The following is a 288,358-nucleotide window of genomic DNA, read 5'->3' as shown; positions in this document are numbered from 1 at the left end:
GTCAAACATGATCTGATCTTCTCGTAAGTAAGCAAAGACTCAAGCCTTCTGGCAAATAAGAGAGTTGAAATGAACACTTGGACAAGAACCACAAAAAAATGGGTTCTTGGAGACAATGAACATTATTAGCCCGTTAATCTATTAATGGCAACTGTAAATACCTCACTCAAAATCACAGTGACTCTGAACCATTTAACTGGAGAGGCTCTGCCAGCCTGCCCAGGACAATGTGATACGAGGAAACCGTAGTAATTCGCCTCACCTTGCCAGCCATCGGTTTGCAATCTAACCCCTCCCCTGAGTTTAAGTTACAAACCTCAGTAACTGTGTGGCAGACTTGACAGCAATTAACATTACTCAGCTGCCAGCTGGGTTTTAAAGCCTCCCTTCCAAGCGATCTTGTTACCCAGGTTTTAAGAACAGCCTGACAGGGCGCTGCTCTGCGCCAAGGGCCCTGCCTCCCTCAACATGGTGAGACTTTGCCACCGATTACAGGTCATTAGCAAAATAAGGGTAAATGCACTGAGCTCTTGTTTGCAGCATGAAGCTCGGCTTTTTTATCCTAGTCTCATCGAGGGGGCTTCACAGAAAGCGCTATCAAGAAATTATCTTTATTAGTTTACTCATGTACAGGAAACAGCACAACACACTGCGAGGAACTCCTTGACCCTCACGCCTCAGCGTTCAGACTTTATAAGTCAGGAAGTACTTTCTAAGTAATTTAAAGCTGAAAAATCAAAGTTTTGTTGGGAATCAACTATTTGGAGTCACGCTCCCATCAGATTTAAAGCGCGGCAGTGGCTCAGGCCCGGCTGGGGCTGCCGGGCGGGCTGCGGGAGCGCTCCGGGCGCGGTGCAGGCCGCGGTGCCGCTGAGGGCGGGCACACCCCGCCCCTCCCTGCCGCTGCCGCCTGGCTCCGCCCCGCCCCGCCAGCCGCTGCCGGCCCCGCCCCTCCTCTCCCATTGGCTGCTGGGCGGGGGCGGGGCGGGGCGCGGCGGGGGCGGGGCTCCGTCAGCTGTTCGCGGCGCGCCCGCCGGCGCCGGCCGCAGTTTGGCGGTGCGGAGGCGGCGGCGGCGGCGGCTCCTCCCGGGACGCCCCGTCCCCGAGGGACGCCGGTCCCGGTTCTCGGTGAGTGCCCGGGAAGCGCCTTCGCCACTGGGGGCTGGCCCCTCTGGGCCGGGTCGCCGGTGAGGGCGGTGCCGAGGCCGGGAGCGATCGTGACAGGGAAGGGGTTTCGCCTCGGGGCAGCCCCGGCCCGGCCGGCCGTGCCCGAGTCCCGCGCCTGCCGGGGAGCGGCAAGAGAGAGGGAGGGTGCGGGCGAGGAATGAGCTCGCCGGGCACCGGGAAAGCAGCTGATTCGCTGGTGCAGGCGGTGGCTGATTCCACAGGCAGCGCTGCCTCTCCCGGGCCGCCCGCCGAGCTCCGAGTCCCGTCCCAGGCGCTGCCCGGGGGAGCCGCGTTAAACCCCTCGGCTGGGGCACACCTGCGGGGCTACTGGAGCTCGGGCGGGAAGAGTTAAAGGCGGCCGGCGGTGGCCAAGTGGGGCCGGCCAGCTTTGTTTTGGGACGCTGGCACGCACGTGTGCGCTGAGCCCTCCCTCCGCTCCCGGCCCGCCGCTGTCAGCGCGGGCCTGCCCCGGCCCCTGCCCCTGCCCCTGCCCGGCCCCTGCCCCGGCCCCGGCCCCGGCCCCTGCCCCTGCCCGGCCCCTGCCCCGGCCCCGGCCCCTGCCCCGGCCCCTGCCCGGCCCCTGCCCCTGCCCGGCCCCTGCCCCTGCCTGCCCCGGCCCCAGCCCCTGCCCCGGCCCCGGCCCGGCCCCAGCCCCTGCCCCGGCCCCGGCCCGGCCCGCCGCTGTCGCCGCCGCCTGTGGGAGGAAGTGCCGTGGGCAGGACACGGACCGGAGGCGCGGGGCTTGCCCGGGCACAGACCCGCAGCCCGAGCTCTCCGGTGTCTGTGGAACCGAGCGTCAGCTGCCTTTGGAGGCTGTAGAAGGAGTTCCAGGGAGTGTAGGACGAGTTATCCTTCGCGCTGCATCGACGTTCTCTGACGAGCTCGGCAGAAGGGTCGGACCGTATTGCAGGAGATCGAGTTGTCCTTCTTGCTCTTTAAACCCTCTTTTGTTCAGAGTTTGCTCTGTGCCTTTGCTGCGCTTTCCTTGAGGAATGCCCGTCTCCCAGTGAGGCTGACAGATGAGATCTGGCAAACTTTTCTGCAAAGACAAAATACATTCCCACCTGCCTCTGTGTCAGGTGACTGATGCAGCAGAAGAGCTGCCAAGGGGATGCTGCCTGGAGCTGCCAAGGGGATGCTGCCTCTCGGGGCCCGTAACTCCTTTCAGTGTGCTCCTTTAAGCCATAGTGAGAATGTTATGAGTGCTCTGCCACTGCTGTCATCCAGCAGAGCTGCCTCCCGCTGTGGGGCTGGTACCTGCTCTGCTGTGCAGAAACTTCTTGTGGAGTTGTGGCTCAGTTGAGTGATGCAGCGACTTAAATAGCCATAGTGCCCCCAAGCCAGAGCCCTGCAGAAACAGTTCTTGCAGTGCTTGGTCCTGTTGTCTCTAGCCTGCTGGTGTCCCGAGTGCTGCTCACCTGGGGGGAGATGGGAGCACCAAGGGCAGCGCTGAACACATCCTTATAAAATTGTTATTAATGTCTCCTTCAGGCCTGAAATTCCTCTTGCTAGTCTTCCGTTCTGTTAAATGCTTCGCAAACCAGAGCAAAGGAAGAGACATGAAGAGTTGAATTTCACTGCCTTGTTTGGAACTGGGTGGAAATCCTGGAGATGGATCTCTTAGGAGTCTGTCTTCCAATTGGGTTAGATGCACAGGTAACAGTAAAGGGACTTGTGGCATTTTTGCTAATACTGCTTCTAATTGCTTAATGTTTGCAAGGAGGTCTGAAATAGAGATTTAGGGTTTATGGGGGTTTTCCCCCCTCTACCATCTTTGTTCAGCTTTGTGCTGCAACAGAGCTCAGGAGTGTTTGCTGTGGCAACTACAGAAATCCTGCTGTAAACACTGACACCAGCCATGTTTTTCTTTTGTAGTAGGATGAACCATTGCCCTAACAGCACATGTAGGCTTGAGGGTAAGAGGGATAAGGAAGTGACTACGTTGCCAAGTTTGGGACATATCTTAAGTTGAGCTGAGGGAAGAAATGAGAAGTTGAAAGGAAAGTTGGCCCTCATAGGGAGAAGTAATGGAGAGCTTCACAGAAGTGGCTTTGACAGCTTCTAACTTTTGCAACCACTAGGGTTTCTTAAAAATCTGGCCTTCCAGCATTGTGATTATAAGAGCTTTTCTTCATCAATAAGTAATAGGTGGGAAAAAAATGAATGGGATATACCATTAAGTTCAAATATAGCAGGCCAAAGCAAAGCAGACCCCCAAAGAAGCTGACTGGCCATGGGGCTATTAGAAGAATTTGGGTTGCTTTTAAAAATGTCCTTTCTGTTTCTGTGTGCTGAGGCTGAGGGTTGGCTCTCTACTTGTGAGCAGGTGTGAGCAGAATTGGAGCTTTGGGTGGACTTATACACGTGTGAAGCTTGTCTCTTTTTGGCCTAGCACTTGAGGGCTTTCTGCAAAGCCTTGACCTTTACCACAGGTCACTCACCTCTCCTGTCCATGCAGATGGGCAGCACTGGAAAGCGGGGAAGAGAGAAGGTGTGGTAAAATCAGTTGTATTTTATTGTTGGAGCAGAAGGCATTCGCTCCTGGACAACATTCTTGTTGTGTCTTAGCTGTTTCCTCAAATGTCCCTTTATTGCAGGAGCAATGGATCGCCCCAGCTACCTGGAAGACGACTATTCTAGCCTGGATGGGCTGGACGATGACGTGTTTCACTCTGATGACTTTGGACTTGCAGGTCAGCCTGGTGAGATGACTGCAACTGGCTTTTTCACACAGAACCAGTCCTACAGCTGCCTTCTGGGGAGATTTCAACTATTCCCCCTCACACACTGCTGTGGTCCCGGTATCAGGCATCCTGAGCAGCAGGACAAGGCAACTCAAACACTCAGCCCATCCTCTTCCAGTCAGGATGTTATGTTGCCTTGTGGAGTCACTGAAGAGCCACGGAGACTCTTCTATGGTAAGAGCACTCCAGTGTCACTAGCTTTGCAGCAAAGAAACTGTCCCTTTAGCTGTTCCCCAATCAAGCAAGGTCTCTTTCATTAGGGCATTTTATTAAAGGACTGAAATTATTTTGCTTTAGTCCTATTCCCTCAAGAAAGACAACTTGTATTTTCTTACCCTTGCTTGTCCACTGCAGGAACCAGACACTTGCTCATTGCCTCTGCTATCTTTGACATTCCTTCTCTCTCTTTTTGGCTTTATTCTATCACATTTGATTTTACTGCTACATGTTTAAATACTCACTGTACTTCATATCCTACAATTTGCCTAGATTTTTTAACTACCAGTGGTCTGTCTCAGCCACATAGGAAGTGGAAACTCCTAGGAATTTTCAGTGGAGAGATGAAGATACAGCTTTTAGGCTCTTCACTGGAGTATAAAGTTGCTGAATAAGCAGCATGTCCATCCGCTATTTTATTAGTAACTGATGGGTCACCGCTCAGCTTCGTGTATCCAATTCAGCTTTAATTTAGATCACTGAAATCAATAAATGACATAAAACTGAGTAAAGACTGACAGAAAAGGTACTGCTGCCTTTGAGTGGAGACAGCTTGAGGCAGAGATCTTGTAAAACTGCAAAACTGTCCTAAAAAAAACCCCCAAACCACAGCACTTGGCTGAGCTGTAAACAAGCAAAAGGAATCAATTTTAAGATCCTGCCACTCATTTGACTAAGGGAATCAGCACAATGCTCCACTTAATCAATATAAGTTAATTTGAAAGCTGGGCAAATCTTTTACTTTACTGTGTTACAGTATACAGTCATTGTTTGGCCTTCAGGAACTAGACTTTAAGTCAAAAATTTAGGATTATGTGCAGCTCTTTCCCCCATGAAGTGTACTGAGTAGAAAAGACAGTCTTTGTCCTGGGAGAATGACTCTTCTGATCTGTTTTGTAGGGAGTGCTGGTTACCGTTTACATGTCCCTCCAGCTGGCTTTGTGTTGGATCCTCACCTCCAGGAGGAGCCTCAGGAAGGTCAGCGGGAAGCACGCGTGGAGGTGCAGATTGCGCGGAAGTTGCAGTGCATTGCGGACCAGTTCCACCGGCTCCACATACAGAGGGTAGGCTGTCTCTGGAGGGCAAGGTGGGGGTTTACCTCTCCAAGACTGCTACTCTGAAGACTGGCTCCAGGGATCAGCTAAGGGAGCTGTTGTTTAAGACAGCAGACTGCCAATAGTGATAAAAGGGCAGGAGTATCCTGATGGATTTTGCTTATGCTAGATTGCTTGCCCTTCCTAAAGATTGGCAGGTGGAGGGAAGAGAATGTGAGGGATTGCATTGCATTTACTGCCTGGGAAGGGAGCTCTTCTGTGTTAGCTGCTGCTATTCCAGCTCTTCCAGTTCCTCACCAATGGGGTTTGAGGCTTTTCCCAGGGATCTTCCTTCTTGCTTTTTATTATAGCTTTTGGTCTTCTTCTCCATTCTCCTCACCACCTCAGCACCTTCTCTTCTGTAGAACATGTAGCCATCAGTGGCTTATGTCAGCTCCTCGTCTTAGAGATAACAAGCCTGGAGTCTGTTCTGACACTCCTTGTTGTCTAACGGTAGTTCTATATAATGTTGTAAAGAATATTTAGATCACACTAGACTTGCTAGCAGCTACTAGCCAGACAGCCCTAGCTAGCGTCTGAGACTTATGACTAACTTCCTCACAACAAAAGACAGCTGTAAGATGCCATCAGGTCTGAAAACCACACTCCAGATTCTTGATTTTGTTTTCTTAAAAAAAAAAACCCAACCAAAAACCAAACACTGCTGTTCAAAGAAACAAAGTAACCATTACCCCCAGAACCCTTGATTTTTTTTTCTTCCTTGCTCTTCTTCCCCTTTGAGTAGAGATAAAATGGAAATTCAGCCCATACAGAGAGGTCAGAGGTAGCAGAGGCTTGGCAGTAGGCAGTAGTTTGCCACTTATGTGCAAGCCCAACAGTGAGGGTGTGTATCTGCTTGTGTATGAAGAAATTTTGCTGTCTTCAGAAAGGGACAGAAAGTTTCTCTTACTCCCAGTGAGTTTGTCCTCTGTTAACTGTAGGATCGTTTGCAAGCCCTTCTCAAAGGTAAGTGAGGGTCTCTGTCTTGGTCAGAGAGTGTGGCTTGTGGCTAGGGAAAGGCTTGGTCGCCTCTGTGTCGTCTGGGAGATGGGGAAATTCTGGGACTCCTCATCTCCGAATAGGTGGTGGATTAAAGAAGAAAAAAGGAAGATTAGCCTATAGAAATGCAGATGGGGCTATGAATGTCATTTAGCAAACTGTAGGAATAAAGAGCTACCACGAGATTTTTTAGCATGTGTTGTTTGTGGTTGAATGGGGTTTTCCCCGGCGGCGCCTTTCGCCAGGGTTAGCTGCAGGCTCCCTCTCTCGCCAGGCTGTCTCACAGGAAAGGGAAGCTTTAGCCAACTTGGCAGAGGAGCCCTGCACTGAACTGGTGGAACTGGTTGTAACTTGACCCCTTTCATCTCGGGGGAGTGTCCCTATCTGATGCCCGAGCCTTGGAAAGGCGTCCAGGAGCGCCCACCGCCCCGGCCCCCCCAGGGCAGGCAGGGCCAGGCTCCCGGTGCCCGGGCGCGGCTCCCGGTGCCCGGCCCGCCCCGCAGCCCCGGCCGGCGGCCAGCCCGGCGTGTGGAGCCGTAGTAAACAAAGGCGTCCGGCTGCACAGCCCGGCCCGGCCCCCGGGGCCCGCCAGAGGAGGGGCTCCGCGCTCTTTGTTTGAACTGCAACAGCAACAAGTTGTAAAGGGGACGGGAGCTGGGGCCTTCAGCCATTTAAATCTGAAAACAAAACGGGGAAAAAAGTACCAAAACCCAAACCAACTCGAAAACTTCACCCGAGGACAGAGTAGTTCAGCCAGTGGTTATCCACAGCATGACCCTGGGATAGACCTTGGCATTTGGATCTGCTAAGGGATTCTTTCTTGTTTGTCAGGGAAACTGAGAATTGGGCCACATATTGGTGTCCAAAGCACTGTTCTCTGTGGAGTGTTTTGTTGTCATGCCCAGTCCCTTCCCTCCCAGTCCTGCATGGAGGATTTCCTTTGGCTTTTGGCACGAATCCCCCGTGGAGAACCCCCTTGTGTCCTGTGTGCAGTGACTCTGCCCAGCCCGGTGCTGAAGAAGCAGGCGCTCTGCCCCTGGAGACACGTGAGCAGTTCACAATGTGCTGTGGTTTGGAAGGGGCAGTCTCTGAGGCATGGAAAACTGGGCTGTCGTTTATCTTGCTGTGAAACTAATCCCTGATTTGGAAAGCCCATTCCAGCTTGTCTCAAACATTTGGTCAAAACCAACTTTCCAGAGTGGTGTCTTGAATCAGATTTAGAATACCACAAAGTTAGTCACACAACTGTGGTCTTGTGAAGTCCTGAGAGAGAGCAAGCTTGGTTTTCAACAAGCTGTCCCTGTTTTCGAAGCTTACAAAACATTTATCTGTGAACCTGTGAAAAGAAAATGTGTATGCCCTTTCAGTGGAAGTTAGGAAAGGCTTTTAGCATGGGAATGGTGCATCCAGCTAGCTCAAGAGTTGCCTTCTCATGGCTCTTGAGTTCTGTGAGACTCTCCAGCAGTTCAGGTATGGCCCCCATTCTGCTGCTGCAGCAGCAAGGCTGTGTTGACACAAAGGCTGCTGGTTAATGTACATCCCTGGCTGAGGGAGAAACTGAGGAGGCGATTGCTCCTGAGGCTGACATCACTGGGTTGTCATTAGACTCAGCTGCATACATGGTCTAACCCATCCCACACTGGGAACCCTGGAGAGTCACTGTTATCTCTTCTCTGGGCTTCTGGAGCTAAATGGTATCTATTCTGTGTTTTTTGGCTATACAAAAGATTTTTGGGTATGCATCTAGTAAGAATAAGAAAATTGGCCGCACCTATGCTTGCTTTTGGCATGAACACCACTTTCAGAGTTCCATTTCCTATTAATACATTAAACAGAAAACAGTAATTTAAAACCTGGCTATTTCATCCTTAGAACTCCATGTCCTTCATTTCCTTAAGATGCTGAATTTCTTGTAAGAAGACTTGAGCAATGCTCTGTGCTCCTAAGTGTAGTAGAGCCTGCTACAGGTTGATCAAGATTGCAAGGGCTCTGCAGAATGACATGTGAGACCCATCTATGTTTTCTTGACTTCTTTACTGTCTCTTACCTGATTGAGGCTGTGTGACTTCTGGCAAACTTCCTCGTTTTATTTTTCTCACCCTGCCCCTGGAAAACAAAGGTAGAGCCAAGCCATGCTTTCGGCAAGAGAAGCCAGTATCTGCCATCTCCTCCTTGGTTTGAAGTAAGTGTGCCTTTGCTATAGAATCTGTGAACTCCTGCTGTAGCCCAGCCTGTGGCTGAGCTTCAAGAGTGTGCTCTGAGGTTATGGAGAACAAAGCTGAGCTTAGGGGACCTGCTGGTTGGTTGGCTGGGATGTGCTTCCCACACCCCACATGTCCAGGCTGCGGCAACAAGTGCTTGGGCTCTGCTTCAGGTCCTGAGTGCACTTGGGTTTCCTTGCCTTGAGGAGGGGCTTTAACCTGTGCTGAATGGAGAGTGTATTTCATGACATGGGGGGTGGTTAGATGGGATGTGAGTACACAACCAGGGATGGTGGCAGCAGCAGCATAAAGCTGCCCCAGAGGAGCATGGGGTTATACAGGGGTGGGGTGGATGACACTGTATATCAGTATCACATCCCTTCAGTTTGATGGGCTTCAATGAGACACTGGAACACTATAGCTCTTTCCAAATAAAATAACTCTTTTAAAGCAGGCTGCAGCTTTGAGGGGACTGCTTTTATCGTATTTCTTCTTCATGGAGATAAGATCACTTCACAGGGGATAAAATTGTCTCTTTAAGAGCCAAGGAGTGGTAGCCTTGAACAGTTCTGGGCTCAGGTCCAAGCAGAGCCACTGACTTGTTGTATGACCTCAGACAAGTCTCTTGACCTCCTTGTGCTTCAGTCAACCCATCTGGAAAGCTCAGTTTAAAAAAAGCTGAGCCTCAATGAGAACCAGATGCTGAATCAGAGCTGAGCTTTCTTCAGTAAATAAGTGCATTACAAACAACAACAAAGTCCTTTTCCAACACATCAGGAATCCTGCAGTTGATTTAGATATGCTGACCATGCTCAAAGAGTCTGCGGATCTAGCTATAGAAAACTTCATTTCTCTAAATTCCCCAGTTGGTTCAGCAAGTAAGTCTTACCATCACTGCAACAGGGTTTAGCAGCCCATGGAACACAAATGCCTGCATCCACACTGGCTGTGGGCAGACAGCTGGGCATGTACCTGTTTGCCTCAAGCTAATGACACTGAAAATGTCCAGGAGGAAATGTTATTTTCCTTTGAAAGTGAAACGTGTTATGTTTTGCATACTTTTTCCTCTCCATCTCTCATGAGAGTTATCAAGGCCTCCTCTGAGACATTTTCACTTATGCAACAGAGAGCCTGCATTGCTTGTCAGAAACTTATTGGCATGAGAGAATAGGTGCATAGTACTAAATGTGCATAATTTATCCCAAACTCCATCAGGCTTTTTTCATTATTTTAAGGACATTCAGGGCATTTTTAACAGTTGTGGGTTTTTTTTTTTTTTTTTTTTTTTTTTTTTACACTGGAATTGTTTGCAGTAATCTGTTCTTTATGATGACCTTATATTTTAGGGAAAATGTTCAGAAAAGCTTCCTGATAATAATGCAGAGACTCAGACTGTCCTGCAGCTAAGCCTGCAGCACCAGCAGCTCCATACTTCACTTGTACCTACAGTCTCTTTGAGACCTGGGGTACATGTTTTCGTTCATTTGTTTCCTGAGTAGGTCAGTGTGTTTCAGGATCTTCCCTGCTGGCTGGTCCTTGCTGCTGCTGTAAACAACAGTGGGTCACCTCTTCAGCTCTGCTTTCCGTGCGTTGCCCATTGGTGCAGGACTCGAATCTCCAGCTGAGGATGCACAAGCATGGTGAGGGAGAGAACTCCTGAAGTGAGTGAGCCCAGTTTAAAGGGCAGGGGATAGGGTGGGTGTGAGTTTGGGAAGTGAGTTTACTGAGGTGTAAACCAAAGTTCTTTCAGGGCTATGGAACTGGAATCCTAGGCTTGAAGAAAGGAGGGGGCCATTCTTATGGTCAGAGGAGTCAGAAATTTGATATGAGGAGGTGGAGACAGATTTTTGCTTAATGTCATTAGATTATATATATATATATATATATATTCATTTTGACAAGTGACAGTGAAGGAAGAGGTGGGCTTGGAAATGTACCTTCCCCATGCATACAAATGACACTACAACCTGCTGCCCCTTGCCTAGCACCTGTTTTGAAATCCTGCTGCCTGTGGAGCTGATTACTTGACATGTAGGTTAACAGAAACTTGCTGGACCATTTCACATCTAATCTGAAATGGTGTTCTTTGGTATATTAAGCAAAGAAACTGAGAACAAGAACATAATTATGCCACTGTATAAATTCATGTTTCTACCCTATCTTGAATGTTACATGAGGTTCTGGTTTTCTTCATCCAAAAATGATGCAGCAGAACTGGAAAAGCTTCAGAGAAGGGCAGGATGGATGATAGAACTTCCATATGAAAAAATGGGCTAGGACTGCTAAGCCTAAAAAAACATACAAACCAAGAGGGAAGCAATATTATACAGAAATCAAAAGTGACGTGAAGGAGATGAATAGAGTAATTTCTCCCAGTACAAGAACTAGGCAAAATCAAGTCAAACTAGTGGGAGCCAGCTTAAAGTAAATGAGGTCATTTTTCCTGCAACAGGTAAAAGCTGTGGAACTCCTTGTCAAGGCATATTGTGCATCCCAGTGCTTTATCTGGGTTCAAGGGGAATTGAGACAAGTTTATGGCCATTGAAGCAGACATTAAATAAACAGAAACCAGATCTCACTCAGGAAGTCCTAGGCTCAAACTAGTTAGATGCTGAAAGAAGCTAGTGGAAGCTATTGCATGTACTTGCTCTTAGCTTTTCCTCAGGCAGCCATGTAAGGCTGCTGCTGGAGGCTGGGCTACATAAACTCTTGGTGCAAGTCATATACCATCATGGTATATCAGTTTAATAAAAGCCACGAAACTTCTACGTCATCCTAATCTAGCCTCCTCTATGCTTTCAGCTGACAAAAGATTTAAATATATTACATGTATGTTCCTGCTTAAAATAGGGGATAATGTTAAAAAGCAAAACTTCCTGCCTAGCTCTAGTAGAGCAAGTGGGCAAGGAGCTGAGTGGCAGGAGAGTTGTGCAAGCTCTGTGCAACTGTGTGCCATGAATCCCATCAGACAGAGGACTGTCTTGAGGTAGTGGGGCCACAACCTCAAAAGACCAAGACTGCCCACAATAAAGTGCATGAAACAGTTCTTTGAGACAGTATAGGTGAATTGTCCTGCAGTATTTCTAACATCAGTGTTCAGTGCTGCTGTCCCTCCTGTACAACCCCTTCAGTCTCTGCTGGTTCTTCTGGATTTCCTCAGCTCTGGCAGCACTGTGACAGTGGTAACATGCTTTCTGCTTGTAGCTGTGTGACAGCTGAGACATTATTTTTCGATTAAGAAATAACTGTGGTAATACCCCACTTATTTTTTATTGTGGGAGAGTAGAAAATGCAGGTTGTAACTTGACTGAGATAATGCAAGGATTGCTGATAGGAACCTAGTTGTTCTGCCTCCAGTCCTCCCCTAGGTTGGTTGATCTTATTAAGATAGTACCATCTCTGGGGGGGATGATGAGATGTTTGGACTGATTATTTACGATGAGGAGTGTACATTTGTATTTTACTCAATTCGATTTTATGGTGGAAAGACAGGAAAGCAAGTGCCTGGATGCAGAGTTCTTCTTTGTTTAGAGCCACTAAGGAGAAGTGTCCTGCCAGCCTTTTATAGTCTCTGGAGGTTTGTTTGTTTGTTTGTTTCTCCTCAGTAGCTGCCTCGCCAATTGAAAAGGAATCCTTCCGAGGACCGGACCACGGCAGAAAAAAATAACGATCCAAAAACAAGCAGTGAGGCAACTCCTGTTGATCCCAGTTAGGTTTTCCGTGATGGGAGCCAGACCTGGGGGGGTGCTGGCAGTGGGGCCGGAGCCCCCCGAGGGCGAGCGGACACGGCCGGCGGGCGAGGAGCAGCGGGCGGTGCGTGCGAGGCCCCGGCCGGGCCGTGTTTGTGCTCGGTGGTTGTGTTTATATCGCTGGCTAAATTTAGCCTCTGACTCATCGGCGCTGTGACGAGTTTGCGCTGCCCGCAGGCCCCAGCCCTGCACCTGCCCTCCCGCCGCCTCCCCGCGCCCACCCCTTCCCCCCCACGCCAGGATATTTTTCCTGTAAAAACTTTTAAAGTGTTATTTTAAGCAAACCCCGAGGCAGACTTTAATCACTAGGGGGGGTCTCCGCAGCACTGAGCAGTTTTGGGAGCACCTCCCTTCTGCTGGTGAAGGAATGGATGTCAAATACAGGTCAGCGGGTCCCATGGCCTGCGCAGGGCAGGCGAGGAACACCGGGAGCTGTGAAACAGCTCTGCCCCATCACACGCAGGTTCAGTCAATAAACCCTTAAAAGGGTCAAAAACTGCAGCTGCCAGCCGTGGCTGTGCAGTGTGGGCTGTGCTCTCCTGGGCATCTCTTCCAGCACCCACCCACCCACCCACCCACACACACACACACACAGAGACCCCCAGAGTATGGGGCAAACCGTGCCAGACCCCGTGTCACAGGTACAGACTGGTATCAGGTGCAGCTCTCTGGAAATGTGGGATCTTTATTTACCGTATTTGTGGAAATGAAGCCAGCATGCCCCTCGGGATGGGAAAGGAGGGGAAGGCCGGGGGCCTGGGAACGCGGTGGCCGGTGGTTGCCCTTCCCAGGTTGCCGTCAGCTGGCTGTTGCCATGGCGGCTGTCTGCTTCCCCTTCCTGCCCGCGCTGGAGAGGAAGGCGCGAGTGGCTGTGTGTTTGTTTTTAAACTACCAGAAAGTCGAGAAAGGGCTCACCTGCACAGCTGCGCTGGCAGCAGGTTTGGGGCAACAGCCGTCGCTGTTTGCTGCTCAGACCCAGCACCTCAGCCTGTGCCCCCTCCCGTGCTTGGGCTGGGCAGCCCATACGTGGGTTTTAGGGGTCCCCTGCACCCTGCATCCCTTTGGCTCTGCCCAGTACTGTTCTCTCTCCATAAACACGCATGTTGCTTATCTTGTTGCAAAGCCTGATGGAGGTTCATGAGAAAGGAAGCGATACTTGGGATGACACCTCCTTTTACTACAAGTTTAGTCCCATGTAAGAGTTATTGCAAGACAGAAGGATTGAGTTTCCTGAGGAAGGTCTCACATCTTCTTTCTTGTGTCACCATGAGAAACTATGTGGCTGAGCTCCTCTTTAATTTTTTCCCTCTGTTATTGCCTCTTTTTTTTCTCTGCTAGTTCTACACACACATTATATTTTGGTCATTAGGAATCACAGCTGGAAAGATTTGTATTTGACTTCCAATGGCCTGCATGTCTCTCTCCAGTAGGGGACACCTTCTGTAACCTCTGTTGCCTTGGGGACTGTGACTTTCTAGTCTTTCTAAGCTAAAGCATATTTTGTGGTAGCACAATATGCCTCCAGCCACCTGGCAGCCAAAACAGCCTTCAGCGATGAGTCAGCAACTGCTCCCGGTGTGCAAGTATTTTTGTATTCAGTGAATAAATACAATCCCAACCACTTGTTGCTAATACTTGTATTAGTCATTAAAGGAAGAATAATGTTTTTATGTACACATATGCCATTATTCTTCTTTTGCTCTCACAACACCATTTAGGGCCATATTAATCCTTCTAGTTAAAATGGGATCAGAGTATGACCCTTAATTGTCTCAAAGCTATGAAGCAAAGTCAGAAGCTGCCCATGAGATCAAGAGGGTAGACACAGTGTACCAGACAGACCTACATACAACATGTGTATATGACAAGCATATTTATTTTTTTAAACAGGGATGTTAATGGCATGTGTATATCAAATGTAAAAATGAGTCTTATTAATCTGTTAAACATTTATGCTCATGCATTCAAGGAGCTGTGTCAAAGGGACAGCATTTTCTTTGAGGTGCATCACCTCTCCTGATCTTCCCTTTGATCACCCTGTGCAAGGGCTTGGTAGGAGTACAAAAGGTTTTGACATCTGGGGTGCTATTTGCCAGATATGTGTCTGTATGCTTACAGTGGGAAACATGTATTAGGAATTAATTATGGGGAAGGAATAAGTGCCAGGTCAGTTATGTTCCTCTTTCATTTGCTTCCAGTAAAAGTCTTGAATGTTTTTTTTTGTGTTTGTTTACAAGTAGTCTGGCTTTTGGTTCAGCACAGTTCATGGAAGGGGCTTCACTAAAGTACTGTTGCTGCAGAGGACACTTTTCCTGTAAAATGGCCTTTCCTTGTGACTCATTGAAACATTCATGCTAATGCTTCAGACAGACAGTCTCTTAAGGATATCCCCTTTAAAAGCAGCAGCTGCAATAGGAAATGGTTTTATGTGTTTCCAGCTTTGTGTTGACTTACTGTATTCACAAGTCTACTCTTCTTTAGTTACAGTTAGTATAGAGGGCAAAAGGGACTTCTTTCCTTCTTGGGAAGAATAACCCTCAAAAAGGTTATTTTGTTGCTCCCACATGGAGGTGGCAAAATGTTCATCCCTGGTATTTTTGTGCAGTAGTGACTCTGAGCATTGAGTTATTTTGATAAAGGGCAAATCAGCCTGGTGAAGCTTAGGGAAATTATATACCGGTGTCGCAATAGTTATGAATCTTAGAAAAATGTCTGAAAACATATCACATTTAAAAATATATATGCCAAATTCATGGAATCACTCTTCTGGGTTTTCTGTCTATCCTGACAGCTAAATTATACCATACCAAAAACCCCTCAATCTTGAAATATTTAAGAATTTTGATCTTGGCTGAAGCAAATCTGGGCAAAAAGACACAAAAACTTGTGAAAAGGACATTTTTTTAGTTCTTTCAATAAATTGTTTACTGCACATAGTATCTGCCATTCTGTTCTGTGGCTCTTGTCCCATTTCTGTACCACAGAAAGCAGATCAGCCCAGAAGTGAAACTATAAGCTCCAAGCCCCATTAGCTAGGCTTGCTGCTGAAGGAGGTAGTCCCAGCTTGCTCCTCTTCACAGTCATCCTCTTTCTGTTGTCCTGGCACAAACATCAGTCTGACTACACGATGCCATGGATCAGATAGTTTAGGATGACCTGTTAAACAGTAAGGGCAACTTCTTTATGAGATTAGTTCTGGCCTTGATCATTGTGCTGCTCTAATTCACTTTCCAGCACTGCTGTGAGGAGAGGACAGTGTGAGTGGGCTGCTCCAGAATGTGGGCCAGTGAAAGTGTGTGTGGGATCACACCACCATGGAAGAAAATGCTGGCTGAATACAGACCTAGGGAAATACAAGCAAGCCCTAGGTCTAGGAATGAAACCTGGAAAGCTTCCCTCAACATAGTTACAAAACAAAATGGTGTCAACATTCCTAAAAAAGTTACTTGAGATGTTACGCTTCTTATAAGCAAGGGGAGCCAAGGGTAAAATGTTTCCTATTCTGCTTTTGCATGGAAATCTCCTTGAGTGTATTAGGCAAATGCGGGAAACAATTTTAATTGGAAAAGGACAAAAATGCTGTACCAAAAAGTGACTTCAAGAGGCAGTGAAATAAACACAATAGAATATAAACTAAAATACATATTAGAGTTTTTCTCAGTATTTGCCTTATCACATCCCACTGATTCTCTTGCAGGCCTGTAAACCGTCATAAAGTACAGTTCTAAAACTCTTGTTTACCAAATAAAACCAAAACTCAATACCTTCTTCAAAAAACACCCCCCTTAAAAAAAAAAGAAAAAAAAAGAGACATATGAGCTCAGTCCTTCCACTGTTTTTTTCAGAACATGGCCTCTCTTACCTATCACTGGAAAGAGCAAGTAATCCTTTTCTGCTGAGGTGAGGTATAAAACTTCAGTAGGCAGGATAATTAGAAACCTGTTACCATATGAGAAGCACAAAGCAGCCTCCTACACGAAGGAAGGCATTAATATGGGGGTTCTTACATGTGTTTATCCTCCCAATAGTGTGAAATAGTAAAACGGTACATGCCAGATCAGCACTCCTCTTCTGTGCCCCCAAATTAACCCACTTTATAAAATTCCATGACAGTTTCCATTAGAGAAGGTCCACCAATGAAGCTGAGATGTATTTCAAGCTTAGGATTTCGGTACCAATTTTTAAACATCCTTTTGCATTTCCCTGTCTCTATAAGACAGTTTTTTACCTTCTTGGCTTCCAATAGAATAAAATAATCTAACAAAGCAGATTGTCTTCAGAGCATCTGCAATATGTTTGTCCAGTATGCTCTCCTAGCATAGTTCCTTGCTCGTGGAAACTGCAGAAGATGACTTTGTTCTTGCAAGCTGCTTCATTGACGTCTTACCCAAAGATCTCTTTTTAAGGAATCTGCCTAAGCTGTAATAGCTTGATAAAAACATGGTATCTGGATGTCACGGGGATGTTGTGGTTCCCTGTGCATGTTTGAGCGGTTTTAGGAGTGTGGCTGTATGGAGGAGGGTGAGAAGAATCTCTCAAGTTTGATGAGGAAGGGCAAACCTGGTCAAACTGAGATGCAAGCAACAAAACAAAAACCATCTTGCTTTTTGAGGCCAAATTAGTGGGTTTTAACCCAGCCCTACAGGATGGTTTCTAAAAGATTGTTTTCACCTGTAAACCTAGCAATGCCTGTGCAATCAGTAAGGACTGAACCCAGGACAAGTTACTTTGAAATAAATAATAGCAGGCTGTAGAGCCACTGCCTACAGGTTATGCTACAAACACAGTGCTCTTGAAATATCTGTGTGAATTCTTCCAAATCCATTTCTTCTTCTTGTTAAGTCTTGAGGGCAAGAGTAACGACCCACTGCTAAGATGCAAGATGAACACAGGTTTTCTGGGAGCCTGTTTTGTGCTTGTGAATCAAATGGCACAGATCTACTCACACTGGAATACGAACATAATTTAATGGCTATCTGGAAGGGCTTTGAAGAACTGTCTATTCACACATCTCCAATACACTGACTCCAGTTGCAACTCTCTTATTTGTGATTATGTAAAAAATGCCTTGGAACTGTGTTGTTCTCTCCTGTTGGGCTAATCTGAGTTGAAACATCTTGTTCATATAATGTGCTTCAGTGCTCTTTTATGAACTCCTGTGTACTGAGGCAAAGTTGTGGGAAGCCAGTCTTCTGTTTCCTCGTCTGCTGGGGATTGGGGAGGGGGGTAGAGGGCGGAGATTTGGGCTAGTTTGTTTTGTTTTCCAGAAATGATCATGCCTGCTTAGCAAATATGGAATTCTGGATGAGAAAATGAAGACTGACTTCTAATAGAGGGTCGGTTATTGAGGTGAAATAGTATCCCAGACTGGGCAATGTAAAGAGAAACCCACCTGTTTGTGTGAGATGCCATTAAAGTGCAGGAAGGTGGGGGTATAATCAGAGCCACTTCTGCAGGGGTGATTACGTATAACAAAAGGAGGAACAGCGTCCCTGTCCCAAAGCTGCATTATGTAGTCTGGTGTCTCCCTGAAACTCAACTCCCATGTTTCTTCCTTGACAATGGGACCTGAAATAACCTCTTGGTTTTGGTTTTTTGTGTGTTTTCAAGTATGTTCTTGCTTAAGGTTTAATTGGCTCCAGTCAGTAGGAAAGGGCTCCAAGGCTGATTATTTATGGCTTACTGTCAAAAGTGGCTATAAAAAGGGCAGTATTATCTTGGAGATGCTGGGAAGGAAAATGTGGTGGGGGGAGGGTGGGGGAGTGTGTGTGTGCACGAATGTGTTTTCTTGTACTAGATGAAATCAGAGTTTTGCTGTCTCAGCAGTGTGGTTTAAATTGAAGATTAACCCTTTGACCTTCACGGTGTCAAATCACTTACAGATGGATCACCAGTTATATTTTTTTCTTTTTTTTTACTTTCGGGGTGAAGGGGGGCTTTTTTTTTTTTTTTTTTTTTAAAAAAAAAAAAAAAAGGTTGTTTGTTCATGCAGCTGGGGCTTTTGAAAGGCTCAGAAGCCAATCTGATTAAAAACAGCACTTGGCTAAACTCTGCGAAATCCTACAAGCAAAAAAAAAGTTTAATCCTCTTGTGCACAATGCATAAAGGGTCTGCTCTTTTCTTTTTGTAATGTTAGAGCTACAATTATTTCTGGAGAACTTATCATTTCCCTCTCTCCCCTCATCCCTTGCTGCACCCCCTTGTTATGCTGATGGGATTAAAGTGTCTGCTCTTGAAAAGTGTAACTGAGTTGTTATTGGAAAAGAGAAGTGGTATGTTGCAATTTTAGAAATATAAATAACCTCGCTTTAACTGTTCTTCTCTACAGCATCAGCAGAACAGAAATCAAGTGTGGTGGCAGCTTTTTCTCTTCCTACACAACTTGGCCTTAAACACGGAGGTGAACAGGAACCACACTGGGCAGAGGTGAGCTTTGCCCGCCTGTTTCAGGCCACATCCAGTCTGCAGGGAGCACTGAACAAACACTGGTTCGGGGGCGAGACATTGCACACCGCCGGCCGGATGTGAGGACTCTGACTTTCTGATACTCGTCTTCAAGTCTGGGTGTTTTTACGGACTCTTCTTTGCTGCTGCCTGCCTCGCGAGGCAGGGAGCTCTTGTCCAACACTGTCGAAGGAAAGCCAGAATGTGGGCGTGTTTGGTAAAGCTTGCTGCTGGTTCCCCGCACCGGTGACCTCTGTGCAAGGGAAGCAGGTATTAGACTGATGGCTTCCTCTGCCCTGTGTAGTAGTGGATGGTAGAGAGCAGGAGTGTCATTTTGGCTGCTAGTTAAAAATGATGCCTGGGATTGATGACTAAACATACTTTGGGTGTCTTCCAGAGCAGAGATGCTCAGTTCCTCCACATTTTTAGCAATGAAAAACATTCAAGTAGCTTGGATCCCTCAAGTTACTTGTTTTATTCATTGGTTACTGTTCATTTCATTGCATCTTGTGTGAGAGAAAATCACAAAGAAATCTGACCTCTTCAGCCATTCCATTGGGCACCACTTGCAGCTCTCTCACAAGAAGTTTTTTGTTGTTGTTGTTATTGCCATCAATTAAAAAAAAAAAAATCAGTAGATCAGTCTGAAAAAGAAACCTTCTTGGGGTTGCTGATGGCTATTAGCTTCTGCCACTGCCTGCTTTCAGTTCAGTGTTCTCAGTGCCCATGAGCCAGCAGGAAGCCAAAACCCATGGAATATGGCACAAGTGTCATTCTTCTACAATGCTAATGTATATGTTTTTAGTAGTTTTATGATGGAATTTTATTTTGCTTTTGGTTTTCTTTTCTCTTACTATAACGTGCTTGGTCAGGACAGCTTAGATCCCAGGCATCCAATAATTTTACTTCAGGATTTGACAGGGAAATTAATTAGCATCTAGTCTTATATGTACACTGTACAAGCAGTCTGTCCATTACTCTAGCGTGTAGTGTTTGGAGGCTGCTGTAAGCATATACTGACTAGCAGCAGTAATGTTATTTCAAGGAAGATCTTCTATCAGTTCCCAGTTTGTATGCACTCAGAGGTTTGTCTGTATGGCTGACACTATTGGACCAGCACAGGGAAACTACTCTACCAAAAGGAAGTAGCCTTAAATATCGATGGCTACTTCTATGTAGCCTTAAATATACTTAGTTCACAGACCCGGTGACAACTAGGGTAAAACATGAACAGAGAAGCAATACAGACCTTATTATTTTTTCTGAAAAATTCCATATTGCCACTTGCTATAAGTCTCAAATGATACAACCAACATGAAGAAGAGCTGTCCAGAGATCTGCTCTTCACTTGTGTTAGAAACATCTGCTGCAGGTGTTGAGAAATTCTTCTGCTCTTGATCCACTCTGAAAAATACGCATTACTGTATGGAAGAGTAGTTTACTTGCACATATGCTTTCCTTCTCCACCCCTCTTGGCATATTTGTCTCTAATTCCTGCTTTCTCTGGTATTTGTGTAATCTCATCATTGCACTGTAGTGTCTGGTAACAGTTTGCTGAACAGAGTTAAATTTGGACCTTTTTGCTTTCTCCCAGCCCCATTCTCTTTGATTTTCATCCTGCTCTACTGTGGCAAAATGTACTTTTGCTCCCTGAAAAAGGTTCTCAAGCCTTTTTCACCCTCATATATTCACAGCCACTCTCTTTAAACATAAGGAGAGAGTTTATGTGAGAAAAGCTTTTTTTTCTCCTTTTGTGTTATTTTTCTAGCTAGAGCTAGAGTAATATGTTTGTCCATGATGGTTAATAATTCATATAAATGAATCTCAAGTAATATTTTTGGGGGTGGGTTTTATGGAGGGGGAGGGTGGGAGGTTTTTTTTAGGAGGGGGGATTGTTTTTGGTTTTGTGTTGTTTCTTTAAGCATGTGCACTACAGAGTTACCCAGAGTGATCTAAGTGATAGCTGTTGCTGACTATGCTGCAGCAGGATGGAAGCCTCTCTCTGCTCATGCTGCCAGAGACGAGGCTTTCCATACTTTGCTTTGCACAGTCTGCTTGATGTAAACGCTGATCATTGGAGAAAGAGGACTTAAATGGTGGGGAAAGCCTGAGGTGTAGTGCAAGCACAGACTAAACTGGGGACCCCTGTGAAGCCAAATGTTAAGGAGAAGACTCTTAAAGAAGCTGTTTAAGAGGCAGAAGTGGAAGTGCAGAGGCTTGGGAAGCAATGCGGCAATGATGCCTCCCCCTGTGGCACGCTCTTAGGTGTGATGCTTGCATTTCCCTCTGCTTGCCTTTTATCAGGAAGAGTCAATGCTGCATCATAACAGCCTTGCAAACTACGAAAAATTCAGCAACTGCTTCTGACATTTAAAAACCAGTGTGAGCTTTCCTCTTTCCCTCTGCCTTGACTTGATGGCCAAACAGGCCAATAAGGCCTTCTCTTGGGACGCATAAGCTGGAAGGATAAGTCTGGTACTGCCACTTTCTAGTGTTAAGACCTGACCGATTTATCTAGGATGAGATTCTTCTTAACATGGAGAAACAAGTACCTGAAATGGTTCCTCAGTCAGGCTGCTGGCCTCAATAAAGTCATTTGGCTCAGGGAAAGACACATCTTTGCCAGTTGATATTTCCCACTGCAACAACAGACTTATCAAAATTGGTCATGCCAGGGTCTCAAAACCTCCTTGAACAACAATACTTCCTTGGAGACATAGAGCTAATGCTAGACAAAGGCCGACTTCCTGCAATATGTGTGTTGGTTACTGGTGCCAGAGATTTACAACCACTGATAATATATTTTAATTATATTCCATATCTGCGTATCTCAGAAAAAGGAAATATGCTCTGTCAACCCAAAAATCTTACTTTGCTTCATGTAGATTTGGAGGGGCAGGCTGGTTATTCGCTTAGGGAAAAGCAACTACTTCCTAAGTCTCACCTATTTGGCGAAATAGTGGGAAGGTTTCACACATTTATCAACACAGATATGGATGCACAGCACTCATGTGTGTATCACCCATTCTGTGTTTGTAAGGCCCCTTGAACGCCTCCTGGGGAGATCCTGCCCTCAGAATAGCTACTGCAGACTTGCCAGGGACATATGTTGATTATTTGGAGAAATGGTTCCAAACAACATGGTTTAAATCCTGTTGCTGAAGGATTATGCTCAGGTTTTTAGATATGAGTTTATTCTGGTGTAAAAAATGGGATGGGACACTGTTTCTCCCAGTGCTGTAAAATTAAAGTCTAACAATTTAGAAAGAAAAGTTGGATCTTTCTCCAGAAACAAATTCCTATTTTTAATGAGCAGTTCTTAAGAAAGAACTTGAGCCCATCTTGAGCTGCTGCTGATGGTGCCAGCAGCCTTTAAATATCTTACTTGCCTTCCCCAGATCTCCAAAATGGCTTCAGAACTCAACTGTCCTTCCTTGAGGAATGGAGTTCTTCCTATCCCTTCCCAGTTTCCTACTCTTTTGAGTATCTTGTAACCTGCCCATCCTAGGATCCAGCAAGCCTGATGCTAGTAGGGAATAGTTGGCTTTACTTTTGTTTCCTGCAATTCTTGAAATCACAAAGTGACTGCCCAGGGATAGCTGCAAACTGCTGCAAATAGGATACAAAAAAGGCAGGGGAGAGGATGAAATTGCACAGAAGGGGCTGCTGCTTGATCTGTGTAGGGCTGCAGCCTTCTCTCAAGGTGCTGATGATCCCTGGTAGCATTGAATTCCTGCATAACTGATCACATATTTCAGTTTAAATAGCTTGTTACTAAATATTTGTTGGCTAAACTCTGGTTTGAGGAGTCCTGAAAGAAACTTCCTTGTCAGCCTTTGTTTTGGAGCAAGGAAATAGAGGCGAGGAACCCAGTCTTTCTTGGCATAGAATGTGCGATTGCAAAGACATCTTTCTTTCTACTGGCTGTTTATTTTGTCCCCTCAAGCCTGGATTAAAGGTATAGGCAATGTGTATATGTGAAGTTACTACAGTCCTGGAGTTGCTCCGTAGCAGTCACTGGAGCTGTACCCAAGGTGGAACTTCATTTGGTGTGGCACTTGGCACTCTTCTGGGAAACAGCAGATCCTGACCATTAGTAGACTAGGAAGAAAGGTTGTTTTGTTTTGTTTGTTTGTTTGTTTTCATTATTTTAAGAAAAAGCAAAATTACTTGAGGCAGTTATTGCAGTGTGACCCTATCAACTGTACAATGAATTCCACCCTTCCGCTGCTGGTCCTGACCCATATCTCTGCTGAAGCTGTGGGAATGGTGAGACTGTGACATGCTGAATGGTGTGATATTGAGGGTGTTTTTAAAGGGAAAAATAGGGAAAGCGCTCAGCATATGTGCTAGAATGAAACAAGAACACAGATTTGTGGAGGTCTTGCCTTGTTTTACCAGCAGTATTTACTGCAGGATCATAAATAAAAGAACCATGGAAGGCTGGTTCATATTAGTGGGAGGTCTGCCTATGAACCAAGCACTGTTGAGTGTTAGCGTGATTTGACAACAAAGATTTTAATAATGTCCTTCAAAAGAGTCTGTCTTTCAAACTGGCATTTGTGATCATTTGCAAAAATGCCTACCTGTTGCCTTTGATTGTTTTAGCAAGACGAAATACCTCAAGGAATTGATAAAAGATCCTAGGACAATCTTTTACAGTTCCTAAAGACTTCAGTGGTCTCTGTTTCTTTGGTTTGCCTGTGTTCACACAGGTGTTACACAGCTCAGCTCTTCTTCACCAGGAAAAGCAGAAAAGACCAAACACATCAAATGCACTGGAATGTAATTGTGTATGTGTGTGAGTGTGTGTGTGTTCTTGAACTGAATGCAGTCTGACATCCCCTACCCCTTCTTTCTTCCATGTGCCTCACCTTCCCCCTTAGCCACAGAAAGGAGGGTCTCTTCCTGCGAATCCCATGCTGGAAGTTGGTTTCTGGGAAGCGAAACCTAATGTCTGTGGGCTGTTTTTTAAAGCCATGTTTCAGTTCTGTCTTCAGACTTTTTGCTGCCTTTGGGGAACAGAGGGGTGGGAAGGGTAGAATTGTTAAACTGTTTTTAAAATCTATTATGGAAATTTTGCATGTATAAAGTTATTCTTAAATCTAAAGGAGCCTCCCCAATTTGTGGACATGGCTCCAGGAGAGCATCATCACAGATTCCTCAACTCAGTTTTAGATGAGACTATCCTGAAAGGAGTGTTTGATGACAAAAGGGGGAGAGATTGATGTGATGGAAGGACGACATTGTCAGTATGTCTTTTAAATACATGTCAGAAGTTAGGCTTGTAAAAGGGAAATTTTAAAACAACCCACAGGGATATGTATGTCTGTTTCCACTGGGTGCATTTGAAAATCCTTCCACTAAATTTGAGTTTGGGTATGTAGATGTTGGGGTTTTTTGGTTAAAATAATTGTGGCTCTCTTCTGTTCTTTTCCATGGTATGTAGCACAGTCTCCCATGTTTCTAGGTGGAATTCACTGATGAGAATACTGTGAAATGTGGATTCACATTTTCTTCTCCTTCCCCCCCTGCTTCCTGCATGACTCTTCTTTGGTGGGATATTAAAAAAAAAAACCAAACCAAACCAAAAAACAACAAAGTTGTTCAGAGTTGTTCAGAGTCCTTCATCTGGAAAACAAAAAGGGTAAGATGAGCTAGAATTTGCAATGTAATTAATGAACTTCCTATCAGTGGAGGGTTTTCCCAGACTTCTGATTTTAACCAGAATATGATGCTGTCCTGCTGCAGAAGTAAACCCGATGCTCTCCTGTGAGATTTCTGTCTGGATTAGTCCTGATGTGCACACACCTCCTTTGCCATGGACTGAGACCCAGTGAGAATGTAGCATTTTGTTTATCCTGGTTGTGTGCCTCCAGGACTCCTGCCTGTACCAATGGTGACTGGGCAGAGCTCCTTTTTTGTATCTGTGCAGTATATTTGCTTTGTGCTTTCTTCTTTGGTGCTTTTTAATACTTTAATACTTGGATTTTTTTTTCTAATAACTGGTACAATTTTTAATAAAATTGTTAAATTTGTCTGTGTTCCTTGTTTTATTTTTTAAGGGATGGAGGGCATTTACACAGCTGGCCTATTCTGGAGTTGCCTAAATCAGTGATACAATTTGGGTTGTTCAACTTTGAAAATATCTGCACATTTATGTGCACCCTAATACCAGGCCCTGCAACAAGCACAAGCTTCTCTTTTGAGATTGGATTTCTTTCAGTGGGCATAATTTGATTTGTAAAATAGTCTTTCAAGAAGATTTATTTCTATGCTTGGACAGAGAACTGCTGCCGCTTGGTACTGCAGAGTTAACCCACTTCAAATCAGGAAGATCTTGTCAAGATACACATAAGGTTCATCCTCTAAATTTGCAAAATGTAATCTTGGATTGATGACCGCTTACCTCTGCCTACACAGGTACATTTGAAGGTATTGAGGCCTTAAGAATGCAGACTCATTGCTTGGTAATCCTATAAAGGAAATATGGTTCTCACTGGTCATCTGACATAAAGGCAGCAGAGGAAGATGGCCACATTTGAGAGTCCCTGTAGGGTAGTAATGACTCCTTCAAACACAGACATACGAATGTCTTGGCCATCCCAAGCACAGCAATCATCAGGCCTGTCCTCAAGTTTTCTTGGGAAAAATTACCACCACTAAGTAAAGGTATTTAACTTATGTGGAGCAGCAATGGTGATACATGTAATGTGAATTATTTATAATATGGCTGGTCAAATTCCTTCAACCACATTGTTCCTCCAGTGCAATGCTGCTGCAGTGTGCATGGGAGGCTTAGGGAGCCAAGTTAACAATCCTACCCGATGTTAAGTTGCCTTGACTGGTGTCTGCATATTACAAAAGGGCCTTTCATTCCAAGAACACATGATGTGTGTGGTATGAAAAGCCACATGTGCATCTAAGACCACAGGGGGAAAAAGACAGTTTTTCTTTTCATTGTATTAGATCTAGTGAGAAGTGTGTCCCCTGGTCAGCCTCATGTGACCGTGAAAGAGCCTGTTGTAACACACTGATGTGAGGGGACACACGTGAGATTGACTTCCATGGGGGGGTTGCCCAGAGTTTCCTCATTTTCATGTGGTTAAATTCTCACTGTTAATTAAAGTCTCACTCTTAGAAGCTTTAATAATTCTTGTACCAAAGAGAAGAATGGCTTTTAAAAATGAACAGTGTGTAACGCTACCCCAGAAGCATTTGCCAAAGCAGCAGCATGCATTGCACCTTGCTCAAAGCAAAGGCAAGCGTGCAGTTGTATGATCAGCCTCCCTTCCTCTGAGACCTGCTAAATTACTCTTGGCTCTTTGGTTTGGCTCTGTCATGACCTGCTGGCTGTTACTTGCCTGTGGCAAAGTAGACTCAGAGTTCATGGAAACATTTTCAGGGTTAGGCATCAGGACCAAATGCGACAGGCTGGAACATTCTTATTGTAACATTAATACTTTTTAATTTTTTTTTTAATCATTATTGTGAGTTTGAAAGAAATTGGATATCCTAGAAAATGTGCTTTGGAAAACTTTCTTCTTAAAGTACTAAGCCTGCATACTAACAGGGCATTTTCAGTTTGTTTCCAGGCATGGCCCCTTTCATGACAATCATATGTCCCTCACTTTCTGTACTAACAGACTAGCACTTTAAAGGAAAATGAGTTCTGTTATTAACTTCCTAGCTGCATGCTGTAGGGATAAGGTAAAAAGTTTAAGTAGGATTACTGCTTCAAGGAAAAAATGATTATCAAGAAGTGCTCAGCCTGTCTCGTTAAAAATAATAAAGCATTCTGAGGACAAGAAAGTTCTTTGGTTGCACAAGCTACTGCATAAAGCACTCTATTTTCATGACTCTGGCTGCTGAAGTTTAGAAGCCACTATAGTGTATGGATTGGGGAATATTTTTCAAGCACTTATAACATTGTTTTATGGTACAGTAAATGTGCTTGTCCTCAGTCTCCACAACGTATATGCAAGCTTGGAAGCAGCTTTACTAACCAGCTCTCTCCTTGTGCTCTCATACTTGAGTAATTCAGACATGATACAGTCCCATTTCCTTCTTTTGTTTGCATCCCCCCACCTGCTGTTTCTAGTTATGAAGAAATGGGGTTTGGGGAGGAAGAAGCATCCTGAAAGCTTTTGACAGCTTTGGGAAGTTGGTGTTAAAATGCAAGAGCTGCAATTGTTTCATTGTTCATATTACTGGTTTCTGTCAAGAGATTTAAACTGAAAGAAACCTATTTCCAACAGGAATCTAAAAAGGAGGTGACAATAACCTCTGATAGTGAGTTGTCTTCCACCTGACATGATGCATGGTACCCTAACACAGCTAGAGAGCCTGACAACAAACCACCAGGTGTGAAGCTCTGACATCAGTATTCATATTGCCCTCTATAAGTCCTTTAAATCTCGATTTCTCTTAAATGAATTATGTTCTCTGTAACATTCATAATGGACTCTTTTCTTTCTCCATTAAAGTCTGTGTCAGCATTCTCCTTCTCTGCGTTTTGCCTCAGGGCTCTTGATGTATACAAAGACTCCTCTGTTTTCTGCTCTTAGTCACACGCTTTCACTCTTAACCTCAGCGCTATAAACTAAACATCCACCCACTATGGCTGGAGATGACCCTGTTTACGTCTGCTGCTCAAATCACGACAGCAGCAGTCATGAAACTTTGTTTTCATGGAGACAGTTAGCTCTTAGTAAGAGGACAATGAGGCTTGACTTCTTTCAACACTGCAAGTTTTTGAAAAAAATTTCAACAGAAATAAATAACCAGGAAAGATTAATGGGATATGTAAAGAAACTGGTTGTTTCAATCATTTTACATCACTGCCTTTTAAAATTACTGTGTATGATTTGTTGTAGCAGTCCACTATGGTATTGGAACACACCAAGTCAATCTGAGACAGCAAGGGCACAAGCAGGGGAATCGGGCTAATGTTTACATTTCAGGGCTGGTTATGATAATCAGCCTGAACTATGACTCTCTGCAATCCAGCAGTGAGTGTAGAATAGGAGGGTCACCCACTCCACTAAGAAATTCCCATTTTTGGACACCTTTTCCACCAGACTAACTGCCATGACTACTGAACAGCAGCCCCTTAGTAAACAGGGTGACGAGTGACCAGTTTAAGAATATGAAGGAAAGTGTCAGGAGCACTGCTAACTGACAGTGGAGGATCCCCTCCCTCGACCTGCTGCCAATGCTCTTCCTAATGCAGCCCAGGATCCCATTGGCCTTCTTGGCCACAAGGACACACTGCTGGCTCAGGGACAGTTTGGTGTCCACCAGCACCAGCACCCCCAGGTCCTTCTCCACAGAGCTGCTTCCCAGCAGCTCAGCCCTCAGTCTGTGCTGGCCCATGGGGTTATTCCTGGCCAGGGGCAGGAGGCTGCACTTGCTGTTGTTGATTTCAGACAGTTCTTCTCTGCCCATCTCTGCAGCCTGCTGAGGTCCTTCTGCAGGGCTGCACAGCCCTCTGGGGTATGGGCCACTCCTGCCAGCTTTGTGTCATCAGGGAACTTGCTGTCATCATTTAGCAAGAAGGTGTTGAGATGCTCTCAATATAAAACATATTTCAATGTCTTCCAATGAGTCCTCCCTGTGACCCTGCCCAACATTTCCACTACTGGGACAGCAGCTTCCCAGAGCTCTCCACACTACTCTGCTTCACACAGGGAGGCCCAGGGCTCTGCAGCTGGTAGCCAGCTTGCCCAGTCCCCATGGCATTTGCACAAAGCCTTCCTTCGACAGGACAGGGTCACAGAGCTCATTTTGCCTCAGTGCAAGCATGCTCCCCATGGAATATTTGCTGGCACTTTCATTAGTCTAATTTTAAATATCCCAAGTGAACAGCTCTCTACTATTTCCCTTCAGAGACTGCTGTACCTACTAATAAATCTTACTGACAAAAGGTTTTTCCCAATATCCATCCTAACTTCTTTCTCTCTTAATTATATTCCAATACCCTAGTTGTATGTCCTTGTGTCATTTTGCAAGGAAACCTTACCAAAGTAATTTCTGTAACTAATGCACCCCAGAGCTCACTTAGCTCCTCGGCAAAAGCTCCTGCTGACTTCAATGTACTTGCTGCCAGCTTTTGGGCAAAGCTCTGCAAGCTCAGTGCAAGCCTGTAATCCTAGAGCCAGCATGGTGGGGCATAGCAAGGCTCAGTTAATGTTGCTACCCAGCCCTTTCACTGCTGCCCTCAGTCTTTCTGCCTGGAACCACCAAAGACTTCAATGAGGGTGGGAAAATGGACAAGATGTATAACCCAGGATATTCTTTAGGCTTTCTGAGGTGCCCAACCCCCTTGCTTGCTGACACTGCCTCCCCCAGTGGGGCTGGCAGCCTGTGGGATTCAGGGCTGAGGCTCCAGTAGGGTGGTTTGGTATGTATATCTTGGGAGCAGCTCGCCTGGGAGCAGAAACCTGGCTCCACCACCCAAGTATTGCTGGTCTGGCAGCCTGGCTGTGTCCCTGCATGGCAATATCCCTGCCTGGGGTTACACTAGTAACAACAACATGACATTCATTCCTGCAATTTTGGATGTAGTAAAGCATTTCCCTTTCACTTCCTTCCCTGTATGATTGTGAGTCATGGTTCTTGGGAGCCAATAACAGGGGAATCCAAATGGTGCTTCGAGTTGTGCCCAAACATGAACAAATACTTAATCAATCAGGGATTTATCAGAAAAAGAAATGTTTGTTGATGTAAGCTGTTATTTGGGGCTGATGTGCTCATGTCACATTATGTGGTCTTTATGCCTCCATCTGAACTAGACGCTTTTCCTTCAGGTGAAGTTTCCTTCCTCATCCACAGAAACTGGATCGGTCTCCTCCTCACTCCCGCTGCAGTAGTTTGTTTGCGCTTTGGAAAAGGAAAACCAAAGAGTATCCAGCTTTGTACCAGCTGCCCGTGAGGTTGGCCAGGGGGAGTTTCCCTTGCTGGAGAAGGGGTTGCCACAGGCCACATCTACAGCTGAACTCTCCTTAATATGGGACATGTGGCCTGTAATTGCTAACACCCTACTCTGTTGTGATCTTTAGTTAAAGATGTGTGGAGTCAGTCAACCAATCTGACACTTTATCGGAGTGGATACAACAGAGAATGATGGAAGGTGGGCAAAGGGATTATTGCTCCTGGTTGTCCTCTTGTAACATAAGGCACAAAATTAGATCCAGCAAGGTTCATTGGTGCTTACCTATCCCTTTTGACACCAAAGTCCAACCCCACAGTCTCATCCAGCCACTGCCTAACCCTGGAAGGGGTTTTCACATTTCTCACCATCCTAAAATTCTGCTGGAGGCACTGAACATCTCAGGACCAATCTTACGCCACAGTCCTGTGTGGTCTACCAAGCTGGTTCTTCTCTGACTCTCTCATTTGAGATACCTGTTGGGGCAGCCTGTTTCAGAGTGTGCCACCAAAGCAGGGTTCACAAAAGATGCAGAGGAGGCTGATCCCTTCTCTGCTGTCAGCCAAGAACCCTCATTTGAACTCTCACCCAGAGTCATTGTCTACTGTCCTGCCAGACAGGATCTGAGCCTGGTGCTCTCTGTTCCCAGAGGAGGGCCCTACACATGCGACCAGTCAGGATGAGCTGCTCTAAGCTCCTTCTGTCACATCTATAACACAGATATTTTGGAGTCCAGAGAGTGGGAAAAGAGACTGAATACAACCATCTTAGAGCTAGCAAAATCATGGTGTGGCTGTAAAATCATTGTTTCTATTTAAAATCAGTTGAATTTGAGGGTTCAGTCTTTGAACCAGGTTGAGAGAGACTTCCTTGTGAGGTATTCAAAGTCTGGAGAGAAGTGGTTTATTGACACTCTTCTCATGATCTCTGTGCCTCAATGGCCCTCCCAGCTGTCTCCCTGCTGAGGGCACCAATGGATGTTCTCTGCTCTTAGACATCTGCTGCTTCCTACGTTGCCTGAGGGGCAGCTCAGGAACCTGGCTCAGGGCAGTGGAGCTGATGGAGGAACCTAAAAGTTGGTGCTGCAGAGTTCAAAGTTAGGATGTTAACTGCCTTTTATGCTTCTGCTTGCTCATTACTGTGGAAGAGATGGTAGTGCATTTCATTAATCTCAGAATAGACACAATTCTATAATGGGACATTACTTCTTTGCATTGCACTTCTTTGTCTGAGATAAGATATGGTCTCTAATGTCTCTTTTTTTTTTCCTTCTTTGAGTTGGTACTTGTCCAGAGCACTTCTTCATCTTGCCAACTAGTGATTAATTGGCTGTACTGAAAGGTTCAACACTTTTCTGTACGTTTACCAGAGGAGGTAGAGGAATGTGTGCTCTATCTTGAGTAAAAGCGTGCCCTAAGTGGATTTAAAAATGGGTCATCACTTGCTCATTTTAGAATCTGTGCCCTTAAAGTGCATAAAAACCCAAAAAACTTCATGGTGAGTGGGAATGTCAGGGGGAAATTCCAAGACTTCTCTTTATCTTCAGTCAAACGCCATACAGGCAGCTCAGGCACAGACTTCTTTGTGCTATGCTGGTGTTGCCAGCTGTCATACAGAATGTAGTTTTGTCCCTTGCTGCTGGAATTTCCATGCTGAATGTACAATTTTACCTCCTGACAGTCCAGGGGAAAAAAGTTACTAAAAAACATCAGCCTAGGCAGGGCCTTGTCAGCTGTAGTTTCAGTTCCAGCACCTAGTGTCTTTCAGCATTTCCAGCCCTACAGTAAGGGTTTGGAGGGCTAATGGTCTACTTAACAGAGAGATTTGAGTACTCTTTGAGCAAAGCTTGGAATGGGACTCAGCTCTCTGTTTCACAGAACTGCATCGCAGCTACTTGCTACATATCCTTTTGAAAGGAAATCCCAAATTAGGGCCTTCTACAATTTGTGTTGTCACCCTTCTGCAAGAGAACTTCATGAAGCAATTTGACCTTGTTCCTACTTTTGCATTAGCATCTGATTCATTTGCCCTTAAGTTGGAAATTTATGCTCTTGCAACCAGACATCCATGGTTCATGTCTTAGAGATGACCCAAACATGGGTGTGTTTCAGCTGGCCATGATGCTTGTAACCACCAGACCACAATCTGCTCCCAGAGCCAAGAATAGCAGCAAGATTTCTGATGTTCAATTTTCAGCAGAGCTGTCCTGCTTGCAAGATATTCTGGAGTGTTGGCAATGTTGGTAAACTGACAAGGACCCAGAAGTGGGCAGGTTGAATTGGAAATGAAAAGACAGGACAAAATAAAAATAGTATTTTCAAAAACTCTAGTCTTGTTTTTAGTGGGTGTTTTTTTGTTTTGTTTTGGTCGGTTTTTTGCGTTTGTTTTTTTTTTTTTGAGTGACTCACAATTTTTAAATTTGTGGTAGGTTATATTGTTGCCAAACCTAATATATCTTATCCTTCATCTAAACCTCTCTCCAAAGTTTTCATGCTTATTCATCCTTGATCTGTCTTTTGTGATGGCTTCTAAGGACACGAACCAGTAGCAGATGTGATAGTATTTTTTTTATTGTGGACATCTCCTGAAAGTATTGAACCAAAATAACAAAACCAACAGCTTTTGGGGGCTACCAAACAGTCTCGAGACAGTCACTTCTTTCGATCCTTGCCAGCCTAATTTGATTTGAACAGAGAACTGATAAAGAAATGCTGTCAAGCCCAGGCAAGTCATGTTTCTGCTTCTCCATCTGAATCATTTCTTGACTGCCTGTTGAATGCTTGAGAGCAAGTTGGGTGCCTTCCAAAACAAAGCAAAGATAACTTCTCTGTCCCAGAGAGGTTATCGTGCAAACAGAGACTACCCAGCATGTAACAGCAACCTTGTGTGCATACGGGGAGCAGTGGAGGCAGTTGATCATATGGATTGTGTAGGCAGGACTTAAAGATAAATATGAGGCCATGTGAGTTGCCTGTGTGTGCTCTTGGGCTGCTGGAGCTCCCAGTGCACAGCCCTGGGCAGCCCTTCCTCCCAGAGACAGGAGGGATGCAGCACTGGGCCAGGACAGTCCCACTGGGCACACTGTGCACGTGTGTAATGCTTTAAACTGAGCTTAGGAAAAGGATTTGCATGGACATCCCACATCATCCAAGTGACCAAGACTAAATTACCAAGCCTTTCAACAGGAAAGGAGACTTCTAGATCAAAAATTATAATGTTTCACCATGCATAAATTACAGGTTCATTTCTCTACACGCTGACAGTTATAAACACTTTTTTTGGCCCTAGGTCAGAGGTATGGCTTTGACCATAATTATATTCTTTGTAGATTACTTATTTTTGTTTTGGTTACCATTGCTTTTGCAATGGATCAGGCCTTTACATTACTGTTTGTCCCATGCTCCCATTTTTCTGCTGTGACAGCCACCTCCTGTCACCAACACCACCTGGGTGCTGGGCACAAAGGCAGGGCAGCATGGGTCACCATCAAAGGGAGAGGAGCTCAGCAGAGAAAAGATCTTGAGTTTTGAGCAGAACCCATGATGACAGAGTAGTGAGAAGCCCTGGTGTGGTGGTGTGTAGTGCAAGGGGCTTTGCCCTGCCGGAGGAGGAGGAGGTGGAGGAAGAGGAGGAGGAGGAGGAAGCAGTGTTCTTTATCACTTTTGTTTCCCACTGTCCTGCAGTCAGATTTTCTGCTTGTTTTTCATTGTGCCCTTCATGTGTTTTCCATCTCTCCAGAAATCACTGGCTTTGTTTAAAATAGACTTCGAGCGGCTGCCAAGACTTTATCCAGAAAGGGAGAAAAATGCACGGATGCCAAGTTCCTATAGAGTTATCAAAAGTTTTCACTCCCCATCAAGAATACACCAGAAGTCTGGTCTTCTCAAGAAGAGTTCTAAATAGTCACTACAGGTCATCCTGCAAGAGCCACTAAAGCACTTCTGCCCAGGAGAGACATCCTCAGCTCCCAGTGGTGTCTCCCAAGATCTTCTTGCAAGTACTCTCACAAGTCTCTCATATCCTGGGATGTTGGCCTTTCTTTGCAGTGTATTGAATCTACACAGAAATATCACAAAGTTAGAGGGAAATGCCTTAAGAATGTTTGACTCAAAAACATTTAAAAGTACCCTGGACATAAAGTGATAGATTTCATCAGAGCACAGCTTTGTGCTATAGGCTTGCAGCCAAGGAGGATTCATGTTAGGGAGCTTTGCTAGCTGTATTTGCTTTCTCTTTATGCTTTACCACCTTTTTCTAACCCAATCCTAAAGGGATTTCCTGCTCTGTCTCCAAAAAGGAGATGCTATTGTTAAGTAATTCCCAGCTCAGAGCTTAGCATCTCCTTCTCTCTGCAACAGTTCAAGTCAGCAAGATAAGTACATGTAAAATTGAAAACAGGATCAGCTCCTTCATCACCAGGGCAAAAGACATTGAAATAGAGACAAAAACAAATATTCTTTGCTTTTAGGTAGAGCAGTGTGATTTGACTCTGGCTTTTGGACTTGTTTCCTAATATTTCTTGATTAGAAAAGCTTACTGAAAATACTTGAGATGGCTGGTGTGGAGAGACTTTCCCGACGGAAGCAGCTCCTTCTGACAGAATGTAAACAATCCCAGAGCAGGCTTCATGAACAGCACTCCTCCCACCAGGAGCAAAAACGCACCAGCTCTAAGCCAGCAGCTCTGATGTTTTGGTTGCTACAAAATGCTGTGGTGTGTGTCTAAAAGATACCAGGAGCAAAGGATTATTCTTGCACACTTTGATTTCCAAGGGGCAGCAAGGTCTCATTTTGACTAAAGTCATGCACCAGCCTCATCACCTGCTCTTTTACCTCCCAAAACAGCATCAGGGAGAGAAAGCTGCCTTGGCTGAATGAAGTGTATGCCAAAGTGAATGCCAAACTTTCTGATGTTTTAAAGGAGGGGGAGACTTACAATTTTAGATGAAGTGAAAAATTATGATCTCCTGTTTCTCCTATTGCTCATCTCCCTCCTCCCCTTAGAGGCTGCCCTCTGCTCTCTATTTTGTCACAGGTAGTCTTGGTTTGCTGCAGCTGGTTTTATTATGTTCCCCCTCATACTCTTCCTAGGAAAATAACATCAACTCATCACTGTTTTTTCCAGCATGTTGAAAGAGACTGATACAAGCAAAGTCTTGTACAAATCCTGGCTGTGATTAGTGAAAGCCATGTAGGTCTTCCCTGAAGCCTGAGGGAACTGGATGCTGAGGTCCTTCCTCACTTCACCACCAGCACGGGTGCAGTGTTTTCAGGGAAAAGGGAGTGCCCCTGACTATGCTACCCCTGTACATGTGTGTATTCCTACTGTGATTAAGTCTGCAATTATGGTAAGCACACAGGGAACTCAATGCACAAAATATGAACTTGTTTTGAAAGTCTGCGCAACAACATCTTGATGACTCACTTTATTTCTGTAAAGAATGACTGAAAAATACTTATTTCTCCTCAAAGGTTTCCACACTCTGCAGTATTGTGACAAATCAGAATACTCTAGAAAGCATCTTGGGGGAAACTGCTGCTCCTAGTACTGTTGTAAATTAAATATTTGCTCATTCACCTCATTCGTGGTGCTAGTGCTCCATAGGAAAGGAGTAGTACTTTCACTGCTTTTTTTCTAATACTGTTTTTCTGACACTTCCTGTGTAAGCATGGAATGCTCACACAGCCCAAAGCAATCCTGAATCATAAAACATCTTTCTATCTAACCTGGTGAACTGAATCCCAGAAAGCTGAGTATTCACTGCAGGAATTAACCTTAGATATTGTTAAGACACACAGCTACTCCCCAGTTCATAGTGGGGAGGGGGAGGAGGAAGGGGGAGACTGAGTAACAGAAAACCCTGGTGCTGTGAAAAATGGAGTGAGGTGTAAGAGGAAAGAGATGCAGCACCCAAGTAACCAGCAAGAACAAAGCACAAATTCAGCCTTTGCACAGCAAGCAGAAATTTATAAAAGGCATCAGACCAGGATGCTTTTTGTTTAGTTCTTTTTGAACAACTCTGAAAATGAAGTGAATTAATAGTTTCCAAACCTAACAGGTAAATTTGCAGCAATCAGAAACATGAGAATAAAAAGGGTGGTGAAGCAATATTAAGAAAGAAGATTACATACTGGAAATTGGGCTCAGTGCAAAACCTTTTTTTCTGTCCTTTTTTTTTTTTTTTTTTTTTTTTTTTTTTTTTTTTTGTTACTGTAACTATAAGCAAGAAATGTGTGCCAGAGGAAATGAGAATTTAAGAAAATATAGACAGTTTGGCAGGCCCACAATATGAAAGCTTTAAGGAAAGAACATTTAGAGAACAGAAGGAAATATTAGTGGAAGAAATGATAGCAGCATAAAAACATCACCTTTTGAAAGATATCATTTTGCACCCAACTTTTTAACATCATTTAACATGCATATTGAGCATGCTTTTCTTTTAAACAGCTGGGAGAAAGGCAGGAAAAGAAGAAAGCACTTCCAGCAACTTAATAGTTAAGGTGTTGGAATAGTTACCAGACACTGTTTCTGTAGGAATGATGAAGCTGAGATTTAGAAGACGTTGAAAGAATTGTGATTCAGAATGGCCAAATACACATTAGTGCCCCCACCTTGACACAAATAAACCACAGCTGCCTGGACAGCATAATTCCCTTTTGGCTTGAAACTGTATATGTTATTTAGAAGGCTCTTTGAGAATAGAAGTAGCCCAGTGAGAGATTCATAGAGAAGCCAGGGATCTAAAGCTGACCCAGCAAATAACTGCTTCTTGCTGTCTGCACTAGAAAACTAAGTCAGCTGGATCCCTAGCAAAGGTAGCTGGAAATACAGGAAAATAAGCCCTGATCCTTTCCTCTAAGAAGATAACAAAGAGATAGCAGGTGTTTGGAAGCTGTGGTGAAAGGCCTGGTTTTGAATCCCTGTGAGTATGGAGCTTGTGCTGCCATGTTTGCCTTTGGTTGGATGTCAGCAAAGAATGGAATTTGGCTCCTCCTCATTCTGCAATGTGTAATTTTTATCTTTCCAATATGTGAAGTCACCAAACCTTCTGACCTGTTTACTCAGTGCTTCCAGAGGCCATTCATTTCAAAACACTACCACGTTACAGGTACGTGGAGTCCCCAGTTCAACCCTTTGTAATAGTTATTTATTACTCTGGTTTAGTCTGTGAATGCTGAAACCACAGTTTTGTCTGCCCCAGCTGCCCCACTGCAGAGCTCTGCCTTTGCCACCTAAAATCCCCTGGTCCTTGTGCAAGAGTTGCTTCAGCAATCCATTCAGCCAGCTGGTCCAGGCTCTACAGCCCTCAGCCTGCACATCCATCCGCAAACAATGTGCTGGCCAGACAGGAGCATCCATGGAAGGCATCAGGTGCATCATGGCAGAGGTGTAGACATCAAATTGTTCCACAAGGCCAAGGATGGAAGGGGCAGCCTGCCTGTGGTTGCTTTTCATGAAATGTCACCAAAAATTCCTGTGGAGCATACTCAGGAAAAAAGGGGGAAGAACTTGGTGCCGTGGTGGGATATTGGATAGCTTTGTACTTGTTCACATGGTATACCAGCTTCCAATTATTGGTTGAGAAGTGAAAGGCTAAACAGCCTTTCTGTTCCAGGAGAGTAATGGAGTCCATCTTGTTTAGGCAGGGTCTGTCAGAACTTGCAGTCCCAAGTACCCATAGTGATGTGAGACTCAGCCTTGGATGGAAAACTGGCCCAAGAAAACTAAATATTTGAGCAGCTAATCTGTGCTGCATTATCAGTACCTGAGCTAGGTAATTAAAGCTAGCTCTTGCAGAGCTACAAAGTCTCTGGCCATGCCTTTATGTTGCAGTGCTGGCATCCTCTCAGGTGCCTGAGAATCTTTGCTTCCAGCCTCCCTTTGGAATTACTTAATGTGCTAAATGCACCACGTATGGTAAAGTTTATTTAGTCAGACATAAATATCTCTGTGGATATCATGGAGACCATTCCTTGATGCAAATCACTGCCATTCATGCTTTGAGATATTATGCTCCAAGATGCTGCACTGTGCTGGGACAGGCAGGTCACTGCTTTCCAGAAGGAAGCAACCACAAATGCACTCACCATTTGTCCCTTTTGTTTGCCCTTCAGCCTGCCAAGTGCTTGGTAGCCTCACAACTGCAGGCATCACATGAGCAAATCTTTGGATGTTTGCTTCCTGTCAGGCCTGTTGGTTAAATATTTGGGAAAGGTGGCTATACTGTGCAGTTCCCTGAAATGCAAGAAAGATCCCAAAGTGTTTTACAAATGGTGTTTAACTCACGTTCATCCCATCCAATTTAAGGGTTTTGTCTGGAATCCTTAAATTGAGGCTTTGTCTCTTTGGTTTAGTTTCTATCATCCAGAGCAAGTCTTCTACTTCCTAGAAATTTATAACCCACTGATGGGGTGCTGAAAACCCAGCCTGAAATACCACCTACATCCTTTGTGAAGAGGATGAGGACCAGGAGCCATCCATCTTCATCCCACTGGGAATACCCTTGCTTGCAGGAGGGCGGGTGGAGGGGGGAAAGTGGTGTCTCATGGAGTACCCAGGATATGGGCAAACCCCTCTGGCCTTTACTGCTTCACATCCCTGTCAGGTGTGATCTAGGACACAACAGTGTATGTTCCTTGAAATAGTGTATATTCCTGGCAGTTCTTACAGCTGGAAACACCCTGAGATGTTGGCTTGCTTAGCCGAAGCTGGGAGAGCAAGTTGCTCCTTCACAGAAAGACAAGGACACTCCTGACTGCAGAGGGAAGGATCAGAGGTGCTGTAGGTGGAAGCTGCAGAGATGAGCCTGGGTCAGGTAAACCCACTGGCCCGTGCAGGAAGGTTAGAAAAATGAGTCAGGAAGTGAGGAATATGCTCATGTAAGCTGTGGCACCAGTATACAGAAAGGCTCTTTGATTCATAGGACAAATTATGAACTTCTGGAAAAGGGTTCTGGACCTCCTCCTTCTGCCTGAACCCAGCTCAGAGCTTCTTCTGCAGTACAGTGGAGCCAAGGTGGGGAAATGCTGGTGACATTCACTACTCTCACCAAGGTCTACATATTGTGCTGTCACTTGTTTCAAGGTGCTGGGGAAGGTCTGCACACTATGTGCTGTATTCAGTGTGTGCTCTGTAACATTTAAAACATCCTGTGACACAAGCCTGGAGCTTTGGGGCAGGGTGTGCTGGAGATATCATGGGTCTCTATCTGGGAGATATCATAGGTCTCTCAAGAGTTGTACTGGTCCTTGAAACGTAGGGCAACTGGATGTAACAGACTTTCTTGCTGGGAGAGGGGAAGAGATGGAAAAATGAAAGCAGAAACAATGTTGTAGCCATTTAAATTGCAGGATTCATAGATTAGTGGATTACAGACCAATACAGCCACCAGGCCCCCTTCTGGTCTTACTGCAGCAGCAGTGTACACCAAGCATATCTTCCTCAAGAGAAGTGAGTCCTCTGTGCTCTTTTATTTGGAGCCTGATGGATGCTTTGCAAATGCCAGTCCTGGTGGGCACACGAGGGATGCCCTGTGCTTTCCAACCCAGCTGGTCTTGCAAAATGCCCAGAGTTTGGTGTTGTGTCTGCACATCTGCAGTGACTGTCTGTGTCTCAGGAGGGATGGAGGTGACTTCACTCCCTTTAGAGCAGTAGTGGCAGTCCATTTCACCATTCCACTGCTGGTCCAGTGGTGTGCTGGGCCACCTAAGCACTGCCTTATTTTTTCAGATACAGTATGTAATTAATCAGCAGATTTACTGCCACATCACTGTGTCCAAGAGTGAGTAAATGAAGCTAAATGATCCTTTGCAAGAACATTGACTTTCAACATTAAGTGAGAGATGTGATATGAAGAACATAAATCAAATTCTTACTATTGGCAATAGAGAAGCAGTTTTCTCCAGGACAGACTACTATAGGAGATTTCTTGCACCTTCTGGAAAAAGACATGTTGGCTGCTGCCAGAGACATGATACAGAATAAACAGACTGTGAATAGGTGTGGCTGTTCAGGTCCATGAGTGAATGGGCCACAGTACTGGTGAATGGCTCCCACCCACTGCACTGCCAAACGTGCTTCCTGAAGTGAGAACCAAATACCATTGCCTGTGTCACCAAACTCAGAGGTAATAAAGATCAGCTGGCCCAGTGAAAAGCCACTCTTGCTTTTTCCTTCCCCTATCTGCACCAAACAGCCTGGGCTACTGTTCCTCATCACCTCATCACTGCTGCTGGGGTCCCCTTGCCCCCAGGCTGCCTTCTGCCCCCATGGCAGGGCTGCCTTCACCAGCCCCTTGGGGAGGGGAAAGCTTAGCTGTGCATAATCTTTGACGTGACATGGGTCCAGGCTCAGTTAGCAGGTACAAGCAGTGAAGGTGAATATTAAGAGCTGCTTAGAGGATTGATTTTTCATTAAGATGAATCTATTGTAATTAAGCCTTACAGAGATGTTTTTGCTAATGCTGCATTATTAATTGCCTGAATTCAATCCTTTTTAAATTTTATTTATTTTTAGTTTTTAAGCATGTGAAGTTTTTTACCTTTTTTTTCTTTCAGTCTTGTGTTACTTCTCCTTCTCCCTCTAGAATATATATTGGTGTGCCTTTTCTTCTTTCAATGTCTGTTTTCTCTCAAGACTGATTTTTTTCTGTTGTGTTTAATTGTTTTTCTCCTGATTTATTATTCCAAGCCCATGCTAGGCAGTCTGTTTATTTATAATTTGGATTATTTTAAAATGGATACAGAGCTCTAGGTCAGTGTTTAAAAATTAACTAATAAAATACACAAATGAGGCCCAATGGTCAACATAAGATTACACATCCTCTAGGATTCACATGCTACTCCAAATAAACCACTGGGGAATACCAGCCCCAGGCCCCAAAAGCATGGAAAATTCACTAATCTGGACTGAAGTGGGCTGATATAGAACATATATATGGGAACCCTTCACGGAAAACATCAGGCTACTATCTTCTTACAATTGAACTAGCAGGTGTCAGCATGAGCCCTTGGGAGGAGTGACAGTGATAGTGTGCTATGGCAGAAAAATGCTGGGCTCTGCCCAGCCCAGGTACCCACGTCCCAAGAATGATGCCCTTACTTCTAGGCATTTTGGGAGAATGCAGTTCAAAGGAGAATAGCTTGACCCTCACAATACATATCAGAAGACCAGAGCATCCTGAACTTCTGCTGCACCTTCCTCCTTCCATCATGGAGGCTGCTGATTCCCAGTGGAAAGGAAAACTCAGGGAAGGCCATGTGTGTTGTTCTGCACAGAGACACGAACCCACTCATCACCTCCCCCCTGCTTTGGCATTGCCCCAAGTGTGGTACCCTGACGGCTGCATCCCTCTTTTCACACTCCATTGCAAAACTTCTCCAGTAAACAAACAAGCAATATCAGGCAGTGTGTGTGTTTGGAGAGGCAGCATTGCCTGTGGAGGATGGCAGCAGCCCTCGATGGCAGCATGCAGGGCAGAGAGCCCCGCTGGCAGCAGGCTGGAGGGGCAGCCATGCCCCAGCCCAGCCACCAGTGGCACAGCAGGGAGAGGGCTCCAAGGGAAGTGGTGTGGTGGTCAGCTGGCCAAGAAAACACCATTAGCCCCCCAGCAAACACGGTTTCCTACGGGTGGTGCCATCAGTGCTCTGAGGTCCCTTGCCCCTGCACAAAGTGTGCAGCAGGCTGAGGGGTGCCTGAGGCTGCAGGGAGGAAGCAGTGCCCTTGCTGATGGCCAGGGAGGCCTCGCTGGCAAGGCCAAAGGGAGAAGCACAGGGACTGTGGCTTTCCCGTGCTGGCTTGACAACTGGGCACACTTAGTTCATTTGCACAAAGGTATGAAGCAGTGGGATGGGGTAGCCAGTTGTCCTGGGTTGTAGTGTAGGATGTATACAAAGTGTTTATTCTATCACCATCTTCATGAACTGTTAAACCAAGTGGGGCAGTGCTCTAGTGTTGGGCTGTCTTCTGCTAATGGCCCATCAGCACCTTGCCCACGAGTCACAGGTAACTCCCTCCAGGAGTTATCTCTGTTTAATGGGCCATCAAGGACCCACTTCACGACTCATCATCCCATTGTGAGATGCTCTGCCCAGGAGGAGGAGCCAAGCATTCTCATCTGGATATAATCTGGGATTTGGGACAGTACAAGCAGCCCTTACCTACTGGATTCCCAGAGGACCAGAGCTACCAGACCTTTCTACAGGATCACTGCTTCAGGAAGAGCCCCTCATGTGGACTGCTTCCACCACCCTGCTCAGGTCGTATTCTGACTCTGTCAGTGGTCCTTTGTGTTATTGCATTTATTTTATTTTATTTTTACCTTTTTACCTTTCTTCTTACTAAATTGTATTTCTGACTTGGAGCCTCTCACTCGTTTTGCTTTCCAAACCACAACGCCAGTGCAGTGTGTCCTGCTCATCCACCTGCAGAGGCGAGGGCACATCCACTAAAGACAAGAAAACTGGAGATGCAGGAACTAAATCCACCTGCTCTGTCAGTCACAGCCTGGGCTGCTGCTGAAGACACACAGGTCTTTCATAGTGCTACAAAGCGGGAGTAAAACCTTCCCCAGGGATGGCTGTACCTTGTGCCCAGACAGAGGCAGGGCCAGTGTGTGGAGATGCTGGTGCTGGATACCAAAACCAGCACCACTCCCACTGCGAGCACAAGGGTGAATGAGTTGTTGCCCCAGTGAAAACAAGATCAGGCTTTTTAGTGTGGTGTTAACAGCTATGTTAAAATCCTCACACTTTCCAACAAAAGAAAGGCCCTCAGAGAAACTGAAACAAACACTCACACAAGCAACACTGGATGTTGGCTTGAGTTACAAACACAGGAAATTAAATACAAAACCATGTTACAATAGCATTGAGGATCTGACTTAAAACAAGCCAGACTAAGAACATGCACTGTTCAGATGGCCTTATTTTTCCCTACCCCCACTCCCAGGGGTTTTGTCTCTATAAATACACACATACATGTAAGTGGTTGTATGTTTGTATATACACATACATACATGCACAATTCCTACCACATTGAGTAAACCAGGGAATTAAAGGAATACAGTAGCCTTTCCCTGGACTGAGTTGGCTCAGTATACAAGCACATGAAGGTGTTTTAGCCAGGACTGCAAATATCGTATATTATAGGGAGGAAGTTTGTTTGCCTTTATTTCTTCATTCCCAAATAGAGATTCTTGCAAAGATTCAGTTCACAGCACAATTTCACAACAAATGAAAGTGCAACTGGGAACAGTGTGAAGGTGAGAGCAAGGACAAGACAGGAGTTCCTTAAACAGGTTTTATTGCTGAAGAAAACATCCTATTTAATCATCAGTTTCAATTGCATTAGCAGAAGAAACTCACACCAAGGGTTATGCCAGTACAGCAGGGTTACCTAGAAAAAATACTCTCCTGACTGACACAGGTTTAATGGGCTTTACAACTGGGCGTCTTGTGTGCCCTTTGGTATCCCAGCCAGCATAGTGCCATCAGGTGCCATTACACGTCCCCAGCAGAAGGCTCTTCTCACCTCCAGCTGCAGCCTCACGCTGCTGGAGGCCGGTGGAAAGGGGAGGGTGGCCTCAGGTTAACATGTCTTGACTTGTCCCTTTCTGTAGGCAAAGCCCTTTCCCCTTGCTGCAAATCCCTATCTCGTGGCCTCAGTCCTAGGGTGCACGCTTGTTTTTCTGCTTTTATCTTCAAAACACTCACAAATGTATTTCAAATGAGAACTCTATTATGTTTTCCTTTCCTTTATTACACTTTGCTACAGTTTGTCAATACTGGCTACCGGTGTTATTTGAGGCCACACTTGAAAAAAAAAAAAAAAGGTCCTTCCCGAGCTCTGCACATTTATCTGAAGTTCTGCATAAGGTCACATGTCTCCTCCAGCAGAAGGTCTTGCAAAGTTAAACAAAGTCCCCTCGCTTGCTCTGTCTGAGTAAATACAGACCATATTGGAGTAAATAAACAGCCAGGCAGTGTCCCAGACAATGGGCCTTGGCGATGAATTAATAAACTCTGCCTCTCGCATTAGTAGAGTGTGACTGGAACTGGCAGGAGGCCCTGGCGGGACTCCAGAAACGATTATTACTAGACAGAGCCAAAGGAGACTTGGCACGGCGTGGAGCCCACAGCTGGAGATTAGGTAACAGAGCCCGCCTGCTCGCCGAGCTGCCAGGGCGTTGGTTACCCTGCCTGAGGAGAGGGTCAGGGCTCTGTTTTTGTAGCTCAAATTCATGTCGGGTGCCTATCTCTGAAACTCACGCTGCTCCAGTGGGTAAGCCATAGGTTTATTCTGCAGGATCACACTGCCATCCCAAACCCTGGCAGTTGACCAAAATGCCTGTCTGGTGAAACTACAGAGGTTGAGCCTGCACCATCCCTGTCCTGTGCAGCACCCAGAGAGCCTGGAAGCCGTGGGGAAACAGGGCTTGGTGGTACTGCACAGGCCACACAGCAGGGCAGCTATGTTGTTCTGGGTGAGGAAGCAAGAATTGCTTCTGTGAAGAGAAGCCATATTCAGGCTTGTCTTCTGAGATGGGGGTTGAATCCAGAGACAGGAGATCTGCTGAGGGTGCAAAGTCCCTGGCTTGCTCTGGGGGTTGGCTGAAACCCATGGGGAGCCACTGCCCTTCCTGAGCCAGACAACTGTCACCCAGACACACTAATGAAGGAGGTGTGACTAGGAAGAGACCATGGGCAAATGATGTTATGCCCTCTGTTCCCACCTCCAAAGAAAAGGTGTCTGTGTTGCTTCATGAACTGTGGTGTTGCAGGCCCTGAGCTCTGTCCCAAACCAAAAGAAACATTGCCTTGGAGCTTGGAAGCTCAGCAGCCATGCTGGGTGAGCACTGCAGCAACCTCAGGTAGCAGGTTTATCACCTGGGCTGCCTCCAGCATGGATGCCTTGCTGATACAGCTCTTCAGCTTCCAAGAGCTCAGCTACTCTCTGCAGCCAGTGTTATCCTGGTTTATTTAGACCTGCTTCTTGGATCTCTGACATAGGGCTGCTCACTACCATGCACAGACATGCCTATGTTTGCAACTCACATCCCCACAATCAGCTGTAAACCTGTTAGCAATATGTCAGGTAGGCTTGGCACTTGTGTGCTTGAGTATTGGTGGAGGGGGAAGTGATGCCTGCTCCTGCCATGAAGCATTTTGAGAAGTGTGGATACAAAACTCAAGCTTTTTCAGTCTGCTGATGAAGAGAGGCTGTATGCAAAACCACTTTCTTCTCATTCATTTATCCATGGTGAGAAGATGGTGGTCTGAACTCCATCCCTGAGAGCCCCCACACTATTCTGATGACCCTAATTTTAGGAGCATCTCTTCCTGGTGCCCATTTCTTTTACATCACAATGACTGCAGCTCTGAAAATGAAAAAGTAGAAATCAGACTTTCTGAGAGCCATTAGCATGAATAGAACTACCTGGATTACCTCAGAAATACACTTTGCCAAATATAAGATGGTAAAAAAAGTCACCAAAATGAAGATAATAAAGTCTTTTATTTCACATATATGCTATAGTAAATGGCATTTTCTTATCCTCATTTACTGCCGAATCTCCAACCTGTCCTGGATTGAATGCCCCCAGAGAAGAACAATAATAGTTTCCAACTCTGAATACTGCCTTTTGTCATCAGGTTTGAAAGCCCGTCACAAAGGAGAGGATTCTCATTTTCTGTGTTTCCACAGGGAGAAAAAGGGTCAGGCAGGCAGAGCCGGAGCAGCGCTGCACTCAATGCCAGCCCAATGCACTCAATGCAGTTGTGTCTCCTTCCCAGGACACGGCCCTGCCCTGCCCTGGCCACCCGCCCCAGAGCCTGGAATCCTGAAATGCTGAAATGCTGAAATGCCGCTTGCACTGCGGGCTGGGCTGGAAAACGGCCGTTATCCATAAGGGAGACTGAAAATGCTCCTGATGGGGGGGACTCGCTGGTGGTTGAATCAAACGGAGGAGTTTGCAGTGAATGCTGACCAGGGCTAATGGAAAACTGACTCCACAGCCCTTTGCTCACCCTCCAAGCTCCTCCTCCCTCAGCAAGTGGGTTTTTTCTTTCATAACAAAACTTGAAGCGAAGAATTGCTTTCCATTACCCAAAGTAGGATCTTGTCCTTCTCCTTAAATCACCTTCAGCCTGATGAGCGTGGGCACTCCTTGCTGGTGCCTCTAAACATCGCCTGGAGAGAAAACCTCTGCGGAAAGTGAAATTCAGAAGAGCTAATAAAACATTTTCTGAAGAGTTCGAATCTCTCATTCCAAAGAAAACAAAAAGGTCGGCTGACCTTTCAACCTGACCTTTCTCTCTTTTTTTTTTCTAAGGCATTAAGAAAAACATTCTGCAAACAATGAGTGCTCGTGGTAATTGTCCCTCCCCTGTGCCCCAGTTCTTGCCAAAAGCAACATTTCAATGGCTATGGGGGGTGGAGGTTGAAAGCAAATGAGTGAGCAAGCAAATGCTGGCTTTCACACATCAGTGCCTGGCTACGCCCTGACCACATCCAAGGAGGTTCAAGGTGAGGGAGTCAAGCTCTCAGGCTGCTCCTCACTGAGGTTTACAGCTGCAGTGGCTGAAATATTGCGGTTCAAGTATGGAAATCTGTGTCGGAAGCATTCAGAATGTCCAGTCAAAGGGTAAGTAAAAGGGTCGTACAGCCTTAAAGTGAAGTATAATTTAGATCAACATCTCTTCCATCGGCTGTTGAATTCCACCTTCGTGTCATGTGCCATATCTACTCATTCCTCAACCTGTCCTTCTAGTATTAGGGAGAGGTCTGTGTGAAAACAATTTCATGTCAGGAAAAAAAGTGTGGTTTTTATAAGAGAAAAAGCCTTCTTGTACCGTTTATATCCATTGTTTTCCAACACTAGGACCTGCAGTGGATCCTGCTGTGACATGTTTCCAGCTGCAAAAGGAATCAAAAGATTTAGGGTTGAGTTCCCTCCTGATTCTGGAACATGTTCCACTGTGCAATCTTTTGTAATATCTCTCTTCAATAAAAGCACTAATGCTCTCCAAGAGGCCTCCCCCTTTCACTTTCCTCATAAGAGGTGATGACAAGCTCCCAGCCCAATTGTCTGCACACATCCTTAACTGCGTGAGCCAGAGATTTAGCTACCTTTCCTGGTTCTGACACTAACCTGTACACTGGTCCAGGGCAAACCTTTTAATCTTTACCCCATCCAGGCAAAATGTCCATAGAAATCCCTTCTTGCTAGTACTGGAGCAGAAGCATTAGCACTGCTTGGAGATAGTTGTAAAGAAAGGGGTTTTCAGCTGCCTTTGGGACTCGGCTGCCAGGAAAGGAGACCTGCCTATGCCAGGGCTCATCTTCCTAATTCTGAGGCAGCTGAATCCATTCTGTAAAAGCACACTGGTAGTGTCAAGGTCCTGCCTTTGAACGTGTTTCTCCAGCTGTAAAATGTGGATAGAAACACTGAGTGAGCTCAGTAAAGGTCTGCTGAGATTTAAGCTATGTTGGCATTCTCCTCCTCAGTGTTAGTAGAACTGGCAAACACTAGGAGAGAGCAGGAGGGTTTCTACTTTACTTTGAATCATACTGTAAATCTCCACAGCACTGAGAACAGACCTTGTAATTCCCAACAAGCACACGAGTGGATTTAGGTGCTGGTGTGGGAGGAAAGAAGAGGTCCACAGGGTGGTGGTAAGGTGGGGGTTGGGGTGTGTGTGTGTGATGACATGGTGAGTAAACAGTGCATCCAGAATCTCTTTGTTATCCTCCAGATTTACGTCTCCTCCTCAGTAGGGGTTTGCACAGCAAAGTACAATTTTGTGGCTCTTCTTCAAGACCATTAACTCAATGTAAAAATATCAGCACTGTTTTTATTATCTGAAAAAAAGAGCTCAGAGCTGAGTTTTTCTGAGCAATGTTTGGTTCATTATACAATGACTCAGACTAGGTTTTGTGGTGGAGGATTCAGCTTTTCCTTAGTGGTAGGATCAAGATGTTCTGTTTCCACGATAATCTACCTTTCATCTCTCTCACGTTGCAAAATTCATTTCTACCTTGATCCCACACAAACGTCTTAGTTTCTTGCCTTTGTTATTGTAAATTATTTACTTTAGAAATGCTGACTCATGACACTGAGGTTAGAGAAAACTGCACTTGTATTTAAAGTAAGAATTGTTCCCACATCTTCTGAAGATCCCTGGACTATTATTTTTGTGTGTCCTTACATTTTATGGTTCAAAAAAGTTCAAGTGGCACTTGGCTTGGCCCCCCTCAGAGAGGTCCAAACCTGAACCTTTTACCCTGGAGATATTTAATTCTAGCAAATGATGCCTCCCCAACCCTATGTGAGTGGAACTGTGCCTGTGTATCAGCAGGAGAGCTGCATGCCCAGTGACAGTACTGACTTCCTTCAGCCCTCTTCAAAGCCTGAGTGACAGAGCAGTGGTGGGTCCTGGGGGCAGCTGTGTGGGTTCCCGTTTCTGTGGCTGGTGTGGCCCCTGAACAAAAGCAGCCTGCAATTCAGAGAAGTGCTCCAGAGTTTGTGTGAGCACCTGAAGCTTATGTTAACACCTTTGGCCTGCAAATACTGGGCTAGAAATCTCCTGAAGAAAAAGATGATCATAGTTCCTGGTTTTTATTTGAACAGAAACATAGGGAAAAGGAGCCAGAGCCCCAGCCCCAAGCATGCCCTGCAGCCCACCAAGCAGCCTGAAAATACATCCCAGTGTGATGCTATGGCTTGTTTATTACCCAGCTGCAACCTGGCCCACAAGTGCCAGGGCCACCTCTTGCCTCTCCATAGGCTGTGCTCCACTGGCTGAATCACAGCTGCTGGGAGCAGACATGCACTGCTTGCCCATCCATCCTCTAGCGGCACACAGCTACCAAGGCTTCCTCCACAAATGGCACTGAGAGCTTGTTTGTGTGTCAGAGATCTGCAGAGGATGTGAATGCTGGGACAGGCTGCCATGTGGTGTGTGCTGCCTGCCACACTGCAGTGAGTGGCTACCAGCAGCTAAGAACCAGTCTGATCCAGTATCCCTTTTTTTTTAATAGGCTTTTATGAATGCAAGGAGGAGATGCAGGAGAGTGGATAGAAGACAGTGTGCATAATTTTCAATTTTCTTTTCAATTTTTTTTTCTTAAAGCCATAATTCACATATTGCTGTGTTACATATATTTACAGGTGTCTGTTTCACCACCCTGTGCATTTTGTATACTGCAACACCAGCACCACTTTGAGAGTAAACTCTGATGGGATACAACCAATGGCATGGGGTCAGTGGCCTGGGACTGGTATGCAGGGCTCCTGCCCTCTCTTCTCTGAGCCTGTTGGTTGCCCACCGCCCCTGCCAGCGGCCGCCACCTCCGCTCCACTGAGCACCGGCCGGCGTGCAGAGAGCCAGACAGAGGCCACCTCGTTAGTCATTTAATGAGTAAACAAACCATTCCTCCAGCCTTCTCCAGGATCATTCAGCCTGAGCCAGAAAGCCAGCCTGGCAGAAAAGGGTCTCTTGTTCTGGCCCCCTCCACAGCAGCTGACGAGGGGTTTCTCCCTCCAAGTGGAGCAGGGCTGACAGAAAAGCAAGCCCACTGTGTACACAGCACACGGGACCACCCGTGCCAATGACTTTTTCCAGAGGCCAGCTCAATCTGCATCAGTTAATCCATGTTTTCTGTGCATTAGAACTCAAGTTCTTTTATATTCCCACTGATAATTGAATTCTCCATTTTAATGGCTCTCATCTTCTGTAGATGTCAGCAGTGCTCTGTAACTGTGGATTATTTAAGCCTCAGCACATCTTTAAGCCAGGTTTAATACCCTCCATTTACAGAAGGGCTGGGTGAAGCCAGGCAGCAGTCAGAGGGTACGTGCCAAACTGCACCATGGCCAGGGATAAAGCCCCATTTTTCTCTGTTTCTGAAATGAGATGTTGTCTGTTTAATCTAGGTGACTGTCAAATGATGGGGTTTCCCATCAGGATGGTGTGGTGGTTTCTGTTTCATGTGAGACTCCAAGCCAAAGTCCAAAGCTGAAGTGCTTTTGGCTTTTCCAGTATCAAACTAACTATTTTACCTGTTAGTTGCCCTGCATTTTACAAACCTTGACATCCTGTGTGACCTCACAACTTCATGGATGGACTCTCAGGAAGTGCTAGCCTGCTTACAGGCACAGGTATAGGGCAGCCACTATTTCAGCTCAGGCTGGGAGGAGAGGGGTTGGACTGCAGAGATGAGGAGAGTTGTAGGACAGCAGGAACAGCACCTGTCTTCTTTTCTCCCAGGCTTTACCAGGATGCCATGAAGGCACTTGATGCTTGCTCCTAGTCCATATGTGAGGCTTTGCCACCCTGAGCAGGAGTCACATGGGTGCTGTCCCTGCCAGCTCGGGGGCAGTGCTGCAGGCAGGCAGACCTCCCTTGCCCTGCCACCCGCTCTCTGGAGGGGTGGAGAGGGGAGAACCATGTGCTGGAGGATTGTAAACAATGCAGGACAGTGGGGAGAGCATAGGACTCTTGAAGCAGGAACATTTGGGTCGCGTGTTAGCACTAGAAACCTGCCAGAAATGGGACAAATGCAGGAGTGCAATTAGTGACCCATATTCCTGGCTGTTTCCAGGGAGTGTTCATTCCCCCTTCCCAGCTGTGCTGGGGTGGAGGTGAATTTGCAGTGCAGCAGGAGCACTAACAAGTTAATGTTTAACATTATTATTACCTCATCTTCCAGAGGCTCCTTCTAAACATAACAATTGACGACAGGCTCCTGATAGTTCGGAGAAGACCGACCTCAGCCCTAGGACTATGATGAATATGATTTCCCTTCCCCCTCTGTTTTGATTTTCTGCTCTGTTACTCCAGAGCATTGGCTGGCCATGACCCCTGGCTGCTTTTTCTGTAATTACCAGCTCCTGCCAGATTTACTGTGGAAGTTAATGTCTGTTCCAGCCAAGTCAGCCCCACTGTTATATTGTACGAGACAGTAACCCCTTCAGTACAGGCAGAGCTCTGGTGAAGCAAAACAAAGAGTCAGGAACGGGGCTTCTTGAGGCCCTGGGGAAAGTTCCACGAGCCTGATGAAGGTCCTGCATTAACAGGAGCACTTTCATTGTGCAATCGTCCTCAGGGTCTTTCAAATCCTTTGGAGCACGAGGGGTGCTCAGTGTGGAAACAAGAAGAAAGCAACTTGTACAAGAGCTTACTCTGACAAACTCTCAGGATGTGCTCTCAGTCCGCTATGTGCCTCTGGGCCATTTCTTCAGAGCCTGTGCGTGGTCTAGTGGGACTTGCTTTAATAAATTAGCATTCTGGACATTTACCCTTAAAACTGGAAGGATTTTTTTCAGATGTTGTTTTTGCAAGCAATTTTTTACATGCTAAAAAGGGCAAGATTCAGGCTCGGATGGCTGTCTAGCAGATGCACAGGTCTCAGCTTGGGTCCAGCCATCAGAAACACCCGGTTCTGCACTGACATGTTCTGCCCAGCTGATCAGAGCAGCTCCTGGGCTGCACTCACTGCAACAGTGTGCAAGTGCAAGAGCATTTTATATGTCTGTGGAAGGTGAAACATAGTCAGGGGCTAAATGTGGTTAAAATACAGTCCAGATTCTGATAGAAATTATATTCAGCTATGTCTGGAATAATTCCATCTAAGCCATTGGATCTGTGGGGTGCAAATCCTGTGCCATGAGGTCATGGGGAAATTAGATGAGTAGCCTTCATACGGTGTGCACCACAGGAACAAGAAGTGGCCACCACAGCAGTGAGCAATGTCAGAAACTTCTGCTCCAGGCACAGTTGGGAGATAATAATGAGGAATCTAAGAGATCACGCAAGTACCAGTCTGTTAACATGACCCGTTACTACGGAGGGGAAGACGCTAAGAATAGACCAAGTAGGCTTGAGTAATGCATTTGCAACAAATTCTGCTCTAGGGCTCCCATATTTCTGTTTAAGATTTTGCAGACAGATGCACAGCATGTGTGTGCCCTGTTATTCTTTGCATTTTAGACTGATATTTAGATATTTGGGGCAGTATGCACACATTAGGTCTGTGCTTTGGACTTACTGGGGTGACTCCTGGTGACTTCTGGTCTGTGTCTCTGAGATGTGCTGCAGCACAGCAAGGGGATTTTGACCTCCTGGGCCAACCAAATATTCAGAAAACCATGAGAAATCTATAAAGCTTAAAGAAAAGAAAAATATCTAAAAATTTCCAACTGGAGATATTTATCCATAGAAAAAGAGGAAAAATCTGAAAATGTGTATGTATGGGCATCCCTAGTCTTCACCACAATTTGAATCTGTGGTTCATGGCAGATAGCCCATTCTTGAGGGAAAAACAGCACTCTCTTCTTTACCAACACCATCAGAGCCAGCTTTTGGGTTTGTGGGGCCGCAAGTGGGACTGGGCACCAGAGCTGCTTGGAAGGAGAGGGTCTTTGCTTATTCCCACTGTGGAAGCCAGGACTGGAGCCATGCCAGGACAGTGGGGCTGGAAGTAGCAGTTTGATATGTGGGGACTCACAAAACCCAGCTTTTGGGTAAAAGACCACCAGTGACTACAGACACAGCTGAGGCATAAAGAGCTGCTGGCTATCTGCATCCAGATTTGACAGGAGCTCGCCTGCACTGCTGTCCCAATGGGTGGGTCACTGTGGGTCCTGGGCTCTCCTGGGCTGGCTGCCTCTCTGCACTGATGGAGAACAGGAAGGGAAGGCCTATACCCTGGTGATGTTGGCTGTGGATTGCAAAGCACAAACAAGAGTAAATGCAGAGAATCCCTATCAGAAATATGGGGAGATGAAAGCCATCTGCAGCACCCTGGGCACCAATTCTTAGCCAGAACCAGGAGGAGCTCACCCACCAACCCATCTAAACCCCAGGCTGAGTGAGGACAGTGAAGGGGACCCTGCACGGGCCTCTCAGTGATGAAGCAGACCTTCTCAAATCTTTTCTAGCCTGTGAAACAACCCAGTGGCCTGTCACGCGACGAGGGGACGTGTCTGGCAGGCTGGCCCTGCGAGATGCAGGGTCTGTGGCAGGAGGCCACGGCGTCCTGGCTGCCCGCCAGCCCGCGAGCTCTCCTCCTCCAGCAACCTGCCAATCTGCCGCCCCTGGACGTGCTGTCGGGGAGCCGAGAGCAGCCTGGCCCCGCGCTCTGCTCGGGCGTCAGGTATTTATTATCCCAGCAGTGAGAAGGTGGGAGTTGGAGCTGTGAGGAAGGCAGGGATTGGCTCTGCCCTTGGCACAGGGAATGCCCGAACTGGGGACAGGAGGGTGCCGCAGGAGCCATGGAGAGCACTGTGGATGAAGGTGTCTGTCTTCTCAAGGTACACCGATGTGCACAGGTGACTGTTGTGAGTTGGCTAAAATAATCCATGTCAGTACAGAGTACAGACAGCATTGCCCTGTCCCTTCACTGATTAGGACAACATCTCAGCTTAGTTCCCAGAGGATTGTCCCATAACTCCTGCTTGTCCCCCAGGCTGGCAAGATCTCTAGCACTGCCCGCAACATGCTGCATGCTGTGTGCTGGACACACTCAGGCACATTTGCCTGCCCTCTGGATGCCACCACAGGTTTTTGGGAGCACCCCAGGCTGCCACTGTGGGAGGCTGTGCAGGTGTGAAGAGAAGCCATCAGTGTCCCAGGGTGAATTGTGAATGGGGTCGTGCTCCCTCTCACACTCTGTCTATGCAGAAGCCCTGCAGAGATGCACATTGCACAAGCCGAGCTGTTTCAAGGCACACTTGTGAAGCACCCACAGGGTGTCAGGGGCCACCAGGGCAGGGCTGACCACTTGTTTGCTGCAGCTGGCTGGATACGTGCCCCTGGCTATGGCTTGTACCCACACTGCTGAGAGGAAGGAAGATCTTGTTCCTGCCTCAGGGCAGTGATGCTGTGCTGGACTTTGCAGGAAGGGTCCTGTCCACCTTGTGAGGGAACAGAGCTATTGCTTCCATCCTTCATTCCTTCTCCCTTTGGCATAAGGTATATTGCTGGACATGTGGGAATCTTTCAGGTATTTCCATGTGAGGAATAGCACAGGATAGATAAACATGTTACAGGCCATTTGCAACATCTTCACTTTACCAGTGTAGAGTTTAAGAGTCTCCAACAGCTGCAGCCTGGCATCCTCCTGGGCACTCAGTTTCAAACCTTCAGGTTCACAATACTGAGAGAGCTGGATTGGCAAAAAATGAGTTAGACTCTCTTGATCTTATATCATTCTCCGTCTTATTTTTAAAATATATTTTCATCCAATATTGAAATGTGAAATATATTGTCAGCATCTTCTTAAGTGTCTTCAGGTGCAAGGAAACATGATGGGAAGCCCTTGAACAAGGCCAGGAGTGGGAAATAGTTCTGTCAGCTCCATTTATGATGTTGACTGGGTTTTTCTTAATTTGTTGAGTTTGACTGCAATTTTCTTGCCATTTTGGGGTGGGTACATGTTTTGTTTGAGTAACTATTTTAATAGCCACAGCCTAAGATAAGACCCTTCTGTGCCTGTAAATTAATGGTATAGATGGGCAATTTGTCAGTCTGAAACACTGAAGAATTACACCTACACTGCTGTGCTGATATATACAAATATCTGTATGCAGACTGTTTATTTTTTATTATTGGCAATTACACATACTGGAAAGCCTGTGTAGTGAAACCCTCCCCGTCATAAACACACTTAGCTATCTGGTCCTCAACCTGTGGGATTTCTCTTCTCGGTTTGGAGGCTGACACCAAACCCAGCAACAGAACAAAAGCTTGGTCAGAGGAAAGAGGGTTTGCTGTGTATGAAGTGAGTTTTGATTCATTCCCAAGCTCAGATGTTGCTTTGGGAAATATATTCTCTTCAGGCCTCTCGCTGTGACTCTATAAACAGAGGCAGCAACGGGCATTTGGAGGCACTAAAAGTGATTTAAATGATCCAGCCTGGGACTTTTGCCAAGCAGCACCTCCTTCTGTTTGCTGCGGGGGCTCTTCTGCCCTCCCCCTTGCTGGTGGGTTGGTTGTTGTTTTTTGCGTTTTTTTTCTTCTTCCATGCAAAAATTTTTGAGACTATCCTTTGAGACAATCTCTTTCTCCTAAAAGAAGAAGAAGAAAAAAAAGCTTGCTTCTCCAGATGGACAGCTGCTCCCTGCTCCTTTTGATGTTGCTTTTATCTGCCAGGCCAGTGCTCTCTCACCCTCTCCCCTCCCCCGGAGGCAGTTTCCATGGGGGTCTCAGGGGAGCTTTGTCTCTCACATGTGTTTAAAGAGAAATGTGGAGCTGACACAAAGGCTCCACAGCTCGACCTTTCGCCCTCTGGAGTTATGAGGGCCATAAAGTTCGAGTCCCTGGTAACAGCGCCGATGACCAGGGCAGTTCTGGACACAGACAGAGCTTTTTTGGCAGAAAATTGTTTAACTAAAAATAGTTCTAGGAAGGAAAATAAAAGGTTGTGCAAACTAAGCAATGTCTTTTATTGCCTTATTTGGTGTTACTGGTAAAAACATGAATTTCTTTGGTATGGCCAGAGGCAGATGGCTTCACTGCATTTAGTACCAATTTTGAAATGCATGGGGCACAGATAAAAAGTGACACTTGCTGAGGTGCTGGGGACCAAACGTGCTCGCTGGCCTGCAGATGCAAGAGGTGAATGAAGGTTGACCTGCTGCAGCACCTGATGTCCATCAGAGCTCAGTGGAGGCCCTGGCTGAGGCAAAACGTCCAGGTATCGAGGCTTCCTCTACCAGACAATGGGAGACTTTCTGGAGAGGAGGAACCTCAGAGTCCAGCAAAGGGCTGAGGAGCTGCCAAGCCAGCCAACAAGCAACTTTTATCCTCAAGTGTCACAAAAGTATTCAAGTGCCTAAGCTCCAGAGCAGATGAAGGGACTGCTTTTCCCTTACTGCTCACACCTGTGAGGTTCTGCTGGACTAGGTGTGCACCCTGGGAGTTTCCCCACCATGATTTGAGTCATTAGTAGTGCCATCTTTCTGTTGTTTTAAGTTCCTATTTGGCCTGGGTAGCAGCACATGTTGGATCCAGGTGCTCCAGAGTTGATGCAAACAAAAGGTTCACTAGTATTTGCTTTCCTGCTGAAGCTCTTGCCTTTGCCTAAAATGTGCCAGATATGGAATGAATGGGAGAAAAAGTCCCTATGCATGAGTTATATCAAGTGGAGAAGCTTGGAAGCTCACAGGTGAATGACTTCCTCAGGACAGATGAAGCCTAATGACAAAGCTGCTGTCCAAAGCGCTGCTGAACACTGGAAGAGAAATTCAAAGGTGGCTCCCTCAATTCCTTAAGGAAAACTCTAATGCTTGAATGTGAAAAAGGATTTGTGACAATGAGGTCCTGTTGCCCCAGTTTTCTCTCCTCAAAGTCAAACTTGCTGCAGTGTGACCTTTCAGGCAGGGGTTTGACAGTGTGCATGAAGACGGAGAAGGAGTTTCTAAATGTTTATGGAATCTAAACATTGTGAGAAAATGCCTCATTCTCTTTTGGCAGCAGGTTGTTTGGGAGCAGTGGCCACCTGTTACATATGTATGTGTGGGTGTATCAGCTTGATGGAGTTCTTATCAAGGCTTCGGGCTATGGCAGTAATAAGACATTTCCCAGGAATCTTTCCTATAACTTTTGTTCTAAACCAGATAAAGTGGGTGTCACTTGCTGTACAACAGAGGGAGAGGCTTTTCCTACTCATAAAAAAATTCAGGATGCTTTTATTTTAGGTTAAATAAAACAAAGTCAAGAAACAGGGGGGAAGGGGGGAAACAAAGTCTCCAAAAGAAAGAAAAACTTCAGTGATTTATGCTGAGATTGTGTGTTTTTAACCTAAATACAGCTACTGTTAGAGCAGACAGGGAGAATTTTTCCACCAAAAGGTACACACAAAAAACAAAGACAGCATCTCTTCCACTTGCATGATCTCTCACCCTGGTAGTTTTTTGCTTGAAATGAGTAGCTTTGTGCGTCAACATAAGTAAAACTCCCTGTGCAACCATGCACCAACAACCATATGCAGTAATTCTTCATGTAGCTACGTTTGTCTGCCTGTCTTGCATGATAAGGTGCACATAGGCACTATCATATTTCTTCCTATAAATCTCCTTTTCTTTTCAGAAAGTTGTAAACCTAAAGATAACAGCACACACTCTCTTAAAAGCAAGGTTGACATTGAAATCCTTGGCTTAAAAATGTTGCCTGGGGGAAAAAAGTCTCCATCAGTCCAAAGGCAGCAGGTTTGGCTCATGTACCAATTGTCACTCTCCCACCACACCATGGGGAGCCTGCTGGGGGAAGGAATGGTGCAGAAAAGGAGTGTGAAGGGCAAGCAGTCCTTCGACTCTGGCGATCCTTCAGTGGTATATGAGCCTTCAGGGGATCACATGATGGGAACTGAGCAAAACAACCATCTAGCTCCTCTAAATCACATCACCTTGTGGAATCAGTGAACACAATCTCTTCCCTCCCATATATCACCCTCACACCAGACAGATCTCAAATGCAGAGGAGAATTTGGAGCACTTCTGCTCCAAAGCATGCATCTGTGGTTAATAACAGATGATCCTAATCACTGCTCCTAGAGCCCAGGGCTAGCTGATAACTCTTTCTTCTGACTACTGACCCCCATAATCATCTCATTCTTGAGAGGGAGCAGATATTGTGAATGATGAGTTTTAGCAACTGGGACAAAAATAGTCCCCCTTTTGCTCAAGGAATTCAGATAGCAAACTAAGGGAGAAGGAAAGAGGCTGAACAGCCACACTACAGGGCTGGGAAAGATCTTCATCATGTATCTGGATCTGTCACAGGTTTGCTCTCAGTGACCTTAGGCAAATTAGTTAATCTCACAGCCTCTGGAAAAGCCAAGATAATAACAGACAGCAACTCCAGAATGGCACTATGAGGATACATCATTAATTGGTATATTTATAATAAGTGTTGAATTTTCCAGAAATATTGTATTAACAGCTAGGAAACACACTTTGCTGAACCCACTTCTTTCCGCAGAGAGTGGTTTCAGTGCTTCTGCAGCAGCCTTGAGGCTGCAGTGCCACTGAAGGGCAGCCTTACCAGCTCTCCACTTACACTTTAAAACCTCTGTGCAGGCAGCAGCAGTCACAGATGCAGCTGCAAGAAGAAACCACACACCACACTTGTGCAGGTGCATGTGGGCCCCAGTGGGGAAGAATATTAACTATTTCCTGGTAATAAGGACACAGAAGTCCTTCACAGGGCTCAAATAATCTCAGCACAGTTCCAGGACATGGCTTGTGTGGGAAGCTGCTATCCAAACAAATATCCACACAACGTGCTTAACAGTTCCTAGCTACTTAACTGCAGACTATATTCTGGATTCTCTTTCAAATTTATCTAGGTTTGTGCATTGTGCCCTGTGTCTTCAATGGGCAGGGAAAGCTTTCATCCTATGACTTCCATTAGTGTTAGTTTAATTGTTACCATTAGGTACCTGGGAACTAGAAGAAAAAAAAATTGATCCTTTTTCAAGAATAGTTTTATCTCTTTGGAAGAAAATTGTTTAGTTATATTCTTCTAATATCTTCTTTAATAGTAATTATTGTATAAAATGGAAACTGTTTGCTTATTTGCCAAAGTAACTAGGCAAGTTTCCCTTCTCTGAAAAGACTGAAGTGAGGATGAAGCCTCCACTATGAATGTATGCAGCTACATTTAAAAATAATTTTCTATTAAATTGCTTCCAGTTATCTGGTTTGCTGGAATATTAAGATGCAAATCTAGGCAAAGTAGATTTTTTTTAATACACTAAATATCTGTGAACCTATTAGGATTGGCTGAGCTGAAGCTGCTAGAGGAGATAATGATGTTCTGCTGTAACACAGCAATGCTTCAGTGAACCCTGATGATGACAATACATTGAAATAACAACATGTAGCATTGCAATCCACCCACACATCATCATGCATCACATCAAAAATGTCATGATATGCTGATGGTAAAGTTTCTCTCCTAAAATCACAAAGCTGGCAGTTCTAGCTGCAACGCTCACAACAAACTGTCCCTTTTCATTTCATGTCTTGCTGGTTTCAACTGTACCCAGGATCTTTCTTGAGATGGTGACGGTGGATGCCTCACAGCATTTAAAAATGGGATTCAGAAAAATACTTAGCCATCCAAGTTTCTGCTCTTACAGAGCTCCACCTGAACACTAGGAGGCTGTAAAATGAGGCAGAAAATCTAGCAAGAAAGAAGTCTGGCATCAGATTTGCATGCCATCTTGCTTTCAAGCAAGAAGTGGTCTCTGTCTTTCAATTCTACTTGAAATATAACTTCTTCAGGTGTTCCAAATGCCTTTGCACTTAAAAATATTTGAAAGCTGAGACTTGGCATGAATTTCAGAAAAGGATTTAGAGTGGTAGTCATTGCTCTTATGGCAGAAATAGGATTTTATCTTCCATCTATGACATCATAACAAAATAACTAAAAAACCTTTTTTTTTTGTTTGCCTCCTTGTCTGATAAGTAAGACAACACATTTTCCACAACCATCTTCAACATTCTACAACTGGTGGAGCTAAAGATGAAAGACTTTAGGGAAAAAATGCTGAAATGGATCAAGCTAAATCCAAAGAGGGCCTACCTGTATTCAGTTTGAGATCTGGATGGAGTTTTGGTTTCTATACCCTGAATTTTAACATTGATAACCTCAGTTATGCTTAACTCTGCAATACCTGCTTTCAACAGGTGTTTCGACTCATAACACCCATAGAAAAATCCAATTTAAGCACTCTTACAGTGCTTACGAGCACTTCAGTGTTTGCAGGCCAGAGAACTGTGACTTCTACTCCGTATCGACAGTAATCTGGAGGTCCAGACACAAAATATTTTTTTTCTCTGCCATTCCCTCCTTGTCCTTGTTGGGCTGGATGATGATGCTTGCTGGTTTTTGTTGGAGATTCCCCCCCTACAAAGCAATGCTGCTGCTGCTGACGATGATGACGAACCTGTGTTTTCACACCAGATCTTGGCAGTTGTAAGTCATCCCAGGATATACATTAGATGCCACAAAGTAATTGACAGTCTTAAACATGGTTGAGTCCATTAGGATTTCTTCCATCCTAACCAAGGAGAGAGCTCTCATTTCATATTTTCAAGGTACTGTGGAGATGGACATAATTCCCTTCAGAAGGGTTTAAAATTCACATTTCCCACTTCCCTAGAAAGTGTGACAATGATCAGGGGAGAGACTGGGGTGGGATATTTCTTCTCTCAGAGATCTTCATCTGGGAAGGGGAAGAAAATTGGATATGGCAGAGAGAAAAAGAGTGGTTACGGTTATGATGCCTACTGTCTTGGACACACATTAGCCAGAGCCTTGGCCTCCCTGCCCTGTTCAGGATTACTTGTGCATTTTTCACTAGGCAGCTATTGAATGAAGTACCAAACATCCCTGAGATCAGCATGTGGAGCCCAGGATGTCCCTTACCATCTGACTGCACACTAGACAGCTATACACTTTCCCTTTGGTCCAATTAATATCTAATCCTTTCCTAAAGCTGGCTTTCCCATAGGAGAGTTCAGGAGTACCCCCAGATTTCTTGTCTGCTGGCCAGAGTACTGTAAGCAGCTGTGGCTCTGTGGAGGGTAGAGAAAGGCAACAGCAAAGTTCCACTGCATTTCACACCTCTGGCCAGTCACACCTGCTAGGATATTACACACATGATGTGGCAGTGGCCATGTGACTGACTGTGTGCTACATAATTCCCACTGCACTTAGATCTGAGTCGTGTCTGTCCCTGCCTCCTACAAGGTCTGAACCTCCTCTGGGTCCTGGTTTCTGCTCAATGGGGCTGAAAATTAGGTATCACACAGCCTAGCCCTGCAGTGAACAAAGCTTCTCTTTTGGACTCAGAAAGTATAGTGTGTGAGTGAAGCCTAATCATATTTTAGTGCCATTCAGCTCTCAGTCTTTTAGGTGATACTGCCAGTAATATTTGCAGTGATTTGCAGTGATTTAGTGAGGGCAGTGATATTTTGTTATGGGAACTCCCACCCACTGACCCCTGAACTGAGCACGCCGGTTTCACACTGCAAAGGCAAGAAGCAGTTCCTCAGCAGAAAGAGCTTTGGATGACTATTGTGCACAGACAGATTTAGAAACAGGGAAGAGTCTTATGGGCCCTATTACTGATCAATAGAGCCACTGTTTCTTGAGGAATGGCATGGCATACATATAAAAATAAAGATAGTATAAAAAAAGTATAAAAATAGATGTGACGCAGTGCATGGACTTCTTAGCAAAAGGACTTTGGGTTCGGGAACTTCCTGTACAGACACATGCTGCATCTTCTCCTTGTTCATATGGCAGGGGAAATGAAAGACGAGAACCACCAAGGGTGGGAATTAAGACTGTTTTCATTTCCTCTTTCTTGTTTGTTACTTGGTCTTTCTCTAGTAAAAGAAAAAAGACCAAAACTAAGCTGACAACAAAGAACCCAGCTGCACCTGGGGTTTTACATAAATGTTCTTTTGCACTTCAACTTGTTCTCGTCCTGGCAACACTGAACTACTCCAGCAAAATACGGTGCAGTCTCTCTTTAAGAGAGACTGCTCCCTGCCCAGCTGTTGACTTGCCTGAAGGTGAGACCTCTGCTTAAATTCATGGCTCCAGCTGTCAAAAGCAAAGAAAAGCAGCTTTTCCTTGGCGGCTCTCTGCTTTGGGTAGATTTTGACATCTTCCTCAGTCAGCAGAATTTAATCAGCATCAAGTGCCCACAGCCACTCAGCTCCACCACTGCAGGGGCTGGGGCTGGGGAACCAGACCTGTGAAGGAGAAGAGGGGGAGAGTCCTCAACACAGCAGGCAAAGACACAGGCACAATCACACATTTCTATGGGAAATCCAAGGCTTGTCACTGTCTAGGGAGAGCCTCATTATCCTATTTGACTTAAGAACTGCTGTTATCATGCAGTAACCTTACCCGGCTCAGAGTCTGCTGTGTCCTCCTGAGCAGCTGAGAGCAGTAAATGGAGTGAGTTATTGACAGCTAACAATGATACTGATTTCCAAAGTAAAGCTGGTGGAATGGGCTCAGGGATATGGTTTCCCAGACCTGAGTGGACAAGTAAAGCCAAGGGAGCAACTCCTGATATCGTTATGCCTTGCTTGCCTTCTTCCCAGGGAAAAGACCACCCTAAGTTATTGTCATACAGATGCCAACAAACTAAATGATCCAGCACATGTCAGAAAATTGTTAAGCTGAGTGTCTAACCTATAAAGCCCAGCATCTGATCCATTCATGAACCTCAGATGATCAGATCAGACCTGTGTGTGCACACATAGGTACACTCAGACTTGCCTATGGACATACTGCAGCAGGAAGGCATTTGCTTTTTCTTGTTACTGTCACCTGCTTCCTGCATCCAAGGCCCCAAATCCTGCAGAGAGAAACACTGGGGACAGATCAGAATAACGTGAGGGGAAGGTGTGGCAGTTCCCAGTCCAGGTTTTGACCCTGTGCTGATGTGTGTTTTGGGACTGCATTGTGTTGTTACTGGGAGCCAGCCTGGCTTGCCCAAACTCTCATTCCTCCTACCTGGAATACTGTGTCCAGCCTTGGGTCTTCAGCACTAGAAGGACACAGACCTGCTGAAATGCATCCAGAGGAGGGTCATGAAAATGATCAGAGGGCTGGAGCACCTCTCCCACGAGGAAAGGCTGAGAGAGTTGGGATTGTTCAGCCTGGAAAAGACTCTGGGGAGAGTTTACTGTGGCCTTCCAGTACCTAAAGGGGGCTACAAGAGACATGGAGAGAGACTTTGAACAAGAGCATGTAGTGATAGAACGAGGGAGATTTGCTTTAAACTGAAAGAGGGTAGGTTCAGGTTATATATGAAGAAGAAACTCTAAACTGTGAGGGTGTTGAGAGACTGAAACAGAGTTTCAGTTGCCCAGAGAAATTGTGCATGTTGCATCCCTGGAAGTGTTCCATACGAGGTTAAATGGGACTTTGAACAACCTGCTCTAATGGAAGGTGTCCCTGCCCATGGCAGAAGGTTTGGGACGAGATGATCTTTAAGGCCCCTTCCAACACAAACCATTCTATGATGCTGGGGGATTCAGGGCAAGACAATCGCTGTTACAGCAGACGTGTGCATGGGGTGCTTTGTCAAGGGGACTCTGCATTTGTGCTTACCTATTCAGAATAACCTATTCACAGTAAAAGTTTTTTGTCTATATATTTTCAACACTCAAACTCCAGGCATTCTTATACATGTAGTTAATTTTCTAGCACCTGCAGCTATTACCCATTTCCTGACAATATCATCGTGCCCATTGAGGAGAGGAAGGACATGTTGGGTTGTTCAGAGGCTTTTTTTAAAAATGTTTACCCCTTCCACCTGTTTGATATTAGCCTGCATAATGGCCCGGAGTTAAAGCAAAGGAGGCGGCTGCTGGGAGCAAACAGGAAATGAAGCAATACCCAAGGTAAGGCAGGCAAGGGCAGCAGAGAAACAAGCCTGTGGGGATATTAACTGGTGAATATCCACATGCCTCTAAGCAGAGGGGTGATTTAGCTTTCCCCAGGCCCAGCTTTTGTATCAGAGGGACGCTAAAGACTGGAATGCCCTTAGCTAGGAAAGGAGTGAGAGAGAAGCAGATGGGTAAGAGAGGAGATGCTGTGAATGCAGGTGGGAGTGCAGGTAAAGGCTTGCTGCATAAGGACGGGGGGAGAGCTCGCAGGTGCACTGCAGGCCAGCAGCTTGGCAGTGATCAATGTAGAGCTCCAGCTGTGAACTGTGTGCTCTTGCAGCCTGTAGCCATGAATGTGGTGGGGTTTTTTTCCCCCTCTTCCTTTGTATTTGGGGAATGAACTTCATAAAACCTGCATTCATCGTTTCTGCTCAGCCACATGACAAACTTCTACTGAACTGTGTCCTGGAGGGGCGATGCAGCCACAATAACAAGATCTCTCCTGCTCCAGTCATTAAGAACACCGCATTTCTCATGTCACAGAGCTGGGGGAGGGGACCGAGAGCAGGAGGAAGCAAACCCCGCTGAGGATACTGTTTCAATATGAAAGAGACTATTAACCCAGTGCAGTTACCTACAGAACTCATCAAATGCCCTACCAAAAGACATACTTTTAATCTTATCGTAACATCACTCACCTTTCTCAACACTTGCCTTCCAAAAAAGCTGTTGCTGATAAGCAAACTTACAATCTTGCTCCCCTTCTTAAACCTCTTTAAAACTTTGCAGTGCTAAAAGGCACAATGCTGATCTTGTGCAGTGTCTGGAGCCTCTTCTTCTCAAATGATATTGCCTGTATAGAGCAGCTAACTGAGCACATCTGTTGAACATAATTTGAATGCTGCATGTTTGTTCTATATGTATTATCTTCTATATTACTTAGAAAAAGTGTGTCTAATTTTTTTTTTTTTTTTTAGACTATGATATTATTTGTGGAGGTGATTTTCTACTGTCAGACAAGTTCAGTGAATGGTCAAATGCTGTTTGTAATTTTTTTAGTAAAATTTTGGTATTGATTAATGTTGTATAAGTGTGTGTTTAATTATTTTAATAGTTCTGCTCTGCTCCTGTAACTAGAAGAGGTGATATGCTCATTCACAAGCAGGTCCTCAGTTATCATTCACTATAATGCAGTTTCATGGAAGGAGATGAACTGTGACAAGCTTTGTATCTGTAAGATTACCTGCTGTACAGCACTCTGCTTGTGGGAAATGGGCCAACTAATAATGCTGGGTTACAGAATAGATGGAAATGACTGAAATGTATTTTCCTTTGGAATCAGAAATATTTTGCTAGAAGTCTTAGAACTTTCATTAAATTTAGTGACAGCAACTAGCATGGACTATTTTTAAAAGTACACATTTGGTAAATGTCTGCTAAGAAGTTTTCTCTACCAACTCCATTTTATCTGTTTTCTAAAAAAGGTCCTATAGATTCTGACACAGCCAAATTGCTGTGGCATGCGAAAATACCAGTGTTACCTGAACCCTGGTAATTGTACAAACATGTGCTTTTAGCTGGGGCAAACACATGGATAAATGACATTAACACTTCTCATGGGTATAGACTAAACATACTTCTCTCAGGAGGAGGCCTGATTCCAGGTCCAGCAGGGCAGCCTGGCTAATGGGCAGTAACTATCTTAGCTTAGCCTGAAGATGTGTCCCAGCTCCTTCCCAAAAATGACAACAAGGGGCCTTCCCTCCTGCCTGACCTGGTGAGTAGAGAGGGAAAGTGTATTATTAGTGTTATTTAATTTGCATTACTGTGCTACTTAAGAGCTCTGGTTTGGATTAAGGACTTTGTTGTACTAGGCTCTGTTTAAACACACATGAAAACATGACACTGTCCTCAAGAGCTGCCTTCTGCCTTACACAAACACACATGGAAGTGAGGTATGGCTCTCTGATGAGGTTGGGCTCTGTCTTCCTTAACGCCTTGTGCTGTGCTAAGCGTGTTGTCAGTTGTTGCAGGCCCTCCATATCTCACAGCCCACACCTCAGCCTCCTCCTGGCTCAGTTGCTAACTCAGTGAGTGCCTGTGTCTGTGTAGTGTGCAGCAGGGTACCCAGAAAGATACTTGAGGCCAAGTGGGACACACCTCCTGTTTTAAGGGTAGCTACAAAAAGACCCCAAGTACTGCAGTTCTGAGTGGAAAGAGCTTGAACTGGCTGAGCATGGAAAACAAGCACCTAGCACTAGGCAACTCAGGGCTCAGGAGAAGGCAGAGCTGATCTGGCATGGGCAACACTACAAGACTTCTTGGGAGTGCTGCATGCTTGATACATGCAGGATGACTAAAGGGCTGCAGGGCTTGTCATCCCATGGGAAGTATCTCTCCATCAGCTCTGAGGCAATCTGTTAAAAAACAACAAAACTGCCTTTGGAGGGAGCAACTAAAGCAGGACGAGTGAGAAGCAGTTAGTGTACCCTGTGAGAAATGTGCATTTGTTTTGCCTGTAGGCTGTTCATAGGACTTCTGGCTTTAGCGGAAGTTAAATGATAAGTGAATGTTAACATAGAATGTTAAGGGTTGGAAGTGACCTTAAAGATCATCTAGTCCCAACCCCCACCTTCCATGGGTAGGGACACCTCCCACTAGACCAGATTGCTCAAGGCCTTAGAAATCTCACCTTGTTCCCTAAAACTTCCTCAATAAAGGTGAGTTACAAGCGATATGCGTCTCTCAAAGAAGTGAATTCCTTTACTCTATGAAGGAATGGTGGCATGATTCCTGAGAAGGAATTGGATAAAAACCTGTTTGGGTAATATCCAGTGTTTGGTGGCCTGTAGTGACAGATTCATAGTGGTGTGCATCCAATTGGTACTTGGATTTATCATTTTCTAAAAGTAAGCAAAGACCTCTCTGTGCAGTAATCTTCTGATTTCCCCTCTCCCAGCATTAAAGATCTGACTACATTATTCCTCATCAACCTAGACTCATAGAATATTGACTTTGAATCATCAAAGTTCAACTCCTGGACCTGTGCATGACACCCTAAGAGTCACACCATGGGCCTGAGGGCATTGTCCAAATGCCTCTTGAACTCTGTCAGGCTGGTGTTGTGACCACTTCCCTGGGAGCCTGTTCCAGTGCCCAAACACTCTCTGGGTGAAAAACTTTTTCCTAATATCAAACCTAAGCGTCCCCTGACACAGTTTCAGGCCACTCCCTTGGGTCCTGTCACTGGTCACCAGAGAGAAGAGATGGGTGTCTGCTCCTCCAATTCTCTTGATGAGGAAGCTGCAGGCAGCTATGAGATCTCCCCTCAGTCTCCTCCTGGGTGCAGACCAAGTGCCCTCACCCACTATTTCTTTGGTTTCCTCACTAGACTCTTAACAACCTTTGTTTGCTCTCCTTTGGATATTCTCTAAGAGCTTTATATCTTTTTTATGATATGTGGCTCTCTGAACTGTCCCCAGCACTTGAGGTGAGGCTGTCCCAGTGCAGAGCAGAGCAGGACAATCCCCTCCCTTGCCTGGCTGGCCATGCTGTGCCTGATGCCCTCCTGGCTGCCAGGGCACTGCTGACTCATGTTCAACTTGCCATTGACCAGGAGCCCCAGGTCCTTTTCCACAGCATTGCTCTCAAGTGTCTTGTTCCCCAGTATGTATGTACACCCAGGTTTGTCCTGCAACAGGTGCAGAATCTGGCACCTGTCTTTGTTGAACTTAAGTAGAAAACTTACTTAGAAAAGCTATATTGCTTTTTATAGATAGCCAGTCAATTTGGTTGTGTTCAGGATCTGCAGAGTGCCCATCTGGACAAAGCTCATCAGTATGGCTACATCATCATTTACATGTAAGTTGTATGTGATGTGCTGCTTGCAACTACTGTGTCTTGTGGGTTAAACAAGTTATGTGGCAGACTGATTCCAGGAAAGCATTTACATATCAAAAGATGTAAGAATTCTCAAAACTGATGTAAGCTTAATAAACAAGCATCCTCAGGTGTTGTTCAAGATGATTTGGTTTTGCTCAGAAGGAAGGATGCAATGCAGTCAAGGTGTTGTGGTCTGACTGATAAACCAGTTCTGGTCAAGATGAGGCACAGAGCCTACACCACTTAGCTAACCTCACAGAACTGAAGCAACTTGCCTTTTCTTTAATGTATTGCACTCTGGCTCAGTCCTGTGATCAGTCACTCCCCAATAAAAATACACGTTTTTACTCTTGTAGACAAAATGCATAAACATTTGACCCCTGGAAATATGATATACAGCTAGAGACAGCCCTTGAAAAACCTGGAGTATGTACGTGCATTATAAATTTTCCCTATCTCACAGGACCAGCATGGTAGAAAAAAGATTATCAGTTGTCTCTCTTGGTCTCCCTCTCCACCCCGTTCCCTCGTGCCCTTGCACTCCCTCTCCCTTTTACTGTGGGATGTGCCAGCACTTGTCTTGGCAAAAGACAGTCCTGGATCTTAAACCTGAAGAAAACTCCAGTGCGTTTATGACTAGCTCAGCCTTTACCAGGCCTCTTGTGCTCCTGCCCCAGCCTGCCCCACAAGCAGAGTGCGTGGTGGTGGGAAATGCAAGAGAGGGGCACATGACTCCCTTGCAAGCACAGAGCTAATGCTTCCATAAATCAGGGAATGGGAAGTGTGTGTAAATGCATGTGTCCTGCTGGCAGAGCATGGCAGCTGCCACGAGCCATGGGAGAGTTAAGAGGGTATTACCATCCAGTTTGGTCTTGGCCTGTACTTTCAGTGGTCAATGATTTCCACTCACCACCCTCCACTACACTGCACAGCTACTGGTTGTTTGTTCTCCCTGTCCAGGCTATCTTTGGCATTGCTAGAAAGATTGCCTGTAAATCTTACCACCATCACCACTTGTAGTAGTGGCAGTTTCGTGACATAGTAAACTTCCCATTTGGAGTTGCAAAGCAGCTCATTTTCCAAAGAAGCTACCAACCAACGGTTGGGTGTTTTTCCTTCAGCCACACTCAGTCTGGTCTGAATTTCAACCAGGAACCAAGATATGACAGCTTCCCGTTCTCACCAGTACCTCACAGTCTCCTGTCCTGATCATTAAAGATTAAATCACCCTGTGAGATTCACCATGCTCTTCTTAATGCATATGCATCTGTGAAGTCCATGCCAGGACCTGGGATGGAAAAGGTCTGGTGAGACCTTAAGTATAATATGTTAATAATTTGTGAAGCTCCATCTTAAGCTTGCTTTCTCTACTTCTCCCTTGTTAAATTTAATGGAAAATTTTCATATAAGCTTGTTCTCCTGGTCATCATTTCATATACCATCTTGTTCTTGTGTTAAGGTCATGATTTAGTTTAAATGGCTAATTCTCTTTCACACATTTAAATAATCCTGTCCCTGCTCATCCATTCTTGTTTTGTTGCTTTCAAATCAGTTTCTTTTACAGTCTTCTAGGACAGTTTTCATTTTCCTGATCATCGGGGGTTGTGGTCTACTTTTTTTCCATAAATATGAGTGACAAGGGCTGTGTGCATTGTTCTGGATGAAGTTTTGGTACTGCCTTACACAATGGTGGTAAATATTTTTTAATCAACTAAAGTATCTCATCTAATATATCCTCTGACTGTGTTTACCTCTTCCATGGCTGTGCCACACTGGTGGCACAGTTATCCTCTAATGGATGAATAAGTTTTGGTCTCTATTCACTACTGTTTCTTACAAATACTGTGTCCCTGTCTTTGCAGCAGGAGATCCTGCTGCCTAGGTGTATGACCTTCTATGCTGTGAATTTCTGAAGTCATCACATTTTGTCCTGGTATTCTACTGGTCTTCTCACCAGTAGATGCTGTGCCATCTCACCTTCAGTAAATTTCAGTATCACACTATTATTATTAATTATTATTAATTCTATGTCTCCATCAGCCCTGCTTAAGACAAATGATAAATAACATCTCCTTAACTTTTGTCTTATGCTGTTCCTGGTGGGAATCTCATCCTTAAAGTTATAACACAAAACCTGTGTTGCAATTCCTTTTCATCAATGGCAGAAGCTATGCATGCACCTTTGCCCATCTATTTCTGCTTCTCTTCAGTACAAGAAAGGCATGAGGGAGGCAGATCTCTTAACCATGCAGCGGAGAACAGAAGCGTGCCATAATATGATCAGCCCTGAGCAGAGCTGGGAGTGGGATCCCTTAGAAGTACTTGGCAAAGCAGTTGACATACCTGTGAAGGAGGGACATAAAAGGATTTCTGCTACTTGTACGGTATTCCCAAATATGCTTTGGGAGCCACTGTGGAGGCACATTTTACTGGGGTTCTGCAACACGTAGCTGTGGCCTTTACTCCACGCACAGAAGAGGCTAGAAGAAAACAAAAACAGTCTCGAGTTTGTGTGGCAGTTCGTCTTCAGTCTGGTCAGTTCCATGGGGGAAGTCTCAGGCCTTTCAGTGCAGCGTTTCCAAACAAACCCTAAGCATCTGTAAAAAACCGCAGAGTGTATTGTTAATACACCCAGATGTGCTGTCAGCTCCACAGCACTGCACTGGAGTGGATGGAGTGTGTAAATCTTGGAAAGGTTAAAGCTGAGAGACCAGTGATATGCATAAAGACTCATGTTCCTTCCAGGAGAAGGAGGAGGGGGGTGAGGTGTTATCATTCTCCATTAATCACTTACATCTCCAACCTGCCTAAATCCTCTGAAAAGAACCAGCAAAGAAAACACCAGCTGCTGTAGCTCCTACTTTTTCCTCTGTAACCACCAGTCTCCCTCCCTCCTCCCTGCCTTCCCCAGACTGTTTATTTTTACTGCTCATGAATCAGCCAGGAACTTGCTCCCTGCAACAGGATCAGCTGAGAACAAGTTGTAGATTGAATGTTCCCTGAAATCCTGGGTTTGTTTTGTAGCTTGGGACCAGGAGCAAAACAGTGGAGAAAAGGAGAGAAAGTGATACCTGTCTTCTTCCTCACCCAGAGACTTGCATTCTGCAGTGAGCGGGACTTTCCCAACTTGCTCTTCGAATACACTGCAGCTCTCACTAGAGATTCTGAGCATGCTAAGCTTATGAAAGTCACTTAAACTGTGGGTGCACTGGGTAGGGAACCATTGTTTTATATAGGTGCCTAAGTCCTACAGCAGCCTGAACTACTGCACCAGAACACCCCACCACATCACAAGCAGCCAACACTCTCCCTTTGGACGTGGCTGTGCTGGGATGTGAGAACTGCCCTGTCTTGAATAGCAAAAAGATTCACCTTCCAAGCTCGACTGCACCATGGCTACTCCAGCTCTGACATTAGTCATCAGCTTGCACCAGAGGCAGGGGCAGGGAAGTCCCTATGTTAGTGAGGTCACTGCCCTGCTTAGTGAAAGCCATCCTGGGTGACAACCAGGTACATGACCAGGGTAGCAAAGAATGGCAAATGGTGACAGAGAAGTGACTCTGGGAGTATAGGGAGAAAAGAGATAGGGAGGAAAGAGCTGAGACAGAGGGAAACAAGAGCAGAAAACTGAAGGAAAAAAGGAACTGAAACAACTCCCCTAAAAAAATTGTGGGAAAGGAGAAAAATAAAAGGTAAAATAATTCTTGGCAGAATGAGTGTCTTCCTCAGCCAGGATGGGGTTGTCTCTCTGGTGCCTCTCTGAACCCACACTGTCTAACCACAGCACCCATGAGAGCAAGACCTCTGCATTCTCCTGCCACACTGCAGTCCTGGTCCCTAGAAGGATCACACTATTGATCCACAAGCAGTAGAATTTGGGTAATCAGTTTGGAGTCCTGTTCTCCACAGAACAGAAAAACAAAGAAAACCTTATTTACAGAGCCCCCAAAATATTAGCTTTCTCCAGACTCTTGTGTTCAAACAGTCCAAGGACCACCCTGACATTTGCCATCCAACAAATCATGTAATCCAATTTAAATCCAGCATTTCAATTTGTATGCCTCTGAAAGGCATGAAGGCATTCCCTCGTCACCATGTGGAATGGAAAAGCACTTGACTTGTGCCAAGGGGAGCGTCCCCCCACGCAGCACTGCCACAGCACTCACAACAGGCTGAGCTGCCACTTGGGCTCTGGCTGGGTGCAGAACTGCTAATCTCCCACTGAAAAGGCCATTTGCTGCCAAAACTTCTCTGCCAAAAGATAACTTTATAATACTGATAATCAGGTGCCCTGTGATGATAAAATGCCTGTTGCTTGCCTCTGTATGAGGAGTTTCTTGCTGACATGCTGCTTATTACAGCAAACCATGTTAATTACAGAAAAAGCAGTCTTTTTCTGAAAAGAAGCAACAAAATCTTAGCCTAGGAGTGGAGAAAGTGCAATTAATTAATTTGTTTCTGAGTTTAACCTCTAGACATAATAGATTTTATAGCACAGCCATATATTGTAATTACAGGATGGAGCAAGTCTATACTGTAGCTTGTATTTGAGTGTGTAATGAGGAGTGAAAGATTAATGTTCAGTGTGGTCAGATGACTAATATACTGTTAAGAGCTGAACTGGTCGAGCAAGAGTAACAGGCACCCAAGATAGCATTTGATGTCTTGCTGAATAATGATGTTGTTTCCTATGTTAATTATCTTCCTCTAACCTGATAATTAACTTGTCCTAAGAGTACCGAGTGCAACACAACATTGAAGAGAGTGCTGCTCCATGGGTAGCTGGTGTCATGCTGCTGCTCATCCCTGTGGTCTTTATTCTCCCTCAAGAACACTAGGGGATTTTCCCAGACTGCACCCAGTAGGCATGAATATATATAAACACATGTGACAGATGACAGATGCCTTCTGAGAAATTGCGTTAATGATACTCTTCAGTCTTGTCTGGGAAAACAATGAAAGGAAAGACGGAGGTGAGAGAACACCATACCTTGATTGCAAAATAATGCTTTGGGTAAAAGGGTAAACCTTTGGCATAGACAATGTCACTTTCATCCTAGGATTTGTGGGGGCTTTTTTTTTTTTTTTTTTTTTTTTTTTTTTGTGTGTGTGTGTGTGTCAAACATATCCTTTTTGTAATGTTACTCATAAAGACCTAGAGTACTCTTCCTCCAATGGAGTTCGGTGGGGTTTTAGCTCTCCTACTGTGTTCAGATGATGATAAAACAATGTTGAGTCATTATAAGGTTTAAGCATGATAGATGTCCTGCATTTACTGTGTCTCACTGGCTGAGTTCTCTGTAAAACTTCTCTGTGCGCTTGGCAGCTTAAGTCCTGGAGATTTTATTGCCTTTTTACTGGCTTTATAACCCAATCCTAACCTCTCTGAAAAAAACACCCCTCACCAAAACCAACAGGTGGGGTTGAGGTTTCACTGCAGAAACAAACAGACAAACAAAAGTTTTAACAAAATAAATTCTTTGATAAGGAGGTTCCTGGCACAGTATTCTGTGAACTTAGCGCAATACTTGTACACTGTATCTTCAAGCAATGCCACTCCTGAGCTTTGATAGATGTAGGGCTCAGTTGTTTTTAGGCTACAGGCAATAACAAAGGAACTGCATTTGCAATATCTGCATTGCTTCTGATAATTTCCTTGTCAGGATTGCATTTAAAACTCTGTGAGCTTGATTGGCAATGTCTAGGTTACCTGCTCCTTCAAGCAGGGGTGACTCACCTGGGATTTCTATAGCCTGAGCACTAACAAAGAGCCTGTGACTTCCAGTCTGCCTGGGGCTCCTGTCTGCTGCCCTGTGTGCCTTTGAAGACAACATGTATTCAGAAACAGAAGGAGGCAGAAATAAAGGGACAGGGAGAGCAACAAACCCTGGTTACGGTTTTGGGCACCTGTGCTTCCTGTTTCTGAGTGTCTCCACTAACAGTTACAATGCTTAAATTCTTCTGCTTTACAGAGGTAAAGTGCCCCCTACAACCCTTAATCTCAGAAGAAGCTTTTGATAAACAAAGCCAGTAAATGAGGTAGGATTTGGATATGGAGAGACATCACCAGAAACAAACTATGTCAGGATAGCAAGGGATGTTGCCTGAGTGTGTAGGTAGTAGGAGGCAAGTAGGAGAGTTAAAAGCACTCCATGAGCTGATAAGAATGGATTAAAGATTTGGCACTGAGCAAACGCTAGAGAAGAAGGACAAGTTTCAGAAAGGCAGAATGAGAAATCACAGCCAGTGTTGTTTCTGCCCTAATGAACTGACCACTGCTGGAAACAGTTATCTCAGGATGGTGTTGAAAACCATCTACTATGATGGACGAGATGTTTTAGGTGTTGTAAGAAGGCACGAGTGATGCTTGCTGACACTGACGCTCCAGAAGCCCTGCACATGATTCTCATTTTCTCTCTCACAGGAGGCAGAAGAAAAGACACGAACTAGTAATATCCAGCCTGCTGTTTCAGATTCACCTACATGGGGTCCAGGCTGTTTATATGGCAGAGGTACCTCAGCCTCGAGGGTCTCTGCCTCCTCTCTGGTGCTGCCATCCACCAGCTGGGGGTGGGTGTGTGAGGTGGGGGTGTCCAGAGCAGAGGGGGAAGGCAGGCGGACAGCTCATGTAGAAAACAGCTTTGCAATGCCTAGACCCTGCAGTTTTTTCTTTCCCCCTATTGTTAAGTGGCATTGAGCACCAGCAAAACAGGAAACTGCTTCCTCCAGCCGCTGACCCAGCGATCCCAGGGCAGCTGCTGGCTGTGCAGAGTGGCCTCTGCACTGACACCCTATTCCTAGAAAGTGTCGGGACATTTGGAGGAGTGTTTAAGGAAGAGCAAAACGTACCACTAAATCTTGAATAAGTAGGTACACTTGGCAGCTCTTACAAGAAAATATCTAGTGGTAACAGTTAAAGCCCTGTTTTTCCAAAATTAGGGCTTAAGGAAGTGAGAGCTATGATGTCTAAGCCAGTCTTTGTCACCTCACTCATCTGGTAAGGAACTTGACTGTCTTTTTTTTTGTGATGTGCAAATCTTGTATCAGACATCATTACTTGAGCTATGAAGAAACTATTGTTTTACATGTGCTGCAGCTTTTGTTGTGATCCTTAAACCTTAGAAGTCCAGCCAGGTCTCGCTTTGCTGGGCATCCTCAACAGAGGCAGGAAATAGTGCTGGTGAGGTGGTAGGTGACCCTTTTCTTCCTGAGACAGCAACACCCCACGGTATCAAGAGAATACATGCTGCTGGGGTTTCTGTCCTTCTGATGAGACTGCAAACAGAGGATAGCAATGACATTGTGGCTCCCTTTCTAATTACACATCCCCAAGTGATCTCTGATATCAAGGACAATGTTATCTTCCCTGGTGGCATTCTGCTGACCTAAAATTCCTGTTGATTTGTTTTGGTTTAGTTTTTGGTTTTTTATATGTTGTGATATTCTTCATTTGATCTTTTAAAAACTTATATAGTTTAAAAAAAATCCTGTAACCTCACTGGGAATGTCTGGTGGAAATTTTTCACAAGTGCATTTCTGTCTTTCTGAAAGTAGGACACATCGATGTGAAAGAAATGATGCTCAACCTAATCTCTGTCACCTCATTACTCTTGAGCTCCAACTTAATTACCTCCCTGATGCTTTGCACAGCTCTTAACCAGACATTTTGTGTCTACTTAAAAATCTGCCATACTAAATGAAGTGATGACTAGATATACTCTTCCGGCTGGAGAGAGGAGATGTGAGCTTTGGTAAACATCATTTCTAGAGCACCCAGAAGGTGCATCACATACAGGCTTGATCCTGCACTTGTGGAGTTCACAGATGACTTACAAAGACTAACTGAAACCATGCTGAGTCCTTATGTCACAAACCCACGGTGCCACACTCACAGCCACACAGTCTCTAGTTGATATCTGTGTGTGCAGTGCAGTGTCACTTCCCAGCAGAGGTGGCAGAGGGGACAGGCAGGACAGCACAGCTCGCAGGTGCACTCCTTCAGAACAGACTGTTCTTATACTCTGCTCTGCTCTACTCATAGCTGAAAGTTACTGGGACCAATCAAAACATAGGGTGGATGTTCAAATTGCATCTCTCTTTGTTTTTATCTGACCATTTTCCTCCAGTGTTTTGCATTGGATTTGGAGGAATGTGAAATTGTCTTTTGCTTGCTCCATCCTTCAAGCTAAACACGTATCATGACATGTTGCTTCTTGTCCCTAGGCCCTTTTGGGAGTTAAGTGAATTGGCTCTTTAATTTCATTGTTCCCAGAAGTGTGTTGAGCGCTACAGCATTATTCATGGATTCAGTACATACATGCCATTCCAAGGTCTCCTTAGAGAGCACAGATGACACCATCACTTGTCCAGATGAACAACTCTGCATCTGCGCTTTTCTTCCAGCCCTTTCCCCCCTATTTTTTGTGAGATGGGGGCTTGTCACAAAACTACTTCAAGTATGTGTGGGACACTTAATATGGTAAATATAGATCCCTTATCTTCTTTGACAGGGAAACTTTCTAAAATCTGGATGGTACTTCAAAACCATGTAGGCCTTTTCCAACAATTTTTTGGTGTCTCACTCAGATAGGCTTTGATTTGCACTACAACAGTAATGTGGTGCATTAGAGTTTCAAGAAAGGTATCCATATCTATTTCCTGGTCTCCCTTACAAAATATAAACCACTGTTAACATTGCTATTACACAATGAAAGTCAGTGTCTGTTGAACTCACAGTTACACTTAACCTATCTTGAAACTCATTATGTGTAAATACGACATGATATTAAATAGAATAGGAGAGATTTGCTAAAATGAACAGAAATGCTTAGGGAAGAGCTTTGGGTAAATGAATTGGTTCCTACAACATAAGGAACATATTTCTTGAGGAGATCTTCTCTTCAGAAGTTGGCCTTCTCACCAGGAGAAGATTCTCACTCAGCAGCTTTCTGGTGTCATAATGTGGTCTCAGAAAGATGTTTCTAAAACACCTCACTTAGTTCTCTGTTGGAACCTCTAAAGTATTCAGAATCTTTATCTTTTTCAGGATTACCAGCTGATGAGGCAAATAACAGTGCTTTGTGCCTCTGTATCTATCTTGATCAACAGGTCTCCGATCATTGTCCCCTTGCATGTCTTTTGTTTCACAAGGGCCACTTACAAAGAAGGTTAAGATCCAATCTCAGGATTAACATTCACCTGTACAAATGTAACCAACTGATTGCTTTGTTGGAAATCCACCTAATATCAGAAAAAAAGAATAACTGTGCCTTCCTCTTTTTAAAACTTTTCTTCTTTACTCTCCTGGCACAGGGCTTAGGGATGTTTTGGTAGCTATTCCAGTTTAATAGTCTTTCTGCCCAACCAGCCTCTGTTAAATGTTGGCTCTAGAAGGCTGTTCCTTTGCCTATTAATCTCAGATCTGGTGAGGCCAGTAAGGCAGTGAGGGAGCATCTCTGTTTTAACAGTGCTAATGATAGACTTGTAAAGGGAAGGAGACTGTTACTGGGCTTTTGCTCTAACACTGACTCTTTTTCCTGTGCATAGCTATACTTTGACGTGGTATTCTTGAACTTACAGATCAAAGAGAATTACCAGAATGATCCACTTGTGAATTGTGGGCCATTATCTGTTATTAACTCATCTTGAGCGCTGTGGTGAGCAAACAGTAATTTACAGTATGTTATTACATTTCTGCTCACTGTAGTGTGCAGCAGCTGAATATGTGTGTGTGCTAGTCCATAACGAGTAGTAATCATTGGTGGCTAATTAGAATAGATCTTTGCCAACCTCTACCAAGGTTGATCAAGAATTTAATTTACTTCTAATAGTTTTGTTTTTCTGCTTCCTGCCCCTCCCACCGCATTTAGGAGAGACAATTTCACCTTCTTCTTTTCTCTTCAGTACATGCTTGCTTCCAGGAAAACTTGGAAGCGCAGCAACAACCTCCTCCAGTTCTCTGCCAGATTTCCTTCAGGATTTAATGATTCAGGTGGCTTCATTTGCTAAATTTTTGCCAAAATAAAAAAGAAAAAGAAAAAACCCCTAGTTCTCCACTGACACCATATAATAAAGTTGAGCAAACAGAAGGGCTGGTAGGAGACTTATTTTTATTGCCTGGCCCTGGTCACATGACAGATCAGGTTACAAAATACTAATACCCCTGCCAACTCTCAGGATCCACCAATTCCTCTTGCTACTGTTTTAATCCAACCTGCCTTTTCTTTTTTTTTTTTTTCTTTTTTTTTTTTCTTCTTTTTTCTATTTCCTTTTTTTTTTTTTTTTTTTTTTTTTTTTTTTTTTTTTTTTTGTGAGGGCGTGGGGTGAGGGGAAAGACATCAGACTGGAGCAGGAGATAGAGTGAAAAGCGAGTATATCATGATTGGGAGTATCCCTTTAGCTCCTTCAGTGTTTGTTCAGCACTTTTTCGCCAGCTGAATAGCTTATTCCCTTGGAGTGCTGGCAGCCTTTGGCAAAAGTAAAGCAATGTCAGCATTCCCCTGTTCCATCTATTTTTTGGAAAGGAATCGTTAAAAATGTTCCATTTTCACCTTGTTTGCAAGTTGTGCTTAAGGCTTCTCCCCCAATTAAATTGTGACATTCTGGCTTGAAAAACAACTTCAAGATTGGGAAGATAAGCTAACACACATGCACAGATGAAGAAAAAAAAAATCCTCCTTCTTTCTTGTGGAAAGAAATTCAGCAGTTCAGTGGAGCCACTTCTTTTATTAGCAGTGAGACAAATATATTTTCAAAAAAATTGCTGATAAAAAAACAGATTTGAAAAACATAAACTTAATGCAGCTCTCTGGAGTTCTTTACAGCAGTTTCCTCTTTGTCCCTTCTTCTAGCATACAGCAGAACCAGAACTTTTTAGTGTCAGAGATTCCTGCAAGGAAATCTGCCTGGAGAGGTGGATGCCCTGTATCTTTGTACTGTCTCTGATGTGGCACCTACACTGCTACTGACACCTCAGCTACATCAAGATGGGCACCACTACAGCCTGAAGGTGCACCTCAGTAACAGAGGTCGTGTCTAACAGAGTGGGGAGATTAGGGGAAAAAAAACTCTGTGGTGTCCTTCCCACAGGCACTGATGCTTTTTGTTGTGTCAAAGGTTTAAGAGAAAAACTACATATAATGTTTCTCCACCTTGATAAGGAAGAGCTGTGGCACAGAGAAGTTAGGAGAGCAGTTCATGGCAACACAAGACTTCTCTGGTGAAGTCAACAGTCAGAATTCAGGTGAGAGTTGCAGTCCCTGTGTTTCAGCCACAAGACCACCCATCTTCTCTTTTGGCAAGCATGAGTGGAAATGTACTTCTGCCTTCCAGTGCCTGTGACCATTTCCAAGGGGGAGTATGTTGCAATTGTTTTAGTTTTTCCATTTCTGCTCTTCTTTCACAAGTTGCCTATAAAAACCTGCAACACTCTTACATTGTCCATGGTCAGGGTTCTCTTGAAAACACAATCCTACTCTGATTTCTGACAAAACAACCTCTTGTAGTCAAGAGTATGACTTCTCCAGCAACCAGGCAGGCTTAGAGGAAGCACATGTCAGCAATGACTCCATGCATCCACCCATCTTTGCTTGCTGTGCCCACTGACTGCAGGCCGGGAGGGGCAGGGGCCATCACTTACTACCTCTGCAGGGCTTTGGCATACCAGTACTTCCAGCCACAGATGGAGTCCCCTTAGAATGCCTGTTTTCAGGAAGCTTCAATAACACATATTCCTCCTTTTTTATGAGATTTTTAATGCCATGAGAAACAATGGAATTTATTTTACTGAACTCTTTCGTCCTCAACTGCAAATAACGTAAGTGCAAAAGCATCAGGAGGATGATAACCATCCACGAAGTGGGAAAAGTAGTGCTGGATCTCTACACTTCCCTCGACTCTAACATAATGGAGGTACCTTAATAACCTGGTAGATTTTCATCAACCACGGCCGTGCTGCAATGACCGGCTTCTTGGATATTTGTTTCCTTGTTCTTTCGGCAGCTCAATTTCTGTGTGTGCAATCACAGCACCCTCTACTGCCTCCCGCCGAACCTGCAAGAGGACCGCGAGTAATTGTGGACTCTAAAAAGTACTTTCGGAGTGACTAGACTTTCTTATTATCGCGTGTTGTTTCCTATACGAAACAACACCCCCAGCACGAGAATGATAATGCCAGACAGTATTTCGGTTCTGTCTAGAGCATAGACCAGAGCCCAGAAACGAACAGCGTGAATTCCTCGGGGACTCAAGAACCTATCAGCCTGAGAGTAGTTTTTCCTTTTAATCTGTAAGGCATTATCTTCCACTTTTGTTAGGTCTGTGGAGGAAAACTTGATGTATTTTCCTAGTGATAAGCACACAAAGGCACTAGGCCATGCGCTGCCTCTGTGCGCTCCTGCACTGACTATGACAGGCCTGACAGAAACCTCCCCTCAGGAGCCTCCAGTGTCCCGGGTGGGAGGGCTCACCCGGCACCGCCAGCCGCAGCTTTCCCTTCTAATGGCTTTGCACAAACCCAGGGGTCTGCTTCGTTTAATCTCAAATCCCGCCCTTAACCGCCGTCCGCACTGGGGGCCATAGGCCGGTCCCAGGTGAAGCCTGCGAGCGACACGCGGGCTGGGAACGCGGCCTCCAGGCTCCGGGGGCGGGCGGGGCCGCTGGAATGGCTGGGCCGGGCTCGGGGCCGGGCGGGGCTGGTGGAATGGCGCTGGGCCGGGCTCGGGCCGGGCGGGGCCGGGCGGGCTCGGGGCCGGGCTCGGGCCGGTGTAATGGCGCCGGGCGGGGCCGCCCCGAGCCCGCCCAGCCCGCGGCGCTGACGTGGCGCTCCCCGCGCTGCGCGTGCGCAGGCGGCCCTTCCGGAGGGAGCAGGATGGTGCTGCTGGAGAGCGAGCAGGTGCGGGGCCGCGGCCCGCCGGGAACGGGGCGGGAATGAGCCCCGTGTGCCGCCGCGGGGCGTGGGACGGAGAGAGGGAAAGAGGGAGAGAGGAGGCCCCGCAAAGCCCCGCGGCGACGCCGGCCCCGGTAGCGTGGGAGCCGCTGCGTGGGAGGGGAGCGGCCGTCGCGGTGCCCGGGACTCTGTCTCGGCGAGGGAGAAGCGCGGGAGGGCCGGGGCGGTCAGAGCCCGTGTTGGGAGTCAGAACCGCTGGGACTTGGTGTCCTGCAGCTTGAGCTGAGGTGGCCCCTTTCCCCGTGCTGCCCTCAGGGGGGGCAGAGGAGCTGGGCCGGGCGGGGAGCAGAGCCCGGGGCTCCTGTGGCAGCCCCAGCCACAGACGCGTCTCTTTCCCCTGCAGTTCCTGACGGAGCTCACCAGGCTCTTCCAGAAGTGCAGGACTTCCGGGAGCGTTTTCATAACGCTGAAGAAATGTGAGTTTTGAGTTTGTTACTGGATTAAAGAGGTGTTCCTATAAATCTGATCTTTGTTACCAGGTGTTTTAAGCGATGCAGTTGTAATCCGGGGTATCTGAAGACAAGAGCGGTCATAGGGACAAACCCTAAGCACTGGTGGTACCACTATTACTGTTAGTCCTAAACTATTAGTTATAGGACTAAAAATTAGTACTATAAGTACTAATAACTTTTGAGTAAGACTGAATTTCAAACTGCAGGAAATACTGTGACTTTCTGATAGTTAAACAGTAAGTGAAAATGGTTAGTTTTCTGTAAAAGGAGAGTTCTTATGTTGTTTTTGTATGTTGATGTTCCTCTGGTTCCCGGCTAGCTGACACTACTGAAGAGGCCATGTATGGAGGCAGCAGGGTGATGGGCATTTAAAACATGCTGCTGCTTGAGCCGCCAAGGCATTCAGCACATCGGGTGGAGGATTTACTTCATTTTTGCTGGCAGATAAAGTTTACAGCACAGATTCTTCTGGGGTTCTATAGTAAGAGCAATTTGGCAGCAGTTAGTTTAGTTGGCCTGAAATTCCAAGGTGTTTTACAGATCTGCTCATGAGCAGATCTCACATCAAAAGGCATCTGTTGATTTTAATAAGAATAAAAATGCTTTTTTAATACAGATGATGGCCGAACAAAACCAGTTCCACGCAAAGGCCACGTGGAAAGTTTTGAACCAGCAGACAATAAGTGTCTCCTAAGAGCAACTGATGGAAAGAAGAAAATTAGCACAGTGGTAAGTGACAACTTTTAAGTTAGAAAGATTAGTGGCTCTGTGTGTTTTTGATTTAATGTTCCATATTTTAAGTGGAACTTGAGAAAATGTTAACTGAAAGTTGAAAACCTGATGTGTGTTTACTTTGAATGGGGGACTGGGAAAGGCTTTAGCTCTGCTCTGATATGACACAAGGAAAAACGTTACCTTGAGAAACAGTTGAGAATCTGAGCTGCAGCATTTTTATGGCCCCACAAGTGAATCAAACCTTTCTTTGAATGCTTTTTTCACATTCTTCCCATTTGTAAACGTGACTTAGGGATGAATGGCCTGTAGAAGGTTTTGTTAATCAAGGAGTGTTTTCAGTTTTCTAAGTCAGTGAAGTCCTATGAGGTACCAGTACAGCACATTGGCCACTGAATGCGGTAAGTTGATCCAACTGCTGCTAAAAAAGACCAGATGGTAACTTGTAGGTAAACATGTACTGATACTTGAATCTGTAATAGAATCCAGAGTTTTCATGGTTAACCTCCAGTATTACTTTTGTAGGTGAGCTCAAAGGAAGTAAATAAATTCCAGATGGTAAGTTTTGTATGCCTTTTATCCTTATTTTCTGTAAGTAGTAGAAGTGGTCTCTTGGAAGCACTGGACAGCTGTGAACAGGTTGATTCTGAGCTGAACTGCCACAGAAACTAACTTAGAATACCCATTGATCTTAAACTGTTTTTAAAAAAATCCTGTTTTATTTTATCTAACCTTGCACATTGGTTTAGAAACAGTATTTTCCTGGTGCAGGGTATAAGGGCATGATTCTCTGGGAAAAGGCAGGTAATTTGCCATTAGTGATACATAAAATGTTACCTCTTGCTTATTGTCATTTAGGTATTTGGGGTTCTTTTAAATGGTTCTATTTGTTCTTTCAGGCATACTCAAATTTGCTAAGAGCTAACATGGATGGCTTGAAGAAGAAAGACAAGAAAAGCAAGGCCAAGAAGAGTAAAGCAACACAGTGATGGGATGGACAGTGTGCTACCATCACTGTAATAGACTTGACCCTTGCTCAAAGCAAAGTCCATTTCTTTTTGAGTTACCACTTGTCTTTGGCTTTCCTTCCAGCAGGATACTGGGATGTGATCAGTACTTGTGTTTAAACTGAGAGCAGAGGTGCTTTCTTTGGGTTGTTGTATGGCAGGAGTATGTACAGCATTATACTGAAATAGCTTTACACTCAGCTAGTTTGTACTTACACTGCTGCTGTTTACTCTGTGGTGTAAAACCTGTCTGGGGGGTAGCACAGGGTGAGGAGAAATGCACCGTGCCAGAAGCAAAACAAGACTGGAGCAGGAGCCTCAATGACAGATGCCCAGTGTTATAGATGAGCCTCAGTAGTTCTAGGGAAAGCAGGTGCCAACATGTTATCAGGAACAGCTGCTTTCCTGTTTCTGTCTTAATCTGAGAGCCGTGTCTACATGATGCAGTGCAGATATCCCCCAAGGCAACCAGCACAGTGCTCGAGTTCTTGCAGAGCCTTCACTCTCCACTCACAGCCTCCAGCTGTTCTGACCTGGGCTCAGGGTAGGGGGAGGGTAGGACTCTGCATCATCTTCCCTTCAGACATGGCTTAAAAATGCTCATGTCACCTAAACTTTTTTTTTTTTTTTTTAACATCATCCTCCAGTATTTTCAGAAATCTGAATTTTCTTTCCTTCATATGAGCAGATGTAAAAAGTAAATATGTAATTGCTCCTATTAAAGATCATGAGAAATGGATTGGGTGTAATGACTGATGTGACTTGGTGAATTGCTGGGAATGGCACAGTTACCTATAGCTTTAGGATTGTCTGATGCTGCTGCTTTGGGCATTGCTGTTCATGGTTCTCAGAAGTTTTTTTGATTTGTCTTGCAAGTTACTTCACATGTTTTAACTTTGCCTTCTTTGCTAGTTTCTTGGTAGAAAAAGTAGGTATTTATTATTGTAAGGAGCCTGCAAATGGCAATCATTTGAGTTAGAGAAAGAAAGAGGTTTTTTAAACAAAAGGTACCAAGTGGCGAGGGAGGGTATTTCTAAAACTCCTTAACATTTCTGCATATTCATCCAGTGTTTTGATGTGAAATATAATATGTAGTTAACTATGGCTGCTGCTGTTGTTAATCGTAGTTTCTCAGCTTGATTCTTCCTGATGGTGTTGTGTTACAGTTTAGCTTCAAGAACGTAATTACAATACTATGATCATTACTACTACTTCAAACTTAATCTGACAACTTGGGTAAAGAAAGTTAGTTCAAAACTTTGGTTATGCCTCAAGCACATGCAGGTTACTGTTTCTCTTTACAGTCTTTGGTTTAGGTTTTGCAGGTCTGAAACCTTCATCTCGCATAAGCTTGATTTAAATGCAAAAGTACAAACAGGACAAACACAGGCAGCCAGGCTTGTAACAACTCTCAGCCTGAAATCTACCATATTTTATACATAAATTAAAACATTAGGTTAAAAAACCCAACCAAAAATGACACACAAAAGGCTTGTAATGAGTATTTCAATAAGGCTCAGCAGTTTTTATTTCATAAAAACTCCTCAAAATTTTTTTTAAACAATTTGTTAAAGGTAATTTGTTCTTTCATAATTCTAGAACTGACATTTCTTGTTGCAGTACTACTGTTGCATAAAAGGCATTCTGAAACTATTAAAAAAAAGCAGTTTTACATCTGTACAGCTGATTTGTGTAGCATAAGAAGCAAGAACTACGTAATAATACCTACTATACCTGTGGGTATAGTCAGACTTACTCCTTAATTGCCCATAAAACAATCACTTCCACATTTTGAAAGCATTTAGTTTTGTATTTGTTATGGTTTAGGAATGTCCTAGTTTAGTGCTCCAGCTGAATCCATGTGCCACTCACTACTTCCTCCCCCTGCTGGTGGCTGGAGAAGAGAACTGGGAGGCACAGGAAATAAAGAGCACAGGTTGAGGTAAGTATTTGCTGGAAACAATAACAGCAACAATACCAGTGGCAGAGGGTACAGGAAAGGTGAACGAGTCCACAGAAACAACACGACCCAAGTGCTCCCTCTGCCACACTGTGCCCACGTGGAAGAGCCCCAGCAATGGTGTGAGGTGGTACAGATCAACCTCTGGGTGCTGGCCACCCTGCTCCCAGCTACAGCAAATATTAACCTTGTCCTGGCCTGAACCAGGACAATATTGTACAGGAAATGCAATTTGGACACAGAAAAAGGCACTAGTTGCCTGTCTTGCATTGTAACAGCTTTTTGAAATTCCTTTTAAACACTGCTGTCCATTTGTAGAAGCATCCCCCATAAAAGATGCCTTAAGTACTAAAACAAAACCTTGTATTCATCTCGGTAGCTGTACAGTATAAGTGCAGGAACCCTGCAGAGGGAAAGAAAAAAGAATTTTACAGTTTTGAAACTGCAGCTTTGAATGCTGCAATTCCTGTAACAAATCCTCACAATAAGATAGCAGTAAAGATTTAGTAGAAAATCAGTAAGTTTTAGTTTGTTTGGCTGTGACTACAATTTCCCCCTCATTGTCTTTCCACTGATGTTGTTTGTTCAGTTTTCACTTTAGTGTTCTGAAGGCTTATGGCTAAGTAGTGCTCAGGCCCTAAATGGGATAGGAAGATAGTCAGGGACTGTATGACATTCATACCCAGCATTGTATGGAACGTTACCTGGGTTCTGTTGCTCACAGCCTTGCAAGGCCCACAAAGAAAAAAAAAGGTTCTTTACTTGCTATGTAGCTGCTTTAGTAAGTGGCAAACCTGGAGCAATTTTGGTGCATCCAAGAAAAAGGAACCAAAGTTTTAGTCTTCCTTAAATGTTTAGTAGTACCTTCAAGTGGAACAAAGGTTTCAAGAAAATGAAACCCATAATTAGGCATAAATATCAAGGTCTCAAGTGGACCAGTACATACAACGTTTGACAATTTGAGGTTTAAAACTGGACATACTGGATGTGTCCAGACTATCTGTATCAGCCTACCAGAATCCAACAGGGAGACTATGAGTTGAACATAAACGTTTTTATGCTTACAAAACAGAAATGGGCTTTACTGAACGTGTTGGGAGAGCATCCATCACGTTTGCACAGAACTGGGCACTCTCCCACCTGTGCCTGCCAGCATATTATTTCAAAGCAGGAGAAATTAAATGTGCTCACTGAGTTTTAAAAAACAACCTGAGTTCCTCTCATCAGAAAAAAGGGCTTTTATGTAGCAGTGTAGATGTGTATGTTATATATGTATATTTACATATATAGAAGTCTATGTACTATGTATAGCAGGATACCTGACTGTACATAGTTGTCTGCTATTAATTTTTATTAACATAGCAGCAAGTGAGATAAAAGTGGCAATACATTCTAGAGCTTCTTGAAAAGACTTAGAAAAATGAAGAATTTACATGGCCAAGAATTTATATTTTATTAGTAAGTGAGGGTTAGTGACCAGTCCTACAGTTTTGAAGGAACTATACACATTTCCTGAGTTTTTGCCTCAGAGCAAGGGGAAAGTGGAAGACAGGAGCACCTTCTAGTTTCAATACAGAAAAAACCTGAGGCAGTTTATGTACCCATAAGAGTTTAACAATTTTACCTCTTTTCCATTTTGAGACTGTAAATTTCATCACAAATTGCTTGTAAATATGAAGACCTCTGCTTTGGCCATCGTGACATCAGCTGTCTCACAGTGGCATCAAAGGCTTGTCTATCTCCATCAAGCTAAGAAAAAAAAAATGACAAGGAACTATGCTAGTCTTACGTTCTTTTGTGAAGGAAATACTTATCCCAGTAGGATGCAGCCTTCTAAATACTGTGTAATGGCAATGCTCTTTAATTAAACAGCTTTCAAACATGATGAATGTCAACAACACATGCAACTTACTTCTTTTAAGGAAAAAATGTTAATTTAGTGATCAGTTTCCTAATACATTTCAATGCTAAAAAGACATAAGCAATGGAAAGGGCTGTCTCAGCTTGGCAGTGCTGGGCAGAATACAGTAACTGTGATGTAATGGTGATCAAAAGTGAATGATACAAGTGTGCATATGTATTAAAATTATGGGGTTTTTTTAAGTAAAAGGCGATAAACTACCTCCGTGATTGATTCAGACTGGATGAGCTAAGTATTTTGAAAGTGTTTTGAAATGCTGTCTGATTACCAGACAAGCACTGCTTCGGAGCAGCAGATAAAAGGTAGGAAAGTACTAAATGCACTTCCAGTAGGATGCCATTCTTGAGTTTGGGTTTTTTAGGGGGTGGAGAGGCATCCATCTCTTTCTTAAGCTAGTGCTGTCATTGGAGAAAAGAAGAAAGCTTTGTTTTTGGAGTTGTCATCTTTCATGCATCACTGAGTAGTTCCTGAGTTGTTAAAGGTTTCAATATAATATACATCCCCTTTATATCTTGGCTTCACTAAGGGATGCTCCAGCTGCTGTACTTGAAACAATTGCCTCTGTATTTTGGGTTCTCCTTCATTAAGAGCTTCAAGAACACCTTTGTTGAAACTGCTATTAATACTTACTGGTTTCTGAAAAATGGCAGTTAAGATTTAATTTTAGATAACTATTCTTGGGGAAAAAACCTCAGAGCTTTGGATTAGGACTTCCTAATGCTGTCTTGTGTAACCTGGGCATTTGACAGAAAGCTTTTTCTCAGTCAACCTCCGTGGGTAAAAAAATCCTTTTAAGTTTTAAGCCTAATTCAAACTTGAAAGAAATCTAGAATGAGTGAATTTTATACTTCACTTCATTTGGAACAGAATTTATCATCTATTGTGTTCAGTTACAGTTCTAATGACAATGCTTAAAAGCTTACCTCTAATGATAAGAAGTGTATCACAGTTGCTTTTGGTAGATCAACCTGTAAAAATGCCAAGAAATCAATACTCAACAGTTCTCTGTTACCAGTTTGCCAACTAGAGATGAGCTATACTAAAGGGAGTCAGACTTTTTGATTTCCAGAGAAGTACTCATGCTGCTAAAACTGGGAACTTAGTTTAAAATGATTAAAACCTTTTAAACTATTCATGACAGTTTCCATTATGGAAAGTTGCACATAGGTGCAAATAGGCAGTTATGTTTCCTGAAAAGCACACATCATTTTAAAGTTCTTTATGACATGGTCAGTGAAGTCTAAAAGCTATATACAAACAAGAGGTATGTTGGCTTAAATGGAAGTGCAAATCTAGCAGGAGCAAGTTATTACATCCACCACATTAGTTGGTGTAATTACAGCTTAAGAGCTTACAACTAAATGCTTGTTAAATTTTATTCCATGCAACTGCCACATACACACAATTTGAGATACTTTTCAAGTATCAGAGAAACAGACCAGAAGTTTGATTCATTGGGATATGCTGAAGTGAGGCAATTGGCAGTAGTTTTTTCTAGACAGGAATGGCATCATCCACTGCAATTAAGAATTTGGAATTAATTCAGGCTTCTGCCAAATACTTACTGCTAAAATCTCAATCTCACTTGTTTTCTGTTGCAGGCTAGAAACGAATGTCTGAAGTCTTGTTTGTACCTGGGAACAAGAGATAGGCAAAAGTAAAATACACTGTTTGTGTGACACAGGTTGGGAGCACTGATTTTGTATTGCATAGATGAGAACAAAAGAGGCTGCTTCTAACAGGATGTAGAACTCCATCATATTTAAACAAATGTTTAATATAATTTTCTGTAAAAAATTCACAGTAATCTTTGATGAGCAGAGGAAGGAGACTGGGGCTGAGACACTCTTGAAGTGTGAAGTGCACACTTGATAATACTGGCACGGTGCTAAAGCAGACAGAACAAAGTGGATGCTTACAGAACTAGTGAAGACTGCCCTCTGTTTCTGGGTGTTAGATGACTTTAAAAGAAACTGTTACTGGATGCAGTGAATCACCTCCAGCTAAAGGAGGATGGCTTTTGAAAGCCAAACCAAAATATGGGTCATGCCTTATATACCACCTTTTTTCAGAGCAAGCTAGTGGTCCTGCAAAGGTAGCAATTTACAAATGTAGTTGCAGCCTTGCATTATGTTGTCTTTTGTACTTTGGAAAAGTTGCTTTTACATATTCAAAACCTGAAGACAGTAAGTTTGTTTAGTTCAGAGAATAACATCCACTTCTTTATTTGGGTTGTGAGAACTCTTAATTGGGGAGATTTTTTTGTTGCACATCCAAGTTTGGACTGAAAAGGGGCTAAGATTACAGTTCTGTTTTACCATGTACTCTAAATATCTTGAGGCTAATAATGCTAAACAAGAAAACTGACATTTGTTTGTAGCATCACTGAATGTTTTCTGCATTACTATAATATCATGCTTTAGGCAGAATTGTAGGGGTGTTTTGTTACTGTTTTGGTTTGGAGTTTTTTGTGTGTTTTTTAAAATCTGCAGTTTTTTCTTAGGCCTTTAGTTTGAGACAACATAATTAAATAAAATACATGAAGTATCTTTTACAAACATACTACAAATTAAAAGTATGATGAACTTGCAACTTTGTGCTGGTTTTGTCTGAGGTAGAGATAGCTTTCTTCACAGTGGCTGGCATGGGGCTCTGTTTTGGATTTTTGCTGAACACAGGATTGAGAACAGATGTTTTTGTTATTGCTGAGCAGTTAAATCACTGATAAAAAGGTAAGTAAGGAAGCAATAACTGGTACAAGACTATTAGCTACAGATATAGGGATCAAACACTATTGTACTGAAGTTTAAAGAATTTTCCAACTTCTTCCCCCACTGCTGCATAAACTACTTCTTTAAAAAAAAATATAACTTGATTGATAACACAGAGCCAAGGCCTTTTCTGCTTTTCCTATGGCCACACTGGTGAGGAAGCTGGGGGTGCATGGGAGGCTGGGAGAGGATACAGCCAGGGCAGTGACCCCAACTGACCAAAGGGACATTGCAGACCATGTGACATCATGCTCAGTATATCAAGTTGGGGGAAGAAGGGGGTATATTTGGAGTGATGGTGTGATCATTACAGAAGATGGGGCCCGGCTTTCCTGGAGATGGCTGAACACCTCCCTGCCCATGGGAAGCACTGAATTCATTCCTTGTTTTGCTTTCCCTATTAAACTGTCTATCTCAATCCAGGGGTTTTCTGGCTTTTACCCTTCTGGTTCTCTCCCTGATCCCGCTGGTGGGGGAGTGAATGAGCAGCTGTGTGGGGCTTGGCTGTTGGCTGAGGTTAAACCACACCAACCTTTAACACACTTCAGTGTTTAGGGAGAAAGAAAAAGGAAAGGACAGTTCCAGAACCACAGTTCCTAAAGTAAGATTTCTAATATATATCCACAATGATAGCTGAGCCATGATGTCACAGATAATCCCTAACAGCCTGTTAAAAAGGGTGGTTTTTGCCTTCAACCATTTGTGTTGTTCCTCGTTTACTTTATGAATAAAGAACAAACAGGATAAATTTGTTTAAATTAGCTGATAATGGGAAGAATAAATTCTACCATTCCTTCACTTCTAAGGATCACTTCTGAATACATATTTGATGTGTGTGTACCTGAATTTCTTGACGACGCCTGGCACTGGCAGATAATTTTTCAGGAGCTATAACACTAACGTTAGGCACTACAAGAGTTCCATGTGATTCAAACACACCTAAAATGCAAACACATCATTTTAGTTTATAGTATTTCTTTATACAACAAGTAACAAGAAACAGAAAATTCGCAAATATTAATAATCTAAAAGCAGTGTAGTAGAGGGATTAAAAAGCTGCTGAAAACCTCCACAACAACCCCCCCAAGTTACACATGGCCTCTCTCCCTCCCTGTTATGCAATAGTGTGTAACTGTGTGTATGAGAAGTGTTTCTTTAAAAATCACCACCACCACACATTGTATCAGTGCTCAACAAAACAAGTATCAAAAATGCCAAACTTTAGCCACACAGTAAGCACTTAATATTATTCTTTATATGCAAACTTATATTATCAGAATAAGAAATGCAAATCCATAGCTAGAAATGTATAGGCATTTTCATTTGGAAAAAATGTCCATTTTTTTGGTAAGTCAATGTAAACAGGTCTCAATTCTCTAACAATCATAGGTCAAGTTATTTTTCATCAAGTGGAAATTTAAATTTCTCCTCAGCTAGGAAAAGTTTGTGATTTTTGGCTTTCCCAGCCTCTTGGATTACTGCATCAATGAATGCTTATATGGAGAATATCCTGTCCAGTGGTCTGAGCACTTAGCCTGAAGAAAAATTCAGTTTAAAATCACTTGGAATAATATCTGCAATTAAGAGGCAGTGCCTCTAATCAGAACTCTGCTATAAAACATTTTCTTACTTTGCCTTTGGTAATGTTTTCCTACAAAATAGTTTTTGAGCAGAAAGAGAAACAGCTTGTATGTTCTGTAACTAGATATTAAGTACCTGAAATATTAGTAAATGATCCTTTTTGATTTGGTATTGAAAGATTATCTGTGGTTTCTCTAAAATAAACAAAGACAGTTAGGGAAACAGATTTACAATTGTAACAGTATTTCTTTATAAGACAGTAATTTCAGATTATCATAGATACTTAAACTTAGTTCCAACAGATAAAGAAGTTTGCAGATACTCCCCAGCACACATTTATATTCATGAATCAATTCTATTCAGGAATTGACAGGAAACCATACAAAATGACATTAAAAAGTCAGGTCTAGAAGCAATACTCCCTATGGAGACAAAAATGTCCTCCTATTATGCAAGAGTGATTTATATCCTAATACAAAAATATATTGTGAGAGTATTCTCTATGAATTATTAATTTAATCTATTTCTCACAGGTTTCTGTGACATAATACTAAAGTATAAAAGCAGTATTTACACTTAAGAGCACATGTATTCAAAGAAGTCTTCAACAATTAGTTTGGATACCTTTACTTTCCACATTCAAGAATTCATTAAAAGAGAAATTTACCAGCACTATTACAATCAGCTATTGCATTTCTCTGTTTAGTGGTACTATGCAAGGGTTTTTCTATTCTGTTTTCAGGATTTAGAAATAAGGTAACTTTTTTAAAGAATAATTTTCTTTCACAACTTCTAGTAGATCTGTCACAAAGCACCTGAGAATCAGATTAGTTGCAAAGTTAAATACTAAGACTAGCTGAGGCCAGAAAAAGGAGAACAAGAGGTGGGTAGCAGGAGACATCAACTGCATAAACTAGTGCTTGATTTCAGCATTTCCAAGCTTCATGATTTCCTTTACTGTTAAGCCTAGTCAGAAAAACTGGATGGCAAATCTGTCAAGTTTCTGAATTCTACTTTGTGTGACTAATGCATGTCTATTCCTGCTGCCAATGCACACATACATATATACACACATATAAAAATATCTATATTACAGACTTACAAGGGGCTATGTGTAAGTAACAGCTGTACTGCTTGAGCACACAGGAATGACTAGCCTCTCCTGTCATTTCTGTACTAAGTTCCACTGGTGACAATAAATAGTAATTTCAATGAAGACAGGATGAAGGGGTTTTCCTGTGTACCTTTAAGTCTTTGCCAGATGTTACTTTCACTTGTGTCATCAGAGCATACAGAAGTGCAACAGTTACACCTTCATTTCACCACACCAATACTGCCTCAGAATCAAAGAGATCTGCTCTTTGAATTCTTTGATTACACAGTACACAAATATAATGGACTTCTGCTCAGTAACAGGGACTTGCAAGCAGCCAGACAAACACTACTGCTGCTCCAGCAGCTTTGGGACAACTGTGTGGCCTTTTAATTTAGGACACACTGTGGATGTGTGAATGTAGCAGCAGCTAGGAAAAACAGTTTATTTCTTAATCTGAATACAATTCTATAACGAAGCCTTTTGCTTTCTTTTCCCCTCAAAAGAAATTCAACAATTTCTTTAACAAATAAAATTAAGGTTTAACTGAGCATTAGCAAACATATATTCACTTCAGATTTTGACTATTCACATTATTTACATGTTATGCTACTTACCTACTACATCTTTCATCACCGATTTTCATTTTCAGTTTCTGGATCAGGTGATCTACTAAGTCAGATTCTAAAATCCTTTTCTCCGTCTGCCTGTCTTTCTCAAAGGATTTCACCTGTGATGTAGTTCAATGGTTCTTAACATTGTTAATTCTTAAAATGGCATACAAATAAACTTACCAAATTTAATCAATACCAAACTGTTTCACCCATTAAAGGTGAAAGAGTTAAAGGTAGGAAGCTATTATCATTACCAATCAATCACTGGCAATTAAATCTTTGATTTGATTTTTTTTCTGCCAACTACTAATTTATTTTGCATTCCCAGAGCATAAACTAGCTTGACTCCCTGCATTTAATATGTGATCATTAAGTTCTGAACAGAATGGTTTATAATTGTAAATACCATATTATTAATATTTTAAGTCAAGCAATTATATTAGAATAAGGCTTGCCTTTCAATTTGCAGGAGTTAACTCAAACATTCAAAACTTAGGAAATCTGCACCATCTTTATTGCAAGAGCTTAATCAGTAACACCACCATTCACCTCATTAACATCTCCTTTGTTGGTTTTGCTTCAATAAAGCCATATTTAAAAGAACACTCTATAATAGGCTTGTGGAGGACTTTGAAATATCACATTGTCATCATCAAGGTTTACTTATTTTTGTGATTATTACTGTTACAGTAACAGAGTGAATAAGAAACGAAAAATATTTTAGTAAGGCACATTGGCTGTCCTTGCCACATGTCAAATGGTGAGTATTTTTTTCAGTCAAAGAATAAATCTTTATTCAAAAAATGACCTTTTTTCTAATGATCCAGAATATTTTAAAACTTTTAACTTCAAAAAACCAAAGGTACCAGAACCATAAGCTTCAGAGTACAGAAGAAGTACAGAGTACATTCATGTTGTGTCCAGTCTTTGCATCCTAATCTGAGTTTACAAAGGTGAAGAGTGTGGTTCTGACTGTCTGTTGGAACTTCATTGATTTTTTTAGATTTACATTTTAGTTGTATTTATTTTGTAACATGAAAAGGTGCCAACTGCAAAGATTGCTAATCCAATTAATTTTGTAGATTTAAGGAAATCAGAGACAAGAGAAACCTTTTTTCCATGTTAAACCACCGATGGCACTGTCAAGCAGTGTTTGCACTAGTTTTTGGACTTTCCCAGAGGGAAGAAGGTCTGTGAATAAGAGGGTTATGCAAGGATAAAAAATGTTTACAGTGTTGAAATTCTTCAGAATAACATTTCTACAACTTAACAACCAAAACTGTACTTCCTCAACTCCACTTAAGTATAATTTATATTGTATTAATGATGACCTTAAAAAAATGTAGAACAACAGCATACAAATCTGAAACACCATAAAGCATCCTCTGGTCCCATGCTTACCTTCACATGACTTCCTTCTTTCTCTGACACCAGAGCCACATATGTAATCCCACAGCATCTGCAATATTCCTGCAGTTCTTCCTGGGACTAAAGTGTGAACAAAAGAAAGAGAACGAGACATTAATTTGACAGATTATAAAATTAAAATTAAATAATCAGTCTCCTGTCTGTAATTAGAGTAACTTGATATGCTTCCCATATCAGTCCCATGGCTTCAGAGAGAGAAAAGCTTTATCAACAACTTGAGCAGATGAAAACTTCATTATGCATAGATTTATCCATCCAATGCTCGCTAAAACTGGAGTTGATGTCTACACTTAAGTAAAGAGAATGCCTAGGTCCTGTAGTCTAAGTTCCTACATAGAAGGGCTAGCTAGATCTACAAGTGCAGAGTCCAAGTAACTGTAAAAATGTGCAATGTAACATCAGGCAGTCACCATCCTGCTGCCTGCAGATTTTAGTCCTGCATGGCTGGAGGTCTGCCACAAAAGCTGACTCCAGCTGGGCTCCTGTAAAACCAAGCCTGTGCTGATTTATTCAGCACTGGATTGTAGGACAGCATTAGACAGAGGCAAGAACTACCCAAATCTTTGTTCCTAATGAATCAAACAAACAAACAATGCCAAACCCCCACCTCCAGCCCAGGTGATCACAGGAAAGTATACCTGGGACCAGTCATACATTATTTCGGCTGGAATTCCTGCAGTCCAGAATTTCTGAACAATGTTGATAGCTCTACCCATTGACATCTGACCAACACTTACAACCAGCAGGTCACATGAACTGACAGAAACCTGAAGGGAAAGTAAAATCAAGGAGACAATATTAGTCACAAGACCACCTTTCCCCCTTTGTGAGACCATTAAAGTAATAAAGATGGACAAATATTCCAATATTTGTTAAAATGCATCAAGCTAAAAACCAAAAAAGGGGTAAGATCCACCTCTTTTGAGAGCTACAATCCACCTAAGTCTGTCTGAAAGTCACTGAAGCTCAATCTTTGATGCAAAGCACTCCACAGCCTCAGCTTGCCAAGTATCCCTGCCCACTCTGTTCTTTCCTTCCCACTCTCCTTGGCAATGTTGATTTATTCTTAGAGAAAGAAGATAATAAATTACACATTTCACAACCAAGTGAAGATGTGTGATGCTGTACAAAGTAGTCAATATTCTTCAAGTTTCATCTCTATCTTCTATACTTTGATAAAAGGAGAAGTAACAGGGGAAAAATAACACTAAATACCTAAAGTTGTATCTTCCATCTGAAAGAATACACAGGCTAAGAAAAATATCCCATTTAAACTGAAAATAAAATTATGTAACCCTGAAGATCCTGTCTTCCCTTAATTCTCATTTAATAAATAGTTCTATGTAAAGAAACAAAAGAAAACAGATCATCTTGATGTCTGCCTTCTATTTCAGTATGGTATTATTTTAGAACACGTCCGAACATCTTATCTTTTGTCCACCTCTAGCTACAATTAGCTTACTGAACTGTCAGAAGTAAACAAATTCCCCACTTGCCAAGAGAGAGACTTACAGAATCCTCCACACTGGAAACAGCAGCAGTTATTTTGTCTATAGCTATGCTGACTCCAACAGCTGAAGGCACTGGTCCTACTGCCTGTGGCCCTCTAAACTGTGGAATCTCAAAACAAGAAAAAAACAGAATGAAGACCAGATAGTTATCTTGGCAAAATATCACTTTTTTCATGGGTTAAAAGAAAAAAATCCAAATTTACTAGAAGAGATAAGCACATACCAGATGATCATATCTGCCTCCTGCAGCAAGAATTTCAGGCACAGTTCTTTGTCTTCTTTTGATGTATGCTATAAACTGAAAGATAATACCATTGTGCTGCTGTATTTTGTAAACTAGTCCCAGATTTATGGAGATCTGTAAAATAAGAATGGATATGTGCACATATTTAATTAATTTCCTGTTAGCATCATGGATTTAAAACACTGTTTTCACATAAAGGAGACATATGGAAACATTCCTTATCTCAAAAAAATTTTAAATACAGTGAAAAATAATGAAGTGGTGTTTTAATCTTACATTTAAGCCTCCCAAGAAACCTGTAACACAAAACCCAAACAGCAAGCTTCAAGGAATGTGGAGGCCTTTAGCAGTCATTAGATTCCTATAGTTTTACAATATTTACTGTTTGTTTCAAAATTTATTAAAACCCCTCTTTTATGCTCTAAGTAATGCCTTCAGTCTTGGCTAAGGAAAGAAAAACAGTCCAGAAGTTAAGCCAGAGACTCCTGACTGGGAGCAGTCTTATTTTTAAAATGCATCCTCAATTAAAAAAAGGAAAAAAAAGGAAGAAATATCAATACCAGTACTATTATTTGCCATCAAAAGACACTTGCATGTGCTTTTTCTATTCTAAAATATCTTTATTTCCTGGCATATTACAAGGCCCAGCAGCCTGTAATTCCATTAATTTTTAGCAGAGCATTTTACAAACCTGAAGTTTTATTCCCAGTTGCTTTAATAGACCAATGATTTCCTCTAAATCCTTCATGCCATGCTTCAACAGCTGAGTAACACTTGGCTTTTGTTTTATCATTGTGTTTAGAAATGGAAACACATTACTTGCTTCTCCCTTCTGCTCAATGAATTTATAGAGTCGAGAAAGCTAAAAAGAAAAAAAAAATTATAAGCATACATAGCAACACAGAAAACATTAATAACAGATCACATCTAAAACCAAAGAAAAATATCTGACTTTATATTTGTGGGAGTAAGACATCTGCCTTTTTTGTTTGTTTTGTTTAGCTGGATGTTTTTACCTAGAGTTAAAGAAAAGAATCAACCTGGAGTTGAAGAGAAGAATAGACACAAGTCTCAGACTTATCTAGGAGTTAACTTCAACTCTATGCACATTTAACATTTGCAAAGAAGGTTTTTTTTAAGTTTCTCTCAGTTTTCTTTATTAAGCACTTTCTACCGTTTACCCTTTATTAGTTTCCACATTTATTCCATTATTCCAGTTACCCTTTATTAGTTTCCACAGCCTGTGAAACACGTTTAAAGAACAAGTGATTTCCAGAGAGAACAAAGTCAGACCGCTTGCAAAGAGAATGACCTATTCTGAGTAGCACATGTAACAGGTTATTTTTCTTACTCTGGTCAATTAAATTACAAAGAAAATAAAATATTACTGACTTATGGCAAATTACAGGGAAATCAACACTGAATTAAGATCACTTACACTAGCTGGTGTGAGAGAAAGATTACAGAACTTGGCTTCTACTTCTCTTTTAGTCAGCTTTTCAGTCTACAAGAAAAACAGATTAAAAGAGCATTTAGTTGTGTTTAATGCGTTACTCTAATTATTCAAATTAATTTCACCTATATGCTGTGCTTATAAAATAGAAAAGACCGAACTGATATTAAAATACATTTTTAATTTAATATTTTTAACTTTTTATTGACTAACCTGTCAGTTCTTGATTATACAGCTGAATAATTCTCTCATAAATACACATTCAAGAATCATCTTAAACCATCCCAATCCAGAAGTAACAAAAAAGTAATTACTCTATGTTTACAGCCCAAAGATAACGAGCCTTTTTATGTATCAAGGGTATACTCCTGGTTATGCTGGCAATGGACTGTTAGTCACTTTCAGAGATAGCCCCACAAAATAGGATACTCTACAGTGATGATTACAGAGGTTAGTTTAATAACTAATGCCTTACCACAGCATCATAGAGAATGACATAGACTTGACTGAGTTTGTCCTCTGGTATCCCACAGTGCAAAAGTATAGCTTTCAGTAAGGCAGTGTGGTTCAGATAAATGCTGTAATTTCTTTCCTAGCAAAGCATAAATTAAAAAAAGGAAGAAAGAATGAAAAAACCCAAGTTTTATTTGCATTCTGTTTTCTTAAAAAAACCCCAACCCCCATAAAACAAAGAGGCTTCCTAAACATTTAATAATACTTCAAAATTAACTTCAAACATCTTCTTTCACTACCTTACCTTTCATTTCTAACTAAAGAATGGCAAGTCTTGTCCCATTCTACAGTAATCACTTGTCTGACATTAAAGGACATTATTTCAGTGGTACTGTAAAGGATTCAGTTAGTATTTCCTTTGCACATAAACCTATGCTTCATTTTAAGTTTACCTATGAAACCCATTTTTTACGACAGTGACTATAAGACCATAATCTATGGACCAAAGATTAGATGTGAAAATAGTTCGGTATTGATTCAAGTTAAAGGAAGTACCCTGTTACAACACATCAAACTAAATTAAATTAAAATTTTGGGTGGAAAAGAGAGAAAAGGGTCTGATTAGAGAATCTACCTGTAGCACTGAAAACTCTTGAATGATTTCTGAAATTGCATAAATTGTTTCTGCTATAGGCAAAAAGCTATTTCCAGTAGATGTAATGATGTCAAATGCACATTCTAGGAGTTCTTTGGGATGACAGCGGTCTAACTTCCGAGGTCTGAAAACTCGCTCTATACAGTATCTAAAGGAAACATTGAAGAATGAATCAGCCTCTTCAGAAGTCACTGTCAAAGCGTGGTATCAGTGCAAAGCATTGCCTCTATGGCTCTTACCTTTTCAAGTTTGAGATGTTATTTCTAGCTACAAATCTTGCAAAAGGAATCTGTAAAACAGAATACATGAAAATTGTTGAAGCAAAACAGTCTGAGCTCTGCAACCAGAGATGAATTATACTGTGTAGTTATACTTGTAAGTGTAATATAATGCCTAGAACACCTGACAGAGCCATGTAATATTAATCTAACATCCTTGCTGCAAGTTTTAAATAAAAACGTTATTTTCACCTATGTTAACAAACAAACGCTATCTCTTCAATACGCTGTCAGGGCTCCAGCAGTCAGGAGAACAGAGGAGCAGAGAACTCAGGAGAACAAGGACAGACATGGAAAGATACACTACTTCAGCAGCCAAAAGAAGTCTAAGCCCAAACCAAATTCCACCACAGCACCCTCCAAACCCTCTGCAAGCTTTGCCTGCAGAGATGATGCTACTTACTCTGAGGTCATAAGGAAGCATTACCAGCATCCCACTGTGATCCATGAAATATGAAGCTTCATTATGTTCATACAGTTTTTTATTTCTGGGCATTAGCAGTGGCGTATGCAGCTTGACAGCTCCTACACAAAACCAGAAAACTATTATCTCTCATTTCAGAAGTAACACCTGCTTTCTACAGGTTCTTGAACACTCTTGCAGGGCATAATTAGGTCATAATATATAAGTTTAAAATTTTACATTAAAAGTCCTTCATATACTTCCGTCTTCCATATTTAAAGAAAGAATTTCAGACTTTGTTTTATGCCTATGTTGCATGCTTCTTGGGCTCAGCAGGGAGAACACAGAAGAGAGAACTGCTAATTCCACAGCCCAGCAGAAGCCTGACCTTGCCCTCCCTCTTTAAACACCACCTTTCACAAAAGCAGGCATACGAAACAGATGTCAAACTCCACAGTTACCAGCAGCAAGTACTGCTTTTGGAACAAATTTTGTTCAGACATGTTGCATCCTCTGTCTCAAAAACATACTAAAAGCGTTTATGTTTAATTTTAAAACCTCATGAATGCCTTTGTTTTCCCTGGCTATATTTCACAACCATCTACTTGTATGAATCCAATCTTCATTGAAACCTTACTATTAATAATACCACTTATTACTGAAAAACAGTTTCCTGTTTTAATATTTGATTGAAAATCACTAGAGAATTTATAGAAGCTTAACTCAATTAGATTTCAACATAAATTTTTACATGAGGAAAAAAGTGCCCCAGATAGAAAGAAATTTTTCTAGCCATTACAGCTGTCAGACACAATTTAATGGAAAAAAATAAATATCCAATCCCCATTTTTTGTCCACAAGCATGAAAACATTTCAGTCTTTAAAATGCTGACAAATACCTTCCCAAATCTGTCAAGCTTTAAGGAGTGGGGGGAGAGAGTAAACCTATCCTTGACTTTGCATTTCTCAATTTCTCACTCTTTTGCATTGCCAAATTTTGATCATGCTTAATCGGATTATGATTTACTTGGAAAACGCAAAGTTTCTATTTCAAAATTCTCAATTTTTATATAAAGTAGTATCATGAACACCCGTAAGACAACACAATTTATAACATTTCAAGCATGACAGTGGCTGCATGAATTTCCTTCTAATACGAATACTATTCTTAATGACTGGATAGATTCTTGGAAAGGAAAATAAAAGACTTTTAAATATTATGGCATCAGCTTTGGCTCAGGAAGTTCCTGAACAGCAAAGCATTGCCAAGAATACAGCACTGGAAGTACCACTACATGCTTGCTCTGTTTCCATGCTCTCCCTTATGCTTTTCACATTCTGGCTGTTCAAGGAGGTGACTGTGCTACATGGATGCCTGATCTCCCACTACAGAGCTACCCTTGTATTCAGATCCAGATTTTGCATAACAGTCTCTACCTCCAAAACCCCATACAGATTTATCAGAACAACCATGTACATTTAAAAATATAATTAAAATTTTCATTCTTCTTTCTGTAGAAAATGTAAATCATTCAGATTTGATGCTAGTAGCTGTTACTAGAATGACAAAAACAACAGAAGAAAACATCATAAAAACTTCAAATGATCAGCTACCAAACATGTTTTCTGATTTCTCTTATAGCAGTAAATCCATTCCATTCTTTTAAATCCATTCAATCATAACAAAGGAAATTAATGACTTTTGTAAACACACCCACCGTGTCTTTTTAATATCCGGCTGACAATCTCACATACATGCTGCTGTATCTTGGCTGCCCAAATAGAAAAACTACCCTGAAACCATCACAAATAAAAAGTACATATATAATTCACGTGTGATGAACACTCCATGTAGGCAATCATTCCATGTAATATAGGCAATAAACATTCTGCTATCTCATCCCACTGCAAAAAACTGCAATGCTTACATAATAAAAAAATAACTACAGCTATATAAAGCATTATTGTACTGTGTCACCTTGAATTTCTTTAGATTTAGAAAGATTCAAGAGCTGATAAACTAAGAACAATCATAATCAATTAGAAAGAGAAGAAAACATTCAGGGGCAGCACTTTCTGCTGACAACCAGTCAACCATTAATTTGACAGGAATTCAGAATAAAGAAAGTCATCACCTGGACATAAAGCTTAAAGCTTTAGCTGCTACAATCAAACACTGCTGGTTTCTTCACCAAAGAATGAATGTAAGGCTCAAATGGGAAGTGGCTATTCAAACCCACACAGCAGAGACAGTAGTTTTAAATGAGAACCAATGTGAAGGCAAATCTTGAGATAATGCAATTCACTAAGGAATGCTACAGGTTTACCCATATAAGCATATCTTTAAATATTTCCACACAGGGAAAAGCTAAACCCACACATCCCCTGAAACAAACCTTCAGCATATCACTGTCATAAGTATAGTCTATTGCTGGAGATATACGCTGTGCAAATATCTGACTCATCATAGTCCGGTAGGCCTTTCCATCCACGTTTGCTAAGGTATGGTGCAGGACCTCATGGAGTTCAGACTCTTCCATTTGTGGTGGTGGAAGATGTTCACTCTTTAACAGCTCTACAGCTGTTGGTCGTGCTGCAGGATCATGGTTCAGAAGCCATGTAATAACCAATCTCTACAAATTAAATCAGAATTTTACAGATTAGAAACATTTTGTAAGTTAACAGTATTTGCAACAAACTTAGTAGTCATATCAATTCAATAACAAAGTATGAGACACTACAGGGGAAAAAACAGCAGAATCTGAATCTTTTGGATGGACAATATTTGCTTACTAAATTATGAGTATCTTTTATTTTCATCTGAAAAAGTTTACTAAACCACACAAATTATGAGAAATGTGCCTCCTGGGATGACAAAATATGCAGTATCCTTTTCCTTTGTTTTTCCATGGTATGCTAGCTCTGGCCTCTCTTTGTGAACAAAGTTAAGATACGGCAGAACTGCATGCATGAAATCAGACTTGAGAGGCACAAGTATTAGAGTAGGGGGAATCTTCCTGGCACATTTCAGCAAAATAGGCAAGATGGAAATATCTTTATGGTACTAGTAACACACAGATTGCTTTTTTACAAGCATAACATACTAAAAGTTAATACTAATGGTCAACAAAAGAGTTGACTAGCACAAGGATAAAGTCTCCTAGGTGGTCCAATAAAGATTACACTGCTCCTTATCACTTCATTACCCTGCCATGTAGGCCTCCAGAACAGCTCTTGGCAGCTCTGTCAAGTCCGGAGCAGCCAATTGAGCTTGCACATCTCTTTCTGTTGTGTGACACTTATTTCTTTCAAAAAGCTTAAGTAAAAAGTTAAACAATTGAGCTGCCATTTTGCTGGGCATAAAAAGTCAAAATTGTCCCTCAGAGCTTAAAAGATGTGCCAGTGAACTCTGGATTTCTTCATGACTGTGCTGTGAGAATTTTGTGGGTAAATATATTTCCATGTCAACTTAAGAGTATTATTTTGAGATTTTATTTTCTTACTTTGTATGTAATTATACCATGTAATAGGGACTTGGCAGAGAATACTAGGTGAGGAATTAAGTGGGAAATTAAGGGGCAAAAATTATAACCAATGTTTTCTGAGAAGGAATACCTAATAGTTAAAGTATCTTCAAATTACCTGCTTTGCATGCTTGACTTCATCGAAGTCCTTAGGAAATACAATTGCAGGCTAACAAAACAAAAAAAACCAAAATCCACATTTGAATTTTAACAAACAGTCCAGATTGCTCAGATTAGTCTTATTTTTAAGTTCTACATATTAAACAGAGATAGTAAACATTTCCATTGCCCATGAAAAAATAAACAAAAAAACTCCAAACAAACCAAACCCCCACATGGCACATTTAATTTGAAGAGCTAAAAGGAAAAAGAATGCTTTGATGTTGTTTTGTACGATTAAAGTACAACCGATAATCACAAGAATTTACCAACTATAAATACCAACTGATTCCTGAGAAAGGCCCACCAGGCCTAAACCTAGGTATACTAAAGAGATGATTCCTTTATCTGACATGTAAGAATTAATTTCACAGACAGAACACCGACTGATGGCAATACCATTAGAATCCACAGTGCATTAAAGGAATGTCAGTGCACCAGCTCTAATTGTATTCTTCACTTTCCATGATAAGTTTTACAAATCTTGTTTTTAAGTACACCCTATGGCAACATTTTTGCTATATTTTGCATCCTTTTGTTTCTCTTAACAAAGTATTTGATGGATAGAATTAGTATGTTTCATATCTGTTACTTACCAGCCTTAGTTGACCAAGAACAAAGATCCTTTCTGACGCAGTATTCATAGGATGGTAACACATTTCAAAGAATATTATACCTAAGCTGAACAGGTCAACTTTCTAAGGAAGAAAAAAATGAAAACCCGTATGTAGTATCTATCAATTCTCTGAAGACGAAAATAGCAGAGAAAAAAACCCCCCAAACATTTAGGTTTAATGTCACAGTATATTAAAGCTGGAGAGAAGGCTGGGGTTTTTTCTGTGTATTTTTGCGTGGTGTTATTATTATTTGTTTTTAAAACTTTTGTTAGAAGACACAATCCATTAAAATTTGGTAGACTTTAAAGCCTTCTGTCGTCACAGCACTGCTATGACATAAATGATGGTTGCACTCAAGTTGTGGTCAGCAGCTTAACTGAAGTGAGGAGTGGATGTTCATGAGGGGTCAGTACTGGGACTGGCACTATTTAACATCTTTGTTGATGACATGGACAGTGGGATTGAGAGCAGCCTCAACAAGTTTTCTGGTGACACTGAGCTGTGTGGCGCAGTCAACACGCTGGAGGGAAGGGATGCCATCAAAAAGGAGCTTGACAGGGTGGAGAGGAGGGACTGTGTGAACTCCATGAAGTTCAACAAGGCCAAGTGCAAGGTCCTGCACATGGGTTGGGGTAACCCCAAGCACAAACACAGGCTGGGCAGAGAATGGATTGAGAGCAGCCCTGAGAAGAACCTGGAGGTGTTGGCTGACAAGATTCTCAACGTGATCTATCAGCGCACACACAGCCCAGAAAGCCAAACATCCTGTGCTGCATCAAAAGCAGTGTGACCAAAAGATTGGGGGAGGTGATTTTCCCAATCTACTCCACTCTCATGATATCCCACCTGGAGTGCTACATCCAGCTCTGGAGCCCCCAACATAAGGACAATGTACATCTGCTACATCAAGTCCACAGAGCAAGTCCAGAGGAGGGCCACAAAGATCATTAAAGGAATGGAGCACCTCTTACATGAGGAAAGGGTGAGAGAGTTGGAATTGTTTAGCCTGGAGAGAAGGCTCCATGGAGACCTTAGATCAGCCTTGCAGTACATCAAGGGGGCTACAAGAATGCCAGAGAGGGAACTTTTACAAGGCCATTGAGTGATAGGCCAAGGGATAATAGATTAAAAATGAAAGAGGGTCGGTTTAGACTGGATACTAGAAAGAAATTCTTTACTATGAGTGTGGAACAGGTTGCCCAGAGAAGTGGTGGCTTCCTGCAAGTGTTCAAGGCCAGGCTAAGTGAGGCTTGAAGCAACCTGATCTAGTGAAAAGTGTCCCTGCCTACGGCAGAATGTTGGAACTGAAATAAGCTTTGGGGTCCCTTTCAACCTAAACCATTCTATAAATCTGTGACTCCCACTTTGAAAATATTTCCCTGTTTTGAAATTTAGTTTGTCTCTGCATATAAACAGAATTCTCTTTAATGGAAAAAATACACCCTCACCTCCCACAATCACAGTCTAGAAATCCAGAATGGCAATATACACTTTATTACCTTAACTAATGGCTGTAAGATTTCTATCCTATTCAGTTACAAAGGTCCTCCTGATTACATGCTTTCAACTTGAAGTTGCTTGCATCTAGCCACGATCAAGCACAGGCAGAAAAATTTACTTGCCCATATCCTTCTACCCTTGGTTTCCTCTTGAAGAAATGTTTAATTTCCCTGATTAGCACAGGAGTTGACCACATGCTGTTCCACACTGAATTCATCTTTGTCAAGGAGGAATGACCCAAATCATATCTGCTCCATCTTAGATTCCATGCTACCTTTTCATTAAGTCTACTCCAATCATACCTGATTGTATGTAGATTTAGTGCTTCCTTGGACCTCTGGGCTGACATACAGGGCAGTGCCAACCATTCCTGTCAAGTTACCTATGTGGCAAAAGGTGAGAGCACCAGTTTCAAGATAGTGGGAGAGAAATGCAGCATCCACATCAAGAAAAAAGTCATTCGTGTTCTCTTTCTGCTAGGTGAGAGTGCAGTCCTTACTGAGAGAGACCCAGCTGAGAATACTTTGACAAACATACAGTTCTTACTCTCACATGTCAAATATCTGTGTCCATCTGTAGTAGATAAAACTATCTATTACTTCACAGATTTGTAGTAGGCCAGCATACAAGTGTTACAAGTAAACTGCACTGCCGTTACATTTGTCTTTAAACATATCATGTACCAAAGTTCCCTCAGAACACCACGTTCAGATTCTGACAAAAACCAAAACAACCAACCAAGGACACCGAAATCTTGAAATTGTCCTAAATAGGCAAGAGAACACAAGTGTAGATGGGACAGATATACAGGCTCTCTATACACCTCACTATGAGGAAATCACTGATCTATGGCAGAAGGCTAGCAGAGGAAGCAAATTAATTCTTAGGTAAGAGGCAAAACTGCCAGATTATAACACAGCTACCCAATTTTGTGGCTGGGGAGGGGTCCCACCCCTGGCCTTAATAAAGAGAAGTTTTATTGTCAAAGAACAAATGGAAAATATAACAGCGTATACAACATCACAGAACATAAATGCTTGCTTAAAATAATTTAGAACAAGTTGCAATGTAAACTAACCTGATGGGTCAGACACAGCAGAACCATCTGAGAGGTTTTCCTCCTGTTTAGAGACCACCTAAAATCAGCAAAACAGTCATATTGTAAATGGCACATGAAATGCTTCTCTTGCCCGTTCTTGTCACTTGGGTTGGCAGTGGATGGTTTAATTCTAGAACCTTAGAAATTTAAAAAAGTTTATAGCCTTTTCAATATATAAACGTTGTGGTCATTTAACTTATGTTTTGTTTTTATTTTTCAAGTAATTACATCAGCAAATTCAAGGGTTTTTTCATTCACTTTAGGCTGTACTTACTGCATTTGCTGGATAATCTGTAGCTAAACCAAAATCACCAATTTTCACATGATCATCTGAATCTAAAAAAATGTTCACAGGTTTCAAGTCTCTGTGGATCATTCCCTGTTACAGGAGGAGAATAAAAAAAAGACCCACAGAATATTAAACAATAAGCACGATTCAAAATAGAAGTCTTTATAATAGACTGAAAAAATCATATTACATATTAATTTAATTACAGTGGGAAATCTAACATTTCATTAAGGCACTGAAGATCAGTCTTGAAGACAGACTATAGTTTGTAGCTCAGAAGCTAGAAACAATTTTCAGTGCTACCAGATACCTAACAGAATGTTTTTAAAAGATGGTCAGATTTTTATGACTAATGCATAAAATCTGCAGTGGTTCATTATAAAATTCACATTCATGATAAAATATAATAAATCCCAGACTAATAATGGAAAAGGGAAAGAGAGGAAACTGGCTAATAAATGCCCTAAAATGAGTATGAAGAAACCCCCAGAAAAAGAGGCATAACACAGATATTATGTACAGATCATAACTATCATATTTACTAACCTTCTCATGGATGTAAGCTAACCCATCCAAAATTTCTCGGAAAAGCCTCCAAAGCCGACTGGTATCTTCATATAATCCCTGGTCAATAGTGTCCCTTAATGTGCTCTTTTCACAATACTCCATCTTCAGTTGTATATACACGGGGGACAGAGGAAGAATGAAGTTTTGTTAAGAAAAGAGACTATCAGAAACTTGTATCTGTACACATACTACAGCCCGGGCTCAGGAGCAAATAGTATTGCCAAAAAATCCAGCTATTTGGAATTCTCCTGACACCTGTCTTTTAGCTACAAACATGCATGCACTTCTGGGTCCTACTTCATTTTCTGGGACAACGGCATGAGCCTGCAGAGTAGCACAGTCTCTAACATAAATGTTAACAACAGAGTGAAACCAGCCAAGCCATAGTATGTGATAAAGGCAAACCACAAAGAATCTCTGGCTTTATTGCAGTTGGCATCTTAGCTGCTTTATTATGAATATACACAGCACATACAAACAAGCTTATTAAAATCTAATTCCATCTACTTGTAACTTCCTTCCAGACAAGCTCTAGCATTAAGTGCACTATAAAAAATTGCACATCATCATAGAATAGTTAGCTATGATATACAGCCATAAATAGTTTCTGGGAGAAGTTGACTAACTCCTAACACAAAGGAGGTGTCAGTAGAACAGCCTGAAGTTGCAACCCTGCAGGAGTTTTATTGTGTGCCTATTGTTAGATCCATACAATGGATTTACAGATTACTGATTTCTACGAAAATAAAGTGCATACACAACACTGTGCTTTTGAAGGGAATGAGGAAGTTTTCACATCTGTGAAAGACAACTTCCCCTCTGGAATTTAGCATGGTAGACTTCAACTGTACATTGGGAATTAACACGATAAACAACCCGATCAACACCAGCTACAGCGTTGGTGATTGGGATGGATATTCTCAACCAATTAGCAAAAGGCAAAAGAATGCTTTGAAAGCCATGGACTCGAAGGCTGGCTGGTTGGGTTGTTCTATGGTTAGATCAGGAATTGCCAACTTTTACTTGTACATGAGCAACACCAGTTATCCCATTAAACTCTATGGCACTATAAAACTTTGTTCTCTCCAGCCACAAATACAGAGCCTTGGAAGGCATAACAAACCATGTGCACTAGACAGTGCCTTCCACCAGCCAAGCCTTCAGAAAACCAGTCTATTGCAAAACCAGCACTGAACTAATTTGCATTTTTAAAGGTCATTACTTTTCTCATGAAAACCAGCAACTAGTCTCTGCAGGTTGAAATGAACAGTACCCTTTTACGTACACATGAGCATATTTGTACCTGAATATACAGATAATGCACTGTCTGAACAACTGGTGTCCTGTCTTCTCCTCCATGGCTATTCTTTTCATTGCCTTCTTCATTCTTTATCACAATAAAAATAACAGAACAGTTAGCTACAGGAAGCTGTGCAGATTTTTTTATTATACATACTACTATTTTTTAATGGCTGGAATATATTGATGAGAACTCAGCTTCTCTGGATAGGCAATAGCAAAATAATACAATGACTTTTTTTAATACCACTGCATCTAAATAAACTAGAAAAAACTGTTGTGATCAACTCTCAAAGTGAAAGTGAGTAGCATTTTGTCATCATTAGACACTGAAGTAAAAAAATTCTGGAAGAACTGGATGAATCCTAAATCTCAAGCTGTGTCATATTAAAAAAAAAAAAAAAAAGACAAGATGTGAAACTAGAAGATATAAAACTTGCTTGATAAATAATGCAACCCCCACCCTCAACCAACAATTTTGGTATGGTGTATATACATATATATATACATGTATAATGAGAAATAAATGCACTGCCATATTATTAAATTATATACTGAAAACGTTTTCATGTCAATGCACATTATAACAGAAAGAGGAAGGAGATGCAGCTTTAAACAAAAGCATATTACAGATCTTTAGGACTGGCAATGACATAGTGTAGATACTATAGAAGACTGTTCATTAGCTTTCTAGTGATACAGTGCACTGACTGTCCATAGCAAGTGCTGTGCCACAATCTTAAAATAAAACCTTAGTCATTATACTGACTTTCCCTCTCTTTTAGACTGCTAGCAATATGTATTTTGTCTGCTTTAAAAGGTGGCTATGAACAGATATATGGACTAAAAGCATCTAAAGGCAGAACAGAATTTCAACTTTGAGAGGTGTAAGACCATGTCATCCATATGGCTAACTGTTAAATAATAAACACATGGAAGTGTTAAACTTGCAATAACCTGGGTCATGACTAAAAAATCCCCTCATGTTTAGCTCAATAAACACTTTAGGAAACAGAATCCAGATTAGCTGCATCAGACTGACTTCTATGGGATGCAGCGCACAATGGCACAAGACTTACTATAACAGACATATAAGGCATACAAGGTTATGTTTCTGTACTTACAGCAGAAGTGAAATTAAACTTCCCAACTGACCTGTTTACTTGTAAAATACTATTTGATTATATTTTCATTTTCACTAATTTTATTTTTATACTTACTGGAGAATGACCTTTACTATTTTCATCTTCGTTATCAAAAATTATTTCACTTTCAGAATCTGTGGTTGGCCTGTTTAAAAATACAGAAAGAAAAAAAATCCCAGAAGTTCTGCATACCAAGAAATATTTATTAAAGAATTTGGAAATTTTTTTGGAAAAAAAAAAAAAATCTAAGCTTCTTCTGAAGACTTCCTATATACTTTAAACAAAAAAGCAAAACAAAACAATACCCAGAAAAGCATCCTGCTTGCAAAGAAACACTTCCTTTGACGTGTTCTAAAAGGGAAGGTATATATTTACACCAGTAAAATCCAGTTGCTGTATCTAATAAGCAAAACTGATATAAGTTTACTTACTTGCTTATAGAAAACATCACTGAGTGATAAAACTGAACGATACACAGAGGAATGTATGGAATACACTAATAAAAACCAAAACAAAAAAGGGCAAGTTTGATTTTTTTCAAGCTTTCTAATATTTTTGTTATTCTTTATTAAAAAACTTTATTCTCAAGGCTGGAAAAGACAGTCAAATGTAAGGTAAGCAGTCATGCATTCTGGCACAAATAAGCAGCCTCAAAAGAAGCCTACACCAAAAAACTTTCCACATAGATTGACAATTCTTAGCTAGAAAATTTCCTCTTTCTGGCTATTTGACTGCTGGCAAATACACTGGTTGTTAACAAGGGGACAGAATAAAAATGCAGTGAACTACTTCTGACAAAAGAAACAAGAATGATAAGACACAAACTTGGAAAGACTAACTCTGCTCACGCTCCCTATAGTGCAATACTGAAGCCTACTTACAAAATTGAATGCGAGAAGACTCCATCACCATCATCATCGTCATCACTGGACTCCTGATCAGCTCCACTGAATTTGTTGCTGGAGGATCTTTCACATGAAGTACTCCACTCAACAGAACTTGTCAAACATGGAGGAGGAGCGTTAGTTTCCACATCGTTCGTCTCCTCAGTGGAAAGGATAAAGAGACCAGATTTGGGGGGCATTCTTCTCTCTTCGGTTGTTTCAGATGTTGACACAATGGGAACAGGACTTTCATGTTTTTCTATCCAAGCATTGTAATACCTCACAATATTCTCATGGTTCAAGCGGGAAAGCAATGTTACTTCCCCCTTAATCCTCCGAAATTGCTTGCTGGTAGGGTTTATGCGGATACGTTTCACAGCATAATAGCAACCATCGAGCTTATTTCTCACCTGCAAAATTCAAATCAATCTAAAGTGAAATGCTTACAAATGTCTTACCAAGCAGAGCCAGAAGAGTAATTTCACAAAACAGGAATTCTTCCTTTCACCTGGAAAATGACCACAATTCAAATGCAAGTTTCCCCATACTGACAGGCTTCTCCCCAGTCTCCCAGCAATCTCTTGCAAGAAACTTTTCAAACTATTCAATTCCAGATAAAAAACTCAACACAGGCACACACACACTAGCAGACAATAAATAAAACTAAGCAAATGTTGAATATATTGTTCTGCTTCAGAGAAAACAAATATCCCCAAAAAGGTTTCCACAGAAGAAGTAATTTTTATACCATACCTTGATGACTGCTCCAAAAGCCCCTTTACCAAGTAATTTTAGCTCTTCAAATTCATTGTAGTATCGTGAAAATTGTCTCTGTGTTTCTGTGAAGAACGAAGCACTGGATATCTGACTGCTGGGTACAACTGTCTCCATGCAATCTATACCTCCTGAATCTGCAATGAAGACAAAGTTACCATCACTGGCAATATGGGGATAAGGCACTAGGGACTGCCAAATAAGGAGAAAGATGGAGACAAAACTTAAAAAACTTCAAATGCAACTAAACCCTAAAATACAGAAGTGCTCTGCTGCATGAAGTTCTTGTACAGGTGTAAATCTTAATACAGTTTCTAATTACTAATATGAATTATGCCAGACAAAGGAATGATTTTAACAAGAATGTAAGAAGGAAAGAAGTCTCATTGGAACACCATTTTCCAAGTACAAAGTTAAGTCTACATTTACACCATGCAGGAGGTGGATGAGTTTACAGCTCTCTTTAAAAGCATGAGCTACTTCTACAGAAGAAAAAACAGTAGTCAGTCCACCCCAACCAGTCTTGGACATAGAAGTTAAAGATCACACTACCTTTTAAGTTAGTCAATGTAATACATTTGTGCAGTCTTGTGAAGCTGTAGCACAGCTCAGTTTTTCTTAGTGCAGGCATAGAGTCCACTTACTTAGCAGAATACAGGAAGAACCAAGTTCCTTACCATCTAGATTTTCTTCAGCTACAGGTATTTTTATTCGTGGAATGTTTATAAAACTATGTTGTAGCAACTGCTGAGGAGTCCATCTTTCTTTATCTTCCAAGCAAACACACCTGTTGCCAAACCACAGAAAGAAGTATTTCATGTCTGACATAAATATTAGAAGAGTTTTTATCACATTTAAGAAATTATTACCCCTGTCATTCAGATGGGAATTGGAACCAAAGAGAAATTAAATGGCTTATCCACAGTGAGATATACAGTTGGTGGCAGAGCAGAGAAAAAGAGCCCACCAAACCTGCTCTCCCCAGTCCCACATTAGCAGCCTGAGCTATGAGATCAACCTCTTCTATAAAAACTACAACTAGCAACACAGGAGAATTTACCTAGTTCTATCTAGTTCTATCTTAAAAAAAAATAAAAAAAAAAAAGGAAAATCAAAGACAAAAAGATACAGGAATGTGACAAACATACTTTTCTAGAAAGTCTTGAAAGTCAGCAGGTAAATTGGTAGGAACAACAACTGGGAATTCCTTGGTTTCTTGGCCCTGGCTGAGTGAAAGCAGAAGCAAGCCCAGACGCCACACATCTCCTTTCTTTCCAGGTTTGTTGGGAAGACCATCCTCACTAAAACGAACCTTGGTTTGCTCAAAAACATCAGCTTTGCAGATATCAGCTAAGCGCTTGGAAATGCTGTAGTCTGTGACCTTGATGTTTCCTTCAGCATCTACCAGGACACTGGAAGCACAAAGGACCTTGTGCACTACTGAATTATTGTGCAAGTAGTCGAGAGCTGACAAGATCTGGATCACATAATGGCGCAGCTGCTCAACTGGAACTGGAGTCTCTTTGTGTAAGTAGGTAGAAAGGCTGCAACCACTTATGTGCTCCACTAAAATATCCACCACAATTGAGTCGTCCCGTTCTTTGAGGTTCATACATTTGTAATGTACTATGTTTGGATGACTGAGCTTCATCAGTGAGCTGAACTCTGTTTCTGCTCCCTGAAGCTGGTAGAGAAACACAACATAACATGCATTTCGTCATATCTTGGAACACACTACTAATAAAATATGTAACACAAACAAAATACTTATAAAAAATATTACATCCTCATACTTTTGTAAAAAGGAAGTATTGTGCACTGGGGAAAGTACAGCTTTGATTTCTAGCAGGTAACCTTGATTCCCTCTTTCTTCAGAATTTCAATATTTTATTAGTTTATTTATACATACTTCCAAACACACTTTCTTGGATTTGTATTATTGTAAAGGAACTCCTGAACTCTGATATACTCATCTTCTTTCATGTAGATACTCTAAAGTATTTTCATTTTCAAGTTCATTACTATCCTCTCAAGTCAAGCGTAATATAAACTAGCAGCCTAAAGAAAAGCATTGAACCTCACCTAATTTTTATTAAGCCAAATGCAAAACATAGGCATTACCTGTTTCTTAGACTTCTCAATCTTTTCTATTTCATGAGTTGTAAGAAACTTCCCCATCTTTTTTTGCCAGTGGAGAACCCACTCATATATTAGAACAAAGTCTCCACTGTGAATTTCCAAGGCATTGTAGACAGATTTACCAAGCTGTTCGTCCTTGCCTATACACAAAGGGAGAGAAGAGGAACATAGCTTCTTTTGTTTCTAAGGATTTGACAAAAGCTCCTGCATATGCTAAATAAATATCAGTAAGCCTGTTTTCTAAAGTCAAAACCATAAACCTACTTACAACTAGACAAGACACGTATCTCTATGGTAAGTATGGAAAATATCAGGCTTGATGAGACTGAATGCTATATGACAGTACTCAAATGAAAGCAACCACATATTGACAAAAAACTACTGCACATTTTCAAGAATTTCAAGTTTCAATAAATGAACAACTTTCCTGCTTAGCAAATGCCAAGCTATAAACATAGTAACACAATTGTTCATCCTCAAACTGCAAAATAAAAAAAATTTCCTTTCTCAAGAGACTTTCAGGCTGTTCATCCATCCACTGAGGAAGTGCTATGTTGAAAACAAACAAGGAAAACATTTGATGGTCTGTCCATGTGGGCACTCCATAGAGGTCTTCCAGCTCAAAGTTTCACGTCATGTCCTGTATTAATGTGTTAGCTAAACCTGCTGCTTTTATGCCATGGCTATCAGCAGCAATGGGAGGAGGATAAGTATGCATTTCCAGCCCTGTGCTTATCAGTGATGTTACTGAAAGCATCCCAACCCCCAGCATTTCTAGTTGCAATTGTAATTTTGCTCACCTAAACATTTTCCTTTATGGACAGTAAGCTGTCCAGCACCACTTGTGCTGAAGTTCAGAACTTCATGATTTCCAGGAGACTCTTCATTATTACTAACAGAAAGCTGGCGTTCTCGTCTGCAATAAAAAGAGAACGTTTTTCTCCAACTCAGGAAGACAGTACATTTAAAGTCAGGAGCTGAATACAAACCTTAAAAATTGGAAAGTTGCCACATTATCCACAGCTTAGTTAAACCACGACAAATGAAGGCAGGGGGGAAGGTGGCAGGGAAGAGACCAAAATGAACAGGTGAACAACATGGCACACTATTCTCTTGCTTTCAAATGTCACTTTGTAATCTACTGTTTGCAACAAAATAAACAAATGACCAAACAAACCTAAAAAATCCACAAGCAAATTGACATACTTTGAACGCCCAGTTGAATTTGGTCGGTGTTTATTATTCACTCCATGTTCCAAATAGTTCCCATTTAAGCGTGAAGCAACTCTATCTCTCCTGTGACAATCTTCTTGATTTGTCAGAGCAGCTATTTCCAAACGTTCCTATAAATCAGGAAAAACACCAAGTAAATACAGAAGCCACTCCTATCATCACAATACGCAAGTACTCAGTTATTATTCTATGAAGTCATGCAGATCACAGAAGAAATATGTTTTCATAATAAGTATATGCATGAGGCAAAAGAAAAAGTGCTGAGATTTCAGAAAGTATATTTCAGCACTGTCCATAGCAAGAATGTAAAGAAACTGGAAACATTAATATACCAGCTTTTTCTGTTTGAAAATACCCCCCTGGATGGGTGTAAGATTCTAGTATATTCCAGAAATAAACCCCTGAAATAATCAAGAACTCATTTTAATTTCTACTAGAAGCCCTTGAATAAGAAAAGATGTCCAAGAAAATTTCAAATTTTTACACATACTGTTACAGTACTGGGAAGAACTTACTGCAATGTTTTTTTCCACATCTGCTAAGAAAGAATACCTGTTTGGCAATCTCTTTCTTTTTTCTTTCTTCCCTTTTCTCTTCCTCCCTTCTCTGAATTTCATTAAGGATTTCACGTTGCTGAAATAAATTTCAGTTGTTAGAGATCCAACAGTATATGCAATGCAACTGCTAAAATCTTACCCTGATTTAAAAGTAAAAAAGCTATGATGCTGATTTTTCAGAAGTGTTGAAAGAGAACTTAGAGGATGTCACAAGAATAAAAAAACAAAAGTCAAATTAGCTCTCCTGAGGAAGTTAACAGCATCAATTGTATGATATAGGAGAATGAAACTCTAAATTACTTCTACTGCCAGACCCAACAATAAAGTTTCACCCCCACTAAAAAAAGACAAGGAGATAAATCCACATGATCTTTCAAAAACCAGAGCTATTCTATCCATATTCCCCACAGAGTGGAGAGTTCACACTACTAGCCCCTGTGAGACTTGGATGAATCCCCTCATTTCTAGTGAAGGATGTTGGTGGTCTGACACCTCTTTAAATTTGTTGCTCTCTAGAGGTGCCTGTGAAAGTGAATGTTCCAGTCACCCTAAGAGTGAAAGAAGGTATCATTACCTGTCTGCCTGGCTAACACTTCCTTGTTTCAGATGGAATGCACTTAATATGTACCTTTGCTTACACTTTTGTATAAGGTCCTCTTGGTAAGTGATTTTTATAGGATCAGGAATCAACATTTATGTTTGTTTCAGGCATAAATATTTCCCTGGGTTAAAACCACATCATTAAAATATTACAATTACAGCAGCAGATAGTTCATATAATACATATTGATCAACTCATACTGGCAGGTCTGACAAGTTAATAATTCACTAAAACTCACCATTATACATAGTGATTTTAAAACCATGATTATGTTGCTTTAAGAATAAATGGTTATTCATACTTCAATTTCTCTTACCTCCTGTTCCTCTCTTCTCTTAACTTCTTGTGCCCTACGCAATTCCTCCTGAGCCAATCTTTCCTGTTCTTTCTGATGATTTTTTAGCATTTCTTCATGAAAAGACTTGGAAGGTGGTTTATTATGCTCACTGAGAAATGATTGTACATGGTCAGCAAGTTCAAATATCATCACCTGAAATAACATAAGTATGAATGACATGCAGAGTCAAATGATAGCCAAATGATACCCACCCAAAAATGCAACACAGCAGAAGCATGACTGTCAATTTTGTTACTTATAAGGGAGAATTTATCAGAATTTGTCAAGAACTATTTATTAATAAATTGTAACAGGAAAAATCCCTGACCACAGTAGTGAAGGTGGCAAAAATTACTGAAAGACAGACAGCCTAAGCTATCTTATTTTTCTAACAGGAAAGTGAAATTTAAAAAATCATTTCTCATCTTCTCTTAGGCATAATCTTTCTACTCCCAAAGATATGGGTTTAGGATGTATGAACTACAACAGAACAAATCCTTTGCACTTATCTGTTACTGCACCTACTGCTATGAAATAGTTATTATTTCACTGCTAACCACAAAGCCAACCCTGCCTCTGAAAAGTAGTCTCCCAGTTAGAACTGTAAAGTCACTTAAGGCATTCCATATCCATCTAGCCACAACTACTAAAATAAGAACTTCACTGAAAACTTCTCAGTTGAATTCTGCTACATGGTTTGCCAGGTTGGAATCAATTTCCAGTTATTGTTTTCTTGAACTGCATATGTATTGACAGATCTATTGACCTGTCAGGTCTTAAGCTTTCAGCCGTCTAGTAGCACCCCCTTATTAATTCAAGCAATCCACAGTGCTAAGAGACCATTTTAGCTCTGAAATTAAAGAATAGTACAGGACAAAGGTGCAGTCAGCAGCACCACTGAGCAGGATTTGCATATGCAGGTGGGAGACCAGCCAAATTAAATTGTACCATCTGCCTGTAAGAGGGTGACATTTAGAAGATTCTCAGACACTCAATCCTCTGCTTGAAAGTAAGAATGAAGCCAAGAGGCAATTCAAAATAGAAAGAACAGCACAATATGTATGAATCTGACATGTGCAACTAAAATATCTTTCCCAGGTTATTCTTCAGAAGGCAAGGCAATTGTTGCATGTACACATATGTATTTAAAAACCCACCAAACCCAAAAGAAACCTCAATAATTAAAAAAAAAACACCGACAGTTTGCTGCTCAGTTTGAACAGGTGGTTGAGGTATTGTCAAACTTTCTATATCACAGAATACACTTTAATAAGGAGTATCTGTCAAGGCAGAGAGAAAAGTTATCTCCCTTTTGCTGCAGATAAAGTAATTCAGGACAGCACTGCATATGCCATTCATACAAAATGCGTGCCATACATGTGACTCACAACCACACCTACACATTGCTACACATTTACAAAGACTCTCTCTTTGTAAAATCAACATTAGGAAAACGTGTGACATATTTTTAGGTCCTTTCAATGAGATCAGAAATCAAACTGGGACTTGAAAGCCCTACAGGCTAATAATTCTTGTGGTCAGTTGTAAGCAGACCAAGTATATATTGCATGGTTTTGTGGTTACTTAGAGAGTTTAACCCTTGTACCTCCTATGAATTGTCCATAGCACCATCATTAGAAAAAAAACAAACAGCAAACAACAAACCCCACCCCCTAAATTCCAGAATATATTATTAAACTGCTAATTTCCAAAGATATTGAGAAATTTGAGGAAATTCTTGGTTATTGAACAGAATGTATCTGGCTAAAACAGTTACTTTGAAAGTATCTGCAGAAAAATTTGTAGTCAAAATACAAGTATGGTATTTAAATGGAAAAAAAGGCTTGATGTGGCAGGAGTGAATGACAGATAGCTCTTGCTAAATCTGTAAAGTTGACACGTTTGGGGAACTGAAAGCAAAATACTATCCCTTCAGGCTACTACAATGTCCACAGCTGTGTAATTCTCACTTTTAAAAAGACAAATGGAGCTATCCAAATGTGTTCACCTGCAACATTTCCAAACAGTGATAAGAAACATGCCAAAACTCCTGCTTTCATTGAGAACTCTTTGTTTGCTGGTATTCATTGAATCATTTCAGACCTCAACGACAAAAGAAAGATATCGTTAATACTAAACATACCCAAGGATGTATTAAATCCCTTAGAATAGCTAAAAGGTCTAAGCTTCCCATGTTTCTCCATCTTTCCCTTTTTACCCATTCCAGGGAAATTCAAGTATCACCACTCCTAAACACAGAAAGAAAAAAGGCACAGTGGCATGGAGTGACTGTGCTACAAAGTGTTGAGCTGGTTGAATGAAGGAGGTCCCTTGCCCTTCAGTTCAGCACTAAGTGAACAAGATCACATGGAAAAACTCCCCAGGTAACCACTGTTTACTTAAACAGATCTGGCCTCTTATTAATCTGAAAAGTGCAGAAGGCTCTCAGTTTGACAGTTAGCATTGCTTTTCATACTGCCAAATAACTCAGGACCTTTAAACCTAATAATGTGAACCTTTAAACAGGAATAAAGCTTGCAGTATTTACACATGTACTGGATTTTGAGAGCATCCATAGTCTGAACTTTCATTAATTAGAAACATTCCTGAGAAAGACAGTCCTTCCTTCCTTAAAAGCAATGCAACTTCCACTTCTAATGCGGATGTATTCCACTATATTATACCATACACCTTTAGAACTACTTAGGTCCAGACTGTATCTCTCAAGGAAATGAAAAGCCCTTACCTCTCCACAGCGCTCTTTTGCCAGTTCAGCTAGTCTGGATTTTAATTCATTTATTTTCTCATTTGACAAGCCTTTTGAATTTTTTAATTGTATTTCAGGAACTCTGAGAAATGGCAACAAAACATTAAAAAATCTTAATTAGAAAAATTGAGTGTACAAAGCAAGAGATTGTTGGTAAAAACTGTGTGAGGGAAAACGAATTAAGTTCATAGTCACGTGGCAATTAGTCAAAGCTTAAATAAGCAGTATAAAAATATTACACATACAAGATAAAGTCGAAAATACTGTATTATATTCCCTATCATCAAATTTTCTGGTTGCAGATTACCTGTTGGTAACATTTAATAGCAGAACTACCAAAGAAACCCTGTAGCCTCTAATAATTCAGCTCTTAATCACTAACTTACTGAACAAGCCATTTAAAACATTACTAATATAACATTTAGATCTTTAAAATTTATTTATCACCATTATACAGGTGACACAAACCCCAAGAAACAAATGCAATAAATACCAGCTAGATTTAAAAAACACTTAAAATAAAGTGAAGAAGCAAAATGTCTGTAGGTGTGTTATTTTAAACTAAAACAACAAAAAAATGAGAGTAGCTGTTATGTCCTTGTTATAGGGTATCACTGAGCTATCACTTAGTAAGGAATAGAATTTCCCTTCTACAGCACTTATGCCACAGCACAAATGGATGGACTGAAGGGAGTTATGTTTTGGACTATCAGTAGTATAAGGACTGAACAAAACAGGAGCAACACTTAACTCAGAAATCACTTGCCAACACAAAATGCAGGGGTAGGCTGCTCACCTGCAACTCCTACACTCTCTATGCAGAACTCTTCCAAAAGCTAATGCAAGAAATCAGAACAACAGATGGCTTTAAATAAAAAAGAGATTCAGTCTGTCTCAAGTGGAAGAGTCAGGAGCTGAAGAAGTTTAACAAGGGCACTAAGATGGTGGCAGGGGCACTTGTGTTTACGTATCTCCAAGCTACAAACTGGGGCTGCAGTTTTGCACTGACAAACTCATCCCTATTATTCCCCATTGCACAAAAGACTAAATCCAATTCAGGTGCCAAAGTTTAGAGTTGCATATTGTAAAATACCCCAGGCTTAATAAATACTGGCACGCAGAAAGCAAGATTAAGAGTGATGAATAAAACTATATGTCTTTTCAACTTACATTTTACTAGGGAAAGCAGAGAAAAAAGGTTATATTTTAAAGTTCACTTACGTATCAGGATAAGTAGGTGGACACTTGACCCACAGGTCAACTTTGGCATATACTTCACTAGCACCAGTCAATCCCTGAGGACGCAGAACTAAATTAATTTCAGGAGGTTGTCGTACCTAAAACACAAAACAAAACTTCTGATTGATAACGGTTGTTTGGTTTTGTTTTAATGAAAACACACAACTCTCGATGTATATTATAATAGAATACAGCTTAGACCATCCAGAACACGAAAAAAATATATACATGTCTTGACACTGCTCAATAGAAGTGAATTGGTCCACTGATTATCATGGCTTGTCCATTATATTTTTACAACTTCTTCAGATAAATGTAGTTACAGGCATTAGAAAGAGGATTCAAAAAATGAGGTTCTATAATAAAACTTTTTTATTCTGCTTACTGTAAGACAGCAGTAGAAAAAAATTAAATAAAGTTAACACAGGTTATTTATATCACAAATTAATGCATTCATTACAAAACCAACATTTTTCTTTGGTGTTTGGATTACTGACAGGCATTATTTTATTTTCCAACATGGCATCAGGCCACAATGTCACACTGATACACACCTTACCCAGCTAAAGAAATGGACAGTATTTCTTCTGTAGTTGTATTTCGTGTTTTGCCATAAACCAGAATTTTAACAAGCATTGCTTCTCCATCCCCACCCTGTTCAAATCACCTACTCAAAATCAGAACAAAGTAAAATATGCCCATTTAAGCATTCCCAGCTTCTTCTTTTCAATTAGGTTTAAAAACAAACAACAAAACAACAACAAAACAACCCAGCCCTCAGTAACAGGAAAAAGGGAGGGAAGCAAGACCACATGGAATAACAAATACAGAAACAGATGGTAACCATCCCCTTTGCTTTTCTAGCAAGGAAGAGATCACATCAAGTGAAGAGGATGTCAAATATGACCTTCAATACACGGTGAACACTTCTGGAAACCCAACAAATTACTAAGAGTGTTCTTACCAAACTTCATAAAAGAGAAAAAGTCATACATTGATGCAAAAAATGTAAGTTCAAGTCTCTGGCACAAAAGAAAGCAGAGGATATATCGTAGACATTCAAGACAAAAGAATGCAAAAAGAACCAACAGTAAAAGTGAACCTATGGAACAGAACAGAGTGAGGCTTATCTCCAGGTACAGGAAACCAGTACTATGAACACAGCTGGAAAGGAAATATCAATTTGATGCGGACACAAAAGACAAATGGAAGAGAGTAGTGAGTACCAGACTTGAGCAATAACCAGTTGTAATTAAAAAAACCCCAAACTCATAAAAATGAAAGCAAAATTATTATCATGAAAACAGGTGCACTGTGACAAAACCACAGCATATAATAACTATGCAAATATCATCCTGTATACCGACAAGATGAAGTAATTGAGCAGGTATGTAATTAGTGGCTTAAGGAATGAATTAAGAAGCAATTTTTAATAAGCCTGACAATTAATTAAAACGCACTTTAGGAGCACAGCACTGATTATAGCGCGAGAGCCTCTATCTCGAGAATTAATAGCAGAGGCGGCTGTTTGCAGGGCTGGGGAAGGAGCAGGGGCAGGCAGCGAGGGCCGGGACACGTCAGGCCAGGCGGACAAGGCGGACAAGGGCCGGTCCCGGCGAGGCGGCTCCAGCCGCGTCCCCGCCGCCGCCCGGCCCAGCCCAGCCCAGCCCCGCACCGGGACCGGCCCCGGCGCCCCCGCCCCGTGCGCAGACCCCGCTCGCTACCTTCCAGGCCTGGCTCTGCCGCAGGTCCTGGAAGTCCTGGCCGTAGATGGACTCCAAGACCTGGAGCTCGTTCTCCTGGCGCAGCTGGTAGCTCTCCGGCGGCTCCGCGGGCAGCTGCCGCCCGCCGGCGGCCCGGGCCATGTCAGCGGGGCGGGCGCGCAGCGGCCATGGCGGGCCCGCGCTGCCGGCGGGGACTGGAGCCCAGCGCGGCCCGGCACCGCCTCCCCCGCGCCGGGAGGAGGAGCCCGGGCCGGGGTTCGCCCGCAGGAACGTGTGAATTGGAAGGGACCCGTAAGGATCGCCGAGCAAAGCCCTGCTCCTCACGGGGCTCCCTAAAACCAAAGCGTGCCTAAGGGCACCGTCCAAACGCTGGGAGGGTTGGTGCCGTGGCCGCTTCCCTGGGAACCTGTGATCAACCACCCTCTGGGTGAAGAACCTTTCCTAATGTCCAGTCTGAACTCCCTCAAGACACGCCTCCAGGTGTATCTGCATTAGAGATACACAGCAAAGACAGTTGGATACTCTATAGAGTTTTTTAAACTGACCTTGAGAAAAATTCACAAAAAGGTAAAAATAACCACAAATTTCAGAATGCATTTCATGTAGAGCTGAGGCAGGATACAAATTCCCGTGAAAACTGTTTCACAGTGTTCCTGTGAAACACTTACAATTGCTGTAGCGAGTAATAGCCGGTGGAGGGTGAACAGTCTTTGGTTGAAGTGCAAACCCTTGAGGTCCTTGGCGGGACCTGCCAGAGAGAGGCAGCTGGGAGCTGTCAGGGGAGCAGGGATAACCAGAGAAGAAAATGTGCTTTCCTTCCGTCATTTCACTGCCACAAGTTTTGGGATCTTGATAAAGAAACCCCAAGTAAATTCATACATACAAGCTTATCTATTAGCTGAGTAATTTCCAGGCAAAGAAAAAGGTTACAGTAGTCTGCAGCTTGCTACCGTGCACCCAGATATAGGAATGGAGTTTTGGTGACTTTGACGTTACTCCCTGATTTTTGAGTACAGATTTTTTGTTACAGAGACCACTCATTTACACTAGTGATCGGTTTCTATAGCCCTCGATTTGTCCTTCTGAAATTGAAAGCATGTTCCTTGCTTACTTTATCTTTCAGTTGCACATAAGCGAGGTCGTTAGTATCAAATAAAACCCAAGTGTTAAATTGTATCACTGTTGTGATGCTCTGTTCCTCGCCATTCCTAGAATGTCTTTAGTGGCAGGGTCTTTCTATCTCATCTGCTTTTTGGTGGGAAATGCATGATCAAAGCTGTTTAGTGTTTATCTAGCAACAGCAGAGACTCCTCTTGCTCAGTCAGCTGTGACCTGGGGCACTGTAACTGATCATCGGAGTTTCCTCTGCTGCAGTTGGGTATGCTCATTATCAATTTGTATATAATAAATACAAAGTTTCCCTGTGTTAAAGACTGCAAATAAAAGTGTCTAGGCCACAGATTCATCTTCTTTACAACACAAAGACACAGCAAGAATGGCCAATTAGAAGACTTGATGCAGTGAGTAATTAAGAAATGTCAGCAAAGTTTTCTTTAACAGCAATTATAGGTTTATACTTCCCAGGCACGAGCTATGGGGCACAGAGCCCAGCACGTGGGAAATGTCTCTCCTGTTACACTGGACAGCAGTGGGTGGCCAGATAACAGTGTGCCTTCTAAAGCTGCCCCACTTTCCCCTACTTTGTGACTTGGAAAAAATTTAACCAGTTAAGATTAAATGCTCTAGACCAGATGTCTACCTCAAGCTATTTTTTTTTCTCTTAATTTACTTCTATAATGATTCATTATTTCCAAGAAGAAAGCCAGAGTAAAATAACATAATCATAAAAACATTCTGAGAATTTATTTTTAAAAGTCTTGTACTCCAGCAAGTGTGAAATTTTATGAGGAGGAAGAGACAACCTTTTAGCAGCGCTGTGGCTTTGCTAGCTAACCTTGTGAAAACCTGCATGAACTAAACCAAATTACATTACTGCAGGGAGTATTTACATGCTCAGCACGGATTTACTGGAATACAATGAACATCCACCTGCCCCAAACACGTGCCAGACTGCATCTGGACAGAAGCTTCCCTTCCAAAATTGAAGACAAAATTCAAAACTCTGTCCCACATTAAAATTTAATTCTAGCAAATTAAATTTAATTGAGTTGTGAGAATGTGCTTTCACTTCCCTATGTGCATGGTGAGGGGAAGTCAGTCTTCCTATGTGAAGTGCAGAAGGGAGGGAAAAGGTTCTGAGTGTTAAAAGTAAGAAATTTGGCAGAAAATAATATCTCTTGCATTCCAGCTGGTCTCCAGAGATCAGAGGGGCTGCATGCAGCTGGACTTATTCTGATTATAACCAAATTGGCATTACACATCTGGTCATGTTCAGTGGGAACTTCCATGAGCACAGATTCACAAATAATGTGATTTATTGAAGCAACAGAAATACAAAGTCAGAATAAATGCACTAGCTGTGAGAGAGCTCTAATGATAACATTGTGTTAATGGGTAGTAATAATAATAATAATATTAATAATAACAGCAGGTAGATGCTCACCAAGAGAGCAACAGCACTTGGAAGGAGGGAGAGGAGAGTACCCTAAGAAGTGTCTCTAAGGTATTTTATGCTCTTTCTTCTAACGGGTCTACTCTCCTTACATACAGTACAATGTGATCCCTCTCCTTCTACATTACCTATAGGATGGTTTAAGCAGAGAGCTGAGTAATAGTCATCTATGTGGCAGCAAGTACTTCATTAAGATTATTAGTATATGCCAGTGTGAGCATTTTAATATTCAAATTATTTTTAACCAGGCAGACATCTCTTTCTTGGCTGTGGTGTCCTTCAACTTCTGTTCTGTTCCATTCCTAAGTCAAACCCAGACTATCCTATAGAGGACCTCTTTCTTTAGCCAGTGCAATCTTTCCTGACTATGCAGATCTGTGCAAAGACAATACAGTGTAGGCTGTAATAGTAAGCATTAGCTCTTGCCTGGCTCCTTGCTCATCATTCCATACTGATAAAGGAAATGAAGAAAGGATGGCTGTGTGAGGGAAAGCACCTTGCAGGCGGCTGGAAGGTGAAGGGACCAAGGTCAGACTCTGGTTGTCAGTCATTGGCACAAGAGTGCTGAAGGCCAAAAGGAAGAAGAAGCCTTTTGGAGTGTCTCAGGAAAGGAAAGGTGAGGGGAAAGCAAGGTGAAAGCTGCTGATTATTTCCTGTGAAAATGGGAAAAAATGGGACGGGGTGGACAAAGTGAATGAGTTATGGGTGAGAGGAAAAGGTAGGAGGGTGAGTGAGTCTGAGGCCACAATCAGAGTGAGTCAGAGACATGAATTACTAGAAAAGAGGCCGGAGCGAGGAACTCCCAGAGGAACGAGAGGAGGCTGCAGATGGCTGGGCCCAAACACATGGAGGTACAAGCAGAGGCTTGGCCAACAGACTCCAGGACCTGGTGGGACGGGACAGTGGCAGTCCCCTATCCCTGTGGTCAGCAAATGTCTTTGAACACACAGTACAGCACCTGGCTCTGTCCCGGATCACCGAAGCTACACCTCAGGAGACTGGGCCAGTGTCATTGGAAACACGTCTCTGGCCGTGGGGCCCGTGAGGGAGCCTCGCTGTGCTGGGGCTGGGCACAGGGACAGCTCCTCTTCCCGGGGCACCTCCAACTGCCGGCCAGTGCCTGAAAATACCTTTTGGGCTTAATTTTTAACTAGCACCCCACAACGTCTCCAAATTAAAGGCAAATGTGTACCCGCCATATGGATGCACACCACCTCTACAATCAATGCCCGAAATGACTACCTCCAGTGAAGAGCTTTTCCGGAAAATCATACATTTAGAAAAGCATCTATTTTAACAAGTAACACGCGTATCTAGAACCTAGCACCAGACTTTTGAAAGTCTGTCATCAGAATTAGGGCTCTGTTTTAAAACAGGGTTTAGAAGGCGCCCCGGCCCGCTGGCACAGCCCCCAGCGAAATGGCGGCGCCGCGGCCGCGGTGTGGTGATGGCGGCGGGCCCGCCTTGGGGAGCGCGGGGGGCGGCGGCTCCTGTCCGGCCTGGCCCGGGACCGCCGCGGGCTTTGGCACTCCGGGACCGGGCCGGCAGCGGCTCGGCGCCCGCGCTGGGATGTGGGAGCACGAAACAGCCGCGCTCGGTGCGGGGATCGTACGAAGCCGCCTCGGCTCGCTGGAGCGCCCCCCGCCTGGCGATTCAAACCCCGGCTCGTTTTCCCCGAGAAACAGCGGGAGCGCAGGGACAGGCACCGAGCAGTCGCTGGCCTCTCTGGACGCTGTGTAAGGGTCTGAGGGAGACAGCAGGGAGCCGTGTCTCTCCACGGGCGGAGCAGGCAGGAGCAGAGCAGAGAGCGGGAGCAGATGTGCCGCCGAGAAAGCCACGCTTTTCCTCTCTCAGCGCCGTGAGCACGGCCAGAGCCAAGGCTGAGAGTGCAGTGAGGGGACGGAGTTCGTGCTCCCCACGTTTGCAGGCCGGTGTTGTGTGCAGGGAGCCCCGGCCGTGCGGCCCCCGGCAGCGGGGGAGATGAGCCGCGGGGTGCGGGGCGATCCTGGGCACAGCCATCCCTCCCCTCCCGCTTATCGCCGTAAAACACGCTGAGGAGACCCGTGGCGGTGTGCGGCAAAAACTATGGGACAGCTGATCGCAAGGAGAAGCTTGGCTTGTTCTCTGCGTTTGTTTACCGGCTGTCATGACTTACAGAGTGGAAAGGCGAGCAGCCAGCCCTGGTTCTCGGGACACAGGAATGCGGTGAAGATGCCTCCGAGGGGCAGAGACCGGGCTTCATCCTCAGAAGCGGCTTTTTGCCTGTGGGCTCCATTCACTCCCTAAAGGCAAGGGCTGGACAAGCCGTGTGGCAGCAGGGAAGGCGGGAACTCGGCCATGGGGTACGAGAGGAGCTGGGTGTTGATGAACGCAAGCGGCCGTGCCCCGTCCCCGGCTGTCGGCAGGGCCGTGGGGATGGGGAACGCCTCGGCCGGGCCCATGGGCTGGCGGGGCGGGAACGGCAGCGAGGAGAGCCAGGAGCACGGCCAGGAGCAGAGCTACCGGCACTTCACCACCGCCGTGCAGCTTCTCATCTTCGTCGGCTCCTTGCTGGGTGAGAGTTCCTGGAGTTCTTTTTTTTTTTAATCTTTTCGGTCAGGGACTGCAGGCCAAAAGGTAAATGGCATCACTGGCTGCCTTCGTGACTCTTCCTACAGCATTTCTGGTCCTCAGGTATATGGTTTCAAGTTCCTTGTAGGTTTTGATGCGTAAAAGCTGTTGCTGTAAAATGTATTCCTCACGGATGAGAACTTGTACACTAGACGTATGTATTACTTAGTAAGCTTTTCTACCAGAATTTAAACGGGCAAAATTTAAATGGGTTGATGACATGCTTATTTTCAGCTGCAAATGGATCGGACTTCTTTGACATAAAAACCAGTGTGAGGTGTTTTAAACAAGTTTTCCTGAATTTTTGTTTCACTCTGCATTTGTAATTTGGTATTTGTGTCCTGCAGATTTTAAATAAGTCCTTTAGAAGTACTTTATACTGTAAAAATGTATAACCGTGTGCAATCTTGCCTACTTACTACTCTTACAGGAGGAATCATAGATTAAATATGTGGTAGTAAGGTGTTGCTATATAATTTTACAAATCTGTGTACATTTGGTTTCTTGATGCTTATACCAAATTGTTTTGTTAGGAATATGTGTGCATTTCTTGGAAGGGAGCGGGGGAGGAGAACAAACAACCCAAAACAAACAACCAAGGCAAAATAAGCTTTATGGGGAGCCAAGTTAGCACTGTTTGGGAATTAAGTAAGCTGGACTTCAGTAAAATGTCACTACTATCTCAGTCATTCAAGGCTTTACACACAGGCCTTGACTAAGAAAATATCCAGCTTTCTTAAGGGAGTCCAGCAGGAATTTCCTGATGGTCATTGGCTGATTTTATCAAGGATTTGTTTTTTATTTTCTGGATCTTGAGTAGTGCTGAAATCCATGGTAATAAATTCTAATATCTGTCTCCTTTAGGTAATATTTAATATCACTTAAATAATTTCCAAGAAGATGTTAAGCACAGCCATGGAACAGTGTCGAGTCCCAGTCAACAATGCACTTACTGGTTGTTCCTGTAAATCACTGAGTCTTTTGCCATCAATTATTCCTCTGTGCAGTGGTGATAATCCCCATGGTTCTTGCTTTTTTTCTATTTAGCATGTAGCATGGAGAAAGGATAGTACCTGGCACAAAACAATAGCCAGCAAACTGACCTAAAATAACAAGACTAGATGAGAGAAGTCAGAATTTTAATTCTTTATTATTTGGGTTTTGAGCCTTACAGAGAATAAATTTGAGTCATATGTCCAGATTTAGTTTCATGAGCATGGATCCTCCAAATTTATTTGAAGAAGAAAACAGATATTATCATGTAATCATTCCTTCAGCAGGTAGGAACTTTTGAAAACCAACTGACTGACCACCAACCAACCAAAAAATACCATATGTACAAAATTTGCACAATGTAAGTTATGGTTTGGTACTCCTGCAATTGGTTTTCAAGAGGTGGGCTGAGAAAACATTTTAACTTGTCACAAGGGGTTTATTTGCTGATTGGATGGCTGAGAGGCTAATAAAACTTTCAAATCAATAACTTTTCCAGGCCTATCAAAGAGCTAAACAGGGGAGGAAATAATATATTTTTTTTGAATTATGAAAATGGACTAGTCCAATGACAAATTTTAGCAGTGGGCCTCATGCATTTACCATGATGGAAACCAATTTTAACTTTTTTTTTTTTTTTGAAACAGTCTTTGCTTCTCGTATTCCTGTGTCCCTGAAATGCTGATTTAAAACATTTATGATATGCACTATCATAACAGCTGAAAACTTTGGAGTTTTAAAAAATGTCTTCCCCTGTCAACCCAATGAATGTACTACTATTTCTTCTTTATGAATGGAAAGAAAGCCCCATCTCCAGAAGGTCTTTGGTGCCTGTGTGCTCAACTCTCTCATATGCAAGAAGTTTTGGATGTGCACATGCTGGACAGTATCTCTCCATCAGCAAGAGATAACAACTGGATATTTAGCTCACATTTAATGCTTGCACAAACACTCTTAACTAAGTTATTTATTCTCTGCCACAGTCCTTAGAGCGTGAGTGGCATCCAGCTCTTTTCTCCCTCAGGTGAGCCCCTCAGTTAAGCTGCAGAACAGCAGTTCTTTGTTCTAGTGAGGCCCAGGTTCCTCTATGCAGAGGGGCAGCCCTTCAGTAGGTGGGTAAGACTATCGTTCTCCTTAAAGCCTGAGAAGAGGGCACACCTCTCAGGGGTAGGATGTGTGGGTTTGAATCCTTTCTGGTTTGGGTGGATGTACATCTTGTGCATTTCCCATCATCAGTGCATACCCAAGGCACTTTGCTGTTGATGAAATAGCATTACCCTTTTAAAGGAAGAAATTATTTTTAGTTTCAGCTTGAAATGGAACAAACCTATATGACTCAGTCTTGATAATGATAACAGGGGTCTGACATTAGCAGGAGTCTACAGCATGGCGAGGTCCAGGTCCTGCAAGAGGGAAAAATCACAGTTGGTGTTGTGAATTTAATTTAGGTACCTGCTGCACAGAAGAAAGTTGGCAGCTGTGAGAAAGGTGTATGTTATCGTTTTATTTTCTCCCGTTTAAGACCTCTATCTGATACCTGTGGGAAGACTTGGAACACTGGGATAAATTCTTGTGTTAGTTCTCACTGTGATATGACAAAATAGTGTTGAGTGTTTCATTATACCTGCTGAAGGCAAGGAAGAGTCAAACTTTTTTCTTTAAGCTTGGGATGACATAGGGCTCCTTTTCCAAGTGAGTAAATTTTTAATAGCTTTCTTTTTTATCAACGTAGATCCTTGAGATCACTTTTGCAGTGAATATAGGAGTACAGCTATACTGATCTGCAAGGTGTATTTTCCTCTTGCCATTAGAAGGAATCAGTCTGCAGAGACCAATTACTACTTCAGCTTTGAAAGAAGAAAGAGAATGTATTACTTCTGAGTTTTGCTGGGGAGAGGTCACCGGATGTGGCTGCAACTGCTTTCAGTTGCAGTGGGATGAGATCTTGGAAATGAAGAGGGTTGGAGCTCTTGGAACCAGTATGCACAGTGAGCTTAGTTTGAAAGGGAGATAAAAATGATGGCTGACATGCAGTGGACAATAGCACCTTCTCAGGAGAAGGGAAAGGAAGACCAGAAGTAACAGTTTTGAGGCAGATGAGGATCTGGGCTCTCTCTTTCTGAGCATGGGCTTTCCCACAGTTCACTTACTTGCATATAAGTCACAGCAGTTAAATGGAGGAGCTTATGAGTTGTGCTTTTACTGACAGGTGTAACTTGAATGCTCATGTCATGTCAGGTTTAGGTAAGATTATATCCCCTTATAGAATTGTAGGATAGAATCACAAAAGCTTTTGGGTTGGAAGGGACCTTAAAGATTATCTTGTTCCAACACCCCTGCATGGGCAGGGACACCTTTCATTAGACCAGGCTGCTCAATGCCCCATCCAGCTTGGCCTTGAACACTTCCAGAGACGAGGCATCCACAACTTCCCTGGGCAACCTGTTCCAGTGTCTCACCACCCTCACAGTTTATTCTTTCATTTATCTAACTTAGATTTCCCCTTTTCATGGTTTTTGGTTCCTGTTCTTTTCATATTTCCAAGGTCTGAGAATCAGCAGTTGTTCCTGAGGCTATTTGAGTATGTTCACAATTTTCAAGTTAGATAAAACTGAATTTCTTCTTTAAAAAATTAATTATTGTCAGTTGTTTAGGAAAAAAATCCACACACACAAAATTGATGCAAATTATAACAAGAAAGATATGTCCTCAGTGCTAATGTCTACTCCCCAGATTGAATATGCATCCTACTTTATATGCATTTTTTACTAACTGTATCCCACATAATCTCAAATCCAGGAAACTTTCCCAGACCTTTTAGATCAGTGCCTTATTTGATGTTTGGGGAACTAGGCTCTATGTTACTTGCTCTTTTGTCTTCCTAAAGCTGTCCTGTACAGAAGGAAATTTAACTGGAAAGGCTGAGGATGCTCTGCTGAAATTTCAATTCTATTACAGTGATTTTAACATCTTTTGGAAAGCCATGGATTAGATTGGTTACCTCGTGGTTTCTAGCCATGCTTTGAAGGAAAACGTGATGTGCTTTGAAAGAGGTATCCAAAAGCACAGTGTAAAGTGAACCCCTGCTGCCTTCTCAGTGTTCTGCAGGGCAGGCTTGCCTGTTTGCATGAGGATTTCTCAGTCTTCTCTCTGGCCCTGAAACTGATCTTTCTCCTTGTCTTGATATCTGTGCAGAGAGATGTAAAACGGTATTGTTGCAGCAGCTAATTTTTAAAGGGATAGGTCCCTTAGGGGGTCCAAACCTGAAGTAAGGCAGCCTAGAATATAAAATGTTTGTAAAGGCAAAAGCATGTTAGTATGAGGAATAGCTACCAGTATCTTTGAATAGCTACCAGTAAAGCTTGCCATAGGCATCTTCTGTAAAGAACAGAGCAGGAAATCTTGCAGCAACAAATACTGCAGATATAGGACTCAAGGCTGAAAGAATTTTTAAAGAATGAGGGTCATGTCTGCAAGAGCTCCAGACAAAATTTGTAGCTGTGCCCACAAAAAGGGTAGAGTAATCTGAGGGGAAGAAACGAAAAGATTTGGCGATGGGGATGATGATGTTTTCTTTCACTGGTATCACACTTATAAGAAGTGTCTTAAGTGAAATCTTCTATACCAGACACTTTGCATAGATTACTTTAGTTGCTGATTAGCTGAAATAAAGTTTTGCAAAGCAAAAGGTGACTGAAAATCAAGTCTAAAAGGAAGCATCAGGCAAATGATGATATGACTGGTGGTTCCATGTAATAATAACTGCATAGTAATAACATATTGCAGTATGATAACACTGTAGCAATAATTTTCCCCTGTGGTTTTGTCTGGGTGGTTCTAAGCCTCAGGAGTCATGGACTGTGCAGCAGTTAAGCTCAGTTCAGGATGCACCTTGGCGAAGTCTGCCTGGAGTACATGTTATATTTTTGGTTTTTATGTGTGTTTAGTTGAACTACTAAGCAGTTCTCTTTGGAAGAAAAATTGAGGAAAGGATGAAGAAGAGGGGTTGTGAGCGTGCTGGGGCCCCTGTTGCCATGGAGACCTCTCTTCTCCTCGAGCTTCAGCAGAGGCGCCTTGTCTGGCTTTGGCTGAGGGGCCCTTCAGGTAGCACTGCTGCTGCCTTTTAAAAGAGAGGCTTTGGGAAAACAGCTCTTTACCTAGTCTGGAAGTGTGAAATGCAATGATTTATACCTGAAATGCACATGCCTGTTACTGTGGGGATAGGATACTGTGTGATGAAGAGTTACTTAGATGTGTTGGGGGGTTAACCAATGTCTCTAAAGATCATGTGTGTCAAGGATGTTAAACTGATCCCCATTTATCCTAGAATCACAGAATATCCTGAGCTGGAAGGGACAACACACAAGGATCATCGAGTCTGACTCCTGGTCCTACACATGACAGCCCCAAGAATTACACCATGTGCCCGAGAGTATTGTCCAAATGCTTCTTGAACTCTGCTGCTGTGTCCACTTCCCTGGGGAGCCTGTTCCAGTGCCCAACCACCTTCTGGATGAAGAACCTTTTCCTGATATCCAATCTACACCTTCCTAGACACAGCTGCAGGCCATTCCCTCAGATCCTGTCACTAGTGATCACAGAGAAGAAATCAGTGCCTGCCTCTCCGCCTCCCCGTGTGAGAAAGTTGTAGTCTGCTACTATTTAGGGAAGAAACTGATTTATACAGTTATTTTACTGTCCGCACTCCCCATGTGAACATTTAATGAGAGCTATGAACCACAGTTCTTTAACTAGTTCTTTAACACAGTTCTTTAACACTTTTTGAAAGTGACCAAAAAAATTTTTGAAAAAAAAAAAGTTTTGCTTTTTATTGTGAGTTACAGTTGCTGAAACACCTGCTGGGGTGTATCACTCGACTGTTTTGAACTTCAGTGAAAATCTAGATACAAGATTTTGTATTGATGTTATGGGCAATAAGTTAGTATTTCAGGCATGAATGAACCCACGCATTTAGCAAGAATTTTAAATAGTGTTAGTTCTGTTACAGATTTCATTTACTGGCCTGCTATTAGGCGGGCATCATGAGTTCTTAAATGAAGGTTTTATTCTATTCTGTTAATCTTTAATTAATTTCTTGTTTGCGTGATGTTGGAAAAAGTAAGTTTGCCACTTAGGACCATTTTTCAAGATCTAGGAAATTGTATACATCTCCACAAAAGGTGCTGGCAGTGCTGCTGAATCCTGTAGGCTGGTAGAGGTGTTCCTGCTGCAGGTCTGTGTCCTCAGAATGAGCAATAGTGTTGCTTCGCGTATCTGTCTCTCAGGTCCGCTCAGCGTCAGCTGGGCCGCCCTGCTAGCTGTGATACGCCAACAGTACCTTCGCGTGGGTTTTTGGCTCTGCAGCCCCTTTGCCTTAGCTGTCTCGGCCGTGGTTAGAAAGAGGGGACACTCCAGGCTCAGGGAGAAAAGGTTTTATTCGGGTAACTCAGGGGCAGCCCCTGGTTCCAGGCCTGTGCCTCTGGGGAGTGACCCCGGGCCTCGGTTACAGGGGGTTTTTGTTCCCCCAAAATCTCAGGGGTGGATACAGGTTACAAGACCAATCACACAAAGCCAGGTGGGTAAGGTCAAAATGCAATACACAACATTAACAAATCAGGTGGATTTGGGATGTGGCCCTGTGAGACTCACCAATCCCTGTCAGACACCTCTCCTGAAGGTCTGGGGTCTGGGGGATGGTGGGCATGTGGGGGAGAAGTACAATGGGATGGGGGAAAACACAATAGGACGATCGAAACCCAGGGCAGAGGATTAGAGTTGTCTTGGCAACTCTTATCAACCTCTGATAAGCACATTCCAAGACAGAAACTTTACCTGGCTAGGGTTAAAGTCCAAATCACAACTAATCACAAACCTACAACTAAGAAACTTATGATACTATTCCAGCACCCCCACACAATAGCAAGGCTGAACACGTACTCCCAAGAGGCACAGGTGCACAGAATACATCTATACTATTATCTGTGAGCAATCACACAGGCTGACACAGAAAAAAAATGCAGCATTCAGGCAGACACAAGGCGTATCAATGGCCTCATCTTCTTCTCCTCTCTGGCTGCTCAGGATGAAAGCCCATTAGTATAAAATATGTAAGTATACATATATATAAGCCAATATAAATCACTCTGTGTTAGGTAAGATTAGGACCAGATAGTAGGGGGTCGTAGACTCCCAGTCTACCCAGTAGCTGGCCTGGGATCCTCTTGTCTCCCAGTTGCCTCACACACAGACACACAGATGTGGATCGCTCTCTCCAGTAGCCAGATCCTCTGCTGGCCGACTTTCAGAGCCCTCTGTTCCCCATGGTTACCTGGATCACACCTATGGCCAAACCAACACTTGCCTCCTGAGCATCTCCTACTTGCTGGCTGGTCTGGCTTGATGTTCAGTCATGATCACACAAATGCTCACTCTCTGTCTCTCCAGGCACTGCCATCCTCATGCATCAGCCCTGATGTCCCATGGTCTTTCCCCAGTTACTGCACTTGGATTTCTGTTTGCTCACAGGTCCACGGAGGAGAGAGCCCCTCACCCATAAGAAGAGTTGGAAATGGAGTTTAATGAGAAGGTGGGACAGGCTGTGCTGATCAGGTGCAGGGTGTGGACAGACCAGTGTATGAACCAAATGCCAATTTTTATATGCCTTTTTGTGGAGTCACTTGTGCCATTAAAGGAATTTCCAAGTGCCTTGCCTTGGAAAGGCGAAGATTAAAGACACCCCTCCCAGGTATAACAAAGGCTTCTCCCCAATGGATCCTTGCAGACATTGTACAATCTTTTCTCTGGGTTTTGCAAGTCCATCACCCACCCCATGGCATCCCCTTTCCCTGTTTCCCCATTGGCTATGGGGCCTGGCATCCAGTTTACTGTCTTCCCTATGGCCACTTGCCCTCTGCCCTGCCCCTTGTACCACTCACGAACCTGAGACCCTGTATAACTGAGAAAAACCACATGTTCTCCCTCTTTTTTTGCTCCAGATTCACCTTTGGCATATGGAATAAACGCTTGCTGGAAAATGATCTGGGGCTGGGAGCCCTCTGCCTCTCTGCTGAGCTAGCCTTGTAACATATGTGGTTGTGTGAGCTTGACTTGCTGCCTGAATTCTTCTCAAGCAGTTTCTCTATGGAGAGGCTGACTGGGATCTAGAAAGGCTGTGGCTGCACTCTGAAAAGACACACTCTTATGTCTTTTATCTCATTTTCCCTCTGGTCTCCCACACTTCCTACCCAAACCACCACAGCTGGATACCTGAAGCTTGGATTGTAAGATAAGTCACCACAGTGGGAACTTTAATAAGATAAAGGGGATACTATCTATTGTCCAGGTGTTGTCTCAGACTAGGGGCACGTTAAGAAAGCTCGGGGAGAAGAATCCGTTGCTGTTAATGGACATAAATAATGCTGCATTTACAAGCCACAGGGAAAGCCAACTTGGTAACTGTGCTGAAATCAGCTCCGATTCCCTAATAGGTAATTCTGGCAGGGGCAGATTGCAACCACCGACTCAACCCACCAGCTCAAAAGAAGAGAAAGAAAATAAGCACATGGACTTATTAACCTTAGAGGTGAGGAAATAATTTCGCCAACAGAATAAGAGAACTGTGTAGTCAATAAGCATTAATTCCTTTGTTTGCTAGGATGTATAAATAGCAAAAAGTTTTGAATGGCCTTTGGATCCCCACCACCGAGAAGCTCAGGGTGAAGAAGGACCAAGAGAATATTATTGGATCCATAGGTGGTGGCTATTTTCTACTTGATCTCTCCACTGCCCCCCTCCCTTTTCTATTTCTTTCTATCTCACAGTCATTGTTAAATAAAATCCATATTATCGACTTTGGCATATGATCTCATTTTCTGGGGAGGGATTGGGGCAGGGGCTCCTTTCTCTGAGTAGGATTTTGAGGTTCCCACACTTGCTGTCTCTCTGCTCCTTCATCTTCATGGAGGTGAGCTTGTAATTGTATTTCCTAATATAGGCTACAAAACACTTCTTTTTGATATTTAGTTAAGATGAGGCTGTGAGATCATATAGGAGATGTATACTAGTGGGAATATCAATGTGAAGTGCTTTGTGGAGAAAAAACCCATGGATTTTATATACATCACGTATATATTTAAGGAAAAAATTCCGTATTACTGAAGTAATGTTTTGTTTTCTTGTTGTACTTGTTTCTGATCCCTGCACTGAACCAGCCCATTACTGAATTTGTAAATTACTCTACATAGTCTTGGACTATTTGTAAATTACTCTAAATAGTCAGTGACCTTATGGGTGGTCACTGTTGCAATAGCTAAACTGGATGCTCAAAGACTTGGGATTTCTCCATGTTATATTTCCTATACTTGCTGTATCAATATTCAATGAGGAAAGAATTGTCAAAATGTTTTGATAGTAGGGTAGGTACTGCTAGAAAGTTTGCAAATGGCAGAAATATTAGTGAAACAATTATTGTATTGTACCTTCCTTTATCTCACTGCTGATTAGATGCTCTCCCTGCAGGAAATACAGCCTCTTGTTTTGTGAACAGTACTGTTACATGTAAGCCTTTTTTATTTTTAGCATCTTTAAATTAGATTTAGCAGCTGGAAGCAGGGAGAAGAACTGGTGCCTTGTAGTCAGCCAGCTTCCATAGAAACATTGCAACAAGGAAAATATCCTAGACTGGAAGGCTGGCTGAATAAGAAATTTTGTAACCTCTCATGGTAAAGCATGAGTTTAGCCAGGTGATGCAAATTGCAATTATGTAGTAATGAAAGCAGTAGTGAAGCTGAAATGGCGGTGGCAGGAAGAGCTCTAATTGTTTTATTCTCTGCTCATGGTCTTGCTGTCATTGGCGATTGCTGGGAGATTGCTGTGGACTGCTGCCTTTTAAAACAGCAGGTTTATTAGTTATGACATTCAATGTTGTAATTGACATTCCTTTCCATCATGGATAGTCTGGCATCCTGGCAAATACAGTCGTTCTGTTCTGCCAGTTCTCTTGGGAGGGTGGAAAAAAGCCTGCAGTTGTGACAGAGACTATTTTTAGTCTGCATTTTTCTACCACCTTTGACTTATTTTCTTGTCTGTCAAAGCAATTCCATACAAAAACTCATTAATTTCTTCCAGAAGACCAATACGATACAAAATGATCTTGCTTCTTGTAACCTCTTGTATCTTTGTCCACAAATCTTGTGTCACTTGCCATGTTTCCAGACCCCAGCAGGCCTTACTTTCATTGTACCTATATTTTGTGTGGCACAACTGGATAATTTATTTGATACCAAAGAAGAAACAAAAAAGTCAGTCATAAAAAGGGCTAAAATACATTTTCTTCTGCTGTTGCTTGAATTAATTGGAACAAGTGGAAAACACTGAGGTGGGGTGGGGTTTTTTTTGTTTCAGTTTATTTTTGTAATTTGTAGGAGTATCTAGAACAAAAAGAGTAGTCTGATTTGCCTTTTCCATTTGTGGTATTAGGCTGTTTATTTCCCATTTCTTTTTCAGAGGAGCATTAGCTACAACCACTTTGGATTGTGTCAGTCTGAACTAGGGACTTCTCTGCCCCTGAGCAGGTATATATATTGTGCTCTGGCCAGTAGCATTGTTTCTTTCTGGGATTTGGCTGGCACATTGAGCTTAACTTGTTAGTTTTTAAAAGTTTTATTGGTTTAGCTCGTCTTTTGCTTCAGTGACTAAGATTGCTGTCCCTCTACTGTACTCTAGGATGGTGTCTTTGTAAGGGGCATAGCAGTAGTAAGTAAGATGTAAGTAGTAAGTAAGAAGTAAGATGTAGTTGCTTGGCAAATGCTCGGAGTAGCCTCACCAAACTCCCACTTACCCAAAGCACATGGTCACCAAAGGAAGCAGGCCAGTCCCAAACTCACCAGTCTTGCTTGGCCTTCCCCCTGCTCCTGTCTTTCCTGGGCAAAACAGCCATGCCACCTGCCCTGTGTGATTGCCCTTTCTTTGCTACGTGTACTCCCTCCATAGAGAGATAAGCATTCATCCTATTTTGTTTGGTGTGCACAGATACCCTGTGATGGCTGGACACAGCATCCATCCCTTTTTTTAAATTGATATGTTCTGTCTCCATCTTGCCTAAGTTAAGTCTGGGAAACTACCTATATGTGTACAGTAACACTGTGTATATGACTGTAAATAATAGGGGGATGTTGCCACATACAGTGTTCTCTGACATGTCCATGGGTTTTTTGAGGCCATAAAAGATAGAGGCTTATTTTTCCCACTCGACACAAACATTGATGCATTCATAGAAAATGGGGACATTGCAAGGAACATCATGTACAGGTCAGTAGAATTACTATTATACTTACAGAAAAAGCTGCAGAATTCAATAGTGTATTACGGAATGTTCTTTTACTGCACTTATAAAAATTGTTACCTGTTATCCTTATTTTCATCACTGCAGTTCTCTACTGTTCATATGACATTTGGCTAAGTATTCTATTAAGTATTCAGTGTTCAATGTCTGCAGTTTAATTTGAAAAAAAAAGAATAAATTGCCACCACGCTAAAAATTTTCTGACTTTTAACAAGCCTCTGTAATAGGACAGTAAAGACATCTTTTTGTTTTATTTGTTTTTTGAAACACAGTCAGTAGAAGAAAAGAGATATGAAAGTCTAGAGAGCAAAGGAAAGAGTAAAAGAAGCTAGAGTATACGAGGGTAGCAGAAGGAGCAATGGTTGTGATGTGCATAGAGATTAATACAGCTGAAATTGTTCAGAATTATGAGTGAGTTTTGGCTGTCTGTTTGAGAAGCCACACAGATGGATGGTCCCCATCTGCTGAGTATCAGGCTTGGGATATCACCCAAGGAATCATTCTCTGCTTTTGCAAAATTGGGCCATAAGTGACTTCCAAAGGTAACATGGCTTCTTAGGGAATATTGTGATCTTATCTCAATACTCTTCCTATTCGTGGTCTCTCATAGTAGACAATGGCCAGCTTCTACTTTTGGAAACTGTAGAAATAAAATATTCACATACTTTTGATTTTAGAAAACCCCCTTCTCCCCACACTCACATTCCCCCCTCTCCCTCGTACCCACTTCTATCATGTTTCAGTCAAGTTATTTTTATAATAAATTTTTATTTGAAAAATTATTCACTACACTGGAAGAGTCTTAATTAGAAAATCCCTGCTGGTTGCTGAGTGCTTTTAGTTATTCTGATTAATCAGATACTACCACTGTGTGGAATAATTCTGCCATGACATGGAAAGTCTTTTAAACAATTCGCAGCTGCTTAGGAGTTCCCTAAGATTGATTATAAACTAAGATCATCACAGGAGCATGCAATAAAAAAAAAAAATCTGTGCTTTTTTAAACTTGGTTGCAAAGCCTGTAAAGAACTGGAATAGGGACTGAAATCTGACTGTATAGAGGAAGGTGAGTTGCACAAAATTACCTTGGTCTATGGAGAAGACAGCAGGCAGACCAAAGAGTTTTCTTATATCTCCTTTTTCCTATAGCCTTTTCTGTAGCCTTTTGGCTGTTTTCTTGCTAAACTTTTGCAGCTGGTTTAATAAGATTGCCTCCCATACCATCTTTGCCTGTTCTTACTTGGAAGAGCTGTGATTCTTTTGCTGTACTGAAATGGTAACTTGAGATACGTTTTCTTCTGCTTCATCCTCTGAAAAGATGTAAAGACTTCACCTGAAGAGCACTTTTATATAGATTTAGTAATAGGCATTGAAAATGTATTTTAAAAACCCAAAGAGCCATGAACAATTCAAATAGGGCGAAAGTGTAAAATTAAAAGGTAATTTGAATTAATAAGGTTCCCAAACATAACACCTAGCAGAAAGTGGATTTAGAGAAAAAAATAAACTGCTAGTATCTTTTGTAGCCAACAAAAACAGCATGAAAGCAGTCTTTGTAAATTGTCATGTTTTTAAATGTCATAAAGTCTGCTTAGAAATAAAAAAGCCCCTAAAATTACCCTATATATGCAAACAAAGGGGCAGGACTGCACATTTATTTTTCAACATTTATCCTGTTTCTCAGAAATGTAGAATTTGTAAAAAAAATCAGTTAACATAAGTTAGAATAGAGGAACGGAATAATTTCGGTGCCAGTTGCACTGAATGACAGTTTTTTGTATTTTTTCAGGGCAGTGGTAATTGTACTATCCATGTACATCATTCATCTAAATGTGATATTCAAAGGAAATGGAATTTAATCAGACAACACCTTCTAATTCCTCTGGTAGGCTGTGGAGAGCACTGGGATCTGTCAAAGCTTATCACACTGGGGCACATTAGGTGATGTAAAGAATGAGCTGTTTTGACACATGAAGCATTTGCTAGCAGCTTGGCAGAGAGAATTAAAAATGGTGATCAGGATAATACAGATCAGGCTCTGACTTTGTGTCTCTGGGATGATAACACTTAATATTCCAAGCAGAATTTGGACTTGTCATGTGTGCTATGCATACAGGGGGGAAGTCTCTTCCTCTCTCCCTTTTCCCCTCCATTTTGTATTCCAAAGAAAAGCACCTGCCTCCCTCTTTTATGGGTTGCATTACTTTGATTTATTCACCTGATGGAAGAGTAGAGGCACACTGTTCACCTTCTTTTCATTCTGCTGTCCATAGCAGGGGGAATCAGAGATGACCTGCAAGTCCTGCTTTCCTGTCAGGACTTGTGTCACAGGCTTAGCATGGTTGAGGGGGCAGTAAGGTGTAGCTTTATGATCATGTTGCTCTAAATATGTATTGGGACAGCCAAATTCATTCACAGTGGATTGCTTCAAGGATCAAAAGTGGCTTCAGGTCTCACTTTTGCATTTTGTGATGGTTTTATCTTTTCTAAGATAAACATAAATTTATAATGTAAATTTTCTTGCGTTTCCTACAGAGACACTATCATCTCAGCAAAGGAAAGCTAGTTATGAAATATTTTCCAAATATTTTTTCATACATCAGAAAGCCTGGGATCAGTGGAATGGCAAAAACAAGATGTATAAAAATGCTTTCCAATGATATCTGTTCATTTCCAAAAAATGAAAATAGTCCATTGGTTCATTCCCCAATTCTCTCATTGTATGGCAAAATAAAATTTACTTTCAATTTCCATTTTCTTTGTAGAATATCATTATCAAGTCACATTAAAAACATGCAGCCTTGAGAGAGTAGTGGCTTCTACTAATGCATGTAAAGGAGCTTTCTGTACCCAGGCAGGTACATCTGTGGTTTGTGGTTTCAAAACATTGCAAAAAAATTAAAGCTAAATGACTGTCATCATATTGCCCCCTGTGGTAGAAATCACTAGCCAAGTGTTTGATCTGGAAGAGCTAATTTTCTTTAAAAAAACCCCAACCAAACCAAAACACAAACCCAAAACCCACAAACATAAAATTTAAACTCTCAGACATTGTGAATTAGATGTGAAATAATGGATACATTGTTTAGTGTAACCACTCTGTACAATCAGATTAAGACTATTATAAGGAGGCTATTAATCAGGAATTTAAAACCAGTAATGTATATACAACTCAAAGAATAATAGTTCAATACTTTTTTTTTGATGCTTTCTGAAAAAAAAATTATAATCATTGTAGTTGTCAGTTCCATCCCTGTTAGCATATTTTGCCAATAAAGCTTTAAATGGTAAATTAACTTCTCCGTCCTTGAAATACCAGTAGTTTTTGATTGATTGCTGTTGGAACAGTGAGGCATGAACACAGAAATTCATAATCTCCACTAAAAATAATTTTAGAGTAATCAGGAAGTCATGTAAATTCTGCTTGAGGATGCAGGTTGGGATGCTTTGCTCTCCTCAGTGTGCAGGTTCCAGTGTGTTCTGTTGAGCAGCTCAGACAAGTGATGGTTGAACAAGTCAGGGTTTAACAGTGCCTTTGAGTTCTGCTGCAGTGATTTTTTTTTTTTCAGCTTTATAGTGTTAATTTCTGGAGTTAATTTTTAATTGAGTAGGTTCCAGAGGCAATTGTAGACTGACTCTGTAAACTAGAACACTGCTGGTTCTTTGGTTTTTCTTTCTTTACTTTCAGTCTAGATCACATATTGTTTAAATTTCAAGTTTGTTACTTGGCTGCTGAAGTTTTCCTTAACTGTGCTCTTAGAAAAGAGGTTGCTTCTGAATGCAATTCTCATAAATTAAAGCTTTCAAAGTAGCATTTTCAAAGTTTGCATCACTCTTACAGTGTTAGTACAAAGATCCCAATGGATCATGGATATGGAGCGTTCATAGGTTTCTCTGTACATAGGAGTGGGTTGTCAGGACAGGGCAAATGGTTGTCATACAGTTTCCTGTGCAGAATATTTTTCTGGGAAAAGCACTGGAGTGTTGCAGTCTGTTGGTAATAAATACCTTGTTAAAAAAAAAAAAAAGGATCACTTCAACAGAATCTGAGAGAAATCCATATGCTAGTTTGTTAAAAAGAAAGCATCTTACTGAAGATCTTTTGGAACACAGGTGACTATTTTTCCTGCTATATTTATATAATTTTCAAAATATGAGAGATTATTACAATTATGCAATCTAAAATTACTATCACACTGAAGCCGCCTGTTTGCTTGTATTAAACTTACCTTTGAAGTTTTGCACAGTGATTGATTCTCATGTGGTTTTCCCCAGTACACATTTGGAAACAAATTGTTTTGAACAGTTACTGACAGTGGGTTGTCTCCCACTGGAAAATCCGAGTTGAGGTGATCTCTGACAGTGGATTGTGCTGTTCTTTGAGTGCGTCCTCATTAAGCAGTACTGATGCTTTTACTGGCACTTCAGTAACTAGATGGTTTATTACAATGTCTCTTAGGTGAAGAGAATTTCTGGAATGCCTTTTTCTAATAAGTTTTTAAAATAAAATGTCCTATCCAGATTGAATTAACATGAGAAAAACAACTCGGTACATATTCGCTTGTTTGTATTTAAGATTCTTTGATAGTATATTCTTAGTGTAAGCATGCTCATGGTTTGCTTTTGGAACTTCAATGGCAGTTTGATAACAAAACTGGGAGTAATTTTATTACATGGCATTATTCACTATATACACTACTTTTTTTTTTTTTTTTAAACAATTCTACTTTTTTTTTTTTTCTTTTTGAATTAATTTATCGTATGTTTTTGATGAGATTTGCTTATTTCCGGTGCTAGTTTAATGCCTAGTAACTTATTCTAATAAAACAACCCAAACACATTCCAAATCCAAACAATACAACTGCATTGTTTTAATTATGGGGTGATTTTACATTTGAATTTGTGAATGTATTTATTAATTTGTTTTTGTGGTCATCGTTGATATAAATGAGTATAGTAGTGAAATAAAAGTAATCTAAAGATTCAAGTAATCTTCCTCAAAAATGAATCAAGAAGATATGTTTTGAAGATATGTTTTATCAATGCATATAAATATCTTAAGGGCAGATGTCAAGAGGATGGGGCCAGACTCTTTTTAGTGGTGCCGAGTAACAAGACAAGGGGTATAAATTGAAAGACAGGAAATTACATCTGCATATGTGGCAAAACTCCTTTACTTCGAGGATGACAGAGCACTGGAACATTCTGCCATGAGAGTGTGGAGTCTCCTTCTCTGGAGATATTCAAAACCTGTCTGGATGTGATCCTCTGCAACCTGCTCTGGGTGAACCTGCCTTACCAGGGGGTTGGACTGGATGATCTCCAGAGGTCTCTTCCAACTCCAACCATTCCTTGAAACAACCGAAATGTTGTCCATATCAAAAATAATGCATGGTTAAGAAAAACTAAATCTTTGATTGCTTCTGAAAGGTTTCATCTGAAAGTTATCAAAACCACTTTGGTAAGGAAGAATTCAGTCTTTCATGTGCAACAGCTTAAATTGACCAAGACCAGGTATAAAAGCAGATGTGGTTTGTACTGCCTCTATCTGATGTAATATTGTTACTATGGTTTAAGAATTGCTGTCAGTGGTGTCCTTGTTTTATCCATACACGACATTTTTTTAACATTCTTTTAATAAGGCATTCTTGCTTTATTTTTTTCTGCTGATGCTTTCACACATATTTGCTTCTGTTTGCATTTCATTCACACTGATCTTGGTATTTCTGTTGCAGGTCTCCACAGACAAATCCCTAAGTGGCTCAGGAAAGGATCCACTACTATTTCTTGTATTAAGGTCACGAGTTGAAGTATGCTAAAGCCCCTGTAGTTAAATAAACAAGAGCTTTTTCTTTGTCTCTGCTATCTTGGAAGACCTTTTGGATTTGTCAAAGTGATTTTTGAGGGACTATTAAAGTATGCAATCCTTATCTTGCTCTTCATATTCCCCCTGAAGGTACAAAGTATGTCCATGTTTGTTTTTAAGGTAACAAGTCTAATTATGTAGTTATTACTGAAAATATTGCATTCAGGCCATGGAGGTGCAACCTGAAGAGTTTTCATGTGTTAATGACACATTTTAGTCCCTTAATGGAAGAGCTGAAATCACTATAGATATTTGGCATATGTTTTTGTTGCTACTTCATATGCTGAAGTCAAGAGAAATTGCTGGATTGTTTTTACTTTCTGCTTGTTTCCATGTGGCCTAGAGAGATAGGAAACATTTTCACCTGCTGATAATGGATGACTCAGTACAAGAGAGGAGCAATTACATAAATGTGCCATCCAAGCATTCCCAACCAGTGTGACATGGTAGTTTTTATAGGAAAGCAAAAGGGAAAAAATGTGTGAGAAATGTAAAAATACAAAAGATGAAATATAACTAATACATGCCTTGGTTTATAGCAGTAAATGGGAGGAATGTTTAATAAGCAGAGGTCAATGATGCAGCAGCTAACATCTTGGTTATTTGTGGATTTGCTGCCTGTGTCACATGAAGAAATGTAGTTTTAGAGACGGCTGCAGAGAGCAGATACAAGAATTGTGGAAAGCTTTGCTAATGAGCATGTATTTGTATATGTGTGTAGGAAAGCATAGCAAGCTGTAAGTGATTTGATGCACCCACTTGCGGATTTGCCCCAGTCAGACAAGTCATTGTCTGTGTCCTGTGTATCCTCTTTGGTGGAAGAGGTAGGACATGCACATATGGAGCCTCTCTCTCATTTCTGCTGGAGGCTGCTGTTTTTTACAGGGTTAGCTATATGCTGCATGTGTCTTAGGTTAATTTAAATTTTTACATGCATATGGCTAATACATGATTTACCTTATCAGGTTATACATATATATATAGGAAGACATTGAATTATTTTTTAGTTTAGAAAATAAAACTAGAAACTAATTTTATATTTTATTATTCCAACTTTTAATCATTTTTTTCATATTGAAATCAGTTTGATTGTAATATGCCAAGAGGCCCAAAAACTCCATTTGCCAGCAAAGAGATTCTGTTCAGCTGCATCTATCAGCAAAACACAAGTTTAAAATTAAATACTGCCTGCAGATGATTGATGAGGGAGTTTGCGTCATCAGTACATGATAAGTCATGCATTGCTGCACTAGTGCAACGTAACACACAGCAAAGTAATGGCAATGTTATGGCAGGTTTCAGGATACATTATCTTCTGCTGTGTCCAGAAATTTACGGAGTTCAAATATGGATGTCTACTTGTATTTCTAGACTAGAGAGGAAAAGGAGATTTAAAGCAAAAATGATCATGTTCTCTTCCTTTGCCAGTATGGCAGTCATCTGGATTATTGGATAACAAAAAGTTAAAAATGCTTTCCACACATCAGGGGTGTATTTGGGGTGACTGATAGGCAGTTTTACAGCTGACCTTACTATCAGAACTATTTTGCTGCCAGACAGTGTCCAGACCTAGAATTAAAAAAAAAAACAACCAAAAACCTAACCATACTCTTAAGGTCAACAAAAATTTAAATGTTTCTTCAGTTTTTGTATCTTAATCTGGTCCCATTTCTGGTAAATCAATCCTGGGCACTTGCATGTTTCTCTGGATTCTAAGCCATCAGTCCTAATGAGCTGTATTCCTGGCTTTTTTTAATTGAATGGAAGTGTTAAGTACTAATATTAATTTTTTTCAGTGTTTCCTGTGAAGGCATTTGAAGATTGAAAAGTTGAGGCCCATTTCAATGAGCCCAGTGTTATTCTGGGTTTACCAGTGCTGTTTTACAGAGAATGGACCTGTGAACTGTGTTTTGCTGGGAGGATTTTGAGCAAAGAAAAGGGAATTCAGTTATAAAAAGAGTAAAAGCAAGCAGACTGGGAGTGGACAATACAGAAGTCCAATGGTTGAGTTCTGTGGCAAACTACAAAAAAATAAGGGCGAAGAAATCTAGGGAGAGTCTCTGTCAACAATGGATTCTACAAGATAAATGCTTGATCAAAAAGATCTAAAATTATACTTCATGTCCCAGTATATTTTAAAAAAAAAAACAAACCAAATCAAACCAAACCCCAATTCTTGCATTCTGTCAGGCCAGAAATGTCACCATCATCTTAACAGTGAATCACTCTGCCTGCCCAGAGTTACCCCATGGGAACACTTCTCTTTGACAGATGGGATAAATCTGATTTGGTTCCATAAATTCATATTTCTTCAGAGAAATGCCACACTTTGGGAACTAAATAGAATATTTTTCCATGTAATTTTTTAATAGTATTTGATTTAGGATCATACTGATTTTGTTTATAACTCCTGGTCTTTCAGATGTGTGTCAGAGTCCCCAGATCTACTTTCTTATTCCTTGTAAGTATTACTTGAGTACCTTTACAGGGCTGGGAGCAGTGGAGAGAACCATTCATTGCAGTCAGCTGGCAGGGAGGGAAAAAAGCTTATTTCTAAATATAATGCAAATTAATCCCACTGCACAGGATGTATTAGGCATATGTAATTCCTGTCTGAAAATGTCTGTGTTTGAAAAGTGAAGAGCAAATATGCCCAGCTGGTGACCTGGTGGAGGTTGCATGGCAAAACTATATAAAAAAATAAAATTTTGTTTCTAGTAAACTGGCACTTGGAGAAAGGGAAGCACTGGCAAACTAATGCAGTAATGACATCAGATCTTTCTTGGTTCTATAGAGCAAAAAAAATGTCACAGGACTGTGGGGTAGGTCCAGGAATAATTTCTGATCTATGAAATAGCTGTTAGTGTGCTATCTTTCAGCTACAAACTCCCTAATTTCAATTGTAATGGGGGATGAAAATTGGTGCTAATGGGTAGGAATTTTTTTTAAATCAAGAGTGCAAGATAGCCTCAATTTCCAAAGATAAAGTCTATCTTCCAATAACTAGTAATTACCACAGGCTTTTAAAAATTTGCTCTCTGTTGAGTGTAATTCATTTTAAATTGTATATATGTCCCATTTTTTCCTCAGTAAGCAAACCAGGGAAAAACAGCTACCCAGTAATTTAGTAAAATTAAAATTTTCCAGTTGGTTGTATAGGCTGCATAGATCTCACATATTCCACTATACTACAATATGGCAGAACAACTAATTTATTTTATAAATTTTGTCTGAAAATCCTGAGTGAACAACTAGAAAAATTCTGGATGCAGAGAAAATAATTTTGCATAAGCATGATATTGTTGGACCATATCTGCCTTGCATTCTGGTCTGGTAGCATTTTGTATAAGGGTGGATGTAAGGGTGAAGGCAGGAGAGAATAAGGTTCTGAACAGCACAAGAGGTCATCCAGTTGAGTGGGGAAGGTGAGAAGTTACTCCTGTCAGCTGTTGATGGTGGAGCAGCTTCCAGTCGCAGCCATTCTGTGATTCTGTGATAAATGTACACATTTCTTCAAGCTGTGTAATCCAAAATATATCCTGATATATCCATATTCCTTCTGGAAATGGATACGTAAACATACATATTAATAAGAAGAGTATTTGATACCTACCTGTCACAGGTGCCAGAAATGTTTCCTAATTAACCACTTTTTTTGAGTACGGTTTGTCAGAGTAAGTTCTGTGAAAAACACTTTTCTCTAACTACTTTGAAAAACAATAATAAATAGTATTGGAGAGGTGGGAATTTAATCACTCTGATGTTTCAACAAGAGAATTTTTTCCGTTCATCATGTTCATAGAAACTGACTTCTTTAGTTTTTAATGAATGATTTTATTGGCTAAGCCTAGTTTCTAACCTTTTTTGTGACTTCCTGATTTGTTTTTTCATAAAGAAGGCTGCCAGCTCCTTCCCTGTGACAATGCAGGGAGTGTGGGTGGGGTACACAGAGGCTCTCTGCTAGGAAGGATGGCTGGATTCCTGGAATCCTGCTATGGAGGGAAGTGAGCAAGCAGAGGATGGCAGGTTGTGAGGAGGAGGATTTTGCTGGAGTGTGTACTTTGTTTTGATTCAGTTGTGTGCTGATTAAAGTTAACAAAAATGTAAGATGGAGGTCATACCCAGCTAATGGATTGAGTTCCATGAATTAACCGACAAAGAGCAGTATTTTTTGTTGTTGTTGTTGTTTGGATGACTGCATGGCAAATGCATTTCTTCAGATAACTGCCTCTGGTTTCCATGGTGATCTTACTTCTGCTTGTTAAAGGTATTTTTAAGACTCCTTCACATTATTTGAAGTATTGCTAAAAGCTAGTACTTCAGGACTATCTCAGCTGTTGATGCCTGCATCAACATGTTGCATCTGTCAGTGAAATTCAAGGAGTACAAATTGGAAGAGGAGCAAAAGTAATTTTTGCTGTTTTGAATCAGACTAATATCCTCTGATAACATTTCATGGTTAAAGAATGTTACTGTTTGCAGATTCAGTAAACTTGAACCACAATAAAGGCGAGAAGGATTTCTGGGCAGCATGCTGATGAACCATTGTATTTACTTTCTCAGTGTACCGTGCAACTTAATGTACAGTGTGGCTGCTTATCTATGATGTTTCTCAATTAAAAAAAAAAAAAACAGTAGGGAATGACTGGAAACAACCATCTTTTCTATTTCATACAATAGAGTTGGTATATAGTATCTGGAGATTATTGAATGTTGATAGTTATGATAATATTAGGATAAAATGAACTCTGACTTGGCAGGCTTTAAACATGTTTCTAATGTGAAAAGAGCTGCTTCTTATGCAGTGGTTACCTTTAATATTTCACATTTTTTTTACTTGGAGAAGTGGTCAAAGGCACAGATGAGCTCCTTATGGGGAGCAGCTGGGGTCACTTGGTTTGTTCAGCTTGGAGAGAAGGCAGAGGGGTGGCCTCATTTCAGTCTACACCTTCGTCCAGGGACGCAGCAGAATGGGAGGTGCTGATCTCTGGTGATCAGCAATGGGACATTAGGAAATGGAATCAAGGTGCATCAGGGGAAGCTCAGATGAGACATTAGGAAGAGGTTCTTCACTGAGAGGCTGATTGGTCACTGGAACAGGCTCCCCAGAGAAGTGGTCACAGCACCAACCCTGACAAGGTTAGGGAGTGTCTGGATGATGCTCTTAGTCATAGGGTTTAGTTGTAGGCAGTATTGAGGGAGCCAATGAACCTCACTGGGCCCCCTCCAACTTTAGCTATTCTATTCTAAGCTTGATTTTTATGTCCTGCTTAGGCAGTCTGTGTACTGAGAAGGTTGTCAAATAATGTCAGGTGTCATAAGAGTTTTATGTAGACACAGCTCACTCTCTGAGAAAGATATGAGCAAAGATATGCTTTTCACTTTTAAATTAAAAACACTTTCTCTGTCTGCATTAGTGGTGGAACTTGGCAGTGTGAGATATGCTTTGTGACGTGATCATTTTAAATGACACTCATGTTCCTGACAGTATTGGCATAGGAAATTGCAAGATGCTGCATTTTCCAGATGCTTGTTCACTCCAGTTTTTCTTGGATGCCTCCCAGCTAACCAGGACAAACCCCATGGGAAGTTTGGATCCAAGGTTTTGTAGCTCTAGACCAGTTACCCAGCAGAAACTCTTCTGAAAGTAACCTATGGTAGAAAATGACAGCTTTGCCCACTGTGAGGATGTGCAACAGCCCAGTACAATTGTAACCTAAGGAGAACAAATTTTTCCCAGGTTCATCAGTGAATGACTAAAACATGGAGAGTGGAAAAGAGCACACTGGGGAAAGATTCAGAGCACAATTGCTTGTTCAGTTGCCTTGTTGCCTGGAACAGTGTTATCCTCTTCCATGGAAAGGAGTTGCTGTGGAAAATTGAGGACAATGAGATGGGAAATGTTTGCAGTTTTGTTCCAAAGCTTCTTATATTTAATGCCACACAGAGTTTCTGGTGTAATTTTTCCTCTGCTTTGGGATGCACGAAGGGAAATACTTGATTTTAAAGCATCAGCACAAAGATCTACTAGACTATACTAAAGCTGCTCTGGTTCATTAGAGCAGTTTATTTAATATATAAATCATAGCTGCAAATGAAAAAATAATGTTTCCCTGAGGGATATTATTCCCTGAGTAATCTTCCAGTGTCCCAAGTGGACACTTATGCCTGTTTATTCTTTTTTGCCTTTCAGGCTCTAATTTCATTTTATCTTCAAGAGTTTCAAGAGTTCCTTCTCGTCTTTGAACCAATACTTTATTTTGCACTTCATTCTTCCCATTTAACATCAGTCAGAACCAGAGCTAATTTAATTTCCTTGTGACTCTCTGCATAAATGACAATATGACATAATTTGTAGAAGTAATTCAACAGCTGAGCATGTGGAGTCTTGAATGAAGCTCCTCTGCAGGACCCTGAAGAGTAGCTCAGTATTTCTCTAGAGGCTTCTGAGGTATTAATGAGAACACTTCTGAAGTATTAATGAGAACACTTCTGATTTCTTTTGGTTTTCCATTCTTCATTTATATTAATTCTAATGAAGCTGAAACTTGCTTGGGAATTAATGTTATAAAATCAATGCAATTGAAACTAGATGAAAGATCTAAATTCATTTAAAACAAACAAACAAAAACACACACAAAAAAGCCTGTTTTCTCCCATCTCCAGGGCATTGTAAAAATATATTAATATTGCTAGAAGCACTTTCTAACAGCTGGAGAGTTGAAGATATTCTTGAAAACAAGTGGTTTGATTAACTGAGTATCCCCTAACAACTTAGAAAGCTTTAAATACAACTGATTGAATACTGCCTGAGGAATAGACTGTTGAGCACCTGCCAAAACCAGGTGATGATTCCTTTCTTTAAAATACATCAGATAGTAGAGATGTAACTCGATATTTTGTCAGTATCAAAAAGGAATTTACGTAAGACACATGGCACAATATACAGAAAATTGAATCCCAAATGACATTCAGGTACTACAGGCTGAAATAGGAGGTCCGTGAGGTAGATTTTAAAATTAATATTGCATGTTTCTGTTGAAACAGCACTTCTTATCAAGAAGAAAAACTAGACTTTCTGCTAGCTCTTGGTACTTGCTACTTGGTATACATATTGGCCATGTGAACAAGAATATGATTTTGCTGGTATTTTACATGGGCAGCCATAGGAAAACTCTAATTGGCACATAAAAGCTTGGGGGTTTTTATTTATTGGAGGAAAAATCAAGGTGAAGAATGATAATGTCAACAAAGAGAAGTGTTGGGGGACTGCAGCTGCTTTTTCATATCTCAGTCAGCAGCTTAAGATGCTGTTTTTTCTCATTATGTCCATTTGTAGGTAACCTACAAAAACGCTAACATATCTGCCACATAAATCAATTACACTTCAACTCAAAAGAACTTCTGGTAAGTGTCAACAATAAAGAGTATCTACAACGTGGCTGTTGATATGGTCTGCAGTAAGAACAGTTTAACTTTGCTTGGGGGTGGGAAGCTAAACTCTACTTTGCATGCTGTCCAGAGAATAAATGGAGTTGTCTTGTCAAGCAGTATTTGTATGCTGGTAGCTATGCTTTGACTGATCTGGTGGTACTGCAGAGTAGAGCTTTGGAAGAAATAAAATAAAGGAGAAAATATGTCTGTGAAGTCAGGTTTGGAAAACTGGGACCAGGTTACACGATGTTGTTAGATGATGTTACATGAGTATGCCCCCCTCAGCTGTGGTAGCAGAGATCTCTGGCTCCACAGATCAGAGGGCTGAAGCACTTAATCTAGACAGGCTAAAGAAGTTGGGGGTGTTGAGCCTGGAGAAAAGGCTCCAGGGAGACCTCATTGCAACCTTCCAGTACTTCAAGGGGGCTGCAAGAGAGCTGGCTGGAAAGGAATTTTTTACAAGAGCATGTAGTGATAGGACAAGGGGAAATTTAAGCTGAAAAAGGGCAGGTTTAGTTTAGATATTAGCAAGAAATTCTTTACTATGAGGGTGGTGAGGCACTGGAACAGGTTGCCCACAGACACTGTGGATGCTTCTTCCATGGATGTGTTCAAGGCCAAGTTAAATGGGACTTTGAGCAACCTGGTCTAGTGGAAGTTGTCCCTGCCCATGACAGGGGGACTGGAACAAGATGATCTTTAAGGTCCCTTCCAACCCAAACTATTCTATGATTCTGTGATCTTTCTAAAGACAGGTTTTTAAAGGAGAGAAAATTCTGTGAGTTTTATGGTATCTTGATATGCATTAGAAAGGGCCCATGCTGTAAGAATAGAACACTTAATTTGTGCTTACTCTTGTGCTGTTGCTGTGTAAGACAGAATCATAGGGAAATTTGTGATGGAGAACTCGTGTCTGTCATTTCTTTCTGAGGTTTGGATGGAATGCAATGATAAGGGAAAAATACTGTCATAGCTGATCCTGGTTTTTTCCGTACTTCCGTTTCACTGCTATCCATGCACCCTGTTCAAAACAAGTGTGTAGAGCTTGAATAGCTGAATCAGCAGGTTGCATTCTGTGTATACTTCTGTGAAGTTATGTGCATCAAGTCTTTTTTTCTGTTCTGCTTGTCCCATTTGTTTTGTTATTATGTACGTAAAGAATGTCTTGGGGGAGGGGGGAAAGGTAGATTTCTTCTGGATGTGACTTTACACAGGCCTGTCTGTGCCATTGAAGAGGTCAGTGAAAAGAAAACCAAGCTGTTGTGATCCACTTACAAACAGATTAAAACTATATACCTATATTTTAATTTTAATTGTATCTGTATTTACTTAGTGATTTTTTATCTTTAAAAAAGAATTCTGTACTATTTATTAAATATTAATATATATAAATATAATATGAACACTTTAGCCAGATTCTGTATTTGAATACTCAGGATGGACCACTTAATACAGGAATCAACAACATAAGTATGTAAAAATATGGTTTGGATAGTTTTGTTAGGCCTCTGAAATTGCCTAATTCATTCATTACTAGAAGCTAGGCAGGGATAGCTGAGGTATAATTGTTTTTAGCCTTTTGATTCATAAAGCCACTAGCTCTTACAGACTTCCTAATCTGAGCAGCATGATGATCCAAATCACCAATACCTGGCAAACGCCAAACAATTATTTTCATTTGCAGTACTACTAGGGAACATTCAAATCTTTTAAGAATATTGTTATTGGGACCTTGGGTTTGTTGTTTGTTTTTCTGTTTTCCTTTTTTTATGCTTCTTATCTCTACTCACAGGTAACATCATGGTGCTGTGGTCAACTTGCAGAACATCGCTACTTAAATCTGTAACAAATCGGTTCATTAAGAATTTGGCCTGCTCGGGGATCTGTGCCAGCCTAGTCTGTGTGCCTTTTGACATTGCTCTTAGTGCCAGTCCACACTGCTGCTGGTGGATCTATTCGATGCTCTTCTGCAGAATTGCCAAGTTTCTTCACAAAGTCTTCTGCTCAGTGACCATCCTTAGTTTTCCAGCCATTGCTCTTGACAGGTAATGGGGAAAATTTGCCATGATCCTGGATTTTTCTTTCTTCTTTCTCCATTTGTCTTGATAAATGTGGTATCACTATCTGTAATGCACACCAATGTTGCCTCTGGAACAGCATATCATTTACCCTTCTCCAAGAAAACTTGTGATCTGCCTCACAAAAAGGACAAACTCCTACCACTTATAATGATAACTGTGAAAAGATAAGTCTGTTATGAAAACTCTGTGAGCTTAAAATTCACAGCAGTACTCCAGTAGTAAACAATCAATCAACATCTGAAATTTGAAGTGCATTTCTTTTTTTAAATGCACAGAGCATGTTCAGTGGTTCAGTGGCTTTTGCTCAGGGTTTGCCAACCACAGCTTGTGCAAAGCAAAACACCACCGTACTTCCAATAGATGGATATATGTAATTTGTGACCAACAGCTTTTTCCAAATATCCAGGGGAAATCTGTTATAAAGGAACTTTAAAAATTATGAGTCTGGCCTTTGAATGTGACATGTGCCTCCATCATGTCTGTTGAAATTTTGAGTGTGTGCAATGTATTGTCTAGTTTAAAAGTAAGTAAATGGTGAAATCTTCAAAATAATACTCATATGCATCAGCCAAAGTGATGTACTGAAATAAATTTTCACCACCAAAAAAGTGATCTTGACACTTAAATATTCATTTTTTTTCTACAGAGAGACCTGCAAAGGCAGAATTTTTGGGAAGCTTTTTGTGTTGGTTTTGTTGTTGTTGTTGTTGTTGTTGTTGTTTTCGTTGTTGTTGTTGTTGTTTTCTTTCATAAACAGGTAGTCAATTGGCAACCTAGTTAGGGATTTGGAGCATTATGCTCAGATGGCTCCTGAGAGGTTTCTCATAAGCAGTATGTGCACAAAAATAATTTTTTTTCTTTTTTTGACAGATACTACTCTGTTTTATATCCGCTGGAAAGAAAAATATCTGATGCAAAATCCCGAGACCTGGTTATCTATATCTGGGCCCATGCAATAGTAGCCAGCATTCCAGTATTTGCTGTGACCAATGTGTCTGATATTTATGCCATGTCCACTTGCTCTGAATCTTGGAGTTACTCCCTTGGCCACCTGATATATGTCATCATCTATAATATCACCACTGTGATTGTACCGGTGGCTGTGGTATTTCTCTTTATGATTCTTATTCGCAGAGCGCTGAGCGCCAGCCAGAAGAAAAAAGTTATCATAGCTGCATTAAGGACCCCTCAGAATACAGTTTCCATCCCATATGCCTCCCAGCGAGAAGCTGAGCTCCACGTCATGCTGCTTTCCATGGTTATGATATTTATCTTCTGCAGTGTCCCCTATGTGACTTTGGTGATTTACCAGACCATACTCAATATTTCAGATATTTCGGTCTTCTTGCTTCTCACTGCTATTTGGTTGCCCAAGGTCTCATTGCTGGCCAACCCTTTGTTATTTTTGACTGTTAACAAATCAGTCCGGAAGTGCTTAGTGGGGACAATAGTACAGCTGCACCGAAGGTTTAGCAGGAGAAACATTGTCAGCTCGAGTGGTATTGCAGATGATAATCTGGAGCCCAGTGTCCATTCAGGAAGCCAGCTTCTGGAGATGTTTCATATAGGACAACAACAAATCTTCAAGCCGACAGAAGATGAAGAGAATGAGACCAAATCCATTGGCTCTGGTGACTTTCAACGGAAAGAAATTCCTACCGCCAGTTTAGAGCTAGGACAGACTTCGGTTCACAGGTTCATAACACCACAGACAGCTGCAGACTCTGCAGCTCAGGTGGCCCCAGCTGTGCCCACAGAAGCTGAGACAGTAAATGACAAGTATTCCATGCAGTTTGGTTTTGGACCCTTTGAGCTGCCTCCACAATGGCTCTCAGAAAACCGAAACAATAAGAAGCGACTCCTGCCGCCTTTGGGGAATACCCCTGAAGAGCTAATCCAGACAAAACAGCCTAAGTGTAAAGCAGAAAGAAAAGTCAGCAGAAACAATAAAGTCAGTATCTTTCCCAAGGTGGATTCTTAGTAAGAGCAGGAGCTTTAAGTGACAGAGAAAGGTCACTTTCTATTACATGTTTGATCCCATGGATCTTTATTATGTTGAAATTTGCTACAGCCAGATTTTTTTTTTTTGCCAAATATAAGTTAAACAAACAAACAAAAGAAAAACATATATACAAGTGTTCCTTATTAATATGAAATACTTAATGAAAATAATATATCAAATCCATATGGAACTTTGTAGTTTAATTTCTGAAATCCTAATGATGATATTTTGTTATTAACTTTCAAAAGAATGACTTACCAATGAATTTGGGAACTCTTTTTATGGCTGAATTATGGAAATATGGCAGTCAGTTTTCTGGGAAATGTTATGTTGTATTAAAATGGACTGGGCATCAAAGTAACTTAACAGGAAAGGCCATAGAGAGCAGAAAACATGCAGCATGGTAAGCCTTACTCTCCCACAAATAGACACAGCAAGATTCTACAGATTTCATTAATGAAGTAGGATGGACTATTAAGTGTATTTGTTTTCTGTTATGCGCATTTATTTGATCAGTGTTAAAATTTGCTGGATTTTTTTGCACAAATTAGTTACCAAGCATCTCCCAAAAATCTAAAATATTTTAAAACCGAAACCACTGTGTTTTGGCTTAAAACCTCCACAAAGCCAAGAATACCCAAATCATCCTGTGTGTTACACCTGAAAAAGACCTCCTTTTATAAAGATCCCACTTATATTCTTGTAGTTTTAAGTAAAAACTGGATTGGAGACCATGCAGGACAAATCCAACAAACTCCAATAAACAAATATGTATGTGCAAAGAATCCTGTGATAAAGGGCCTATACAAATGTCCCTAGTATGTATTAAGTAAGTAACGAAGCGGTAAGCCTTGAAATAAAAATAGCTGCTAGTGCACTCTGCTGTTTTCTTATGGGAAAGCTAGCAAATTAAAGAAATGGGTGTGAAATGCTAGTGGCCTTTCTCTGAGTGTGACAGTCTCAGTTTCTGAGTCTGTCTCTCACTCTCACACAGAGAGAGACTAACAGAGAGGGATTCTGAATGTTTCAGTGACAACTGAACTGTTGGATGAAGAAGCTGGCAACCGACCTCAAAAGGCCAAGGCTTATTAAGGCTGTTGCTCAATACTGCCAGAGGTAGAAAAGTTTTCCTTCTTTTTTCACAGATACAGATACCAATCCTCCTGCTCCACTTGTCTTGCAGAGCAGACCACCCAGTGTATGAACACAAGACTTTCAAATCTGGTGCCTAATTCCTGAGTGAGTCAGTCATGCCAACCCTGGTATCAGCTCAGCAGCCTTTCTGTGAGACTTCAGGCATTGTGCTGCAGCTTGCCTCTGCATTATCACAGGCATATTGTCTCATTTCTACTGAATGTGAACTTTAAACTGTGTCTGTGTTAGGTGACCTAAAACTATTGCAGCCGTGGCATTTTAGTTCTTGTTCAGTTTCAGGTAGTCTTTCATCTGCACTCACTGCAGATGAACTGTTATCTCTGTGGGTAGTTTTTAAAAAGCATAATCTCGTAACTCCTCTTTGCTCCTTGTGGTTTTCCTGTACTTCAGCCCTTTGCTGCATGCTGAACCTTTATCTGTGATTACTGCCTGTTTGTGAAAGTAGTTTTCTTTAAAGCATACTTTAAAAGGGACAAGGTGAAGAATCTTGACAAATTCACAGTAACTTACTAAAACCAAACAGCTAATCTTAAAAATGAGAAAAAAATTCTGCTAAAGCAGAATGTACCTTTTCTTTCTGTGACATGTTTGAAAGAAGTCACCAGCTTCTGAATGGGTCCAAGATTATGGATTTCTACAAGACATTAAAAGCAAATGTTTTAATAAAAGTGTATTTAAATAAACATGTATAAATAGTGTGTAAAATATGTTTTTCTCCATTTCCTCTTTGGTTTCAGTGCATTTCATTTCTTGCTAGTTCAAGAGCTTCTCAGCTTGGGAGTGAGGAACAGTCTTCAAGGGGTCCAGGTGGGTGGTGGGAGCCTGAGCTGCTCTTAGTTACAGAGATGAGAAAACAGACATTCAGCTTTCCTGAAATCAGACAGAAGAAAAATTCCAGAAAAAATTGGTCCTCTTGTGGCAGAGGTGGAGAATTACTACAGCATGTATTTTTTTTAAAGTGCCAATAAAAAGTAATTTAATGGAGTGCTTGCTTTTCCAAAACTAGTGAAAGAACAGATGTGATTGAGAAAATCTTGAAAACCTAAAAATCGAAGTAGGAATTGTAGTTTCCTTATGAATATTGGCTAAGTTTAACATTCATGTCCTGCTTACATATAGATACTACTCAAAATCTCTGAATTACTGATTACTGAATGTGGATAGAAGTTTACTCAGATCTGAACTCCTTTAAAGTAAGCAAACTTGGTTTTGTCCTTTTCAACTCTCATGTTGAATGAAACACCAATGATAAATTTAAACTGTTAAATTGTATAGAATCTTGTGTTATATCTGGAAAGCAAAGGGTTTGTGATGGGTTTTTCCTGTTGAGACAAAAATACCTCTTTCTTTCAAAAAAGAATACATGTAAACACTTTATTGTATTTTTAGCAGATTATATCCAAAGACATTAAAATCCTTCAGCAAGAAATTAACTACAGTGGTTTTCCATACCTCAGGAATTACTTGAGAATGTTTTTAGTCCATATTTCAACAATTTATCCATGTGGAAAAAATTAACAAAGGCACATCTTTTTATAGCAAAAAAACCCCAACCTGTATAAAACCCAACCTTTTTAATCTGTGTAAAATGCACAAACCAGCTTCTATGCTAGAATTGCCATCAGAAAACACTAATTCAGGAAACTCTGTGCAAGATGGAATATTTGACTTGTTTCATTTTTAACTCCATTTAAGACAGAAGTAGCTCATTACTGCAGCAGGACTCATTACTGCTGTGTCTTGGATTGTTGTTCAAATTATTCACCTGGACAAAATGTTTTCCAGTGTCCAACAAGGAAAAAAAATCAAGTGCTGTTATAAAATCACATTGAAGTTATGCAGAAGTGAGTTATGGAGTTTTTTTTTGGTCTTTTTGATTGTTTGTTTGTGGTCGTTTTTAACCACCACAGTATTAAGATAAATGTTTCTTTCTAGATTATTGAAAAACAAAAGTGAAATACAAAGCAAAGCCGTGGGAATTTAAGAAAAAAAAAGCCTGGGGTAATTTGGCCAGTGCAGATGGATTTAAAGACTACATGTTACTACTGGAGAATAAACTTGAAGGTAGGAAAGTTAGAAGCCATTATTCTAGCACTTAAGGGAAGAAAATAGAGCTCACATTAAACAAACGAGTAAATAGTTTAAAAAGGATGAAAAGACTACAAGGATAATGTCAATTTATTGCTCTGAGATATCCTTAAAAATATTGTTAAATTCAAAGAAACATCATGTAAAAATTAAAAAAACCTCAAACCCATATGAAATGAAAAAACAAAACTGTCCTTCCATACTAAGTAATGCTATGTTGATGGAATACTTAAAAACATGTATTTTGCTCTTCTCTATGAGGATAAAGTGGACTATTTTTAAAAGGAAGCATAAGAAATACCAAATGAGATCCAGTTCCTGAATATACATTTGTTAATGCAAACCAGGGTTTCTCCAGCAGCAGCTCTGCATCCCAAGGTTCCCTATGGCTAAGCATGGTGCACTGGGATGGTGATTTCCTCCAGAAACTCCTTTGTGCACATGACTTGACTAAGCAGTGTTATAACTTTTTGGCCTCCATTTCTGTAAAACCTTCTACATTTTGCCTGGTTCTCTTCCTAAGCCACAGAAGAAGGTCCTTGAGACACTTGCAGGATCACATATTTTGGGTTGCCTTGCACCTGTTTGGTTGCAAATTCCCAACACACTGCACCCCACAGCACCGAGAGATTTCAGCACAACATAGTCCATCTTGAGCTCCTGCTTCCCACACTCTGCTCTTGTCCTGCAGCAGAAGGTGTGGTAATGTGGAAGGCAGCTTTGTCAACACAGGAGCTTCTCCAGAGCAAATCAAAGGATCAATACCTGCCTTTAATAAACAATGGAAGATTTACCACGGACTCTGTCCTTAGTGTTTTAGTTTGGCCTTTCTCCCTCAGCTGGCAGGTTACTGTGCTGGATCACTATTGCTGATGGAGCACACTGCAGAACTCTACTCATCCTCACCAAGGGTTTCTGGGAAAATTTCAGTTCATGGCTCTTCGTCCTTGACTTGGCACATACCAGTCAAAAGATACTAATACATAATCACTTGTCCTTTGCAAGAAAAAGAGTCCATTTATTGCCCTAACCTTTAGAAGAATTAATACAGTAAATATTAGCTCTGCTTGTCCTAACCTGAGTTCTGGAACTGCTACAGTCTATGTTAGAAATATTGTCTTTGGTAAATAAAAGGTTTTTCAGGTGAGTACACAGAAATATATAAAAAATAATCAAAGGTAAATAACTAAAGAGCATTCAAAAAATCTTGATTTTTTTCTCCTCCAACATGTATGAGACAATTAAATAAAAGAGTTTTGATTACCTATTTGTGTATTAAAAGGCTTTTCAGAGGCAGAGCATGAAAGTAAGCAGAAATAATTGGGAACAAGTTCCCTGTATGTCCCCTGTTGTTTGTATTTCTTTTTGATTGGATCAGGAAAAAAAGGATAAATAAATTCTGTTACTATAACAACTGTGTTCTGAGTATCAAGACAGCTTGTCTAAATGTGATTTCATCATGTTATAACCTATCTTTTAGGATGAAAAACACATTTTTGAGTGCTTTTCTTGCTGTCCACTTCCTAGACACAAAGAGCTTTTTCTATTCCAACCTTATTTTTAAAATTGTCATACTTCAAAGAACTATCTAGTTTATGTTGGAACAAATTGACCGGTTCCTGGAAAGGCAAAACAAGAAAGCACATCCTTGATTCTGCTTTTCTTGTTCAAGCTTCACTCTAAGTACACCTATAACAGTATTTGAGATTATATAATATTTAATGTTATTAACAAAGTTCAGTCCTTATTGGAGAGGAAGACTCTTATGACCTGATCTACAGGATATGAGGTGAACTCCATGAACCTCTTCATCTCTGGCTCTTCCAGGACATACAGCAGATGATAAGACCAACTGTGGTTTGAGATATCCTTGCTAAGTCACTATTACTCAGTCTCAAGTGTGACAGCCTCATTGGAAAAAATACTGGGGCAATTACACCTGGCTGTTTGCCACACCTCATTATGCATAGCCAATGTAATTTCTGATACAGAAACCCTGCATTTTAGTTTAGGCCGTTCAAAATTGTCCATCCTACTGTTTTCTCATTGTCATTCCTGGCCTTAGATATCCAACTTGCACATCTAAACATGCATTCCTCTATTTTTTTCCTTACAATCCTCATCCTCACCGTCTGGAGAGCAGCACAGGATCCCAACACCACTCTGGTATTGCATTAGCCATCACGAGACCTGTTAAAATTTTAACATACAGAGCTCAGCACGCTTAGGGAGGGGGCAAAACCACACAGGGTTCACCAGTGCATTTGCTCTGTTTGTTTTCAGCTCTTAACTGCGAACCACATTTATTTAGTGTGTTGTTACTGCACTAAACACCAGGAAAAATTGTTCTCTAAGTGGCAGGAAAACACCACACACTGTAAGCACCAATAAAAGCCGTACTGCAGACCGCAATACACAACACCACCAGCTAAGTAAGATCTCTTTCGGCCCAAAAATTTGTCAAGCAAAACCTTAATTTGAACGAGGTGCATTTTGTTTCTTCATAAGAAACTGTTCCCGGTGAATTTGTGCTGCCAGTGAAAGGCTGATTTTGGACACACGGGCGTCAAAGGAAGCGGTAACTTTGCTTTCCTGTTGCTCAAAGGGGTGCAGCAGGAGGGGGCTCGGGAGAAGAGGCGGCCTGCGGGCAGCGCTCCTCTCCCAGGACAGAGGGGGCAGAGCCCGGCGGGGACAGGGAGAGCTCGGTCACCTCCGGATCCCGGGGCAAGGAGCGGGGACACAGCGGGAACGGCCCCGCACCTATCGCGAGACTTGGCCCTCCCGGTCGTCACGGCAACGGCGGCGGCGCCCGGTGCTGCCCTCCCGCGGTAAGGCCGGGCTCCTGCCTTCTGCCTGCCTGCCTGCTTTCCTGCCTGCCTTCCTGCCTTCTGCCTGCCTTCCTCCTTCCCTGCCTTCCTGCTTCCCTGCTTTCCTGCTTCCCTGCCTTCCTCCCTGCCTTCTGCCTGCCTGCTTCCCTGCCTTCCTCCCTGCCTTCCTGCTTCCCTGCCTGCCTTTCTCCTTCCCTGCCTTCCTCCTTCCCGGCCTTCCTGCTTCCTGCCTGCCTTCCTGCCTGCCTTCCTGCTTCCTCCTTCCCTGCCTTCTGCCTGCCTTCCTGCTTCCCTGCCTTCCTGCTTCCCTGCCTTTCTCCCTCCCTGCCTTCCTGCTTCCCTGCCTTTCTCCCTCCCTGCCTTCCTCCTTCCCTGCCTTCTGCCTGCCTTCCTCCTTCCCTGCCTTCCTGCTTCCCTGCCTTCCTACCTCCCTACTTTCCTCTCTTCCTTCCTTCCTGCCTGCCTCCCTTACACTGAAATAAAGACTTGTATTCACTCGAGCCTCCTGAGAATCGCCAGCCCGTGTCATAATGCACTGAGATGTCTAATTCCTGCGAATTCACACAGGTGTTTTTTTTTGGTTGTTTTTTTTTTTTTTTTTTTTTTTTTTTTTTTTTTTTTTTTTTTCAGAGTAATGTGCATGTCTGTGGTTTAAACTCAAAATTAAACAGAGGTTGGGAACGTGAATATTTAGACTGAGGAACTCCCCATTTGAACATAAGCAGCATCTTGCTGTTTTAGTTGTGTACAAGATGTGTCTAAAATGCCTCATTCTCTTGTTAGTGCTAACTTTGTCAGCCCAATGATTAAAAAAAAAAAAAAAAAAGAAGAACCATGATAATTCCCCAGTTGTGAGATTACTTGTAAGATGTATATAATTCAGAGTGTATTTGATAGTAAGCACGTTTGAATAATTTGGTTGACTTGATGATAAAATAGATATTTGTATGTATATTAAAAAGCACATACTTTAGTGGCAGGCTAAACTGGAAAAACCTCACAACATGGAGTTGCTAGAAAGCATTTGAAACTTACATGATCTATATGTGAAATATTGCAGGGCTTGTAGTGCTTTTATTATGAAGCTGTTAATTTGAAATGTTTTTGCTGTTTTCCCCCTGATTTTAGGTAACGATGGATATTACAAGTGGGAGCTTGGATGAAATTTCAAGGCCTACATCTAGCTCAAGACCTAAGTGTAGATCTTTAAATACATCTATAGAGTTAACATCAGAACCATGTTTGCAAAAGGTAATTTTTCTCTCCTTCAGCAGGTTAAAACCTCCATGCCTAATTCTTCATAGTAGAATGCTGAAGAAGTAATATTAGTTTCATATGTACCCTAGCCTGGCAATCCCAAATCTGAGAGTCTGGGGATTGATGAGTTTGAGAATTTGTGCGAAATCTAAGAAAGAGAGCTCTTTCTTAGTATCAGTATCAGGCCTGGAAATAGTTCTTTTATTTAAGAAGTACACTGCAGTATTGTACAGAGTTGTTGTCCTTTGTGATAGCATGTGAGTATTGTGATTATCTTGTTCACCCAAAACATTCCTGTTTTCATGGTGGCAATAATTTACATTTCCTAGGTTGATTCACCTGTCAGTTTGACTGATGGTTATCAGAGAGGCAGTCTAGAAGATTGCTGTCCAGCAGGAAAAAAAGGTGATGACAGAGATACGTCTGATGTCCAGGAAGTAAGAACAGATCAAGCAGTGGAGAATACGACCATCTCTCTTCAGAAGTGTCTGTGGAATCCTGACGAGTTGTCAGGTGGGAATGACTAAAACCCTCTTGTGTTGTGACTAGATCAAATGTCAAGTTTTTATAGTTCAGGTAAAATTCTACTGATGGATGGAATAGAGGTTGCAAATAGGCAAAATTCTGGAAAAGAAGATGTCAGAATCCATACCTTCACTTCTCTTCACTATTTGAAATCCACCTTTGAAAGAAATGTGTTATTACTGTCAGTGCAGTACAATAAATTTCTTGCGGCATCATAAGCTGTGATCTGGCTTAAAAGATCAGGAAAACCCATCTGTGTGTGTTCCATGGAATCATGTTAGAAAATGTTTTCATTAAGATGTTTTTATCAAGCTTTGCAGAGTAATCATGATCACTTGCTAGAAACATTGTATCCTAATAATAGTCCACCTGTCCAAAAGCCTGGAATTTCTGATTACAATTACAGAATTTAATGACTGAACAATGTTAATACTAATAAAATACTTTAAATATAAGTATGCAGTGTATAACTTTAATTGAAGCACTTGCAGAAGTGTTTAATGGCATTCTTCTGTCATTCTATAAATGGTAATGGATTAATTTTCTTGGGTGTCTGACTGTTTACAAATAGAGATGCCAAGGCCAGTAAGTGAAGCAGATGTTTGGATACCATCTTGAAATTTAGTTAAGATTTCATGACAGAACTGGGGCCAAAAGAAATCTCTTGATTCCTGCTCCTGTTTTTAACATGAGTTCTGGTGTACTAGGACATACTATTTTTAAAACTAATTCACTGCAAGGGCTCTGTGGTGATCCCTAATTGACAAAAATGTATGATTTATTTTGAAAGGCTTTTTCTTGTGTATTTCAGGATGTAGCTCTAATTCAGATTCTGGAGATGAAAGCAATGAAACACAAATGTTGAAATTCTGTGAACCTTCCCCAGGACAACCAAGCAATGCAAAATCAGATATTACTTTACAAACTTCAAAATCCTGTGAACCTAACCCAGGAAAACCAGGTAATGGAAAATCAGATAGTACCTTTCAGGTGTATAAAATGAGCAGTGCGATAAAACCTTTTCCTTTTCTTATTAATGCTTCTAAGAGAGTTTGTAATGGTTGTGTATTTGTGTGTATATTATGTAGTTATAAAAGAATACTATAAGTGGAATATGTATGTGAATTGTGCTATTCAAGGGGTATTGGATGAATTCTTTATTTAGAGATTGCTTTATTAATGGATATTCATTTTCTTTAATGCTATAATAGAATTTGAGTTTTCCATAGATTCAATCAGTCTAATAAGGCAGAATTCAGTGGTTATCCTATTCAGTGCAGCAATGCTGGTCACGAAACATGATATTAATAGCTACAGAACAAAAATTGGATAGAACTCAACCTAAAGCTTCACTCACTAGTTTAAGGTTTATATCAATCTGCTGAGTTCAGGCCAGTTGAAATAAGTACTCCTTTTTTTACCATCTGTCCTTGGCTCCATCTGCACTCTGTAGCTCACTTAGATTTTTTTAGCTCTCCTCTTGTTGTATCCCTCATCTTTTTGTGGCATAAAGTAGACCAGTGCATCACAGTAAATGCCTGGATCAATGCCTATGTAAAGCATTTGACCTCAACAGATTAGAAAATGAAATAGAGTGTTGCTGGACTTCAAAATTTGTGGCATTAGGGACAGTGCTTGCTGCAAGTGTTTCCTCTACTCTTTAATATGGAAGCCATAAATGAGGACAGAGCATGAAGATGCTATAGGAAGGGGTAAAGCTAAAAGTTATAATTATAATGTTTAGAGAAAAGAAGGAGACAATATAGAAATCTACTTTAATTAAGTAATGGTAGTTTCCATCATGTTTCACAATTTTTCATTTTTATAGCAACGTTTTTCTAGAACCAGTATCAGAATTTGGTTTGGCTAAGACATAAGACTGAAACTTCTCTAATATTTAAAGGATATTACAGAGTGTTTCTTAACCCCAGAATTTTTAATTTCAAAATGTATTCTACTAGTCAGGCTGAAAAAAATCGTTTTATATTTTTAAACTCAGTGAGTTTTGCTGATACTTCCATTATAAATTTGAATCAAATCGCTTGCCTAACATAGATTAGTTTTCCTCTCCCACACCTCCATATCCAACTGCTACAGCTCAGAATTTGATTCAGCAATCTGTTGCAAAGACTTCTGTATTTTTCTCTGCTACAAACAGATTTAGAAATTAGCATGTGTTTGAGAATGTTGTACTCTTATCTATGGGTATTGCCAAATTACTTTAACTGCTTTTTAGTGTTTGTTTTTTTGACATGCTTCAAGCTAACATTAAAATTAAATATATTCTCCAGCAGCCTCTTCTGACTTGGAATGTTCTGAAGACACAGATATAGATGCTCAGATTCAAGCAGCTATAAAGAAAATGAATAAACTTGACACAATACTTGAAAAACAGCGTTTTAAGGAAAAAGTAGTTAAAAATCAAGGCAAAGAAATGAGGGCAATGCTCTGGGAGGAACTTCAGGTTAGAAGTGTTCTGCTTGTTTTGTGACTGATGTATCTTATAGAATTACTGTATTTCACAGAAGCTTTATAATTAAATAACTCACAGTTGGCTAACTAAAAATAAGAAATAGATCTTAAAAAGTAAGATTGGATACTTTTTAATGCATATTGGCTGGGCAGGCTTTGAAAGAAGGACATGGTCCTTAAAATTTGATAAGACAAATTACTGAATATACAGGTGTGGTTTACTAGCATAGTATTATGCTTGAGTTCACCACTTGCAGGGAGAGTAAGGTGTGTCAAGAGGTAATTGCTGTGAACCCAGGCTGAAAAGCATTTATTCTGCTCAAGTGGGATCCTTCTTAGGCCCAGCTATTTCAGTACTGTCTGTTATTGAAGAAATTAGAGATGCTGACTGAAGAAGGCATAAGAATGCTACTCACAAATTCCTTTACCCTATCCCTATCCTGGCCTCTAGCAGTTAAATGCCTTGAAACAAATGAATATTTCCTCTGTTTTACATGAACAGAAATGTGAGTTGCTAAAAAAATGATTGGTTTCACTGAATTTCATTATTTCATTGCATTTGGAACCACATAGACATTATAGAACTTCTTTGTCTGGTGAAGTGGGTCTCCACATAAAAGACAAAGGCTTTAAAGTTTCACCCTACTTTTGTCATAACTTCAGGAGATATTCAGATAGCCTCAAGAAGGAAATAAAGCAAGAAGAGTAATTTTTAATAGGGTCTGAAGTTCATTAGGTCTGATAAGCAGACAATATATTTCACTCTAAAGAATTTACTATAAATACCTGGATGTATCTATACATACACAGTTTATTTCTTTTGAATAGTCTATCAGAACCACAGGAAGCCACGAGGAAGTAGAAAACACAAACCAGTTTTTAGCTTTGTTCTCGTCATGGCAGGATACAGCTGGTAAGTAAAGAGAAAAAGAATTGTGGAACAGACTATCTTTTTTCTTTTTAGGGAGAGAATAAGGGTTTGAGGTCTGAATGGCTTTTGCTTAGCAAAAATCTCAGCTTAAATGTTGGTGGTACATGCATAATAATGGTAGCTAAAATATTTCAATAAATAATAATAAATATTTCAATAAATAAATAATAATGGCAGTTAAAATGTTTCAACAAAACTTACTATTTATAATGTAACCTGCTTTTATTTCTATGCTAAAGTTCAGGTTACTAAGGGAAGAAAACAATTTGATACAGGTGATATTTAGAGATTCTCCAGTAGATGTCAGGATATATTAAAATAACAGTAGACAAGTAAGACTATATGACTGCTAACTCTTTTATTTCAAAAGTAACTCCTGTAGAGACTGTGTGCATCATGTGGTTTCTAGTGCACTACACTGACAAAAGTACATAGTTTAGATTTGTAATTTTCCTCCAGCTTAATCTTTTCTGTATCATACTAGTGCCTTACTTTTCAGGTCTGATTTATTTATTTCAGGATTTATTTAATTAAACTACTGTCTTGATGGCTGCCCTGGTTGATACTGAAATGGAATACATTTCGTATGTTTTGCTTTTCAGAGCTTGAATTTGATAGAGCTTTATTGAGTAAATTATCAATGAGAGCTATTATAGCTTTTAATGTAGCTATGAAATCAAGCACAAGTTCAGGTACAAAATCATTAATAACTTAAGTGTTCCAAGCATTTCAGGCACAACAAAACCTTCTGACACACTCACAGCAGAAATGTAAATCAGGAGTTAATTAAGCAGCCCTAAATTCCTTACCCTATCCTCTGTTTAATAAAATAATTTGTTCAGTTGAGTCTATTACACCTCATTGTTATTGGTTATTGTGGTTTTTTCATTGTGAAAATCACATGTAATTCATGTGGTTCTTTGCAGTACGAGTCCTTTTCTGCAAGTGCTAAGTGTATGGACTGCAACCTACTGCTCTAATTTTTATTTCCAGTTGACACATATGGATACTTCAATTGATTTATTTTTTTCTTTGAGTGACGGAAACAACTAGGATGCTTGAACAGTGTTTTCCTAGACTATGACCTTGACCTAAGCCACTTGGAAGTCTAATAATTCATGCACAGGCAGACACCAGCTGTGAAAACCTGAATGCTTTATTCTCATTCAAAATTTTAGATGACTTGCTACGTGGTGTCTGTAGAGGCATTTGTACTTTAGGGCCTTGGGCTGCATCTTTGAGAACATGATGAATTGTCTTCTATGGGCAGTAGTTCTTAAAAAGAAGAACACAGCCATAAGAAACAGCATACTTTACACTTCCCCCTTCTTTGTTTCTTGAGAAATACAGTGCCTATGTAATTTATCCAAGTGAACTTCTTTACTTTCAAAGTGTGAGGTCTTATAGTATGATACACATGATGCTAGATCTTTAAATATATTTCAATTGGATTTTACTGGAAAAAATTCCTTACAGATCCTCCCCATGATAAAGAAGATGAACTATGTACTTCAGTATTTAACACACACATGAATCCTGAAGATTACGATGATCATAAAGCCCAAGAAAACCAGGGTAAGCTTTACTAATGGTAGAGTTTGTATTTTTAAAAATGGCAAGCAACATGTACAATGGTTACTTAGCAAGATTACTTACTGGAACAGTGACAGTTCTTACCTTTTTTGCAAATGAAAGAAGAGAATAACTTAGTGACTTATCAGCAACCTTTACTCAACATGCTAGGAAAATTTTTACTTTTGGGTTTATAAAACCTTTTTTTTTTTCATTTCAAAAGGAAGAGGTGTGTAACTGATATATTGTAAAATGTATCATTGTATCATTGATTCTTCATGGCAGTTCTTTAAAAACTTACCTTTGCTATTACTTTAAGGTATTGTACGTTTTATTAATAGGCTTATATTCCAGAAACCATCCAGAAATGACAAGTGGTACTGAATCTAGCTGCAACAGTTCTGTATTTTGTTTGTTTTCAGCAGAAATTATTTGGATTTGTGTCAAACATAACTCTTGAGACAACTTATTTTATATTTTACTATGCTAATTATTGTAAAGTCAGCACTGCTTTTATGAAATAAGTACTTTCTGGCAAAACTCAAATACCTGCTGATTCTTTTAGAGACCATGTGTTATCATGCACTTATAGACATTTCAAATGCTGTTAGTGGTGTAGTGTCCAACATGTCAAAATAAATGGAATCGTGCTTGCATGCCTCTGTTCTTTCCCTATTTGAAATTCTAATTTGTGTGGTTAGTAACTTTTCGTGTGTGTTGTGATATAAGAATAATAGCTTAAACTGCCATTGCTATCAGTTGCAATTGTTTATTTCTTTGTCAACCACCATGCTATGTAAACAGAAGGAATCAATCTTCCTGGTGACTGGCTAAGATGACAAAGACATAAGTGCATTTCTCAAGGCTGAAGCATTGATGGCAGCAATATCTCTGCAGTTTGGAGAATGTGACTGCATGTTTTAATTTTTAACATGGAACTCAGATCCTTTATCATTTTATCACTTGTCTTACTTCCCCAGTATGTGACCTTAACTTTGTGGGCTGGAGCTTTTAATTTCTCTGCCTTTCTACCATGTGTTTTCATTCCTCTCTTAAAATAAAGCTTGACCCTTGGTTCCTTCTTCAAATTTTTGGAGTTGTGCTGGAGTGACCTTGAATAACAATGGCAGGTTTCATTGCCAGTATTCAGTACAGCACTGACTTCTGGAGCTTCCAGTACAGGTGTGGTTAGGAGTTGCTATCACTTGCACTATTTTGGGATGTTCTGCACGTTTCTACTTTGGGAATGCATATGAAGTAGACATCACTTACAGCCTGTGAGCAATATATTGTTTTAAATGACTTTTGCTATTTCTGCTGGAGGCTTTTGATGTGGTGTCTGAATAGCAAAGAATTACTGTTGTGATTGCTTTTGGATTTATGTGTCACAGCTGACATAAAGGCAGACCCTGAACCGGGGAGCTTGTGAAGAAGAATGTATGCACTAGTTTTATGCTATTACTTCATCAGTCTCATCAAGATTTATACCAAATCTTTGAAATATGTGCCAGATCTTCCAAAATGCACATGCAAAATTTCTTTAGCTGCAATCTTTTTAAATTATCTGTGACAGTCTTCAGTCTGTTCTTTGTCTCAGTGATCCATATCTGTCCCTTCTTTACTTCAGTGTTCTGAGATGTTCTGTATGGTAGCTTCCTCTCAAAAATGCTCTTCTACAGTCAAGTGAAAGATATAGCTTAAAAGTAATGTGTATCTTGCATGTTATCTTAGTGTTTGGTGTGTTCTGCTCATTTCAGGATGCAACTTGTCTTATTTATATTGATTGTTAAATTCCTATATGATCCATTTCCTTGACACATGGTGTGGCCTGGTAATGGTAAAGAAAGCTCAGGATGCTTTCAGAGAACAGTTGTGCATTTCAACTGTGAGGGGGTTTCTTGGTCAGATCCAACACCTCAGTTCTTTAAGGTCTGTGCGTAAAGGATGCGTGGAATTTATTTCATATCTCTGGGAGTTTGCTTTTATTCTGTTCACACTGAAAAAGAGTTATTTCCATATAGCCTGTCTTCTAGTATCTAACATGTCAATTTTTTTTTTTTTTAGGAAAATAACCCACTCATTTTTCTAATTTCTTCTTTCCAGAAAAGCAAAAAGTACCATGACTGCTTTTGAAGTGGTTGTTGAGATTTAGAAGTTGATTGTATTTGCTTAGACTTGCTATTTAATGTGACAAATTCTTGCTGTTCGTAAAGGAATTGTTATTTTAAGCATGACAAAAGTCTCTGAAAAACAGAATCATGCCTTTTTTTTGTCATGGATAGAAACCTATTGTTGTTAGAATATCATGTATCTGTTTAATAGATTTACAGCTCTATGATGAGTTTTATTTTCTAACAAAATTTGTTTTATAAGCTGTGTTATAATAATATCAACTATATCATCTGTTTTTCAGCTGTTTTATTTAAAAAAATGTACTTGATATGTCTCCAGATAATTCTGTGGTTTTCAAAAAAATTATTGTCTGGTTTTGTAATGATGAGAAAACTGCAGCGATGATAGGGTTTGAAGGAATGCTGTGGCTTTTAAGGCCACCATGTTTAACATTTTTGAGGTCTGAAATCCAAAAGTATTTTAGCCTTTGTAACACTGAGTGATCTCATATAATAAGAAGTTGAAAATGAAATTAGATTTTGGCAATGGTATGTTTTAAATATAACAATATTATTTACATAAATAATGAAAACATAATACAAAAAGTTTGTTTGTTGCCTCTATATGTTTGCTTAAGGTTCGAATGGGATTGATGTTGTTACAGTTCTTGTTGAATGAGAATAGAAATGATTATAATGTAGCAACTTTCCTTTCTCAAACATCAGATTATCCAAGTGAATTAGAAACAGAAAAATCTGCAGAAAAAACACATAGCAAAAATAAAACCAGCCAGCATTTCATTAAAAAGAATATTGAGGTAAGCATTAAAGCATAAAACCAATAACATTTTTTTAAATATTAGCTAGAAATTAGTCTATGAGTACTTTTGAAGACAGTTTTCTTTTAAAATCAGGACCTTTTGAAGCTAATTAGGCATAAATGAAAAAATTACCTTTCTATTAAAACTGCTATTTATGGCAGAGTATTGTATTAAGCGGTTCTCAGCTGGGATGCTCATATTGGTTAGGATAATACTGCTTCTATGCATTTGATAAAGAGTACTGCAAACTGAATTGTTATGTTTGTGACTGGACATAGCTTTTTAAGGGCAATATCCTAAGACTTTTTAAAAATTTATTTATTGTTAAGTTAAAGGACAATATCCTGATGCATAAATAAGGCATAGATATATAGATTGTTCATGTGTAGCTTGGATGGGACCACTCTTTGTCAGAAAATACATCCCTAGATTTTCCTGCTTTTTTTTTTCCCGTGAGGACCTAGTAGGTATCATGATCTTTAATCTGATGAAAAATATTAGCCTCCTCACTATCTATGTCAAAGACTAAGATAAGATTATAAATTCATTATATGTAGGCTGCTATATTTTTCTTCAGAGTGATAACTTGTATTATGGAAATAAATAAGATTTGGCTGTTAATTTCACAGAGTTTAAAAACTTTGTTTTGGAGGTGTTTGAGTTAGTGGAGTTCTAAAGTATGTGTTTTTTTTCTTTTTGTAAATATTTCAGCTAGCAAAGGATTCAGGAAACCAATTTGTTATGCTTGAGGGAGAAAGGAAAAGACTAACTGAACTATTGAAAGATACAGAAGATGGAACTGAATTGCAGGATCTTGAGGTATGACAAATTTAATCTGTACTGTTCTGTTGTATTTGGCTTGTTTTTACAGTAAATCTAAATTTGATCTTAGTCCTACCATGAAGTACCCTGCTGAGATATGACAGAAAAGATGGAGAGATCCTGTTGAATTTGTCTCCAAAAATGAATTCTCGTTGGTTACTTTGTTAATTTTATTAACAGCACAACCTAAAAAAAAAGAAAAGCTATGCACAGTAGGAAGAAACCTTAGAACTGCACTTGGAGAAAATATCCTATTTTTTTTGCATAAAATGTGAAGTTGTGGAGTATCAATCTGAGTGGTTAGTGCTGTAGGCTCAGGGAGAAAGGCCAGCAACTACTTGCAAAAAACTCCCAACAAGTTTCTTGACGAGTAATAAACAGACTTCAAAATGCAGCACTTGGGGAAATACACGTTTATGAAGCTTGCATGTCGATTTAGAAAGATAATGTAACATCTTTCTGTGGCTTCCAACTCTGTCTTAAAAGTATATAAAGTCTGCTTAAGCATTAGACCCCTGTTAAACTGTGTACCATCTGCATACTTCAGTGAATAGTAGGGGCTGAAGTGAGTAAAAATAATCCTCATGGAGAGTGAAAAGAGTATTTGATTGTTCCCTCAATCACTGTTTCTAGGAGATGGTCTTCAGTTTGATAAATGTCATCATTTAAAGAACTGAAGATGTTTTAAACAACCTTCCGCTAGTAAACAGCTTTCTGACCTAGGGAATAGTGGCTTTTTAAAAATAATTTATTTTACTGATTGCAAAAGTGTTCTCTCAAAATGTGTAATTACTAGGTTTTTACTTTCTCTTTCAGCTAGTGTCTGTCATAGAATTTAGAGGCATTTATGCAGAGTAGCTAATGCAAATCCCAACTAGCAACATGTACTTTTTTTTGCATCAATTCTCAAGGCATCAAGGCAATAGAAAAGTGTAATTTCCTAATTTTGTATTTGGCACATGTCACTGTCACGTATCTATAGGGATTTTACCATTAATATTAGATATGAAGTAAGTCATCTCACAGGACATGTGGTGTTGTTTGTTTTTGATACCATAGACAAGAATGGTAGTTTGTAGGTTACTCTAGTCTGTACTAGATCATTTCTTTAAATAAAAAAGCTCCTAACTCTCCTGTCAAAGCAGAGTAAAAGAAAGGATAATAGTTACTTAGACCTGTCTAGTCTAGTGATGGATTCTTCCTCTCCCACATTTGAATTTTATAACAAGTGAGGCATTTCCTGTGGCTACTTCATAACAAAAATCATGAGGAAATTATCAGCTAATGAGTAATCTAGACAACTTCAAGCTGAATAGGTAACTATCCAGCTGATGGCCTCTTTCATCTTATTTCATTCTGACTTATAAAAAGCTGGTGCAATCACATTGGCTGAAGTAATGTTTTGGAGGCTGTCAACCAAGGCAGATCTGGTTATGCTGTATGAATTCCTCTGTATAGTATAATGTGGATTAGATAACTTCATTTGATTTATACTACTATATGTGCCAAATATCCAAACAGCACTTCTCACTCTTTGAAAGAACGTTTTATGAGTATTTAAAATATTTTAGAAGTACTCATATTCATGCTAATCTAATTGTCAAAGCTGAAGCTGCAGGGGTATAATTTGTTTCAGATGTTCCACCAAAGCACTGACTGTGCTGTTATAAAAGTATTGTTCTGAGTTAACACACAGGAAACATTGACAGGACAGAAGTTTATTTTCCAAGCAAAGCTATCTTGAAAATACAAAAGAGAATGTGTGAGTCCATTTCATCCTGGAGTAAAATGACTACTGGGGTAATTTGGATATTTGGAGTATGGGATACAGACACTGAGCTGTAGCTAATGAGCCCTGTTACATCTTATCAGACTCCTGTAGAGTAATTTCTGTGCTTTTGCACTGTGATCTTCATTCTCTGATTAGGGGGTGGTTAACATGACACAAATGTAATACCATGCTCGATACTTCAGTTTTGGTGGTCACTGTCTCACCTGAACAGGTGTTTCCACAAAGTTGGTGAGCATCTAAGACATTTGTGAATGGCTATTTTGGAGTCAGCTCAGGTCTGGTCAGGCTCATTAGTTGTGTCTCATCATACTTGTATGAGAAAGCATTAGAACTGATTTTGTTTCATAGAAAGGATGACTCTCTTGACTCTGGTGTTTTTGGATTTTTTATTTTATTTTTTTTTTACATTTATTATGAAGATAATTTATGACAGGTGTTTGGGGTATGCTTCTTTTTTCTTTTTGCAACTAGTGTGCTTTAGGATAATGGAGATGAACCACAAATGACCTCATAGCAGCGGTATTGTAATTGGAAGCTGATATTTCCTCCTCTTGTATGGATGCAACTGCTCGAATAGCCAGAGGACTAATCTGGGAGCTGGAAACAAATGATGGACATGAATTTCTTGCAAGACAGATGTTAGAGTCTTAGGGCAAGGTGCTGGTCCTATTCTGGTAGGGAAAAGAAAGGAAACCAGCAATACACTCATGTCCTTCCACACATCCTTGCTCTTCTAAGGTCCTATCTAGTGTTTCATTGTGCTCAGGACAGAGTTGTAAACTGCTACTCTGGTACCCAGTGAACAGGCCTTGTGCAGACTTGCTTCCCTGAATGTGAGGCAGGGAGGGACAAATTGCTGTGGAGAACCTGCATCTGTGGGTATGAGCTCATTTGCTTGGGTTAAGTGGCCTAGCTCACTCATCATATGCAACTGTATGCAGTAGAAGTATGTATTCATATGTATTATTCAGGTGTTAATGCTAGCAAGAGGAAAATGTCATGTAAATCATGATCAGGAAAAGAACTCTCTTCTTTCTGTCTCTCCCAGAGTTTATGTGATAACATACAGGGGCTCTAGAAGGATGGCAGCTACTGACCTCAGAGCAGTTCCTTTGATTTCCTTTGAATGCCTTGTTTTTTATTTTGGTGCAAGTGTCACATTGTATTTCATACCCTCTGTGTGAGATTTGGCTCCAGGTGGTTTCTGCCATCGTATCAACCTCTGCAATTTCATTCCAAGCCAAGTTTTGGTCAGGCTTTCTCACTTTTTGACTCCTTTAACAGATGGAAAGTGGTTGTCCATTTAAGTTGCTCCTTGGTTATATTTAAAAGTGATGAATGTATGAATGTCTCTACTTGTTCTGTCCATAGCTGCTCTCAAGTGTGCTAGGGACATGAATATTTTAGCTGTGAGATTTTAGCTGTATACTGAGATGGATACAAATGTACATTTTATTATTAAGTATGGTTTATCTGAAAAATAAATGCATTTGATATGCAACTGTGCTTAAAGTCTGATTCCTTTGTGAATGAGGCGTATTTTCCATACTTCCAACAGGAGAATGTATCTGTCTGGCAGGCACCGGGAGAAGGGTACACACCTGAACCAATGGAATTTCATCTCCTGAACGAGATAGAAAATAAGCTTCAACTACTACAATCTGAGGAAGGGTTTCCTGCTCTATCCAGTTCTAGCTCAAAATGTCCAAGCCGGATATATCAGGTAAGTTATACAGATCAGAGCTCAGGTGCAGATATTTTATTTGTAGTGTGTGTTGAGATCAATACTGCATATGTCTATATTTGTATCTTTTGCATTTTTCTTTAGGATCCTGTCTTTATTCATAAAGTCTATGTGTTCAGGAATGAAGTGAGAAATGTTAGCTACAGAAAACCATGGTAAAATAATTTGTTGCTATTTTGAGTCATATTCAATCTGAGAACTGTCTTGTTTTTAGCAGTTTTTGATTCCACACTTCCAAGATAGCTCATGTTCAGAAATTGGTAACTTAAACATTTTTAACTGCATGAGGTTTTTTTTTTTTTCAGCATAGAAACAAATTATCCATGATAGTTCACCCTTGGGAATTAGAATTAGGTTTCTTCTTATCTCAGGATACCAAAAGTGCCTGTTCAGTTATGATCTGAAGGATAAGGCAATCACCGATAAGCAATGTTAAAGATGGTAGAAGATTGAAATTGTGTGTCCCTTGTTTTTAATGGCCTTTGTCTTTTTGCCTTGCCAGCAATATTGAGATTGGAAGATTAAGTCAAGGTCTCAGCCTTGAGAAATGATTGTTTAAAGTTTGTACTCAGAAGACTCCAATTTATCCCATGCCCTAGTACTGTTACCTCTACTATAATGGGGTTTATAATAAAAAGCTCTAATTCTTATTTTGCATTTATTTGCACAAAGCTTATTTACTTCTGTAATATTTTCATTTTATGGATATATCAGAAGTGATATATCAGAGAATATCTGTAAAAATGTTCATTTGCAAAACTGTTTTCAGTTACAAAAAACTATTTAGTGTATGAGAAATGTCTCTGAAGGGCTAAAATACCTGTGGGCCTGGTTTTTTTTCTCCTTTTTTAAGGGCACTTTAATGTAATTTTTTTATTGCCTTCTTTCTGAATGTGAGATTTTGTTTTACCTCTAGCGGTATTTTCTGTAGCTCACTTCCAGAGGAGTCACATTTTGATGTTGATCATTCACCAACTGGGATCTAATGTGTGAAAAATCACCTCCCCTGGTTGTTAATCACGTAACAAATGCCCTTGTTACCCTGAGCTTGCCAATGGTTGCCTGATATTGTGTTCAGTGTTGCAAGACATTGGGCTTGAAGTTAATGTGACTTGCCTGTGATAATGAATGCTCTGTTTGGAAATGTTTGTCCAAGTTATTGGTGTTGCTTCCATTCAGGTAATAGCCCAGAAATATTTGAATAGAAAGTTGTCTTTAGGTGTGTACTAATTAAAGAGTAATGTATTATCTTTTTTTAGTAATATTAAACCTAACAACCAAAAAAGAGGTAGTTAATTCCTTGTTACCTTTCATTAGTGAAAAGCAGTTGCCTTTCAGTTTTGTTTTGCAGCATGTAAAAGGCTTTCAAACATTGTAGTTCTATGATTTTAATTTAGAATTAGCTTAGAGTTGCATATTGTGAAGCTGCACATTCTTTTCTTCCAAGAATTGCATTAGATATAGCTTTCAAGATGCAGACACTTAATCACTCTTGCCTCAGTGGGAGATGTCCCTTTTGTCACTCATGAATACTTTGACAGGATACAGGAACTATTCTCTCACTCTGAAATCTTTACTAATGGCTTTAATTATCCTGCAATACCATAGCTGAGCTGTAACAGAGGAGCAGACATGTTCATCTTCTTGTGTAAGGAGTCCAGCTGGATTAAGAATGCTTTTCCATGAATAATGTCCTCTTTTACATGGAAATGTTTTATCATCAGAACTGCATTTTTCTCTGAAATTTCTTTCTTTGCTCTGGTGCCAAATTAACTAAATATTTAAAAATGTTTCTGTCTTACTTAACATTTTTGGGGAACAATAAATTAAGTTGAATGTAATCCTGAAAGAAATGGGAAAATCATAGGCTGAAGAATATGAAGCATAAGACTGTGAGTGATGAGTACAGTTATCAGCTTAAAAAACTGGAAAACTACCTGAAAACTAAAGGAAATGAAGATGGTATTTAAAGAAACAATAATATCTGTAGTGTTGGTTGTCTAAAAGATAATTAATGTGAATTACCATGAGGAATTCTTTCATAACTGATTGGGATTTTAACCAGGAAAATATTCCCTTTTTCTATTATAGAAGTGGACTACAGTTAACACTGTAAAACTAAATAAGTGCTCAGAATTCAGAAGATACACTAATTTTTCAATTAATGAACTCCTTAGTAGCCTATGCTCCATTCCTATGCTTCACCAAAACAGATGACCTTCACAGACGATACCTGTTTCAGAGCATGGTTAGAAGCAGGTTAATGAACTGATCAGCCCGTTTTATGCCTCAAGGTGGTTGTATGACATTAATATACTTCATTAGGTGGGATTTTGCTACTATTTATAAAATTTGGAGAAAAGGGAGCACAACAAGTAACTATAGGCATTTCAAATACTGCATATTTCTCTTTGGCATTATGTTTGTTACAGCTTTGGCTCTTGCTAAGTATTTTCCCTTACATAAAATTTTTTACAGATCTAAAGATATGAAAGACGAAATAATCTCAAATGGACTTCTACTATGTACATGTGCTATATAATTGAAACATAACATGTTCTGAAATATGCAAAACTTTGACAAATGTTTTCCTTGATATAATACTTCATATATTTATTTTATGATAGATTGAGGAGAATGTTTAAAAATTAGTAACTGGGGAAAAGCCTTGACTTTACTCATATTGTGTGAGTTTCTATAAGTTAATATTCAGGGATGAGAGAAGTGAGGCTGTAAGAACTACTGATGAGAAAGTAGCACCTTAATGCTCCAGAGTGGTCAAATATCAAATAGATTATTATGGATAATTTCAAAAGCAATGCAAAATGAAGCAGGAAATATGATTGTCTGTAACAGGAAAATTTGCTGTCCTTGTGGTACAGCCAACTATTACTGATTGTAAATATATATTCAAAAAATTTTAGTGTATTAAAATAAGTTAATTTTCAGGCAACTAATAGTTTGATTTAAATGTCAGAACTCATAGATTTGCTTGATGTTTAGAAAAAGTTGTTTACAGATACAGTTTTTCGTATAGTGTAGCTGAGGAATTTATTATTGAATTGTGAAGTTTATTTTTCTTTCCAATTAGGCATGCTATGTGGAATTATTTTTGTTATGTGTCTATTAAAATTTCTTGAGCTGCTTTTGAAAGTAAGAATGAATAGAGTATTTTTTTATTCTATGGCTGCTCATGTCCCTTTGGGTTTAATTGATTATTGAGATGGGGGAAGGTTTTTTGCTTAGGCTTTTTTACCTCTGCCACTATTGGATTTTTCTATAGAACCTATAGTTGACAAGAGAAAGCTCTGGGGTTTTTTCTGATTGCAACATAATTTCACGATTTTGCCGATACTTATCATTCTCAATGAACTCAATTATGTGTGATACTGAAACCTGCATGTGTTTGGGACTGATACATACTTCTGAATCTAGTCCTAAACTATTGAAGGATGTGAGAATGTGTAACCCAAATCTTTAATTTGGCAACTAACTCCAACTCCCAGAGGGTTATTCCTCGTTTACCATACTTAGTAAACAAAAGCTGTTGCCATTTCTGTTCAGTTTTTCCTTTTCCTTCTGGCTTAATTCTGATCCCAGTGTGGTTAACAGGAGCAAACTTTGAACCAGTCATTCAGACTCTCCTATTCTCAGAACGCTTTTATTGCTGTAGTAGAAATTGAGCATCCAAGTGTTAGATCTGGAGACTAAGAAATTCCTCTTAAAACGCAAAGGGTAAGAATTCTTTTATTGAAATATGTCTTGCCTGATATTAGGCTATTGTATTTGAAAATATACATTATGAAAATTTGCAGAATTTGACATTTGCAGAATTTGATATTAGCATATGATTCTAAGTATTTCACTATTTTCTCAGTGGAAATCAAAAGAACCCTCATCTGTCTACTAAGCAATATAAAGTTATGTGGTTAACTTGTATCAATTATTTCCTCAGGAGTCTCTGGTTTATGCAAACAGAAGCCTAGAAGCAGTTCCAGGTGAAAAGATTCTGCGGGACAATAAGGAAAAACGTTATCAACAGAATCGTCTGAAAGAAATAGATTATGAGCTGGAATCTCTAGAGAAAAGTCTTGTAAGTTTCCTATTTTTTGTTGTATTTTTCTTCCCTCTGTCTGGGAACATTGGAGTTTATCATTCCATGTGTCTTAAAATAAAATCAAGTTTTTTCACCTTACGTAAAATTCTCAAAGAAATCCCCAAAGAAATATGCAGGCAAAAGTCTCAAATAATTATTCTTAATCTGGGAAATATTTTTTTTTCAGTTGTAATACATACTTATCTTTAGTATAGGGTCTTTCAAAGTCAAAGACATTATCCTCCTCTCTTTTTCCCCAGAGGGACATAGCGTAAACAATAATATATAAACACATCCTAAAAGGATTTTTTTATTGGCCAGTGTACTTCAGTGTTCTTTGAAGGACCAAGTCTGATGGGAATGTTATATACACTAAGTTATTGTGGTAATCTTTCTTTATTATCACTACATTGAAAGAAAAATAGCATTTTTATGTCTGCGTTGTAGAAATTTGTTTCTTGTGTGTAGCTGATTTTAGAGTTTTTCACTTAGTAAGAAAAACATAAATATATATGTTTGTTGTAACAGACCAAAAATCCACACCTACCTTTTTCTCTTGGAGGTCTTTATTCAACGGTAGGCTTTCTCTCCACAATAATCAGAGTTAGGAAAATTATTGTCCCTGTTATCACCCTCAAAAAGGGATCTCCAGTACAGATCAAAAGCTTTGTGATTCAGGTGGCAGCATAACCATAGTGATATCTTAATTACTTATAGCACCATTGCTATAGTTGCAAAAGCTTCAGCCACTCTACATAATCAAGGTTTATTCTGGCAGTGCTGGAGTATATATGAACTATGGGAGCAAAGGCTTTGGACAGGGAAACAGTGATTGTTTTAGAGGCTGTTCACTTATGTGTGTATGTGTGACTACAGTAAGGAAGCATATTTAATTCTTATTTATTCACAGTACCAAAACAATAGTAGAACTTCATTTTAATACACTGTTCTGTTATGTCAAACAGTTAAAAGAAAGAGACAAATAAATAGGGGAAATTTGTGAACTTCAGTATATTGAGTAGGTTAATGGGTAATCAGATAAAGTAAGTCTGCATATTGTCATATTTTTCTACTCATTGACCTTTTATATCACTTTTTGTCACTACTGACCTTGCTCATGAGGCAAGCACAATCTGAGGAAGTGTGTCTGGGGATTGCATGATAGTCTACAGCAGGCCTGGGAAATGCAGTGGGCTGCTGACTCATTCAAATATTTGTGTATAAATGGGTCAGTTCCAAATCTTGCTTGGGTTATAGCAGTTTTGTTTGGTATCAGATTACATGCAGACTCTTTCAATATACCACCCCTTTTTCCCTGGCTAGATTGTGTGCATTTAAAACTCAAAATTGGTAGACTGTAATGCAAATTTACACTGTTTATAAATATAGAATGTCACCTGCAGCAATGTGTAATGTTGCTGCCTGCTATGCAGCACCTTGCTGGGCTTCTTTAGGGGGACACACTGTCTTCTGCTCAGCTGCTGCTCTGAGATGACCGATATCACGGCATGTGGATGTGAAATATGTGAGTAGTAGGTCCTTTGTGAGATACTTCAGTTGTCAGTGAAGGTAAAGAAGTGTTCAGGTCTGAATGCAAGTAGGTTTACTTTCTTATGTGAAAAAAGAAGAGCCTTAAAAAAAACAGGGCTCTTTTTTTTTTTTTTTTTTTTTTTTAATGCAACACATATAATTTGATGTTTTTATTTCTTTAATCAGATTACATATGCAGTTTTATTAGGATGTTGTTTCTATACCAAAGTACTATTTTGGCAAATCTGGTCTCTGCCAAAACTAAACTGAAAGCTTGGGTTGAGGAAAGGAGTACATAAGACGGTATGTTTCCAGAGTAATTTAATGATTTCTAGAAATACTGGTTTTTATTCAATAGGTGGCACTCTTCACTGTGTGTCAGAAGAGGACTGCTGAGGCATGGATCTAGGGGATATTTTGACTGGCAATAAAGTTGTCATTTCTGCTTTATAAGATGCAGGTTGTGAGAGATTTGCCTCTCACTTGTGGCAAGAGTCCATGTATGCAGCTTTTACCATTGTTATTTTTCTAGCCTTCTTAAAAATTGTGTATTTAAAATGCACGTTTTAAAAATTCACATCGCATTTCAATTTCTCCTTTACTCTTTCCTAAAGCCCTGTAATTTGTGATGTAAAATAATAAATAAATTCTCTGCTCTGAGTCTCTACTCAGAGAGGTGATTTGCCAGCAGTTAGGAGTGTTATTTCTGGATGCATAGTTATACCTGATAGTTGTAAAATAAAGTATTTTACAAACTTAGTATCCGAGAGAACTTATGTTAAAATGCATTTGGAAAAGTCCCTTGGGCAAAATACTTTTTGTTTTTGCTTCCTAGGTGGAAATTATAAATAGTTTAACTAAGCAGAATTTAGCTCTGTGTGTTAGAGCATTACTTTCAGTAGACTATTAGCTTTTTTTGGTGTGTATGTGTGTGTGTGGATGCTGTATTTTTTCACTACTTTAAAATGGATTATCTAAATTTATTTGTATAAAGTAATGACCTTCTCTTCAAGGGGAACAAATACATTAGTCATATTTCTGGAGGAGGCTATTTAATAGGTGCTGGCTTCTGAGATTGTAGCATTTATGGATTCCTACACTAAAGTTAACCTCAGCTAAATCTGGGAGTAAACTCACAAAACAAAGCCAGAAGATAAAACTTTAATCTAATTTATATTTGATATAAATGCATAAAATCTGCTGCGTATTACACTTGAATTAGTGAAACGAAGGGCTGTGGAATCCGAGTTTCTCCTTTGCTTTGAAAAAAATTGTCCCTAGTGAATTAATATACCAAAGAATGTATTGTATGCATTGTTGAAATGCATTGTGAAATTTCAATCCAACTAAAATGTATCTGTACCGTGGTATCTGGGCTCTTGCTGAATTTCTTTTAGGTTTCAGTTTGACCTTAGTTCACTTGTTCTTCATTTGAAACCATGTCTGACTCTCTCTGCATTCTTTCATCTTTCAGTTTCCTGGAAACCACTGAGCTTATCTTTGTTTTGTGGATTGCATTGTTAACTGCTGCTTCAAAAAAATACCCAGTTCAGCTGCCAAATGCGTGTTGCTGAGCATTAATGAAAAGAATTTTATATAGAAAGAATAATAAATGTAGTTATTTTTCAATTGTGGCTTTGTCTTGTTGGCCATTTGTGATAATCCAGTGGCACGTTTGATGATGTGTTGAATTTCTTCATGGCAGACAGTAGGTTTAAATGCACATCAAAACAAGCTATTATGTAAGATAGCTTCACCTTTGCTGGCTATACGTGTGTTGATTTGTAATGTATTTCACTGGAAGCTGATTAATTCCTGCCAAAAGTCTTACCTACACGTTTCTCTTTCGGGGTTTGGTTAAACATATAAAAATCAAAATCTTCAAATGCATATTGGATATATATGCATGTAATAGTGTGTATACACAGATATGAGTATAAATGCCAATTACCTCTCAGCACAACTGAGATACTGATACCTACTTGAAAAAAAAAGGTGTCCTCTTACTTTTACTAAGTGCTTTTAAAACAGAAGCTAGATAGAATTAAGACCCTAGTCTTAATATTAAATTTATCAGATAAGTGTACACCTCGAGGAATCATTTTTTTCACAAGTTCATGCAATCTTGTGGCCAAATGCATTGTGTGCTTGTTAATTATTAAGGATTTTTTTAACATCAGGGAGTATTAGGAAAATACGCATTTGGTTATTGGAATAGCTGAAATTTGCAGAAAGGTGAGCAATTGGTGAGGATGATAAAGAACAAAAATAATAAATGTGACAATGCTGTCAGGAGCTTTGATTATCTTCAGGAGCTTACTCCAAAAAGCGTAATTCTTATTTTTTTTGATGCAAAATAAAGTATATTTGTGGGGACATCTCAGGATAAAATTAACTGTTGTTTGATCCTGGAGGAGGTCTTACATCCCTTACATCATTTACTGTTCATCAGGGTGATGATGTTTGTTGTTACACATAGCCTTGTTCCAGTTTTTGTCCTGATACTGATTGATTTCAGTGTACCTGATCCTGAGTCTGTACTAGGCAACTTCCAGAAAACAAGAATAATTTCTTCCTGACCTCTGCCATCGTTCCTTTCTTCGCTTTTAAAACCCTACCACGTATCTGGAAAGTTATTTGTCAACTAGACAATACTGTAATATGTTGTTGTATCACAGTCTCTCCAGAAATTAACAACTACTACTTTGAACACAGAAACACAGCCATATTTTTAACTACTCTGTGCACTGGTAGTCATTGTAGACTATAGCAGATATATAGCAAACATCTTTATTTCATATAGTATTATAGGGTGTCTAGTTTCTAAATAAGCATGTGTTTCTCCATAAAAGTAGAAATTGTTTAATAAAACATTTTCATAACACATAGCACCAAATAAAGGGAAAAAGGACAGCCTATCTAAATAAAGTTGAGATATGCCGCTTTCTATGTTATTTCTTCAAAAAGTATACAAGGTACTAAAGTTTCTTGTCAAGCTGTTGCTGAGTTTCAAACGGATCATGTTTATTCAGGTTTTACAAGACTTCATTCTAGTTATGTGATTGTACAGAATTGTTTCAGAATGATATGTGGTAGCATTACCACCTGGGAAAATATGAGTGTGAGAATCTGATTTTCTTCATTTAGCAGCTACTACACATGAGAAGAGAGCATTAGGATTAATAGTAGATTGACAAAATGTATATATTTCACTCATGATTTAAATAAATTCACTGTGTATTGATAGTTTTTCACAGTACTGTGGATAAAAATGAAGTGGCTGCTAGAAGTATCTATAAAAATATTTTAAAACTACATGTTGCAATAAGATTCAATAAAACGAAATAATTTTTGTACACATGTTAAATTTTAAAAACTAAATTATATTAAAACATTGACCAGTATTCAACTCTTAATGATGATTCTAGTTTACATGGAAAATTAGGGTATTATTTATGTAAATACCTCTTAAGTTGGACTGCATCCGTATAATGGTGATAAGTAATATTGCCAGTTGCATCATAAGTATTAGTTTTGTGTTGGTACTATATATGAGAAATCATTGCTGGAATTTGATACCTGTAATGGGACCTGTTTTAAATGTAATGATTTTCTAGGTAAGAATGGTCCATTTTTCTGTCAATTCAGTGTACTGATCCTCTTTCCCCCAAAAGATCGTTTCTAGTTAAGGCAACAACTGCTGGTTTACAACCCTCCTGTATTGTGGTGTTTGCCATCATAAAATAAAAAAGTATCATTGACTGTTCACCCATCTCTAAATTCATGTAGCGTTACTTATAGTCGAGGTTTGGTCTCCTTCCATTTTATGTCTCTGACATGACTAAAGTGTAACTGCACTGCTTTCTTAATTTTGTTTATGTTGTTGGGGAAGGCTGTTTCTGCTTTGCCCTAGGATGTCTCATTCAAAATGAGAAATGAAAAACTACAGGGCTGCTGTGGAGAAAACCTTCTGCAACGTGTACTTAGATGTAATTTATCCTTTGTGAGTGACTATCTTAATCTTTTGATAAGTAGCATATAAATTCATCTCTATATCTTATAGTTGGTGGCTGTGTGATTTTGAGTCTGTGTTAAATGTCAACATAGAAAATGTTGGCTGTAAAATTTATCTTATACCTATGTGTCTGTATGTCTGCATGTGCAGACTGTGTCATAGGGCTTTGGTTTTTTTCTTGAAATGCTTTGACTCACTAGGCCAGGATGGAAGCGTATTCATACAGTATCTCAAAGAGGGAAAGATATAAAACACATAGCAGATGCATAGGTTGGAGATACTCCTGTAAACTGCATCAAAGTTATTGATGGCCACATGGAGTTCCTAGGCCAAAACATTCTTAAATATCCTAGCAATATGTGACTTCAGTAAATATTTGTAATCTTGCTGCTAGCGTGTTGTTTATTTCAGTTTAAGCTATATAATATTTATATATATATATATAAATATATAATATTTTCACCTCTGAAAGGCAGTAGTGATAAACAAAAAGTTATTTTCAGTATGATTCTTAAGAATATAAAAAATACCATTGAATTTATAGATAAGAGGGATGCTGCAATTAATGTTTTAAAGCAAACTGATAGTGTAAATCTGATAATCACAGTTTTATGATAAAGCTTAGTTGAGCGAAGTATTTCTGATGGAATTTTGGATTCTAGGAAGTTCCCTGAGATGACAACAGCAGTATTTCTAGCATGAATGTAGTCATTTTATTTTCAGAAACTGGATAATCCTGTTAAGAGAGTCAAACAAAGTTGGTTGGAGAAAAAAACCTTGAAAGTTTTTTCTCATAAATCTAAACAGTCTAATTACAGATCATATTTTGTAGTTGTGCTGCATGGCACAGGTCAGTATCAAAAAAATGCTTAGGAGGCTGGGATGTCCTCTTTCCAGAAAATCTTCACTTAAAATATTCCCTCTTATTGGAACTAAGGGCATGTGAAATTTTGATGGAAAAAATGCATAAATGCCCAACATTCTGCTACTGAGTATTTGTACTGGTTGCCAGTTTGGCAGGGTTGGGCACCTCGTGGCTTGTCTCATGCTTAAGTCTGTTTCTTGGTGCTGGACTGAGCATTCCTTTGTCTATGGCCTCTGTTTGCTACACATGCCCAGAGCATGCCAATACACCCGAGTAGCCTTAGGTACAAAACATGTTAGCAGGCATGATCAAAATTATGCCTCTTTTCTTTCAGAAACACAGCCTGTCTTAGAGTATGCCCCACTTTATTCAGCTTCAACAAGTTCATCTCAGTAGCTTTATCTCCATTTTACTTCTGGCAAGAGAGTGACCTAAGCCTACAAAAATCTTTTTCTAAGATTTAGAGGAGGAAGGACATAACCTTTCCCGTGGTGCTATTACAATATTCATCCAGGAACAAAGTATTCAGGGGCATAAATTAGAAGGAAATTATTTTTCTGGCCTGGCGATGGGTGAAATATTGAGCACTGGTTGTATCTCTCATGCAAAATGCATAAACAGATTGTTTTGTGGGGAACTTCCTTTTTCTGATGACAGTCTCATCGTTGATCTAGATTAATGGTTTTCTAACACTATGATTTTTTTTTGTGCTAATCTTTTGTTTCAGGGCTGTGATGAAAATTTTTCAGATTTGCCTACATCCTAGCCATTGAGGTCTCCCCTCATAAAAAGGGGAATTAGGCTGAGACTTAGAAATTGCTTTCTGGGCTTGTACTTTTATAACTATGCAGGGCAAGTGTAATTGTCATCACACAAATTGATTGTGTCCATGTAAGAAGCACAGCTTCATGCTTTGTGATAAATCCTAACCTTTAACACAGTCCTCCAGTTCTTAAAGAAGCAGTGTAGGATCTTCTCTTTGGATCTTTTTTCTCTTATCTGGCTGATTTTGGGTTTGATTTCCCCTTAGAGCACGGTACTAATAACACCAAGGGTGCGTATTCGATCCCGGTACAGGCCATTCACTTCAGAGCTGGACTTGATCATCCTTGTGGGTCCCTTCCAACTCAGAATATACTGTGATTCACCACCTTATTTCTTCATTTTGGCACTGTTCTGCTTAGAGATACTGAGAAGCTTACATTGGTACACAATGCTGCACGATAATGACCACTTTTTTTTGTTCTGCACTACTTATTTATGGAGAAAGGCTTTCTGTATAGGGTGTTACCTTTAGTTTCAACTATTCAGGTAGGACCAAAAAAGAAGCCCATTATAATAAGTTGACATTGGAAGACAGAAGATACTGACTGGAGTTTGTAAGAAGTGCTTCTTAATATGACCCGTTTTTATTTTTCTATTCTGCCAATTATGCTTAGAGGTGAATAGGTTTATTTGAATTCCTTTTTTAGAAGTTTCACATTTCTAAATTATTCCTTCAAGAGTATTTGCACTATATCTTCATAGACTCTTCCCCTCCCCTTCATTATAATTTAAAGAGTAAACCAATTGTGTAGTTAGTTATATTTCCCAAATGCAAAACCCAGTCAAAATTGAGCACATCTCCTTGCTAATAATCTCCCTTTGTATGTGCTCTGTCACTGCCCTTTTTTTAGAACATTTCCCTATTCCTTATGTGGTGCTCCTAATTTTCTGACATGCAGAGAATTCTCCATTCCATTGTGGTTGGATCTAGTCGTTATTCATATCACATAGTCTTTTTTGCCTGGACTATTGGTGTTCTTTGTTTAAAACTATATATTTTTCTTTTGATTGCATTTATCTTCTCTAGTGCCTCAATGCAAAATGTAATTATGCTGTGGTATGTATATGTGTTGAACTCTGAACAATATTTGTTGCTAAGAAGAGTATTTAAATGTTCTGCCTGGTTTCACTTTTTGAGATGTTCATGGAAAAGAAGATTAAAACTGAATAACTGCTTCTATAAACATGAACATGTGGTTGTAGCAGTTCTTTTTTTCTTCGTGGCTGCTTTTCTTTCTGTAAATCAAAGCCTTCGTTCAAAGAAATATCAAGGAAGAGTGGTGTCTCTCAGCAGGGAGTCTTCATTCTGCAGGAAACAAACATTTTGTGCCTGTCCTGTGCTATTGGCTTAAATGTAATAGAAGCCTATTAAGAGTGTGCTGGAAGCTTCTGGTTTGTGAGGAGCAGTCTACTGAGGCTTTTTTGTTGAAGCCATGTATATTTGTAATTGCATATAAATTGCATATAAATGTAATGGAATTTATACAGTGTAATTGCATATAAATATAACACAGTTTTATATAACAGTTATGTAACAGTTATACAGTTTTTTGATATAGGTATGCATGTGTAATTGAGAAAATAATTGGAGTTGTTTATGGTTAGAATTGTCACTCATATACAATAAAACGTCCTGTACTTATTTTCTGTTGTGGATCATTGATTGAAGAAATAAAATCTATTATAAGTACCAACAAGTGTTTTTATTGCTAGTATTTTTAGAGGCAAAGCTAGAAAGCAGTAATGATTTCAAAGTGACCAGCTAAGAATTTTTGATTTAGTAAAGGGGCAAAATAATGGTGATCTTTTTGATATTGTGTGCAAAGGAAGGCATTGTAACCTAATTTGTGAGAGAAATTTCTAGTATTAGAGTGATGATGGTCCTTCTCAGAAAGGCATGTCTTTAACGTGAATTTTTATAACAATAATAATAAATTTGAATTATGTTCATTCAAGAAATGACAGAAGGAAAAACTGTACAGAATGTAGAGATTATGGATTGACTTGTGAAGAAACATTAGAAATAGTCATGCATACATTATTCAGATTCTTTATGAATGATACACTTAGACTGTAACCTGTAACATTCTCAAGGTGTACCAGTGTTTCTCCCTTTTTAATCAATCCACCTATCAAACACTTTTTGATTGGAGAAGTGTGAATACTATCCTGTAGTACAAGTTCCAATACAGAAATGGCCTTTTAAGTTGTCTTTATATTCTTTGTTTTCAATTATCTGTACTTCCTTATCTGATAGTTTGATTTTTAAACATTTAAAGTACAATAGTTTTAGTTCTTTTATGAAACTTTTGTACTGTCACTAGGAGTTTCAGGCACAATATATGAATGTTAAAAAACTAAAACATAGTATTGGAAACAGAATTGGTAATGTTATCAGGAAACTCAGCTGCAAATTTAGATTCCTGATGTTAATTACATGTTTCTATTTTCATAAAAATGAATAAAGGCAAATTAGACTTAATATGTTTGATTGTTGCATGCTAAAGAAAGCCTTTTTTTTGGCCTTTTTTAAATTCTAAATGCAAATGTTGCTTAATAAGAGCATGATCATAGTAGGAAAAGTAATACCTGTATCTTGTTTTTTTTACCAGGGGTTCATAATGGCACCTAGCTACACAGTAAAATGAGTGGACAAATCTTTTAATTAACCTCTGTCATTATACATCATGCCCTCTTCATTAAATAGATGTAACAGGGAGAAAAGCCAGTTATTTCTAATAATTTTCTAGTGCTTTTGTGGTTTGTATACTTCAGTGTTCTGAAGGTCAGATAGAACTACCAGACCATAAAATCCAGCCAGCGAGAGATCTGGAGCTAAGAGAGCTCAAGGATTTATTAAGTGATGTGAAACTCTATTGTTTTGTGCATGTGTTACATAATTGCTGTCAGTGCAAGGCTGTTAAAATTCCCTGCTAGTAATAACACGAATACCATTTTATAGCTTCAAGAGGAGATAAAAGAAGTTTCTTAGTCAGCACTTCAACAATATCACAGCACATGTCAGTTTTATTATTCTGGGGCCTTCAGTTTTGGCAGATGCTCTCCATTCTGGCTGTGGTGTGGTAATTACCATATAAATTAAGCAGTGAAATAAGCTGAGTGCAGCCTTATCCCTGCTGTCTGTAACCAGGTTGCAAGTATCACAGTGTGAAACAGGCATAATTCAGGCTGATTATTTTTGGAAGGCCACATTTTGAAGTCCTGGACCTTTATCCCAATTCGAGTCAATTTTAAAAGTAAATTGAAGCTGTTTAGTTGCTGTGCAAACAGAAGGATCATTCTTTCTCCACAAGGTACTCTCCATAATAGCATTCCAGGAATTAGTTCAATCCATCCTGGTTTGATTCATAGCCACTAATTATATTTCAGCATGCGTTCTAATGCTTCAAATTATATGTGTCCCTACTTTAATGAGTTGTAACTAGTCCTTAAATGGGGAGCTTTGCACTTTTCTTTTATATCTAACAGGCTTTACTTTGGATTTTATGGGATTAAGCTGCTATGGAAAATCTAGGAAAGTAAGCTGAAATTAGTGGTTTTATTTTGTTTTGTTCTTTCCTGCCCCCCCCCCCCCCCCCCCCCCCCGCCAAATACAATTAATTCTGCTCATTTGGGAAGCTTTGGAAATTGTTAAATCAAGAGTCCAAATGCAAATTTCTCAGATATTTCTCAGATAGTGGTAAACCAGATATTTTTCTCCATGTGATAAGTAACCACATGTGTCAAGACTGGGCAAAGAAAATAAAATGATGTGGGCAACTGATGCTTTTTAAAATCAGAAAAATTGTGTTGGAAAATAAAAGCCTCAAAAGAAAAATAGTCTATTACATAATTTTTTTTTTTTTCTTTCTGGTGTTGCATTACAGAAGTCAAAGCATTTTAGAGAACTGAATATGTTATGAATGGTGTAGTGGACACAAAAAACATGGCCAGGATTTCAGTGGGCGAGTGACAAAGCTGATGATGTAACTGCAATCTTTTGATTTAAATTCTTCTTTTAAATTCAGTGTCATGGAAAGAATAAGAGCAGAAACTCGTGCCATCAGTGTTAGGCTACAGTTAATTGTCTTTTGCTTTACTAGACTATTTTTTCTGTATTAAAATGTGAATCCACAAAACTGTTGCATTAGAGATAACCTCTGATCTTTTAATGAGATGGAAAGTAAAATTTCCTTACTTTTGACCTCTGAGGGATAATGTGAAAAATATTTAAGTTATTAAATTTATAAGAAATATCTTTGCATTCAAAAGATACTGCAATTCCTATCTTCTCAATTTACAAGTACTTTTGGAATAAAGACTGTTTTCCCTGTTTTGTTGATTTTCTTCAAGTAGAGAAGATGGATTTCCTTTTACATTCCTGACATGACTGGCAGTGTAAACAGGGAAGCAAAACTGAAATAATAGGAATTTTAATCTTTAAATATTAGAATTGTATTTAACTATTGTAGAAATAAACACAAATAAACATTGGTGTCAGAACCACTTTACTTCAACTCCTCTTTGGTGTAAGGTATTTCTTTCTGGTCTGGTATGTTGTTTGATTGGGATCCTTTTCCTGTTTTCCTATGTCCTTCAGGAACCTTTTCTCAACAGCCGATTGACTTATTTTTCTAACTGAAAATTTACATAGTTTGATGGAGCACTTCAGCGGCCTTTAGGAACAAAGGTGGTAGATAAAAATAAGCTCATATTTGAATAGCTTGATTTTGAATTACTAAGGACTTGTACAGTTAAATACTGGGGTAATCTTTCTATAAGTGTATGGAATACATTTTGATACAGTTAAAGAAGATGCACCTCCAATCTACCATCTAGTGGATGGTACTTGACATTAAATGACTGTTTCTCTTTTGAAGATTTCTATTTTTTTTCTCATTTTTGTAAACGTTTTCTGAAGATAGTATTGAGTAAACCATTTAAATAAACCCCACGTTTTCTGTACGTGTATCTGCTCTATGCATTGTTATTAATTCTTGCTATATAATTACCTTCATTAGGGCTTTGCATTTTCTTAAAAGATTACATGAATTAAGACCAGCCGTAATCCCACACAAACTTTTGAGAAGTCACAAAATAGTATGACTGGTTGTAGAGATATGTTTGGGCAGAATAATTTTAGTATTGAATGCTGAAATTACCACTTGGTTTTGATACTCAGACCTTTCAGTAACTGCTTAGTTTGGTAAGACCTTCATGAGAGTATTTTCTGTGCTTGACAGATATAATCTGAGAACACAGGTAAGAGCAGTTAAAAACAGTAATTGGTGCTGAGAGTAGGGGAAGGAAAAAGCTTGGTTAATCAGTAGAGAAGTGTTACGGTTAAAATTTGATAAACTGTTGAGCTTGCTTCATAAGCAAATACACACAACAAAACAACTCCAAGGTACTAATTATATTATACTACATGACTTATTATCTGGATTTTTGCCAGGTAGAAAATGATTATGCCAAATCTTACTTGTACTTTCACAGTTGACCTCCCAGTAATCCCACAGAGGAGGAAAGAAACCCAAAACTCAACCAAAACCCATGGGAAGTTATATTTTGTGGGGGAAAATGTGCTTAACCATTGTCAAATGTAATATTACTTGTTGGAAAATTTAAATCCACTTCCATCCTTCACTCTTAAAGTTATTAATTCACAACTTTACTTGTCATTCCATTACAAAAATTACTTTAATATAAAAGTAAAATACTTTTTAAATATAGGTATCTAAGCCATTGGAAGAACCTATCACAGTAACTCCACATACTGGATTATGTATTTGGATGGAGCTCTTGACTCCTTTTCCTTCTCTACTGTCTTTCAGACTTCCTGTTGGCATTCTGTTTGCTATTATTTGTAGTGTTTTGCTTTGAGTTTCTTACTGTGTGAGTGGACTAACCATGTTAAGCAGGGCAATGTAGATCACAGCTGTTCCTCTTATGTTTAGTTAGTTTTGAATGTGGAACTTTTATAAATTCCATTGAGCAGGCAAGTAACAGTAAATAAAATGCACTGTGAAGACAACAGATTTTAATGTTCAATTTTAATCCTGATTTATAATTTTCTCTCATTTATGGAACACAGCATGCAGCAAACACTTTCTAATTCAATTTGTTCTTAATATTCTCAATTTAAAACCATTTCTGTGATATTTGAAACTATAAACTGCCAGATGATGTGCAGATTTGCTAATTGCAAATAAATATAAAGTGTAAGTAAGGCTAAATTAAATAGTGTTGGTGTGGAGTTTTGATACAGAATACCAGAATCTCATGCAGAAATATTATTTATATTCTGGTGAAAGCTAGAGAGAACAGTCACGTTGTCTTAATTAATCTCCATGTATCATTAAGCATTACTAGGTTTTGGGTTTTTTTTCACTGAAAGGGAAAAAATGTTGCCTGAATAAAACCTACACTCTTCTTCTAAAGGTGTCCAGTTTGTGATGTAGACAAAAGTAAACAAAGTAAAGATGGGAATGACTTTCAGCTCTTTGATAAAACAAAACAGCTAATAACAGAAGTTTTAGAAGAGTGTAAAAGCTAATACAGTAATATAGTATAAGAACAATATAATATGCAAGATTATATTTATGGTATAGCAAGCTAAATTTTGGTGATTTTAACAATCTGTCTGGCTTGAACTAGCTAAATATTCTCTACAGGAGAACATTTAAACTACAGTCTAATTAATCATTAATACAATTTTGTGAAATGAATGCCCCCTGCAATGAGTTTGCTTTATCTGCATAGCAGCCAGTTGTCAACCACAGCTGAAAATTGCAAATGCTTTCTGCTCTGAAGAAAAGTATTCAGTTTTTGGATACTTGTTATTGCAAGAAAATACAAGGAAAAAAATATAGGTACACTTGATTTGAAGTGAAATTGTATGAATGTACTCTAAGTCATTCTTGCACAGCTGTCTAGTTCAAAATGCCTTAAGACAATTCACATGTATTTTGATGGACTAGTAAGTATTACATTGGCCTCAGAAATGCAGTCTTCAAACAATTAAACAATAATTAAAAATATGCTTTACTTCTCTTAGTACTGACATAATAATTTTGGAAGTTGGTATTCTTTCAGCCCTTTGAATTTCTTTTTGTTGAGAAAGGGAAACTCTGCCCAAAATTCTATGTACTGCCAGATCCTTCACAGAATGCCTGTGTGCAGAAAGCAAAGTGGCTTATGCAGATTGCTCTACTCTGAAGGTTTTAACTGTAGATGCAGTTAGGCAGGTGTCAGGTAAATTTAAAGAGGGAGATTACTGGTAAGTTAATTTATAAATCCAATATTTTTTTTTTCTCTAGGTGATTAAGATTTTTCCCCCTGAATAATCTGCTAATTCATATTCTATTAGATCACTGCATCTCTTTCAGATAAGATACATGTAAGTGCTTAAATTGTTGCAAGATCAATCACTTTAGGAACTCTTGATATTATATAAACAAGTGTACACTGCAAAAAAGGATAAATTCAACTAAATGAAATCCACTTAGTCCTGCATGTGCATTCATGTGCTCTCTGTGAGTGCTGTTTGTGCTTGGGTGTCACATTGCCTAAAACATATTAAAAAAGCCCCTCATGCAGTTTCTTAGTTTGTACTTGAAATGCTTAAGGAGTCTGCAGAAGTCTTAAGTACGTTTAAGGTTCTAAACTAAAGCTAGTCATAATCTATGCTTATGATTGCCTTTATTAAAATTGAAAAGTCTGTTAGACTGATTTTTACTAGTTTACCTTCTGAAAAACTAGAAAGTAGACAGATGTCCTTTCATTTTGAACAGAACACTGTTATTCTGTATTTTGAGTAGAGGATGAGTAGAGGATAGTTTGGATAAAAGAAGAAGTCTTTCATTCTCAGACCCATCTAGTTTCAAGGAATGTCATTTATGTGGTAATTTCCTCCAGCATTTATTTCCTGTCCTAAATCTTGAATGAATCAAACGGAATATATTACCTGTGGCATAGATTTAAAATGCTATCATCTTGATTTTCTCTTTGCAAGGAGGGAGAATATCCTGATACTGTGCTGCTTCTTAGGCTTTTGTACAACTCTGTAAATAAGTAATTCGGAATTATTGCTTCTTTTGAACATTTTATTTCGATATGAATATACATGCATAATAGTTTTGACAGGTAAACTAGGCAGCTGTTTAATGAGCCATAACATTTATGGCTTTTGGAACAGAGTTTATCATAAATGTTCAAGAGCCATATTCTTTGTTATGTTTTTGTAATGTGACAGAGAAAGAGCAGAATACATATTTAAAGAAGAATATAAAAAATGGAATTAATTTACTTTAAAACATTACTCTTCTTCCTCTTCGTAGTTATTTTGTGTTTGAGAACAGTAGCCTTAAGAAAAAATTCTGGAACAGGAAACTAGTGATAATAGAAACAGTGGTCTTGTATCTCAGACTTCTGTAGTGAACTAATAGTGTAAAAGTTGTTCAAAACATTTGTCTAAACATCACATATATTTTCACTTAACCTAGAAAATATTGGATACATAGTTCTGAAATAAATGGAAATAAATTTTTAAAAAATTGTTTTTCTGCCATATATAGTATGATTTTGACTAAGAAGGTTTGCATAGAATCATTTAGGTTAGAAAAAATCTTCAATGTCATTGAGTCCAGTCCAGCACAGCCAAGTCCACTTCTAAATCATGTCCCTGAAGTGCCACACCTTCACATCATTTAAATACCTCCAGGGGTGGTGACTCAAACACTTCCTTGGGCAGGCTGTTCCAGTGCTCGTTTTCTCTGCTCTGTCACTCGTTAAGTGGGAGAATGTCCATCTGCCTGCAATTTTCTTTTGAGTGATTGTAGACAGCAATGAAGTCCCCCTTGAGCTTCCTCTTCTCCAGGCTAAACAAGCCCAGCTCCCCCAGCAGCTCCAAGTAGGACTTGTGCTTCAGATCCTTCTCTCCCTTCATTGTTCTTCTTTGATTCTTAATTACTTTTGTTAACTGGTAAAGTTATCAGTAAAATAAAATACTATGGTGAGTCATAAGGTGTATTTAGTGTTTGAACACTAGTAATACGTAAGTTGTGTAAAGCAGTTGTACGTGCTTAAGGTTGTTCAAGTACAAAAAGGAACTGGCCATTCAAAATATAATACTTGGGTTGAAACAGCAGTACAAGACAGAACACAATGAATGACATCTTTAGCTCAGTACAGTATCTGTTTTGTATCTTCATTTTTTTTAGAATTAAAACTTAGAAACTAGAAAACCAAGTTGGAAAAGTTACTAAACCCTTTGTTGGAAAAAGAGAATATTGGTCAAAGGACCGTTAAAGCTATTACTATATAGACAATGTTAGAAATAGTTTTCATCTTGAGTTACCATTTTTATTTATTAAAAGTCATCAGGACCCTTCATAAAAAAAAAAAAAAAAAGAAATATTAGGAAATATCTTAGGTGTATTTTCTGTGGAAGAGGAATGTATACACCTGACAAATGTGTTGCTCTTACATTATTGTTTGTAACAGCAGGGTGATAGTTTGGTGCAGGGGGATAGTTTGGGTTGGGGTGTCCAAAATGTCAGTAGCTTATTTCTAGCTTTTGGCATCCTTTAATTATGATTATGCTTTATTGGCATATACCTGGATGATAATCTTTAATAAAATGGGAAACCTTGCTATAAGTGGGATTTTGTTAATGTGACAAGTAGACTAAACAGTAAAGGTGATTAAGTGTCAGGAATTCATATCGAATTTCAAAGTGTCTTACTTTAGAGATACGCTATTGAGTTCTCTTTCATATTATACATGAAAGACATATAAGATTTCTAGACATAACCATCTCCTCACTTTTGTTTTCAATTGTTTTCCCTCTCCAGAACCAACGTAATAATTCTGTTTAAAATATGGTCAGTGTTTGTGTATTTAGATGCTTCTATGGTGGTGAAGTTTCATAGATATTTTAATGATATTCTTGCATTTACTGTGAAGGGGTAAATTGAGTGGCTTTGTCATAATTAGATGTACATGCTTAAGGCTGTTCAAGTACAAAAAGAAGAGTCTACTTATTTAACATTTTATGATCTTGTCAATCTGTCTTCACTACTTAAATTCCTATTATGAAGGTCTGATCCTGCAGGTCCATGCTTGTAATGTGAATTAAAAGAAATATCCATAATTTAATTTTTTCCTGTGTTTATTTAGGACGAGGCCTGTAATTTGCATTACTAGAAATTATGATAATGGCAGAAAAATAACATGACTAATTATTATGGCCTATGACTATGAGATGGTTTTAAAAAATAATTCTACAAAATGTTTAGACCATTTCAGAGATTTCTTCACATGCAAAAATGCATTCTTCTAGGATTAAAGCGCAGGTTTCTGCACAGTGGAATACTTTTTTGCATTTCCCTATGGCAATAACAACTATGAACTTCCTCCACTAAAAGGTGGGCAGAAATATGATAGTCCTATATGTGGAGTTTGACTTCCATGTGTTTTTTGAGTTATTTTTAGATGGGGTTTATACTTGTGTATTCCATTGTGTATGCTTGCTTAGATGCTGCCTTGGCAAGTTAGGCCATAGAAACCAGGGCCAAATTTTCAAAACACTGTCGCATCAGTAAACTCTGCATAGTGCACATTGGCTGTGTCATTTTCTCATGCAAATTATTCTTTGCATATCTAGTTACTGCTTTTACCATGGAGATTTGCTTTCACAATAGGAAAGTGCCCATTGTGTGTGCATAATAAATTAGATGCATAACTCTGACCATGTGAAAAAGAGTTTTTTGTATGACCAGATGAGGCATTGCAAGGTAGCTATTACGCCTTGAGATGGCTGGCTGTGAAAAGAGCCAGTGAAAAAAGGATAGATATTCCTTTTTTCCCTCTTGGTAGTTGTCTCTTATAATTTTTTAGAATTGTTTTTAAAACTTTGTTTTGTCTCTTTACTGGTTAGGGAATATTAATCTTCTAATATGTAAATAATATAATTGTTTAAGTGATGATTCAAATGCATGAATTTTGTAAAAAGGAATAAAACTTTTTTGCTATGATGTATTGTTTGGCTGGATGTGGTTTCTACCTGCACTCTTTAAATGTATTATTACTGATCTACTTAAAGACCAACTATTTTCTACTTTTATGGGAAACAGACGGAATGTCTGGAATTCCACTTACAAAAAGGAATCTGTATCCTGCTGAGTAATAGCAAGACGGGTATGTCTTTTTTTCCTAGCTGCAGATGTAAAATTCAATACCCAAAGGCATGCAAAATATTGAAGGTGATTTACTGTTAAGATTTTAATATTGTTCCTTAAATTGCATAGCTATAAGGAGTATAGCTAGCTGGAGGATTAATTTCAAGAGAAGTAGCTTAATCTTTTGTAGGAGAAATATATTTCTTAAAGAAAAAATAGAAGTAATAGATTTAAATGTTTCAATTGTTCATATTATTCATATTTTTTATTTCATGTGTTTGTTGCTGTTTGTAAGCATTCATTACATGTATGTGTACTTCCTATGATTGTACCCAGTGAAAGTACATGGGGCAATTAAAATTGCAACACATTGTTGAATGTATTTTGCTTATGTTGATGACAGCAGAAACTGGAGATGCTCAGAAACCTGAAAGATATAGCTTTATATATTATGAAATTTAAATACATTGTTCTTAAGACTTAAATATCAGCCATTTCTGAAAACAGCAATGAACCAAAATGTTGTTTCACTTCCATCAATGTAAGACAGATAAGCAGCACATTTATAATCCTCCTTTATGGGCTGGACATGTATCATTATTTTAAAAAGATGGTAATTTGTATTTAGCCAGAAAAATTCCTGACATTTCTTTCATTGATAACATTTTGTAATTATTTCCTAGTTATCAGCCTTCTTTCTGAGGAAAAGTATTGTAATAAGATGAAGATGTTAGAAATAATAAAAGTAAAGAACCTCAAGCCATTACTCAGTTTGAAGCAGATATGTCAGGATAAAATAGCAATTATCCTGTTTCTTTACTTGTGTGGACTTTGATTAATATGAACTATTTGACTACATTCCTCAGATTTGAAGATTTTAGCAAATCATTGTTATTTTTATAATAAATTAATTCTTAATTTTCTTCTTCAATAAAATAGTTGGGTTGACAGGTGAAGAAATATAACCAGTTTCTATCTTACTAACATTAAAAATACTTAATTGAACGTCAATTTTATGTTAACAGATACCCAATTTTAAATTTCAAGTCCTAAATAAAGACATTTGAGCACTTGTTTGTGGCAAATAGAAGCAAAAAAAAAAAAAAAAAAAAAAGACTGGGAAGTTGTGTTGTTGACCACTCTTCAGAAGTGCACCATATAAATATGCAATTCTTAAAGTTATTTTTTTAAATTTAGAAGGAAATCATCAAAAGTTACTTGAAATGTGGATAAGCACAAGAATCTTCACTCTCATTTTTTCTGTAACCCTCTGGTTGTTGAAATCACAGTGTTAATTTATTATGGACGCTAGTAACCTGAAAAAATCCACATCTAGGAAATAGAATTAACAGCTCCATTTTTTTTTTTTTTTCATGTTGGGAGACCTAATTTTTACAAACATCCAGAGTAGAAGTATAGGAGAGCAATATTTAAGTTGTGCCAGTTGTATGTCTAAAGTCAAACACTTCATGCCTCTGAAGTGAGATGTATACACTCTTTCAAAGGGGGAAATATGATTTTGGCCACTGGAGATTTTGTTGGTGTAATGAAAGCACAGAGCTCATGCTGAAGTAGTTGGAATTCAGTCTCCTAATTAGGTTTTATAAATCTCATTATACATGAGGTTAAAATACTTGGTTTCTTGACCTTTTTATTTGTGTAACTGATAATGAAAATTCTGATGGAACTGACTTAGTCATTTAGACCCCTATATACAGATCAGAACACGGGCACCTGCCTGTTTACCAGTTTGCCTCCTTTTTCTAATTTGACTTAACCTCTTTTGATTGCTTCCATAGATTTTAAGGTTTGGCTTTTTAGACTATTTCAAGGAAGTGAATTTATTTTACTATTTTAATTCTTCCTTTAAAAAATATTACTGTGTCCATAAATCGTGCTCAGTAAATTAATGTGCTTCAAGTGCAGAAAGAGGAGTACTTTGTAGGTTCCCTTAAATAAAGGACCAGACTTTTGGAGAGAATGCTGTCATAATGGAGGGAGAAAAAACTGCAAACAGTCCACCACATTTTCCCTTGACAAGTTCTGTGTGCCTGAGGACACACTCTTACTGAACATTTTAGAAGTCATTCTAGGTATGCAATGTCTATGAGAATGTTGTGGTGGGAATTCACCCAAGAAACAATGACCGTAAAGGAAGAAATATAACAAACATAGTTATACTAGTGACTCTGCTTATAAAATAGAACTTTATCCTGTTGAAAGCTTTGTAATACTAGCCAGAGTGAAAGGGAATATGAATACATCTCTGTCCACTTGTCATATTATTTCTTGTTCTATGTACAGAACACCAGTATCAAGAGGCTCAAAGCATTTATTTGGAAGAGAGGAACTGTTAAGGGAACATTCAGCATTTGTACTGTGAATTCTGAAATTTTGAGTTTTGCTGTTTGTTTTTCACATGAGTTGCCTTTTTAGTGCGGGGTGGTTTAATGTGTGTGTTTTTCCCCTGGGTGATTTCAGGTGGTAATGCAGCAGGGCAGTTGACAAGATGTTTGGAGGTGTGGCTGATTAATTGCTCTTAATAGAATTTTGGTGCAGATGAACTGTTTTGATTAAACAGGAAATTGTCTTTCTTCCTTGGTTCTTGTTTCTCAAGTTATGGTTGTGTTATATTCACCACATCAACTTTTGCCTTTTCTGGTATCATATTCTTTTCCTTTTCCTTTCTTTCCCTGTTTTCCCCGTAATAGAAATGGTCCCTTTTGAGTTGTTATCGAACCATTATGATCATTGCAACCCACTCATCCCTTCATTTTTTATAAAATCTTTTTATCATTATTGCTGTCTCATGCTTTGTGTTTTCTCCTTTAATTTATGTTGCTTCCTTCTTTGATCCCTGTGTGTTCCTTCTGTTTTGTGTCTCCTGCAATAAATTTCTGATTTTTAGTCACTGTAGAAACTACTCTTTGTTGAGAAAATAGAGGAGGGAGTAGAAGAATCTCTTTTAAGATCTTTTTCTCCTTTTGTTGAAGAGAAGAAGGTAGAATGGGAAATACTTTTCCCTGCTCTCCGTACCTTCTTAGAAGCACTTTTTCCCCTACTAGGGAAAATATGTAAAGCTTTTAAATTCAGGAAGCTTTTAGTTGCCATAAGTAAGACTGGATTCAAAACCAGGTGGCAGAGATGAATAGACAATGTCTCTTAACAGTGCTGTGTTGAATTCTACATCACAATACCTACCCTGTTGAGATTCTTTTCTTCATACTGAAATAAGAATGTAAGTAGTGCACAGTGGATCACTCAATAATGCTTTAAGAAATATTAAAAAAAAAAAGTAAACCTATTGTTTTCGTATCTTTGTCTCTTTCTTGTCTAAATTCAAACTGTTTTTAATCCTTCAACCCCTGTTGTTTCTTGCATTATTGCTCTCAAAGCACCACACATTGTTATTTCTGCCCAAGTTCCCTTCAATGAGAAAGCGTTGGTCCATTGTCCCTTCTAACCACATATTGTGGGGAAGTGTTGAGAGTGTGAACTACAGAGATATATTTTTGTATTTGGAATACCACTGTGATTATTAATATAGCTATATTTTTTCTTGTTCTCTTCAGTCTTTATTGCCATGAACATGTAATTGGGTACTGAATTTGGTATTTGTCCTGAATGCTTGCCTCTCTAGAATATGTGACTCAAGGGGAGGAAAATTCTTCTACTGTGACATCAATTAATGGCATTGTGTTGTATAGTAGACATGAATGGCAGAAATCCAGCCAGTCAGAGGAGGCATGTAACTTCAGGTTCTTTTGTTGTAATATTCAGAGTTGGTTTAAGCTGGATACAAAGCTTTGATTAGTGCATAAAATCCTGTCACTTTGAAAAACATACTTTAGCTACTGACTAAAGATGGAAGAGGATATGGATGATTTATTGAGATTTTACTTAGTCATGGGATTCACAACTTGGACAACAATTTCCGTGGAATAAGATGAAATTGGAAGCATTATTTACAGAGGTGTTTGTAAAGTACAGGTGTGTATAAAGTACAGTTCCTGTTCAAGTTTGAAGGTGATACCAGATAGGGGGAGGGCAGAGAGGGTGATGCAACTCTTAGCTCTCTACACTTGAGAGCAGAGCTGCTGTCCAGAGAAATTTCAGCAAGCTGGGGGAATGGGCCAACGGAAAGTTTATGAAATTCAGCAAGGGTAAAAGCAAAGCCCTTCACCTGGGAAAGAGGAACTGCCAACAACAGTTCTGGGTCCCTGCAGGCTGGGAAGCAGTTCCACTGAAAAGTACCTGGGCTTTCTGGTGTATGGGGAGGGTCTAGCTGCATGGGAGCCAGCAATGTGCCTTGGCAGCAGAGCAGGCCAACAGCATCTTGGACAATATTTACAGGAGCAGAGGCTCCACATGACTACTTAGTATTCTATTGTTTATTATTATGTATCCTAATGTCCTATCATGTTTTTGTATTTATAGACAATGAGCCCATTGTCTGCTACCATTTCTCTTACTGTCTGTTTTACAGATTTTCGCTTTTTCAACTTTGGGCATATTTCTTTTCTTTGTGAGGGCAAACTTGTACATATGTGAAATGCATTGCTTCATCTCAGCATCTTGACTGGAAGTAGGGAATTCTTCACATGAAATTATTGTCCTTCTCACAGGAATAATTCCTCTTATTCTAAAAATCTATATCTTAAATGAAGGGAAAATTATGTGTTTACATGATGTTAGTCCATTTTGAAAAGAAAAACCTTAATGTTTGGATGCTTAATAGCATGTCCATCTCTTAATAGAGTAGTTGCTGAGGAATGCTGCAAGGCTCTGTCAGTGCTTTTCATAAACATGAAAGACTGTACAGGTATTTAAAATCTGTAGTGAGCATTCTCCAATTATAATCAATTCCTATTTTATTTAAACTCAAATCAAGCTTGCTAGTTGGCAACTACTGTGTATCAGGCTGGAGCATTATGAAGGTGAAAACATATCAGTAAATGGGAGCGAGGTTATAGGACTGGCTTTCCTCATGTCACTGCATTTGTAGGTTTATCAACGTCTTTTAAATATAAAGATTCACCCCTTCCTTTCAATTTTTTAATACTGATAAGCCCTACTGACCTCTATCTTGCTTAGGCTTAATGCCTGGAACTTTTAAATCATTTTAACTGTCACTTATGACATTTAAGAAAAAATCCAAACCAGCCAGTAAACGTAACCCTTCACAGATGTTAGCAGGGTTATAGCACATTTGTTTTAATAAAGCACAGTAACAGCTTTGTTGGAGGAAATGAGGGAAAATATGTCTTCCAGAGAAAAATATGGAAAGAATTTAAAGATAAAAATATTTGGGCACATTAGGAGGTAAATTTAAAACCTATATGCTTAAAGTGCTGAGGGATCTCTCTAGCACAGTTATTAAAACCCCCGGTTTTAGATCTAATTCTTGATGAGGCTGATTGTGCTATAGAACTCCCATGTCTGTAGGACAGGAGGAAAGTAGGATTTTTTAATTCAGAAAGCCACCTGAGTTGTGAAATAGAAGTTAATCAGATCTCTCTTGTACAAATTCTGAGTGGAATCTGGTTCTGCTTTTGTAGCATGCAAGATTGATGCCTAACAAGGTTATGGAGCAAATCATGTTGAGTGTGATCACACAACACCTGCAGGACAACCAAGGGATCAGACCCCACCAGCGGCGGTTTAGGAAAGGCAGGTTCTGCCTGATCAACTTGATCTCCTTTTGTGACCAGGTGACCCCCCTGGTGGATGAGGGAAAGGCTGTGGATGTAGCCTATCTGACTTCAGTAAAGCCTTTGACACTGTCTCCCGTGGCCTTCTTCTGGAACCAAGTTTGCCCACAATAACCCATGCAGGCTGGGGGAAGAGTGGCTGGAAAGCTGCCCAGTGGAAAAGTGTCTGGGAAGGCTGGTCAAGAGCCGGCTGAACATAATCCAGCTGGAGGGCCAGTGGCATTCTGGCCTGTATCAAAAGTAGTGTAGCCAGCAGGACTAGGGGAATTCTCCCCCTTTACTCAGCACTGGTGAGGGCACACCTTGAGTGCTGTGTCTGGTTCTGGGCCTTTCAGGTCAGGAGGGACATTGAGGTGCTGGAGTGTGTCCAAGGAAGGGTAGCAAAGAGGTGGGGTACTGTAAATGGGGTATAGCCTTGTCCAAAGACAAGGCCAAAGAATCAGAAGAGAAAAGTATTGTATACATATCAAAAATTTAGAAGAATCTGGAGTTATTGAATGAATTAGTAAGGTCTGAAGGGAAAGTAAGATGGAGTCAAAATGAGCAGATCACCACAGAAGAGCAATAAATGTATGCAGAATTTTGTAAGCAGTTAACAAAGCAATCTAGGATTTGATGGTGTGACAAAATGTTTAATTACCCAGATATCCTTTGAGAAAGGTATAATAAGTAAGTTTAACAAGCATTCACTGGTGACGTTTTTCCTTTTAGTAATGTCATAGTGTTTTGGTTTTTCTTTTTTTAAAAGGAAAATGAAAGCAACTTGCTGGAAAGTTTCTATAGATGTAGTTTTAAATAGTGAGAAATCAGCTAGAAATGGCTAAGTGAAAGGCAACTTGATTGATGTGACAGTGAAATGATGGCACTCACAATGTTTAGTAAAGAAAACAAAATAGAAAGAGTGGATGTCAAGAAGCAGACTCTGAGAACTAATAGGACTAAACTTCTCAAGGGAATAAGGATTGAAGGGAAAGGTTTTTAAAAAACAACAAACCTCCCACCCCCGAAACATTCAAACTCATTTTAAAAGCAAAAGGTCAGAAGTGAAGGTAATCCAGTTGCAAAAGAAGGCTTGGAACTAATTTGTTGATTTCAAGTATATGAAAAAGGAAAATAATGTTGCATTTGTAAGGTAATATGGATAAATATAAAAGTCTCAGGTTAGAGAGAGAATTTCCTAAAGCCTCATAGGCTCTGAAATGAGCAAAGTATGTCAAAGGAAGAAACATTTTATGTTAAGAAATCCTTCTACTAAGAGGAAAAACCTGTTTTAAGTCATACTAGAGACAAGGGTCTTAATTTTTAAATTTGCTTTTTACATTACACTTTGCTAAAAAAAATTGGATACAAGTGCTAACCTTACTATGTCTAATATCAATGAACTAGCATCTCTATCCAGAGCAAAAAATCCCCCTAACAGTAAGATAGATTCTCTGCATAGACTGAGTGTTTTCAAATTATCTGGTTGATGGGCTTCATCTTAAATTACTGCAAGAAGAAATCTCAGAAATATTCTTAGTCAAAATTAAAAATGGCCACAGAAGTGAATACTGAGAGACTGCAAATGGGAAAAAAGTTCTTATTTTTAAAAATAAGGAAAAAATAACAAGGATGAAACAGCAAACATATTTGTCAAGAAAAGTAGTATCACAAAAAAGGACTTCTTCCTATGCCAGTATAGCAGAGGCCATTTAGATAGAAGCAGTAGATTGAAGGTGAGTTCAAATCAATTTACATGTGCAGGCTAGAAACATTAAATGTTCATTGTGGAAAAGTCAGTGAAACATGACTGTGACAGGATTTTTCTTTGGCTCAATTTTATTTTGAATTTTCTTATGACCTGGAAATTGAACAGTATGCTTATTAATTTTTTGGTAGCATGAAGTTGACAGATGTGTCAGTATCTTAAAAAAGTGAGTATTGTATAAAAATGGTCCAAAAATAGTTAGGATGCAGTTCATCAAGGTGCTGTGATTAGAAATAACAGCACAAATACAAAGGACAAAACCTGTTTAGGCAGAAGGTTTCTCAGGTATAGGACGGATCCTGAACTGCCTGAGTCATGTTGCAAAAACTGTGACCCATCATATTGTGATATATAAAAAGGATATATTTCTGTTCTGTGGAGGTTTGTTAGGTCTCAGTTAGAATACCATATTCTGTTGTGCAAACCTTAGTAAGAGATCCATGGACTGTTTGGTGAGAGAACATCAAATGATGTCTAGATGCTTAGATCACAGACCTAGAAAGTAACTACACCAGTATGGAAAGACTTGGGGAGAGTAGGAATGAATAGGAGAACTCTTGGGAGGATGTGGTGGAAGTGTGAGGAGGTCTTCAAGTATGCACTTCTGCAAAGTGCAATGAACAAAATGGTTTCTGTAGTGAAAAGACAAAAGAGAAATTATACTTTATTTGAAGAAAAGAAAAAAGCAGATTAGATATTAAGAAAACAATAAATAGCTTGATTTTTTAAGTAACCTATATCCATCAAGGGCATGAAAAGTGATTAGACAAAAGCTGAATTGGAAATGGTATGAGGATATTAATTAAATATTTCTAGAGGGCTTGGAATAGGAGATTTTTCAAAGTCTCTTCTAGATGATTTTTCATGTTGCTTTTCAAAATGTCTAATTTTCTATATAGGCAAGAGGAGATGTCACAGAATTTCATAAAAGAGCTAGATGCAGTGACAGACAGCAGTAATAGGGAAACTGCAGTCCTCAAAAGAATTGGTTATTGCAGGACCTAGAGTGGATATGTTGAATAAGACGTCATGGGGAGGATGCAGTTTCCTTAGATTATCAATACATCTGTACCTGTGAAATGCTGAATACAAACTATGTTTTATCTGAAGGCAGTCCAGTATCAGTCATCTGTGAAATGCCTGTGAAACATCCTCAGTTAGTAAAAAAGAGAATTGAGATAAGCATTCAGTCATGAAAAGAAGGTAGATGAACAGGGTACTGTGTAGTGTAATTTATTTTTTGTTGTATATTAACAGTGTATATAACATTGCCAAGTAAATGTTTTCTTTGATGTATTGTATATTTTATTCCATTTTAATTCTGTTTATTTGAAAGCAATAAGTATGGGTTTGATTCTTCAAGCAGTCATGAAACCTCAATAAAAGTTAAAAGTGCTCTGCATCTCAGGTTATGCAGTATTAACTTAACCTGAGACCTGGAACTGTTTTCATAATCTGAACACCTTATTGTTATAGAGTGAATCACTTAGGAAAATTTTAACTCTGGTACAGAAGAGTATTTCCCCTATCATTACATCCAATTAAATTCAATTGTTGGTCTGCTGAGGCACATCTAGTAAATTTCTCATTGTCAAAGAAAACTCATAGACTTAGTAATCAGCGAAGCAAGCTTCTCATTTTTTATACTAATATTTGAAAAAGGAGATAGGAAGAGAAGCAAAAGTGGCAATGAAGAAGTTGATTGAGTATTAGTTTTAATTATAATTTCATGAATAAAGTAATAGTTTTTAGCCAAGACTGACAGGTCTAAAATAATCTTTGAGCTCTCTGATTCATTTGAATTTTGTGATGGGATATAGCAAGCGTCAATTTTGTTTTATTGTGCAGATGTTGTATGTCTAGACTCTCATACTAAAAAACTCTGGGGTTTTTCCTAAATTGCGATCTGGGGCTTGTTCTTTGTGTTTGAATAAAGAAACACTGTGAACAGGAGGAGGTTGTGGCTCCTAAGTCACTTGCCTTTATGCTGTGGGAACAGACACGATATTTAGCACAAGTCCAGTAAGTGCTTGGGAAAGCAATTGCCCCTAAAACAATATGGGGAAAAAAAGTATATTTGAGAGTAGTGATCAACAAGACTGGCAGAGAGGACTCCTTGTCCCAAGAGGGTGGAGAGATAAAGCAGAAGTATGCAATTTCTGTAGGGGTTAATACAACATTAAAAATTTGAGTAGTGTTTCACCTTCTGCCCTCTCTCAGTTGACATGGGGAATATGACCGCGGTGGTGGTGCAAGTACTTTTAATGGAGCCGTCATTAGAATGGATTGCACATGCTCTTTGGAGATCAGGAGTAGATTCCATGATACCTGCCCTATGCTGGGTTCTCTGTTGCCGTGGTTTTCCTTCTAACAGCTGTTTTCAAGATAGTTTGTAGATGGTTTCACAAACAGCAGCCATCACATTGGTTGGCAAGCCATGCACAGCTTCAGACTCAGACACTTATTTTATATATTTGACAAAGAACAGTTGCGTGCTAAAAAGTTCTTGGTAAATGTTTGACTTGACAACAAATTCTAGTGTAAAACTCATGAATTTCATCCATTCTTTCATGTTTGGCTGGGTTTTTTTTGAATCTTTGTGTTGTTAGCCATTGTATGAAACCCAGCAACTGGCTGAAGATTTTAGCTTTTTTAGAACCGTCAAGTGAACAGTGACTTCAGCAAGCCAGAAGATGATGTTCATGAACAATGTGTTGTTAAACTGTTACGATGATTTACCAAGACTGTTAAAGGAAAATTAATTAACTCGATGTTAGAAGATGAAATGTGAGATAGCTTTCCTTGTACTTATTGATGGTGGCACATATTGTTTGAGTTTTCTAAGAAAGAGCGTTAAAATCTTGTGTTGGTTAAGAGTATTAAATTCCTGGAATTGTGTGAATGTTTTTCAGACACTCCTTTGTAAGTATTTCAGGGTTATTGAAGTTTAACTAGACTCAGAATGCAATTGGTGGAAACTAGCTCACAAATCATGCTTCATAAGCATTATTTTCATATCTTTTCCTTCAGAAAAAAAAAAAAAAAAGAGATGGGTACAAACTAAAATACAAAATCTTCCTTTAAACATAAGGGGGAAAAAACCCAAACCATTGAGAGTGATTGAACACTAGTACAGGTGACTAAGAGGTTGTGGAGTCTTCATCCCCAAAGAGATGTAACTGGACTTAGCCTGACCAATCTACTGTAGTTGATTCTGCTTTAAGCAGAGTATTTGGACTAGGCAATCTCCAGAGGTCCCTTCTGATCTCAATTATGCTATGATCCTGTGATTCTATATTTGATAAAATGAGTTTGTGTCTTTGAAAAAATCTGACTAAGTATTTGATACATACTCATACTAGCTTCTTTCAACCAAATTATTTTTCTATTTCTTTTTTATTATTTTATTGGATATACTGTATTTGTTGGCTGTTTCGTACTAAACAAAACCAGACAAAACCAGTAATTTTAATGTTTATGAAGGAAGGAGGAAATACATTAAAAGCATAAATATGAAGTTTTTGGTTACCATATGTATGAATACTATGCTTCACATGTTATAACTACAAATTAGTGGTAGTAGCCCTTGACTTTTGGCAAGGCTGGGGTAAGATACATGTCTGAAAATTTAAGAGTGGAATTTTGTGCTAGAGGATATAGATGAACTCTCAAGGTCTTGTGATTTACAGGAAGAAAATCCTCTGAAGCAGGGAAATACAAACAAATATTTAATACTGCTTTACAAGAATTTCTCTTATATTTAGATGCCAAGGAGAGTGATGAGCAGGAGAATTAAACTACAGTGGACCACCCTGAAGTGGTTTTGAAGCACCTTGTCCCTGAGAAACCCTTTGAACAAGTGAAAATTAAAAAATGGGTTTTTTGAATCCTTTTGCCCTTTACCTCCTGTAGGCTGTGAGTTCCGTGGTACTATTAAAAGAAACATCAGATAATCTCACATCTGGATATTGTCTGTGGCTTTACTCAAACTCCTTGTAGTTCTATAACAAGAACACTGAAATATGCAGGTGCAAAGAGCCTATCAGTATGCCCTGGCTTTACCTTGTGATATTTTCTGTTGTCTGAAATGTTAATATGCTTGAAATGTAATGTTCTCATCAGGTAGTGCTGTAGAATATCCAACCTAATCTCCTTCAGAAAGCTACCTTTGGCACTCATCTTTAGCCATGGTTTTAGTATGTTTAGTAATGCTGTAATTTTAATTACAGTCCCGTACTTTTATAGTACCAGACGTGGTGTGCAATAGGTGCTGTGTAGATAGTTGGCAATGGTAGGATATATAGCAGTTAGGATTAAATAGCGATAAAGGAGTCACTGAACTGCACTAATAAATCAGGCGTGATTACAGTCTATGTCAATGCATAGGCAGAGATTAGAAGATGTCTGCTGATGAATAGACCAGAGACTTTCTGCTTATGTTATTTTTCTTTGTGTGAGGTAAGTGAAGAGAAAATGGTAGTATAAAGAGTATGGTCCTAAATTTCATGAAATATGTAATGAAGGCAGTAATGATTGAGGAAGTTGAATTAAACATTCCTTCAGTTTTGTGAGGTATGTCACCTCTTGTTTTTAGTTCTGTTCATCAATGTTTTCCTCTTTTCAATATTTTATAGTAATCTTACTGTTACATGGTCGTCAATAAATTACTTTGCTTTACTATTCAAATAATATAAAATTTAATCACTTGAGATATCATGCTGTGCCTAATTTCAGATGAAATATAGAATGCACTTTTGTCTTCATTGTTGAACTTTTTTTTTGTGCTTACTTTTCTCAAATTCTATTTTTTTTTGCTGTAATCTCAGTTTTGTGATCGCTTGAATGAACAAAACCACAGCATTGTTCTAAAAGGTTTGTAGGTCTGATTTCTCATTTTTAGTGTGTACAATATTGCATAGTTTTCCCATATTAGTATTTTTTACATCACATATTTTATTCAAGGAATTCAGAGTTCTCCAGTCAAGCTTTTGACTGAACTGTTTTGTCCCTTTAATAGTAATTTTTTTTCAAATAGATTAAAGTGAGATACAGTGTCTGAACAGAAAAAAAATATATAGTAAAACCAGGAATCTAAATTGGATTGTAAGCAAAATTTATCCTTTTATGGGTACAGTATCTTTTGTCTTTATTTCCTTCATGATAGAAACTGTATATAGAACTTCTTGTAGCAATTGAAGTTTAGCAGGTTAAACTCTTCTGGTTTACTTTGGAGAAGCTTCAGAATATCCATAGGTGTTTCTTAAATTTAGTATGATGTTCACTTTTGTATTAGGATGAGGGATTGAATAAGATGTATAAATAGTTCCTTGACTACACAACTGTTCTTGTCTCAAGATCTGTTGGCACCTTTCCTGCAGTGCTCTAACTTCAGACAGGCATGTCTTTATACTGTACTTCACACTGTATTTATACTTTACACTATAGTTGTGACCAGACATAAACACCAGGAGCGTGGCAAGGCTTTCATTCCTCCTCTTTGTCACACTATTCCCCTTTTTGCATGGGCAATACAGTACTTGCCCCTCACAGTTGTCCAAAAGCCAGAAGATTCCTTCCTGGTAAAACTCTCAACCAAGTACTGCTCATCTGTTATAAAGAGGCCTCATTTAGAGAAGGAAAGCTATTCTTCTACTTCTTATCTCATTATATTTGTTTTTATCACCAAATATCCACCACTTCTTGTTTGTTTTCTTTTTTTCCCAGAGTAGCCTTTTAAAGATTTCAGCATGATCTTTTTTCCTGTGTCATGAAAAGGATAAATCTTAAATTTCTCATTATAGAAATTATTAGAATTTTTTAGTGAGTCTTGTTAAAAATATTTCTGAATATTTTTAAAAGATTGATTTTTTTTCCATATGGTTTGTTTCATGAGCATATGGGTCTGGTTTGTGGTTTTGGAAGCTGCAGTGATCCAGATTTTTTTTTTTTTTTTGCATGTCCTAGAGTCAGATATTGGGATTTTACAAAACTCTTTAATTACATACTGCAGAGTAGGAATTTGCATTCTACACATTCACTTCACTTACTAATTTATTCTTCATACTTTATTATTTTGCACCGGTTTCATTTGCAGCCTTTTCCTGAGCCCATCCCGATATTTCTAGTTTTGCGAGTAAGCCAGTAAATGATTTAATTAACTCATTAGGGTGCATAGTGGGTATGTGCATATATGCATACACCCTTACCCCATTCCATGTACAGAGGTATAAATTGAGAGAGAGAGAGAGAGAGAGAGACACAGACTCAAATAATTAATTCCTTTTCATTACTGAGCCTTTCTTTTTTATTTTTTCAACAAGATGTGAATTTCCATCCTAGGAACATCGTGAAAGACAGGTAGGTACAGTGGCTTAGCACATTCTGCCCTCCCACCTTGGGCAAGTCAGTTAAAGCTGTGTTGAGTGAATGTATGTTAATTCCTGGGCTTTCTCTGCAGTTCAGGGTGAGGATTATGTGGGTTTAGGATAATATTCAGAGCAGCCAGTTTACTGAGCTGGGAACAGCCTAAGGCTAACTTATGAGGAAAAAAACCAAACTCAGAACCTAAATGTCTGTGGACTCACCCTTTCTGGAGTCTGGGGTTTTTTTTATGTGGACTCCAGTCAGGTGCCTTTGTCTTCTTAAGATCTAAAACCTAGAGGAATTTTGTAAAGCTAGGCACTTTTAAAACATTTTTGTTTCAAACAAGGAAGAGCTCTTCTAATTACTCAATATATCTTGTGGTTCAAACATTCACTTGGCAATGGGGGAGCTCAATCTAGTTCTTTGTAAGTACATTGTTTCGAATGAAAAGTGTGGTCTTCTAAGAGAAACCTCTCCATCGTCAACAGAATGCTGTAGAATAGATTTGGTGCATTACTGTTCATGACTATTGATGAAACTGCTCTGTCATGAGAAGAAAGCCAAGCCAAAGAGAGCGTGCCTAAAAAGGTGCAAGGTGTTGTGATACAGTGCTTAGCACTTCCAGCTCTGAGTAGGGAAACTGAAGTGCCTTAATCCTCTTTCCCAAGAATGACTTGAGGATAAAATACAGAAGTAACTATGCCATATGCCTCGCCTTGTTATTTTCTCCATATTCCATTTTATGGCTTTTCACTATGGAGCCTGACAGCCTATAACTCCCAGTAGCCAATATTAAACTGGCTCACATAATGCTGCAAATGATTCACCCATGTAAGGAATATTCTTTCAATAATACATAAAATAAAACATAGACTGTGTCAAATGCATCAAGTGCATTTAAGTAATTCCTGTATGAAGTGGTGCTTAGTACAGTAAGGGGATACATATGTGAATAGATTCCATAAGGCAAGAACAAGCTGATGGTGTCTCCTGCCAGGCAGACCAGTGAGGTCCACAACAATTCATTCTTAAAATTCCAGAAAGAATGAATTTCTGATGTCTCTGGAAAGGATAAAATATCACTGTGTGGCTCAGATTGCTTATGTGTCTTTCTTAATTAAAACTCATTCATTTTAGGAATTAAATATAACTCTCAAATTGTGCCAGCCAGGCTGGTATACATACATCTAGTCACATTGTAAAGACTATACTAATACATATCATCATCTTTCCAGATTGTAGCTGTATCCAACCTTGACATTTACATACGTTTTTATGCCTGAAACAACAGGTTTGATGTTTATGTATGTTTTTATTTTTACCATTAGCATAAAAAAATCAAATATATGGAACTTCCATTTCTTCCAATTTCCTTTTATTGTGTCTTATGCAGCATAATAGTGCTGGAAACTGCAGCTGCTCTGTGTGTTTTCAGAGATGTATCTCTTTCTATGGACATATGTTATATTTGTCTTAGTCTGATATATAAACTGTTTTTCAATCTGGTCCTTGGTACATTTAATTTGAATAATTTGCCCATCTATCCTGGAAGTCTTTTAAAAGTTTGAGAATTTAAGAAGCCTAAAGGAAAAGTATGTTAACCTAAGCAGAGAGTGTCCTTGATTAAAGAAGTTATGATTTTTAAATATTTGTCATTCATGCTAAGCTCCTTTGTTTTGTTTCAAAAAATATGATCAGTTCTTTTCTCAATGTTTTTCAAAATAAACTCTCTATTTGAATTAACCTAATGAAAAAGTAGGTTTTTCCTAACTGCCTGGAAGAAGCGCAGAAAACACTTGACTCTGTCACTGCCTAGTGATTCAGTAGCTGTGATTCCACTTAACTGAGTGTAGTATAGTGTCCTCTAAAACCAACAATGTCATCATTAATTCATCAGAAACACAGCTGTGAACTTTGGTTGTTCTTTTTTAGCAAAGCAACTGGGCAAAAACATTCCAATGTGCAGTAAAGAAAGTTCCAAGCAACTGGGGTGCACAGTTCTTTGTGTTTAAGCCATTGACCTTGTAATGTGATCACACAGACTTTTTGTAAATTAATCTTTCAGATCTTATGAGTGACATGTGAACTTTGACTTTATGGGCAAAAGGCAGACTCCAGCTTCAGCAGAGTCACCTGTATCCCAAATGCATGATAAATTTACATAACTTTCTTTTGAAAAACATGAGCCTTTTGGTGTTTTCATGTCTTCTACTAGGGGAAATATTATACTTTTTTTTTTTCCTTTTTGTGCTGTGGTGTACATCATAGAGTATATATGGGATTGTCACAAGTGTCATTTAAAATATATTTTAGCTATTCCTATTGTAATTATGCATTTCAAACTGCAAAATATTAACTCTTCTCTGAGTTACATGCAGCTGTATCGTGTTACATCTTTTGCAATTTGTTTGTTGTTTCTAGAATTGTTTTAATTTCTCTAAAAGCAAAATTTCTTAGAATCAATATTTATTCAGCTGTTTTGAATTGCAATTTACATATGAACACATTCTGCAGAAAATGTTTGAAAAATTAAAACACTAAAATATTCTCCTATCATCAGCACATTATTTTTTAAGCCATGAATCTTTTTCCTATGAAGCCTTCTGTATGAGTGTAATTATTTTTTGTCCCTGATGCAGGAAAGCTGGTATGCTTATGCTTATGTTGTTTGGGCTATCTGATTTCCCATACCGCTGTCACTTGACTTGTGGCAAGATCCTTGATGATGAGGAAGAAATACAGGAACCTGCCCAGTGTGATTTTGTTGAATGCTGTTGTCACTTCTAGTTACAGACATGCTGCCATCTCTTATCTATCAGGCATGGATTTACCAGGAAAAGTGAGTGGAGACAAGGAAAAGTGTACTACAGCGAGGTGTTGTGCACCTTTTGGTTTCCATTGTCAAATCAACTTACTGGCTCTCTAGGGTTTCTTGCTTTTTATCTGTATGCAGATACCTGTGCTTCTGATTACATGAACCAGGATAATTACAATAAGGAACTGCAACACTTGGAATGCATGCACTTTTACAGTTATGCTTCCCACGGGACATGAGGAAAAGAACAACTGAAGATGCTGAAAGTGGTTTTTATTGCTAAGACCTAGGGAATTGAAAACTATTACAAAGTTAGTGGCAGTAAGTAGCTGAGGTTTTCCCTCATTACCTCAGAAGAAAAATAGAGGTTTTCTCTCTCACCTGTTCTTAAAATGCTAATGCTGTTTCTAATTTGGCAAAGACATAAAATACATGGGTTTTGGTTATAATAATATATGAAATTTTTCATGGTAGCAGGAATGTAGACATTAGTACTGTCTCACATTTACTTTGTTAGACAAGCTTGGGAAAAAGGTGTGTTTTAATAAATAATAAAAACTGAAGTTTACTTTAACAACTAGACTTTCTGTGCAGTGCCTTTTGTAGTTATAAAAAAGAAATAATGTTATAATTTTGCTTTTTTATGTGTCTTCATAAAAACAGCTGCCAAACATCAAATGGTAACAGTAGATTAGCATTTGAATTATCTCAATCTCAATGCTTTTAATGTTATTGTTATGTGGTAAATGAGAATTTTCTGGTGATATATATTTGAATGTTTCAAGCTTGAACTCCTGTTCTTGTACTTACTGAAAGTTTTGTGCCCCTCCCCCTACCCAAAATCAAGAACAGGTGCAGGAAAGCTTGAAACTCCAAATAAAATGTTTTGCCTGGGGCAATATTGTTCATCACATTCTTCCTAGAGGCTTTTGGGTTTTACTTTTGAATGGAAATACAAGAGCCAGATGCAGTTACCTTATTTCAAAATACCCTTCCATTCTTGAGGAAGGAAAAAGCTTCATATCATTCTCTTTCTTTTTAAAAGATGGTCTTTCAGCACTCCATAAAATATATGCCCACATTGAAAAGCAGAGCTACAACCTGGTGTTCCCTGTAGAAACTTCGCACTTGCCTTGTGGCAACAGGCCCCACCAAACAGAACTGGTAAAGAATTTTCTTTCTATGGCCTCTCACAAGCAGAGACAGAGATGTGGCACAACTATCCATATCCTTATCCATTTATCTATACCTATGTACAGGAATCTTTCCCTTAAAGACAATGACAGTTTCATAGATTTTAGATAGGATCTTCCTTTATGGGTGTAATTATCCATGGCATGAATTTAAAAGTACAGAAACATTTCAGAAGCAGTCAATGGGAACTTGATTTTTTCCTTTTTTTTAAAGAGACTTCATAGTCCTGAGACTGTGAGGTAGGATTCCATATTTGCAATTCACACAGCTACAAAGATTGACAGCTTCTCTTTTTTTATTCCCATAAGTTGTGTCATATTTGGTACTGTTAATGCTCTAGATTTTAGCAGTGCCATAATTGCACCAGCATCTTTGCTCCTTATAAAAAAGAGACAAACCCAAGCCTTTCTTTAAAACTGTTACAATTAGAAGACCAAAACAAGACAAAATTATAATATCAACTGTACTAGACCTGATATTTTTGGAGAGGTATGCTGTCTCTCAGTGTTTGGATTCTTGCATTTGCCAAAACATGGCAATACTGTATATGTTATTATATTAAGCTTGTGGGAGCAAGACAATTAAATCATTAAACCACTGTGATACATTATTATTTCAAGCTCATAATAGATTTGCAATTCTATATTTCAACATATTTCTTCACAACAAATTTCTGAAAAGTACCATATTTTACTGCTTTTTCTGTGACTTGCCGTATTTCTTTTCTAGTATTGATTTCTACTTCTTCCCATTTATTCTCTTTTGGTTGAGTAGCCTTTTAAATGTGTTGTCAGAAAGGCTTCAATTTTAAAACAGTAATTAGTAAGCACAATTCTAAATGTTCATCTCTAAATTTTAGCTGGGTTGAATTACAGTTCCGGGTGCTGGTGTCTGCTGCCTGGGAGGACCTTGGGAACTACAGCTGACATTAGCACTTGGATGAGGCTCTTGACTTAGGTGGTGTGAATGTGAAACAAGGAGAGGATGTCAAAAACTCTGTAAGAAAATCACATTCATAAAAGAGACTTTGATCTACCTTAACTTGGATAACCAAGATTGTACCCTACCTATATTACTTCACTGGAGAACACAGTGGGTTTCTGTATCTTCTTATTCTACTTGCAGCAGACCTCCTTCATATAATATTTCTGCTATCAGAAGAGAATATTTACACCTTCAAAATATGTACTGCAAGTCAGGCTTACCATATACATTATTATGGTATATAGAAAAAGTCAATATTTAGAGGTGCCTGTTGCTATCGATACACCAGACTAAGCAGTCAAGAGTCACTTTAAAAGATATCTCTAGAGAGTATCCGAAAATCAAGTCTGAAGCTTCTGTCTGTAGTTGCTTTAGATGAATCTTTATGGTCTGCTGCTCCTTGGGCGAGTCCTTTCCATATTTAGTAAGACTAAAGTACTCTTAATTGCATAGGTCACCTAGATCACATGTTTGTGGCTTCTCTGTTTTCATAGAATTATAGGATACGATGGCTGGGGTTGGAAGGGATTTGAACCTGCCATGGCTGGGGACACCTTCCACTAGACCAGGTTGCTCGGAGCCACATCTAACCTGGCCTTGAGCACTTCTGTTCTTGAACATTTTCTGTTCCTCCAGTAGTTTATAGATCAGTAGGCATTCTTAAAATCTCTGAGTATTTCATTGCAGTTTTAAAAATGATGTATGCGAGGGTGATCCCATTATGCTACACTATTTTTTGGAAAAAATATTAAGCCAATATGATGACGAAGGGAAAAAAAAGGTTTTGTAACAGAAAACAGCTGCAACCACATCAAGACATTTTTGTCTACTCTACTGGCTTTGCTGAAAATTAAAGCCACAACTTAATATTCAAGGAAGAGATTTCTATGGAATGAAATTTGTTAAATGCTTAATAACAAACAGTTAAAAACACAAAATGGGATGTTTGGGAAACTGCTTTTGAATGCTAAATAGTTTAGATTGCCGAAGTTCTGCCTCTTCCGTAGAGGCTAGAAAATGAGAGTCTTATCCTGAGTAATGGATTGTAAATACCAGTTCAGGTATTTGTGTCTTATGTTTTCACACACCATTAGTGTGTTTAGTTTAAACCAGCTTGCTTCTAATATAAGAACTCTTGAAACTGTATGAAATCAAGTGCTCTAAAAACAGGGAGCTATCCATACACATTATTGGCCTCTCCAAAAACATGCTCATTGAGTTGTGAGCATGTGTCTGGTCTACTCCCTTTAATATTTTCTGTCCTTACATTCTGAACTCATCCTTCTGAGCAGCCATACAGAGGAAAGATTTTTTCTTTTGCATTCATGAAGCTCTTTCTCTTAACACAGTGTTTGTAAAACAAACATCCACTAGAAGCATTAAAATGACATTCGGAACACTTAATTTCTTTGTGAGAGCAGATGTGTGGGTCTCTGTGCTGGGCTTGCCTGGGATGTTAATGTTTTCACAGCAGCCTATAGGGTGCTGTGTTTTGGATTTGTAACCAAAAAGTGCCAATAACTCACCATTGTTTTAGCTATTGCTGAACAGCATTTGCACAGCATCAGGGCCTTTGCTGGTTCTCTGGTTTTGCCCTCCCAGTGAGTAGACTGGGGATGTGCAGCAGGCTAGGATTGAGACAGATGACCCAGACTAACCAGAGAGATATTTCATGCCAATGCATATGACCTCATGCACAGTAATAAAAAGAGAGAAGAGAGGGTTCTACAAAGTTACCTATTTTTTGTTCAGAACTGGCTGGGTGTTGATCTACCCATGGGAGATGTTGATGATTGCCTTTGCATTGCTTGTTTTGTTATCTTTTTCTCTCTTTGCATATTGAACAATTTTTATCTCGATCCACAAGTTTTGTTGCTTTTGCTCTTCCTTTCCTCTTACCCTTCCCTACTGAGATTAGGGAATGGGAGTAAGCAAGCATCTGTGTGGTGCCTAGCTGCCTGCTGAGAATAATGCACAATGGACATAATACATGAATTGAAATCAGTTTACAAGTTATGGGCACCAAACTGACTTCTGTGGTGCAAAAGAACTTTGGGCTTTCAATATTTCTGGAAATTGTAAGAAGCTCTTCCACAGTGACTTGATGTGTGTGGTTTGTATGCAGCATATTAATGACATTTCACAGTTGCACTGACCAGTACTGTATGTAGACAAGTAAATGATGCTTGGGTATGATGCAGAAAGGTGAGACCTTGGCTCTGATATTGCACATTGAGTTGAGTAATGTGGAGGTAGAAGGCAAGGATTGCCTTTTCAAAGCAGGATAGAGCTGTTTGAGAAACTGTCAATAAGTTATTGAATAACTAAAACTTACAAAACTTCCCTGGGCTGATCTGTCAAAATTCTGAACTTTGTCTGAATAGATCAGTGTTCTCTCAAAATGGATTAGTTTTTTCAGGAAGAAAGCAGTTACGTTAGAATTGACTGTTGCAGTCTCGCACACCAGTAAAAATGTCAGTAAATTAAGCATCAAAGTAAATTATTTCAAACAAATAAAGCATCATGAGAACTGTTGATTGCAGCACTTTAAGGCTAAGGAACAAAATTTCCATGTTTATGGATGTGCCAGCTACATGAGTCCTTAAATATCCTGACTTTGTAGTGCTTACTCTTCTACTGTGTGTCATTTTTTGATTATTTACCATAATTAGAAATAATCCTGACACATTAGCTTTCTCCCCATGGTAAAATCTGACAAGGGCTTTCAGTGTTAGTCTGTTTTTGTTACTGTATAGTTGTGGAAAGAAAGCCTAAAGATTTGAACTTGAAAACTTGTAGTCACAGCAGGGCTGTCCACAGCGAACTACAAGTTTGCATTCCTACCACATGCAGTAAGGTTTTCTCTATAGACTCCTGTCACGGAGGAATTCAGCAAGGAACAAGAAATCTTCAGTCAGAGGAGGGCCACAAGTGTGTGAAAAGCTAACCACACATAAACAGTAAAGGTCATTAGCAGGCTCCTAAACTCCTGGCTAGGAATTAGTTTTTTGGATCATTAACAGCAAAAAAGCCTAGGAAATGAATAGGACTCAGTGTCCTTTTAAAAATTAGCCAGAACAATTAAAAGGTTTTCTAGTTTTTAATGGGAACCAGGCCTGATACCTCATTTTCCCTTGTCTAGTGGGCTGTTTCTGCATTTTGAATGACACTCATTTTATGTCCTTGTATTTTTAAAGAAATGTCTTGAAGTATTTATTCTGTATAGGAGTTGTAAATTATTTACAATGAGGGGAGTGAAAGCTTGGGAGATGTAGAATCCAGTGTCTCCCTAAGACTGTGTTACTGATTCCAAGTCATGACTCTGAACTATTACAGTTGGTTGTGACTGGATTGCTTCTGATGTGTGCAAATATATACTCTGCAGACTCCAAAAACAGTTGTTGTGTTATGCAATTCCATGAGTTCAAATGCTCATTTGGTTGCAAATGCACAGCCTCTTTTGCTGTGAGGTGTCTTTCTCTACAGTGTTTCCCTAAACTCTGTTTCCTGATTTTAACAGAGCCTTTCTGCTTTCATTTCAATGTAAATTCCTGGCTGCTGAGTGGATGACTGATGGCTATTTATCTTCTCCTCCACTGTGTATTTTTCCTTAAGCCTATAGTAATTTCTTGAGTTTGGCAAAAGAAAATAAGTGTGCCTTTAGTATTTTAAAATATAATTTTTGGAGAGGTTTATTAAATACTTTCCTTATCTTTACATGCATGTCTTACAAAAAATCTGAAGGGAGTGAAAGAGAAAGAGAGAGAAAGAAAAAGGAAGGAACAATGAAATGTTTTACACTGTCTGCTTTGGCTGCAGGCCTGCCACTCTGGAGAAAAACAAGCCCACTAGTACTCAAACTTTTAACTCTTATAGTTGTTATATTAATTTCCCTCCCCATATACCTTAGGCTCTAAATCTTACCACTTACCCCGCTGGTAATAATCAAGGTAATCTATGAATACCAGCCATATGATTTTCCTGAAAGAAAGAAAAAAAAAAAAAAAAAAAAGAAAGAAAAAAAAAATTGGATGAGGGAAGAAAATGGGACGCAGATAAATGGGATGGAGATAGGAGAAATAAAAGGACCAAAGAAAGGCAGGACAGGATGATCTTCCTCACAATGTTAATTTTGTACTGATCATTTATTAGCTTCATATACAAAATTCCTTTCTGCAGTGAGTGAATTGCCCTGTCATTAACATAAAATTAGCTCAAAATTATCTTGGCCAAGAGCTTTGAAATATGTTAGTATATAGAACCACACACTCAAAACCATATGAGAATCCATGTGGGTTTCCAGATGTGAGAATCTTCTGTGTTACAAATATAGGTATGTTTACACAGAATAATCTGCTCTGTGAATAATCTCTTGATGCAGCTGTGCTTCCAGTAGTGCTCTTGTTATATTCTTCCTGTGTGAATATATCTTGTTTCTTACAGTGAGTCCATGCTCGTAGACACTGCTTGAAAACAAATGTTATCCTGAAAATTAAAATACTCTTTCAAGAAATTGAAGGACTTCAGCATGGGCTGGTAAATTAGATTAAAAGTGAAAATTTGAAAAAAGTTATGTTTCATTTTTGATTCATAATAGTGTTTTGCTACTAATTATTTTTCCCTGGGTTATTTTTCATCAGTGAGTACTTTCTGCACTAGGATTAAAATTTAGAAGACTAAGTATTAAAGTTTGAAGATGTTGTAATATTTTGCATGTTTTCTATGTAAGTGCTTGAGCTTGTAGTTTGATTTCTGTAAATATTATCAAAAATACATAGGTTGATCCCAAGATTACTTGAATCTCAGTATAATTACCTGATTATATGTTCATCTAAATAAAGATCTCTACCCATAATGATAGTCTGCTGATTCTTTTTTTATTATTATCATCATCTCTTTTTTCCCCTTTTTTTTAAACAACATTTAAAAGCCCTTAACATCTTGATTTCTTTAATGCAGTTGCTTCTGTTTCATGTGTAAGAAAGTAACTTGGCGTATCTTTGGGAAGGAAATTGATATCTGCAGGAAAAGACTACTGGGTTAAATAACTCTGTAGAGCTGAGTTTATGCACATCAGTTAGTGCCTGAACTGTACAGTATTAGGTCTGTAGCAGCAATTATTAGCTATTATTAATGTTTGAATTTGAAAGTACAGAATGGTGACTGAAGGTAACTAAAAATGTCATTCTTGTTCACTTTTTAGTTTCATCTTGTGATTTTTAATAGCCACAAGTTTTTCAAAGAAATATTCTTTCCTTCCTGACTGAAAACTGTCCCCATTGATGAATATGAATAATCAGTTTCCATATACCTGTGGTACCTTGGCTATAGCCAATTCATGCCATATACATCAAACAGGATAATATGACGCCTGTAGTCGGATTAGAAACCTTCAGGGAAAAAAATACCACCTTAACATCTGATATTGATCTCTCCTCTGAAGTGACAGTAGCTCCATCCTCTAGCACAATATAAGTTCTCTGTAGAAGTCATTACACAATGAATATAATTTTTGTTTTACATAAATCACTGTAGCTTAAGGGTTCATTAATGCATCAGCTGATCCTTTGTGTCTTGGAGGTTGGGTAAAACTGAGATTTTGATTGTAGAAAGCATTTTTCTCTGTTAAATGTTGCATAGCGTTTCCAACATTTTAAATATATATTATGATATCTTCTATAGCTCCTATTTCATGGCCAAATGTATTACACATATCTAAAAATAGTTTCGTCCTTATCATTATAAACTTGAAATTATCAGGGAATATTGTGCTTCTCAGTTTTCAGGAGCATTAAGGATTGTAAAAGCTGGAAGTGACTCCCTATTGCTAATCTCTTTAAGCAAAATATCCTTTGCTATTCTTCACCATAACCTGCTAATATCAGTTTATCTGTAATATCAAATTTTAAGAAATGTCCAATGAAGGAGGCCTGTGTGATAAAAATGATGGGAGTGTGCCAGTCTCTGAATAAGAAACTAACTGCAAAGATATATCTGTGAGCTATGTGAGCTTGAAGGAAGCACTAAGCCTGTCCTACAGAAGCTATGGAGCTTTATTCTGTCACATGCCATGGGCCATGCTTGCCCTGGTCGGTAACTGATGTGCTTTGTGTCACAGGAGAGAGAGAGGATGTGGCATTTCTACCACGAGAGGCTGGGAATATTTCAGTCAGTATGTGACAGTCTTTGTGGGCTGGTGCTGTCCAAAACCATTTCTGACCCCAGCTACTTTGCCCCAACAGTATTTTAGCAATGTGCTATTTTCCTTTCAGTAACTAAAATCTTAAAGAGAGGGAGAGTGTGTGTGTGTGTGTGTATGTATTCACAGAAAACCAAGAAATATGAAAAAGTACATGCTCTGGTAATTAAAATCCAGTCAGATCTCATGGAAGACTGTGCAAAATCATAGGCCTCTCAGTGCCTTGCGGACATCAAACTTCTTTCCTAACTTTCATCACAGAATCTATCTAGAACCTAGTGAGGATGCTGCATAAATTTTGTGATTATGGAAATATATATTTAAATTCACTTTGAATTGAAAAACATTGATATTTGTTTAAGGATTCTGCCAGTGTATCCCTCAGGCTGGTTTATGGCACTGCTTTTCATTAATTATATTTTGACAGAAGAAATTCTCGCCTCTTTTTTTCAGACTGAAGAACAAACGAGCCTCTCTGAAGAGCAGCTTAAGACCCTTCTGGAAGAATGTATGCAGCCTCAGAGAACAATAAGTAACGTTACCATGCCACAGTCTCAGGAATCTCTTTCTTTTGGGTTAAGTCTCCCTTGTTACACAAGTCAAGACTCCACTCTTCACTCCACATCTAGTCTTTCCAAAATGTTAGTTGAAGACCATATTGTAGGGATGTTAATGGCTCAGGAAAAGGCTGGACTCGAAGACAAAAGCTTATGTGTTAATGCAGAGAGCAAAATCCCTGGCTACTATATCAGCAAAGCCTTGGCTGGTAGTCACTTATCAAAGGATTCACTGGCCCAAACAGAGGAACCTGATGACCTAGAAGGTTTACAGAAGATGGAAGATAAGAGTATTACTGCAGGTTACTTTATGTCAAGAGCACTCAACACAAAAAGATTGAAGAAACCTTCTTTCTTGGGTGAACCATTATATTGCATCAGCATGAACAATGAGCCATCCACAGAGGCTGACATTCTCAGCATACCACTGCAAACCAAAGGAGGTGAGACTCTTAACAACCCTTTAGAATAGGCTTTTGATTATAATGAAAAAACCTAAGCAGGTTCTCACCAAAGGTATGCACCAATACACACTTATTATGGTGGGACAAGAATGTTCTTTTAGAAAACATGAAACTGTGCCAAAAGTAATACACACAAAATAACAGAATGCTTATTAAAATTCGTACCCTGAAATAATTAACTAGGAGTTTTATGAAATATATCACTGCTATTGATTAATTCTGTCAACTGGAAAACAGTGTTGAAAACACATATGGATTACCTTTTTGGTAGTAGAAAGTCATGCTCACTGTTCTGTAGAGAGCAAATACTCTCACAGTAGCTGGTACAAAAATTCACATGAAAATCCAAGCGTTTCATGTAAGTTTTTAATAAGGTAAACTCAGTTGTATAGAAACAAGTATGACCTGGTTATATTAAAGATAATAAAGTGCTTTTTGGGAGTTCAAATTTACACATATAAGATACTAAAATTAATAATTCTAAACAATTTCTATAAATTAATTTTAGTTTGGTAAAAGAAAGAATAGACTTTAACCAACAAAAAGTTAAATTTTCTCTCTGTTTGGTACTATAAAAAGATTGTGGAAATGTCTATTTTTAAAATGTTTTTTACTTATATGTAACTACAGAGCGATATTGTAATCTAAATATTTATTTATATTTTTAACCTAAGACTAGTTCTCTTCCTGGAAGGCCAACTGTTCAAATAAGTCAGATTTTAGGCAGGTAAACTTTTTTTTTTTTTTTTTTAATGAAAACTTTGACAGTATGACATTTGTGGTTATAATGTTACAATCTAATCTTAATAGAAATCAATACATTTTGCTATCTTTATTGATTGATCTTTGTTATACTGGTAATCTGTTCTGGAATTAGAGAAACTATTTTTTTCACATACATCAGTAATTTGGAAGAACTTTCTAATATCCCTCTGCTATGTTATAATTTTGCAATTACAATCGCAAAACTTTCTTTGATTGTTTGTACTTTATCTTTCTACAGTAAGGGGAATGTTAACATTTTTTCAAAGTAATTCTGCCTGTCAGAATGCAGGAAGTCTTGTTATTTCTGTTTTTACACTGCCAGACAAAGTCGATATCCATACTTACCTGCACTACTTTCCCCTTATGAGATCTAAGTGACAGCTTCTACTTGGAGAAAATAGAAATAGTACCTGTAGAAAAGACTGGATAGTTTTGGTGCTTTTTTTTCCTGGTAGATTATTTATCAGCTACCTTCACAAGCAGTCTTTGCTCTTCATGTAGATGCAAGCGACAGAGGAGCAGAGCGAGGGAAGAGAGTGGTCTGCCCAGAGGGGGAGCAGGGTGGCAGTGGTGGTCATGGGGAACATCACAGGGATCACCTCTGCCAGGGGCAACCTGATCTCATGCAGGAGTAACATGATTGCATACCACACCACCAGGCTTCTTTGGCAACCAACAGTGAGAAAAACTCAGTACCTTGCTGCCTTCACCCGAGTTAAAATTCTCCTTTAGTCTGAACAGATGTAGCACTGTCAGAGCCAAGAGTGACCCAGCCCCAACTACCACCTCCCATTATGAGTGTGTTTTAAGAGGGATGTGTTAAATCAAGGAAAGCACTGTGCACTGTGACCACTGGGTAGTGAAGCAAGCAGGTAACTGTAGATATGGTCATTGTGAGGTAATTTTATTGCACAAGAGAGGAAGGAGATTTTTGCTACTAAGTGAATTTCCATATGGGACATCTCACTGTAGAAGTCCACAAGGTGGATGTATAAACGTTTATCACATAATAATTTAAATATCTTTGAGTCAAAATCATGCGTGTCAGAGTAATGTAATGGGGTATTTTGATTATCTCTCTTCAATAGTGACTGAAACAGATGATGAGTAATGTTTAGTCATGCAGAATTCAAATCTGTATGATTAATAAGCATCTCGGTTTTATGATATTATTGCTTACCAATTCTTTTTTTGAGAGGGGAAGCATTCTGAATTTTCAAACCCTGGTTTTTTTTTCATTTTTTACTAAGAAGCTAATTAATTTGTTTCCTACAAAGGGGACAGTTTGGTCTGAAGCAATTAGTCCTGGACATAGGCCAAAAGGTTTGTTATTAATCAAATTTGTAAACTTGCTTAACATATTCTGTAGAGAATTTGCTTGTTAGTTCAGACATGATTAAATGTCCTAATTATATTGAGAAATGGAGATCCCAGTGCAATCCAGTTTAAGGCAAATATATCTGCAGATGAAGGTATGAGAAGTGTCAGGTGTTATTTTAAATTGTAAGAAATATTTCCATAGTTGAGTTTTGTTATTGTCTTAATTCTAAAGGACATTTAAATATGTATGCATAATCTTCTGTTAGTAGTTTGATTTTCTTGCCCACTTTGCATATGGTTTAAATTCCTTGTAGTGCTGGTTAGGCAAATAAAATAATGTGAAACTGGTTTGGCACAATTTCAATTTTGCATTCCTTATGGTACTGTAGTCTGTGATATAGATTTACTGTAATACATGAAATTATATCTATTTTAAGGAAAGTGTAATTATTAGCATAATGCAAATATATATGTATGTGTATATATGAAGGAAACTCTCATGTGCCTTCAAAGATAAATAATGCCTGTTTCTTGAAAGAAACACTAATCTATACCCAGCTTATATGTATGTAAACATAGATGATGTTTACTGAGGTTAACAGAATCCAGACTTGCCCACATGCAGATATGGAAAGGCTGTTATTTCTCATAGTTGTATGAGCCATTAAATAATTATTTCCAGCTCTATTTTGAGGGGCTATATTAAGTTTTAAGTAGAAGTTATATCACAAACTGTTATGTTTTCCTCTTGCAAATAATGATGTACTTACAGCAGCTGAGCAACTTTTTCTTTTATTTTTTTCAGATCATAGGAAAATTGAAATTTGAGGGGAGAGTGACTACATGCTTCTCTGTACCACTGTTTTCTGAAAGTGTAGGTAAACCTTTATCAGTGTTATTACACTGATACAGTATCATATCAAGCAACCTGATGGGAATAAATTATCGTAATTGAAAATGTTCCATGAGTTGATTTTTTTCTTTAGAGATAATTATTATTGTCGTTATCATATATTGTTGCAGTTTGATTTCAAAATAAACTCTTGCATTTCATTAAATTAGGAAGTGTTCTGCCAAATAAAGAAATGTTCACAGATATTGTGTAGCTGTGTGTCTGATAAGACATGCGTGTCTTTGTTTGTAAAAAACAAATGAAAAAACCAAACCAAATTCGAAAAGTTTAGTATTTACTTTATTAGAGAGGGTGTGAAATATATATAATAATATAATTTTTCTTTATGCACACACACAGAGTCTAGCTTTTTCATAAAGTTAGCTAAATCATGGCTTCTGTTATCTCACTGCAGTTTGCTGGAGCTTGCAGCCTGTCTGACTCAGAGTCCTGACTCAGTGAAGCATCCCATTACTCAGTTTTTTGCCCCGGGGCTGTCTGTTGGCTGGACCCCTGGTTTGGTTGAAGGCTCAGATTGCAGAGTGCTCTGCTGGATCAGAACATCAGCACTAGTCTGCTCAGGTCTGCCTGATTCTTGTCTGGGAAAACGGTAACCACACAGCAAACATTCATCTCTTCTAGTTAAGAAATGTAATTAAATGAGGAAGGATGGCAGCACCTGGTGAAAGCTTGGTGGGAGTAAAACTGGAGGCATTCAGAAGTTTGCCATAGCAGCTACTAGATTGTGAAATGTAATAGTGATGGGGGAGGGTAGTGCAGCTGGTTTGGGTTTGAGAGTGTAGTAACAATTCATTACAGGTTTTTGATTGTCTAGTCTTTAACTAGTATTTTTTCCTGATTTGTGTCTTATTTACTCAGCTGATGGTCAGTTTTCCATTTCATGTGCTGCAATGTCAGAATAAGAAAACATTATTAAAAAAACATGGTTCTTTTTAAAAAGCTTTTTAAGTGGGAAGAGATACTCTAGCAAAGAAGATTCAACAGATTTATCCCACTGACAAGCTCTCATGTGACTTGACCTAAAAGGATAAATTATTTATCAGATCCTACACCTATAGTAATTTAATATTCACCAATAAAAGATGTATGGATGGAATATTAACTATACATGGGGTGTTATTGCGTAGGGTTGGTTGATCTAATATGAATGTTAAAGTTAATGCACATATTGGGCCAGATTTTAATCTAATTTACAGAGTTGTCAGTAGAAGTGGATGCACACTTCTGGGGAAGTTGTAATTGCGTGGATATAACAGAGATCAGAATCTAGTCAACTTGCTTTTAGTTAAAAATCTGAATGGAATATTATATTTGCAACAAGCAGTTGCTATTTCTTTTTTTACTTTCTGATATTTTTACTTGTTTTTCAACAACAATAACAAAATTTTGGATAGTGGATTTTCTGCATGGGGTTACTGTAAGCACATTTCATGGAACTTTTCAAATTTCACCTACATGTATTTCTTACTGTAAGAATATTAAGCCTGAGTCATCATTTTGTTAGCATAAATATAATTAAAGCAATACTGACAAGTGTTTTTAAGAGTATTTTCTGTGTCTGTATGATGTTCCTCTAGGACTGTCTGCTGGCTCTAATCTTTCCACAGTCCAGTTATTTTCACATGTGACTTGTGTTTTATAGAGACCTTCTCAAAAACAGTGTTTCAAGTGCTTGGGTAGTTTTTGAAGAGATCTAAATTATGTTTAAAGATTATATGTATAATATCTAGAGAACATTAAGATAAATACTAAATAATTCTTAATTTTCCTGTTTTATTTTCTTATTTTGAATCTCTCGCTGCTATAAAAAAAGCTTTTGCTAGCACCCTCAAGGAAGGGTTGCTGTTGCTAACAAAGACTTACAACATTCCTGAAGCCATACAACTTTTTATTTGCATCTGGCATTTCAGGGATAAGCAGGTAAGTTTGGATGGCTGTTGACTTGACATGTATATTCCAACAGGAGGCCTATAACTTAACTTTTAGTCCTGGGAAGTGCTGAGCACCCTGCACCAGTTGTAGTCTCTGCAAACCACAGGGACCTAGAAATCACGGCTTGCTATTCCAGAGGTGTGTTGGATCAGTACCCAAAGCTCAGAAACTGTAAAAAATTAATGACCTAATATTTATCTGTGCTTGGTTTCTACTGCATTGTATTAAACAACAGGTTATTTGGGAATATTTTATTTCTTGCTTGATGTTACAGGTAAAATATCAATTCAAGCCCTCCTTTCTTTTTGTATTCTCAGTTTTAAGTAAAACTGATGGAAATAAAATTATTTGAAAAAATATGGTACTGGTAAGAGGTGGTCAATAACAGAGATAATATATAAAATATAGTGACAAGGTCACTTGCTAAAACATCACCAATACCAGGGTAAAAAGAAAGTTGAGCCCAGGAGGATTCATGGGTTTTTCTTTGTTTTTCCATTGACTCTGTGTTGTGACCTGCAATAACCCCTGCATTGGGGCCACTGCTTGAATTCCAGCTGCACTGGAATGTGGCAGCTTCTCCTCAGGGTGTGATGCAGCAGAGATGATCAAGATATTTAAATTAATTTTCTTTTGCAGCTGAACTTGGGATTTGGAAAGAGGTTTTTTGGAATACATCTCTTCATTCAGCACAAGTTATATTTTGCAGAAGTGTCTGATAACTAGCTTCTTTACTGTCCTCTCTAGCTCCTTTAATCCAAAACACAGCAGAGCACAGGAGACTGATTTTTAAAGTTATCCTTCTGAGTTTTGGGCTTTGAGTTGTTTGAGGAACAAGAGGTTTCATGTGTGCATGTAAATTTATGCTGTTTGTTCTCAATATCTTTTTTCACACAATGATTTTACAGTTCAGATAGATGCTTTGTTCTAAATATTTAATACTGGTGAAAACAACATAACCATGAAGAAAAGGTTCTGGTGTGCTTGCATATAATTGCTGAGCAATACATGACCAAATTTTTCTGTCTTTGTCATGAGGCCCCTCAGTGATACACATACAGTGCTGGTATTTGTGGTGGCTGGTGCTCAGCTGTTGATACTGATTTTCTCTAGTGGGTATGTTTCAATGCTACCATGGTTTGCCCTTTTAAATGGCAAACTGCATATTGTTTTCCTCTGGAAGTGGAAAATTAAGGTGGTTCAATCATTTTCATGAACATTATGTATGTATATATATATATATGCATATATAAATTGGATGTATTAATTGAATATATAATATAGAAAATATACTATACATTTGAGTGGGATATTTTAAAGGATTGATTAAAGTATATTGTAATGGTTTCAGAAGTTCACTCCACCTTTACAGTTATTATGCGGACTTAGAGTGGTTGAGGGATTTTCATTTCATAGAGAAGTGACAATCTAAATATTAAAAAAAAAATAAAATTAAAAAGTTTCTTGAATCTAGACAACAAGAAAATTATTGAAATTATTCTTGTATGTCCAGAATTCAAGTTTAAATTAAAGTAGTTCTACCAAGGGGGTGAAAAAACTTTCAGTTTCATCATAAAAAAAAAAAAAAAAAAAAAAAGAGGAAAATACCTCACAAAAATCCTCAGCCTACTGCCTTTTTCCAAGACAGACGTGGGCTGCTTAGTGGATCTGTAGTGCATGCTTTCCTTCTCTCTTCCCGAGCAGAACTCCTGCAGAGCCAGTGGGCATGCTGAGCACAGAGTGAAAACAGGCTGTGCAAAAATTATCTGCTGCATAGATCAGAGAGGAAAGCGCTGCTTAAACATGTCATCGGAGTAACAAGGACTAGTCTAGAAATGTGAAAAAGTATGCCAGTAAATTCATGTGCTGGAAAGGATGCCTTTTTACCTCCATGTCAGGGATGGATAAATGAGAGGCTGTTGTTTGCAGCTCAGTTTTTGTGATTTCAGTAACTACAAGAATTTTTGTATTCTATTACAACCCCCTACTTGCTGTTTATTACAACCCCCTACTTGCTGGATAAAATTTCAGCAAATAATACAAGAATGCACCTTTTTGTTATGCTTCTTTAAAAGTCTTTCTAAGCACAGCTTTGAAAAAGATCCCCTCTCTCTTGCTTTTTGCATGAAAAATTTGCCAGAGTTTACACTTCCAAGTGTGTTTCCTCCCCCACTTATGAAGAGAGAGCCTCACCTCTGGGAGTCTGACAGTGTGAAGAATAGACACAAGACAAGGTGGTTTGGCAGATCCTCAGGAAACTGACAAGTTAGGAGGGTTTATGAAAACTAGGAAACATAGTAACTGATTTTTCTTTAATTTAATTTAATTTTCAACAGATGCACTTATTGAGAAATAATTGCTCTTTTATTTGTAGTGAGATTTAAAGGTCAGAAAAACTGTTTCCTTTTCAAATAGAATAGAGGCGCTTGAATACTACTAATGCCATAACCTGCATTTATCCAATTACACGTTTCATTGAGGGATTGGCTACAGTCCAGATGCAGTAGTTGGAATAAAAGGCTCCCTGTCATTTATGTCTATGTGAAATAGTTCACTACTTACAATTGAATCTGCAATATCTCTTATGCTTAAAAAAGCCCCAGGAAACTGGAATATTCTGTCCTGTGCAATAATTTGCAGAATGTTAAAGTGCATGAACAATTTTGCTTTATAGGCAGGTATTCTCTATTCAGAGTGGTTTTTTCCCTTAAAAATCTGCCGTTTTCTTGTGGAAAAACTGATTTGTGGCATTGTTTTCTTATTGTTTGCTTTGTGTATTTGGTATGCATAGTTTTGGTGGGAAGGGCACTGCCAGAGGCATTCTACCCTAATTTTACAATAACACTAAAATGGTCTCTCCATACACATTTTCTGAGCAGAGCCATCAAGGGACTTGGACACAGAATCTAAGCAGCCCTCAGTTTAGCCTTGCATGTTTTGCCAGGGCTAGCAGTTTTTCACTTTGAAAGCAGGTGAAAAATAAAAGACAAATGATGTCTGGGCTTCTTGGGATTTGTTTAAATTTGAAAATCCAAGTTTCTCTATCATATTTGTCTAATTTTATATATTTCCTGTGGAAGATTTTATCTTTAAGACTTTGGCGTGCCAAGCACTTTTTGAGTTCTCTTCGTCTTGTCATATCTCTGCTTAAATATTCATACAATTTTTACCTGTTTTTTCTCTTTGGAAAAGGTGAGTAATAAGAACTAGAACTCCTTTTGTGGATACTTTAAGATGTTTACTTCTGCAATCTCAACAGTCCTTTCCAAAATGTATTTATGTTGAAAATCTACCAATTACTGTGGACTTCCCTGCAAAAATCATGCCAGTATCAGTAAACAATGCACTATTGTCATTAAGATGTACATCTTTCTACCCTTATCTCAGTCTTTATCTTCATAGCTTATGAATACCTACTGATTAAACTACTACACCTGCTGAATAAAGGTTTGATGCAGATGACCACTTGAAAACTTAAGGGCTCTGAGAAGACCATGTTGTGGAAGGAAAACATTGTGTTCTCTACAAAAGCATGAAATGAAAAGATTTCTCATGCAAAAACACTTGCAACAATACCAAGTAATTCTAGAAGTGGCATGCATTGGTTGGTACATATTCTACTGATGAGTCTCCAGGGAAGTTTGGAACAGCAAATTTCCCACAAGCTTCTCTGCACTGCAAGTATGGCCATCTTCCATGTTCTTCCTGTTTAGTTTTTCTTTAGTAGTCCTTTCTTTGGACAAGTAAAGGCCTAACATACGTCAACTATAGCTCCTTCTTGTGTCCTACTATATTCACACCCACCAAGCAAAAAGTGGGTGGACTTTAGCTGTGGGTTAACACAAAGCATATGGCTTGCCTTTTTTATTCTAATGATAAGAAAAGCTATGTAAATGCATGCAATTAATTAACATGAAAATTTGGCATGGCTCAGACAAGATCATTGGAATGGGCTGTCAAGGCTGTCTTCCTCACAGCAGCAGCAGCAGTTCTCTGTTTCAAACTTTTGGTTAGATCTACATATATCCATATATAGATATGTTCAGATATAGATATATATGCTCAGAAAACTGGTTGGCTTTAAGGTATCTCCTTCTTCCTGCAAGTAAGTGAAGAGATTCTTCCAGGTTAGAACTGTCTCTGTTTTTTGTAGTTCTCAGTCTTCTTGGTGTCCTTTGGAGGCCAGAAGAATTAAGAGAGCAAACCTGCAGGACATATGGCAAGATCAGATGGGTTACACTGACAGTGCACTCCCACTACCCCATCTCATTCCAGTGAAGTCAAGCAGACAGTCCTATAACTGATGAGGGCAGAAATTCCCATCCTCTGTACAGGCCACGAGTTGTTTGCTCTCCTTGTTCAAATATACAGTACTGCCCTCAAAAGTGTAGTGATATAGCAGTCTTCATCCTCAGGAAAAGAAGATGTAGAGATTAATTTTCTACACCTGCAGGACCCCCTAACTACACTTCTCATGTAGGTATCTAGCACTCCTACAATGGCACCTGCCTTTGCTAAGGAGTGCACAAGACAAGCTGCTGTTTAAGTAGATATTGAAGAACCAGTCTTGATTTCTTAGTTTTAGCAGCAGTCTTATATTCTAGAAGTTGATTGAAGGCCCTGGCATCTGCTCTTTGATCACACAGCAGTTTCAGTCTTGAGAGTCTAAGGCACCAGGCCCTGCAAAGATGCTGCCTCTTTCCATGTGAAAGGGGGCAGGCCTGGCTGGGCATGATTAAAGTCACTCCAAGACTGTTTTGTGCTGTGCCTTCAGGTGGGCCAGCAGTTACATGTAGGGTAACAGCTCAGGTGCTCCCCCTCAGCACAGCTGTAATGTAGAGTGCAGAGAAAAATCTTGCATCAAAGCCAAATTTGACACAAATAACGCATCAGTGATCCAGAGATGTATTACAAAACATTAATAAAACCAGAGCACAAAGGTATAAATATAAATGTCCTTGGTGGTTTATTGTTCTTTGTATGTAAGAAGCTTTATTGTACAACTTACACAACTTTAGAATGGAAAAACGGTTAAAAATGTTTACAAAAAAAGCATGTTCTTAGAAAATTATGCTAGCAAAAACATCAGGAGGAGGGAAGCAAAAAAATCTTCAGTGTGCAAACTTTTTATAAAAATAGAAATACTAACTCTACAGGTAGCATTTCATGATAAATTATTTAAATAGCCTATCTACACAATTATGTGATTAACTATTACAATGGCAACGAGAAAAAATAATTTATAAAAATACAAGCAATGGTATACAAGATGACAGGAAAAAATATAATACAACATTAGAAATTGTATTTGACTTTTTTTTCCAATGCCATTTCCTTTCTGGGAATACATTTTCTGCAAAGAAATTTTGACTATGTACAGCATTAACTTTTTAGTACTACAGTAGCTTTAAAGTTTATTAGACATTTGAACTCTGCTTGCTCCAAAGGTTTTTTTTCTCAGTCACACAACAATGAGGTAATATTTGTACGTAAAACTTACACCATGTTAATTTCTTTTTGTTTTTTGAAAAGACAAGGAAATATTATAGGTATAAGGATGCTGCCCCTTCTTTTGGGGAAAACAGTCTTTTAATGTACATCAAGGCCTCTCCCTCTTTTGCAAGGAGCTCCTGAAATTGTCTAGTCTGTGATGAATTCCTTCTTTTGTAGCTGCACATCACCAGTTACAAATTGAGCATGCAGTGGCCTAAAGAGCCTGTAAAATGGTTATTGAGGGCTGTCCTACTCCAGTCTCCTCAGGGCAGCTATCCTGGGTTAGGCCCACTGACCAGTGGTAAAGCATCACAGACACTTCCCAGCACTAGAGAACACTAAGAGGTTGAATGGCTTTCCTTCGCCTCTAGCACTGTGGATGGGACAGAAACTGCTACCATTTAAAGGGACTTGAATTTTAGCAGAACAGTTGCCTGCCAGGCTACCAACTGCCTTGCACAAAGAAAGGAAAAGCCAACATTGAGCTCAGACTGAGAAAAAACAAACATCCCATTGCCCACATCCTCACTTTTCCTTGCGCCTCAAAGCCTTTAAGGGAAAACTGCTCTTTGTAACAAATACATCACCACTATCTGCTCCAGACAAGATCTTTTTTCTCAACTAAACCCTCTCTAGTTTCAGTATAGAACAGAGATAATAAATAATCTGTATTTACAATCTTACAGTCATGAAGACTTGTAACAATGATTAGGTGGATAGTCTTGACGCATTTCATGTTGTTTTAATCAATAGTCCCTCAGTCATTATAATATCAAGAATAGGCAAAAATAAATATTTTACAATTTTATCTACAGGCCCCTTTTCTTCCCCTCTAAAGAAGCGAGGGGTTTAAAATATCTATGGCATGTAGAGAAGGAATGTTTTCATTACATTATTTTTGTGCCTCTTTAACCATAAAAAGTGAAGCATGTGCTGGTTTCCTGAAGGACAGCACATTGCCAGCTGAGATGGTGGTGCTTTCTGGCACCGTATCTGAAAGAACACATTTGAAGGTAAGCAAGATCTGCATCTAAATGAGGAAAAACCAATTTAATTATAAATCCCAGTTCTCCCAAAGCTAGTGTGATCCAGTGTACCAGTTTTTATCCTCTTTTCTCCCCTGCCATAACAGAAATCAGTTTTAGGATATCTGTTTTGTTCTGTGTAGTACAGCAGCCGATCTAGCTCACCACAAATAGAGTAAGGCTACGTTTTTATCTGAAAAATATGACATAGAAAATGATAATTTCTCCAAGTTAAATGGATGTAAACCAAATTAGCAGTCTTCCTTAAAAAAAATACCCCATGAAGAAAAAAGACCTAGAGTTCCCCCTCCCACCCAAACACCCTCTTCCCCACACAATGAAAGGTCTTCAGTTAAAGTAGTCCACGGCACATCCAAAGATGTTCTTTTACAAAATGCTACTCCATGGGACCTCCAGTTAGAGAGGCAGTGCCACTGCACTGTGATAAACAGCAAAAAAAAGTCTTTCCTACTGAAAGAAGTGTGCTTGTTCAGTGAAGACAATTCTCATTTGCAAGACACATTTGTTTCCTTCCACTTCAGCAGAGGTCAGATCCCAAGTATGTTCTCACTTTCATTCTCTCAAAAGCATTCTCTTGAGGCAGGTCATGTGTTTCGAGTCCACATTTATGCAGAAAGAAGAAAGGAAGGAATAATATAATGGTCCCAGGATTTGTAAGGCTAAACGTTTCAAAAGGTGCAATTACCAGCATTTTTAAATAGTCTCTGAATCCAACAGTCTTGTGATTATGAATCTGTGAAAAAGAAAAGATATATTTAAATATTTCTGTGTATTATGCATGATTATGTCCTAGTCAGTAATGCCCAGAGACATTTGTAGAGAAAATTGAAAGTATGTTCAATTAGGAACTTCCTTGTGTTAGACTTCATAATCTAATCTATGTAACCATTACATAAAGTGACAATTTCAGAAGACTAGGACAGCTGGAACTAGTTGTGTGCACTAACTTCTACTGAACTTCAAGACTATATTGACAACCTTCTACTTTGCTTACTTTTAAGGAAATCAGATTTTTACTTGCTAAAGTCAATTTATCCCATTTCTACCTTAGATTTTGTCAGATGTACCCATTCATTCTACTCAGCACTTTAAAGAATATTCAAGATGCATTTCATTTCTGGAACTCAACATGGATTTCTGATACTTTGAAATAACATAACAGATATATACTTAGATCTTATATATATAATTTTTTAATTGTGAAGAGTTTATCAAGGTGTCCTGTTTCTGCCTGCAGAAGTTCTTTGAACCTGAACCATGGAAGATCATAGTTGGACTTTCTCTCTTGGCTCTTATGCCTTCAGCTTTCTTGAGCCAATTCATTCACATAGGATCTCTTAAATGCAATGTCATCCTCACCTCTGCATTCATATTTAAGGTCTGAGAAGAACACCATTTCTTGAGAGAAGACAAATAGTCCTAGCCGACCACCAGCATAGGTTTTATCATAGATTGGTCCTGAGTCCGCCATGATTTTCTTCCCTTCATACATTACAACCCTACAAAGAGACAATAGCTCAGCCATCTTTGACAAGGTCCAGTGAGGCTCATCTTCACAGACATCCACTTTTCCTGTGATATTTACTTCAGATAAAAGGATGATGCTCACCTGATGTAGCCAGTCTTTGGTCTATGGCTAAGTCGCCATCTGTATGCAGTGAAGTCCTTCCAGCCTATGTGACGAGGATCATGCCACAAAGTTCTCACCTGTAAAAGAGTATTTTTTTTATTTAGTATTTTTTTATAACCAAAGGCCAGAGATAACATATATGTCATAACATATTTTGACATGAAGGTGCCTTATTATTAAAGCTGCAAGTAAGTCATTAGGCTCTGTAAGAGCCTAAAGATAGAAATAATAGAAATCAACTGCATTTAAATTTACTTTTTAAACATGTTAATTGGAAGCTACAGCACAATTCCAGAAACAATTGATTCACTGCTGCTGGAAAGCCTGTCTGAGGCAAGCAATCCTGTTAATTGTATACAATATTATGCTTGATTAGGAAAAATTACAAAGTTACTGGTCTGCCAAGAAGCCTACATCATCAGCATTTGCAGGCCCCCTCTAAGTGTCTAATTTGCTGATAAAACAGCCTGCCTTATGCAGAAGAGTGTTATTACACTGGAGTACTCATGTTATCACGTTAAGAGTACTTCAGCATGTACTAAGTGCCACTCTTACCTGGCCAGGAGTGTTTCCTGTGTGCCACAGAGCATTACGAAGGTGTTCTCCTGGACCAGTGGTGGAATTCACAACTTTGATGGAGAGACCTGAATAGCCTTGAGCTTTGGTTGGTGTGGAGTCCCAGTAAGACTGGGTGATCTGCTTCCACATGACAACATAGAAACGACTGCTAGACTGGTAGCCAAACACAAAGCCAGCATAATCATCATCCCTTTCTGTATTGATAAAGAAGGTACCACTGAAGTCCACAGCATTGAATTCATCAAAACCTATGGGGACATTAAAGAATAAAGTTTTAGGTGCTACTTTTTTACAATTCTTAAACAACTACTTAATAGTTACTCAGGTTCTCTTCCTCTCCCCCACCTCAAGTAGAAAAACCCAACAAAACAGCCTCCCACATCCACCAACAAAAAAAACCCAAAACAGAAAAAACCAAACCACCCATATAACAGTGCCTGTTAAATTTTTCCCCTTACCGACTGCAAGGCCAGGGTCACAGTTGACTGTCTGAACCAGTTCTTTACCCTGGTGACGAACAACCCAGTTTGGATCATTTTGGGATGTTCCTTTGGGATCCAGGGGAATCATCTGAAATTTTCGGAAATCAGTCTCACTAATTTCCACATTTTCAGGGCAGATATCATCAATGTCTGGCACGCTGTCTTGGTCAAAGTCATCTTTGCAAGCATCTCCACGTCCATCACCTGTAAGATAAAAGTAATTTTATCATTTTATTACCACCACTGTTTGCTTCTGAGCCTTACAGCTTGGGAGTTGAAGTCTGAATTGCAGACCTCTGACTGCCCAGGTACCTGGCAGACACATGACAGAAGCCAAAGCAGTTACTGTATAAATTTCTTTTCTGCTACAGACATTCTGGTTTTTCATTACTTAGTTTCGTCCAATGTAAAAGAGTGTGAAAAAAATAGCATCAAACTATGGGAAGATTCTTGTAAAATGTTATTATGATACTGGCTATCTTACCATCTGAATCAGCTTGATCTGGGTTGGCAACCAATCTGCAGTTATCTTTGTCATCAGGGATACCATCATTGTCATCATCGTGGTCACAGGCATCACCTTTCCCATCCTTGTCATGGTCAGCTTGATTGGCATTGGGCACATAGGGGCAGTTATCAAGATTATTTTGATGGCCATCTTCATCTATGTCCTGGTTATTGTCACACTGATCACCTATGAGATCAGAATCGGTGTCTTCCTATCAGAGGAGAAAAAAAAACATTTTAAAAAGCCACTTAAAGGAGGCTGAGATAGGAGTCTTAATACATAGAATTAATTGGGATTTCTGCTTGCTTTATCAAGACATAAAATGGATATAGTGGGTGGATACACATTTAAAACTGCCTGTGCTAATTGGTTTTATGCTACTTAAATCTTGTTCTGGTTTTAATTTGAAATCACAGCATCAAAAAGCAGTGTAATCAGCAGCTACCTCGTGCCTTGGCAACATGCCTCTTCTGTCACTAGTCTACCATACTGGACACAGGGTACTTTATCTCCTACCTTCCCTGGCAGCAATGTGGTTTCAAGGGCCAAATCGGGGTTGGACTACACTGTGCCTAGTCAGAGACTGTAACATTAAAACAGTCTATCTATGCTTGGTGTTACGTCTTCTACACCATGCTTAGTCTTCCCTATCATAAATGCTCTTTATGCCCCAATTCAGTCAAGACAATTGTTCCCATGGTGGTCACAGACTGCATTAACTAACTAGTGCACTTGCTGATCACAAAATATTTGCATAATTTTAAGCCAGTTATTTGCATAATCAGCTTCTGAACTAAGAAAAACAAACCCATCATCCCTAAGATTGCCTCACATTTAGCCTTGTGAAGACAGGTGGATGACCCTGGTGTAGACAGAAGGCATATCATACACTGTTGGATTAGCTAATAATTCTGGCACTTGAAATCTAGTATCTCCACTTCTAGAACTTGATTAGGATAGTGTTTGGAAAGCCATTAGAGTACTATATTAAGATTTCAAAGTCATAAGAGAAAGGATGTTCCTGAAAGGAGCTGCCTCAAAGGATCTTCAGGCAATTCCCTCCCTCAGTTGGGGAAGTAGTAAAGCAAGTGACAATGACTAAGACATTTTATATTATCTATTTAAATCCTTCAAGTAACACTGCTTTTAGGCAACATGGCCCACAGTTCACTACATTCCACTGATTTGCAACAGCTTTTCTCACCCTTCAAACATTCCAGTTATTCCTGAAGCTAATAAACTTAGTTTTTTAACTGACAAGATGTCACAGTCTTTATCTACTCCCACCTTCAGTTTTTTAATCCAGAGATTTTGGATGCCCCTGTATTTTTATGAAGGTAAGTTTTAAGTGTCAGAATATGCCTTTTTCTTAGGGAAAAGCAACATGTGCTGCCTTCTACTTACTGATGGAAAAGTTATCTTCTGAAATGCAGTTGGCTTCAAGCTTAGGGACAAAGTTTAAATAACAACTTTGTGTCTAAGTGAACACAGCACTAGAGGCTATGAAGAGAGTAGTTCCATTACCCATATTTTACACAATGCTTCCAAAGTTTTTAATATTCTCACTGTGAGCATCACCACAACTGACAAACCTAAGAAATGTTTAGGCAACAAGTACATGCAGTAGTCTCACAGATCTTCACTACAGCTACTTTTTAGAAAATATTTAGCAGCTGTTCAAACGCTGAGGGCATGTTATTTGATAGAGGCACCATTTGGGAACGTAATAAGAATGATTTGTAACAAATCAAATTTCAGGTGTAACCTGTTCAAACATTTTCTATAACACACAGCACGCTATATTTTTAAGCACACTAGTCCTCTACTTATATAATTCAAAACCCTTACCTGGTCAGGGTTGTGCTCCAGTGGACAGTTATCACACTGATCTCCAACACCATCCAAGTCTGTATCCCTCTGGTCTACATTGTAGACGTACTGGCAGTTGTCCCTTTCATTAAGCACCCCTGTACAAGTTCATGAATGAAAGTCAGACATCTAAATGTGCAAAGAACTGTATAAAGCACCACACACTTTTTGATACCTTTTTAAAAGCATTTTGAGCAGCATTTAAAAGTTTTGAAACAGGAGTCATCACTAACTCTGCCACACACTTCTGCTGCTACTGCCTGCCTTGTGAGAGTGGAGCTAGAATTGAACTGTGCCAAAACACATAATTCCAAAGTGAATTTCCATTAGCCCCAACTGTTCCTTCAGTAGCTTTCACATCCTGAAACCACCACAAGAGAACTTGTGTGTTCAGGGATGAAATTTTGGTAGAAAATCAGGATTACATTGGGTTCATTTGATTAATGGATGATTACAAAACCATCTAAAAGAGTGATTAGAGGCCACCTACCATCTCCATCAATATCTACTGCACATGCATCTCCCTCTCCATTGTTGTCAGTGTCAGTTTGATCAGGGTTGTGATTGTAGGGACAGTTGTCACAGCGGTCACCAACATCATCCCTGTCGTAGTCATACTGCTGTGGGTTGTAGATGAATGGACAGTTGTCCTGCAGAAGTGAGGAGAGTCAAGTTTTAAAAGAGTCAAAGCTTTAACCAGATTCTGCTTATGCTTGTACTGCTATATGAAAGAAGAAATGAAAAGTGGGGAAACAGTTAAAACTCAGATGCTACTATCTCAAAACACCGCATTGCTGGCATGAGTGTATGAATCGTTGAATGAAAAATGAAAATTCACTTCCAAAACTCAAACAGCTGCAGAATGCAGAAAGTTTGTCTGCATAGTTATGCACATCTAAGGTTTCTAGGATAGCTTTGGGAAGGGGAATGGGAAAGCTATGTTCTCAAAGGCTGTTTCCTTACCCGGTCATCAGGAATGCCATCATCATCATCATCACTGTCACAGGCATCACCAATCCCATCCTTATCATAATCTTCCTGCCCTGAGTTAGGCAGATTAGGGCAGTTATCCTACAAAGAAAGAAGTACACAGATGTTCACTCCTGGTATTAATACAATATGGATTTGAGCAGGTAAAATCTAATCATTAGGCAAAATCTTAAACCTCAGGCAGGAGTAAGGTTACTGTAATTCTCTCCATTTAAGCTAGTCATAAGCAGTGATAAGTCTTAGAAAGCCACAGTTAAATATTTTTTAAAATAAAGATTGGGTTGCTTTTGAGAATCTTACCCTGCTTCTTTTCCCTTGGAGATTGCTACCAGAACAAAGCTGATATAGGTATGGGCTAAACTAGAATTTTCCTAGAACATTTACAACAATCAGGCTTCATTTCTTCCCATATCACAAGAATATAAAAAGCAATACCACAACAGCAAGAGGTCTCCTAGCAATGCCTTGACAATGGTATCCCTACACCTCCTCTATCCCTAGAAGGTTATTTGCAGAGATAACAGGCTGTTATAACGGCAGATGGCAAAAGAGGATAAACTTACTTTTTTACAGTGGTAAGTAGCATTGGCAACACAAACCAGGTTCTCATTTGGCCATCCATCCAAATCAGTATCTTCTCCACAGATTATGCCATTGCCAGCATAGCCTGGCTTACATTCACAGCGATACATGGGGTCACTAAAGTGGCCAAGGTAATTGCATTTGGCATTCTTGTTGCAGTCATGTGTTCCATCTGTGCATGGATTACGTGGCTTGCAGACCTAGAAGATGACATAAACAATGTTGTCAGTGGGTTTAATTTCTCATTCCTCACTTTTCCCCCAGAGATTCAAATACACCCTAACCAGTCAGGGGAAAAAAGCTTTCTTCTGGTCCTCAACATACATGGCTTTCTTCTGGTCCTCAATTAGTCTTAGCACTAATTACTTTTCTTGTTCTAACCTTATGTATTATCAAGTGGAACCAAGCACTAAGATACCTGAGGCACATACTGTTGTATCATGAGTGAATACTGATTTATTCCTGAATTACTCTTAAAGTTATGTTAAACCTCTGAACCCTCCATGGCTGAGGAGGACAATGATATTTAAAACTCATTTTGATCTTCAAAAGCAATGGTTAATGCTTCTGTTCTAAAACAGAAGATGGGGTTTTATTAAATGCTCCAAGTCTTTTTTGCCTAAAAGACATAGGTGTTTTCTGTTTTTTTAGAAACTTTATGACATTTTGTAAGCCAGAACAATTCTCAAATTGACAATACCTGTTTGTTAGTCATGGCATCCTCAACAGTGCGGCCAAATGGCTGTGTTCCAGTGAAACGCGGTGGACAAGGCAGACAGTTGTACCCAGGTTCAGTATTCTCACACCTATGCACTCCATTGAAGACAAAGCAGGCATCAGGAACCTCTTTGCACTGAAATATGAGTTTGAGATAAAGGAGAACAACAGTTAGCATTATAAAATAGTGATTTTATTCTCCCTTTCTGTTTTTTTTCATTCCCTGTCAAGGAGCAAACTACAGTCTTCTTACCTCATCAATATCTTGGCAGTGAATACCATCACCATGGTAGCCAGGAGGACAAGCACCACACTTCCAGGAACCATCAGGGGCACTGGTGCACGTAGCCCCCGCAAAGCAGGGATTAGACAAACACCCATCTGTGAAACAAGCAAGGAAGTGTTACGATAAAGGATGCTTTGCCATGCAGCTACAGTCCTGTATTTGGCTGATATCCTGGGTTTATAATTCTAGCACTTGAGGTTTGCAGACTTTATATCGGTATTTTCAAGATTATCAATGGATGTTTATGGGCAAGTGGGCACTCACCAATTGGGCAGTCCTGTTTGTTGCAGACCTGAGTCCCTCTAGCTTCACCTACACAAGTCTTCCCCCCATACTGAGGCTCGGGATTATTGCAGAGACGGCTTCGTTTTTGAAGTCCTCCTCCACACGTCACTGTGCATGCATCCCATGGAGACCATGGTCCCCAGTTGCCATTAACTAAAGAGAGAAGTTAGAAAACATGTATAGCTTTAAATTCTGTGTTACAACTAGTTTCTACCTGACTAAGGGCTTTACTTTTGTAATGAGAGCAGTTCAGACATTGTTCATACACAAATGACAGAATTAATGGCCTCCATGGAAGAGGCATAAAAATAGTTTCATCTGAAACTAACCTGTGAGGTTTTATGTAGCCCACTGCTAAATTTAAAGAGAAGAATACTAGAACAAACTTATTTAGTAACTACTCAGGACGTTCACTACTTAAGCTACCAATTACTTGTTACTACCAGGACACACTTACTTGGGCAAGGATCTTTCTGGCAGGCTTTGTTTTCTCTTGCTTCACCCTCACAAGGTTTGCCATTCAGCTGTGGTACTGGAGAGTTGCAAAGACGAATTCTAGTGATGATGCCCGTGCCACAAGTGACAGAACATGATGACCATGGTGACCAGTGACTCCAGCCACCATCCTGTTTAACTACAAGAGAGATTTCTGTTATTCATAGTTTCTGAAGACTTCAGTTGTACAGCACCTAGGACATAGCCAGTACCAGGACTGTACCAAAGACTCCATGTGTAATGGATAGCCTCTGTCACAGATCAAGTTTTGCAACTAGGGAAATTTCACACCTAAACTGGCATCACATTTTGTCCTGGGAGCAGTGCCCAAACATGCCTGTTTATTACATTAACTATCTGATCCCCTCTACCTTGTTAATACAAGTCCTTAAAACTAGAAGCCAAGGATCCATGCCAGTGATAGAGCTACATGGTTATCTCTGCTTTTAACATTCAGCCAATAAAAGCAGCCTCTGTTTTGCTACCAGCAGTACTTACATCTCTTATCACACTCCTGAAGGTGGCAAGTCCGAGTCTGCACAGAGGAGCCTTCACAGCGGTTATTGAGGCTGTCACAGGAGCGGCCTCTCTGCTGAATCCCATTCCCACAGGTCACAGAACACGAGGTCCATTCAGACCAGGGAGACCATCCATCATCTGCATAGTCGCTAGCTGCAGGGGGATACAGCTATGAATAAGACTCCAGGGACATGCTTTCCATCTTTTCTCCCACCCCTCTCTCCACAAAAAACGACACAACTGCCCTCAGAAGCCACATGCATCTTCCTTCTTTATATGAGATAAAGGCCACAAACTCCAACATTTCGGTATGTTGCATATTGTAGAAAATATCTGAACACGTGTCATGTAAGCAATTAGCCTCAAAGACACATCAAATTAACCTACTTCAGAACTACAAGGTTACCCTTGAATATCCAGTTCTGGTGTACTGAGCAGCAGCATATGTCTAGTTAGATGTGGCCAACTTCTACAGAACAGTGAAGGCACTAAGTACTTACGCCAGCACCGAGGGCAGCACTCCCCATCAGGCACGGTGGCATTGGAACAAGGCATGAGAGGACAGGACACTTTCCGGCATATAGTGGCAGAGTTCTATAAATAGTTGTGAGAATTACAGTTACCAAGTGGAATATAAACAATGTCTGGAGTCTGGGTAAATAACAGAGACCTTTTCTGCAGAACTTTAAGACTCAGTAGCATATCTGAAGCAGAGACCCTTGTATTTAGAGCTAATACAACCCAAGGGGTAGTCCCAGGTATTTTCAGTCGAAGTTCATCTCATTTCCATTCTCACCCATTATTTTTAAGTCAAAGCAGAAATATTTTGGTTCTGCAGAAGTTTATCAGAAGTAGCTAGCAGATGCTGGCTCAAATAAATGACTATTATATGATACCCAAAGTACAAGGTCAGATTTCAAAGAAATGGAACAAGAATGAGAAGACAACTTTTTTTCAGTTAATATGGATTTAAGCTGATTATATGGTAAAGATGAAATGCTCAAGCGCCATGCAATCTATAACTTATACTTAGAGGTTTTTGATCTGTAAGCCAATCAGGCAGGGTAAGAGCACCCACCTCCAATCTCAATAAGAGCTAAAGTGCAGTCTGTAGTTTTGCTTCTTGAAGATAGCAGCTTGGTCGGGACAAAGCTCTCATGATTACTATTTTAATCTCTCCAAGCAAATTATTAGATTAAGGCAATTACAGCTAACATTGAGTAAGCAGGTTGGTAGGAACAGGGCAAATGCAAAAGTCACAGTATCATTTGCTGACTAGAAGACAAAAGGTGTAGGGAGTTAAAGAAGCAGATGCAGAGTTTGAGTTGCCTTGTATTACACATACACAAATACTCAACTTTTAGTTTCTAAAGAGTGGCATGCTAGTTAACCCCCTCTTTGTTAGACTGGTAGTCCAAAATGCTTTTAGTATAGTATACTTAAATGGAACAAGCAAATAGTTTAAAGAAACCCTGAAACCGTACATTTTGTGTATATTTGCAACATTCAGCAGAAGTGAAACACAAAGCTTAAGTATCTTGCCAGGTGATTCTGGGATTTAAACAGCTAAACAGAAATCCAAAAGGGATTGCTGTTCCATATAATTTTTAAAAGCTAACAGGACACACCTAAAAGCATTTTTTAGGTAAAGAAAAACACCACAAGTTTAAACGCCTTCAGTGAGTACTAGAATGTCTTTTTCTACTAAGTCAGCAGGATGTTCAGTGAGGACAGAAGGTAGATCTAGCAAAGCTGATAGTATTATACATTTGTTCTGTTGATGCTGACTTTTAGTTTACTGATAGACTTATGTAAAGAATACAGGCACTCCCCAAATTACAGAACTAAGTGTTAATAGCTATATCAGAGTGATGTTTCATTTAATTTTCTAGAATATTGCTGTTGACACAAAGTATGGAAGAGATCTAGTAGAATGAAATAAACTGAGTAATTCTATGGCTTCTCTAGTATGCCCAGTTCTGTGTATGATTCACTCTTTCTAACAAGCAATGTTGTTTAGAAATATCTGTTTATTCCATCTGATGAGTTTATATTCAGGTGATTTGTGAATGTGAGGAATCTTACCTGGCAAGTACATTCAGTGCAGCTGTCAATAGTCCACTCTTCTTTATTTTTGTGCAAAACTCCATTATGAATGCATGCTCCAGGAGTGATCTGGACTACTTTGGCAATGATTTCATTTTCTTCAGTCTTGGGGGTAAAAAGCAAAAAGAAGATATTTAGAATTTAATCCAGAAATACTCTTTTTCACAAAAGTCAAAATAAATTTTTTGCTGTTTACACAGGCTTTCAAAAGTCGGGTTAGAATTAACTCACTAAGTGCTAGTTAATGAAAGTTACCACGAAATTAACCATCACTCACCACTTTGCGAACCCTGTCTTGAAGTGTTGTAACCATAGACCGTAGCCCTTTCAGTTCCACAAACATATTTTTCAGCTCATCACAGGAAAATCCACAGACTGCTTGGATGTCCTTTGTTTTATGGCCGATGTAATTAGTGCGGATAGCTGGGCTGGAACCATTGATGGGGTTGTCCAAAGTAATGATTGCACTAGTGGCTAGAAGAAAAAACCAGACATCAAGTAAATGCATTTTATACCACATGCATTTATCATTTCAGGCTAACACCTGCTAAACAGCTGCCACGAGATTCATCAGGGTGCCTGCAGAAATATAATCTTATTTCTTATGCAATGCGGATTTGCGCGTCAGCATACTTTTGAGTTCTGTTTCAACTTGTCTTTCTAACATAATGAGAAATCTTATTTTTAATAGGTCATTGGATTCAGAAGATTGTAAACTTACAGCTGGAGCAGCCTTTGTTCCGCAGGATAGTTTCCAGAGTTGTTCCAAACACAAACCGCACATTCTGCAGCAGACCCTGTGGACAGAGAAAGAATTACAGCTACTTGCAGCAACTGCAAGGCAAAGAAGTACCAGTTGCATGGAGAGACTGAAGGTCATACAAGATCTTACACAGCAATTTCATGACAGACAGATGGAAAAGTGAAACACATTGCTTCGTTCTTCGTAATGAAAACCAGCCCTGCTTCCTAACAGTCTTATCCTTGAGCATAAGGACTTGGCGACTCTCCAGGCAGGAAGGAAAAAACCCATGGATTTCTGAATCTCATATAAGAAGCTGAGCAATGAAGCTGCAACTACCTGTCTGGAAGCTTCAGTGCCTTTTTATTGCTGCAGAAAGTTCCATCTCTGCAAATCTAATGCTTTGTCATTCAAACTCCATTAGCAAAGTTTAGTAGATTTAGAGGTCTTTATCACTATTTAGGCTCATTGAGTAGCTAATGCACCTTCAAAACAGATGACTGAAAATTCTAGGTAAAAATGTAAGTGAAGATCTTACCTGGAAGTTGTCATTGACTCCCCCTTTGGCAATACGGAGTCTGGCACTGCTGGCCAGGTCCCTAGTAAAGATGTTCTGGATGGGGATGTCCAGTTCAGCGTTCTCCATTTTCTCACACCCCACATAGAGCTGAGCTCGGTCCTCCTGCACAAACAGGGTGATATTCTTCCAATGTCCTGTAGCTAGCAAGACATCCTCTACTGATACTAATTGCTGCTTGCCATCAACAGAAAGGCTCAGGTCCAGGGAGCCTGCCTTGCCATTTGATACTAGACTGAAGACTTGACCAGAGCCATCTTTCTGTTCCACGGAGAGCAGTGTGCCTCTGCTTTTCTTGGCTTGCCGGAGAGTGGCTAGGAGAATAAAGCCCTTCTCAGCATGGATGGAATCTAGTAAGTCTTGGAAGTCAGAGTCAGGGACAGCAGGGATGCGACTGGCATCTTCAATGCGGTAAGCAGGGCTGGAGGATTCTGGTCCCTTCACCAGGTACACCCCGGGGGCCCGGCGCCCAGCTCCCTTCCGCATGAAGCCAATGAGTTCAAAGAGGTCGAAGACACTGTTATCATCATTCCTGGACTCTGCAGAGAGAGATCAGGACAAGCATCATGAGAAAAGGACAAGGCTGAATAGGTGCAAATCTCCCCAGATTGCTTAACATTTTGGGTCCTGGTGCACATCGTGCAAGGCACAGTGCCTCACATCAGAGCACAGACAGTAGCTCTGATGTGCAGCAGCCTCACCAGGAGCTGCTGTGCAGCAGTACGTGTGCATTCTTGTACAGGAGCCAGTTGGCACAGGAGTGCCAGGTACCCGCGGACTGACACACAAAGGTAGCAGCCATTCTGGCACCCTGCTACACTCCAGCAGCACAGAAATAGACAGCAAAGCCCAGACCACAGTATTCCTATGCTAGGACATAGCAAAGCGAGTTTGCATAATCCAGCTGAAAGACAGCAGCACAGTAGCCGCTTCCCTAGGACACCACGACGGCAGCCTACTACCCCATTCCTTCTTCAGCCAGTTCCTAGATCATCTTCTTCCTTTCCTCGCTCAGCACAGAGGAAAGTTACAAGTTACATGCTCAAGTTCTGGAAACTCTGCGGTCCTGTTTCTGAAGGTTACACAAATTCCACATCAGAGAGAATTTTCCCGTTCCCATGTAGCTGATGCTCAGGTTAAAACGTTTTACTTCACTGAGACCTTTGGAGCTCTTTATCACCGAACACAACTTCATCTGCCTAAACAGGCACCAAAGTTTTTTTATTTTTGCTCCCGCCTTCCCTTACGCGGTGCCCCAGCACAGAACCGGCCTTACCTGCAGCGCGCTTGGTCTCCGAGCCGCCGAGCAGGAGGAGCAGGAGGCAGAGAGCGGTCGCGGGCCCCATGGCAAAGGTCTGTCTGTGAACCAGCCTGGGGACACACACGGGGAAGGTCACCGTCTCACCCAGGCCCGGCGCACGGGCAGGGGCAGGTGTCCCTCAGGCGAACAGCGAGCGCGGCGGGGCCGCCTCAGCACTCACCTGCGGGAAGAGCGGTCCGGGCGGTCCGGGCCGGCCTCAGGCACTCACCGGCGGCGATACCCGCGGGCGGCCCCGGCTGTCCCGGCGCGGGAGGGAAGGAGGGCGAAGGCGGCGGTCGGCTGTAGCGGCGCTGCCGGGACTCTGCGGGCGCCGGCCGCCCCGCCGGGCTATAAAGGCATGGCTCGCATTCCTGGGCGCACGGCGGGCCAATCGGCGGCGGCGGGGCAGGAAGCGGGAGGCGGGAGCCGGGTGGCTCCGGGGCCAGGGACAACTTTCCGCAGGGCCGGGGGGCGGGGGCGGGGGCGCCCCGCGGGCCGGGACAGCGGGCGGGTCCGGAGCCGCCGCCGCCCGCCCGCGCCGCCAGGGGGCGCTGCCCCCCCGGGGCCTCCGCCCGGCTCCCGGGGCCTTCCCCGAACAGCGGCGGGACCCGCCGGCCCTCGCTCCCCGGCCCGCCGTGAACCCGCCCGGCAGCCGCTCCCGCCTGTCCCGCCGTCCGGCCCCGGGGCAGGCCGCCCGCCCCAGCGCCGGCACCTGGCGGGCCCTGAGGAGAGGTGCGCCCTGGCGCCACCGGCCCCGGCCGGCCTGAGGCGCTGCTGAAAGCATCCTTCGCTTAATTAACCCAGTTCACTTAATGAGACCTTCTCTGCCTGTCCGCTGGTTCTAATACACAGCACACAGGACACTGGGTTCACATAAGGGGAATAACGTGAGTTCTCGTTAGCTCTTCCTCCCCAGCCCTGGAGGTGCCGGGCCTGGCGGGAGCAGGAGAGGAGGCGGACGGGAGGAGTGGGGCCTGCTGCCTCCTTTCCTCCCCACGTCACTGCTGAAAGGTGTGTGGGGTGACCCTCAAACAAATTTGCCTTAGGAATGAAGTGGCTATCACTGTACTGCAGCTGAGATTCTCCCACAGCAGATTTGTTTAATGAACAACATGACTAACACTACTTCAGCTAAGAATTTCCCATGCAATATGAATTGCAGGTAACAGGAAATCTAAAGGTGAAAAGGTGAGTTCCTGACATCATGTCATATTCTGAATGACTTAAAGTGACTTGAATGTCACTTTAAACTTTGAAACGGCTTTGAAGTAATCGAATTCCAAAAATGGTTAATCCCTCTGCATTCCCTGGCCTTTGTATGCTTGGCATGTGCTCCTGTGGAAAGCGGAGTGTCAGTGAGCGAGAAGGACCCAGTCAGGCAATTGCGTGTGTGGCGAGGGAAAATGAGCAGTGGCTGAGTTGGATTCTGACCTGTGTAAAATGCATCAGACAGTTGTGCTGGCTAATGTATGAGGAGGAATTACTGCACTGCGGATTATCTTAGGAAATGCTCTGGGAAATTCTTGACCCAAAGAATGAGCTGCAGAATTGTGTATATTAGGACAAAGCCAAAATAATTGTTTGCCCTTTTAACTTACAAGATAGAGTATACCATCTGAAGTAGGCCTCTTTACTGTACAGTGATTCACAGAAGAAAAACATCAAGCATTTCAAGATAAATAACTGGGAGAGAAAAGAAATAATGGTGATAATGAGAGCCCTGTCAGTAAAAAGACCCTAAAAGATCAGCAAGAGAAAGAGCATGCAAGATACATGAGCTGCTCTAACCTGGACAGGTTTAACATTTTATGCTAGTTGAGATAATTTTTCTCCCTTCTTGCAGTCAGTATTCTCAGCAGAAACCTGAAGAGCATAGTGAATCCAATATCATATATCACAGAGTGTTTTGCTTCTGTAAGTATAATGGTACAAGAAAGAACAGCTTATCTGTTCACTATTTGCTGGATAAGGAATTGGTTGGACGGTCACATCCAGTAGTGGGTGGTGGTTAAGGGCTCAGAGTCCCGATGGACATGAGTCCCTCAAGGGCCTGTACTGGGACCAGTTCTGTTTTGTGTCTTTCTCAATTACATAGATGAAGGGATCATCAAGTTTGCAGATGACTCCAAGCTGAGTGGTGCAGTTGGCACACCTGAAGGATGGAATACCATCCAGATGAACCGGGACAAGCTTAGGAACCAGTCCTTGGAAATCTTGCGAAATTTAACAAGGCCAAGTGCATGGTGCTGCACCCAGGTCAGGCAACCCCCGATATCAGCACAGGCTGGGGACTGAACAGATTGAAAGCAGCCCTATGGAGAAGAACTTGGGGGTGCTGGAGGGTGAGAGGTTGGACATGACCCAGCCGTGGGCACTCCCAGCCCAGAGAGCCAAACGTGTCCTGGGCTGCATCCAGAGCCCCGTGGGCAGCAGGGCCAGGGAGGGGATTCTGCCCCTCTGCTCTGCTGAGACCACACCTGGAACACTGCACCCAGCTCCGGGTGCCAGCACAGGAAGGACATGGACCTGCTGGAGTGAGTCCAGAGGAGGGCCACCAAGAGGGATGGAACACCTCTCCTATAAGGAAAGGCTTAAAAATTTGCAATTGCTTGCAATTGCTCAGCCTGTAGAAGGCTATGGATTGACTTTATTGTGGCCTTTCACTACCTGAAGGGAGCCTACAAGAGAGCTGGAGAGGAACTTTTTACAAGAGCATGTACAGGTAGGAAAAGGGGTAATGAAAGAGAGTAGATTTAGGTTAGATGAAATTCTTTATTCCATCTCTGGAAGGCCAGGCTGGATGGGGCTCTGAGCAACTTGGTCTAGTGGAAGGTGTACCTGCCCATGACAGAGAGAAAGTAAAGCAATACCAGAGTGCTTTGCCTACCACAATTTCTCCTTCTGATGGGAATCCAGTCCCTGGAAATTGATGTGAGATGGTATTGAATAACATTAGGGCCTGGCCACACCCCCTTCCTGGTTACTGTAAAAAATAGCCCTGTCCTGGCTGAAACTAGGACAGTGGCTAAAGTCAGATGAGAAGGATCTCACCATTTATGACGTTCTGTGGCATGTCCTGAGTTGCTGTTTATTGTCCTGGCAGTAAGGAAGCTAACGGTTGCCACCCAAGGGGAGGTAGATGACTGTTGGAGGAGTGCAGATTTCAATGCAGGGCATAACCCTTCCTCTCTGGGGTGGAATCCAGGACATTGCTGTTTGGCAGATCTGTGTCATGTCTGTGAAAGAGTCATTCTACATAATTTGGAGTAAAAAAGTATATCGGTGCATATGTTCTTGACGAGAATACCTTGCTTATCAGTCTTATTTTTTTGCAGACATATTTTGTGTGCTAATGACAGTTGTAATCTGTCTGGATGCACAAGTCAGATTGGATATTTTTTGGTTTTGAAGTTCTTCCATCAAATACAGACCTTTTCTCATACCAAAAATAGTGTGGGAAATTGCAGTGTCTGATAAACGGAGAGCTAACTCATTGAGTTGAGCCCTTACCCCTTAAAAAAACAGAAATGTTTTAATTTCTTCTAAATTATAGAGGGTGTGCAGTACATTTGTTTACTAAGAGTCCTATTTTGGGGTTTGCAAAATGAATTACAATTTAAAGAGAGGAATATACTTTAAAGAGATTAACTAAGTGATAAAATTTTCTTGCAGGGTTGCATATAGTTTCATACCAACGTAATGCCACTAGCATTTTTTTCACCAGAAAAAGTGAAGCCATTCAGTAATTTTTAAGCCTTTTTTTTTTCCCGAGAAGGAGAAAGCATTTCTTTTAAAGAAATATTGAGAATTTGCATCATGAATCAAAAAACACCCCCAAACTCTATTCTTGAAGCTAAAAACATTTGCTGTACTTCAGAGATCAAGTTGGTTTCTTTTGTCTGTGAAGGCACAAAGAGGAAAACCCTAGTATTCTCTATCAAAAGGCTTTTTCATCTACTCCCTTTGTAAGTAGCAGATCAAAAGTAGCTGTAGATATAGGGATCTAGTCTCTGCCTCAGAGAAGTATTTCTAGTCAGTGAATCATTACAGCATGTATTCAAGCAGATGGTAGAATTTCCTTGGTTTTCATTAGCATTCTTGTGGACATACTTGTGGACATGCGTTTTCAGATGTTTTTTTCAGCAGAGGTGACCATAAGTACATGTTTGTACATTTATATACTGGGACCTTTGATCCTATGAAGTGAAAGAAAGCTGTTCATTTACATCCGTTAGCAATCTGTGTCCCAGTGTGTTTTTGTGAGTTGTAAACAAGCAGCTGCAGAGCTTCTATTCCTCACAACATAATCACAGATGAAGTGAAAAAGAGATTTAACTTTTTGTTCACCTATCAGAGTATCTCTCATCTCCATTAACTTTGTATTACACAATCAGGAAGGATTGATTATGAACAAGACAGAACATACACATTTTGCCACAGCATGAAACCACACTTCAGCAAAATACCGTATCATATGCAAATCTTTACCCTGTTCTTTTCTTCTTTTAATTAGGCAGAAGCAACCAATTTTTTTCAGATCCGATAGAACACTCTTAAAAATGCTATTAATTACTTAATATTGCATAATATCTTCCAATCATCAGGAAAAAAGGCATTGAAAGATCTGTGCAATACATAGCTGGGTGTTGCTGGCAGTCATGTGGTAGAAAAAACGAATAACTTGTATATTAAAACAGGACTGTTCTGTCATTACACAACTTGAAAGATATGTGTTTAAAATAACTAAGAGAATTGATGAATAAACAGTAATGTGCTCATGAGAGGGAAGATTAACTTTGTGCTAGGAAGTGATGTGCCTGGAGTTTCTTAAAGGGCAGTTGCTTAAAATGGAGTGTCTAGAAGGGACAGAAATATAAAATAAAAAGCCTGGTTTGTAATTTCCAATGTCTTCTCTGTGTTACCACAATATGTGTAGCTTTCTGCTTTTTTCTACTTATCTATCTATCTATCTATCTATCTATCTATCTCTCTAACAGTCTGTGTTATGGACTTGGTCTAGAGTTAACGAGATTAGATAAAGGATGACCTTCACAACTGAGCTGTAAAATAAAGAATACTGGCATTTAGTAATTCCCTTATTCTGCACAAGTTTCTGCGCAGTTTGATGTAGCAGCAGTTGCACAACATGCATATACAGAGTAAGAATAACCACATTAGGAAGAACACAGACTGGAAGAGATTCCATTTCATGTTGAAGAAGGAGACTGAATAACAAAATTGCCTGGTATAGTTATTTTCAGGCTTTTATTACAAACAATACCTTGGGGGCAGGGAAGTAAGATGTCTTGCCAAGAGATTATTTTGAGCAAATAAAATGATCTATGAAATTTATGACTAAGAATCTTTGACACACCCCAGCTGAAGCTCCCAAGAAGTCTGCTACTTAGTGGAACTACAAACCCCATAATATGTATACATTAGGTGAAAAGTGCATAGAAAATATGGGCACATATTATGTCTAGCTTTTTCCTTTTCCCAGAGGTCATAATAGTTGTGTTGAATACTGCAAAGCCTTTCCTGTTCCTGTAGATTTTAGATACATCATTAGCCCTGTTGACCTGCTTACACACAAAGTCAAAAATTCTTCAGAGTCAGGTTCTTACATGATTTTATTAGAAGTTATCCTGATTTTGTCTGGGATAAAGTTAATTTTCTTCCTATTAGCTGGTACAGAGGTGTGTTTTGGAATTAGGATGAGAATAATGTTGATAACACACTGCTGTTTAAATTGTTGCTAGGTAGTGTTTATATTGAGGCAAGGAGTTTTCAGTTTCTCACCCCACTCTACCAGTGAGTAGTCTGGGGACACAAGACTCTGGAAAGGGATACAGCCAGGAGAGCTGACACTAACTGGCCAGAGGAATGTTCCATACTACGTGGAGTCATGCTGTACAATAAAGTTGGAGAATTGGCATGGGAATGTTGGCTCACTGCTCAGGAACTGGCTGGGCATTGGTCAGTGAATGGTGAGCAATTACACTGGGCATCACTTGTATATTTGAATTCTGATAACAGTAATAATGGATAGCAGTATCATTGTTTTCCCTTTCTTTTTCTGTCCTTTTAATCTTTATCTTATTTTACAAATTTATTTGTTTTTCTTCTGATTCTCTGCCCCATCCCACTGATGGGGTGAGTGAGTGGCTGTGTGGTGTTAAGGTACATGCGAGGTTAATCCATGACAGAAGTGAAGCCTGCTGTTATTCATGCTTTCTAAATTCAAATTACATATATCTATATCAATTACATTATATCTACATCGATTACAGTTGTCTCCCAAATTGTGTCACTTTAATTACTTTAATTGTTGGGAATGGGAGGGAATTTTGAGAAAGTTGTCTTAGCAGTTTGCTTGATACTGCAGCATTGCCAAGTTGCACAGCATGCGGAGTAGAGTAAGCAGTTCTGGAGAGAGTCATGCAGGAGATAAAAGGTCTGATGTGTAGCACATACCTCCCTCTTTCTCCTGAAAAAATAAAACTAATATTTTTCACTATCCAGACACCTCTCCATTCTCTGAAATAAAACCTCTTATAATATCTGAAGTAGGACAATCCGAAACTCCAGTAACATTAGAGACATCAAATAATTTGATCCTTAGTGAGGAGTAATTCTTATGGCCCTTTTGAGGCTCCAGACTTGGCCTGAAAAATAAAACGAAAGCATGAGCATTGCTCTGCAACAGTTCAGCCTAGGGATACTTTCACTCAATACTAGGAAGTTTTTTCGGAAATGACTAGGGACACATGGGCCTTGAAGTTACAGCCTAGCATATTCTTTTAGTAGCCTCACTTTGTAAGCAAGCACTTCAATCTAACAAACATGACAGTGAAAATAGTTCCTAGGAACTGAGAATGTATACATCGGAATTACCTTGTCTATGATTTAAATGGGGGTAGATTTTTTTTTTAGGCAGATTTTGTAAGGAGATGAGACATCTGTGATCATGCTCTGTGTCTGTTTGGATATGTCTGTAACAAATTGCTCTCTTCCTACCCCCCCGATAAGTTTAAAACTGTTTTCAAGCACAATCAAGCACAAATTCAGCAGAGGAGCAGCATTTTCAAGGAGGTTCTAACAGGTCCTATGAAAATCGGCATCTGAGTAAAGAAAGAAAACCCCAGTTGGGATGCTACTCAGAGGGATCTTGACAAACTTGGGAGGTTGGCCTATGCAACCCTCATGAAGTTCAACAAGGCCAAGTGCAAGGTCCTGCACCAGTTTTAGGGCAGTCCCAGGCATGAATGCAGGTTGGGCAGAGAACAGATTGAAAGCAGCCCTGGGGAAAGCCACTTGGGGGTGTGGATGGTGGAGAAACTCAGCATGACCCAGCAGTGTGCACTTGCAACCCAGAGAGCCATTCATGTCCTGGGCTGCATCAAAAGAAACATGGTCAGCAGGCTGAGGGAGGGTTTCTTTGTCTCTGCTCTGCCCTTGTCAGACCCCACCAAAGTATTGCATCCAGCTCTGGGACTTCCAAAATAAGGAGTTTGTGGACCTGCTGGAGCAAGCCCAGAGGAGGGCCATGAAGATGATCCAAGGGCTGTAGCACCTCTCCTATTGTATAACAGGCTGAGAATTGGGATGTTCATTCTGCAGAAGAGAAGGCTCCAAGGAGACCTTATAACACCTTCCAGTACTTAAAGAGACTTTAAAGAGGCTCAAGTACAGCAAACCACTTCCAATTGCCCAACTTGTTTTTTTAAACCTTTTCTTCAATTTCATTCCACAGCTTCCCCATGCAGCTTGCTTACACTTCTCTTCTTGTAGAGTTGCTTTCACAGTATGCTTTTCTGTATTGGAAATTACTTTGATTTCTTCTTGTCCTTTCTTCAGTAGACATAGAGATTGGTTGCCATCGCCTTACAAGCAATCTTGTATGTATGAAAGTCTCCTATCATGTCTTTCCTCAGTCTTCTAGACTAAACAAAGCCAATTTCTTCAATCTCTCTTCATAGTTCATATTTTCCGAACCTCTTCATCTCCACTTTGGACTTTTTCCAGCTTTTCTTTAGCTTTTTTGAAAAGCATGGTTATAAAAACTCTTGTGCAATGCAATTCTCCATATAAAGCCTTAATAAGACTTAGGGAAAAAATTTAGTCTCTTATGTATAGAATATTTCTGGTAGCATGTACTGGCATGACAGTGGTCTCCTCTTTCTTTCCTTCAATTTTAGTTTTGCAAAGTGTCATATCATTAATTTTTATGCTGCCTGCAGTTTAATACAGACCTTCAGTCCTGTCAGTGTTTATTCTTGTCTTGCTAGTTATTTTTGCATTGTATTTAATTTCTTGTTCACATATAGAGGAGTTGGTCTTCACTGTGATGAATCTCAATTTATTTTTTGTATATAAGACTGTTTATAAGGTAGAGTAGTTTGCAGCTCAACATGGTTGTAGCCAACTTTGCTAAGGTAAGTGAAGAGCAAGAATCTGATATAACTGCACAGAGCAAGCCAGGAAGTCTTGGAAGTTACTATCAGTATTAGAGCATTTATTACAGAAGTACTCAAGAATATTCTTTAAATATTTGTAGACTTATGTTATTCAATTGCAGGGGTGGAAAATAGAGGCATGAAGGAAGATCTTGACAATAAGATTTGTAAAATCTGCCAGTGCAGAATTGGTGTCCCTTCAGAACAGCCTTGGATGTATCGGCCAAATGTAAACAATTTGCTTCCTAAGAATAAGCCCGATTTCCTGCAATGGTAAAGGCAGGAAACTTGAAAACCATTTGGAAAATTTTGCCCAAAGGAACCTATCTGAAAGCATCCAGCCAAGGCATAAATAAGGCATAAGATGGAATGTAATTTGAGTTTCTGTCTAGGAGTACATACTATCTGATGTCTTGGCAACAGGTCTGAGGTGAAATATACAGCCTTGCAGCTATGCTTATTAACTCCGGCACAGCACTAACCGGCAGCGTCTCTGTACCACAGCTGTGCATGTCTAGCTGGCTCAGTCTGTGAGTAGAGTTAATAGAAGACTGTCTCCATTGTTCACTTAGACAAACACTGCATCTCTGTTTTCAGGCTTTTCCCCAACAGGTAGACAAAATACTGTACTGCCTGACATTGGCAGCCTAACATTTTTTTGCAAGTGATAAAAGCTAAGATTTGAGGATAGCTGCAATTTTCTCCCAGAAATTTTTAACTACTTGTAGTTTCCCAGTGCAGAGTGGTGCCAATTGTACTTATTAGAAGTGTAATTCATCAGTGTAGAATGCTGATTGCTGCATGCAGTTGTGCATATCTAGTATCTTTGCACACATTCTTCAGGCATGTACAGATTTAAGTGATACCATTCTTAATCAAAAGTGCCTATCCTTTCTGGACAGTGCAGATTCTATCTTTCTGCTTTTCTGTTTCATCGCTAAATTACTGATTGAGAACCAACTCTCAAAGTTGTTTGCAAAGTTTCTCTCTGAGAAACTATGAATTTCAGTATATGTATTCCCCTCTTATGACTCTTCCTACAAACATACTCCACATGCTAAAGAGGCCTAAAAAACCAAATGCTGGCTTTGTAGCTCTGAACACTTTTTTCTCATGCTAAAGACAGAATAGTATTCAACATACAGATGCAAGAAAACTTAAACTTGCTAGAACATGTTTCGGAGTATGACCAATAGTCACAAGCCAGGGAAAAAGTACAGCCTCCAATTCACTTGCAGAAACAGAAGTGGATAAAGTATGTGCATATTGCATTTAATAATGTATATATCCTCAGGGGGAGATAAACAGTATTTCTGCTTTTAGATAAAATAGGCAAAAAAAATTAAAATCAGGAAGAAGTTTAGTTTCTGGAGTTCATAACTCTGCATGTAGCTTTTCAGTTCATCATCTGCTAGAAATTGCCCCTGTGTTGCTGAATAAATCACTCTGTGTTGCTTTGTGCTTGAGGTTTTATTTCTGAGCCAGTGATACTGCACACAAAATAGCCATTCTACAAACAAGTAGGAAGACATGTTTAATCAGAGCTTTCAGGAGTTAGAAACTAAAAAGCCTGTGGAATGTGGTATGTAGATTGGCATGAAAAAGTAAGCGACTTCCTTTTTTGTTGTTGTTGTTGTTGTTGTAAGGTGTTATTTGAGGTCAGGTAGCCCATGCAGGCTGAAGGGGAAAAAAGAAAAAAAAGCATAAATCCAATTCCCATTGTCTACAATATGGTAAGGAATGGGATGTTTATGGAGAAACTCTCCAGGCAGCTGAGGTCTTGATTTTGGAAGCAAGCATCTAAATAAATGAACTTAAACTGGAAGCAGGACATTCTGCATGATGTTCTGCACCTCAACATGCCTGACCACAGGGTTATGAGAGAAGGTTAGCTTTTACAGATTGGAATGTGCCAGTAGTCAGAGGTTGCTATCCTAGTTATGACCATGATTTTGGGACCTAGCCCTGAATGAGATAGCTGGTGTTGACTGGATTACAATCCATATGTTTTTCATGTGTAGTAGATTGTCAGTCAAAACACTCTTGTTCTTCTTTAAGGACATCTTCAGTAAGGAGAATATATCGGTACATCATGTTTTGATGGAGAGGAAACACGAGTTTTTTTCATTCAAAAGAGACAGTCTGTGTCTTGTACTTCTTCATATATAAGCAAGATACTAGTACATTAATAGGTTAAAGAGGACTCTATAACTGAATACAAAATGCAGAAAGTATGTATATAAAAGTTATGGGAATTTTAGTTGGCCTATCGGTTCTAACTACAAAAGTGAAATTCTGACAGGGTTTATAATACATGTATTGATATGTTTATGGAGGGAATGCTAGCTAATGGGTGGTAATCCAACTGCTTTTAGAGTTCATTGGCTTATTTCTTTCTTCTGTAAATGATGGTTTAAGGACACTAGCTTGAAGTTGTTTCATCATGCAAGGATGTTAGCGACACCATGAGTATTTTAATTTATTTCCTTTTTATAGCTAAAGGAATTTTAGAACTGCAAAACTCCTTTATAATTACCATTGTTATTTCTACAGTTGGAAGCTCACCCTGTTGTGCAATGTTGGTTTTGTTCTTGATTCTTTGCCTTCCCAGCTTGTATAATTCTGCATAAGTAATTATTAAAATGTAAACTTGTCTAGCAATAAAACAACCACAGAGATTTCCACATAAAGATAAGTAACTGTAAAGTCAAGTGGGAAGTGAAAAAATTTGAGCTTGGAAGGGAAAAAGGAAAGGAAGAGAACATTTATAAGTACATTTGGTGGGAGTAAAAGGAAGAAAGGCCTACCTATCTGGGCCTTGCCCTTCACTTGCTTTGGCTGCCATGTAGAAGCCAAATCAATTTTTCATTCCTGAGAACACCCATCAATGAGGACCAGAGCACAAATGGTAGGATAGCCATGAAATACATACAGCATATCAAAGGTACAGTACTGTTATGAATTCAGAGCATTAAAAAAAATTCTGTGTTGAATAATACATTGCTCAGATAGATTCAATTGATGATAGGTTTCAATTTATCCATTTCAGTCAGAAGCCAACAGGAAATAGGAGGTAATGTTTCATACTAGTTCACTAGAAAACTGTTTCAAAAATAAATTAAGGAAATGCACAAGGAAAATGTAGTGATTTTTTTCTGATGGATAGGTTTTGCCCTGCTGTTAGAGCTATATTGTTGCTCTTTTCTGGTCCATTTATGCCTACAGTCATAGCTGCAATTTATTGAAACTATGAAGAAATACATTTTCTCAGAATTTGTAATCAAACAGAATAGATTCCCAAGAGTTACAAAGAAGTTTCACATATAAAATGTTCAAATAAATCTCCGGTGATAAGAATGTATAACCAAAATACTCTAAAGGTCATTTTATTAAGGGAAAACATCAAAACTAAAGTTTTATGTAGGGGAGATTCTTCACAGTGATGAGAGCTGGCACATGCAATGGTATTAGGAAAGGAAAATAGGCATGCACAGTATAAAGTATTTAGAATGACTAGGCTTTTAATTTTGTTTGTAATTTCGAAGATTAGCTAGTCTTCACACAGAGTGGGAAAGAAAAGAAAAGCCTTTTTTAAAATTAAATTATTTTGGGAAAAAAATTACTTAAAACTTTCTTCCTTTCTGTATCTGAGTACAAATAAATGCCTGGCTGTATAGATAGTCTGGGAATGGTAGAAGTGCAGCATGTGCTTATAGGGTGTGCATGGTAAAAATGCACTTTATGAACTGTCTATAGGCACAGTATTAATTTAATTAATACTGTCAGCTAGAGTGTTAAGCAGTCTGCTTACTGAAACATTTGGAATCTGCGCTGCTGAGAATGTGACCTAAAAATGTTGCCTTTAAACTTTTATATAACCTCATCTTGACCTGGCTGCATTTCAGCTGAAGTTTTCAACAGTCAGTAACTTACACTGTTTCATGTGAGCAGCAGGGAAGACTTCAGACTGAGGGACAGCAAGTTGAGAAATTAATTGTCTAAAAAAGGGAGGAGGAAAAGGATGGAATGAGGAAAACATGAGAACAGAATTGCTGTGAAACTTGGTGACGATGACATTAAGATTATTCTTATTGTTTGGTTTTACCCTGTGCCCCATAAAACTTTAATCCAGTCATGTGGGGAAAGGAAAGTAGATTACTATACAAATTATTCATGCAAAAGAACATACACTAGAATACACTTTTTCTAGCAAAAGAGTTTGGGAACAGCATTCATGATGTGCAGAATGAGAACAAATATTTGGTTTGTAAAAGACCTCAGAAAGAAATATTAAATAATCCTCTTGAGATGGGAGGAGAATCACTGTTAGTATGAGTGTGTCATATCATCTGAAGAGTAGTGGTTACTTGTGTGTTGCAATGGCCAGAAAAATGAGCAGTTGCTCTGTTGCTGGAGAACAATACTGGTAATTTTTCCTCTGATGGTGGTCTTTAATTTTTTTTTTTTTTCTCCTGTCTGGTTTAGAAAGTAGCACTGCCTCTGATAATTTGTTTGAAGGGTAAATGTATCTGCAAAGATCAAGACTCTGCAGTCATATGAAATCATTAACAGGTTTTTCTACAAAAAACGTCAACCAACCCAGATTTTCATTTTGGCACAAATTCAATCATTAATTGGGTTTTGTTGCTGTTAGTAAATTGAGCAAGATAGCATTATGCTTTTTGAGGCAGGGCTATTGTTCCAAATAAAAGTCTGTTTTGAAGTTCTATTTGGGTCAGAAGTTGGTAACCATTCAAAGGAGATGGAAACATATAAAATGAGGAAGGATTTTAAGAGTAAAAATCTCTAAAATGTTTGAAGCATCTTAGGTTGACAAGGGGTTTGTCTAAGAGAAACTTTCTCTAATTTTTTCATCTGTACCTTTTCATAAAAACATCAGGTTTTTTGAGGGCATTTTGCTATAGCATTGATGGTCTTATGTGATTTACAGCTGTAATCCAGTGACTTTCAAAAGCATAGAGAAACGGAAGGTCAACATATTTTCTGGAGATGAAAATTTTGGCTCCAAAGTTCTTCTCGGTAGTTTTGGCAAATGTGGTCTAGGGTGCCACACTTATCTATATGTTATTTGTATGCACTGGGTAATAAAGGGAGGCCTTTGCTGTATCTTTTACAATGTCATTGACCTTGGTTAGCCAGAAATAAACTGAAAAATACACACTGACACTCATAATTATTTCAAATGTTATGATTTATCACTCTGTGTGACAAGATAAATGGGCTTTTACTTTTTTCCTCAGTGAGTAGTTTTTGATAACTGTGATGGGATAGTCAATGGTCAAAATCCCATCCTTCAGTTAAGTCATCATATTGCCACTGGAAAATCTCCTTGCAATAAAAGTCCTTCCTAGCTGCTGTTCACTTATAAATTTCTAAATGTGTTAACACTAGCAAATGCTTCTTGTAAGTATCTTCTGTATGTGAATTGAGACAAGATGTCTTGATCTCTTTCCTAGACTGGATTTTAGAGCAGAGACCCAGTGTGACAGTCTGAACCAGCTGAGCATTTATGCTTTAAGTGTGTGACAATTACACGTGGCTTTTGATGTTGGAGAGCAAGGAAACTTGTCTTTTATCCCTATTAAAGAAAGTGATACAATATGATGATAAACTCAGAAGTAAAACAACTTCAGCTAGGTATTTAGGCAGGCAGGGAAGACTGGTGCAGGATCTTACTCTGGTCAAAATTAAGTTTAAATAATTAGAATCACAAAATGCCATGTAAAGTAAAGGTTTTCTTGATGAGGTGCCAAAGAAGTCATGGCTAAGATTTACAGAAAAGGGAAAATTCAGTCCTGTGGCTTTTTTTTTTTTTTTTTTTTTTTTTTTTTTTTTTTTCTTCACTGTATATATAATTTATTGTGACATTTCTGGAGCTGTAAAATTTCTTTATTCCAGAATTCTTCAGGATGTGTGTGTTCTCAAATGCACACATCTGCACAACTGCCTACTCACCCTCCAGAAGAATCAACACAGCATGTCACGTCAGTCTGGCAGGATTACATTCATTAGATGTTCATTTTTGCTCCTGACCTTTATCCACCTCCTCTCCTTTAATTTTCACTGTGAAGAAACAGCTTTAATAGTGGGATTATTTCTGGATTAGTTGAGCTCTTTAGCATATTGTCTATGGGCCTGTTTACCTTGCAAGAGTCATGAGCCTGATCTGAGTCCCATTACAATGTCACAGAGCACAATGGCCTGGAATGAGCAGTAGGCACAGAAACTCAGGACTATTAGCCTGGCATAGGGAATGGCAATGGTCAAAAGCTTCTGGCAGGTTATTTGAGCTGGCAAGAGATTGAGAGCTGCTGCCAAAAAACCCCCGCAGAGACCAATTTCTGAAAAAAATCGTAACGGCCTGCCTGAGGAAACTACTGTGTCCATGTGTCCTGTGCTAGATACTGGGTAATCCCAATGTCTACTCCAAGTGGTTTTGAAAAACAGAAGAAAATTGCTTTCCAAGATGCACTGCCCAGTTGTTGAACGTGGATGATGGGAGATATGGTCAGCACAACTGAGATCAATGTAAAACTATTAGGCAAATCCCCTCCTTATCTGTCAGATCCCAGCTCCTGAGCCTGGAGGACCTCACTGGAAATTGATATAATGGATAGTTTTCAATGTGGAGACCTCAATATGGAGAGAGGTTTATTTTAAGTTTTGATAGCAACTGCAGAAATATATATGTTTATTTGGCACATTTTTCCCATTTCTTTGCTGGGCTGCTGTTTAAATTTTTAGGCTGAATCATTTCCTGTATTCGTTGTATGGATCTTTTTTCCTTTTATTTTTTTTTTTTTCTTTGCTGGGAAATGTGCAAAAGGCCTACTGCACAGTCAGGATCTTGCATCTTTGCTACTTTCTGTCTTTAAATACTTACTCTGAGTGTTGTGATTTGTCAGCTAATTTAAAGTTAGATTCTTACGTTTAAACTCAGAACCAACTTCCCTCTTAAAATAGTCAATTGCAGTCATGAGGAGGAACCTCATATCAGCCTATTATTTTTTATCTTGGGAAGTGAAAACACCAATTTCTAGCATGGCAGATGGCAATTGTTAGTTATGCACTGAATTTTCTTTTGCCTTTTTCTGTTCAAGTGTCAAAAAACTCAAACTTACTTATTTTTTTCCCAATGTGGATTTTTTCAGAGAGGCTATTTGGACTTGCCTTTGACCACAGTACTCTTGGCAGGCTTATAATAGACCTATAAACTCTCCAGTTGTGAGCAGCTGTTGGATGAAAGCACTAGTTTAAAGAATATTTTCAGGGTATTCATAGGAAATTCTGAAAGTCGTCTAACCCAGTAGATTTTCACACAGTGGGTTTTGTATGACTGTCACATTTTCTCCCATGATTTCCCCATTTAGTCCATTTGAGTGTGAATCTTATTAACATATCTTTGTTTATAATTGTGTTCAAGGCAAGAATGTGGAATTACAATTCCAGAATGTTTTAAATCCAAATTACATTAGCAAAGAAAAATCTAGAAGACAAGGAGGAAAATCAGTGCTGAGGAAGAAAGGAAAACTGTTAAAAAGATGGGGAAGGGGACTGGACTCTCAGAGAGCTTTTGCTGAGGCCTTCCAGTCCCAGCCTGCTCCTCTGGACTTCCTCAACATGACTCTGCTGATATGCAGGTGTGGAGGAAGGATGAGGAGTATTTAAAGCACAGAGTGGAATTCATTTGGATTCAAAGCCACTCCCAGCCACTTGAAATCTCCCACTCATTCTTACGAGCTTTTAATCAGGATCCGACTCTATTGCAGGCTCCTGAGTGAGCTTCCACTTCTGAAGAGAATAGGAGGCTTTGTTTTAGGCAAGCACATTGTAGTGAATCATTCTTCATTTTCACTCTGCATTTTTTGCCGCATGTACAGCAGAACCATTTGTTCTAGAAATGAGCCTAAACACTAAATGCCAAATTCAAATTCAGCCTTTCCTAAGGTTCAGTGGTGTTCTCCTCTGATGGATCCACCAAGTCCCTTCCTTTATGCCCTAACTAGTATCTGACCCTCTCTGTCTCTAGAAAAATGATGCTCTTGATTAGCACTGCCATTGTGCCTATCACAGAGAAAGCTAGTAAATTCAGAAGTCAAATTTTAAAAAGTCTTCATTTTTCCCAAGAAAATGAAAACCATGCTTTACTCCTTCCTTCCCTGGCCAAAAAAATCGAATTATGAACTGCTGTCTAAAATTGATTTCAATCCTGTATGAGGGTCATTATCAGGCAAGACTTTGGGGCGTTTTCAGTTTGTAGGCTAGTTGTTTACTAAATTTTACAGTGTTTGCCTTTTCCTTGAGAACAAGCTAAAGCTAGGAATGTGAGTGTGCTGGAAATTTATTGCATCTGGCAGCTGCAAAACAGTGATTCTCAGCCAATGTGTTTATGAAAGAAAGAGGAGAAGAATACGTTACCAAGTGTATAGTAATAAATAGCATGGCTCCAGTGTTGTCCTTTGTCAAGCAATTTCTACAGTATGTGGCATACATGAACAAATCTTAGATTGGTATTAATCTTTTGCAAAAGGTTTGACAGATTGATACTAAACTTTTGCAAAAGGTTTGACAGACCTGTCTCTTCTTGCACTTTTCTGACCTTATGTATAGCTGTTTTGATTAATTTCTTGTTCATTTGTGATTTTGCACGAGCAACTAAATCATGTATGTTATTTCAGTGAATCTGCTAATTTTGCTGCTTGGCAAAGCAACAGAAAATTTGCTTCAGAATTTGTGAAGAGCTGGAAGAGATAACATTTTTGTGTGACAGGATCAGTCCACATTGTCCCTTTAAGCCAAGTCTACCAGTGGCAGAAATATAGTCTGGCCCATCTGCACCAACATGTCTCCTGTGCCGATTTTGTGTGCAGGTACCAAAATCAAAGCAAGAGCTTGATTTCCAAACAAAACTAAAGAAAACTTTCTGCAGTCAGCATCTCATAAACCTCTAGCGAGCCCTTGGCATTTTTAAGGCACTTCAGTCAGACTGAAAAGGGAACCAGTGCTTCTCACTTCAGGCATTTCTTTTTCTCCTTGCTTATCAACTCATCAGACTTCACTGATCTTTCAAAAAGTCAGACTTGCACATTCCTTGAAAGTGGGGCTGGGAGAAAGCGTTTGCAGAGTATGGTTGTCCTGGTTCCATCCAGGACAGGGTTAATTTTTGATCAGAGGTGATCCTGTACCACCTCTGGGTACATCATTGCCTGGGGCGGGGAGTCTCTTATGAAGCCAAGGGTTTATTCCAGTCAAGTAAACGTGGCAGAGGAAGCAGTTGTGTAGTGCCGGTTCTGAGCTGGAGGGAGAGGTCAGGGTGGTGTTCCTGTGGTCAGGTCAGGCTCCACGGTGAGAATTTTGCATGTGAATCCCTCTATCACTTTTGTACGATTTTGTTATTAATATTGTTTCTCTTACCATTCATTTTCTTATTCCGTTGCTGTTTCCAGTAAGTTATTCTTATCTCAACCTGTGATCTTTAACTTTTGTGCCTCTAACTCTCCTCCCCACTCTGCCAAAGGGCAGAGGAGGAGGGGGAGTGAGCGAGCAGCAGCAGCATGGTTTGGAGAGGCTCAGAGGGAGCACTAAACTGGGGAGTTCCATTTCTAAACCATGACAATAGTCCATTCATAATTTAATTGCTGAGATGGTCTAGGGACAAGAAATACTCCAATTGAAAATTGCATGTGATGAAATATACATTTTCATTTCCTTTCATTTATGCAATGCTAGATAGATACAGGACAAATCCTTTGCAAATCATCAGTAACCTGCTGAAGGTTTAAATAAATACGCACATTGCTCTGAAATGTTGCTTATCGTGTTTTTCTTTCTTTCACAGTTTTGTGGTAACTTTCAGGTTAGATTACTCACTCAGGATATTTTTTCTGTTTCCCAATCTATGGTATGTGTCTGCTTACTTTTAAACAAATGCTAAAGCTGTTAACGATCAGTCAGACACCAGTGCAAAAGTTCAAGTCCTGAAATGTTAATATCTTTTTCTCTGTCTATTGTCACTTTAAGTAGGTTGAGGAAGTCTATAGTTTGTTACTGCTGTTTCGCAGAGAAAACTTTAAAAGCCTGAATGCATTCAGCTGTTGTTGAGTGAGGTTCAGAAGAAATGGTGTCCTGACAGGTTTTTTTTAAATGGAAGCTTTATTAAAGTTAATTGCCTCTTTGGCTTCTTAAATGGGTATACATTGACATATATATGAAATGGGATTGTCATATCCAGAACTGAAATGATCATATGCTTCATTGAAAGGAATATTGGGAAATGATGAACTCATTGCAAAATATCTGCAATTATAAAAAGTAGAAGAAATTTATAAAATATTATAAAAGATTAGTTAATGTCATTCCATTCTGATACATAAAATTTAACTAACATTTTGAATATCCTGGAGGAAAAAATGTTTTTCTTTTTGTGTCATTCGAAAGGGCTCCTAGAATGCATTAATGCAAATCATTAGAATGGATTAATACAAGTCTTCAACATGTATTCATGAATCCTTGCTCCTCAAAGAGCTAAAAAACCTGTTTCTGGATTGTGTGCTGTCTGTATGACAGCAACACTTGAATTTCATGGCACGAAGTCATCTGTCAACATCACCATAATGCTAAGATTATTAATTTTCTCTGTTTTAGCATGCAGCATTGTATATCTATAAAAAATCAGGCAATGAATTCCCTAAAGCTCAACAGGTGTTCCTGAATTCTGGTTCTTCCTTGAATAGGGAAAAGTCTTTGGAAAACCAAATAAACGCCACAAAACTTGGCTTTCTGAAAACAGGAATTTTTCGGCAAGTCTGATCACTAAAAGGACTTTCCTTAAACTCCCCAAAATCCTGCCTGCCAAAAATCCTCCCACCTCAGATTCCCACAAACTTAATTAAGGAAATAATTTCAAATTTCTTATCTGTAAGAAACTTTACTAATTTACTTAAATGTTGCAGAACCAAATACCTTTTCAATACAAATGAAGGGAGATGTAAGAATGTTTTCTATTAAAATCATCACTAAATGCATTGTTGTGCCTGTTTCCCAGCATGATGCATAGCCTTACTTCCTTCTGGTTTTACTTTTAAACTTCCTAATCCTCTAAAACATGAAAATTCAAGTCCAATTTTTGTTATACACCTGAAAATGAAAATGCATAGGTGCCACTTTACCTTTTAATGCAGTGTGGTTTGAAGCAAATGTTCTACAAACAATTTGCTTTGCCCTCTGAAAATCAGTAATGACCTCCCAGATGGCTGATTCACTTAATAACTTTGGAGACCACTGGTATGAAACTAAAATGGAGTAGAAATCCAGTGGGTGCTTCCCTATCCTTCCACACTGCCTTAAAACAGTGATTTTTGTACAGCTAACACATGTTTTTCCCTTGGAGTTAAAAGAATTTTTCTTCTGATTTTAAACGAAAGCGTGATCTCAATTATTTGGCAAGTCTTTAAAGATGTTATTCTGCACTTAAGAAGAAGAGAGTAGTGATTCTGGTGGCTTTTTGAGGTGTTTTTTTCAGCAGTTTACCATGACTAACTCATGAACTTGCATGAAATGTTAAAGCTCAGTAAAATGTGTTATTTAATAGGAGTGTATAATGGAAAATGTCCTTACTGTGCAATGATAGACAGTGCTATCATCTTCCATACCATCTGTTTGCTTCCCCCAGCTTAATTAATCAATTCCTGAATGATTCAAAGACACTTTATAGAAAAGCCTGAGCCATCTTAAAAGAAATGTATGTTGATAATATTGGAAGTTATTTTGTCTTAATTAGTTGATATATGCTCAAAATTACTTTTGGAAAATCGAATTAAACTCCCAACTTTGGATTTACCTTACTACTCAGGTCATATATAATTTCTAAAAGTGATCCAGAATAATTTTGAACAAATGAAGAATCATTAAAATCAGTATGATAAAGGATACTGGAAAACTTTTCCCATCTGAAGGACAGAAAAAACCCTGTGCAAGAAAGCTATGCTTTCTGCCTGCTTAGCATCCCATCATCTGCAGAGCATGTCAGTAATCTGTGAAGCAGCTGACCTTGTCCCATGGTACACTATAGAGCTTGGTGGAACTGCTGTCCAAGGCTCTGCTCTTTGCTCCTAGGCTGGCTTTGTGCTCGGTCTCTTGGTGCTCTGCAGTATATCCTTGGCCAATTCAGCAGCAATATTACACATGCTCATGAGGGAACCTCTGTGTAGCCTTTCTTGCTGGGAAGGATAAGCTGCCTCATGTGGGACCTTGCATGTGGGAGGAGTACACTGAAGAATAGGATGATTCAGAGTCCTTAGAGAAGCAAAATGTAGCAGCAGACTGGCTATTGAGGCCCTGTCTGGGCAAGCTGGGTTGATTCCTAATGCAGCAGTGCAAAACTGCAGCCAGCACATTGATGATCTTCCCATCAGACTTGCATTTTACTTCCAGCCTTTACAGTGCTAAGAGGCTGCCAGGCTGTTTTTGTTGGAGGGCAGAAGATAAGAACAAACAAGCCAAAGCCAAATTTTGGTACAATCCAATTAGCATAGTAGCTGCTTGTTTTTATGGTAAAAGGTTTGGGTTAGCAGTGTCTTTTATTTGGAAGAATATTTTAAAAATAAAAACATCCATATATTTTAATAAAAATAAGTACTAATAGGGCATGTAAATCTTTCCATGTAATGCTTTGACATTTGCAGTTCAACATCAGCCCAGTGTCAGCTCACACTTCCAAGACATGAATATCTATACTATCATGAAAAAGTACCTAAAGTTACAGATTTCCATGAGAACATTCAATGTCAAGAGGCTCATTTAAAGTTCAGGCAGGAAAACCCAACTCTTTTCTGGCCCAGTAAATTCCTACTTGCTCTTGAGTCAACCCAATCTTTTCTAAGGCCTCATATTTCTGAAAAGCTATCAATGAACAATGTCTGTTTGCACCACTGGCCGTTCTCTGCAAAGAACTTCTATTTGTTGCTTTATGGCCTCCCCATATACATCCCCCATCTGAAGCAGAAGGATGAAGGGAGGTATCCCAGTGCCTTTCCCAGAGTATACTAACACCAGAAAGCTGCATGGCTCCAGCTGAGATGTAGGACCTTTAGATTCACTTATAACTGCAGTAACCATTTTGGATGTTACAATTTTTTTATTGGTGCACAGAAAAAATAAGTGCAGATATATTTTTCTATACTTGTCACATTTTCCTCCATTAAATCAGGCTATAGCGGCAGGTGGGTCAACATTTTCCTCATAATTTTGATTGAAAGATGTTCATATGAGCCATGAAGCCAAAACACTCTTTTCCTTGCAGTGGATCTAGGCTACTGCAGTTTTCACTGAGACACCCCTTGATTCAGTTGAGAGTAAAACATATACTGCCAACACTACAATTTTGCACATGGATTTAATTTTTAGGATTAATATAGAGGATGTGTGATGTGAGATGCGACTGTTCAGTCTTTTCTGAATTGGTAACTTGTTTAAGGTAGGAGCTACATTTTGTGTACCTTGAAGTAGTAATTGTAGGACTAAACCAACACACTGTGATTCTTAAATTCTTAAACATTTAAGTAGTTTAAAATTTAATATTAGGTTATGTCAGAGACTCTCAGTTTAATCTGCATCTTCTGTGAATGTTGCTCATAGTGATGCTAGAAGTTTTAAGGAGTCTAATGAGATCTAGTGGCCTGGCTCTATATTAAATACTTCCACTCACAAACTAAGAACTGTGAACAAGCTATACAAATAATTTTGAAAATAAAAGAGTGACAACCTAGACAATGGTAGAAACAACACTGGTTTTAGCATGTGATTAAATACTTGATGAAGGAAAATTCCACTGCATTTGTTCTCATTGATTTATTTTGCCTGTTTTAAGCCAAAGACTTGGAGTCCAAATGTTTTGATGTTTGCTATATCACAGACCTTAGCATTACTTATTCCTTGAAGCCATTGGAGTGTACCTGCCTTTCAGAGGTGTAATTTTACCTGATAGTGTGAGAGTATTCAGGGTACACATTCTGGGCTCCCTAAGGAATCCTCACCCAGCTCTTTTACTTGTCCTGAGGCAAGCAGTTGATGCCAGAAGGGAAAGCATCTGGAGAAAAAGAAAACTTTTAACTCAAGTGTCTTCTAAAATATTGGATTTCACCCAAGAAGGAGCTTTCAGACCCTTCAGTAACATCAGCACCATCACAAAATCAGCAGTCAGAATTCTAGTTTGTGAACCAGATGTAGCACAAGATCAAGAAGGAAAAGCTCAGGGCAGGAATGTGTTGTGTGCTGTCAATAAGTTTATTTGTCAATTCAAGGGATTGCTAAGGAGTTCTACAGGGAAGTTTGCCTGTTCCTGATTCTGCCCCAGAGATTTACTTGCAAGGCGTATGGTCAGCTTTGCATGTTCTTAGACACATTAGGAACTTGGAGAGACATTAAGGTTGTGGATTCGAACTCACTGCATTGTTGTGTTTTTCTGGCAAGTCTTTTTTCAACAACCCAAACGATTTCCATCTACAGTAGAATTTAATCCAGACCAGAACAGAGGATCTCAGTCTGTTCATTCTGTGGGAGGGTGCAGATTGGGATGTGGTTCCAGTCTCTCTGGCTTAAGCCCATTTCTTGTCTCTGTTGTGGTTTTATGAGTTGATATAGCAAATATGTGACATTTGCTCTCCTTTTTTCTTCTCTTGGAGTTTTTAGAGGCATAAGAGTTCCTGCTGTAATGTAAGGCAGAAAACAACAGAAGAAGTCTGAATAATAATGGTATTCTGTGCAGAAATCTCCATGCTGGAGAAGCAATTATTTGGAGTCTCCTAAAGGTTAAGGACATGTAGACACTTGTGGATCATGAAAAAGTCCCTTTTGAGGAAGAGCAGTGACACAAACATCATTATCCCCACAGATGCTACCAAACTATGAAGTCCCTCTCTATATCTCAGGAATTTCTAGAGGAATGGCATTACTAGGACAAAGATGCAGTCTTATTAAAGATTCTCAGTACAGTAATATGAAAGTTCAGACTTCAGAGAATTTCTTTCTGATAGTTATTTGGAATCTAATCTAGCTGCCTGAACATCTCTTCTATTGAGTAGAGAGAAACTTGCATCTCTGAAATTATGGTGCCTAAAATATCTGGAGAAATACACTTTCTTGGTGGTTCTGTCACTTTCCAGTGGTAACGGAGGTAACATGGAATAGACACCTAGATTTTAGATGACCTGAATCCCTCCCTGTATTTCTTCCCATTGTGGTGTGAAAAGGCAGGGCCTCAATAACAATGCAGTGGAGGGTATTAAGTTGACCCATATTAGTCAAGAGTGGTGGTTAAAAGTGCAACAAAGTCTCTAAAGCTGTGTGTTCCACTTAAAAAATCATGTCAGGTAAGCAAACAATGCTGTAGTATGAAATGCACAGCTCTCTGAGCAACAGGAACTTTATCTGACCATTAAAAATTCCTTGGAGCTGTGCAGCCATTACAAGTATAATGATTAAAAGCTGTGTAATTGAAGACTAACAAACAGCTTTAGATATCCTAATTTCTAAACCTACCTGCGATATTTGTGTGTTTTGCTTTTGATGTTTGGAGGTTTTTTGGTTAAATATGTAGTATTTCCATCTATGTCCCCTTGGTGGACACTCATAAGTCACAACTTCAGGGCCTATCCACAATATTGTCTCAATAAACAGGGAATTAGTGTAGATCTCAGGCCTTTGTGCTGGGCTTTTGTGCAGCTTTGGACTATAAGGAACAAGAAAAGATGGCTACTGAAGAGACTGATTTTCTTGACTTTTTTGTGTGTCTTGGTAGTAGGTAACAGGGGAGAATTCATCCCTTCCTTTCTCCCCAAAGAATTTGAAATGTAAACAAATTCAACTTTTTTCTCTTTTAAAATTTTTTTCCAGAATGCTTTTCTCTGTTGTTCTATTTCCTTCATGACATGTCAGAAGCAATTAAAAAGAGATTGGAACAGTTCCTTTTTGGCCAGAGCCAACTGCACTCATGCTACAGCGACCTGGCTCTAATTGATACTTCCTTTGCTGCCAAATATTCTAGATAAGCCTCTAAACTTAGCAAAGGAGTGCTATGGTGTGTGTTATAGGCTCTTATAGGTTTCTGGTTTCATATTATACACTATATTTAAGCGAAATAAACCATTTCCCCCCTCATATTGATTGTGTCTATTTTTAGGATAAGGTTTGAAAGTGGATAAATATGCACTGATAATTTTGCATTTAGATTTCTATGTAGAGAATTCTGGCCACACGTTCTGCTGCCACTAGCATATAGGGTTTGAATAGTCTCTGCCCTGTTTAGGCAGGTAAAGTTTCCTGCTGGCAAAGGCAGGAATTTGAGATAGAAAGTAAAATTTTTCAGTTTAAACCAAGGGCAGTTGTGAATGTTTTAAAGTCCCTCTGCAGGCACTGCAAGGGGTACCTCACATACAGAACTTGTTATATCCGCACAGCCAATATTCAGACTGAGAGGTAAATATGTCCTGGTTTAAAAGGAATAGATTATTCTCCGTGCAATTAGATAAGTGTCAAGGAAAAGTTTCCAGATACAAAATATCCAGCTGGGAATAGTAGGAAATGACAGTGACACATTGTTTTGTTACCATTTTTCCCCTAGAAAATATTTTGTTTTTCCTCCTGTCAAGATAGGAGGCCAATAGCGTGGCCTTCACCAAGATGTTGCTTTTATACACCAGTGTTGTGCGTAGGGTGAAAATACTGATATGGCAGAGTCATCAGACTGGATCTAACCAAATTTTCCTCTATTAATATATTCAGCGTGCTCTAGCTGATCTCATCAGAGGTCATAACTACAGCAGATGTGGGCTATTCTTTAGAATGTCCTTTAGTTCAGCTTGTTTTTATCCAGAAGCCTAAATGCTGGATCAAGATGTTGTAACTTATCTAAAGAACTCTTGCATTTTGGGTACAATACAGAACTTTCTGTTTATCACTCAGTGCTTTACTATAGAGTAGTGAAGAGGAAGATAAGCTTGTATGAGTTTTGTGCACTTCCCCCTCAAATAATGTTTTTTCCTGCAAAGACTAGGACTTGGTAACTACTAGCATGTGGCATGTTCTGTAGCTGGATTTGGACTGCCTCCTCAGCAGTGCATCTCTGTACATGTCTCAAATGTTATATCTTAGCTATGTGGTAGGTGGGCAGAATTTCAAGGCAGAAGGAGTTACATGCCAATGTCTGAGGAAAGACAGTAATGCTCTGCTTGCTGTCAATAGATATTTCTCAATCTGACATACATATTTCAGAGGTAGTTATTTCTCTTTAGAGAATTTCCAGTAGGAAAGCAAAAACAAGCCTGCAATTATTTCTGTTTAGTTTTAGTATTTACGCAAGTGTTCCTGATGCAGATGTAATTTCTCAGTCTACAGTTTATTATTTCACTTGCCTTTAAATAAGAATGCCAACACTTTGCTATTCCGAGCAGTGAGGTGCTTTGTTTGATTTTGACTTGTACAACATGCTAGCTGTGGTAGCCTCCAGTGAAAATTTTTTGGCTTTCTGCAGTAATATTTTGCCACACCTACCAGACAGACATACCTATGTTTCCTTCAGGAGCTAGAATTCAGAAAAAGCAGTACTTTTCCCTTTAGTGGCATGGATGGTACAGGCAGCTGTTTCTACCTACAGTGAATTTTTTTACATTTGGTGCTGAAACAAAGTGCTTTTTCATGCTCATTTGCCCTTTAAAATAAGGCTTATGATAAGGATTTCCATGATGGAAAAGTGAGAGAAGGTTGTAAGTGATTTATTTTCATGTCTGTAAGAATATGGCTCATCCACAGGTTAGCTGATTTTTGTGTATAACTCCTTGTTGCCCATATGTTGACATTGTTAGATTTATAAAATTGAATACCCGTTAGGAAATCCCAGAGCTTAGCTGGCTCTCTAGTCTTCATATCTTCTTATCTGCTTTTTTTTTTTTTTTGGCATATGAATTTCCAAAGCTTTTCATAATTTATAATTATCCTTCAATTTTACTAAAAAATAATAGATAAAAAGTACTTGAATAATATTACAGAGGAGAAAATATCCACTGTTGTTTCTGACATGAATGTAAGCAGTGTATACCTTTTCAGTACCTGGTAAAGAAAGGAATTTTATTTCTTTCTGTAATGGAAAACATCATTATTACTCCTGAATTTAGTCAGAGCTAGTTTTTATTTTTGTATTAAACAGGTCATTAAATAAAATTTTATAAAACAAAAAATTCTGATTTTGATAAAGTGAGAACCATTTTTTTCTTAATTTAGTTTGTACTTTTTAACTTTCACAGTAGAAAATATTTCCTTAGTTTCTCACATAATTTTGAGGAAAATTATCTTTTCCAGGATTATGTTTTGAGGGCTCCAAAGAGATTCAAATATGAGCAGAATGTCCATTAAATTTTTTGGATACCAGAATGGTGCTATACAATTACTATGTTAGCGCCACTTCACAAAAAGATAAGATTTGTTGAAAATTATTCCTGTGTAGTGTTTCCAAGCCACTAGGTTTGAGGCTTTGTTGTAAAATCAAGGATATATCTACATATGTTACTTAATCTGCAGAAGGGAGTTAACACAGTAGCATAAGTATATAACAAAGTAAGAGTAGCATCTGAAATAACTGAGAAGAGAGATCAGGATTTTCTTGTCCACCCTTGAAAGGGAATAGCCAAAGGAAAGGACCACAGTAAAATAGTATTTATGTGTCAAAAGTACTCATGGCATCTGTTTTTTATTGATGAGGATAATATTTATTGCCATCTGGACTTCTTAATTCATTTTTCTGATATTGCTTTATCTGAGGTTGCCATAGGACACAAACAGCTGGATTAAATTCTATCACGTTGCATCACTCTGACTCATTTATTTTTTCTTATCTATGAAAATTTCTGGTTGTAAATAACATCTCACTCTTTCCCTTTTTGATGTGCTTTGCTCTCTTGCAGAATTTGTGGTCTCTTTCAGTGTTTCTCTCTCTTCCCTTCCTCCTTTCTATTCCTGCTTTTTATTTTTACTTCTGTCTCTCTCAGAATCTCTCTCCCTTTTCCTGTTTTTCTATCTTGTTTCTTAAGTCAACAAATGCTAAATAGATCTATAGATATGTTTTAGCCTTATCTATGAAGTCTAAATATAAGTTTAATATTGCCTGAATAATGTAAGATGTTAGTTAAAGTTAATTTACTCTCCCCAGCTGAGATTTCAGTCTACCTAGTTCAGAAATCCCTGATATCACAGGGACAGGGCCTTATGGCTGATTCCCTGGAACTGTTTAGCAGCTTTACAATATGTGGTGTGGAGCTTTTTATAGTTATGAAGATGCCTAATATATTGGCTGTCTTCAAGCTTTTGTAGAGTGTCTGAAGCCCACTAGTTCTGTATAAGATTGTAGTACCTATATGCAAGAGAAATAATTGCAAAAATATAATTTATTAATTTACACCATACTTGGGAAACTGTGGTAGTTTTTTTTTCACAAACTGGGCATTTTAGGAGTATCAATTCAGATATAGTTGGAAGTCTTTCAAAAAATGTAGATTCAAATCTGCCTCATATTTTGGGTAAAAACACAGTGTGGCCATTTTGTGCATATCTATTTGAAAAATGCAATTTTTTCATTGCCAGTGGCAAAACCCAAAAAGAGATTCCTTATTTGTTTTGTGAGAAGGGACTTCTGATGATGGAAATGGTAATTCTTCTGTGTTAGAACCTTAGGGTTGCACAGATATTTTGTTTTCAGAGTTTTACTCAAATTTTTTGTATTTTTAATCATTTAGAGCAGCATGCAGCATATTGCTGGAAATATAATAGATTTTTTTCTAACAATTCAGGACTAATTTCTTAATATAATATTGAGCAAAGAGACATTCCTTTAGGTCAGCTACAAAACAAAGAGGAAGAATCTGAATTCAGGGCAGAAATCGTAGTTTATCTTTCATCCACACCTGAAGAAGTGCAGCTCTTTTGTGGTCTCTAAAATCCGTATGAAGCTCATCTAATCTTCCGTGTACCACTCCTGAAGGTATGTCTCTGGAAGTGACCCAAAGAGGCATAAGTGCACCTATTGCACACCCGGTAGCTCTGCAAGGTGTTCCTCCGCAATCTGAGAGGGGATCTGGTGTTACCACAGCACTGTCAGGGCAGTGAGTTAAATTTGTGAACACAGAGGAAGAGCAGGATGCAGGACCAGCTCTGGCACTGTTTGAGGAGCTCAAAGCTGAGGCATACAGGATGTGGACTAATTCTGGGCAAAGACAACCTGATTTTGTCTGAGTTTCTAGAGAATACATGAAGGAACAGACTGGAGTGACAAACAGATCTAGGAAGATAGAACTTGTTATTACGTCCATGAGAGCAGATGGCATTTATGTATGCCATTGTATAGGGATGAACAGCTGGACAGGGTGACAGAATCATTATTGCATCCCACGTGAAGCCAGGAGGGATTTCTCTTGGGAAAAAATAAACATAAGCATGCTTGCAGGTATCTATAGTAGTAGTTTACTGCGTGTATAGAAACCTGGCATTAGAGCTTAAAACTAAATTTTGTGATCAGCTGCAGAATAGGAAAGGAAAACCAGAGGACTTATGACACAATTCATGCACATCAGTGGGCTGAATCTTAAGCATTGAAGTGCCTTCACCAAAAGATATCACTGGCCTAGGAAGTGTTTTCACCATGGATTGTGACAATATTTAGTGAACTTGCAAAGTCTGTTGAAAATATGGATCCAGCATCTAGCTACCATGGATGGAAAATGGGAAGGAGTGTTACAAAGACAAATCAGTAGTAATTCTATGCAGCTTGTTGAGCTTCCTGTTTATACTAGCCTGAATTTTGCTCCTCTTTGGGGTAGTGGTGCTAGAAAACATCTAATGAAGCAGGAACTTGAATCACTCTGTCAGGTTTCTCACCAGTGTAAACTTCCCCTTTGTCAAGCTCTTGCTGGTTGCTTATTATCTTGTTCAGTCATTAATCCCTGTAACTTGCAAGGTAATTAAGTAGCTCTCTTTAGAATGATGCTTTCATATGGGCCATTTTGTTCTGCTGGGCTCTGTGACAGGTAGTGCATTAGAAAAATCTGGAAATAGAAAATCTACATGAAATTAATAAATAGTCCTTCATTAGTGAAACAACTGTATTGAGGTTAGGTTTTTTTAATTATATAAACTGAGCTACAATGTATGGTATACAGTTTTCTCTTGTGTAGACATTATACAAGACCTTGTCTGTTTTGCTCCTTCATTCAGATGTTAATAATACATATCCCACTAAGCATAGACATGCATGCATTTTGAGAACTCAAGAACCATGCTGACTTGATTTTTTGATTTGGTTTGGTGTGTATGTGTGTGTGTTGAGGTTTGGGGTTTTTCTAGAGTGGTTTTGTGCTAATTAAAAAAGCAGATATTTCTTCTTACTAAAATCTATTAACTTCTAGACTAGAGACAAGAGGAAAACATTTCCTGACAGTTGTTCATACATGGAGCTGCTCAGGTTCTTTCAAAAAGATTATCTTTCCTCAAAAGATACATACACATAAACAGTGAAAGAAACAGTGACTGGCCAACCCAGGTGCACTAACATGTTTTTTATCTCTTTATGGTATATCCTAAGAGGAACTGAAATATGTGCTCATTACTGTGGTTACCATGATGAGGGGATGGTTGCTTATTAGTTAGGGTTACTTTTGGCTATTTCTGGAAGTCATGAAAGTAAACAGAAAGGGCAATATGCTCATTTAATAAGTTTACTGTGTAAGGCTACAGCAAAGATTCAGTAATTTCTTAGAACAGATGTACCTTGTAAGCATTGTAAGCTGATTAATGGCTACTCAATACATTATTCAATGAAAGATGTTTATATATTTCTCTGACATCCATCCCCACCAAGTAGCTTCACTTTGTAACCCCATCAGTGGTTGTTCTTGTATTGATTTTTTGGAGCTTTTTGTGTGTTTGTACTGATCCTTGTATTTTTGGTGCTGCTTAGTTAACGCCTCCATGAAAAATGGAAAATACCACAAAGAAAGAAAGGAAGGACTTATTTTCCTGTAGTATCATTACAGTAGCAGTCCTGGATGGAAGCTGTTTTGCTTGCAGCCTCTAATGAAGCTTGGGACAAAGCTGCCATGAGAATTCCACACTGGAGACAGAGCTGGGATACTGAGGGGAACACTCTGCTGTCACTACATGTCTTGCTTGACATGAGAAAAAACATGAGAATTTTACTCAGGAGATTCAGAGACCTGTAATTAACGTGTTCTGAGGAATTCCTGTTTGCATAAGGAATAGAAACAGGCACCATAGCATTTACTCAGTTTGGAAGCCAGCAGATAATAATGTCCTATTTCTTTAATTTCAAAAAAAGAAACATTCTGAAGGGTTCTAAGCCCTACATTATGCTACATTTAAGCTCTGCATTCAGTTTTGAATGCTACTTGTCTTTACAGCCTGAGTACAACCCTTAAACTGTGCTTGAAGGCATTCTTCTCTAAACATCAGTGTGGTGGTGCTTAAATTCAATTCCAGTTGGGTTTTATAATTTGTGTTTTATAATTTTGTATTTATTTCTATTGTTTAAGATGGCCTCTCCTTCCCTCTCCTTCTCTCCTTCCCTCAGACTTTCCTTCCCCCCCCCTCAAACCTTCCCGCCAAAATCTTGGTTGTCCTGGTAACCCCATCCCATAATAGTTGTTTACCACTTTTCGGTTACCTGTCAATCTTTAAGTTATATAACTTCCCCACCCCCTCATCATGTATTCCTCCTCCCCAAGTTACCTGTTACTGGTTCAAAAGTTGTGCATCCCCTCATTATACGTTGGCAAAGAGTTTTAATTGGTCCCACGCGATCCCACCCCTGAACCCACCTAATAAAAAGCCGTGCCATCTTGAGGCCAGCGTCTCTCTTCGGAGCGCTGCCTCGGGGACACGCATCCCCTTGTTGCATCTCTTGAGAGTCCCGCCTTTCTATTCTGCGCACCATCCGCACCTTAGTCGAGTTTGCCCACGCCTCTGGCAAAGTGGCCCCCGGGTTGTAGTGGCGGCAGGGCTGGCCGGAGCTGCACCCATTGGAAAAGCCGAACCACTGCAAGCTGGCGCCCAATGCGGGGCTGTCACGCGTGGGCGAACATCTGACAGCTCGACGGCGACGGCTCTGACGCTGTGCCCTCAATCTGAGAGCCACGTGCTCGAATCCGGTCCGTCAGGACCTTTTACGGATTTTTCATTGTCGTCGCGCCTCCTAGTGGAAGCAGCCTTCAGGTGCGCTCCCGGGAGGGAGAGGAGGGTAGCTTCGCAGCACCCAGCGAAGTCCTCTTCAGTGCGGATTTACCCCAGACCAAACCGCTGTACCCACGCAGGAACCAGGGACGGGTAAGCGTGTGAGCCCCTCGCCCTCACCCTACCCAAAAAGGGGGTCCAGCCCAGGAGAGACTGTCCTGGGGGGACCAGCCGCGCGGCGCCCGGGGGGGGGGTTGTTTTCCTCTCTCGGGTTTTACTTTCGGTTCCTGTTTTTATTTCTTTTTGTTGTTTTATGTTTTGAGTTTCCGCGGTTCCGAGCTGGTCCCAGCTCGCTCCGGGATCGGGGGAAGCGACACGGGCGCGCCGCGGGAAGAAACCGGGGCCGCGAGATTGGGAGCAGCACGGCAGAGCCCGTGGTGTAGTGGTTAGGGTTCAGCGCTCTGACCGCCGTGACCTGGGTTCGATTCCCGGTCAAGCCGGTTGCCCCGGGAGCGGGATCGCGGGACCGGAGCGGTGCCGTGCTCGTCTTTTTGCCGGCCCGGGCGCGGGAGACGTAGGTTCGAATCCCGGTCGGGACCGGGACCGCGGGAGGCGCGGAACCCCCGCTTTTTGTCTGCGCACGGGCACAGACGGGGTTTAAAGCGGGCCTTTTTTGTTTTACGAGGCACCTTCGGGGCGGAGGCAGTGGGGGGGGCTGCCTGACCGGAGTTTTTCGTGCTGGGTTTTGATTTTCAGTTTATTTTGTGTTGCGGAACGGTTTGGAAGGAAAAATGGGTGCCAGGCTCTCGGCAGAACAGAAAGACGTTTTTCGTTGTTTTGTTGGAGTTCTCAGTTTTAATAATGTTAAGTTTTCAAAGGCAGAACTGAAGCGTTTTGTGCGCACGCTCTATCTGCACCTTCCCAAAACAAACCCGGAAGTTGTGACGGACCCCCGATATTGGGAGCCCGTGGTTTTAAAACTTACCAAATTAGCTGCCGCTGGGGACGAAAATGCGGCGAAATACCTGTTCTGGTCGCGGCAAATTCAAACTGCCGTAAAAAACATGAAAGGAGTGCAGAAAGAGCAGTCTCCCGGAGAAAGCTCTGTTTCCCCCTGTTCTTCCCGCTCTGTATCCCGCTCCCCCTCACCCCGCCGTGGCATCCTCAGAGGCGCAGCGGGCATACCCCAGCCCGCCAGCCCTGGCGCTCTCAGGACGCCCTCCCCCCGCCCGGGACAGACAGGGCAGTCTGCCCGGGACCTCCGACAGAGCACTGGCCACGCTCTCGAGGAATTTTCCCTTCCCCAAACCTCCCTAAACAAACCCCGAGTTCGGTTCAGTGTTAATGTAGAAGAATGCACACAAAATGCCCGCGCGGAGCCAAACGGCGCCCGCGCGGGGGGCGCGGGAGGCGCCGGCGCGGAGCCGCTCGTCGCCCGCGCGGCAGGCGCGGGGGAAAAGCCGCTCGGCGCCCGCGCGGCAGGCGCGGAGCCGTGCGGCGACCGCGTGGCAGGGGTCCATGCGGAAGAACCGCATGGCGACCGCGTGGCACAGGCATGCGGCGTCCATGCGGCAAACGCACGCGGTGTCCATGAGGCAGGGGCACGCGCCGCCCATGCGACAAACGCACGCGGCTTCCATGCGGAAGGAGACCCCGCCGCCCATGCGACAGGCGCATGCGGCTTCCATGCCGCAGGCGCATGCGGCTTCCATGCCGCAGGCGCATGCGGCGTCCACGCGGAAGGCGCGCGCGGCGCGCGCGTGGAATGCGCACGCGGTGCCCACGCGGAAGGAGCGCGTGGCAGCCATGCGGCAGAGGCGCAGGCACGCAGTGCCCGCGCGGCAGAGGCGCGGAATGGCGGCGGCCGCCTGACGCGGTCGTTCTCTTTGTCCGCCCTGCCCGCCAGCCCGCTGCCGGAGGCGCCGCTCGCCGCCGCCGCCATGGCCCCGCTCCCGTTCCCTTCCCCTTCCCCGTCCCCCAAGTTTTCCCCCCCCAACCCTTTTCCGTCCCCTTCCACCCTTCCCCGAGGTTGTCACTGTTCTGAAACCCCTTCCTATGACCCCCCCACCTGCCGCTCCTCCCGAGTCTCCTCCCAAAACCACTCCTCCGAAGGCGTGCCTTTCCCAGACCCTGGCACGCCCCCCTCCCGTGGCAAGCCACCCCCCTCGGTGACGCCCAAGTCCCGCCCACTGCCTCCCGGTTCCCACGCCCCTTCTTTCGGTTCCCACGCTTGGGGCAAGGAGGGGGAGGGGTGGGATCCAGGAAGTGATGGTCCCCATGTCCCTTCTATCGCTCCAGTTACCTACAGGAGGGGTAGGGGAGGGCATGAGGAGGCAAAGTGGCAGCAGTTGTCCCAGAATGTTGTCAGGGAACTCATGAAGGCCCTCAAGGAGTACGGCCGCATGAGTCCGTACTTCCTTGGTTTGTTAGATGGCCAAGTTACCGGGAGTGAGGTTGTCCCACATGACATCAAGTACCTTTTCAGGTGCTTGCATTCCAGAACTGAGTATCAGCTCTGGTTTGCAACCTGGAAAAGGCACTTGCAGGACGCGCTCCCAGGGTGGTCAAATGACCCTGACACGGCTGTGGACAATGAAGGGAACATGATAACGCTGGCACATGTGATGGGTGAGGGTGAATGGGCAATGCCCCAGAAACAAGCTGAAAGCCTCCCAAAGCCGTTGTTGAGACAGATTGCTAAGGTTGCTGTCAAGGCGTTTTCCACCATGCGGCCTTCCGGCCCCATGGAATCGTATTCAGATGTTTTTCAGGGACCTCAGGAAAACTTCCTGCTGTTTGTGGAAAGGCTAACGGTAGCCATAGAGCAGCAGGAAGAGGACGAAGTGGCAAGGGAGAGGCTGGTCACGTCGCTGGCGTTCAGGCACGCCAACGAAGTCTGCAAACAGGCCATGCTGACCCTTCCACGGATTCCCAAGCCGACATTACAGGACTATGTCGAGGTGGTAACTGAGGTGGTCCCCCTGATGACATCAGCAAAACCTGAAAGGCCGGAACAGCGACGGAAAGCCGTGAATGCAGCAACCGCAGAGAGCCCAACCTGCCATCAGAACAACGCGGCTGTGGTATCAAAAGGGAGGCGTCCATCGGAAAATTCAGCTGACAAGGCTTGCGCCTTATGTGGCAAGCAAGGACACTGGTGGCAGGCTTGTCCCCTGAGACGGGAGTTTCAGGAATTTAAACAAGCCAAAGAGGGAGGAGGAGGAAATGGGAGGGGAGGACGCTCCCAACAAAAAAACGAATAAGGGAGCGCGGAGCCACCCAGTGCGATGACCCCAATCGGGTGGCCCAAGCCGGGGGAGGAGGAATGGGGAATGATGATTTGAGTTGTACCGGACATGACATTTTAACGGACTTGACTTTTTCTTCCCAGAGGCAGCAGAGGAGCCCTCTGAGAGGGAATTTACTGGACAAGACAAGAGACTCCCCTTTGAAGAGTCCTTCACCTGATGATTCTGACCCAAATGTGCCTGTTCCTTTCACAGGAAAGTCCTTGACAACAACAAGCGAGGGAGTGCCCTTTCATCTTCAGTTGTCTGATGCCCTGTGGATCCGTGATGATGAATGGCACCGCGTGGCGGTATCTAAAAATAGAGGTACCTGGCACAAAATTGGCACAACATATGTAGTCGTGGGGGATTGTAAACATACCCCGCCAGAGATTGAGATTGTTCCCCAAACCACTCCTGCGGATCCTAAGTGGTTTGAACTCTGGCTTCGCTGCACGACTCCACCCATTTATCTGTCAAAGGGACAGATAGTCGCCCAGGCAATACCATCACTCCCTGAAAGGGTGTGTCCCGAGGGCGACTGCAGGACCTGCCACCCCCAGATAAGCACAGTCATAAAAATTACACATGACAGACCTGAGGAGGTGTGCAAATTAAGGGTGGGCGGGGAGACCACCATCATTAAAGGTCTCCTTGACTCGGGGGCGGACGTAACGGTGATCCCGGAACACCTATGGCCGTCACGTTGGCCGTTGCAGACAGTGGTGGAGCAAGTTGAGGGTGTTGGAGGCCTTCAATTGGCAAAAAAATCAAAGCACATGGTGCAAATTAAGGGGTCCAATGGGCAATTGGCAAACATCCAGCCCTTTGTTTTGAATTACAAAGCACCCCTGTGGGGGAGAGATGTCCTGGCCCAGTGGGGGGCAACAATTGAATTCCCTGACCCTCCACAAAATTTTCAGGCTGCGGTCACTGAACTGTGCCCCACCCAAAAACTGAATTGGAAGACGGATTCTCCAGTTTGGGTGGAGCAGTGGCCGCTTTCTAAGGAAAAGTTAAAGGCGCTGAATGAGCTCGTGGAAGAGCAACTCCGGAAGGGTCACATAGAGGAGACCACCTCTCCTTGGAACACCCCGGTGTTCGTAATACAAAAATCGGATAAGACCCGATGGAGGCTTCTCCAGGACCTCAGACAAATTAATGAGGTCATCGAGGACATGGGCTCTCTCCAACCAGGGATGCCTTCCCCAGCCATGTTGCCCCAAAATTATAATCTGGCAGTGATTGACATCAAAGACTGCTTTTTCCAAATTCCTCTTCACCCCGACGATGCTCCGCGGTTTGCATTCTCGGTTCCTAACATCAACCGAGAGGCCCCAAGGAAAAGGTATCACTGGAGGGTTCTTCCCCAAGGAGTCAAAAATTCTCCTGCCATTTGCCAGTGGTACTTGTCTTCCTTGCTGACCCCCGTGCGTGCAGCTGCACACCAGGCCGTCATCTTGCATTATATGGATGACGTGCTCGTGTGCGCCCCCAACGACGACCTGTTGACGCATGCGCTTGACCTGACAGTGGCTGCACTGGTTGCTGCAGGGTTTGAGTTGCAGGAAGCGAAAATTCAAAAGATGCCACCATGGAAATATCTTGGCCTCGAAATTAATAAGCGGACCATTGTTCCGCAAAAATTGGCGATCCAAACCAAAATAAAGACCTTAGCGGATGTGCACCAGCTGTGTGGGGCTTTGAACTGGGTGAGGCCTTGGCTGGGTCTCACTACCGAGGACCTAGCACCTCTTTTCAGTTTATTGAAAGGGGGAGAGGGGCTGAGTTCCCCTAGGTCACTCACCCCGGAGGCACAGAAAGCACTGGAAAAGGTTCAAGAGTTGATGTCCACCAGACAGGCAAATCGATGCCATGCTGATTTGCCTTTCCGATTTGTCATTCTAGGGAATCTGCCGCACCTCCATGGAATGATATTCCAATGGGACAACGGGGTGACCAGCATACCCCGGAAGGACCGAGGCGGGAGAGATCCTCTTCTTATTATAGAATGGGTCTTTCTCAGCCATCACAGGTCCAAGAGGATGACACGCCCACAGGAGTTGATGGCTGAATTGATCCGGAAAGCCAGAATTCGCATTAGGGAACTGGCTGGTTGCGACTTTGAGGTGATCCACGTACCAATTCGGTTGAGTACGGGCCAAATTTCAAAGGCAATGTTAGAGCACTTGCTTCAAGAGAACGAAGCACTTCAGTTTGCCCTGGACAGTTACACTGGTCAAATTTCAATCCATCGGCCTGCCCACAAAATTTTTAATTCGGATGCTCAATTTAAATTAAATTTAAGGAGTGTTCAGAGCAAAAGACCGCTCGAAGCCTTGACAGTTTTCACAGACACGTCCGGAGGGTCCCACAAGTCAGTGGTGACTTGGAAAGATCCTCAGACTCAGCAGTGGGAGTCTGACGTTGCTGAGGTGGAAGGATCCCCTCAGATTGCTGAGTTGGCCGCAGTCGTCAGGGCCTTCGAAAGGTTCTCTGAACCATTTAATTTGGTAACCGATTCGAGTTACGTAGCAGGTGTAGTGTCCAGAGCGGAGAACTCAGTTCTCCAAGAAGTGACTAACATTGCTCTGTTTAAGTTGCTCTCGAAGCTAATAAGGCTGATCTCCCACCGAGAGCAACCGTTTTACGTGATGCACACCAGGTCGCACACGGATTTGCCAGGGTTCATAGCGGCGGGAAACAGGAGGGCTGATGCTCTTGCTGCCCCTGTCGCGAAGGCCCCGCTGCCTGACGTTTTCCAGCAGGCAAAGCTCAGCCACCAACTGTTCCATCAGAATGTGCCAGGTTTGGTCCGAGGGTTCAAACTAACCCGAGATCAGGCCAAGGCCATTGTGGCGACATGTCCCAGCTGCCAGCGACATGCAGTCCCAACCTTGCATGCCGGGGTAAACCCCCGAGGGCTGAGCAGCAACGAGGTATGGCAGATGGACGTTACTCATGTCCCTCAGTTTGGGAGGCTGAAGTACGTCCATGTGTCTGTGGACACCTTTTCTGGAGCAGTTTATGCCTCCGCCCACACAGGGGAGAAAGCAGGGGATGTTGTTAAACATCTTCTCCAAGCCTTCTCTTTCCTAGGCATCCCTAAAGTCATCAAATCGGATAACGGGCCAAGCTATATTTCCAAGGAGTTCCGCAACTTCCTCCAGCAATGGGGAGTAGAACATAAGACTGGCATCCCCTATTCCCCGACAGGCCAAGCAATTGTGGAGAGGACACACCAAAACATCAAAAGAGTCCTCAATCAACAGGGACAAATTCTGAAATTGGAGTCACCCCAAATTCGATTAGCCAGGGCCTTATACACAATTAATTTTCTAAATTGTTCGTTCGAACTTATGAATCCCCCAATAATTAGGCACTTTGGAGGGAACCCAAATTTGAAATTAGAATCCAAGCCGCCAGTTCTCGTCAAGGACCCGGAGACCATGAGAATGGAAGGTCCACACGGTTTAATCACTTGGGGTCGCGGGTACGCCTGCGTATCGACACCCACCGGACTTAAATGGGTGCCGGCCAAGTGGGTGAGACCTTATGTTCCCAGGGCCTCCAAAGAGTCGGATAATCAGGTGAAAAATGTCACTTGGCGAAGAAAAAGGAAGCCCGTTGGTCCGGAGGAAGAGAGGTCCACTCCTTCCTTCCCCATTCCTCACTGGCTTTTTGTTAATTAATTTATTTTGTTATATTTTAAGTTACAGGAGAGACCAGTCAGATACCAACTGAGAGCCCCAGAAGGACTGGTTTGACCAACTGTTTGGAAACTGGGGACTCTCAGGCTGGGTGAATTCTGCTGTAAAAACTGGACTTTTAATTTTGTTTTTGTTATTTATAATTGGAATTGCATTTGGCATCATCCGACGATCCACGCAAAGGCCATCACTGCAGCCACCTCGTCACTCAGCGTGAACAACGTCTGGGCCAGTGTTCCTCCTGTCGAGGAGATGGAGATGCAGCAGCTCCCGTCATGGGAAGATGAGGAATACCCTGACCCAGAGGACTTCTTCACCGGAGACTGGTGACGAGAGGTGGCTCACAGAACAGAAAATCTATCCCCCGAACAGACAATACTAAAATCCATCACAAAAAAAATAAAAAAGGGGGAGATGTGGTGGTGCTTAAATTCAATTCCAGTTGGGTTTTATAATTTGTGTTTTATAATTTTGTATTTATTTCTATTGTTTAAGATGGCCTCTCCTTCCCTCTCCTTCTCTCCTTCCCTCAGACTTTCCTTCCCCCCCCCTCAAACCTTCCCGCCAAAATCTTGGTTGTCCTGGTAACCCCATCCCATAATAGTTGTTTACCACTTTTCGGTTACCTGTCAATCTTTAAGTTATATAACTTCCCCACCCCCCTCATCATGTATTCCTCCTCCCCAAGTTACCTGTTACTGGTTCAAAAGTTGTGCATCCCCTCATTATACGTTGGCAAAGAGTTTTAATTGGTCCCACGCGATCCCACCCCTGAACCCACCTAATAAAAAGCCGTGCCATCTTGAGGCCAGCGTCTCTCTTCGGAGCGCTGCCTCGGGGACACGCATCCCCTTGTTGCATCTCTTGAGAGTCCCGCCTTTCTATTCTGCGCACCATCCGCACCTTAGTCGAGTTTGCCCACGCCTCTGGCAAAGTGGCCCCCGGGTTGTAGTGGCGGCAGGGCTGGCCGGAGCTGCACCCATTGGAAAAGCCGAACCACTGCACATCAGGTGCACTGGAAGAACAGACAGCAGAAAAGAGGGATATACACCTGAGAAGACTGATATTAAATTTCTTTTAAGCCTTGATTCATAAGAAAACCTGTTTCACAAATTAAGCTTAAGGAAATCAATAATTAAGTCCTTTTAAAGGTCTT

The 288,358-nt window shown here is 40.3% G+C and overlaps 6 protein-coding genes across 20 annotated transcripts; 4 read left to right on the top strand and 2 right to left on the bottom strand.

Moving 5' to 3' along the window:
- Nucleotides 1-1,039: 1,039 nt before the first annotated feature.
- On the top strand, nucleotides 1,040-20,456 carry BMF (Bcl2 modifying factor). Of its 4 annotated transcripts, none has more exons than XM_083862788.1 (5): nucleotides 1,040-1,128; nucleotides 2,659-2,823; nucleotides 3,765-3,860; nucleotides 5,028-5,191; nucleotides 18,499-20,456. In XM_083862788.1, exons 3-5 carry the CDS (start codon nucleotides 3,770-3,772, stop codon nucleotides 18,598-18,600), a joined length of 357 nt encoding a protein of 118 aa, XP_083718914.1. In that variant the 5' UTR covers nucleotides 1,040-1,128; nucleotides 2,659-2,823; nucleotides 3,765-3,769; the 3' UTR covers nucleotides 18,601-20,456. The 4 variants fall into 4 exon arrangements, with proteins under 4 accessions (XP_083718914.1, XP_083718911.1, XP_083718913.1 ...); XM_083862785.1 differs by having other exon boundaries at nucleotides 3,765-4,085; XM_083862787.1 differs by lacking the exon at nucleotides 18,499-20,456 and having other exon boundaries at nucleotides 3,765-4,085; nucleotides 5,028-6,398.
- Nucleotides 20,457-79,655: 59,199 nt separating this feature from the next.
- Nucleotides 79,656-82,723, top strand: SRP14 (signal recognition particle 14). Its single transcript, XM_083864498.1, has 5 exons — nucleotides 79,656-79,739; nucleotides 80,137-80,209; nucleotides 80,862-80,974; nucleotides 81,503-81,535; nucleotides 81,877-82,723. Exons 1-5 carry the CDS (start codon nucleotides 79,716-79,718, stop codon nucleotides 81,964-81,966), a joined length of 333 nt encoding a protein of 110 aa, XP_083720624.1. The 5' UTR covers nucleotides 79,656-79,715; the 3' UTR covers nucleotides 81,967-82,723.
- Nucleotides 82,724-83,482: 759 nt separating this feature from the next.
- On the bottom strand, nucleotides 83,483-125,767 carry EIF2AK4 (eukaryotic translation initiation factor 2 alpha kinase 4; the record flags this gene model as incomplete). 4 transcript variants are annotated; one of them, XM_083864490.1, is made up of 39 exons in its annotated part: nucleotides 83,483-84,347; nucleotides 85,569-85,693; nucleotides 86,789-86,833; nucleotides 87,431-87,499; nucleotides 89,478-89,575; nucleotides 90,353-90,411; nucleotides 91,928-92,040; nucleotides 93,326-93,412; nucleotides 93,991-94,119; nucleotides 94,865-94,972; nucleotides 95,087-95,221; nucleotides 95,799-95,969; nucleotides 96,546-96,611; nucleotides 97,036-97,152; nucleotides 97,648-97,816; nucleotides 97,908-97,957; nucleotides 98,350-98,471; nucleotides 100,068-100,143; nucleotides 100,746-100,982; nucleotides 101,992-102,042; nucleotides 102,629-102,730; nucleotides 104,452-104,531; nucleotides 105,228-105,285; nucleotides 105,523-105,627; nucleotides 106,084-106,206; nucleotides 107,408-107,491; nucleotides 108,624-108,693; nucleotides 109,430-109,842; nucleotides 110,186-110,343; nucleotides 110,884-110,993; nucleotides 111,355-111,890; nucleotides 112,328-112,485; nucleotides 113,146-113,261; nucleotides 113,552-113,688; nucleotides 114,131-114,211; nucleotides 115,053-115,226; nucleotides 117,820-117,922; nucleotides 119,062-119,177; nucleotides 125,531-125,767. In XM_083864490.1, 39 exons carry the CDS (start codon nucleotides 125,648-125,650, stop codon nucleotides 84,293-84,295), a joined length of 4,926 nt encoding a protein of 1,641 aa, XP_083720616.1. In that variant the 3' UTR covers nucleotides 83,483-84,292. The 4 variants fall into 4 exon arrangements, 3 of the variants coding, with proteins under 3 accessions (XP_083720616.1, XP_083720615.1, XP_083720617.1); XM_083864489.1 differs by lacking the exon at nucleotides 125,531-125,767 and adding an exon at nucleotides 120,804-120,944; XR_014590465.1 differs by lacking the exons at nucleotides 83,483-84,347; nucleotides 85,569-85,693; nucleotides 86,789-86,833; nucleotides 90,353-90,411; nucleotides 125,531-125,767 and adding an exon at nucleotides 120,804-120,944 and having other exon boundaries at nucleotides 87,483-87,499.
- Nucleotides 125,713-157,617, top strand: GPR176 (G protein-coupled receptor 176; the record flags this gene model as incomplete). 3 transcript variants are annotated; one of them, XM_083864492.1, is made up of 4 exons in its annotated part: nucleotides 143,065-143,117; nucleotides 145,609-145,647; nucleotides 152,413-152,665; nucleotides 153,572-157,617. In XM_083864492.1, the coding sequence occupies 2 exons, from the start codon at nucleotides 152,421-152,423 to the stop codon at nucleotides 154,680-154,682; spliced, it is 1,356 nt and encodes a 451-aa protein (XP_083720618.1). In that variant the 3' UTR covers nucleotides 154,683-157,617. The 3 variants fall into 3 exon arrangements, with proteins under 3 accessions (XP_083720620.1, XP_083720618.1, XP_083720619.1); XM_083864493.1 differs by lacking the exon at nucleotides 143,065-143,117 and adding an exon at nucleotides 150,526-150,593 and having other exon boundaries at nucleotides 145,604-145,647; XM_083864494.1 differs by lacking the exons at nucleotides 143,065-143,117; nucleotides 145,609-145,647 and adding an exon at nucleotides 125,713-125,929.
- A 3,147-nt stretch (nucleotides 157,618-160,764) lies between these two features.
- FSIP1 (fibrous sheath interacting protein 1) lies at nucleotides 160,765-227,808 on the top strand (the record flags this gene model as incomplete). Of its 7 annotated transcripts, none has more annotated exons than XR_014590415.1 (14): nucleotides 160,981-161,341; nucleotides 161,903-162,025; nucleotides 162,361-162,544; nucleotides 163,368-163,517; nucleotides 164,848-165,020; nucleotides 165,857-165,941; nucleotides 167,436-167,534; nucleotides 170,369-170,460; nucleotides 171,175-171,282; nucleotides 174,636-174,800; nucleotides 178,777-178,914; nucleotides 222,799-223,345; nucleotides 226,257-226,329; nucleotides 226,759-227,808. XR_014590415.1 is itself a non-coding variant. In XM_083863932.1 (14 exons), the coding sequence occupies exons 1-13, from the start codon at nucleotides 161,315-161,317 to the stop codon at nucleotides 226,277-226,279; spliced, it is 1,914 nt and encodes a 637-aa protein (XP_083720058.1). In that variant the 5' UTR covers nucleotides 160,981-161,314. The 7 variants fall into 7 exon arrangements, 6 of the variants coding, with proteins under 6 accessions (XP_083720059.1, XP_083720061.1, XP_083720057.1 ...); XM_083863932.1 differs by having other exon boundaries at nucleotides 226,257-226,325; XM_083863933.1 differs by lacking the exons at nucleotides 160,981-161,341; nucleotides 226,257-226,329; nucleotides 226,759-227,808 and adding an exon at nucleotides 160,765-160,774 and having other exon boundaries at nucleotides 222,799-223,374.
- A 5,431-nt stretch (nucleotides 227,809-233,239) lies between these two features.
- Nucleotides 233,240-248,770, bottom strand: THBS1 (thrombospondin 1). The gene is made up of 22 exons (XM_083864328.1): nucleotides 248,684-248,770; nucleotides 248,479-248,573; nucleotides 247,164-247,741; nucleotides 246,605-246,680; nucleotides 246,161-246,357; nucleotides 245,863-245,988; nucleotides 244,278-244,371; nucleotides 243,757-243,930; nucleotides 243,221-243,397; nucleotides 242,743-242,916; nucleotides 242,446-242,573; nucleotides 242,176-242,328; nucleotides 241,457-241,675; nucleotides 240,867-240,974; nucleotides 240,394-240,553; nucleotides 239,883-240,001; nucleotides 238,011-238,245; nucleotides 237,503-237,730; nucleotides 237,021-237,292; nucleotides 236,445-236,542; nucleotides 236,195-236,334; nucleotides 233,240-235,568 (listed from the first exon to the last, which is right to left on the bottom strand). Exons 2-22 carry the CDS (start codon nucleotides 248,546-248,548, stop codon nucleotides 235,561-235,563), a joined length of 3,534 nt encoding a protein of 1,177 aa, XP_083720454.1. The 5' UTR covers nucleotides 248,549-248,573; nucleotides 248,684-248,770; the 3' UTR covers nucleotides 233,240-235,560.
- Between the last annotated feature and the right edge of the window lie 39,588 nt (nucleotides 248,771-288,358).

The sequence above is a fragment of the Zosterops lateralis genome (assembly GCF_965231275.1).
Source record: "Zosterops lateralis genome assembly, chromosome: 6".
Taxonomy (NCBI): Eukaryota; Metazoa; Chordata; class Aves; order Passeriformes; family Zosteropidae; genus Zosterops; species Zosterops lateralis.
Note: the sequence above shows the minus strand (reverse complement) of the source record. Positions and strands in the feature narration are given on the sequence as shown.

Bases quoted from the DNA above. Each gene is read 5' to 3' on its own strand.
- BMF (XM_083862785.1), top strand. From the start codon at position 3,770: ATGGATCGCCCCAGCTACCTGGAAGACGACTATTCTAGCCTGGATGGG. The intron at 4,086-5,027 runs GTAAGAGCACTC...TCTGTTTTGTAG, and splicing joins GCCACGGAGACTCTTCTATG to GGAGTGCTGGTTACCGTTTA. The intron at 5,192-18,498 runs GTAGGCTGTCTC...TCTTCTCTACAG, and splicing joins ACCGGCTCCACATACAGAGG to CATCAGCAGAACAGAAATCA.
- SRP14 (XM_083864498.1), top strand. From the start codon at position 79,716: ATGGTGCTGCTGGAGAGCGAGCAG. The intron at 80,210-80,861 runs GTGAGTTTTGAG...TTTTTAATACAG, and splicing joins TTTCATAACGCTGAAGAAAT to ATGATGGCCGAACAAAACCA. The intron at 81,536-81,876 runs GTAAGTTTTGTA...TTGTTCTTTCAG, and splicing joins AAGTAAATAAATTCCAGATG to GCATACTCAAATTTGCTAAG.
- THBS1 (XM_083864328.1), bottom strand. From the start codon at position 248,548: ATGGGGCCCGCGACCGCTCTCTGCCTCCTGCTCCTCCTGCTCGGCGGC. The intron at 240,554-240,866 runs GTAAGGAAACAG...TCACTTCTGCAG, and splicing joins ATGGCATTCCTGATGACCGG to GACAACTGTCCATTCATCTA. The intron at 236,543-237,020 runs GTAAGAGTGGCA...ACTCTTTTACAG, and splicing joins CAGGAAACACTCCTGGCCAG to GTGAGAACTTTGTGGCATGA.